Source organism: Podarcis liolepis (assembly GCF_965112155.1).
Source record: "Podarcis liolepis genome assembly, chromosome: 10".
In the NCBI taxonomy this organism is placed as follows: Eukaryota; Metazoa; Chordata; class Lepidosauria; order Squamata; family Lacertidae; genus Podarcis; species Podarcis liolepis.
Window position 1 is genome coordinate 2,918,032 of NC_139562.1, and position 251,305 is coordinate 3,169,336.

The 251,305-nt window shown below is 48.7% G+C and overlaps 15 protein-coding genes and 1 pseudogene across 31 annotated transcripts; 12 read left to right on the forward strand and 4 right to left on the reverse strand.

The window, feature by feature from the left end:
- Positions 1–10,184: 10,184 nt before the first annotated feature.
- Positions 10,185–23,956, reverse strand: LOC310687018 (uncharacterized protein). 2 transcript variants are annotated; one of them, XM_083461638.1, is made up of 6 exons: positions 23,819–23,954; positions 22,499–22,654; positions 19,169–19,270; positions 18,153–18,278; positions 12,347–16,097; positions 10,185–11,905 (listed from the first exon to the last, which is right to left on the reverse strand). In XM_083461638.1, the coding sequence occupies exons 1-5, from the start codon at positions 23,819–23,821 to the stop codon at positions 15,954–15,956; spliced, it is 531 nt and encodes a 176-aa protein (XP_083317764.1). In that variant the 5' UTR covers positions 23,822–23,954; the 3' UTR covers positions 10,185–11,905; positions 12,347–15,953. The 2 variants fall into 2 exon arrangements, with proteins under 2 accessions (XP_083317764.1, XP_083317765.1); XM_083461639.1 differs by lacking the exon at positions 19,169–19,270 and having other exon boundaries at positions 23,819–23,956.
- A 120-nt stretch (positions 23,957–24,076) lies between these two features.
- CHKB (choline kinase beta) lies at positions 24,077–41,625 on the forward strand. The gene is made up of 11 exons (XM_083461501.1): positions 24,077–24,447; positions 27,513–27,621; positions 28,905–29,018; positions 30,271–30,404; positions 31,996–32,100; positions 33,347–33,405; positions 34,955–35,042; positions 36,169–36,277; positions 39,015–39,121; positions 40,113–40,194; positions 40,397–41,625. The coding sequence occupies exons 1-11, from the start codon at positions 24,269–24,271 to the stop codon at positions 40,451–40,453; spliced, it is 1,143 nt and encodes a 380-aa protein (XP_083317627.1). The 5' UTR covers positions 24,077–24,268; the 3' UTR covers positions 40,454–41,625.
- Positions 41,626–44,788: 3,163 nt separating this feature from the next.
- On the forward strand, positions 44,789–51,959 carry LOC310686878 (kelch repeat and BTB domain-containing protein 13-like). Its single transcript, XM_083461342.1, has 4 exons — positions 44,789–45,121; positions 46,818–47,549; positions 49,785–50,085; positions 51,374–51,959. Exons 1-4 carry the CDS (start codon positions 44,834–44,836, stop codon positions 51,766–51,768), a joined length of 1,716 nt encoding a protein of 571 aa, XP_083317468.1. The 5' UTR covers positions 44,789–44,833; the 3' UTR covers positions 51,769–51,959.
- A 749-nt stretch (positions 51,960–52,708) lies between these two features.
- Positions 52,709–56,924, reverse strand: LOC310687045 (lys-63-specific deubiquitinase BRCC36-like). The gene is made up of 3 exons (XM_083461687.1): positions 56,858–56,924; positions 54,942–55,331; positions 52,709–54,170 (listed from the first exon to the last, which is right to left on the reverse strand). The coding sequence occupies exons 1-3, from the start codon at positions 56,916–56,918 to the stop codon at positions 53,635–53,637; spliced, it is 987 nt and encodes a 328-aa protein (XP_083317813.1). The 5' UTR covers positions 56,919–56,924; the 3' UTR covers positions 52,709–53,634.
- Positions 56,925–58,579: 1,655 nt separating this feature from the next.
- CPT1B (carnitine palmitoyltransferase 1B) lies at positions 58,580–101,263 on the forward strand. Of its 11 annotated transcripts, none has more exons than XM_083461084.1 (20): positions 58,654–58,783; positions 67,637–67,784; positions 76,009–76,169; positions 78,635–78,774; positions 81,036–81,213; positions 82,321–82,422; positions 84,014–84,151; positions 85,817–85,894; positions 86,477–86,584; positions 87,988–88,072; positions 89,431–89,626; positions 90,175–90,360; positions 92,795–92,900; positions 93,455–93,571; positions 94,877–95,041; positions 96,371–96,505; positions 97,662–97,814; positions 98,020–98,133; positions 99,528–99,620; positions 100,869–101,263. In XM_083461084.1, the coding sequence occupies exons 3-20, from the start codon at positions 76,029–76,031 to the stop codon at positions 100,956–100,958; spliced, it is 2,325 nt and encodes a 774-aa protein (XP_083317210.1). In that variant the 5' UTR covers positions 58,654–58,783; positions 67,637–67,784; positions 76,009–76,028; the 3' UTR covers positions 100,959–101,263. The 11 variants fall into 11 exon arrangements, with proteins under 11 accessions (XP_083317207.1, XP_083317210.1, XP_083317213.1 ...); XM_083461083.1 differs by lacking the exon at positions 58,654–58,783 and adding an exon at positions 60,211–60,348; XM_083461080.1 differs by lacking the exon at positions 58,654–58,783 and adding an exon at positions 60,236–60,348 and having other exon boundaries at positions 67,637–69,422; positions 75,964–76,169.
- Positions 101,264–104,797: 3,534 nt separating this feature from the next.
- LOC310687029 (struthiocalcin-1-like) lies at positions 104,798–111,002 on the reverse strand. Its single transcript, XM_083461660.1, has 6 exons — positions 110,888–111,002; positions 109,943–110,030; positions 108,186–108,283; positions 107,475–107,612; positions 106,173–106,287; positions 104,798–105,064 (listed from the first exon to the last, which is right to left on the reverse strand). The coding sequence occupies exons 2-6, from the start codon at positions 110,007–110,009 to the stop codon at positions 105,003–105,005; spliced, it is 480 nt and encodes a 159-aa protein (XP_083317786.1). The 5' UTR covers positions 110,010–110,030; positions 110,888–111,002; the 3' UTR covers positions 104,798–105,002.
- Positions 111,003–121,699: 10,697 nt separating this feature from the next.
- Positions 121,700–131,833, forward strand: LOC310686920 (acrosin-like). 2 transcript variants are annotated; one of them, XM_083461458.1, is made up of 5 exons: positions 121,700–121,825; positions 123,590–123,807; positions 127,578–127,849; positions 129,602–129,750; positions 130,739–131,833. In XM_083461458.1, exons 1-5 carry the CDS (start codon positions 121,820–121,822, stop codon positions 131,408–131,410), a joined length of 1,317 nt encoding a protein of 438 aa, XP_083317584.1. In that variant the 5' UTR covers positions 121,700–121,819; the 3' UTR covers positions 131,411–131,833. The 2 variants fall into 2 exon arrangements, with proteins under 2 accessions (XP_083317584.1, XP_083317583.1); XM_083461457.1 differs by having other exon boundaries at positions 121,706–121,825; positions 123,590–123,793.
- Positions 131,834–139,363: 7,530 nt separating this feature from the next.
- On the forward strand, positions 139,364–146,460 carry LOC310688157 (acrosin-like; the record flags this gene model as incomplete). Its single annotated transcript, XM_083464280.1, has 5 exons — positions 139,364–139,516; positions 141,794–141,997; positions 142,823–143,088; positions 143,568–143,713; positions 145,567–146,460. Coding segments are annotated over exons 1-5 (1,584 nt in total), but the record flags the coding sequence as incomplete, so codon positions are not given.
- A 5,811-nt stretch (positions 146,461–152,271) lies between these two features.
- Positions 152,272–168,606, reverse strand: LOC310687006 (rab-like protein 2A). Of its 3 annotated transcripts, none has more exons than XM_083461621.1 (9): positions 168,111–168,606; positions 164,742–164,884; positions 163,630–163,659; positions 162,464–162,543; positions 159,763–159,842; positions 156,276–156,387; positions 154,215–154,312; positions 153,953–154,036; positions 152,272–152,707 (listed from the first exon to the last, which is right to left on the reverse strand). In XM_083461621.1, the coding sequence occupies exons 2-9, from the start codon at positions 164,855–164,857 to the stop codon at positions 152,627–152,629; spliced, it is 681 nt and encodes a 226-aa protein (XP_083317747.1). In that variant the 5' UTR covers positions 164,858–164,884; positions 168,111–168,606; the 3' UTR covers positions 152,272–152,626. The 3 variants fall into 3 exon arrangements, with proteins under 3 accessions (XP_083317747.1, XP_083317746.1, XP_083317745.1); XM_083461620.1 differs by having other exon boundaries at positions 168,392–168,518; XM_083461619.1 differs by lacking the exon at positions 168,111–168,606 and adding an exon at positions 167,708–167,847.
- On the forward strand, positions 167,897–181,761 carry NME6 (NME/NM23 nucleoside diphosphate kinase 6). Of its 2 annotated transcripts, none has more exons than XM_083461633.1 (6): positions 167,897–167,979; positions 170,064–170,239; positions 173,138–173,240; positions 176,780–176,819; positions 179,139–179,299; positions 180,600–181,761. In XM_083461633.1, the coding sequence occupies exons 2-6, from the start codon at positions 170,147–170,149 to the stop codon at positions 180,764–180,766; spliced, it is 564 nt and encodes a 187-aa protein (XP_083317759.1). In that variant the 5' UTR covers positions 167,897–167,979; positions 170,064–170,146; the 3' UTR covers positions 180,767–181,761. The 2 variants fall into 2 exon arrangements, with proteins under 2 accessions (XP_083317759.1, XP_083317760.1); XM_083461634.1 differs by lacking the exon at positions 167,897–167,979 and adding an exon at positions 170,440–170,576 and having other exon boundaries at positions 170,151–170,239.
- An 8,423-nt stretch (positions 181,762–190,184) lies between these two features.
- Positions 190,185–207,506, forward strand: LOC310688158 (uncharacterized protein). Its single transcript, XM_083464281.1, has 4 exons — positions 190,185–190,563; positions 197,064–198,031; positions 199,556–199,895; positions 205,550–207,506. Exons 1-4 carry the CDS (start codon positions 190,465–190,467, stop codon positions 206,540–206,542), a joined length of 2,400 nt encoding a protein of 799 aa, XP_083320407.1. The 5' UTR covers positions 190,185–190,464; the 3' UTR covers positions 206,543–207,506.
- Positions 207,507–212,674: 5,168 nt separating this feature from the next.
- On the forward strand, positions 212,675–218,511 carry LOC310688159 (olfactory receptor 2A12-like; the record flags this gene model as incomplete). Its single annotated transcript, XM_083464282.1, has 2 exons — positions 212,675–213,630; positions 217,632–218,511. The coding sequence occupies 2 exons, from the start codon at positions 212,675–212,677 to the stop codon at positions 218,509–218,511; spliced, it is 1,836 nt and encodes a 611-aa protein (XP_083320408.1).
- A 3,851-nt stretch (positions 218,512–222,362) lies between these two features.
- Positions 222,363–224,587, forward strand: LOC310686966 (olfactory receptor 1f45-like). The gene is made up of 2 exons (XM_083461547.1): positions 222,363–222,417; positions 223,618–224,587. The coding sequence occupies exons 1-2, from the start codon at positions 222,411–222,413 to the stop codon at positions 224,571–224,573; spliced, it is 963 nt and encodes a 320-aa protein (XP_083317673.1). The 5' UTR covers positions 222,363–222,410; the 3' UTR covers positions 224,574–224,587.
- A 4,055-nt stretch (positions 224,588–228,642) lies between these two features.
- LOC310686975 (olfactory receptor 5V1-like) lies at positions 228,643–229,592 on the forward strand (the record flags this gene model as incomplete). Its single annotated transcript, XM_083461561.1, has 1 exon — positions 228,643–229,592. The coding sequence occupies one exon, from the start codon at positions 228,643–228,645 to the stop codon at positions 229,576–229,578; it is 936 nt and encodes a 311-aa protein (XP_083317687.1). The 3' UTR covers positions 229,579–229,592.
- Positions 229,593–244,290: 14,698 nt separating this feature from the next.
- LOC310688160 (olfactory receptor 5V1-like) lies at positions 244,291–245,243 on the forward strand (the record flags this gene model as incomplete). Its single annotated transcript, XM_083464283.1, has 1 exon — positions 244,291–245,243. The coding sequence occupies exon 1, from the start codon at positions 244,308–244,310 to the stop codon at positions 245,241–245,243; it is 936 nt and encodes a 311-aa protein (XP_083320409.1). The 5' UTR covers positions 244,291–244,307.
- Positions 245,244–249,385: 4,142 nt separating this feature from the next.
- On the forward strand, positions 249,386–250,291 carry LOC310686979 (olfactory receptor 5V1-like; annotated as a pseudogene). The gene has a single exon. The product of its transcript is annotated as an olfactory receptor 5V1-like (transcript).
- The last annotated feature ends 1,014 nt before the right edge of the window (positions 250,292–251,305 follow it).

Sequence of the window (251,305 nt, forward strand, 5' to 3'; positions counted from 1 at the left end):
CTGCTGAAGGGACTGGCCTCCTCATGGCAAGAGCCATTGGGTGGCTGTTTGGATGAGAGACATGCTTTGTGGCCTCAGGCTCGGTTGTCTGTGCGGAGCTCCCAGGAGCCTCAGGTGACGTCTCCGGGTTGCCAAGGTGGTGCTTGGTGGCTGCAAGGTGGGCGGCCCTTACATCCAGGGAAGGGCACTAGCTGCTCCCTTGGGGCAGCGGATAGGCTGCTCTTGGCAGCGTGACGGACACATGCGACGGCCCACATGCGACGGCCCACCTGCACCTTATGCCCACCAGCCTCCTCGGCTGCCAACACTGATCTCATCACCGATCAAATGATAGGGTCATCAGAGCTGTCAGTTTGCATGAAACACTGGAATGGGATGAGGTGTCTGCCCACACAGCACCCTGTCTCTTCACAGCAGCACCTGATGCTCTAAAGACATCTGGCAGTAGTCACAAAAGCACACACTCATAATTACTTCAGTGTAAGAAATGTGTAAGGGATGCGGGTGGCGCTGTGGGTTAAACCACAGAGCCTAGGGCTTGCCAATCAGAAGGTTGGCGGTTCGAATCCCCGCGACTGAGCTCCCGTTGCTCGGTCCCTGCTCCTGCCAACCTAGCAGTTTGAAAGCACATCAAAGTGCAAGTAGATAAATAGGTACCGCTCCGGCGGGAAGGTGATGCTCTGGTTCACCAGAAGCGGCTTAGTCATGCTGGCCACATGACCCAGAAGCTGTACGCCAGCTCCCTTGGCCAATAAAGCGAGATGAGCGCTGCAACCCCAGAGTCAGCCACGACTGGACCTAATGGTCAGGGGTCCCTTTACCTTTTAAGGAATGTGTACACCAGTCCTCCATAAGGATATGAGGAGAGAGCCTGCAGGGTCAGGGAAAAGGGGGCCCAACTAGTTGTGATAAGAATTTTAAAGTCTTGTTGTTGTTGTTTAGTCATGTCCGACTCTTCATGACCCCATGGACCAGAGCACGCCAGGCCCTCCTGTCTTCCACTGCCTCCCGCAGTTTGGTCAAACTCATGTTGGTAGCTTCGAGAACACTGTCCCACCATCTCATCTTAGATATATAATAAATGTTCATAAATGCACCAACCAAGCACGTACATAGATCAGCACAGGAAGACCAACCTGAAACCGTTTTTGTTTCTCAAACTGACCAAATGTTTTCTCTGCAAGGTCAAAGGAAAATGGAAAAGCCAGGCTCCCCAGGGTATCCAATCAAGTGAGCATTGACAGGTAACTTGTCAGACAAGATAAACAACGCACTCAGATTTCTGCTGTAGACCACCTTTTCTGTGATGTAGGTATGATGTTTGTGGGGGTGGTCTTGGACTCCAGGGCAGGGAATTTAAAATGTCTATATAAGGGCTTGCACACCAATGTTCTGGGTTCCTCCTCCCTCCTGTGTGTGATGAGCGAGGACCCTGTTACAACAGATCAATAAAGATCAGGCTTACCAGCGGCTTTGCTTCTCAATATTCTCTGGTTGGCCTGTTATTTTCTCCTACCAATAGGGAACCAACATAAGGACTCTATACGGGCTCTTGGATACACCATAAGGGAAAAGGGGCAGATTGATTTTGTTTACAACATAGTCCAGCATCTCCCAGTGGCCAACCAGATGCAGGATTTGAGCACAGCAGCCCCTCCCCGTCTTGTGGTTTCCAGCAACTGGGATTCAGAAGCGTTGCTGTGAAGGCACAGGACAGACATCACGGTTAGTAGCCATTGTCGGCAGTGTTGTTTTTTTGCGATATTCCTTAATAATAGCTCAAAAACTTCATTCATTTATTTTTTTGCGGCTTTGCCAAAAAAAATTCAACAACATTGGAAAACAAAAAACCCCAAAACAACCTTTGCCAATAAATCTGTCTGGAATTTCACTGTTTTGAACATAGCAATCCTGTCCTGCTTCAGTAAGACTTCACTTGAAGTTCTGTAGTAGTAGCAGTAATAATAATAATAATAATAATAATAATAATAATAATAATAATAATAATAATAATGTATTACTTATACCCTGCCCATCTGGCTGGGTTTCCCCAGCCACACTGGGCAGCTTCCAACAGATTAAAAATACATTAAAACATCTGTGCCTGGTTCCGGGTTCTACAGGTCAAAAAGGATATTAAAAAAACCTGGAATGTGTGTGACAGAAGGTGGCCTGGAGACCAAATCCTATGAGGCAAGGCTGGAGGAGCTATAGGATCGTATAACAGAGACCTGGGCAGAAGGTTAACCCTTCGCAAGGTTGTTTGAAGGCACTGCTGAGGGTTGCTGCTTCATGTACGGCAGAGGGAAGGAGGTCACTCCACAGTGCAGGGGCGAAAACAGAGAACGTCCGTTTCCAGGTCACCACCCTGATAAGGTGGTGGTGCCATGAGAATCTCCCCATATGAACTTCGCAGGTCTGTGCAGCGGCAGGAGGCATTTTGGGTCCCCTGAGCACGGATTTGTGCGTTAGCATCAATACCTTGAACATGTCCCAGTCGTTCGCTCAGCATCAGTGTAACGGTTTGCTTTCTGGCTTCTCTTACCCATCCTTGTATGTTTTTGGCTGCTTTGCTTGACGGCCTTGCTTTGCAGGGATTTCTGCACTCCTGGGCCTTGCCTCAAATGGGTAATGAGTGCCCCATCTGGTCAAATGGGCCCACCAAGAAGAAGACCCTGCTTTGGATCCAATTACACAAGGACCCCTTTGCTGCATCAGGCAAGGCTCCATCTAAGCCCAGCATCATGTTTCCTACTATATTTGGAATTTAATTACTATATTTGACATCAGGAAGTTTTCCCCAGGTAAGGCTGACCTGTTTCCGCTCACTGTTCCTCTCCCTATACGTTGGCTCACCATCTTGAACCACCTGGGACAATCTGTTCTGGCAGTCTCATTCCAAAGAGCCCCTCCTGTGGTTCTCTGCTGGTGGCACACTGGGATCTGCTGAGACTGGGGGAGGAGCTGGCTAGAAGGAGGTTTCACACAGGGAGGGGTGAAGGGGAGGGGGAGGGAAGGCAGCACCGGGGCAGAAAGTGTTCAGTTTCTGTTAATTGGTTCTCGTGGGAAACTTGCAGATTCTAGCTTCGCACAATTAACTCAAGCTGGTGTCAATTTACTCTTGGCAGAAAGCCCAGGTCTGCTTGACCTAGAAACTACTCACTCTGATTGGTTAACGACCAGCACTCAACTCTGTTATCAAGGGATTGTTAGCTCAGTTTGATGTGAGGTGTGTTAGGAGTTAGAAGTGCTGTGTATGGTTTTGAGAGAGAGAAAGAAAGAGGATTTATTTTGCTTTGTTTTATATGCAGAAACTCTGCTGGTTTTATTTTTCCTTTTAATAAATCCTGTAAATAGTTATTCTGAGTCTAGCTGACTAGTCATTACCGCCGCAACTAGCTTCTTCGCTGTGCAGGAAAACTCTGCTACGTTTGGGCTAAAGCCAATAGGGCTATGCCTGACACTTCAAAGTTCCATGAGGTTATGGGCATTGTGCTGCCAGCCTGAGTTGTGGTGGTGTCAGCATCAACGGTGTTGGTTCCAGTAGTTCCAGAAGTTGTTGTTCTCTGGCTGGTTCCTGACTGTTGTGAGCTGGTGACGCAGTGGACACAAGGACAATAGCTGCAGCGTGTGAGTGCTGGGTGCTGTGGTTCCTGTTTTCTCTCTCGGTCGTCGTGAGTAGCTGGTTCCGGGTTCCAGGGACATCGCTCTCAAGATGGCCTCACAACCAGTTCAGATGGCTTTTGAGCGTCTGAATGACTCCAATTACTTGCTGTGGTCGGAACGCATGCAGGCAGTGCTGCAGAGGGATCGTCTCTGGCAAGTGGTGAGTAAGTTTCCTACGAAGCCTGATGATGAAGACCTCGATAAAGACCAAAGAGCAAGGGCCACAATTGTCTTGGGGCTGGAAGATTCCCAGTTGCCGTATGTGAGGGGAATCAAGACAGCTAGAGGTGTGTGGCAAGCACTTAAAGAACTCCATGTGCGTGAGACAGCGGTTTCCAAGCTGTTCATTCGCAAGGCATTGTACAAGGCAATGTTACAGCCTGGGGTTACAATGCAGGAACACCTACACAGTTTACAGTTAAAGTTTGCTGCGCTACAGGAAAGAGACTGTGCGTTAGACCAGCAGGAGAAGGTGGCTATTATTTTGAGTTCTCTCCCGGAAAGCTGGGATAATTTAGTTTTGTCTCTAGAAGGCATACAGGAGCGTGATTTATCAGTCAGTTACGTTACTGGGCGTTTGATTGAAGAATGGCAGAAGAGGCAAGAAAGGTCGTTGGCTGCAGAGGCTTCTACAGGTGGGCGGTTTGGAAGGAGTTCTCATGCTGTGCCAGAGGTGACGCAAAAGCAGCGTACTGGTGAAGAGTCAGCGTTTGCTGTTAGGCGTTGTTTCCGATGTGGGTCTTCAGCGCATCTAAAACGACAATGTCCGGAGTTGGTCAAGTCTCAGTTGCCGGTGCAGGAGCAGAGACGAGATCAGCAGCAGCGTAAAAAGAAATTCTTCAAACGAAAACAGTCGGCTCAGCTGGTGACCGGCGAGGTCAAGATTGCTGATGAGAAACAAGCGGTCTGGGTGGTCGATTCGGGAGCGTCTCGCCACATCGTAAATTCAGATGAATTGTTTGTTTCCAAGAACTCAGCACAGCGCAGCCAGGTGGCTCTAGCAGACGGAAGTACTTCCGAAGTGATTTCGGGGGGTGCAGTTTATGTTCCTTGTCTGCGTGAATGCCTGCAAAATGTACTTTATGTGCCTTCATTAAGGAGCAATCTGATGTCTGTAGATTGTTTGCTAAAAGCTGGGTTTAAAGTGTATTTTGAAGGAGACAGTTGCATTATTAAGAAGGCTGGTGAGATTTTAGGCACTGCTAAGTCAGAGGGAGGCTTGTTTTGGCTTAAAGCAGGATCTCAAGTTGCAGCAGTAGTCAGTAAATCTCAGCCTGCAGTGAATAACAAAGCTATACATGACAACTGTGTGCACTTATTGCATAGGAAAATGGGGCATGCTTGCTGGAAAAGTGTACTAAAAATGTCTGAATTGGCTGATGGGGGTAATTTAAAGAGTTGTAACAAGTACCTTGATTGTAATGTTTGTAAAAAGGTTAAAACCCACAGAGTCTCTTACCCCAGAAGTGACAGAGTTAGTGAGTCGCCGCTACAGCTGGTTCACATGGACGTAATTGGTCCATTTGCTGTAAGCAGGGGTGGATCGCGTTTTTCACTAACAATTGTGGATGACGCCACGCGTTACTCTTGGGTTTTTCCCATGAAGAATAAGGGTGACGTGTTCACTAAGTTTAAAGGCTGGGTGGCATCTGTGGAAAGATTTCTGTCCATTAAACTCAAAAGGATTCAGACGGACAGAGGTGGCGAATTTATGTCAAATGCCTTTAAAGATTGGTTACAAAAGCGTGGCATTGGGCATAGAAAAACGAACGTTTTTTCCCCAGAGGAGAATGGCGTTGCAGAGCGAAAAAACAGATCTTTACAAGATATGATGTTTGCCATGCTTGATGATGCTGATTTGCCCATGTCTTATTGGGGGGAGAGCATGCTCACCGCGTGTTATCTCCAAAACAGGCTCTTTCACCAAACAATAGGTACAACTCCGTACTTTAAATTGTTTCAGAAAAAACCTAAAATTGACCATTTGCATGTGTTTGGATCAAAAGCCTGGGTATTAATTCCGAAACAAATGAGAAAGAAGGGAGATCCTAAGACCAAACAGTTAGTGTTTGTGGGTTACCAGGAGCTGGGAAAAGGTTTCCGCTTTGCTGAAGGGACAAATGGCATTGTGATCTCCAGGAATGCCAGTTTCTGTGAACATAGTGGCTGGGAGAGACTACATGCCAATACTGAGGTTTGGTTTGAACCTTCCCAGGAGCTTCATGACTCTGAAGGCAAACATAGAGAATCAGAGTCTGAGGGGGAGGAAAGTTCAGATAAGAGCTCTCAAGAAAGTGGAATTAGCCAGAGACCAGTTGCTAAGCAACAAAAGAGAGGTCGTAGTTCTGAGGAGGAAAGTGGGTCAGAAGAAAAATTTTCTCCCAGAAGATCTAAAAGACAAAACAAAGGAGTGCCTCCGGTGCGTTTTTTCTCCAGATACTGCAAATGTGTTTAGTGTAATTGCAGAGCCCAAGAGTTTTCAGGAAGTGTTAAAGTTACCAAAAGAGGAGGCAGAGCTCTGGAAACAGGCAATGGAGGAAGAGATGTCCTCTCTGAATGAGCACAAGGTCTTTACACCAGTAGCAGCGCCTGAGGGGGCAAAGATTGTAGGCTGCAGGTGGGTGTACAAACTTAAACCTCTGGTGACAGGAGAGTACAAATACAAAGCTCGTTTAGTGGCTCAAGGATATTCTCAGAGGCCTGGAAAAGATTATGACGAGACTTTTTCCCCTACTGCTAAGGGGGACAGTGTAAGGCTGATTCTAACGCTTGGAGCAAAGAGAAAACTCCTGTTAAACCATTTTGATATCCAGACTGCATATTTACATGCATCAATATCAGAAGACCTGTATCTAGCCGAACCGCCTGGTTATGAGACGGGTTCCAATAGAGTGTTAAAATTAAACAAAGCTCTATATGGTCTCAAACAGGCTGCAAGATCTTGGAACAAATGTTTCCATGAAGCCTTAGTGTCATTTGGTTTCAAGCAGAGTACAGCTGACAATTGTGTTTATGTACGTGGTACAGGCAGTGATCAAGAGTTTTGTCTGATTTATGTAGACGATGTATTGTATGCCTGCAAAACAGATAAACAAACTAAAAGGTTTGCCAAACAATTGTCCAGTAAGTTCAAAGTGAAAGACTTAGGCCCGGTTAGGACATATCTAGGGTTGGAAGTGTGCTGGGCCCAAGATGGCAGCTGCCTAATTAGTCAGCAGAACAAAGTTAAACAACTACTGACTACATACAGGATGCAGGATTGCAAAGGGGCAGCGGTGCCTATGGATCCAGGTTTCATAAAAACACTTCATATAGATGAGAGTCCTGAATTTGAACATCCTGATGTATATCACTCTGTAATTGGAAGTTTATTGTATCTAGCACAGTGGTCCAGACCTGATATTAGCTACGCAGTAGGCATATTAAGTAGATTGGTCTCAAAACCCACACTAAATGCCTGGAAAGGGGTAAAACAAGTTCTGAGATACCTCAAACAGACAATTGGCTATATGTTACAATTAAATTCTTCCGAGGACGAAATGTTGAGTTGCTACTGTGATAGTGACTGGGGAAATTTGCCAGATAGAAAATCTGTCACAGGACTAGTCGTAATGGTCGGTGGAGCTTTAATCAGCTGGCGGTCACGCAAGCAAGACGTTGTAAGTGTGTCATCAACGGAATCAGAGTACGCCGCATTGAGTGAATTGTGCAACGAGGTGATTTATTTCAAGCATTTGTTAACAGATTTAAATGTAAATTGTGGAGAACCAGTACGAGTTTACATTGATAATCAAGCTTGTATAACCTTAAGTAAAACAGAGGGTTTCAAATCGCGTTCCAAACATATCTCTGTAAAATACCAAAATGTACGTAGAGCAGACTAATAATAATAATAATAATAATAATAATAATAATTTATTATTTATACCCTTCCCATCTGGCTGGGTTTCCCCAGCCACTCTGGGCAGTTTCCAACTGAATATTAAAAACAATACAGCATCAGACATTAAAAACTTCCTTAAACAGGGCCGCCTTCAGTTGTCTTTTAAAAGTAAAATAGTTGTTAATTGCCTCGACATCTGCTGGGAGGGCGTTCCACAGGGCGGGCGCCACCACCGAGAAGGCCCTCTGCCTGGTTCCCTGTAACTTGGCTTCTCGCAATGAGGGAACCGCCAGAAGGCCCTCGGAGCTGGACCTCAGTGTCCGGGCAGAACGACGGTGGTGGAGATACTCCTTCAGGTATACTGGGCCGAGGCCGTTTAGGGCTTTCAAGGTCAGCACCAACACTTTGAATTGTGCTCGGAAAGGTACTGGGAGCCAATGTAGGTCTTTCAAGACCAGTGTTATGTGGTCTCGGCGGCCACTCCCAGTCACCAGTCTAGCTGCTGCATTCTGGATAATTGCAGTTTCCGGGTCACCTTCAAAGGTACCCCATGTAGAGCACATTGCAGTAGTTCAAGCGGGAGATAACCAGAGCATGCACCACTCTGGCGAGACAGTCTGCGGGCATGGAGGGTCTCAGCCTGCGTACCAGATGGAGCTGGTAAACAGCTGCCCGGGACACAGAATGGACCTGCACCTCCATGGACAGCTGTGAGTCCAAAATGACTCCCAGGCTGCACACCTGGCCCTTTAGAGGCACAGTTGCCCCATTCAGGACCAGGGAGTCCTCCACACCAGCCCACCCCCTGTCCCCCAAGAACAGTACTTCTGTCTTGTCAGGATTCAACCTCAATCCGTTAGCCACCATCATCCGTCATTACAAGAAAGAAGATTCCACCTAAACATTAGGAAGAACTTCCTGATAGTAAGAGCTGTTCGACAGTGGAATTTGCTGCCAAGGAGTGTGGTGGAGTCTCCTTCTTTGGAGGTCTTTAAGCAGAGAAGAAGAAGAAGAAGAAGAGTTTGGATTTGATATCCCGCCTTTCACTCCCTTTAAGGAGTCTCAAAGCGGCTAACATTCTCCTTTCCCTTCCTCCCCCACAACAACCATATGTCAGGAGTGCTCTGATGGTGTTTCCTGCTTGGCAGGGGGTTGGACTCGATGGCCCTTGTGGTCTCTTCCAACTCTATGATTCTATGATCCTCCAACCACCTCCAGACACTTACACAGGACCTTCACCGTCTTTACTAGTTCTGATTTAAAAGAGAGGTAGAGCTGGGTATCATCCGCATATTGATGAACACCCAGCCTAAACCCCCTGATGATATCTCCCAGCAGCTGCATGTAGATGTTGAAAAGCACACTGCCACATTGGCTGCTTCATAGAATCACAGAATATCACAGAATCTGAAGGGCTATCGCCTGGAAGACAGAGTGAGCTTGCTTTCTGCTGCTCCGAAGGGTAGGACCTGAACCAATGGATTCAAATGTCAGGAAAGCCATGTTACAGATTGGTTACAATACCATCAGTTACATGAAATGTTCAAATTAGATAGAAAGAATAGTTTTTCGGACCAAACTCACAATTCGAAAAAGAACTCCCACAAAACAAGGATAAACTTTTGTCTAAAATGTATATAACCTGTTATTAGAATGGGAAATGAAAGACAAGCTAGTTAAAGGACACTGACAAACTGGAACGTGTCCAGAGGAGGGCAACCAAAATGGTCAAAGGCCTGGAAACGATGCCTTATGAGGAACGGCTAAGGGAGCTGGGCATGTTTAGCCTGGAGAAGAGGAGGTTAAGGGGTGATATGATAGCCATGTTCAAATATATAAAAGGATGTCACATAGAGGAGGGAGAAAGGTTGTTTTCTGCTGCTCCAGACAAGCGGACACGGAGCAATGGATCCAAACTACAAGAAAGAAGATTCCACCTAAACATTAGGAAGAACTTCCTGACAGTAAGAGCTGTTCGACAGTGGAATTTGCTGCCAAGGAGTGTGGTGGAGTCTCCTACTTTGGAGGTCTTTAAGCAGAGGCTTGACAACCGTATGTCAGGAGTGCTCTGATGGTGTTTCCTGCTTGGCAGGGGGTTGGACTCGATGGCCCTTGTGGTCTCTTCCAACTCTATGATTCTATGATTCTAAAGCCTCAATGACACACTGGGCAATAGAGATAGGACACAATATAGATTTCAACCTCTGGGGAAATTCAGGAAAAGCGAATTGAAATTTGCATGTTGTTCTTTGAAGGAGGCTTGCTAAAATGTGTAAGTCTGAATCAGATAAGTGCTGGAGGTGCAATGAGGTAGAGGGTATGTTTTATCATATGTGGCGGACTTGTGAAAGGGTAAAAGAATATTGGGAGATGAGCTATAATGAATTGGAAAAAAATGCTTAAAAGTACTCTCCACCCCCCAAAAACAGAGTCCGTTATGTTGGGGATAATTCCGACAGAAATTCCCAGGTATCAGAAAAGGTTATTTATGCATGCAACAACTGCGGTCCGTGTTTTGCTAGCCCAAAAATGGAAAACGAGTGAGGTCCCAACCAAAGAATGGCAACTTAAGTTGACAGAATATGCACAACTTGAGAACTTAACCTATAGAATAAGAAAACAAGAAGAACATATGTTTAGAGAAGACTGGAAAATGCTTACTGAACATATGGAAAATAATTGTGTACAGCTGAAAACCCTGGCAGCATTAAGATAGATTCAACAGTGTAAATACATTTTGATGGATGCAATAATGGAATACTGAATGGTATAGTTTTTGTAAAATATGCAGGGATTTATGATATGTAAAATGAACCATGGAAAGAAAAGAAGGGAAATCATTGACATCTTAAGGATGTAAATTGAGTATTTGAAATTGTAAAACAGAAAATTTAATAAAAAATATAAAAAACAAAAACAAATGGCATGAAATATTCTGCATAAACCTTAGGAATAATTTTCTGATTGCAAGAGCTGGTAAGACCTGTTCCGCAGTGGAATGGTAATCCTCAATGGAGATTTTGAAACAGAGGTTGGATGGCATGCTGTCATGAACTCTTTAGCTGTGATCCCTGTATTGCAGAGGGCTTGACTTAGCAGGGGTCAGCAAACTTTTTCAGCAGGGGGCTGGTCCACTGTCCCTTAGACCTTGTGGGGGGCCAGGCTATACTTTTTGGGGGAAATGAACGAATTTCTGTGCCCCACAAATAACCCAGGGATGCATTTCAAATAAAAGCACACATTCTACTCATGTAAAAACACACTGATTCCCGGACCGTCCGTGGGCTGGATTGAGAAGATGATTGGGCCTGATCCGGTCCCCAGGCCTTAGCTTGCCTACCCATAGACTAGACTGACGCTCGGGGTCCCTTTCAACTCTTAAGTCTGTAATTTTTATCAATGCACAACACACAATGCTTGGCTGCACTTTCCCCTGACGCAGTTTGGCTTCACTGAAACCCCCCCCCCCCCCCCCCATTTTTTGCAGGTGGGGCATCGCTTTGCTGCTAGGAGAAAACAACAGCAGCCTGGTGGTTAGGAAAGTCACCTGTACAGGTGGGAGGGGAGGAGGCCCAGCTGGCAAGCATCTCTGCTCCAGTGGGAGAAACATGAAGGTAAGCAACCAAGCAGACCTGTGAGTTCGGCACTTGTGTGAGGAGCAGGCTCAGATTTCCCCCTTGCTTGAATTTACAAATGCCAGGAAGAGCGATCTCAAGTTCACTGCACATTATTCATTGAAGGACAACTACCTGAAAATGATTTATAGATGGTATCTAACCCCAAGCAGACTTGCTAAAATGTTTAAGTCTGAATCAGATAAGTGCTGGAGGTGCAATGAGGTTGAGGGTATGTTTTATCATCTGTAGCGGACTGGTGTGTGTGTGTGTGTGTGTGTGTGTGTGTGTGTGTGTGTATGAATACGATTTTCTTTTCTCAAAATAAGTATCCATTTTCCAATCCCCCCCCCCCCGTTGACTTCCCTCAACTACCATTTCTGGTTTATTACATCAGATGATACATTCTGCTGTTTATACACACTATTATGTTATCACATTGTTTTACTTCTTGTTCTCTGTAAATAAAGTTGTAAATGTTTATTTAAATCCTGCCAATGAGACTATTTCTATATGTGGTGGACTTGTAAAAGGGTAAAAAAGTATTGGGAAATGATCCACAATGAATTGGGGGGGGGGGGATGTTTAAAAGTACATTTCCCAAAAAACAAAAACCAGAGTCCTTTTAGATGGGGATAATTCAGACAGAAACTCTCAGGTGTCAAAAAAGATTATTTACGTATGCTACTACTGCGGCCTGTGTTTTGCTAGCCCCAAAATGGAAAACTAGCGAGGTCCCAACCTGTCAGGGAACTGACATCGGAGCGAGAGGCGAAGGGGAGGCTCCCAGATGATGCTGGCGAAGGGCCCAGCAGCAGGGGGAGAAACAGCCCAGTAGAAGGGGAAGCCAATCAGCGCAACACCAGGGATAAAGGGGGGCAGACGGGGGAATTGGAGAGAGGGCTCCAGGACTCTTCACTGGAGATCAGTGAGGAGAGCCCAGGTCCTCCGCTACCCACGCCTTCCCTGCGCAGAAGACTCCCGCGCAGTGAGAGGAGGAGGAGACTGGGTATCAAACAACTTTTATGTTGGAAGAGGTTCAAGAAACGCCCACTGACGGATTCTGCCAGTGACTGAGGCAGCCACGATGAGAAGGGGCTGTGCAGTCAGAAAGGTTTAACAAGGCAAATTAACCGAGAAAGGCACTAGTTTACGCACGGGTAACTCATACCCACTACACAACCAAAGAAGAATGGCAACTTAAATTGATGGATTATGTGTAGCTTGCAGATTTAACATATAGAATAAGAAAACAAGAAGAACATGCGTTTAAAGAAGACTGGAAAATGTTTACTGATTATTTGGGTGAAAGTTGTGTACATTTAAAAACACTGGCAGCATTAAGAGAAATTCAACAGTGTAAACATGTTTTGATGGTGTAACAATGGATTACTTCATGTAAAATATGCAGGGGTGTATGGCATGCAAAATGAACCACGGAAAGAGAAGAAGGGAAGTCATTGATTTAAGGTTGTCTAAATGATTATCTTGAAATGTAAATTAGAAAAACTTAATAAAAACTATTTTTTAAAAAACGAATTTACAAACCCCAACTTTCTAGGTAAACAAGTTTAAATATAATAATAATAATAAAGTTTTATTTATACCCCGCCCAGAGCCAGGCTCAGGGCGGCTAACACCAATAAAATGACAATAAAACATAATGGGGGGACACACACACAAAGAAACAAAAACCAGTTTATTAAAATGTGGGTTGAAATATAGTTTAAAATGCAGCCTCATTTTAAAAGTAGCCCATAGATCAAAACCATAAAGGGAGGGAAACATAAGGGTCAGAGTGAGTCCAAACCAAAGGCCAGGCAGAACAGCGCAGTCTTGCAGGCCCTGCGGAAAGATGTCAAGTCCCGCAGGGCCCTGGTCTCTTGTGACAGAGCGTTCCACCAAGTCGGGGCCAGTACTGAAAAGGCCCTGGCCCTAGCTGAGACAAATCTAACCTCCTTGAGGGTTGGGACCTCCAGAATGTTGTCATTTATGGACCTTGAGTTCCTCCGCGGGGCATACCAGGAGAGGCGGCCCCGTAGGTAAGTGGGTCCTAGGCTGCATAGGGCTTTAAAGATCAAAACCAGCACCTTAAACCTGACCCTGTACTCCACCAGGAGCCAGTGAAGCTGGTAAAGCACTGGATGAATGTGTTCCTGCGGCGAGGACCCCGTAAGGAGCATCGCCGCGGCATTCTGCACCCGCTGGAGTTTCTGGGTCAGCACAGTTATGTAGGGAGAAAACCACCTGGGGTATTGGGGTTTCCTTGTATATCATAAAGGAGTGCCAAGTTCCAGGTATTACTCTTATTATTTACAGTCCTTGGAAATGGCTTACCTACAAGATTGCTTTAGTCCCTAGGTGCCAACTTGACAGGTTCCCCATAACTGCAGTGCATTTTTAAGAACTCGGCCCTTTCGTACAGCAGCACACACTATGGAACTCCTTGCCTGTTTATATCAGCCAGCCCCTTCACTGCACTTTTCTTGGCATCTGCTGATAAATACTTGTTTCGACAAGTATGTTAGATATTTAGGAAGTTGATGCAAGTCTTAATATGTTTTTAGCCTATTGTTTAGCTTTGCAAAAGCCTTACTCTTGTTTATTTTTCTTATTGACTATTTTATTGTTTTATCCTTTTTGTGTAAACCGCTTTGAGGGATGGTTGGGTTTTGTTCGTTTTATTTTTTGCAATGAAGTGATGTTTAGATTTTATGAAATAAAAACAGTGGAAATAGTGAGTGGCTGCAAGGAAGAATTAAGAGGCTAATGAAAAGACTGAGGATTAAAAACAGGGATTGCAAATTATTATTTTTAAACAAATTGCTGCTCACTGTTGCCAAGTGGGTCTGGCGCTGATGGGGGTGTCGCAATCTGCCTCTGCTCTGTTATTCAGGCAACACACTTAGGATTGATTTTTCTGTGCCATTTAGGGCAAGAGAGCAAGCTGTTTCAACACCTGTTCAGAAAAGGACACATCCCCAACCAACCAGCTTCCTTCCTTTCCTGGAACAGCTTAGCGCACAGCTGGAGGAGCTCGCAGACCACAACTGCTCATCGCCTGTGTTGACATCTTATGCCAGGGGTCAGCAACCTTTTTCAGCCGTGGGCCGGTCCACCATTCCTCAGACCATGTGGGGGGCTGGACTATATTTTGGGGGAAAATATGAACGAATTCCTATGCCCCACAAATAACCCAGAGATGCATTTTAAATAAAAGGACACATTCTACTACGTACCTCTCCTGGTATGCCCTGCGGAGGACCTTAAGGTCCACAAATGACAACACTTTGGAGGTCCCAAGTTGCAAGGTGGTTAGATTGGTCTCAACTAGGGCCAGGGCCTTTTCAGTACTGGCCCCGAGTTGGTGGAACGCTCTGTCACAAGAGACTAGGGCCCTGCGGGACTTGACATCTTTCCGCAGGGCCTGCAAGACAGAGCTGTTCCGCCTGGCCTTTGGTTTGGACTCAGTCTGACCCTTATGTTTCCCTCCCCTTATGGTCTTGATCTATTGGCTACTTTTAAAATGAGGCGGGGTACTAAACAATGTATTATTATTTATTAATTATTATTATTACTCATGCAAAAACACGCTGATTCCCGGACTGTCCACGGGCCGGACTGAGAAGGCCATTGGGCTGCATCCGGCCCCGGGCCTTAGTTTGCCTACCCCTGTCTTATGCAGCCACCGCTCTGCACATTAAGCCAGCCACAGGGTCATGGAAATAAAACCCACAGAGCTTGGCAACCAGTTGCACATAATGGCTGTGAGACAGAGCACCCAGGATCCAGAGGGGTCACTGTGGTTGCAGAGGGGCACATTTGTAGATAAAACAACAAAGACCCTTGCAGCGTCTTTGTGATAAACAGGCTTATTGTGATGAACTCACATTCTCAGATACATTTCAGCAGAGGCATTTTGCTGGGGCCTGGGTGGTGCACTCTGGGTACCCTTGAGATGACACAGAGAACTCTAGGATTGTGTGAAGCCACTTTTCATGCCCCCAGCACTGCTGCTGCTGCTGCCCAAGAGAATCGCCTGGGCTGCTAGTATATTTGGGGTCGGGCAGGGAGGCTAAATCCAAAGGACATTCTGGCCACAAAAGGCAACACAGCTTTGAGCTCTGGGCTTTTCAGTCCATTTGAAGCTGGAGTTGATTTCTGTAAATTAAGTGAGTATATCGAATTGGCAAAATTAACTTCAATTATAAGATATCAATCAAATCAAAAGTTAAGAATGGAGTGGAAGTATTTCGAAGATTATATGTCAAAATATTGTTCTAAAAATGCCATGCTAATAGGCTTAGACTAAAAAATGTAAGCAATAACAAAACCAATAAAGAAAGAAGGAAAAATCAGAATTTAACAAAAATAATTTATTATAGAATGCAAGGGGGAAAGGTAGAAAGAAATATAAAGAAGTCGAATTGCTGTGGAGGGGAAGTGGAGGGTGGGTGGTGGGTTTTATAATTAAGTGTATAATTATGCAGCTGTTGTAATTTAGATATTATATTTTATGTGAGGGAATCATTGGGAATTTTGGTTATTATGTATATATGTTAAGTTAAGATCTTTGAAGGGGGGGGGGCAGATTTTTGACTTTATTTAAGACCAAGTCTGGACCACGGAGGTGAGATGAGCTGCAGATGTGAAAAGACACCACCTTCTCTGCTGAGCCCAGCTCAGTTCCCAGCCCTTGTGGCACCTGTTGTGTTTTGATTTGTTTATCTAGCAGATAAGGAGACACAATCCCGAAAGAGGACCTTCCAATGGGCCAGGAAGGTCCAGCGTCAGGGGCGAGGGTCTCCTCCCGCCAGCAGGAGGTCTAGGTAGGCCCCTGCCAGAAGGTCCTCCTGGCGAACGCCCAGCTCCTTCATCAGCTGCCGGGCCACCTCTTCGCCATCCTGGGGGCTCTGTTGCTCCTGAAGAACCACCTACGGGGATGGAACAGAACCTAAGAAGAGGCGGCTGGGCAAGGCCGAGGGCCCTCCCAGTCCACCACCCTGCTCTCACGTTGGCCAACCAGATACCCCAAAGGCAAACCCACAAGCATAATTTGAGCACAAGAGCAGCTCCCCCTTCCTGAGGTTTCAAGCAACTGGGATTCAGAAGCATTTACTGCCTCCAACCACGGAGGCAGAGTCTAGCTCTCCTGGCTTGTGGTCATCGCTATCCCTCTCCCCCTTAATGAGTTTCTCCAACCCTCTTTTAAAGCCATCGAAGTTGGTGGCAGCGAAGGCCATTCCACGTAACGTGTTGTTGGGACGTCTTCTGTGTTTCCTGCACTAAGGGGAAGATCCCTTGGGCAAGGCGAGTGGGCTGGTCTACCAGTGAGGTGGAAAACCTAGACTGAAGCCAATTCTGAGTGTGCATGTCAATAATAATAATAATAATAATAATAATATATTATCTATACCACGCCCATCTGGCTGGGCTTCCCCAGCCACTCTGGGCAGCTTCTAGAAAAATATTAAAATACTGTAATACATCAAACATTAAAAGCTTCCCTAAACAGGGCTGCCTTCAGATGTCTTCTAAAAGTCTGGTAGTTGTTTTTCTCTTTGACATCCGATGGGAGGGCGTTCCACAGGGCGGGCGCCACTACCGAGAAGGCCCTCTGCCTGGTTCCCTATAACTTGGCTTCTCGCAGGGAGGGAAACCACCAGGAGGCCCTCGGAGCTGGACCTCAGTGTCCGGGCAGAACGATGGGGGTGGAGACACTCCTTCAGGTATACCGGACCGAGGCCATTTAGGGCTTTCAAGGTCAGCACCAACACTTTGAATTGTGCTCGGAAACGTCCTGGGAGCCAATGTAGGTCTTTCAAGACCAGTGTTATATGGTCTCGGCAGCCACTCCCAGTCACCAGTCTAGCTGCTGTATTCTGGATTAGTTGCAGTTTCTGGATCACCTTCAAAGGTAGCCCCATGTAGAGCTGTCTGCGGACAGGTAGGGTCTCAGCCTGCTTACCAGATGGAGCTGGCAGACAGCTGCCCTTGGCACAGAACTGACTTGCGCTTCCATGGACACCTGGGAGTCCATAATGACTCCCAGGCTGCGCACCTGGTCCTTCGGGGGCACAGTTACCCCACTCAGGACCAGGGAGTCCTCCACACCTGCCCACCTCCTGTCCCCCAAAAACAGTACTTCTGTCTTGTCAGGATTCAACCTCAATCTGTTAGCCGCCATCCATCCTCCAACTGCCTCCAGACACTCACACAGGACCTTCACTGCCTTCACTGGTTCTGATTTAAAAGAGAGGTAGAGCTGGGTATCATCCGCCTGCTGATGAACACCCAGCCCAAACCCCCTGATGATCTCTCCCAGGGGCTGTATGTAGATGTTGAAAAGCATGGGGGAGAGGACAGAACCCTGAGGCACCCCACAAGTGGTAGCCCAGGGGTCTGAACACTCATCCCCCAACACCACTTCTGGACATGGCCCAGGAGGAAGGAGCGGAACCACTGCATAACAGTGCCCCCAGCTCCCAGCCTCCATCTTCAAAGCAGAGTCTGCTGCAGTCCTGATAGGGTGGTTCTGAATGGGGCCTCAACAGGTCTTGGCAGGGAGCTGCAGCGATTTAACAAAAGCACCCCTATGCTGCCCCCTCAGCTGTACAGATAATATAGAGGACTCTCTGCCCAACTCCATAACTAGAACCCAATTTAGCAAGACGGTTTGATCTGCTTTCTTGGCTTCTGGTTTCCTCGCATCCCTTGCCAAAAGAAGCTGGAAGAACTCTGCCTGCACTTCTGTTCAGTCCCCCTGACCTGCCTAGATTTCTTCCACCTCTCCTCGGATCTGCTACCTTGACCAGATTCCTCTCCCCTGGTGCAACCAGATCGCACTGGGCCTTTATTCCGCTTTGCTCCTTTCTCCAGGCCAAATCCTGCCTTCGGTCTCAACTCCCAAGCCTCTTGTCTGAGCAATGCCTCCCTCCAGGGCCAGATTTCACATCCGCCGGCTGACCTAGCACCCCAGCTACCCTCACCTCCAGCTCCATGAAGTCGCCCAGCCCTTCCACACAATCCACGTGGACACGGGTCTGGCCCACCAGGTAGAGGCGCCGCTCCTTCTTCACCGTCCCCTGCACCCCAAGGGCCTGGGACAGCACAGCCTGCAAGGGGAAGAGCGAGTGGGGGTCAGGCAGAGGGAGAGCAGCATTCACACATGCACATATCAGGTTCTCCACCAGGTCTACCAACCAGCCTGCGCATGCCACACAAAAGGTCCTGAGTTCGGACCCTGGTTGAAAGGCTCTCAAGGGAGGAGAGTCGGGAAAGGGCTCTCCTTCTCTGCATCTCAGGCCTTGGACAGCAGCTGCCAGTCAGAGGAGGTCAGCAGCAGCAGTATTATTCGCTGGGTTCATATCCCACCTTTCTACTAAGGCACCTGTAATGTGTATGGGTTGCTCGTGCGTAAGTTGCCACCTCTCCAGGCTTTGTTGCCTTGCTAAACCTTTCAGTCTGGGCAGCCCTTCACTCCATGGCTGTTTCAGTTGCTAGCAGAATCCGTCAGTGGGCGTTTCTTAAATCTTTTCCAACATAAAAGTTGTTTGACACCCAGTCTCCTCCTACTCTCTCTGCGCGGAAGTCTTCTGCGCAGGGAGGGTGTGGGTAGCGGAGGACCCGTGCTCTCCCCGCTGGTGTCCGGTGAAGAGTCCTGGAGCCCTCTCGCCGATTCCCCCATCAGCCCCTCTATATCCCTGGTGTTGCGCTGATTTGCTTCCCCATCTGCGGAGCTGCCTCTCTCCCTGCTGGGCCCTTCTCCAGCATCATTTCAGAGCCTTCCCTCCGCCTCTAGCTCCGATGTCAGTTCCCTGACAGCACCCAAAGCAGTTCTGTGGTACCTTGGTTCTCAAACGCCGAAAACCCGGAAGTAAGTTGGCGGGGTATAAATTATTATTATTATTATTAGGGATCCCCCATCCAGGTGGGCTGCTGGGCAGCATCCAGGAGCCTTTAGAAAGCACAGCAAGAAACAGCTCCCCCCCCCCCCAGGAATTACCGTAAGCCCGGTGGGATCATCCGTGGGTGAGATGGCATAATGTGAGAGCTTGGGGCCTTCGGCGTCAGGGCGGTTATAAAAGACCAGCTGCCCACAGCCGTCCTGGGAAGAGAAGATTTGGCGTCAGCCCATGGGAAATGAAACAGCTGCCCTCGAGATGAAAGGAAGTTCGTGGTATGACCATTTTCATTCATCAGGATGTGAAGTATGCCCCTCTTTTCCCCCTGCACCATCCTATTTCCCAGAATTCAGTCTGAGAAGAAAGGCAACATGCCACAAATGGATTCCCTCCCCCTCCAGGGCGGTGTATAAATAATAAAATTATTATTATTATTATTATTATCTCATTTTTGCAAATGTAGCTCTTCTTTTTTTTGCAATTTTCAATTTTATACACTTCAATAAATTTACAATCATTTTAACATTTCTTCCTTCCCCCTCTTTCTGCAGTTCCTTAAATTTATTTTTTACATTTTCTGCATATTCCAAATTAACTTATTCATTTATTCTTCTACTTTAAATATATATTCTTCTAAAACTGCAGGTTATTGCAATAATCCTGCCTATGTTCTTATCTGTGTACAGTGTGTTTGTAAATATTCATTCTTTTATAAACAGTTTGTTATCTTGATTTTCTATTCTTCCAGTAAGTTTCGCCATTTCTGCGTATTCCCTAGATTTTTGTATCCATTCTTTTGCTTCTTTCCACTTTTGGGCGAGTGACAGTCTTGCTGCTGTTGTCGCATACATGAATAAATTTCTATACCTTTTAGGTAGTTCTGTCCTTATAATTCCTGAAAGAAAAGCTTCTGGGTTTTTTTACAAAGGTTATTTTAAGCGTTCTTTTCAATTCATTATGCATCATTTCCCAGTAAGCTTTAACCTTACTACATATGATAAAAAGAACCTTTTTTCTCTTGCAAATGTGGCTTTTCAATCACCACTACCTAAAAGGAATGGAGATTTTTCAGCTCCCCACCTGTAAAAATGGGTCCTGGCCTCTCCCTCACAAGATCTTTCGGAAGAAAAATCATACGAGTCCACAAACCACTCTGGAAACTGAAAGGATCCTTGAGAAGAGATTTAAAGTACTACTAGAGATGGCTATCAGGCTCTTGACTTCAACCGTTGCCTAGTTCTGAGCTAAGAGAACTCCAGAATGGCCTCACCCTTGGACTGACGACAGATTTCCTGTCTAATAATTTATCCACCCACCTGCAGAGTTTGAACTTTGGTTTCCTGGAGGCTGACGGCTCGCTTGAGGTCAGTCCAATAAAGCAGGGGATATCGGGCAGCAGTTGGAAGTTCAAGGCCAGGGCTGGGGACCTGTCTTCAGCTCAAGGGCCACATGTCAATGGTGGGTGGAGCCAGAGGCAAAAGTGGGTGGGGCAATAAAAAGAGATGTTTACCTGTGTGTAGTAAAGGTAAAGGGACCCCTGACCATTACGTCCAGTCATGGCCGACTCTGGGGTTGCGACGCTCATCTCGCTTCATTGGCCGAGGGAGCCGACGTACAGCTTCCGGGTCATGTGGTCAGCATGACTATGCCACTTCTGGCGAACCAGAGCAGCGCACGGAAACGCCGTTTACCTGACCCGCCAGAGCGGTACCTATTTATCTCCTTGCACTTTGGCGTGCTTTCGAACTGTTAGGTTGGCAGGAGCAGGGACTGATTCAAACCGCCAACCTTCTGATCGGCAAGTCCTAGGCTCTGTGGTTTAACCCACAGCGCCACCCGCATCAATGGTGGGTGGAGCCAGAGGCGAAAGTGGGTGGGGCAATAAAAAGAGATGTTTACCTGTGTGCAGTAGGTACACACAAAACAACTCTCTCTATCATCTGACCCAGTGGTTCTCCAAGGGAGAGAAGTGCCACATTAGTGTGGCATTGAGAGTCAAGGATAATCAAAGAAACATTCAAATATTTCAATGTAGTATAGCATAGTATCATTTATTATATAGCTTGATATAGATATATTCAAGAGCATTGGCCATTCTTCTACAGTTCTCCATGTCATATTATCGTGAACAGGGATTTTCAACTCTGACCAATCTGAAAGCTTAGAAAAGACAATGGCTTCTTTGTGTAGCTGAAGAGAGTTTATTTGTCTCAAATTAGACCTGATATTAGACCTGAGAGCTGGACCATAAAGAAGGCTGATCGCCGAAGAAGATCAAACCTCTCCATTCTGAAGGAAATCAGCCCTGAGTGCTCACTGGAAGGACAGATCGTGAAGCTGAGGCTCCAATACTTTGGCCACCTCATGAGAAGAGAAGACGCCCTGGAAAAGACCCTGATGTTGGGAAAGATGGAGGGCACAAGGAGAAGGGGACGACAGAGGACGAGATGGTGGGACAGTGTTCTCGAAGCTACCAGCATGAGTTTGACCAAACTGCAGGAGGCAGTGGAAGACAAGAGGGCCTGGCGTGCTCTGGTCCAGGGGGTCAAGAAGAGTCGGATACGACTAAACGACTAAACAACAACAACAAGACCTGATATAAATGGGATTATCCGGCAAAAAAGCAATCTCACTCACATCTCTCATTGAGTATGTATGCATATTTAAGGTACATACGTAAGAGGCTAGTTTATAATTATATTTTGGGAATGATTCATGTTCTTATGCAGTTGCATCGTTTTGTACCGCTCTCTCTGCCATTTTCCTTTGATGAGGAAGCATCTGAAGATGCCCTCTTGGCTCTCAGCCAAGAGAGGAGATAAGGTCTATCTTGCAACAAGATAGATTCTAAGTGTATGTAACTTTTTAAGCCTGTCTGCCTTCTGGGATCATGTTGTGAACAGAACGTGAGTAAACTCTTTTATACTTTTATAAAGACTGTGTTGTGTCTTGTATTTTAAGAGGGAACAAAGGGGAAATTACCAGAGTAATTATTATAGAGGTTCTAGCGAACCTGTGCACACGTTACCGTTGCGAACTTAAAGGGGAATGTTTATAAACTCTGCTGATATTTTGGGAACTTGTTAGCACAAGTTGGATAAGGATATAATTAGTCAATATATCCTCTCCTGCACCCCAGAACATTCCCACAAAGGGTTAGTGGCCCCAGTATTGCATATTTCTGCGTATTTTTGAAGGATCATTTTATACCCCTGGATGCCCCATAATTATATTCTAAATCAAGCACTGCTACGAGTTGCTCCTTTTTGTTTTCCCATGTATTTCTTATCAATTTAAAAAATTGGTGTGGCGCAAGCTGATTTTTATTCTGAGAACCACTGCTCTGACCAGACAAAGAAGCAGATTATCAGAGTTCAGAGACACCCTCCATCTAAGGACGGAAAGACCCCCATCTGTGTTGGCTCACTCACCCTGAAGTCCCGAAGTTTCAGTCGCCCGTTGGGGGCAGGAAAAAAGGTGTCTGTCTGAAGAATGACACAGCCTGGGGATCCGCTCAGCCGCTCAGCGTTCCTTAGTAGCTCTGCCCGGTCCCGAACCCGCGCCTTGATCTCCACGTTTGCTGGCATCTGGAAGAAAACAGTGATGTTCAAAAGAGGCAAATAAGATTATCCAGTGCAGGTGTTTTCAAGGTCCTGGGAAACTCTTTGCAAATCCCTGCACGCCAAGGTGTTCTCACTACCCAAACCACAGGTCTGCCACGGAACAAGCATTGCAGAGAATTCTCTCATTGTATGCAGGGAGCTGGTCAGTTTCCCTGTTGCCCCAAGGCAGGTGAGTTTGGCAAAATCACCCTCTGGCTACGAACCTTAGGAACCTCAGGGAGAAGAATTTATATATAAAAAGACTTGAATACTGCTATATTGTAAAAGGAAAATATATCAGAGCAGTTTACAGCAATAAACATAACATAAAAGCCATCAAGAAGTTAAAACAGTGTGACACGGCAGCTAAAAAAGCCAACGCAATTCTGGGCTGCATCAATAGGAGTATAGCATCTAGATCAAGGGAAGTAATAGTGCCACTGTATTCTGCTCTGGTCAGACCTCACCTGGAGTACTGTGTCCAGTTCTGGGCACCACAGTTCAAGAAGGACACTGACAAACTGGAACGTGTCCAGAGGAGGGCAACCAAAATGGTCAAAGGCCTGGAAACGATGCCTTATGAGGAACGGCTAAGGGAGCTGGGCATGTTTAGCCTGGAGAAGAGGAGGTTAAGGGGTGATATGATAGCCATGTTCAAATATATAAAAGGATGTCACATAGAGGAGGGAGAAAGGTTGTTTTCTGCTGCTCCAGAGAAGCAGACACGGAGCAATGGATCCAAGCTACAAGAAAGAAGATTCCACCTAAACATTAGGAAGAACTTCCTGACAGTAAGAGCTGTTTGACAGTGGAATTTGCTGCCAAGGAGTGTGGTGGAGTCTCCTACTTTGGAGGTCTTTAAGCAGAGGCTTGACAACCATATGTCAGGAGTGCTCTGATGGTGTTTCCTGCTTGGCAGGGGGTTGGACTCGATGGCCCTTGTGGTCTCTTCCAACTCTGTGATTCTAGGATTTTATGAACACAAAAAACGGCGCCAATTTGTTGTTGACAAAGGACAGCTGGACATATAAAGGGCCCCATTACCTTCAGGAGCTGAGGGCCTCATCCAACCTGAATCCGGCCCTGCCCCCCCCCACCTCACCCCATACTCTATATCTCAAGAACTGGGGTTGCAGAAGCTGAACCCACCATCAGTCCCAGAAGCTTGGCCGGAGCCCCCAAGCCCGACCCCGACCCGCCTGCGCGTTCCCACAAGCACTCGAACACGTGTCTCCCGCGCCCAGGCTTCCCTTCTCCCTGACCGCTGTGATTGGCCTCCCGCTGCAGAGGCGGGTCTGGAGCGGCGGCTCCGGATTGGCAGCGGGGTTGCGGGGTGGGGTCTCACCAAGGCCGCACCCACCTCTCCGCCACCAGCTCGGTCGACGTTGACGCCGCGAGAGGCCAATCAAAGCCGGAGCCAAGGAGGACGCGCGGCGAATGAGAGCGAAAGGGGCCGTCCAAGCGACGGAGAGGCGATTGGGCGGGCCGGGGCCCGGTGGGTGGGGCGAAGGCCCGGCGCGTCCGCCATTGGCCGAGGCGCTGAGGCGAGCGGCGCTCTGATTGGCGGGCTCCGGCCAGCGCAGGCGAGCGGGCCGCGGGATGGAGTCGCCTGAGGGAAACGGGTCCGGAGGGGACTTCGCCGTGCCCAGCTCGCCCCGGGGCTCCCCGGCCGTGCCCGGGCCCACGCGCCTCCGCGCCTTCCTCTGGTGCCGGGAGTTCCTGGCCGGCGCTTGGCGCTGCCTGGCGGCGCCCGAAGACCTCGGCATCGTCCCCGTCAGGTGAGCCCCGCCCCCACCGCCGTAATGCGACGAAGAGCCGCGCCGCGCGGGTGACGTCAGCCTCTCTCCACTCGCCGCTTCTGCCGTAGGGCGTGGAATAGCGGCGCACCGGATTTCCAGCTCAGAAGAGCCCCCTAGGAGGGAGCGGGGTTCGAATCTCGCCCGTGAACCAACCTCGCAGGGTTGCTATGTGTCTATGGGGGGGGGGGGGAATAAGGCTAGAACCTCAGGCTGGCCAACCTCGCAGGGTTGGCGTGGGGTGAAATGGGCAGTGTGGCGCAATGGTTAGAGCGCTGGACCTAGGAGGGAGCTGGGCTTGATGCCAGGAACCTTGGGGGCCGGGCCTACCTGGAAGGGTTGGCGTGGGGGTGAAATGGGGAGGAGAGGCAGTGCGGCACAGTGGTTAGAGCGCTGGGCTAGGACCTGGGGGGGGGAGTGGGGCTTGATGCAATTAACCTTGGGAGCCAGGCCTCACTTCTCCCAGCCTAGCCTACCTGGAAGGGTTGGTGTGGGGGGTCAAACGAAGACTAGGACCTGGGGGGAAGCAGAGTTAAAAGCTCTGCCTTGGGGCTGGTGACTGCCTCTCAGTGGCAGGGTTGTTGGGGGGGAGGTTAAATGGGGAGGAGAGGCAGTGCGGTGTAACGGTTAGAGTGTCAGAATAGAACCTCAGACAGATCAGGGTTCGAATTCCCCTGCAACTGTGCCATGAAGCTCCCTGTGAGGGCCAGTCGCTGGCTTCCGTCAGCCTGACCTACCTCACAGGGTTGTTGTGTGGTTTCGCAAGCTTGTTTCCCCCTGCTCAGGTGAGCAGGACTCAACCAGTGGCTTCAAGTTCCAAAAAACGAGACCCTGACTAAATACACCTGGAAGAAGAAACCTTCTGCTGGCGAGAGCTGTTTGGAAGTGGGATCTCGCTGGAGGTTTTTTAAGCGGAGGTTGGGTGGCTGATCTGCCAGGGATTCTCAAACAGAGCCATCCAACCACCTTTCCAGGAAGGAGAGCCCAGGATCTCCAGAGGGCGCCCGTTCCTTTGTCGAACATCTCTTGCCCCCGGAAAGCTCTTCCTGATGTTGAGTCGGAATCTCCTATCTTGTAACTTGAAGCCGCTGCTCCTTGTAACCTTGCTCCATCTTCCACGTCACAGCCCTTCAGATATTTGAAGCCGTAGGCCCTTGCAATTACGTCCCTGTATATATAGAGAGATATAAATCCCCCTGGCCTGCTTCTTTAATGTTTTAATGTTGTACTGTAATCTTGTTTTTTAAGTTGTATTTCAATCAACTTGTTTTTATTATCGGTTGTTAGCCGCCCTGAGCCTGGTCTTGGCTGGGGAGGGCGGGGTATAAATAAAATTTATTATTATTATATTATTATTCTTTGCTTCTGCTGCTGCTCTTGCAGCTGGACAGCTCAGCTCTCCGGAAAATGACTCACTTCTTCCTTGCAGGCTCTGCGCCGTTCCTGCCCCCAGAGGAGGAGGGGTGTGGGTCAGTTGTTCCTTTCTCCTGTGGGATGTGTCACAGCAGGCCCACAGGTCACCGTCTCCTTCTCAAGGCATTCCAGGAAGGCTTCACACACTGCCAGAGCCCTGCCCAGCACAGAGCATGGCTGGGGTGGGTGCTGCCAGTGAGATTGGCAAACAACAGGGCAGTGAAGGAGGGCAGAACATCTTCTGGGGAGCAGCTTAAATAATAATAATAATAATAATAATTATTATTATTATTATTATTATTATTATTATTTTTATTTATATCCCGCCCTCCCCAGCCAAAGCCGGGCTCAGGGCGGCTAACAACAATCAAATAAGCAATCAAATAATAACACATTCTAAAAATATTTCATTATAAAAATTAGTTAAAATCAAATTGATGGCAACCGATTAAACAAAATTCTGTGCAGGTTGCCAGAGGAGGGAGTCAGGCTGCGCCCTGACCAAAAGCCTGGCGGAACAACTCTGTCTTGCAGGCCCTGCGGAAAGATGTCAGGTCCCGCAGGGCCCTAGTCTCTTGTGACAGAGCATTCCACCAGTTTGGAGCCGCAGCCGAGAAGGCCCTGGCTCTAGTTGAGGCCAGCCTAACCTCTCTGAGGCCTGGGACCTTGAGGATGTTATTATTTTGTTGCCCGCACAGCAGAGACGACTTTTCCTTTCCCCCCCCCTTTTTATTTTATTAACATCTAAAACACATACATATACATTTACACAACACACTACCTAATTTTCATAGCATAAAACATAAGGATCTGAGCCCAGGAGCAACTCTCCCCTAACGTGTCTTCCAGCAACTGGAATTCAGAAAAATTGCCTCCTCCAGCTGTAGAGGCAGTGATGAGCCATTGTGTCAAGCAGTCACTGGCAATGTTCTCCCAGTGCCCTACCCACAACTGGGGCAGTCGAGCCTGCAGCTTTCATTTTTTTTATATACAGTGGGTGCATCTGTGCGTGTGCGGTTTGCGATTTGGCACTTCTGCGCATGTGCAAAGCGCGATTTAGCGCTTCTGCGTATACACAACCGCCAAAACCCGGAAGTAACCCGTTCTGGTACTTCCGGGTTTCGGCTGTCCGCAACCCGAAAAAATGCAACCTGAAGCATCTGTAACCCGAGGTATGACTGTATCTGACTTTTAGAAGACATCTGAAGGCAGCCCTGTTTAGGGTCGTTTTTAATGTTTGATGTTTTATTGTGTTTTTAATATTCTGTTAGGAGCTGCCCAGAGTGGCTGGAGAGGTCTGGCCAGATGGGCAAGGTAGAAGTAATAAATTACTACTACTACTACTACTACTACTACTACTACTACAGGTTTTCTGTTCGGGCATCTGCTTGGCCCTTGTGAGAGCAGAATGCTTGCCTAGGTGGGCAATTGGCCTGATCCAGGAGGCTCTTTTGGCACTATTAAAGTCTGAGCGTGAGCACACAGACACTTGGGATGGGGAGTGTTTGGCCTCCTGAGGAAGGAGGTTATTGCTGGAGGCTCTTTCTCCCTGCCAGTTCTGCTGTTCGTCAATCTCCACCTGCCCTCCCCGTTTCTGACTCTTCCTCCCCTCCTGGGTTGTGCTTTCTCCACAGCGGGGGGCTGAGCAACCTCCTCTACAAGTGCACCCTCCCGGATCACATTGTGACTGCGGAAGATGAGCCACGCCAAGTTCTCCTGCGCATCTACGGAGTCATCCTCCAGGTGAGATCTTCTGGTCCTGGTGCTCTGGGTTCCCAACCCCTTGGCATGGCCTTCTCTGTGCTGGCTCCCCAGGGGGCTGAAGAGGAACTGATGTAGCACTGACAGCGCCTTGTGGGAAACTTTAGTGAAGAGCAGGGAGGTGTCTAAATGCAGCCCTGCCCCTCATTTGAAGATCCAGCAAGAACTAGGGCTCTCGTCTGCAATTTTTGCTTTTTACCACTGGGGGCAGCCTGGGTGGGGGGGTCTCAATCCTCCTCCAGTTCTGGTTGCAAAGGAGCAGCTCTCCTGGTTACCGTATTTTTCACTTTGTAAGAGGCACTTTTTCCCTCTTAAAATCTAAGGGGAAATGTCTGTGCGTCTTATGGAGCAAATGTGTGGTTCCTGGGACTGGGGCGGGACCCGGGTTTCCCCCACCAGCCACACAAGCTCGGGGAGCAGTGGGAAGGCTGTGCGCATCCTTTCCGCTGCTCCCTGATCTGCTCTTTGGGGCTGGCAGGGGAAAGCTGGCCTTCCCCCCCCACCAGCCCTGGGGAGCAGGTCTAAAGGAACCCAAACCCTCCGGAGCACAGCAGGAACTCCCGCTGCGCTCCGGAGGCTTCAGGTTGCCTTCACTGAAGCATGGAGAGTGAGAGGGGTCAGTACGCACCAACCCCTCTCGCTCTTCAGGCTTCTGACGTAGCCGCCTGAAGCCTCCAGAGCGCAGCAGGAACTCCCGCTGCGCTCCGGAGGCTTCGGGTTGTGGATTTTGAAGAGGATTAGATAGATTCCTGGAGGAGGAGAGGGCTATCAATGGCTACCGGCCAGGATGGCTCTGTTATGCCATCCACAGCAGGAGGAAGGAAAGCTTCTGAATCCCAGTTACTTGAAACCGCAGGAATGGAAAGTGCTGCTTGGGTGCTTGAATCCGGCTTGCAGGTTTCCCCAAAGAGGCATCTGGTCAGCCACTGCGAGAACAGGATGCTGGACTCGATGGGCCGTTGGCCTGATCCAGCAGGCTTTTCTTCTGTTCTTAGGCCACGTCAGGGTCTCGTTTGTGGCCAGCCTGATTTCAAATCCTTTTTGTCTTCTCTGTCCCTCTGGGGTTTGGAGGCCCCACAATTCTGTTGACTTCCCTGCTGCGGCCGTTTGACTGTCAAATGACCGTCAGGGTCCCTTCCAACTCTACGCTTCTATGATTTGCACGTCTTTCTCTGCCAGGGCTGTGCAACACCCTCTTTCTTCGGGGGTGGGGGGGGTGGGGGCAAGGGCAGAATCTGACCCCATCGCCTTTCTCTCTCCCGCAGGGGGTCGACTCGCTGGTTCTTGAGAGCGTCATGTTTGCCATCCTGGCCGAGCGGATGCTGGGACCGCGACTCTACGGCATCTTCCCCCAGGGGCGCCTGGAGGAATATATCCCGGTGGGTTGTTGGCTGTGCCCTGGATCAGCGGTTCCCATAGTGGGTGGGATTACCTGAGGGGCTGGCAGAAGGAATACAGGAGGTGTAAATGGCTTTCAGACTTGGAAAAGCTGAATCAAGTTCATCAGGTTTGTAGGAATTAATTAAACTAAATCAGGCTTCCTCAAACTCAGCCCTCCAGATGTTTTTGGCCTACAACTCCCATGATCCCTATTGGTCAGGGATGATGGGAATTGTAGTCTCAAAACATCCAGAGGGCCGAGTTTGAGGAAGCCTGAACGAAATAGTTTTAATTGGGCTTTGAATAAATACAATTAATGGTTTCCGCTTTGAATTTCATAATAATAATAATAATTTTTTTATATCCCGCCCTCCCCAGCCAAAGCCGGGCTCAGAGCGGCTAACACCAGTAAAAATAACACAGTTTACATAAAATCACAATCAATTAATTGAAATACATTCTAAAATCAATTCACTCTAAAATCAATTCAGAGTCAAATTAATGGCAACCACTGGGCTAGAGTTCTATGAGGATTACAGAAGGAGGGGGTCAGACTGTGCCTTGGCCAAAGGCCTGGTGGAACAGCTCCATCCTTCAAGCCCTGTGGAAAGATGTCAAGTCCTGCAGGGCCCTAGTCTTTTGTTCCACCAGATCGGGGCCACGGCCGAAAAAGCCCTGGCTCTGGTTGAGGCCAGCCTAACCTCCCTGTGGCCCGGGACCTCCAAGGCGTTTTTGTTTGAAGACCGTAAGGTCCTCTGTGGGACATACCAGGAGAGGCAGTCCCATAGGTACGAGGGTCCTAGGCCGTATAGGGCTTTAAAGGTTAAAACCAGCACCTTAAACCTGATCCTGCACTCCACCGGGAGCCAGTGTCATGTTATCTTCCTTAATGGGTTGTGCAGGCTGCTATTCTAAGCAATGCTTTGTACAGGGTGGCTGTCCAGTGTTCTCACCACAGCAGCCTTGTGAGGTTGGCTAGTCCGCTTGTGGATGTTGCCAACATGCCCTCCTTCATTTTCTGCCGTGGTTTAGTGGCCCCAGACACGCACACACAACTTTCCTCCCCCCCCCCCCCCCGTGATACGGACTCTCCATAGATGTTTTCTTGCCTGCTGTTTCTGCGCTCTGTTGCGCAGGGGTCCCCACACCTCTGGGGCAGCTGCCCACGGAGCTATTGCTAGCAGTGGGAATTGGCTTCCGTTGGGCGGGAGAGGGAGAGGCTCTCATGCCACCCGTGTCTCTTCCCTGCAGAGCCGCCGCCTGACCACGGAGGACTTGCCCGACCCCAGCATCTCGGGGGAGATCGCCACGAAGATGGCTCGCTTCCACGAGATGGTGATGCCCTTCAATAAGCAGCCCAAGTGGATGTTCGGGACGATGGAGAAGTAAGGCTCCTGGTGCTTTTGTGGTTTTTTTAATAAATATTTTATTAAGTTTTCACAATAAAAAGCATTCAAGAAAAAATGCAAAGACAAAGAAAATACAAAATCACAAAAAACAATACAATACAAAAATACAAACATTGAACACATCAAAAGAAAAAGAAAAAAGAGATAAAAGCACATATAATAACAAAAAACAAAAATTCCCTCTTTCTTAATTTCCCATCTTCAATTAACTTATTTTCCCGACTTCCTCATGTCTCCCGTTCTTGTATCCCTTTTTAGAAATTAGTTCAGCAAATTCATATCCTATTAATTTATCTGTTATTAGTCCAATCTTACATTTTACTTTGTTGCTAAAGCCCCTGCGATTCATTTCAATGTCCTCAACATTCAAAAATTTTACAATATTTCTGCAAATAAATTTTAAATTTCTTCCAATCTTCCTCCACCGACTCCTCTCCCTGCCAGTCATTTCCACCATCTCCATATAGTCTATTAGTTGCATTTGCCAGTCTTCCAAGGTGGGTAGATCTTGTGTCTTCCAATGCTTTGCGATGAGAATTCTTGCTGCTGCTGTAGCATACATAAAAAAGGTTCTATCCTTTAACACCGATTGGTCCACTATGCCCAGGAGGAAGGCCTCTGGTTTCTTCGGGAAAGTATATTTAAATATCTTTTTCAGTTCATTATATATCATTTCCCAGAAGGCCAGTAAGGCTCCTGGTGCTTTTGAAAGCTGCAGACTAGAAAACTAGAACCCTTTCTCCTAGGTATCATGTCGGAGGAAATAAAAAGAATGGTCAGACCAATATTTTATGTATGCAACTACTGCAGCAGGGTTATTGATTGCCAAGAATTGGAAAAACAGCAGCGCCCCAACTAAAACAGACTGGTTATCTAAAATGATGGAATACTTCCATCTTGCCAAACTAACAGGGAGGATAAGAGGAGATATGGTACAAAAAGTGAATAAGGAGTGTGCTGGGCCCAGGGGAAACCCTTGAAACGCAGTCCAGGACCAGTCCAGAATCCGGAGGTTCCGCTAAGAGTCAGTCTGACAGGGACAAGGCAGGATACGAGGCAGGAAACCAGGCAAGGACAGGTACAGGATCTCAGGCAGGATCTGGCAAACAGCAACATTGCTCCCGCAACCTGGGGCAGAGTCCGACAGCCTTTTATCTCTGTTGGGGTAACGGCCGGTCCTGATCCCCTGGTGACTCACCTCCCTGTCTCGCCCGAAGGTAAGCACTCCTCCTGCGAGTACTCAGGTCTCTCCTTCTCTCAGACCTCAGTCTCTGCAGCTCAGGAGACGTCGGTGGGTGACTAGACCCAGAGGCCGCCTCAGCCTCCCCTGACCCAACTGGTAGTGGAGCAGCTGTAAGTGATGGTCCAGCTGGAAGCAATGAGGTCATCCCTGCAACTGGAGCCAGGGCAGGCTCAGGCCCCAGACTTGGTTCAGATGATGCCTGAGGCAAAGGATCTGGTGCAGACTGAGACTCCTCTGGTCCCGAGTCCCAGGCCATCACAGCCTGTTGGGTTGTGGCTGGAGAAAGCCAGTGACTGACCGATTCTCCTTTCCCCCTGTTGGCAGGTACTTGAGGCAGATCTCCGATCTGACCTTCCCCCAGGAAGCCCAGCTGCAGAAGCTCCATAAGCTCAAGGCGTACAACTTGGAAGCGGAAATGCGCAGCCTCCGGTGAGCGGGCAGCAGTGGGGCACAGGATCGGGGGCCTTGGGTCAGTGCTGTGCCCCCTGGCAGAATTAGCAAGTCCATGATAGGATGTGTCAGGTGCTGGTGGTGGTTGCTCGTGAGTAACCAGGCAGGACTCCAACCTGTCTTTTACAGGTTTTATTGTGCAAACTATTTACAGTGCAGATCTACTAAGTTCATGTCCGTCTCAGCCACTTGCAGAATCCAGGAGAGGCCCCTTCTGGCTTCTCCCCCAACATACGAACTTCGGCACCCTAAGTCTCCTCCTCCCCTCCTTGCGTTTCACCCCTCTGTGCAAGCTGGGCGATGGAAGGGGCATGTGTCCCTCCTGGCCAGCCTGGCGAGGTGAGGCGCTGGGGTCCTCAGCAGCATCCTCGAGCCCTTTCCTCGTTTGACTGGCCCCTCCCCTCTCTTCCTCACTGGAGGTGTGGCTTTTCTCACCGCTGGAAGAGGAACTGCTCCTCAGGAGTTTCAGAGGCTCTCTGTATCCCAACGGCCCCGCCGCCTCCCTCCCCTTTTCCGATGGCAGTCCCCTGACAGGATGCCTTGCCCCTTGCTGTCCGTCACGCGCCCCCTGCCAAGGCAGGGTCCATAGCTCTAAGTGGCAGAGCAGGTGCCTTGCCTGCCTCAGCCCCTCTCCTGCCAGAAGGCTTTGGGGCAGCAGTGGGGGTGGGCTCCAACGCCAGAGGAAATGGACCAGTTGTTGGACTTGTCTGAAGCTCTGGCTGCAAAAGGCAACCGGCCTCGAAACAGGGAAGATGCATTTCTGGCCAAGATAATCACAGAATTGTAGAGACGGGTGGGAGCCCCAAAGGCCATCTAGTCCAACCCCCTGCGATGCAGGAAACACAGCAAAATAATCCCTGACAGACAGCCATCCAATCTCTGTTTATAAACCTCCAACAAAGGAGATTCCAGCCGCCTTCCAAGGTTGTCCCTTCCATAGCTCTTGCCGTCAGAAAGTCATTCCTAATTTTGAGCTGGAATCTCATTCTTTGTCATTTGAATCCATTGGTTTGGGTCGAATCCTGCCCTGTGGAGCAGGAGAAAACTCCCTCTTGTCTTCCATGAATTGATGGGGTGGATGTGAATATTTTCTGTGTTTTCTTTTGGGGGGCCCTTTCCCTCTCCAAATATGCTCTGTTTCAGGGTGGGGGATTCCCCTGTGCAAAGCAAACACCCTCCTCATTCTTCCAACTCTCTTTCCTCTCTCTCTCTCCTGGAATTTCAGGGAGCTGCTGGAGTCCACCCCGTCCCCTGTGGTCTTCTGCCACAACGACGTGCAAGAAGGTGAGGACACTGAAGTGGGAAGGGAAACTGGGGTGGTGGTGTGATCTTTCCCCCAGGTTCTGGCCAGGGGGCTGTGAATATTGGGTGGAGCTCAGAGTCCCACTCCCCACCCCCTGAATGATGCTGAGATTGCTCCCTGGAGCAGAGCGGGGCAAGGCACACCACCCTGGCTTCCTTCTGCTATGAGAGCAACACAGTGCCTGCAGCCACCCTGAATGGAAGGCCATATACGAAGAGCCTTTCAGCTGGATCAGACCCAAAGGGCCCATTGAGGCCAGTTCTGGGAGCAGAACCCGAGTTCCACAGGGCTCTCTGTCCACCTGTGACTCCCAGAAACCAGTATCCAGAGGAATACTGAAAGATCCTGTTCCCTCATATGAACTTGACTGGGCTCTAAGAGCTTCAGGGGGGCAATTTTTTCAGTCTGATCCCCCTCACAGGCATACTGGGTAGGGACTCAAGACAGGGCCTTATTGGTGGCAGTTCCCAGTCTTTGGATCTCCCTGCCTAGGGAAGCCAGATGGGCTCCCTCCTTGCTCTCCTTCCGCCAGCAGATGAATACCTTCAGCAGCAGATATAGAATACCTACTCAGCAGATGAATACTGCCCTTGTTCCAGCAGGCTTTGGGGAACTGGTTGCTTTTAACGAGAGGGCTTTTTTTCTTGTAATTATCTTCATGTTTTTGTAGATCACACAGAGAGAGACATACACTGTGCACAATTTTTGTTGGCATCCATCTGTCTCAGGGTTCAGGGGCAGAATGCACTTTTGGGAGTGAAATCAAACCATTGGAGATGGGAGCGACATGTTTCATTATGCATATATACTCACATGTAAAATGTACATATTATCTATATAGTGGTACCTCTGGATGCGAACGGGATCCATTCCGGAGCCCCGTTCATATCCTGAAGCGAACGCAACCCGCTTTCGCGGGTCGCATGTCACCGCTTCAGCGCATGCATGTGACGTCATTTTGAGCGTCTGCGCATGCGCGAGCGGTGATGCCCCGAAGTAACGCGCTCTGTTACTTCCGGGTCGCTGCAGAGTGCAACCCGAAAATGCTACTTCAACCCGAGGTATGACTGTACCTACAAAATATGTGTGTGTTTAACAATTGCTTCTCCACAAGGTTCTGTTTCAACTGAGCTGCCTTGAGTTCTTGTCGGGGGGGGGGGGAGGTGGGATATAAATAAATATAATTATAAAAAGAGAAGAAGAGTTTGGATTTGATATCCCACTTTATCACTACCCGAAGGAGTCTCAAAGCGGCTAACAATCTCCTTTCCCTTCCTCCCCCACAACAAACACTCTGTGAGGTGAGTGAGGCTGAGAGACTTCAGAGAAGTGTGACTGGCCCAAGGTCACCCAGCAGCTGCATGTGGAGGAGCGGGGAAGCGAACCCGGCTCACCAGATTACGAGTCCACTGTTCTTAACCACTACACAATGCTGCCCTTGACACTGGAGGGGGGTGGCGAGCATAGCGGCCATGGTGAGTGGCGCTGATGCCTTCTCCTGCTCTTGCTCCTTCTCTCCCCACAACCCAGGGAACATCCTGCTCCTGGCTGGGCGTGAGTCCGCCGCCTCCGACCGCCTCATGCTGATCGACTTCGAGTACAGCAGCTACAACTACCGGTGAGCTGGGGGTGAGGGCGGAGGGCAGGGAGGGAAGCGGGGGGGCAGACATCGGGACTTGGTCATTCTGAACTCACAGCTGTCCATGGAGGCGCAGGTCAGTTCTGTGTCCAGCGCAGCTGTTTATCAGCTCCATCTGGTACGCAGGCTGAGACCCTCCTTGCCTGCAGAGTGTCTTGCAAGAGTGGTGCATGCTCTAGTTATCTCCCGCTTGGACTCCTGCCATGCGCTCTACGTGGGGCTACCTTTGAAGGTGACCCAGAAACTACAACTAATCCAGAATGCAGCAGCTAGACTGGTGACTGGGAGCGGCCACCAAGACCATATAACACCGGTCTTGAAAGACCTACGTTGGCTCCCAGTACGTTTCCGAGCACAATTCAAAGTGTTGGTGCTGACCTTGAAAGCCCTAAACGGCCTCCTGAAGGAGTGTCTCCACCTCCATCGTTCTGACCGGACACTGAGGTCCAGCGCTGAGGGCCTTCTGGTGGTTCCCTCCCTACAAGAAGCCAAGTTACAGGGAACCAGGCAGAGGGCCTTCTCAGTAGTGGCACCTGCCCTGTGGAACGCCCTCCCACTAGATGTCAAAGAGAAAAACAACTACCAGACTTTTAGAAGACATCTGAAGGCAGCCCTGTTTAGGGAAGCTTTTAATGTTTAATAGGTTAATGTATTTTAGTGTTCCATTGGAAGCCGTCCAGAGTGTCTGGGGAAACCCAGTCAGATGGGCGGGGTATAAATAAGAAATTATTATTATTATTATTATTATTATTATTATTATTATTATTATTATTATTATTGGCAAGAGGCCTGGCAATGACTGCAGGGCCGGGCTTGGCATGGTGACCCCTTAACCAGGCAGGCCTCTGGATTTCTCTGTGCCGAGGAAAAATGGGGGGGGGCAGGCCTGCTGCCCCACTACCGATGGGGCTTTTTCCCACCATGAAACTCTCAAAAGAGGTTTTCTTCCATTGAAGCCCGCTGGCAAGCGTCCCACGCCCCAGCCCTGTAGCAGGCCAGCTGGAGGGACCTGCCCATATTGGAGGGGCGGGTGTGATCCTGGCTTGATTCTCAGCCACAGAGTCCAGTGGGCTGAGCTTCACCCTCCCTCCCTCTCTCCCTGCAGGGGCTTCGACATCGCCAATCACTTCTGCGAATGGGTGTACAACTACGCCCACGACCAGTGGCCTTTCTACAAAGCCAGCCCAGAAAACTACCCCAGCCGCCAGCAACAGGTAACTCCTGCTCTCTGCTCGCCACAAGGACGTGGCGACTCTCGCTTGAAGGAAGTGGCCGTTTCTCCATTGACGGCCCATTTTTGTTTCTCGCCGAATTATTCCATGTTGGTGGCTTGCTGTTGTGCTGAAGCCTCCACAGCAAAAGGGAGAAATAGAATGACACATGTGCATTCATATAACACACGGCTGATGAATCACAGTTTGTGAGTAAATGTAGGTAGAAGGAAAATTAATATCAAGGCCAACAGGAAACCCTGGATAAAAGCAGTTTCCAATAAGTCCTCTTAACATTCAGCTTCGCTGGCTGTGCATCACTTTTAGTGTTGTGAGAGAAGAGGGTAAACTTTTCTCTATTCACTTTCTCCATGTTATAATTTTTATAAGTTTCTATCATGTTGCCTCTCACTCATCTATGCTCTAAAGTCCCAAATACTGCAGCTTTCTCCATAGGGGAATCTCTCCATCTCCCTGATAATTTTGGCTGCCTTTACATCTCAAAGGAAGGATGCGGGTGGCGCTGTGGGTTAAACCACAGAGCCTAGGGCTTGCCGATCAGAAGGTCGGTGGTTCGAATCCCCTTGACGGGGTGAGCTCCCATTGCTCAGTCCCTGCTCCTGCCAACCTAGTAGTTCGAAAGCACCTCAAAGTGCAAGTAGATAAATAGGAACCACTCCGGTGGGAAGGTAAACGGCGTTTCCGTGCACTGCTCTGGTTCGCCAGAAGTGGCTTAGTCATGCTGGCCACATGACCCGGAAGCTGTACACCGGCTCCCTCGGCCAGTAAAGCGAGATGAGCGCTGCAACCCCAGAGTCGGCCACGACTGGACCTAATGGTCAGGGGTCCCTTTACCTTTACATCTCAAATGTGGTTTGCCACAGGCATTTAGGTTACCCCATAACTGCATTTGAAAGCAGACACCTGTGTTCTGTAGTTCCTGCAGGCTTTGTGTGCGGGGGGCGGGGGTGTTGATTTTTTATTTGCGTAGTTATAAATAAAGCATTATAATTGCTTTGTAAACCCATTTCTAACTTACGGGACCTGCCTTTGGGTTTCCAGAATAAATGGCAGTATATCAACAGCTGGGTCCTTTGAGTATCACTGTCTCTCCCTTACATTTGCATAACATTTTGTTATAAATCACGGATTACAAGAGTTTTGGTTTCGAATCTAATCAAGTAATGGGTTTTTGGGAGGGTGTCGTTGTAATTGGCAGAAACCTCTTAGGCTCTTATACGAAGTTGCTGCTGGCTTGACCAGCCATTGGTGCGCGTTTGACTTAGCAGCTGACTCTGTGCGTTTGAAACTGGTCAGGTCAGTAGCCTTGATGCTTCTGGAGGCTGAAGGCTCAGGGAGGTTGGAGAGCAGCCTTTTGGGGGAGGGGTGCTCTCAGAAGCCCCTGCCCAGAGCAGCAAGACTGCAGGAATTTTTATTTGAACATTGATTTCTGCCTCCCTCATCTGTCACAGTTCTTTCCAAAGCACACTAAACTCCACTAAAATACAAAAGCTGAATTTTGGAAGATTCGGAAGAAGGCTGTCAATATTGTCATGCTGTTATACAGTGGTATCTCGGGTTACAGACTGACACAATTGGAAACTGTAAGAGTCCCTGACTTGGAAACAATTCAGCAGGAATAGTACCTTGGGTTAAGAACTTTGCTTCAGCATGAGAACAGAAATTATGCTCAGGCGGCAGCGGGAGGCCCCATTAGCTAAAGCGGTGCTTCAGGTTAAGAACAGTTTCAGGTTAAGAACGGACCTCTGGAACGAATTAAGTTCTTAAACCGAGGTACCACTGTACAAAATTTTGGTACAACCACATTCTGGTTGCCTCACCTCAAAAAGGATATTGTGGAGTTTGGAAAAGTTTAGGAAAGGGGGTGGCACAATGACCTTACAAAGATTGATTGCAATGTCTACGACCTGTTAGTTTAGAGAAAAGCTGGGTAAGAGGCAACACATTAGAAGTTTATAAAATGATGCACAGCACGCAAAAAGTGGGTAGAGAAAAGGTTTTTCTCTTGCCAGACTAGAACTTGTGGACATCTGATGAAGTTAGAGGATGGAAGATTCAGGGCAGAGAAAAGGAAGTCCTCCACGCATAGTTGAACTATGGAACTCACTGCCACAGGAAGCAGCGGGGGCCACCAATTTGGAAGGCTTTCAAAGAGGATTGGGCAAATTCATGGAGGAGCAGAGGGCTATTGAGGGCTCCTAGCCAGGATGGCTGTGCTCTGTTTCCAAGGCAGCAATCCTTCTCCAGCCCAGATGCTGGAAACCACAGGAGGGGAGAGTTGCTCTTGTGCTCAAATCCTGCTTTCAGATTTTCACGCAGGCGTCTGATTCTGCCACTGTGGACAACAGGACTCTGGACTAATTGGACCACTGGCCTGGTCTATCAGCCTCTTCTCTTTCTCTGAGCTGCCTCTCAGCTTCACCAAAAAGCAATAAATCGTCTTTTTTTTATTTAAAGGGAGATATTTATTGGGGAGAAACAGCTGTCGGTCTCCAAAAAGCACAAGCTTTTGGGTTTCCAGTGTTGCCTTTTGAAAGCGTGGAGCCGTGCCCTGGGACCTTGAGGGGAAGGGTGGGTTATAAATCAAATTAAGAGGATCAGTAATGAGCATGTTCGGGCCAGTAGGCCAGAGCAAGGTGATCTCTGAGAGGGGAGCGGCCTGCCGTGTCAGGACCCGGCTCTGTTCTCCCAGCTCACCCTGAGGCTACTTTTTCCACAGCTGCTCTTTATCCGCTGCTACCTGGAGGAGGCGGCTGGGAAGAAAGCGCGCCCGTCCCCGGAAGAGCAGGAACGCCTCGAGGAGGAGATGCTTCTGGAGATCAGCCGGTCAGTGTCTGGGAACGCAGGAAAGTCGCCTTGGGAATTAATAAATAATAGTAATAATAATTTTATTATTTTTACCCTGCCCTTCCCGGTTCAGAAAACCGGGCTCAGGGAGACTAATAACAAATTTAAAATACTTAATTGATGCAACAAAAATAAAGCACAAAATACAGTATAACAATAAATTCAGAATTCCGAAATCAATTTAGGGGGGAAATCCATCCAATAAGCATCCAATAAGATGATCCCCAGGGCTAGCTGGCTAAATGAGTCCTATTTGGGCCAGCGAGGAGACCAGGGGAGAATTAGCTGTGGGATCCCAGAGCGGGTAATCTTCATAAAAAGAGGAGGGGGAGGGAGGAAGGGGAATAAAAGATCAGGATAAGTTCAAATTGAAAGCCAGGCGGAATAGCTCTGTCTTACAGGCCCTGTGGAAGGAGGTTAAATCCTGCAGGGCCCTGGTCTCATGGGGCAGAGCATTCCACCAGGTCGGAGCCATCACTGAGAAGGCCCTAATAGGGAAAGGTCAAAATTTTGCTTTTCCAGGAGCTCAGCGAGCCTCACCAGCAGGCGATCAATGGTCTCACTACGTGCCTCTTCATAAAAGGGACATCTAAAGAACAAGTGCTCTGGGCTTCCTGTCTCCCCTGATGAACAGGCGCAAAGTCTCTGAGCATGTGCTGCCCCTATTTTATCCTCATAACAACCCTGTGAGGCAGGTCGGGCTGAGACAGAGAGGGAGCGACAGGCCCAGGCCCCACCCAGCGAGCTTCGTAGCCAAGTGTGGACCGTGGTCTCCTGGGTCCCAGCTCGTTTTTCTAACCACTGCCCCACAGGGAGTCAGGAAGCGTGGATGTCCAGAGAATCTGCTCTGTCCCTGAGCCAGCACCCCCTATATGATGGAGAGAGGCCGCTTTGGACCCCCATTGCCTCACCTCCAGCTCCTCTTCCTCCTCCTCCTCTGACTCCTCTCCTCCCCATCTCTCTCTCCCAGATTTGCGATGGCCTCCCACTTCTTCTGGGGCTTGTGGTCCATCTTGCAGGCCAAGATCTCCACCATTGAGTTTGGCTACCTGGTGAGTCCTTGCATTGCTGACCCAGCAGGCTCTTCTCATATGATGCTTTCAGCGAACTTCCAGTGGAACTGCCTTGTGCAACAAGAGCATCCCTCTAGAACTGGGCGCTGGTTGGCTTCTCATGTTCTGGGAAAGGTGGTGCAATGCCTGACCCTGACTCTGCCCTCCTCTCCTTCCTTCCTCCCCTCCTCTTACCTCCCAGGAATATGCCCAGTGCCGCTTCGAAGCCTACTTCCAGCAGAAATCTCTCTGCGAGTGACCCTCGCCCGTCCTGCCTCCGCGCCCAGGCTTCGGCCTGGCTGGCGCCGTCGCGGGACCTGGACCCGAACTCCTGGACCTCAAGAGGCACCGTTGCCAGTGGACCAAAGCTTTCTTCCCGGACGCAGGAGGAGGGTTGGCTGGCCAGCTCTCGTTCCGCAGCGGCAAAAACTCTCTGGCTTCTGGCTGGGCTGGTTCGTAGCCGGGCAAGGGGGCCACGGAGCCCCCGTGGGGTGGCAGCACATCTGGATGATGCCAGGCAGCTAAATGTTGCAGGCATGGCTTCCAGCAGGCGGTCCCTCCGTGATGGAGGTCCCTTGGGCACGGGGAAGGTGGGAAGAGGAGATCTCCGCACTTTGGGACAGGGAGGGGATGTGCGAGCCCCCCCCCCGGGGCCCTCGCCTGCTTCCATTCTGCCTTCTGTTGCCCTCGTCCCTCCATGCCCTCTGCTGCCTCCACCACTGTGCCTTCCCTTGGCCTTGCTCAGCCCTCTCCCCAAGAGATTTCTCTCCTGCCCCAGATCTATGCACAAGCTCACCCCTCTCCTTCCCTTCTTAGCCCATCCCTTCCAGATCTTAGACTCCTCACGGGTCCTTCTGGTCTGCCTCAGTGCCAGCCACAGATGGCATGGTGGGGGGGGGCTGCCTTTGGGGACAGAGCCAGAGGGCAAAGTCGCCCCAGAGGACGCTCCTCGGCTGGGGGGGGGGCAGGGTTTGCTCTGGAGGTCTTCCCTCCCCAGATGTAATCCCAGCCCACTTCGCCGGAGCCTCTCCGGAACGACAGGCAGTTGAGGCCAGGACTTGGGGGGGGGGCGGCTCCTGCCCCTTGCCCAGCAGCAGCACAAGCTTTTGGACCTGCCGGAGGGCCAGATTTTGCAGGGGAGGGGGGGCTTCCACCTTGTTTCTTCCTTTCCCCGGGAATGGGTTTGCTTGCTGGGGGCAGCGGGAGATAAATGACACCTTTTGGTCTTTGTTAACTTCGTTGTATCTGCATTTCTATGAATGTCCAGCAGAGAGAGCCAGGGATGTGGTGGGCTCTCTGGCCCAAGCTAGCCTTTGGCAGGCAGCCTGCCCTCTCTCTCTCTGTTCTCAGGGCCACTCTTCTCTTCCAGCATCGCTCACGATAACCATGGAATGTAATCTCTGCAATTGCCAATAAAAGCCTGGCACTCCACCCACTATGATCCTGCGTGTGTGTGTCCCTGGCTTGATCACTTTGGGGTGTCTGTTGCCAGGGGAGGAGGTCGGAGGTTGTAGAATTGGTTGCAAGCCAGCTCCCACAGAGGGGAGCCCCACAACGGGACCCAGAGCTCAATCGAAATTTTCCCTTCCACGTCAAAAGCTATCTCGTCCTGTTGGGTGTTCAGTGCATCCATTTGGATAGTATATCTGGTCAGCATAGGAGCAGAAGGGATTCCTGCCATAAGACTTTGAGAATTTTAAAGAAGGCTGAAAGGAAGAATATATTAGGCCAAACGTGATATCCCCCCCCCCCCGTTAAGTGTAAAAATATTGCTCCTGACTCTTCGGAATAAAGTTGGTCATCGCACTTCTGTAGAATGTTGTATGCAGAATACAGGGCATCGTTTTAAATTCTTAGCAAAGGTAGAAGTTTCACCTCGTTCTCTCCACTGCTTCAATAGCTTGCTTTTTCAATTGGTCATGTATTTGTTTTTCCCTCTGAAAAATTTGGCAACTGCATAGTGCTGTTTATGCTGGCAGTAAACCAATAGCTGTAATTCTTTTTTTTCCTTCTTTTTTAAAGAAACTTCCCCCCACTTGCCACCCCCAGCAACCAATATCATAGAATTGTAGAGTTGGGAGGGACCTCAAAGGTCATCCAGTCCAGCCCCTTCAATGCAGGAATCTCAAGTAGATTCAACATGACAGATGGCCATCCAACGTCTGCTTAGGAACCTCCAAGGAAGGAGAGTGCACCATCTCTCATGGGAGTCCGTTCCAGTGTCAGAAAGTCCTTCCTGGTGTTTAGTCGTAATCTCCTTTCTCGTAACTCGCAGCCATCGGTTTGGGTCTTCCCCTCTGGAGCAGGAGAAAACAAGCCTGCTCCCTCTTCCATGTGCCAGCCCTTCAGATATTTAAAGGTCGGTATCCTCTCTCCTCTCAGTCTCCTCTTCTCCAGGCGAAGCATACCCAGCTCCTTCAAGCGCTCCTCATAAGGCCTGGCTTCCAGACCCTTGATCATTGTTACGGAAAAATCCAGGTGTGAGGCTGCTCAGTCACCCAGCTGGTCGGGCAGAGCCCACGGGTCCCTGCGGAATAAAGGAAGGAGTCCAGCCACCAACCGGAGCAAATAGCTGTAGACCAAAGTTTATTGTGCAACAGGTTCAAAGAGGAATTTTGAACCCCGAGGATGGGGTGACAAAGAATTTTAAAAGTTTCTATCTTATCCTAGCGTACAGTTCATTAAGCATCATCACGACATCATTGCTACATCAGAAAAGGGGAGGGTTATACATGATTAAGGGACGCTGGTGGTGCTGTGGGTTAAACCACAGAGCCTAGGACTTGCTGATCAGATGGTCGGCGGTTCGAATCCCCGCGATGGGGTGAGCTCCCATTGCTCGGTCCCTGCTCCTGCCAACCTAGCAGTTCGAAAGCATATCAAAGTGCAAGTAGATAAATAGGTACCGCTCCGGTGGAAAGGTAAACGGCATTTCCATGCACTGCTCTGGTTCACCAGAAGCGGCCTAGTCATGCTAACCACATGACCCAGAAGCTGTATGCCGGCTCCCTTGGCCAATAAAGCGAGATGAGTACCACAACCCCAGAGTCGGTCACGACTGGACCTAATGGTCAGGGGTCCCTTTACCTTTATACATGATTAACATAGGAGGAATGTGTTGAGGCAACAGGCGGATACAGGATATGTACAATGGTACCTCGGGTTACAGACGCTTCAGGTTACAGACGCTTCAGGTTTCAGACTCTGCTAATCCAGAAATAGTATCTCGGGTTAAGAACTTTGCTTCAGGATGAGAACAGAAATCGTGCTCCGGCGGTGCGGCAGCAGCAGGAGGCCCCATGAGCTAAAGTGGTGCTTCATGTTAAGAACAGTTTCAGGTTAAGAACAGACCTCTGGAACGAATTAAGTATTTAACCTGAGGTACCACTGTATTGGGAAGTACATTCTAAACGCCTACTACAAAAGAACAATAGAACTTTGGTTTGCATAGTCTGCCAGCTGGGCAAGTCCGGAGGAGAGCTTTTGCCCAGCGATTGTCACCTATGAGTATCTTCTTGTGAGTACATCACCTCCTGCTTGCGGGATTATGGGGGGGACTGAGTGGTTTCCAAGTCCTTGGCCAAGGAAGCAAATTGGCGGTGGAATGAAGGAAACTGGCAAAGGAGTTGATTTTACATGATTTTTTAAGCTAGGTAACTTCCCTGAGCTGTCAAGTCGAAAGGATACGTTTATGAATAATATTTGTAACATTTAAACAACCTTAAAATACCAGTGACTTCCCTTCTTCTCTTTCCGTGGTTCATTCTGCATAGCAGAAATCCCTGCATATTTTATATAAAAGAAACCAGTATTCCATTACAGTCATACCTCGAGTTACAACTGCTTCAGTTAGCATCTTTTCAGGTTGTGGACCACCGAAAGCCGGAAGTACTGGAACAGGTTACTTCCGGGTTTCGACGGTCACGCATGCACAGAAGAGCTAAATTGCACTTTGCGCATGTGCAGAAGCGCCGAATCGCACTTTGCGCATGTGCAGAAGCGCCGAATCGCAACCCATGCGTGCGCAGACGTGGGTTGCGAACGCTGCTAGTTGCGAACGCGCATCCCGCACTGATCACGTTCGCAACCCAAGGGTCCACTGTATATTACTTCCATCAAAACTTATTTACACTGTTGAATTTAGCTTAATGCTGCCCACATTTTCAAGTGTACACAATTTCCCCCCATATATTCAATAAATATCTCCCAATCTTCTTTAAACGAATATTCTTCTTGAAATAAATAAAAAAACTGTCCAGTATCACCTTAGAGACCAATTCAGTTTGTTACAAGAATGTTCTTCTTCTTCTCTTATTCTATAAGTTAGATCTGCAAGCTGCACATATTCCAGCAGTTTAAGTCGCCATGCTTCTTTGGTTGGGACCTCGCTCACTTTCCATTTTGGGGCTAACGAAACACAACGTTCGTGTTCTGCACGATCTCTCCTCTCCCCCGCCAAAAGTCCCCCCAGTAACTTTCTGACGTCTGTGGCCCCTTCCGCTCCTGGCGACGGCTCTGGGCACCAACATGACTGCTCTGCTGTAAACACAGACTAAAAATAGCTCCGGCGCCCGAGCCAAACTCTGTTCCGCAGGCTGGGTGTGCTTTGGGACGGCTGAAGGGGCGCTCTGACCTGCAAATGATCCCCCTGGCCATGCCCCATGGAGGTCTGCGCTCGACCCCTTTGCAGGGGCTGCTTGCTGCTTCCGCCTGGCTGGGTTGGGCCCGCCTCGCCAAGCAGGCGTTCGACTTCCTGGCCGGTGCCCTCTGGGCTTTGTGGGGCCTCATCGCCTGGTCCTGGAAAAGGCAGGGTGCTCAGGGGTCCCTGCCCGAGCCGTGGGAGAGCTGCCCCGAGCTGAGGGTCTACCGGGGAGGAGATGTTGAGGCTGAGCTGCTCACGGTCCACACACAGCCCTACAGCTTCCAGGTAGGGCCTGGCGGGGGGCTCTCCTGTGCTAAGGGGTGGCAGGAATCATAGAACTGTAGAGTTCAAAGTAATCCTAAGCATCATCAACCACCTACAATACAGGAATAGGCAGCTGTCCCCAACGGGGATAGAACCTGCAACCTTGGTGTTATCGGCACCATGGTTATCTAACCATGGTGAGCTATCCAGGCTGCATGGAGGCTTTCCCCGGGAGTCAGATGCAAATTCACCTGTCGCGCCTGTTAGAATCGGGGGGTCAAAAGGCCAGCTGGAGCGTCTCCCTTCAGCCTTGCCGCTGCGGAGATCCCTCGACCTCTGCTCAGTGACTCAAGCTTGCAGACTTGAGCACACTTTACTCAGCAGTGTAGACTGCGCAACAGAAGAGGCTTGAGGCAGCAGACACATACTAAACTACGCATTTATTATACATAAATCAGGACAAAGAAAACATGGCATCTCTCCTTGCTGTCTTCTCGGAGAGAGACGGAAAACAAAAGCAATACAGAGCGGAAGTTCCGCTCATGCCAGCAATCTGTGCTGGAATGTAAACAGACATGTGACATGTAACAATCTCATGTCTGCAGCAAAGGGTGGAATGAAATACCGACAGCGCCAACTATGACCGTTTCCTGACCACTATAGTCCATGCATGGGTAACCTCAAGTCTGGACTACTGCAGTGCGCTCAATGTGGGGCTGCCCTTGGGGTTGGTCCAGAAGTTCCAGCAGGTGTGGGGTGCCTGATGGGAGCATGTGATGAAGAACATGCTACACCAAACGCTGCACTGGTTGCCCATCTGCTACCCAGCCAAGGTCGAGGTGCTTGTATCAATTTACCAAGCCCTGGACAATTCAGGTCCAGAATATCTCAGAGACTGTCTGAACCCTTGCAGCCCAGCTCAATCGCTAAGATCACCTGCAGGAGCATCACAGAGTGTCCCCCGATTTGCAGAGGCTAATTTGGCAACCACAGGAACAGAGACAGGATTAGGCGAGAGCAACCAGGTCCACCACAGGGGGCACCGAACCAGGAGAGTGCTGCAGCGGGCACCACAACAATTTAGGATGGAAGAAGAAGGGGGTGGCCAATTTTGGTCTTGCACAGATGGGAAACCAAATCTTGAGTGCCATTGGTCCAGCCCTGCGGAACTCCCTGCCACTGGAAACTCAGCAGGCCCCTTCTGGGCCAACTTTCAAACTCCTACTGGAAACATTTTCCTCTATGCAGGCGATTAAGAACACGTCCTTCTGACTAACTGATGCCTGATTTTCACCTATGTACGGCTTAACTGTACTGTTCTATGTTTTATTGCTGTAAATGGCTTCGATGTATAATTGAATACACAGCGGTATGCAAGTATCTTTATAAATATTATTTATTTATTTATGTATTTCTTAAATGCAAGCAAGAGGAAATAGCAGCAAGGGGAGGCAGCTTCGGTCTCTGAACAGAATCATGAACCCAGAAGTACCGGAACAGGTGACTTCCAGGTTTCGGCGCTTGCACTAAATCCCGCTTTGCACATGCGAAGAAGCTCTAAATCGTGACCCGTGTGTGCGCAAACGCGACGTCGCAGGTTGCGAATGCTGTGGGTTACAAACGTGATCCGTGCGGGAAACACGTTCGCAACCCGAGTGTCCACGGTGCTCGCATAATTTTCTTATGTTCTCTCTTTCTCTCTCTCTCTGCCTGGCAGGTGGATCTGGCCCGCCTGGTGGCGGAGAGCGCCTATTTTGAGGCCCTCTCGAGATCCTGCATGCAGGAGGCGTCGGAGAGGCAGCTGGATCTGAGCCACGTGCCCTCGGGGACCTTCCGCGCCATCCTGGAGTGGGTCTTCAATGGGCGTTTCAGCCTAGAAGAGGGAGACCTCTTGCCAGCGGTGCAGACTGCCAGCTACCTGATGCTCCCGGGGTTTCTGGACCGGTGCTGGGCGGCGCTGAGCCCGCTGCTGAACCTCCAGAACTGCCTGTCATACCTGGGTTTCGCGGAGGCTGTGGGATGCCCCGAGCTGAGAGCACTGGTGTCCGGCTACCTGAGTGCGCACCTGTTGGAGCTGCCAGCCTCCGTCGCTGGACGGCTGGACCCCCAACTGCGGGAGGAGCTGGCGCAGCTCCGCTTCGAGGGACGCCCCATGCTGTGCGCCCTGCGCAAGGAGAACGTCAGCCTGGCGCCCGGGGTCCCCCTAGAACATTTGCAGGGCCTCTACCACCGCCCTCTGCCCCCCGAGGAGGGGGACTGGCGCTGTGCCACCCGACTGCCCTTCCAGGCCGAGAAGTGGAGCTTCAGCGCAGCACAGCTCCTGAACTACCTCTTCGTCATGGGGGGCTACCGGGAGAAGCGGGGGCCCCGCAGTTTCACCTTTCGTATGGCGGCCTTCCGCTACAACCCCTTGACGGGAACGTGGGCACCCACCGCCGCCCCCAATAAGGTCAGGTCCTGCTCTAAGGCCAGGGCTGTGTCTCAGGTGGCCGTGCACACACACACACACACTGTATTTTTCCGTCTATAAGACGCCCCCATGTATAAGACACCCCCTGTTTGGGGGGACTCTGATTTAAGAAATTGGGGAGAGATGGCCCCCATGTATGACGCCCCCAAATTCTGGACATTATTTTTTAGGGGAAAAACCTAGTCTTATACATGGAAAAATACGGTGTGTGTGTGTGTGTGTGTGTGTGTGTGTGTATATAAATTGATTTTCCATTTTATAATATACGGCATAGCCACATCATTATTACAGTCATACTTCGGGTTGAAGTAACTTCAGGGTGAGTATTTTCGGGTTGTGCTCCGTGGTGACCCGGAAGTAACGGAGCATGTTACTTCCTGGTTTCACTGCTCGCGCATGCGCAGACGCTCAAAATGACGTCACGCACATGCGTGGAAGCGGCGAATCGCGACCCATGCACGCTCAGACGTGGGTTGCATTCGCTTCAGGATGCAAACGGGGCTCTGGAACGGATCCTGTTCACATCCAGAGGTACCACTGTATTCACATGATCTCTTTTGCTCATTAGAGCCTATTGACGTCCGCCCCTTCCGTCTCACGGCTTTCAAAATTAACCTTTATATCACTGCCTTTGTACGCTTTCCAATTCTAGTTGATTCATTACAAATAGCATTAAAATTAATATTATCATAAAAAGGGAGGAAGCTGCCCGTTACAAGTCTTCAGTCAACCCTGCTAGTGATGTTTAATTGCTTACAGTGATCTTTCAAATGTTATATATATATATAAATTTACTCTCATCTTGATTTCTGAGCTTCCCGGTTAGTTTGGCCATTTCAGGGTAGTCCATTAATTTGGTTTGCCAATCTTTTTTTGCTTCTTCTTGCCATCTTTGAGCTAACAGTATTTGGGATTCCGTCATCACATACATGAACAATTTTTTCTGGTCTTTTGGGATCTCCGCTCCTACAATACCTAGTAAAATGGCTTCTGGGTTTTTTTAAACAAAGGTTACTCTGAACATTTTGTTTTATTTCGTTATAAATCATTTCCCAACTGTTTTTAACCTTCCTACATTCCCACCACATATGATAGAAGGTACCCTCTGTTTCTTTACATTTCCAACACTTATTAGATATTTATTACTTATACCCCGCCCATCTGGCTGGGTTGCCCCAGCTACTCTGGGCAGCTCCCAAGAGAATATTAAAAACACGATAAACATCAAACCTTAAAAACTTCCCTAAACAGGGCTGCCTTCAGATGTCTTCTAAAAGTCTTGTAGTTGTTTCCTTGACATCTGGTGGGAGGGCGTTCCACAGGGAAGGCGCCACTACCGAGAAGGCCCTCTGCCTGGTTCCCTGTAACTTGGCTTCTTGCAGGGAGGGAACCGCCAGAAGGCCCTCGGCGCTGGACCTCAGTGTCCGGGCAGAACGATGGGGGTGGAGACGCTCCTTCAGATATACTGGACCGAGGCCGTTTAGGGCTTTAAAGGTCAGCACCAACACTTTGAATTGTGCTCGGAAACGTACTGGGAGCCAATGAAGGTCTTTCAAGACCCGTGTTATGTGGTATCGGCGGCTGCCCCCAGTCACCAGTCTAGCTGCCGCATTCTGGATTAGCTGTAGTTTCCGGGTCACCTTCAAAGGTAGCCCCACGGAGAGCGCATTGCAGTAAAGTGGTACCTCAGGTTAAGTACTTAATTCGTTCCAGAGGTCCGTTCTTAACCTGAAACTGTTCTTAACCTGAAGCACCACTTTAGCGAATGGGGCCTCCTGCTGCCGCCGCGCCGCTGGACCACAATTTCTGTTCTCATCCTGAAGCACTATTTCTGGGTTAGCGGAGTCTGTAACCTGAAGCGTATGTAACCCAAGGTACCACTGTAGTCCAAGCAGGAGATAACCAGAGCTTGCATCACTCTGGCAAGACAGTCTGTGGGCAGGCAGGGTCTCATCCTGCGTACCAGATGGAGCTGGTAGACAGCTGCCCTGGACACAGAACTGACCTGCGTCTCCATGGACAGCTGTGAGTCCAAAATGACCCCCAGGCTGCACACCTGGTCCTGGTCTTTACATCTCCAACACTTATAGATCTTGTTCTATACATTTCTGCTAACTTAACCGGTTAGATACCACCGGTACATTATTTTCATCTTATTCTCTTTCGGCAGTGCTTCTCCCTTCCTGACGCTCTGCTTTCCTGCTCCTCTTGCAGCGCCGGCGCCACTTCAGCAGCGCTGTGGTGGGGCAACACATCTATGCCGTGGGCGGCTGGTTCCTGGACTCTCTCCTGCCCCCGGACAGCAGCACCCGCCTGTACACGGCCGTGGAGCGCTACGACCCTTGGACCGACTCCTGGGCCTTCGTCTCCTCCCTGCCCATGGGCGACTTCTCCTTCGCCGTCTCCCTGTCCCACGACCTGCCCCTCTGCACTGCACATGGCGGCTGCATCTACGCCCTGGGCAGCATACAACGCACCGGGGAGAAACTTCTGCTGTGCTACGATGTGGCCGCTGGTGAGGAGGCGGCAATGAAGCAGCCGATGCGCCGCGCCATAGGTGCCGACTCCCTGGGGCCCTGGGTGCCTGAGCACCCACAAAACTCCCAACCAATTGGCCAGGCACCCACAAAATTCAGTGCCAGGGCCAGGCACGCTGCAAGGCACCCACCGTCCCAGACACCCATGGTTGCACTGCCAGGCTGGCACTCATGCGCCACAGCATTGCGCAGAGAGGGGAAGGCAAGGTGGTGTTATGTGTGAGAAAAGAGATAGGGGTGTCAGTACTTATTTTTATTCATTGCAGAAGGTTTACACACTGCTTGATTTGTTTTTAAAAAAGAAAACCCTCATAGCGGTTTACAAAAAAAGATAACCACAGTGCTTTTTTTCCTGGAAAAGAGGTGCCAGAACTCAGCCTTGAACCTTGTTCTCTTATAAGGGCAAGGGTGAGAGGTGCCGGAACTGAGTTCTGGTGAGTTCTGGCCCCCCAAAGCCCTGGATAGTAATATTACGAGCCAGAAAAATGAACAATGATTTGAAACTTTCAGAAAGTTGAAATAACTGTAGACTAAAAACAGGTTATGGGACACGGGTGGTGCTGTGGGATAAACCACAGAGCCTAGGACTTGCCGATTAGAAGGTCGGCAGTTCAAACCCTCACGACGGGGTGAGCTCCCGTTGCTCAGTCCCTGCTCCTGCCGACCTAGCAGTTCGAAAGCACGTCAAAGTGCAAGTAGATAAATAGGTACGGCTCCGGTGGGAAGGTAAACGGCGTTTACGTGCGCTGCTCTGGTTCGCCAGAAGTGGCTTAGTCCTGCTGGCCACATGACCCAGAAGCTGTACGCCGGCTCCCTCGGCCAATAAAGTGAGATGAGCGCCGCAACCCCAGAGTTGGCCACCACTGGACCTAATGGTCAGGGGTCCCTTTACCTTTACCTTAAAAACAGGTTAAAACTTGTAAGTTTCGAAACATCTGGAGAGGCTCCTCTAAGCGGGAACCTTTTCGGGGGGGGCCGAAAAGAGTACAGCGAAGAGTACATCAAGAGGCAGGGAGTTCCAAAGAGTAGGTGCAGCCATGCCAGGAGTTCTCACGAAAGCAGAACAGATATTTTGTGGCGGTTCCACTGATCAGCATGGTTGAGTGGGCACATACTGGGGAAGACGGAGGTGGCTGATTGTGAGTTAAGCAGGCAGGGAAGGACGGGGGTATGAACAAGGGCTGGCAGTGGGTGCGAGGGCAGGGGATCTGGGCTGTGGGTCCGGCCTGAGGGTGGCTACATCCTCGCCTTCTCTTCTCCTTGCAGACACGTGGCAGGAGCTGCTTCCGACTCTGACGCGGGCAGACGCTGACCTGCCTGGGCTCTACTTCCTGGGCGGCACGGAGCCCCTCTTTGTGGTGGGGGGCAATGCCCAAGACAACGTGGTCACCTCCTTCTGCCCCAGGACCCGGCAGTGGGGCCCTGCCCGGACCCTGCCCAAGTGCAGCCTGGCCGGACAGGGTCTGGCTTTGGACGGCACCCTATATATGGCCTCTCCTGACTTGGAGGCCCTCTTGGAAGTGGAACTCGGAGTCCCAGACTGCCACCCGCTGCCTCCACCACCCTTTCCCCTGTCCTATGAGGCCATCTTTCTGCTCCACTTCCCCCCAGATGGCTGTCGGGAAGAAGAAACAGAGTCAGGGGCACTCCAGGGACTTTGAGTCTCCCGTCTCCCCTCCTCCCTTTTGTCTGTCTGTCTTTTCCCGTCTGTCCAGTGAAAAAAAGACAGTCACGGAACCAAGAAATTACACAAAAGAAATTACCTTGAAAATCCCTGAAACGAGAAGTAATCGACTACAGAAGAACAACAACAACAACAACAAAACTAGAATTAAACAAAGACTTTATGAGATGCCGGCTACAAAACACATTTCACTGAAATAATCAGTTTCCTCAGAAGGAAAAAAAGAAATTGTAAGATTTTAAGTGATATAAAACAAGCTCATGAGTAGGGCTGAAAATGCTTCCTTGAGTTTACAAAGAAGGTATGAAAACCTCAAAGACAAGTTTTAAACATAGCCCTATTTAAGAGAATCAAGCAGCAGTGATAAGAAATTGAGGTTTAAAAGTTTCAAACAAACTCAAAAAACAGGGCAGAAACTCGGAAAAGTTTTAAACATAGCCCTATTTAAGAGAACCAAGCAGTAGTAATAAGAAATTGAGGTTTGAAGTTTCAAACAAACTCAAAAACAGGGCTGAAGCGCTCTTGACTGCTGATGTTAAAGACTTCAAACCTTAATTTTGTATTACTATTATTACTGGATTCTCTTAAATAGAGCTATGTTTAAAACTTGATATTGAGTTTTCATACTTTTTTTGTAAACTCAAGGAAGCATTTTCAGCCCTGCTCTTGAGCTTGTTTGATATCACTTAAAATCTTATAATTTCTTTTTCCATCTGTCCGGCAGCTCTGAGGTTTGGACCAGTTATCAGCCGAGATGGGCCATTCCTGGGTCAAGCCTTCTTGCTGGGCACCCTCCCCCACCCTCCCTTGCCCTCTCACCCAAATACTGGCCTCTATTTATAGCACCACGGCTTGCAAAACAGCTGCTGCTGCAAACATTCTGCACGCACTGCACAGAGTATGTGTCTCCCCCTTGCCCCAGGTCCAAACAGATACCTGGGAGCTTCTCTCCGACCCAGATCCTCCCCCTAACTCACAACTGCCCAGGGTCCTTCAGAACATTTTGTTTTGCTGCAAAGGAGCTGCAGGGTTAAGCTTACAACAAATCATCACAAAATTGCATGGCACAGGGAGGGCACCTAAATCCCATCTAGTCCAACCCCCGTGCCTGGAGTGGCCTGCTTCTATTGGAGAAATGTTGGGGTTCAGTACCCAATACCCTTTAGGTTCACAGCCTGGGCAGCCCATAAAATCCAGAGACCATTTGCCAGTCATAAGGGATTATTTTATTTGTGGTTTGGTGTGACTATTAATTTCACAAACAATGAAGCATATGGTAGGAAGGTACCTACATTATACAATACAGTCTGGTGCACATAAGTTATCCCTCTTCACTCCTCGCTGTTTCTCCATTTAATTTTGATATCTGTAACCAGTGACAAAAAGAATGGATTCTGAAACGTATAATTTTGAATTGTTACTGGTATAAACTATTATTTGCCTGCTTAACTGTGTTCAGCGTCGGGAAGCGTGGGAGATCTGAGCAGGAGGAGACAGACTGGAACCGGAGTAGAAAACGGAATGCTTTGAGTTGCAGGGTTTTGAAAGAGCTCAGGACTTGCTGCAGACTGTGGGACAGCAAGAACTTTGAAGCAAAAAAACCCTCTCTGGGAACAGAGAGAGTCCTACTTGTAACGCGATATAAAGCATATGTATATGCAGCGCATGTTTGTGTGTGTGTGTGCAGTAAACTACAACTCTGCTAAACAAATGTTTCGTGTGGTGAGCTTAAAGCTTCTGTGCTGCACAAACACAGAACACGCCCAACAAGATGGGAAGGGATGGAGAAGCAGCAATGCAGGATGAAGCCAAGCTTACAATTCTTGGGCTGTTGCTTCATTTCTCAGGCCGTGAGGTTCTGTTCCTCTCTCTCCAGGGCAGTGAGTTCCTCCAGAAGTTTCTGTTTCTCCTGCTGCAGCTCCTGCAGCCTCTCTTCCTTCAAGAGACCCTCCAGCCACTGCATCAGAGGACCACCGATGATCAACATCTGGCTGCACAGCTTCTTAGTGAACACCGTTCCATTGTGGATCTTGGTGATAGGCTCCAGATGAGAAAGGCTATGGATTTTCCTGAAGGCATCTTGCTCCTCTTGACGCAAGATCCTGGGGAACGCCATCATGGACTCAAGACACGCTTTCCCCATGCCGGTGTGAGGAATCAGGTGAACAGGAATTTCAACCCTTTCATATTTGCAGGAGCTCTTTGCGGCTTGAAGGGACTGGAAGCAGGTGAAGACGATCCAGCCCGTCTTTGTGCTTTTATCCTCGCTGAAACAGGAGAAGATCAGCCCTACAAAGTCTCTGTACAACATCTGATACATCACTTGCGTGCAGAGGTCGATGTGCGATGGCCAAACAGTGACGTGGGGATGGGAATGATGTTGTTGTTGTTGTTTAGTCGTTTAGTCGTGTCCAACTCTTCCTGACCCCCTGGACCAGAGCACGCCAGGCCCTCCTGTCTTCCACTGCCTCCCGCAGTTTGATCAAACTCATGCTAGTAGCTTCGAGAACACTGTCCAACCATCTCGTCCTCTGTCGTCCCCTTCTCCTTGTGCCCTCCATCTTTCCCAACATCAGGGTCTTTTCCAGGGAGTCTTCTCTTCTCATGAGGTGGCCAAAGTCTTGGAGCCTCAGCTTCAGGATCTGTCCTTCTAGTGCAGGGGTCTGCAACCTTTAAGACAAAAAGAGCCACTTGGACCCGTTTCCAAAGAAAAAACAACAACTGGGAGCCGCAAAACCATTGCAACATTTAAAACAAATATATCTCCGGAGCCACGATCTGACAGCGGGCGGGAAGGTGACGTCGGGACGGTGCATGACTAACGCACGCACCGCCCCCATGCGACAGCCAGTACAGCGCCCGCCACAGTGAGGAGTGTCGGGGTGCACAATGCGCCTCCTCCCCTCGCTAGTATCCGCCCCGGAGCCGCAGCAAAGATGTAAAAGAGCCGCATGCGGCTCCGGAGCCGCGGGTTGCAGACCCCTGGTCTAGTGAGCACTCAGGGCTGATTTCCTTCAGAATGGAGAGGTTTGATCTTCTTGCAGTCCATGGGACTCTCAAGAGTCTCCTCCAGCACCAGAATTCAAAAGCATCCATTCTTCCGCGATCAGCCTTCTTTACAGTCCAGCTTTCACTTCCATACATCACTACTGGGAAAATGGGAATGATACCAGCTCACAACCCTCGTGGGCTGTCCCGTTAACTTAGCCAACCTCTCCGCTTCCGTCGAAGCAGCCGAGAGCTGCTCCAGGGAAATCTCCACCTGATCTTTCCTCGTATCTGAGCGGAGCAGAATGATCACAGAGTGAATGTGAGCAGTTCGGCCAGCTCTGACCTCGCTGAGGCAGAGGCCCATGACCTCTTCTTGCTGAGTGCTCAGAGCGCGGACCATGCAGACCAGGAAGGCGTCTGCCTCCAAGTGCGCGGCCTGCAACGCCATCGCCACCTGCTTCACTTTCTGTCTGCCGCTCCTGTTCAGGGGAAGAGAGACGACGAATGTGCCAGTCAATGGCCCCAAACATCCCTTCCGCCAAGGCCTGCCTGCACAGAGAACGAGACAAACAAGATGTGCCTACATTATTACATGAGCACTGTTCCACAGCATTTGATATTTTCATTTACATACATTCATTCAAAATAAGATGGGTTTATAAAGCAATTACATATCCTTCCACCATGCTGACAAAGAATTCTATGAAACAGTAGTCAATATCCGGAATCACTGTTCCGTGTTGGACATCATATTTGCTGACTACACAAAGCTTTACAGCTTGTCTGTCATCCTACACAGTCTGGTACCCTGCTTCATTTAAAGATTTCCAGAAACTTTGAGACTAAAGATTTCATTTTGGACTTGTTATGGTTTGAAGGAATTCTATAAAGATTGTCTATTGCGTATGTACACGGTCATCGTGTTGCCTAGACATTGCAGATGCACAGAGAACGAGACAAACAAGATACTTATTTTGGTGTTGCCGGTGTGACACAATCCCCACCAGCAAGTACCGTATTTTTCCATGTATAACACGCCCCATGTATAAGGCGACCCCTATTTTTAGGGGGGAGATTAGAAGAAAATGGGGGGGGAGAGACATTGCCCAGAGTTCTGCAGCTTTTTTTTTTTTTTTTTGCAGATGATTGCCCCTCCAGCTTTTTTTAGGGGGGAGGACTGCCGAAAATTAGCACATCTGAGTTGCGCTGCCGCACGTGCACCACTAAACCCACCTATCAGCTGTTCCCTCAACGCAAGAAGAAGCTGCAGCACCAGCAAACACACAACAGCCCTTATCACACCCACAAATAACACCGATGACAATCACACCTATGCAGAAGCTACCCATCCTGTGTCACAAAAATGCACTGACCATGTATAAGATGCTCCCCCCCCCCCATTTTTTTATGTTCATTTTGAGGGGGGAAACCTTGTCTAATACATGGAAAAATATGGTAGTTGAGGAGTGGCACACTAAAGGCGGGGGGGGGGGCGCTCAGTTGGCAGAGCGTAAGACTCTTCATCTCAGGGCCCTGGGGTTCAAGCCCCATGTTGGGCAAAGGGATTCCTGCTTTGCAGGGGGTTGGACTAGATGACCCCTTGAGGTCCCTTCGAACCTTACGAGTCTATGAATTCTATACACTTTCAAGCAAAGGGAAGCAAAGGGGCAGTCAGCTCCATATATAGCAATTCTTTCTTCTACTAGCTTATTAATCACGAGACATGCCCACTTCTCTTCCTGCTTGTTCTCAAGATTTATAGCAATAGTTGCGGCACACACACCCTGTTCCCATTCTCCCCTCGCGGTTCTTTTCCAAGTGCGTCCTTCCCTTCCCAACCTTCGCTCGCTCCACCCTCCTCACATACATTTCAAGTTTTGATTTCATCACTTGTATAATTTCTGCAACAGTTCCTCTCCCACCCTCAAAGCAAAGGGAGGACCTGTTATCGGACACTAGTTCTGTAGTGTTACAGGTTTGAATCCACACAACGGAGTGAGCTCCCGTTGCTCTGTCCCAGCTCCTGCCAGCCTAGCAGTTTGTAAGCACACCAGTGCGAGTAGATAAGTAGGTACCGCTGTGGCGGGAAGGTAAACGGTGTTTCCGTGTGCTCTGGTTTCCGTCACAGTGTCCCATTGCACCAGAAGCGGTTTAGTCCTGCTGGCCACATGACCCAAAAAGCTGCCTGTCGGCCTGAAAGTGAGATGAGTGCTGCAACCCCAGAGTCGCCTTTGACTGGACTTAACCGTCCAAGGGTCCTTTATCTTTAGTATTACTGGGCCAGGTGGGGGGAGGTGGGGAAGGTCCAGATTATATCTGGGGGTCCCTTCCAGGCCCACGATTCTATATCCGTGAAGTTTTTAGGAGATCCTGTTGAAGGGGCCAAAGCAGTTTCCTCATGAGGCTAACTGGCTCCAGCTGAGCCAAGCTAAACACATTCACCTGCACTGTTGCCATGGAGACAGGGGGTGGGCCTCTCCCCACATCACCTAGGAAGGAGAAAAAATTGGCTTGGCTGGAAGCTGGCGGCTGGGGGGGGGGAGGCTTCCTGATCTCTACGTCCCAGCAGCTGCTCCCCACACCCCCCAAAAATCAAGCAAATAAATAAATAAATATGCTTAACGAACTGACCAATTGTATCACAGATAACTTGTTCTGTGCCCCTGCCCCCTGCAATAAATCTTGGCTACATCCATGCCTCCTGTGGTTTTCAGCAATGGGCTATATGCGTGTGTAAATAAATCCATCTTCTCTAAAGACAAGACAGTCTCCCTTGCCCTTCAGTCCAAGGAAACTGGGCCTGGACTGGGACTGCGGAACTCCCTGCCACAGGAAGCAGTGGTGGCCAACAACCTAGATGGCTTTAAAATGGTTGGAGAAATTCATGTGAGGAGGAAGAGAGGGCTGCCAATGGCTTACTAGCCACAATGGCTCTGCTCTGCTTCTACAGCTGAAAACAGAAATGTTTCCAATTCCCAGTTACAGTGGTCCCTTGGTCCTCATGCTTAATCCATTCCAGAAGTCCGTTCCAAAACCAAAGCATTCCAAAACTAAGGCACGCTTTCCCATAGAAAGCAATGCAAAATGGATCAATCCATTACACACTTTGGAAAACAACCCCCTAAAACAGCAATTTAACATGATTTTTACTATCTAACGAGACCATGGATCCATAAAATGAAAGCAATAAGCCATGTGCTGCAGTCACACAACCAATCAGTGCCTGACCTGGGTTCCACAGTGTCACACAAACACACACAAAAAGAGCCGCAAAAACAATAACGCAAAAATAAATAGCAAAAACAGAAACCTCAGCGTAACACTCAAGATGGAAGTGTGGCGCTCAAAACGGAGCAGGTTTGGCTTCCAAAAAAAGTTTGCAAACCGGAACACTTTCTTCCGGGTTTATCAGCGTTTGGGTTCCAAGTTGTCTGAGTACCAAGGCGTTTTAGAACCAAGGTCCCACTGTGCTGGAAACCACAGGAGGGGAGAGTTGCTCTTGTACTCAAGATGTTGCTTGCGGGTTTCCCATAATAGGCATAATAGGTTGGCCACTGTGAGACCAGGATGCTGGACCAGATGGGCCCTTGGCCTGATCCACCAGCACTCTGCTTACGCTCTTACATTTATCCAGGACCTTGGGAAGACACTCTTCTCTGAAGGCCAAGTGGAGTTTGCACAGACCTTGCAGAGCGAGTCCAGTTGGTGGAGCTGGAACAATGCCTGTTGTTCACACACCCCTTTTTGCTTAGCAAAAGCAGCAGGACTGGCCCCTCCTGCTTCCTCTATCCGTGCAGCCTGGTGACTCCTGGGGGGGGGGGAATGGCTCAGCCTGGCGCACAGGGAGCCAGGAGTCTCCTCCAAATGCCCTTCCGGCTGCAAGGGGCTGTCCCAGGCTGCAGGTTGCTGCTTGCTCTTTACTGCAACAGCAGCTACCTGGGCCCAGCTGAGCTGCTTCACCTGGAGGAAGGAAGGTCAGCCACGCAGGGTGAAGGTCGCAGGTAAATGCAGACCCTTCGGAGCTTGCAAGGAGGGAGGCGCAGGCACAAGCAAGCTGGCCACCTGGGTGCTGCTGGGGGATGCTGGAGGGTTTATCTCTGCATCTCCTGGTGCAGGTGATCGGAGGAGGCCCAGGGAACTCCCTGGAGAGGGTTCCCTTTGCACTTTGCACATGTGGGAATGTGCAAGACATCGCACGGTTACAGCAGCATTGCAGCGGCTCAAAAACGATACCGTAGGGGTGGAGAAGGGTAACTTAAATGGCCGAGAGGGGTGTCTGTGGAGTGACTCCCCTAGGATGAAAGATTGCATGGTTTGGGGGACTTTTTAGAAAAGGTGAGTAAGAAGGCAACACAGCAGAAGTTGATAAAATTCTCCACGGCCTGGAGAAAGCAGATAGAGGTAAGTTTTCCCTCTCCTAAAAGGAGAACTTGTGGGTTTTCAATGAAGATTTGGGACTTTTTCACACAGTGCAGAGTCAAACTACAGAACTCACATGTGAAAAGGATCTCAGGGTTGTGGTTGAACATGAGTCCATGGTGTGATGCAGCAGCAACAAAGGCTGTTCTGGGCTGCATCAACAGAAGTCCAGTGTCCAGATCAAGGAGAGTCATAGTCCCACTCTGTTCTGCCTCCCTGTCCGACCTGTGCCTCTAATCTATATATTTATATATTGCATCCACGTGAAAATACAATTGATGTGCACAGCAAATGCTTTTTCAGGGAGTTCTGTTGGACATGCTCCCCGAGACACGCACTCAGGAAGCGTCTGTGCCCGAAGGCATGGGAGGGCTACCCTGTCGCCCTCCAAAAGCTCCTGGAGCCCAACATCTGGCCTAGTGGTCAGAGTCACAGAGTTCGGCAGGGGGTGACTTTGGGCCAGTCACTCACGCACATTCTCAGCCTGGCCTGCCTTGCGGTGCTGCTGTGAGGATAAGACGGGGAGACCCACGTACGACACCTTGAGCTCCTCGGAGGAAAGTTGGATACAAATGTCAGAAAAGTAGAATAAATCGATCAGCCCAGCACACGCAGCCAATACACAGCTGTCAACGTATACCCCTTTTAAAGGAAAATTCCCTTATTCCGAATAGGGTTCCTCGCAAGAAAAGGGAAAAGTTGACAGATATGAGCCAATAACCTGCGGGGAACCTCGCGTCCCAACATACAGGCCGGGGAGTCTTCGTGCCTAGGGGCAAGGGCGCTTCTGTAGCCGGCAAGGAAGGGAACTGGCGCTGCTCTTGTGCGAAGGGGGGAGGTCTCCCCAGCTGATGATCGGAGGGGCCGGACAGGGCAGCGAGGAAGCGTCCTGGCTGCCCCCAGCCCACCTCGTCGCTCTGTGGCGCAGCAGAGCCTTGGAGAGGTGGGGGCGCCGCCGGCTCCCTCCTTCCAAGTAGGGCAGCCGCAGCCGCGCCAGTGTCAGGTTACGGGTGCGCAGGGAGCCCCGCCAGAGAACCAGCCTGCCGGCCAGCCGTCCCATCCCGTCTCCCGGGGAAAGGCTGCAGCGGAGCCGTCGTCCGACGGGGACCCCCGCCCCGCCTCGCCTCCCCTCCCTGTTCCCGAGCAGGTACCAGCGCCTACCGTCCGACTGGCAGGGGTGGGGGCTCTGGAGCCTTGCCCTTTTTTTGCAGGATCGGGGCGGGGGGTGAGGGGTGGAGACCGGATCCTGACCTCCCCGACGGCGCGGAGCAAAGCTGCGCTCTGGACGCGGGGAGGGGCGCTGCGCCGGGGCTCTCCCAGAGGAAAAACACCGGCGTCTCTGAGTGCGTGCAGAGTGCTTTTCCGTCGCAACACACATAGCAGCGAGGGGTGGGCTGCGGCGATGGGTTTTGCTGACACCCCGGAGGGATCACCCAGACGCAAGGATATTTCAACGCATGTCGCCCTTTTCCTTCTCCGCGGGGCAGACCCTGGACATGGATCCTTCTAGCAAAGGCGTGGGGAAAAGACAGACCCCCTCCCCAGAAAATCCCACAAGCCCCCTCCCCACCCCGTCCAATTTCAGGGGAATTACAGCGACTCCTGTGGGGAACCCCAGGGGTCATCCAATCCAACCCCCTGCGATGCAGGAATCTCAGCCACTAAGTAGCCACTGAGTGTGGTGTCAGGATAGGCAAGGAGGTGCTCGTGCCCCCCCCTTGATTTGAATATTGGGGCCTACTGAAGTCCACAGGAGCAGCTGCTGCCCCCCCTACCCATTTGTTGCCCAGCGATTCCCCCTGGCCAGCGGTGGTTCCAGAGAGGGAAGCTGCCTTTGAGTCTCAGGTGCTGAGCATCACAGGTGGGGAGGGAAGGGCTTCTTCACTTGCATCTGGTTAAGAGCTTTAGAAGTGCCTGCAGGATCAGGCCCATGACACCACCCAGTCCTGTGTCTCCCCTCCTCTGGTTTCAAACTAGAGAAGTGTTGCTGCCTCCAGCCATGGCTAGTAGCCATCAATAGCCCTCTCCTCCTCCAGGAATTTGTCCAGGCCTCGTATCTACGGAACCGCCTCTCCTGGTCTGCCCCGCAGAGGACCTTAAGGTCCATGAATAACCATAGTTTAGAGGTCCCTAAGGAAGTCAGATTATCCTCCACCAGGGCCAGGGCCTTCTCAGTGATGGCTCCAACCTGGTGGAATGCTCTGTCCCAGGAGACCCCTGGTCTCCTCGCTGGCCCAAAGAGGACTAATTTAGCCAGCTAGCCCTGGTGATCATCTAATGTTTATTGGATGGATTTCCCCCCTAAATTGATTTTTGAATTCTGAATTTATCGTTATCCACGTTTTATAATGCATTTTATGCTGTTTTTTGTTGCATCAATTAAGTGTTTTAAATTTGCTGCCCTGAGCCTGGTTTTCTGAAAACTAGCTATGGCCTAGTTTGGTGGCCAGCATGGCCTCCTGTGGCAGGGAGTTCCATCGGTTAACTTTGTGCTGCGTGAAGAAGTCCTTTTGTCTGTCCCGAATCTTCCATCTGTGTGAGATCGGGAGGCTGGGCAGCCCAGGTGGTCCTGCTGCTTCAGGGGGACTTGGGGGGACGTGGAGTGGGGGGGGGCGTTTGGCCAGGCCTTCCGTGCTCAGGGACAGACACCCCAGGAGCAAAGGGACTCCAGATGCTAGTCCTTGGGGGGGGTGTTACTCGCTACTCTTAAAGGTAAAGGGACCCCTGACCATTAAGTCCAGTTGCGGACGACTCTGGGGTTGTGGCGCTCATCTTGCTTTATTGGCTGAGGGAGCCGACGTACAGCTTCCGGGTCATGTGGCCAGCATGACTAAGCCCCTTCTGGCGAACCAGAGCAGCGCATAGAAACACCGTTTACCTTCCCGCCGGAGCAGTACCTATTTATCTACTTGCACTTGGACATGCTTTTGAACTGCTAGGTTGGCAGGAGCAGGGACCGAGCAACGGGAGCTCACCCCGTTGCAGGGATTCGAACTGCTGACCTTCTGATTGGCAAGCCCAAGGCTCAGTGGTTTAACCCACAGCGCCACCTGCGTCTTATCCCCCTTTTAAACAAATGCAGGAATTACCAGCTGGGAAGGAGCAGCCAAGGCAGCAGTTCACCCCCCTCCAGGCCTCCCCTCACTCATCTCAAATCCAGTAAGAATGATAAGAAAAAGCAAAGATGATAAGGGATCCCTGCTTTGCCTTTATTGGTAAAGTACATCGTTTGATACTTTGTGGAGTCATCAGTGGATCGGATTGTTGTTGGGGAGGGTTGTCCGAGGGGCAGGCTCCACATTCCCAAAGAACCTTAGAATTTTAGAGCGGGAGGGGACCTCTGAGGGTCATCTAGTCCAACCCCCTGAAATGCCTTTTGCATCACTTTGTAAAGGCGCAGGGTGCTTCTGAACTGCACTGGTGGTCAGCGGCGTAGCATGGGTTGTCAGCACCCGGGGCAAGGCAAGTAATTTGCGCCCCCTAACCCCTAACCTGCCGCCGCTGCCAGCTTCTTCTTGCTGCTGCCTGGTCTGGTCTGGTGTGGTTCTCTCCCGCGCTCAGCGCTGCGCTGGGCGGCCGCTGCCCAGTCCCTCCCCCAGATAGTCCCTCGCTCTCTCTCCGCACCGCACGCCTGGCGCCCACCCCCTCCACAGTGGGCGGCGACCCGGCGGCTCGGATCGGATTCGCACAGCCAGCACTGCAGTGAGAGAGAGTGAGTGAGCCAGGTAGGGGCAGAGAGCTGCGAGTGCGAGCGCCCCCCCCCAGATGTTGCGCCCGGTGCGGCCACCCCCCCCTGCACCCCCCACGCTACGCCACTGCTGGTGGTACCTGAATATACAGACCAGTGGAACCAGAAAGCACTTCTTTTGTGGTCAGAGGCACTGCTTCTATTCGTATTCATATTTATGTTTACCAGCCACTCACTACAAAAGTATCTCAGAGCGGCTTACAATGTTAAGAACAGGTCAGAGTCTTTGGAGCCTGAGACTTTCAATCTCATGCGCTCGAGTTCGAGATTCCTCCATTGGAGAGAGGTTGATGATCGTTGTTGGTCCCTTCCATCTCTGTATATAGATTTTGGGGGCAAATTTCATTGTGTATGCAAGTGACCAGAAGTAGATGGCGAGTAAGTAAAACATTCATGATGGAAGTTTAGGGAAGATTTTAATGTTTAACAGACCATTGTATTTTAATATTCTGTTGGAAGCCGCCCAGAGTGGCTGGGGAAACCCAGCCAGATGGGAGGGGTATTAATTATTATTATTATTATTATTATTATTATTATTATTATTATTATTATTATTATCTCTATGATTCTATGAGTATGCCTTCAGGCTATCAAATCATTTTTAAATAATGAAGGAAGCATCCGCATCACACAGAGCTGCTCTTTGCATTTAGGGAGTCGTAACAAAGATAATGTTCTTTGGCCAGTTTGCTGCCTTTTTTGGAACAAAGTTTGGAGGGAGGCTGGGTTAGGCACCACTTTCAGAATGCAATGGGCATTAGGTGAAGAAGCACGCCTCCTCCGGTGACACGATTGCTCACTGTCGAAAGAAATGCACTTTGCACACGCTCAGGAGAAGAACTCTCTCTCTCTCTCATGGCTTCTGGAGCTGATCCTTTTCTCATTTGACAGCAGTCTTCTGGGAGTGACGCACCGGAGGGAGCCTGACGCCCAGGGCAGAGGCTGAGACTTCCCTTCTTGGCCCCAGGCCAGCCCCACGTGATGGAAACAGCCTCCCTGAGCCAAGGCTGAGCTCTGTTCCCAGCAGGAGATATAAACAGCGAGTCCTGAGTGGCAGGAGCTGGCCAGAGAAGGTGGCTGGAAGGGGGGGGGCTCCTGGCTCCGGACTCCCCTTCCCCTCCTCTTGCATTGCTGCTCCCAACAAGGGCTGGCAGAGAGGGAGGACGAAAAGCCCCCTCTCCCACCCAGTTGTACGTATTTGAAGGGTATAGGAGGCCTGTTAATGTACAGAACTCACTCCCCCAGGAGGCAGTGGTGATGGTCAGCAGCCGGGGATGGGCTCTCACAGGAGTTCCCTGTCCCTGCTTTAAAGGTAAAGGGACCGTAAGGTCCAGTCGTGGACGACTCTGGGGTTGCGGCGCTCATCTCACTTTACTGGCTGAGGGAGCCGGCGTTTGTCCACAGACAGTTTTTCCGGGTCATGTGGCCAGCATGATAAGCTGCTTCTGGCGAACCAGAGCAGCGCACAGAAACGCTGTTTAGCTTCCCGCCGGAGTGGTACCTATTTATCTACTTGCACTTTGTTGTGCTTTCGAACTGCTAAGTTGGCAGGAGCAGGGACCGAGCAATGGGAGCTCACCCCGTCGCGGGGATTCGAACCGCTGACCTTCCGACAAAGGGACTGGTTTGGCAAGCTTGCTCTTATACATTTTCTTCTTCTTCTTCCTCTTCTTCTTCTTCTTCTTCTTCTTCTTCTTCTTCTTCTTCTTCTTCTTCTTCTTCTTCTTTGGCAATCACTTGTAGCCAAGTAAGATTGTCTTCCCTAAACACGGTTTTAACAGTGAGTCCTTAAGTGACTGTGGAGGCCAGTTCCGGATCCACACGTCCTTCCACAGTAGGGACATTGGTTGAGTTGATCCCGGTGTGGATTTGCCAAGCGTGCCTTCCTCTTATCACGTTTCTCCCTTGCGTCCTGAGTTCGAGTGTCTTCCAAGCCCATGACACCTTTGGTAAAGGCTGTTCTCCAACTGGAGCGCTCGCAGGCCAGTGTTTCCCAGATGTCTGTGTTCCTACTACATTTTTAAAGATTTGCCTTGAGAGAGTCTTTCTACCCGCACAGATACAGGCTCCCAAGAATGGGGAGGGACTCAAGACAACATCTTGACTGGCCTCCCAAACCCACAACAATATTTCAGATCGATAGCCATTATGGTGAACACAACAGCAGGCCATGCAAACTGGTCATTTCCTGGGCAGGCAAAGGAGAGCCACTGTTTAGAAAGTCCTCCCCCTTCGCCTTTATCCTTTCTTTCCTTAGCGGAGACGAGCTCTCTGCTTTCCACAGCAGCACAACCAGGCAGATGCGTTGGCACAGCATTGGAAAGGAAGGGAACATCTCTGTGTCTCTCTTTGGAAACCAAAGGCATGGTCTATTGTTGCATCAGAAAAAAATAACAAAGAGATTGCATGTGTTGAAGAATACAAGTGGTGTAGACGATTTTGTTGAAATATGGCATCCTTTTATAAAATACTGTATTTTTCGCTCCATAAGATGAACTTTTTTCTTCCTAAAAAGTAAGGGGAAATGTCTGTGCATCTTATGGAGCGAATGCGTGGTCCTTGGAGCCGAATTGCCCTGGGGCAAAAACAGATTGTGCTTTGGGGGGGGGGAGGGAAGTGGGTGTTGAAACAAAGCCGCTGAACGGCAAGCGATTGGGAGGGAGATAAGGGACGCGATAAAGGAGGCTGCCTGGGAGGGGGGAGGTAAAAGCCCATGGATCCTTGGGATTTTTGCATTGGGACACCCCAAATTCACCATCAGATCACATAGCATGCCCACGGCTGCAGCCTGCACCAAAAAACCCCACATCCACTGTTTTGTGGAGCCGCAATGGCGCAAAAATGTGGTTACAAAGCACGGATCTACATGGATTCTCCAAACTCACCGTCAAATCACATGTCTGTGGCCACAGCATGAACCACAAAAATCATACATTCACTGTTTCGTTCAGAATTTTTTTTTCTTGTTTTCCTCCTCTAAAAACTAGGTGCGTCTTATGGTCAGGTGCGTCTTATGGAGTGAAAAATACGGTATATGCTGGAGAATGGTGACGACCGAAATTACAGATCGGACTATGGCAAACTTAACTAGATTGATCTGTCCTGGAGTGGGGGGGGGGGAGTGAGGATTGTGGTTCTGTGTTCTTTTCTCTCTCTCTTGTTATATATTGGAAATCAATTTTAAAAACAACAACGTGGGGGTGCTGTGAAGGGAGAAGTTGTTGTAAACAAAAATCTGCCCTTTTCCCCTTATGGGGTACCCAAGAGCCCATATAGAGTCCTTACGTAGGTTCCCTATTGGTAGGAGAAAATAAGAGAGGCCAACCAGAGAATATTGAGAAGCAAAGCAGCTAGTAAGCCTGATCTTTATTGATCTGTTGCAACAGGGTCCTCACTCACCACACGCAGGAGGGAGGAGGAACCCAGAACAATGGCGCGCAAGGCCTTATATAGACATTTTAAATGCCCTGCCCTGGAGCTCAAGACCACCCCTCCATACATCATACCTACATCACAGAAAGAGCGGTCTACAACAGAAATCTGAGTGCTTTGTTTACCTCCTGTCTGCCAGGTTACCTGCTTAATGGTCACTTGATTGGATTGCCTGGGGAGCCTGGCCAGTCTTTTGTAATAATAAATACTTAGTTCCTGAGCCAGGTCACAGCCTCACACCCTATTCATATCTTAAATGTGCCTTTTTTATATAAGATATTTATTAAAAAAATTAAGATATTATAGTAAAAATGAAAAAAATACAAGAAAAATTACAAAATAAAAACATTTAAAAACACCTTAATTTTCCGTTGTATATTTTTCTTACACTTATTTCCCCGGACCTCCTCATACCTCCCTTTTTTGTATTCCACTTCAATTCGTTAGTTCAGCAAATCCTTACCATTAAGCTTTTACCCATTTATGAACCTTTTTTTTATGTCTCTTAAAGCATTACAGCTGGAAACCACTTAATTTCTATCCAACATCATTCTAACATTCATTAATTTTACAATATTTCTGTAAATAGTCTTTGAATTTCTTCCAATCTTCTTTCACCGCATATCTTAAATGTGCCCTTAAGACAGGATTTGTGAAGGAAAAAGACAATGGGAAGGTTTCCCACTTTGACCTTGCAGAGAAATAATTGAGGTCAATGTGTTCAGGACTTTTTTTCTGTGGGCTTTTCAGACATGGGGTTTCTATATTTATGTACGTGTTTGCTTGGTACATTTATGAACATTTATTACATAGCTAAGACCTTAAAATGCTTATCACAAAGTTCCCCCTGGTGACTTTCTGCCTGCTCCTCGGCTGCTAGAAGCGCCGCATTTCTTGCTATGAAGATGCTGTCCAGAGTAGACCTGTTTCTTTAAATGGAGCAGGGAGGAAGGTGCTCTGTCTGGGGATTCCATGGCAGTTGGGGGCTCAGAAGATAGAGGCTTCCCCCTGCCCTGAGAAGACATCCACCGGTGAGCAGCTACCTTTGACCTGCATCTTGCAGGGGGAGGTGTGAAGCCCCTTCCTCCAGGAAGAGGCTCCCGGAGCCTGCTTCTTGGGTCTCGCACTCGCACCCCCGGCACTCCAAAATACCTTGCTTCTGCAGAAACCCCTTGGCTTGCCGTTGGTGCCGTGCAGCCCAAGAGAGGAGGATTTCCATCTCCAACTTTGCTGTTTTCTTCTCCCCTTCTGGCAGGGCTGCTGTGCCTTTGACAGCTCCATGACGGGCAGGAATTCAACAGGGCGAGCTTTCCCCAGCATGGAGATGCGATGAAGGAGGAAGCTAGACCTTCCGCTCTGACCCTGGCTCGCTTCAGCCTCTCTCCTGGGAGCTGCTTTGGGTGGTACTTTCCGAGCGGATGCAACCGCGCCAAACTCCTCGCTGTTTCTTAAACGGGTGCTATCCCCTTCCTTAAAATAAAATAGGAAGAAGGGCAATTTTTAAAGGGCCCAGTGGGGCAAGGAGACCCCAGGAACCGCCTCTTGGCCTACAGATCTGCCCCCACACTGAGGTGCAAAGCAGGGGCCCCTGCCCTGTGTACCTTGCCATAGGAAGCCCAGAGGGCAGACTCCTGTGCAGGGCCTTTTTTGTAGTGGCACCGTGGCTTTGCAATGGCAGGCAGTTAAGCGTATCTCTTTCAATGGGCTTTGGGGGATGTACATTAGATAATCTGAGACTGATATACGGAGCTATGGTTTTTAGTGGTTACGTCGCTATGTTGTCCTGTTCTGATTTTCAGTGCTTTTTTCTGGGGAGACGCAGGGGTACGCATACCCTTAAACATTTTGTGAATCTAAGTTTGGTCTCACTGAGGGGCATTGTTTCAATATGAGTAGGAAAATGAGAGTCCCTTAAACATTTTTTTTCTAGAAAAAAAGCACTGCTGAATTTGATTGCATCATTTATTTATTTATTGTGTTGTGAAGTGAAGTGTTTTGAAATAAACCCTGGGCCATGCCCCCTGTCTTCAGGCAACACCCCTCACTGACCCTCCACTTAATAATAATAATAATAATAATAATAATAATAATAATAATAATAAATTTTATTTATACCCGGCCCTCCTCGGCCAAAGCTGGGCTCAGGGTGGCTAACACCAGTAAAATTACAATGGAAACATAATGGGGGGGACAGAAACAAAAAACCCAATTTAAAATACAGGCTAAAATGCAATTTAAAAAGCAGCCTCGTTTTAAAAGTAGCCCATAAATAAATCATACCCCTCCTTGATTATTTTTGCCTGGCAGGGGACTCTTATCCTGGAGGTCTGATCTACCTCTTGCTTGCCATTCTCAGGGGAGTGGGAGTGTGTGTGTGTGTGTGTGTGTGTGTGTGTGCTGGGGAGCAAGCCCACTTTACCTGGGTGCAATGTGCATTTTTTGCTCTGCCCACCTCGGCCCATGCATCCCAGAAAGTTGCCCAGACCCTTGGAGGGGGGTGTCTCATAACTCCGTACCCTCCAACATTTCTCCAATGAAAATAGGGACATCCTAAGGAAACAGAGCCTAGGACTTGCCAATCAGAAGGTCAGCGGTTCGAATCCCCGCGACGGGGTGAGCTCCCGTTGCTCGGTCCCTGCTCCTGCCAACCTAGCAGTTCAAAAGCACGTCAAAGTGCAAGTAGATAAATACCGTAGGTACCGCTCTGGCGGGAAGGTAAACGGCGTTTCCGTGCGCAGCTCTGGTTCGCCAGAAGCGGCTTAGTCCTGCTGGCCACATGACCCGGAAGCTGTACGCCGGCTCCCTCAGCCAGTAAAGCGAGATGAGCACTGCAACCCCAGAGTCAGTCACAACTGGACCTAATGGTCAGGGGTCCCTTTACCTTTTATGTAAAAGCAGGAGGGCTTCTGTAAATCTGGGAAAACAGGGACACTTGGAGGGTCTGCATTGTGGGGCATATATGCTTTTATTCCTATTTCAGGGTCAGTCTTTTACAAGAACACTCTGGGTTTTCTGGGGACAGTGGTTTTGTCTGCTTGTGGGTGTGTAGCACCCTGCTTGTGGTTAACGCTTAGCTGGAATGAAATGTTCAACGCAGCAACAGAGAAATTAAAATAATTATTTATTTGTCAGACAAATAAATGAGAGGCACAGTGGTATATGATTACCAAGCTCTGGCCTGCCTCCTGCCATTATGGCCAGCACTTATATTCCCTTAATCCAGCCCCCTTTGCTCCTCCTGTGGCTGCCTCTGTCCCATCAGCCTGGTTGAAATTCCTATTGGCTGATTGGTATAACCAATCACAAAAATACACTCATATCCTCCTGTCCTTATATGGAACACAAAGAGCTATATATTGTTACATCTATAAATGACAAATAAGTATTAATATATCTTACATGTGTCTCAACAAGGAATCTTAATTACCAGCTCACCTCTTGCCCTCCTTGCCCTACTGCCTTCTAAAACAAATGGTTAATCTTAAATTTTTATCTTAAACATATGTCAAGGATCTTGAGTTTCACATCAACATTGAAAGATCTCCTTCATTTGAAGGTTTCTAAACAAATGTCTGACAACTTATATATCAGGATTGCTCGGATGGCGTCTTCTTGTCTGGCAGGGGGCTGGGCTCAATGGCCCCTGTGGTCTATTCCAACTCTAGGACTCTATGATTCTATGAAATAAGAATCTAACATCTAAATTTGTTACTTTCTAAATCCTTTGCATAGTTACATTTAAACCAATATATTTCATACATTATCATAGATAGCTTTTTAGAAGGATATATTTCCTCAAAGTGAAAGGAAGGAACAGTTTACAGCCTCAAAATAAAATAGGAAATAAGCCTCTTCCCCTGTTCATACTCCCCCCCCTTCTCCAGCCAGTTGCTTGTTTTCCATGTGCTCTTGACCTTTTGTCCTGTGGCTCAAGTTTAAGGCACATGGTTTTATTTTACTATTTACTCATTCCTAATTATGTTTGGTCTATGCCCTTTTATCTTCTGTAACATGTAGGGTCAGTGTCCTCCCTCTCAGTCTGTAATTCCAGCTTTTACGACTTTGAGAATTGTTTTCTGCTATAAATCAAGGGGGGGGCCCTTGTCTAGGAGGAAAACATTGCCTGTGTTCTTTAAACAGCTGGCCTTCTTGCCTGGCATGAAACTTTTGAAAATCTTTAAGCTCTCTCTTTAATTTAGGAACCTGATCAAGATATAAGCCAATATATGCCTTGATTAAAAATGCAGTCTATATTCAGATGCCACATTCCCCCCTTTCAAGCTCAAGGACCTTGCTACCAAGCGTCCTTGATAGCTTGATCTTCCTGAGTTAAAGCTCTGTATAGGGCCATGATATGAGGTCGAGTTTCATTCGAAATCATCTTGCTAATTGTACTTCTAAAACATGAGATGATACATGGCACCATACATAAAACCATTACCACTACTGTCAAGAAAAACAAGCAAGACAATAGTATCCCTTTGAGTCCTGTGACATTAGGTAACCATCCCATATCCCATCCTTCCCATGTTTGTACTGGGACATGTACTATATTCTCCATCTTTGTGGCCAACACACGGATTGCCTCACCATTATCTGAAATGTTAAAGCAACAGGCATTCCCTGTCAAGTTCAAGACTCCACATAGGCCTCCCTGCTTGGCAAGTACATAATCCATTCCCATTTTCAGCTGCAAAATGGGGCTCTACTTTCATCCAACTGTTGTGCAATAAGTCTCAAACTCTGGGCCGTTGCATTGGTTACAAGTTCCACTACTGCTTGCAATCGAATTATTCTGTTTAGATTATAAATAGGATCCCGTGCCCCTTGTATGAGCTCACCAGGATTCCAGGAGGCAGGATCATAATAGGCTATAATGCGCTCTGGTGGCCAATCATCAGTACCGCTCCAACTTTGGGTACTTCCTCCTGCTATATGAGAAATATCAGCGTTTCTTCGTGTTCGCTTGGCTGAACTAGTGGGCATAATCCACATTGGTGGTAATACCCATCCCAGGAAACAAGTCCCACTCCATTTGGAAGGGAGTTTCTTGTATGCCCATTCTCCACATATCCACCACAACCATCGGGTCTGAGGTTTTTGGTATGTGGAGTGCATAAGGCAAAATATCAAAAGAGGTAGAGAGTTCACAGTGCAGTATGTTAGATTGCCTTTTTCTGTCACAGTTATGTTCCATACCACTTTCCATGCATGAATAAAAGGAGGTGCACAGGGCAAGGTATTCCGAGTTCGATAGGTAGTATCGTGTGCCCAGGTATTCTTAATATAATCCCAAGTATAGTGACAATGAGAAGAGCCTATCATGGTAGAATCAGCTGCATCTGATGATTTATGTACACAGAATTCCCCTTGTACAGGTATAACTCGTAATGATTTAGTTGAGTTCCATCCGGGGAAATTCTGTACTTCTGTTTGGTGTGGCATTTCGCTTACCATACCAATGGCATCTAATGGTATCGGTAATAAGGGCACACCTCCCTCTGAATCATCTGGCCCAAGAGAGCAAACAAGGCAATTGGTCCTATTTGCACATTGGCTACCATCTCAGCTAAACCTACCCACATATTGTGGTCATAGCGGAATCCATATTTAGCAAATTTGGTCAGATTCAAGGACCCTTCCCCTTCCCAAGGGATCAGGATTAATAATAAAATCATGTTGATGTCTAGCATATACATTCCTTCCACAAAAGATTACCTTATTGTGATAGCATAAAAATATTAGCCCCAATATAATTCCCCCAGTGACAGAAATGGGGAGCCACCAAGACCAAAACATATATCCCAAGGATCCCCAATGTGTAATATCTCTGATAATTGTTCCACAAGGGGGCAGTCAATCAATTGTATAAGAGAATCTTCCCGCTCACAGTCGCTGGTTCAGATGCTCCTCAAGCTTCAGGCGTGCGCAGGTCAGCCAGCTTCCAAGTTGTGGCTGCAGCAGGCCGGTCGTCTAATGTTGCCCGTGACCTAGCCCGTTCCCCGTAGGGCTAGATACAGGGGTTTTTGGAGAGAGTCAGTTTTAAAGGATTAGAGGGGTCACCTTTGCACGTCCAACTGCCTTCGGACTTCTTCAAACGGGAGTGATGAATCCAGGGGGTCACCTCAGCTACCTTCACCGCTGTTGGAGTAGAGAGCAAGACGGTGTAAGGTCCACGCCACTTAGGTGCAAGTGGATCACGTTTCCACTCTTTCACCCATATGCTATGCCAGCCTGGAGCTGATGAATCGGCTTGGCAATGCTGCACGGCGTGCGCTCGAGGGCCCACCTGTTAAGATAAAAACAAACAAACAAACAAACACGGGAGAGAGACAAAAACACGGGAGAGAGATTGCACTTGTCCCTGTGTCACATGGTCTCTTATTTGTTTGAGGTCAGTTGGACTATCCTGAACAAAGGAGGGCGGCCTCCCATACAGGAGCTCAAAAGGTGACAACTTAAGTCTTTTTGTGGGTGTGCACCGAACACGAAACAGTGTTATGGGTAACACGTCTACCCTCCTGAGACTTTAGACATATTAGTGGGCTTCTGGCATGCCCTGCAGATACCTTGCACAAGCGTCTGGCGGTAGGTGGTAAGCCTGGCCAGGTGAATTGCATTGTTTGGATCCCAATTAGGATCTTCCAAGGGAAAGTTGTCCTGGAGATGACGGTCAATATTATAAATATTTCCCACTCTGGCCTGCTCACGCAAATATATCTGTGCCTTTTCAATTATGTCTCTCCTTTCCTCAGTGGTGAAGAGAGTATTCAGGAGCTGGCGACAATCTGTCCAAGTAGGACTATGAGTATTTACTATTGAGGTCACCAAGTCCATCATAGCCTGAGGTTTTTCTGCGAAAGATGGAGTGTTTTCCAATTCATCAGATCCGTAGTTGTGAATGGAATGTACTGGAGGATCGAAGTTCGAGGTGGCCGTGGTCCGGGTTGCCCGTTAACCAGCACAGGCTCCTCAAGTGCATCAAATACTCTTCTAAAAGGGGCTACTACGTGACCTTTTTCTTCGCTTTGCTCTAGGGGCCTCAAATCATAGGGGATGGTATCTGTCCCAAGGCGTTCTTTTAGCAGCTTTATACGCCTGGCTGTATTGCTTGCTGACCGATTAAGGTCTCCCTGTAACTTCTGTAATAATTCTCTAGGACTTAGATGTACAGGGGTTTGGGGTGGGCAATTAGTTGTTCCATTAAAGGAGACTGTAGATGGAGTTCTACTGGGACTCACAGGTGGAATAACCACTTCTGCTTGGGCTTCATTATAGAACTCCAATGCCTCCTGAAGATATTTATCATAATCTATCAAGGAATCAAGTTCTGTGACTCCACCCCCATTATTCATTCCACTTTCTTGCCTTGGGGTTACAACTGGTGGAGTGTTTGGATTAGGCTCCCTTCGATGTGGAGCATAGGGTGGAGGTGGAAGCAGCTCTTCCTCTGGTCCCTCAAAAAATGGGTTTGAGTTTATTTGGCAAGATTCCTTTCCTAGCTTCGGCTTTTACAGCCAATAATTTGCATCGTTGGACTTTGCATTCCCTTATCCATGGAGGATTTTTATTTAATGTGCTCAGCCAAGAATCTATATATGAAAATTGTTCTGGGCACCCTCCAGTTTCTTTGGCGATGTTAGACCAAAGTTTGCTTACTAAATTTATATCAAAGGTTCCCTGAAATGGCCATTCAGTATTTTGTTTTGGCCATTCTAGTTCACATAACGTTCTCAAGCGTTCTGGCGTCATTTTGACTCCATATGCCCCTGAGAAGGCTTTCTTAAAATTATTTAACATACATTCAAGAGGTGTATTTCCCCCCTTTGAACCCCCAACTCCCATTGTATGGCCCTGTGAAGTATCCACTCAGTCACTCACACACACACCTTACTGGTAAACGAAGTAGTACTCACTCCACACTTAGGTCAGCTACACATTGTACTTTCTCACACATGCAATGCGCCAGATACTTCAACCATACTCTACCTCCCAATCTTCCCTTTTCCCTACACCAGATCACCATCTGATGTACCCAGCCACCTAGCGTACTCAGTTCCCCTTTACTGAGACGCAGAAGTTTGATCAGGACTTCTCTTCCTCCCAATTAATTGGAGGGCCAAAACCCCTTAGTGCACTTACCCTTAGCTGGTTCCCTGTTTATTTCTCTGGTCCCCCCCGGTCCGTCGCCGTCAGTGGGCAGGGTATCAGACAGACGAGACTGCTGCGTTCCCCTGGAAAAAATTTTCCCAGTGCGCGCTGGGTAGGCACAGTTGTCCTCTCTCTTGTACCCCGTCCAGTGAGGCGAAGGGGCTGCGTTCCAGCAGACCACTTATCCGAGTCGCAGGCACCATAAAATGTAGCACCCTGCTTGTGGTTAACGCTTAGCTGGAATGAAATGTTCAACGCAGCAACAGAGAAATTAAAATAATTATTTATTTGTCAGACAAATAAATGAGAGGCACAGTGGTATATGATTACCAAGCTCTGGCCTGCCTCCTGCCATTATGGCCAGCACTTATATTCCCTTAATCCAGCCCCCTTTGCTCCTCCTGTGGCTGCCTCTGTCCCATCAGCCTGGTTGAAATTCCTATTGGCTGATTGGTATAACCAATCACAAAAATACACTCATATCCTCCTGTCCTTATATGGAACACAAAGAGCTATATATTGTTACATCTATAAATGACAAATAAGTATTAATATATCTTACATGTGTCTCAACAAGGAATCTTAATTACCAGCTCACCTCTTGCCCTCCTTGCCCTACTGCCTTCTAAAACAAATGGTTAATCTTAAATTTTTATCTTAAACATATGTCAAGGATCTTGAGTTTCACATCAACATTGAAAGATCTCCTTCATTTGAAGGTTTCTAAACAAATGTCTGACAACTTATATATCAGGATTGCTCGGATGGCGTCTTCTTGTCTGGCAGGGGGCTGGGCTCAATGGCCCCTGTGGTCTATTCCAACTCTAGGACTCTATGATTCTATGAAATAAGAATCTAACATCTAAATTTGTTACTTTCTAAATCCTTTGCATAGTTACATTTAAACCAATATATTTCATACATTATCATAGATAGCTTTTTAGAAGGATATATTTCCTCAAAGTGAAAGGAAGGAACAGTTTACAGCCTCAAAATAAAATAGGAAATAAGCCTCTTCCCCTGTTCATACTCCCCCCCCCTTCTCCAGCCAGTTGCTTGTTTTCCATGTGCTCTTGACCTTTTGTCCTGTGGCTCAAGTTTAAGGCACATGGTTTTATTTTACTATTTACTCATTCCTAATTATGTTTGGTCTATGCCCTTTTATCTTCTGTAACATGTAGGGTCAGTGTCCTCCCTCTCAGTCTGTAATTCCAGCTTTTACGACTTTGAGAATTGTTTTCTGCTATAAATCAAGGGGGGGGCCCTTGTCTAGGAGGAAAACATTGCCTGTGTTCTTTAAACAGCTGGCCTTCTTGCCTGGCATGAAACTTTTGAAAATCTTTAAGCTCTCTCTTTAATTTAGGAACCTGATCAAGATATAAGCCAATATATGCCTTGATTAAAAATGCAGTCTATATTCAGATGCCACAGGTGCTGTTCTCAACCCCCTCCTCCCCACCTCACCCCTATGTCCAGGTGACAGCGGACCCTTCAAGATGGCGGAAGCCCACCAGGCCGTGGCCTTCCAGTTCACGGTCACCCCGGAAGGGGTGGATTTCCAGCTGAGCCGAGAAGCCCTCAAGCAGATCTACCTGTCCGGCCTCTCCTCCTGGAAGAAGCGTTTTGCCCGCATCAAGGTGAGCAGGATTTGAGTTCGAGTGGAACAACGCGGAATCCTAGAATTGACCTGGGGCTGCCCCAGCTGCTCTGTTTCCTTCCAATGCATTGCAGGGTCTAGAGGACCTCTAGGGTCCCTTCCAACTCTACAATTTCCTCCAGAGCTTCAGAGCCCCGTTCCGTTTACCTTGGGTTATATTTCACCTGTGCTAGCCTCATCTATTCCACAGTGCCATATCTGATAATCCCCTCCAGTGCATGGCCTTCACAGAGGCCAAAAAATATTGTCCGGCCCCCCACAAGGTCTGAGAGACAGTGGACCGGCCCCCTGCTGAAAAAGTTTGCTGACCCCTGGTATAGGACAGTATACAGATTCAATCAATCAATCAAAGATGGATCCCCCCTCTTCCTCTTTCCTCTTCCCCGGAATCTCTGCTTCAAACCTCCCTTTTCCTGCCCCCTTGGACCTACACCCTATCACCCCCCAGGCCAAAGGATTCCTCTCAATGCCCCATCTCTCTCCCCCCCTTAATGGGGCTTGCTTGTCCAGGTTGGATTCCATAATCCAGCCTGGGAATTCTCTGAATTCCTTCTCTGGCCCTTTTCTGCACTTTAATCCATATCCTAGTTAATCAAAACCTTGGCGTTTATTGATTTCTAGGGTTTACCCGTATCTATAACAGTATGCCAGGTGCAGAGGTGGACCCTCCCGTGCAACGAAAACAGCTGTTGCTTGCTCTGAGTTCGGGATGCCGGTTGTAGAGCTTTGGCAAATCTTGATCTGTTAGGAGAAGGTGCTTCCTGGGCTGTAGAAGCTCCCAAATCCTTGCTTAAATGAATGCCGGGGGGGGGGGGGAATGGGGACACCCAAGGTCATCTAGTTCAACCCCCCCATAATGCAGATGGGGTTGACCCCTTGGCTTCCTTGTGCTTCCTCACCTCTGGCCTCCCTTCTGCAGGTTGCTCAGTTTTATTTTTGTTGTCATTCATTGTATGTAATGTATTTAATTTCATCATCAGCTGACGAAGATCCATCTTCGAAACAGTTGATCCAATCCGCTTGTACTTTTTCTGTTTGTTTGCTGATTGATATTGGATTTGTTACATTGGAGCATCCAATACAATAATTCTTGGACGTGGAAAGGCATCTTGCCTGCATCGTGGTGTTCCTCGCTAGTAACTCATTACGTTGACTACTCTTTGGTTATGGGCTGACATATACCGGATTTTTCGCTCTATAAGATGCACTTTCCCCTCCTAAAAAGTAAGAGGAAATGTGTGTGCGTCTTTTCTTTTTTTTAGAATTTTTTTTATTTTCAATGCAGAGTCATAACAAATTACAAACATTGAATCCAAAATAATACTGTACAAACAAAAATCCCCGGAACATATAGGGGGAAAAAACAAAAAAGGAAAAAGGAGAAAAAAACCCAAAGGAAACAAAACTAAACTAAACAAAAACGAAAAAACACACATCTACAGAAAAAAACCCATATCATTACGTACATAAACACAAATTGACTTCCTTCCTTTGTTCTAAGACCTCAAAAAATTTACTCTTACTATATTGTTGTGTCTAATTAGATTAAATGTGTGTGCGTCTTATGGAGCGAATGCAGGCTCCATGGTTTCAGCAAAAGCAACACGAAGCTTCCAGAGTGCTCCGGGAGCGCTCCTGCTGCGCTCCTGCGGCTTTGCGTTGCTTTCGCTGAAGCCAGGAGAGCAAGAGGGATCAGTGTGCACTGACCCCTCTTGCTCTCCTGGCTTTGCTTTGCTGGAGAGGCGCTGCGCAGCTTTCCCTCTCTGCACAGCTCCCCTTCAGCGAAGCGGGAGGAGAAATGGAAGGGGCTTCACTTCTCCTGCCGCTTCGCTGAAGGCGCGCTGCGCAGAGAGGGAGAGGTGTTTTTTTCTTGTTCTCCCCCTCTAAAACTAGGTGTGTCTTATGGTCGGGTGTGTCCTATAGAGCGAAAAATACGGTATATTATTTGGAAATTGTAAATTTGGGACGACCTTCTGCTACCAACAGTAACACATCTATTACATTCATTAGCCATGTGTTGCTGCTGTATTTGAGCAGATATCTCTGTACAGTGGTGCCCTGCAAGATGAATGCCTTGCAAGACGGAAAACTCGCTAGACGAAAGAGTTTTCCGTTTTGGAGGTGCTTCGCCAGACGATTTTCCTATGGGCTTGCTTCGCAAGACGACAATGCCTTGCGAGTTCCTGCGGGTTTTCCCCCCCCCCTTTTTCTAAGCCGCTAAGCCGCTTATCAGCTGATCCGATCAGCAGATAAGCTGCTAAAAGCCGCTAATAGCCCTAATAGCGCTAATCCGCTAATCCGTCAATGGGCTTGCTTCGCAAGACGAAAAAATCGCTAGCCGAAGAGAATCACAGAACGGATTCTTTTCGTCTTGCGAGGCACCACTGTATTGCAACGCAGGGGCTTGTTTTTGTCACTGCCTTCTGACACGGCTGCTTCCCACAGAACAGCATCCTGACCGGCGTCTACCCGGGAACACCTTCCGGCTGGCTGGCAATCTTTGCGACAACCCTGGGCTCCAGCTTATTCCACGTTGACGTGTCCATGGGGCTGATCTTCAGGATCCAGAGGCACCTGCCGCGCAGGTGAGTGCCCACCGCATCTCCTTCCCTCCCAAGTCTCCCTGAACCTCTCCATCCCAGGCCTGTGTTCCCTCATCTCCTGGGATATCAAAACAAGAGAGACGGGTGATGTCTGAAGAAACAGATCCTCTGGAGCAAGGACTTTTGCCTGTGCAACAGAATAATAAAAATAATAATAATTTATTATTTATACCCTGTCCATCTGGGTTTCCCCAGCCACTCTGGGTGGTTTCCAACCGAATATTAAAAACAATACAGCGTCAGACATGATAAAGCTTCCCTAAACAGGGCTGCCTTCAGTTGTCTTTTAAAAGTAAAATAGTTCTTTATTGCCTTGACATCTGCTGGGAGGGCGTTGCACAGGGCAAGCACCACCACCGAGAAGGCCCTCTGTCTGGTTCCCTGTAACCTCACTTCTTGCAGGGAGGGAACCGCCAGAAGACCCTCAGAGCTGGACCTCAGTGTCCGGGCAGAATGATGGGGGTGGAGACGCTCCTTCAGGTATACAGGACCGAGGTATACAGAACTCCCTCTCATAAGCTAAACAAACTATAACTTAGGGCCCCACTCTCTTGGGGGCCCCAAAAATTTTTAAAGGAACAAACACACACCTGGATGTACATTTCCAAAATATAAGATAAAAAACAAATAAAATAAAAGCTACATACAGTGTTTTGTGTTGTGTAGGCTCCTACGATGTAAGTCATGGGCCCCACCTGCTAGCCTGCTCCCTAAAATATCACTGCTTTGCTCATTTCTATATACAGTTATACCTTGGTTCTCAAACTTAATCCGTTCCGGAAGTCTGTTCCAAAGCCAAAGCGTTCCAAAACCAAGCTTAATAATTATTTCACTATTAATATATACAGTGGACGTTCGGGTTGCGAACGTTACCTGTGTGGGAGGCACGTTCGCAACCAACCAGAGGCCAGGGATGATGGGAATTGTAGTCCCAAAACAGCTGGAGGGTGAAGTTTGGCTACCACTGCAAACCAATTCAAGGCTGAAGAAGGCTTAGAATCAGCTCCTTTAGAAAGCAGCCGCCATGGTAAGATGCCCTTGAAGGAACAACGTGGGGCTGGATCTACACTGATCTGTCAAAACGCTATTAAAGGCTATACAAAAAAAAATCTCAATGCAATTTCCCATTGCCGATGGATGGCTGCCCTGTAGCGCCCTCTGGTGTCTCATTGTTATAGTGTATTTTTAACGTTTTAACCGGCCAGTGTAGATTTGTCCTTGGGCTGCAGGAGTGAAGGAGCCAGAGGGGCGAGTTTAAAGCGTTAGTATCCTTTGCCAACCTGGTGCCCTCCAGCCAGTGGCGGATTGTGCGCTCTTACATTTCGGCGGCGCCCTGCGCGACTATAAAATTTGGCACACACACACATACCCCGCCTCTCGTGCTGCATTCTGCATCAATGTTTGGGTGCCCCCTGTAGCACAGCACCCAGTGCAGTCACAGCAAACCCTAAAACCGCCTCTGCTCCAGCTGTTTGGGGCCACACCTCCCATCACGGCCTAGGACCCTCGTACCTACGGGACCACCTCTCCCGGTTTGCCCCACGGAGAACATTAAGGTCCATAAATAGTAACACCCTAGAGGTCCCAGGCCCAAAGGAAGTCAGATTAGCCTCAACCAGAGCCAGGGCCTTTTCAGCACTGGCTCCGGCCGGGAGGAACGCTCTGTCTCATGAGACCAGGGCCCTGCAGGATCTGACTTCTTTCCGCAGGGCCTGTAAGACAGAGTTGTTCCAGCTGGCCTTTGGCTTGGAATCCACTTGATCCCCTTCCCCTCTTTCCTTTTTCCTTTCTCCTTCTGTGATGGAACTCCTACTTGGGGACTTTTTCTGGCCCACGTAGGACCAGTCTGGATAGTTGGCCTTGGTGAAGATTTGACGTTTTCATCCCCAAAAAGCTTTTGATTTGAGTTTCTACCGAAATGAGGCTGCATTTTAATGTATTTTAATCTTGTTTTTAAGTTGTATTTTAATTGATTGTTTTTATACCTGGTGTTACCCGCCCCGAGCCCGTTGGCTGGGGAGGGCAGGGTATAAATATATTATTATTATTATTATTATTATTATTATTATTATTATTATTATTTGCATGGTTGGATGGTGCTGGAGCTGGTGGGAATTGTAGTTTCGCGTGCCTAGAAGAGGAGGAGGACCCCCAGGAGGAAGGGGATGCCACAGAGTCACCCAGGAGGAGTACATCTCTGGGGCTGGCACCCCGCCCCATTATTAACCCTCTCTTCCCCCCAGCTGCAATTACTGCCTGAGTCCCCGGAGCAAACACCTCCTGGGAGTTGTCCTTTTCTCCACGGGTGCCTGGATTTCGGGGATCCTGCTCTGCCGACAGACCCTCAAGCTTCTCCTCTCCTACCACGGCTGGATGTTCGAGCCCCACGGAAAGACCAGCCGCAGCACCAAGATCTGGGCGGTGAGCGGCCATCTTGGGGGGCTGGGGCGGGGGGGCAGAGAATTATTCCGTTGCACTATTCCAAGGGCTCCTCCCTCGCTTTTTGTTCCTCATGCACTTTAAACGGCAGAATTAGTATTTTTGTCCAAGCCGCACTTTTACTGTTTGCATGTAGATTTTTGGCGCGGCACCCTCGTTTTCTTTGTAAGCTTGTGGCAAGGCAGCATATTGAAATACCTTATTGTCACTTGTACAACTTGTATAGAGACGCGGGTGGCGCTGTGGGTTAAACCACAGAGCCTAGGACTTGCCGATCAGAAGGTCGGCGGTTCGAATCCCCGTGACGGGGTGAGCTCCCGTTGCTCGGTCCCTGCTCCTGCCAACCTAGCAGTTCAAAAGCACGTCAAAGTGCAAGTAGATAAATAGGTACCACTCTGGCGGGAAGGTAAATGGTGTTTCCGTGCACTGCTCTGGTTCTTCAGAAGCGGCTTAGTCATGCTGGCCACATGACCCAGAAGCTGTATGCCGGCTCCCTCAGTCAGTAAAGTGAGATGAGCGCCGGCCGCAACCCCAGAGTCGGCCACAACTGGACCTAATGGTCAGGGGTCCCTTTACCTTTACCTTACAACTTGTATACAGTGAGATTACACGTATAAGGTAAAGGTAAAAAGGTAAAGGACCCCTGGATGGTTGAGTCCAGTCAAAGGTTGCGGAGCTCATCTGGCTTTCAGGCCGAGGGGGCCGGCGTTTGTCCGCAGACGGCTTTCCAGGTCATGTGGCCAGCATGACTAAACTGCTTCTGGCGCAATGGGACACCGTGACGGAAAGCAGAGCGCATGGAAATGCCATTTACCTTCCTGCCGGAGTGGTACCTATTTATCTACTTGCGCTGGCGTGCTTTCGAACTGCTAGTTGGCAGGAGCTGGGACTGAGAAATGGGAGCTCACCCCGTCGCGGGGATTCGAACCACCGACCTTCTGATCAGCAAGCCCAAGAGACCCAGTGGTTTAGACCTCAGCGCCACCCGACTGCTCCTAAAATGACCATGTAAATTGTCCTTTGTGGGAATGCAGAGCGTTGTGGCCCGCAGGGCTGACCGGTCAAATCTGCCTCCCCTTCTCTTGGCAGGCCATGGTGAAGGTGATGTCCGGGTGCAACCCCATGCTCTACAGCTTCCAGACCTCCCTGCCCAAGCTGCCCGTGCCCTGCGTGAAGGACACCATCGAGAGGGTAAGAGGAACGGGCAAAGCACTGGGCACTCAATGCCTGGGCGGGGAATGGCAGCAGGGAAGAGGGACCGGGGGTCCGTTCCTCCAAGTCAAGACAGCTTGGGAGAGAGAGATCTTGCTTCAGCCCTGAGGCAGCTCAGACTGGCATCCTTGCTTTGCAGCCAGGCTCTGATCTGAGCCGACCACCAGCACATCTAGCCCAGAATTGCCTGCGCTGACTGGCAGAAGCTCTCGTGGAGTTTGAGGCCATACCTGGTGGTGTTGAGTACTGCATGCAGGACCTTCTGCATGCAAGGCAGATAATAATAATAATAATAATAATAATAATAATAATAATTATTATTATTATTATTATTATTATTATTATTATTATTATTATTATTTATACCCCGCCCACCTGGCTGAGTTTCCCCAGCCACTCTGGGCAGCTCCCAGTCAAGTGTTAAAAAGAATACAGCATTAAATATTAAAAACTTCCCTAAACAGGGCTGCTTTCAGACGTCTTTTAAAGATAATTTAGCGGCTTATTTCCTTCACATCTGAAGGATGTTCCATAGGGCAGGTGCCAGTACTGAGAAGGCCCTCTGCCTGGTTCCCTGTAACTTGGCTTCTCACAGCGAGGGAACCGCCAGAAGGCCCTCGGAGCTGGACCTCAGTGTCCGGGCTGAACGATGGGGGTATACTGGACTGAGGCCGTTTAGGGCTTTCAAGGTCAGCACCAACACTTTGAATTGTGCTCGGAAACGTCCTGGGAGGCAATGAAGCTCTTTCAGGACTGGTCTTATGTGGTCTCAGTGGCCACTCCCAGTCCTCAGTCTAGCTGCCACATTCTGGATTAGTTGTAGTTTCCGGGTCACCTTCAAAGGTAGCCCCACGTAGAGCGCATTGCAGGAGTCCAAGCGGGAGATAACTAGAGCATGCACCACTCTGGAGAGACAGATATTCTTCTACTGAGCATGTCCTTCCACCATACGAACCACACCATTGGTTCATGCAGCCCAGTGCAGTCTGCACAGACTGGCAGCATCCCTCCGGGATCCCAGGCAGGGAGCCTTTCCCAGCCCTGTTTCTTATTTGGTTGCTTGTTACACCTGTTCCATTTATCTGCCCCCTTTCCCTCGAGGTGGCCTGCATCGTTCTCCTCCTCCCCATTCCCTCCTCACAACAACCCTGTGAGGTAGGCCAGGCTGAGAGACGGCGACTTGGCCCTCAAGGTCACACCCAGGGAGCCTTGTGGCTGAATGGGGATTCGAACCCTGGTCTCTGCCGGACCATATTTTGACACTCTAACCGTCATGCCACGCTGGGAGTCATAGATTCATTGTATTGGAAGGGACCCCGAGGGTCATCTAGCCCAACCCCCTGCTTGCTTGGTGTGAGACTCGAATCCACGACCCTGAGATTAAGAGTCTCATGCTCTCCCCAGTGACCTATCCTCTTAGGAATGGAACCGGGGCCTTCTGCAGGCAGAGCAGATGCCAAGACCCTTTCCAAGCTCGGATCCTGCGTCTCCTCTGTCTTGGGGCAAGGCGGCGGGGGTCCCAAGGGCGCAGGATTCCGTCCAATCCTCCCTTGCTTTCCTTCTCCTGCAGTACCTGGAATCTGTCCGCCCCCTGCTGGACGCAGACAAGTATGACGACATGGAGGCCTTAGCCTTGGACTTCCAGCTGAACGTTGCCCCCCGCCTCCAGAAATACCTCATCCTCAAGTCCTGGTGGGCCACCAACTATGTGAGTCTGCTTGCCCCGCCATGGCACACCCTCCGACTCATGTCAATGGGGGTGGGGCACTTGAGCAGCCCCCCAGGGTGTCTCCACCTGCATGCCTTCTGCCAGACCTGAGAGCAGCTCCTGCCTCCTCTTCTCCATCCTGGGCATCTACCCCCAAATTCTTACCTGGCGTCCCACCCACCCCACCTGCGGCTCCCTGGACAAAAGCCTCCCATCAGAGCCTGCTGGATGAAGCCACTGGACGCCTGTAGGTAGCCGGGAAGCAGAACACAAGTGCAAGGGTTGTCTGCCCTGCCCATACCCGGCTGGTATGGCTGCCTCTGACTGTCGAAGGCAGAGCTTTGGCATCCTGGTGAGGAGCCGCCGAAAGCCCTCTCCTCCTCCATGAATGTATACAACCCTCTTTCAAAGCCGCCGCTTCCTCCCATGGGAGTGAGTTCCATACTTTAGCTTATCCATATATGGACCTTATCACAGCAGGGACTTGGAAGCAAAGCGCCCTCTCTGGGCTCAGAGAGAGATCATATGGGGAAGGTGCTGGAAAATTGCCAGAACCTAGAGAAGTCTATCAGTTGCAGGACTTTGCAAGCAACTGAACTTAGGACTTGGCTGCCAACCTCATCACGGCAAGGACTTTGATGTTAAAGAGCCCTCTCTGGGCTCAGAGAGAGAAGATCACTTGTAACCTCTGTAAATAGTGGGTGTAGCAGTGCATATTGGTGTTGGTCTAGTAAAGACAACTCTGCCAAACTGCTGTTCTCTGTGGTGAGCTTAACCGCTTGACTGAGCTTCCGCAGCACATACGCCCAACACCACCCCAGCATTTGTCTAATCCTCTTTCATAGCCACCTGGGTTGGTGGCCATCACTGCCTCCTGTGGTAGTGAGTTCCATAGTTTAACTGCATGAAGAAGGACTTTTTTATCCGTCCTGAATCTTCCAACACTCAGCTCCACTCAATGTCCACAATTTATAGTTTTATGAGAAATTGGGGGGGGGGAGCTTTTCCCCATCCACTTTCTCTTTTTTTATTTATAAATCATTTTTATTGATTTTCTAATAAAAACATCCAATTAACATATCCAATCATAATACTCCAATTAAAATTAAAAACTAAAATTTTAAAATAACCAAATTATAGTCCAAATTATAATTATTAATTTTTCGGAGCTCCCCACGGTCTGGATCTCTGAAGCATATCTCCACATCTCAGTCCTGCCTCTCCTCCTTGTTTCCCTATTTTCCACATCTCGATTTTGACGCTTTATTTCCCCATCCACTTTCTCAATGGCGTGCCTAATTTTTTTATAAACTTCTGTCATGCCCCAATCACTCGCCTTTTCTCCAAACTGGAAAGTCCCGGGAGCAGAAGGGACCTTGGCAAGGGAGAAGAGGATGCCTTTAAAAGAGGAATGGACAAATTCACGGAGGACCAAAAGGCTTGTCAGGATGGCTTTGTTCTAGCTTCCGGGATAATGCTTTTGGATGGAAACCACGGGAGGGGAGAATTGTGCTCACATCCTGCCTGTGGGTTTCCCCATATGGCCCCTTTGAGAAGAGGGTGCTGGCCTGATCCTGCGGGGTCTTTCCGTGTTCCTATGTATTGCCGCTCCCTTCCTCTGCCCACCTGGCCGGGCTGTGACAGGTGTTGTTGTACCTCCGGCAGGTGAGCGACTGGTGGGAGGAGTACATCTACCTCCGAGGAAGAAGCCCCATCATGGTGAACAGCAACTACTACGTCATGGTGAGTAGGGTGGGGGGCGTGTTTCGTGGGGTGGGGGAGTCTTCCTGGTGGTGGGGCAGGTCCAGTGGCGTAGCGTGGGGGGTGCAGGGGGGGCCTGCCGCACCTGGCGCAACATCGGGGGGGGCGCGGAAGAGACTCGAGTGCTAAAATCCACGGGTTAGGGGGCGCAAATTACTTGCCTTGCCCCGGGTGCTGAGAACCCACGCTACGCCACTGGGCAGGTCTCCGTCCCACCGGCTGGAATCTGGCCACCAAGCAGGCAGAGTGCAGGAGGGCTCCAGCCCCACACCACCCCACTCCTTGCCCCTACTATGGGCAGGTGTCCCAGTAAGGTAAAGGGACCCCTGACCATTAGGTCCAGTCGTGGCCCACTCTGGGGTTGCGGTGCTCATCTCACTTTACTGGCCAAGGGAGCCGGCATACAGCTTCCAGGTCATGTGGCCAGCAGGACTAAGCCCCTTCTGGCGAACCAGAGCAGCGCATGGAAATGCCGTTTACCTTCCCGCTGGAACGGTACCTATTTATCTACTTGCACTTTGACGTGCTTTTGAACCTCTGACCCCACCCTCTTTCCTCGGCCAGGATTTCCTGTATGTGACGCCCACCCACAACCAGGCGGCCCGGGCAGCCAATGCTGTGCACTCCATCATGCTGTACCGACGACGCCTGGATCACGAGGACCTTCCACCTGTGAGTCAGGGCCAGGGAAGGGGGTTGGAGGTTGGGATGGGGGGCTCCCGAAAGAAGGATCCGGGAATTTTTGGTGTTTAGTTGTTTAGTCGTGTCCCACTCTTCGTGACCCCCTGGACCAGAGTACGCCAGGCACTCCTGTCTTCCACTGCCTCCCGCAGTTTGGTCAAACTCATGCTGGTCTCTTCGAGAACACTGTCCAACCATCTCGTCCTCTGTCATCCCCTTCTCCTTGTGCCCTCCATCTTTCCCAACATCAGGGTCTTTTCCAGGGAGTCTTCTCTTCTCATGAGGTGGCCAAAGTCTTGGAGCCTCAGCTTCAGGATCTGTCCTTCCAGTGAGCACTCAGGGCTGATTTCCTTCAGAATTGGAGAGGTTTGATCTTCTTGCAGTCCATGGGACTCTCAAGAGTCTCCTCCAGCACCAGAATTCAAAAGCATCCATTCTTTGGTGATCAGCCTTCTTTATGGTCCAGCTCTCACTTCCATACATCATTTTCCAGGAATTTAGGTCCCCCTATTTTTGCGAATCCAATGTGCTCCTCCATTTTCAAAACCTTGAAACCCAAAAGGTATTTGCTAGTGAATGTCAGCGTGGCATCAGATCTAACACACTGTTCCGTTGAGAGTCCGTCAAGGCTGCGAACAGCGGGACTGTTGTGGCGTCTGATACTCTAACCCATGGGTAGGCAAACTAAGGCCCGGGTGCCAGATCCGGCCCAATCGCCTTCTAAATCTGGCCCGCGGACGGTCCGGGAATCAGCGTGTTTTTACATGAGTAGAATGTGTGCTTTTATTTAAAATGCATCTCTGGAATTCGTTCATTTGCCCCCCGAAATATATTCCGGCCCCCCACAAGGTCTGAGGGACAGTGGACCGGCCCCCTGCTGAAAAAGTTTGCTGACCCCTGCTCCAACCACTCCACTCCACTCCCTCTGCCTGCCTGCAAGACATGCCCCTGATTCACAGGCTCTCTGGACAGAAGACAGGCCAACTCTTGCCACGCTGGAGGGTCCTGCCTGAGGATCCCAAGAGAAGTTAAAATAATTTTTATGCCACGTCATGACATTTCTCAAGGTGGAAGTTCCCCTCGTATATTTATGCCCCCCTTCTTTCCTCAAAGTTGCTCAAGGTGGGTTTCATCGTTCTCCCCATTTTATACCGCAACAACCCTTTGAGGTAGGCGACGCTGAGAGGTCACGACCAACTGATGAGTTTCATGGCCAAGGGGGGGATTTGAACCCCGGTCTCTCCCAGGTCCTAGCCCGTAGTTTTTAATATATTTTTTTAAAGATGTGATGCTAACTTTTGGCTTATGTTACTACCCTTAGCAATCTCGCCAGCAGCCGGACCGAAAACTGATTAACCCAATAAGCAGCTAACGCTCCTTCTCCCTGCCCCCAGGTGATGGCGCTGGGCTTGGTCCCCATGTGCTCCTACCAGATGGAGAGGATGTTCAACACGACCCGCATCCCTGGGGAAGAGGCAGGTGGGTGGCATTTAGGCTGGCATGAAGCAGGTGGCACGGCGGAGTGGGGGCAGGGGCCATCTGCCAGCTCACCGGTGTGATGCACTGAAATTCCTCAGGTGCGGTACGGAAAAGCAGCCTTGTGGACCTTTCTGCCTGGCCCTCAGGACTCTCTGCGGGAGTGCCAGCTTGGTCCCGCAACTGTGGGTGCCTGGGGTCGTGGGTGCCCAACCTTACTATATGCTTGTGAAACATGGACCACTTATAAACGCCATCTCCAACTCCTTGAAAGATTCCATCAACGGAATCTCCAAAATTTTTACACATCACTTGGGAAGACAAGCGAACCAATGCCAGTGTACTGGAAGAAGCAAAGATCACCAGTGTTGAAGCAATGATTCTTCAACATCAACTTTGCTGGACTGGTCATGTTGTGCGGATGCCTGATGATCGTCTTCCGAAGCAACTAGTCTATTCTGAACTTAAAAATGGAAAGCGTAATGCTGGTGGTCAACAAAAGAGGTTCAAAGACTCCCTCAAGGCAAATCTTTTAAAAATGTAGTATGAACACCAATGATTGGGAAACACTGGCCTGCGAGCGCCCCAGTTGGAGAAAAGCCTTGACCAAAGGTGTCATGGGCTTTGAAGACACTCAAACTCAGGACGCAAGGGAGAAAGGTGCTAAGAGGAAGGCACACTTGGCAAATCCACACCGTGATCAACTCCTGCCCGGAAACCAATGTCCCCACTGTGGAAGGACGTGTGGATCCAGAACTGGCCTCCACAGTCACTTATGGACTCACTGCTAAAACCGTGTTTATGGAAGACAATCTTACCATATTTTTCACTCCATAAGACGCACCTGACCATAAGATGCACTTAGATTTTAGAAGAGGAAAGAGGAAAAACCCCCTTTTTTTGAGGATCAGCTCAAAGTTGTTGAGCTTACTTTGCAAAGGGGAAAAATCCTGTTTTTATGGGGTTCAGCTCACAGTTCTGTAGCTTCTTTAGGCAAGGAAAGGGAACCGTTTCTACAGTTTCCAGACAGATAATCTAATCAGCCAGTCCCATGTCGCTGGGGAAACAAACGGCCTCCGTCTGCAGAACATGGAGGCCTGGGCAAGGGGCCGGAAAGGGAGCCAGCGACCGACCACACATTCGACCCATAAGACGCACAGACATTCCCGCTTACTTTTAAGGAGGAAAAAAGTGCATCTTGTGGAGCGAAAAACACGGTGCTCAGCTATGAGGGACCACCAAAGAAGAAGAAGAAGACGAAGAAGAAGACCACAGTACTTTAAATTGTAAAACAGAAAATTTAATTAAAAAATGATATGCGAGGAAGGCCTGCTTTCATCCTGGCTCTCTCTTGCCCCTAGACTACCTCCTGCACCTGTCGGACAGCAGGCACCTGGCCGTCTTCCACAAAGGCCGCTTCTACAAGCTGTGGCTCTACCAGGCGGGGAAGCTGCTCTCCCCTCGTGACCTAGAGATGCAGTTCCAGCGCATCCTGGACGACCCTTCGCCCCCCCAGCCCAACGAGGTGCGGCTGGCCGCTCTCACTGCCGGGGAACGGTAAGCGCTGCGGCCGGAGGAGGGGGGCAGGGGGGACTCTCCCCCCGCCCAGTTCAGCAGATGAGGCCCCTCCCCCAATAGAATTTTATTTCCCCCCCAGATGGAGGAGCCTCCTTTGGGATGACTTGGCTGCTCTCCTCTTCCTTTTAGGGCTTTTAATGTATTTTTCCAATTTAATGCACCGTATTTTTCGCTCTATAAGACGCACCAGACCACAAGACGCACCTAGTTTTTGGAGGAGGAAAACAAGAAAAAAATATTCTGAATCTCAGAAGCCAGAACAGCAAGAGGGATCGCTGCGCAGCGAAAGCAGCGATCCCTCTTGCTGTTCTGGCTTCTGGGATAGCTGCGCAGCCTGCATTCGCTCCATAAGACGCACACACATTTCCCCTTGCTTTTTAGGAGGGGAAAAGTGAGTCTTATAGAGCAAAACATACGGTATTTTTAATCTTTTGTTGGAAGCCGCCCAGAGTGGCTGGCGAAGCCCAGCCAGATGGGCAGGGTATAAATAATTATGATTATGATTATGATTATTTATTATATTCCAGGGGTCCGTGGGCCGAAGCCCGGAAGAAATACTTCAGCCGAGGGAAGAACAAGGCCTCCTTGGACTGCATCGAGCGAGCCGCCTTCTTCCTGACCCTGGATGAGGACGAGCAAGGCTTCTCCCCAGACCACGAGGACAGCCTGGACCTTTACTCCAAGAGCCTCCTGCACGGGAGATGCTACGACAGGTAAGGGGTCTCTGTCTACTCACCTGCCCAGCTGGAACTCCCTTCCGAGCGCCACCGCTGTGGTCCTCACTAGGGCTGGGCGGAATCTGATTTTCAACATCAAGATATATCTTTTCATTACTATTATTGTTTTCTCTAAATTTTACACACAAAGTCATACCTCGAGTTACAGACGTTTCAGGCTGCGTTTTTTTTTTTTTGGGTTACTGACCTGCCGAAACCCGGAAGTACCGGAACAGGTTACTTCCAGATTTCGGTGGTCACACATGCGCAGAAGCGCTAAATCACACTTTGTGCATGTGCAGAAGCGCCGAATTGCAACCCACACATGCGTATATGGGTTGCCTCCCGCACGGATCACGTTCGCGACCGAAGCATCCGCTGTGTGTAGCAAAGCAGTTTACATAATACAGCACGAACGAAAGAAAAAGAATAGTACGTCAGTAACAACTGCAGACACACTAACAACAAAGCTGCTAACTCCACACACACTTTTGACCTCCCATTCACCTTACTGTGCTTTCTACATATTCTTCAGCAATGTCTAGGCAACACAATGACCATATACATACACAATAGACAATCTTTATAGAATTCCTTCAAGCCATAACAAGTACAAAACGAAATCTTTAGTCTCAAAGTCTCTGAAAATCTTTAAAGGAAGCTGGGTACCAGACTGTGTGCGATGAAAGACAAGCTGTGAAGCTTTGTGTATTCAGCAAATATGATGTCCAACACGGAACAGTGATTCCAGATATTGACTACTGTCGATATCAGTGATATTTTAGGGAGCAGGCTAGCAGGTGGGGCCCATGACTTACATCATAGGAGCCTACACAACGCAGAACACTGTTGCTATATGTAGGTTTTATTTTATTGGTTTTTTGTCTTATATTTTGGAAATGTACATCCAGTTTTTTTCTCCTTTAAACTTTTGGGGGGCTCCCAAGAGAGCGGGGCCCTAAGCTATAGCTTGTTTAGCTTATATGTAAATCTGGCACTGCTAGGAACGGACCAGCGTTCTTAAGCAATCTACCAGACCACTGGCTGCAGATAGATTCTGACTTCTTTTGCCAGCCAGCTCTTGAGATTTGCAGCCGTAGGCAGGGGAAACTGGAAACGCTGCTTGTCTTTTCAGCCACGGCCAGTTCTGGTGATTCTCTGCCTGCAGGAGGCAGGAAGGAGTCTGGGCAGATTTAGCAAGGGCGAAGCATAGACTGCCCCCAGATTTTCCAATACCACACTTGATTCACGATAAATTGCCAGCTCTTTTTAAAACAACAACTATTATCATGATTTTCTCCAAATATCAGTTTAAAACAATATAGTGCATATACCTAGTCCTCACTCCTGATCCATGATTACTCGCTCTTGAATTCCTTTGGGGTAGGGATGTGCAGGCGTGGCTTGGCTCGCTTCCACGAGTCGCCAGGGGCAGCCGTTGGGCACCTGGTGTGACGCTTCTGCTCCTGGTTGTTTGCCCAGAGCCCATAAATACCCTTCCCCTGACGAGCAGGGAAGAAAAGAGCTCTTTGAGCAGCCCAGAACACACACCTGCCCACCTGCTGCTCTGAGGGATCTCACCTGTTCCAGGTGCCAACTGCTCAGGGGAGCGGCAGGTGCTCCCACAACTGGCTGCCATGTTTCTCTATCTTCCTGGGCTTCCTCTATGTTCCTAAGGCTATCGCACCTCTGCCTTCTTAGAGTGTAGGGGTCAGCAACCTTTTTCGGCAGGGGGCCGGTCCACCGTCCCTCAGACCTTGTGGCGGGCCAGACTATATTTTGAGGGGGGAAAGAACAAATTCCTATGCCCCACAAATAACCCAGAGATGCATTTTAAATAAAAGGACACATTCTACTCATCTAAAAACACGCTGATTCCCAGACCGTCCGGCGGCCGGATTGAGAAGGCGATTGGGCCACATCCAGAGGGATATTTTAATTATTTGCATCATATATTTACACCTATTATCGTTTTATGTTATAGCAAGTTTCTAGAGACTAGATTATGAGTCTTTGTAAATTGTATTTCTAAAGGAACTTTTGTTATTGCCAAATGCCAATGTCTTTGCATTATTAAGTTTGTTATGGATAAAAAAATCATGTTAAGTTAGAGCTTAATAATTATTTCACTATTAGTAGACTTCTTCTTAATTGTATTTCAGTTCAACCATCACTTTGTTAAAATACATGTTACGTTCTGTGCAAATGGCTTGAGATACCTATGAGGTCCATCAGTGACCATAGAGCATACATTCAACACAGAAAAAAACAGCTACAATTTGTTGTTGATGAAGGACAGCTGGAGATATCAAGGGCCCCATTGCCTTCAGCGGCTGAGAGTCTCATCCAACCTCAATCTGGCCCTGCTTATGGCTGCCTGGCTTGCCCCAGCCTTGGCCCGTTCTAACTCAAGTCGTTGTTCTCTCTGCAGGTGGTTTGACAAGTCCTTCACGCTGGTGGTGTATCGCAATGGCAAGCTGGGTGCCAACGCTGAACACTCGTGGGCCGACGCGCCCATCATGGGGCACCTCTGGGAGGTGAGAGGCAGGCAGGGAGGAGTCCCTCCTTTTTTTACTCCCCCATGCGAACAACTGTGAGAGAGGGTTGCTGCGTTGCAGCGGGTTGGGCTGGATGACCCTTGGGTGCCCCCTCCAACTGTGCAGTTCTGTGATTCTATAGCAGGCACCCCCAAACTCGGCTCTCCAGGTGTTTTATAATAATAATAAATTTTATTTATTCCCCCCCCCTCCCTGGCCAGAGCCAGGCTCAGGGTGGCTAACACCAATAAAATCACAGTAAAAATATAATAGGGGGAAAGGGGGGGGAGAGAAAAAAAACCCCAATTTAAAATACAGGTTAAAATGCAATTTAAAATGCAGCCTCAATCAAGACCATAAGGGGAGGGAAACATAAGGGACTATGTTTTGGGACTGCAACTCCCATCATCCCTAGCTAACAGGGCCAGTGGCCAGGGATGATAGGAATTGTAGTCCCAAAACATCTGGAGGACCAAGTTTGGGGGTGCCTGTTCTATAGGAACTTCTCTACCCCCCCGCCGCCCAGCTCTCATCCTTTCTGCCTTCCTCCCCAGTTCATGCTGGCCACAGATGAGTTCCAGCTGGGATACTGCAGCAGCGGACATTGCCACGGGGTGCCCAACACAGACCTCCCCATGCCGCAGCGCTTGACGTGGGACATTTCTGAGGAGGTAGGCTTTGCACTGTTGCAGGAATTTATGTATAGGTTGGGGGGGTTGCCCCTCCAGCAGATATCATGCACATGCAGCCCACTACCAGAATCAGCACAATCACTTTTGTGATTTGTCCCCACAAAGCACTTCATCACAGTTTCTTCCTATCTATTCAAAGGGCCTCTGCTGCACAATACCAAATGTAAGAATTCAGTGATAAATGTATCTATGTAGTGGCTCACTGGGAAAACTTCAGAAATTCATAGACACGTGAGCTCAGCTCCTCAGCAGCCCCTCTGCCTGAGTGATAATCCCTGGCATCCTGATACCTGAGTGCCAGACAGGTAGCCATGCCAGAAAGAACCAACCCAGATGAAGACAAAAGGGTGTGATTAGCTTGGCTGGGAAACAGGGAAATGTAAATGTCTCTTTTGTTCCACTTGATGGGTGTTTGGTGGAGGGCAAGGAGAACCATGGGGCAGGGTCCAGGATGCTCAGATTACGGCCACCAGACCTCCCCTTTCATGATTAACCATGATGTATTAGTGATGTCGTTTGGGGGCTGTAACATGGGGATTAAAGGTAAAGGGTAAAGGGACCCCTGACCATAAGGTCCAGTTGTGACCGACTCTGGGGTTGCGGCGCTCATCTCGCTTTATTGGCCAAGGGAGCCGGCGTACAGCTTCCAGGTCATGTGGCCAGCATAACTAAACCGCTTCTGGCTAACCAGAGCAGCGCACGGAGATGCCCTTTACCTTCCCGCCGGAGTGGTACCTATTTATCTACTTGCACTTTGACGTGCTTTGGAACTGCTAGGTGGGCAGGAGCAGGGACCGAGCAACAGGAGCTCACCCCGACGCGGGGATTTGAACCGCTGACCTTCTGATCGGCAAGTCCTAGGCTCTGTGGTTTAACCCACAGCACCACCTGCGTCCCTTAACATGGGGATTAGCAGCTAATAAAAGTTTGGGCTCTCTTTTGTTTGGGGCTTCCATCTTGTTCCACCTGGTGGCAGGTGGGAGTCCTGTCGCGACAGTCTTCAGTAAAGACCAAGCCTACTGGCTGCTGGTTTGCTCTGGTATTCCTGGCTGGTGTCCTTGTTTTTTGTCCAAGGGAGCCCTCAGATTTCTCCGTTAACAGCACCCCCATTTTTTGCTCCTGAGGAGTGCCAGACGCTGTGCGGAACATCTCCAGGGCCACATGGTCCATGCTGCTCTCTGGCTCCCGACCGAGAGGTGTTGCGCCTCCTCCTCACCCTCAAGAGCGTGGGGCAGGGTGGGGGGCTTCCCTCCAAGCTCTCACCCCCCCAGCTTATCCTTGCAGTGCAGCCAGGCCATCGAGCTTTCGTACCGCGTGGCCAGGACCCTGGCGGACGACGTGGATTTCCACTCCTTCCGCTTCATGGAGTTTGGCAAAGGTCGCATCAAGAAGTGCCGGACCAGTCCAGACAGCTTCATCCAGATTGCCTTGCAGTTGGCGCATTTCCGGGTAAGCGCCCCCCTCATCCCCCCTCCCCAATGAACAGCGGTGGGTGGGATCGGGGGCAAGGGCGTGCAGGATGCAGCGCTCACCTTTGCACAACTGGCCGCGTGCAAAAGCAGGGGTTTCTTCACGGCTGCGGCGCACAAACCAGGGTGGATAAAAACGAATAATTTTTTAAAAAATTTAAATTGGATTAAAAAAAAATTTAATCGGATTTTTAAAATGAAATGCTTTTGGAGGAAAAACCTTTCTAAAGATTTTCTATTGAAGTTACATGATAGTCCAAAGGATCTTCATCAGGAAGTAAGGATTTGTTTTAAGTTTTTCATGTGGGCTAAAACTCAGTCTAAATTGTTTGTAATCGTTTAGCCACATCAGTTAACAAACATGGATAGGTAAAGGTAAAGGTACCCCTGCCCATCAGGGCCAGTCGTGACCGACTCTAGGGTTGCACGCACATCTCGCTCAAGAGGCCGGGAGCCAGCGCTGTCCGCAGACACTTCTGGGTCACGTGGCCAGCGTGACGAAGCTGCTCTGGCGAGCCAGCACCAGCGCAGCACACGGAAATGCCGTTTACCTTCCCGCTAGAAAGCGGTACCTATTTATCTACTTGCACTTAGGGGTGCTTTCGAACTGCTAGGTGGGCAGGAGCTGGGACTGAAAGATGGGAGCTCACCCCGCCGTGGGGATTCGAACCGCCAACCATATGATCGGCAAGTCCTAGGCTCTGTGGTTTAACCCACAGCGCCACCCACGTCCTTTACTTATAAGCTAAACAAGCTATAGCTTAGGGCCCCACTCTCTTGGGGCCTCCCAAAAAATTAAAAGAAAGAAAACCTGGATATACATTTCCAAAATATAAGATAAAAAACCAATAAAATAAAACCTACATACAGCAACAGTGTTTGTGTGTTGTGTAGGCTCCTATGATGTAAGTCATGGGCCTCGCCTGCTAGCCTGCTCCCTAAAACATAGCTGTCAACTTTTCCCTTATCTTGTGAGGAATCCTATTCAGAATGAGGGAATTTCCCTTAAAAAAAGGGAAATGTTGACAGCTATGCCCTCAAATATCCCTGGTTTGCTCCTTTCTATATAGAGGGTGCCCACATTCTGCATGGACTGGTTGCACGGAGACATGTGCAAATGGCTTGAGATACCTGTTAGGTCCATATATTACCACATAGCATATATTCAACCCAAAAAGCAGCGACCATTTGTTGTTGGCCTTCAGTAGCTGAGGGCCTCATCAAACCGAAATCCAGCCCTGTTGGGGGCAGTCAGGTTTGGCTTCCTCTCCTGACCCCCAGCCCACGTCCTCACTGCCTCTTCTTCCAGGACAAGGGTCGCTTCTGCCTCACCTACGAGGCCTCCATGACGCGGCTCTTCAGGGAAGGGAGGACGGAGACGGTCCGATCCTGCACCAGTGAGTCCACAGCCTTCGTGCGCAGCATGTCCAACGCAAAGTGCAGTGTGAGTTTCATCGTTGCGAGGGTCTCCCTGTGCCCCCTTGGCCCTCATCCTGACCCCTTCCCTCCTGCCTTTCAGAAGCCCCTTTGCGCTTTCTCTCCCTCCCTCCCACTCTCTCTGTTATTATTATTACTATTATTGTGGGATATTTACAATGCAGTCAAACCAAGAGCCATGTTTGCTAGATAGGTCCCAGGAGAATACAGTCTGCCTAAAAGCATCCTAGATTATTTAAACTAAAAGGCTAAAACTAGTCTATCAAAACTTCCCTTTTAAGCTGCAAAGGGATGCACTGCTGAACTCACAGACGTGAGGAAGGAAAGTGTTACGGTAAAATCTGGGTGCGGGGCTGCTCTGCCACCCAGCTCATCGGACTAAGTCCGCGGGTCCCTGCGGAAGAAAATGAGCTCAGCCGGGCACAGGAGCAAACTACAGAAGATCCAAGTTTATTGCACAACAGGTTCCAGGCGAGATTGAACAGCGAGAAAGGGGTGACATGAACTTTTGAAACTCCCTCCATGTCCCAGAATACAGTGCAAAATACATCCCAGTTACATCACGAATACATTAAGGAAAGGTTGGGTTACACAGATTACATCATGAATACTTTAAGAAGAGGTTGGGTTACACCGTATGGAGGAGGGAGGAGGGAATATGCAGAGCTGGAGATATGCGCAGATAAGCACATCCTGAGAAGACAATGGTCCATGTTTGCATAGTCTGTCACCTGGCATCGCCCGGAGGAAGGGCTTGGCAGAGCGATTTGACCGGATTAGGGTCTTGACACCTTGCTTGAGGGATTATGGAGGACAGGGGAGGTGTCATGGGGTCCTAGAGAAATTGAGCAAATTGGCACGTTGATTTTCTATGAATTTTATAGATTTTAGTCCCTTTTGACATTGACAATTGGAAATAAATGGATATATTGTAGCGAAGAAGGAGGTGAAGAAGACATGCCCCCCCTTCCGTATCAAAAGATAATGTCTAATAAGCATCTCCTCTACACACATGCCTACAAACAATAAGTGTGAAAATATATCTGTATAGTACTCCAGAAAAAAATAATGTTGATGTCCCGAGTTCTGGTGTCGCGAGAGAGGGAGGAAACCCCTTTTTCTTCCACCTGCTTACTCCATAATTTTCTGATTCCCCCTTGCAGCCGGCCGAGTCCCTGCGGCTGTTCAAGGTGGCGGCTGAGAAGCACCAGAACATGTACCGCCTGGCCATGACGGGGTCTGGCATCGACAGGCACCTCTTCTGCCTCTACGTGGTCTCGCGCTACCTGGGGGTCGACTCACCCTTCCTCGCCAAGGTGACGCAACTTGGGGCTTTGGCCACCCTCCCCACCCACCTGGACTCGGCAGGTTGAGCCTTGATGCGCAGCCAGGGGCTCCCTGCGATTGGCGTCCCGCGACTCCTCGCACGTCCAGCGAAGGCTGCTGACCCAGGTGCTTTTGCAGGGGCGTGAGAGAGGGGTGGAACCGCCACTCACTCTGTCCCCGCCCTGCCGCCCGTAGGTGCTGTCTGAGCCCTGGCGCCTCTCCACCAGCCAGACCCCCCAGCAGCAGATCAAAATGTTCGACATGGAAGCCAATCCGGACCACGTCTCCTCAGGAGGGGGCTTCGGCCCAGTGAGTAGGCGCTGTGTAAAAGACAGGGGGAGAATGGGAAAAGGCTTTCTGGGGACCCCAGGGTGGGTGGAGGGGAGCGGGGGGCAATGGAGGTGTTTAAAAGGAAGAGCCGACGTAGCTCAAACATCTGCTTGGCATTTAGAAGGTTCCGGGTTGACTCCTTGACATTCCCAGGGAAACCTGGGTGGCCCATTTCTGGGGGACAGGGGGCAGGCAGGTGTGGGGGACTCCCTGGTCATGAATGGAGCCCCTGAAGGACCAGGTGTGCAGCCTGGGAGTCATTTTGGACCCACAGCTGTCCATGGAGGCGCAGGTTAATTCTGTGTCCAGGGCAGCTGTTTATCAGCTCCACCTGGTACGCAGGCTGAGACCCTCCCTGCCTGCGGACTGTCTTGCCAGAGTGGTGCATGCTCTGGTTATCTCCCACTTGGACTACTGCCATGCACTCTACGTGGGGCTACCCTGGAAGGTGACCTGGAAACTACAACTAATCCAGAATGCGGCAACTAGACTGGTGACTGGGGGCGGCCGCTGAGATCATATAACACCGGTCTTGAAAGACCTACATTGGCTCCCAGGATGTTTCCAGGCACAATTCAAAGTGTTGGTGCTGACCTTAAAAGCCCTAAACCCAGGGGTCAGCAACCAGTTTGACCAGCCCACGAGCCTCCCCCGAACCGAGCCTCCTGCTCACGTGTTGCGCTAAACAGGAGCGGCGCAACGCGGGGACTTGCTTCCGTGGCACCGAAAACTGTGCATGCACAAACACCGAAAATTGTGTCTGCGCAGACGCAGAAAATCCTCTCCGGCTCACGGAGGGATCACGGAGGGATCTCCGCAGGACCAATCCGGCGCAGGCAAAATAAACCTTGCTGACCTCTGCCCTAAACGGCCTCAAAGGCCCAGTATACCCAAAGGAGTGTCTCCACCCCCATTGTTCAGCCTAGACACTGAGGTCCATCTCGGAGGGCCTTTTGGTGGTTCCCTCCTTGCAGGAAGCCAAGTTACAGGGAACCAGGCAGAGGGCCTTCTCGGTGGTGGCACCCGCCCTGTGGAATGCCCTCCCATCAGATGTCAAAGAGATAAAGAACTATCTGACTTTTAGAAGATACCTAAAGGCAGCCTTGTATCAGGAGGTTTTCAATGTGTGATGTTTTATTATATTTTTATACATGATGGAAGCAACCCAGTCAGCTGGGTGGAGTACAAACAATAAATTTGTTGTTGATGATAGACCCCAGGAAGCTGGCATTGAAATGCAGGCATCCTCTGACATCTGCCGGAGCCACTAGCCCCTACTGCCCCTCTGCCTTTAGTGCACTTTCCCTCTGGTGTGGAACTGGCCACCCCACTTCTGCCGTGGGCCTCAGCGCCTCTCCCTCTTCTCCCTGCAGGTGGCTGACGACGGTTATGGCGTCTCCTACATCATTGCTGGAGAGAACCTGATCACTTTCCACGTCTCCAGCAAGTTCTCCAGCCCTGAGACGGTGAGCGTGGCTGGGGAGGCAGGGTGGGTCTGCAGGGTTGGGGTCTCCTGGGGGCTACGGGGATGAGGTCCATTTGGGAAAGCGCTTTGAGCATCCCTTTGCTGTCCAGGACGGGCCCTTCTCTCCCTTTGTTATAAGAAGAGTCTGCTGGATTCGGCCAATGGCCCATTGAGTCCGGCATCCTGTTCTCGTAGTGGCCGACAAAGATGCCTGTGGGAAACCTTGTGAGCAGGATTCGAACGCAAGAGGACTCTCCCCTCTTCTGGTTTCCAGCAACTGGTTATTTTAGAAGCATTGCTGATTCAACTTCGGAGACAGAGCATAGCCTTATGATCCTCCATGACTTTGTCTAATCCTCTTTTGAAGCCATCCAACTTGGGGGGGGGGGTCACTGTTTCCTGTAGCAGTGAGTTCCATAGTTAATGTGCGGTGTGAAGAAGTTCTTTTCTCCATCTTGAATCTTCCAACGTTCAGCTTCACCGGACTTCCACAAGGGAGAAAAACTTCCATCGGCCCTCTTTCCCCGTCCCAAACATAATAACATAATCCTCTATCATGTCACCTCACTCTTGCTAAAGTCCCAAATGCTGCAACCGTTCCACTCCCTTGGTCATTTTGACTGCCCTTTCCCGAACCTTTGTTGTTTAGTCATTTAGTCGTGTCCGACTCTTTGTGCCCCCCTGGACCAGAGCACGCCAGGCACTCCTGTCTTCCACTGCCTCCCGCAGTTTGGTCAGACTCATGTTTGTAGCTTTGAGAACACTGTCCAACCATCTCGTCCTCTGTCGTCCCCTTCTCCTTGTGCCCTCCATCTTTCCCAACATCAGGGTCTTTTCCAGGGAATCTTCTCTTCTCATGAGGTGGCCAAAGTCTTGGAGCCTCAGCTTCAGGATCTGTCCTTCCAGTGAGCACTCAGGGCTGATTTCCAACAGAATGGAGAGGTTTGATCTCCTTGCAGTCCATGGGACTCTCAAGAGTCTCCTCCAGCACCATAATTCAAAAGCACCCATTCTTCGGCGATCAGCCTTCTTTATGGTCCAGCTCTCACTTCCATACATCACTACTGGGAAAACCATGGCTTTAATTATACGGACCTTTGTTGGCAAGGTGATGTCTCTGCTTTTTAAGACGCTGTCTAGGTTTGCCATCGCCTTTCTCCCAAGGAGCAGGCGTCTTTTAATTTCGTGGCTGCTGTCACCATCTGCAGTGATCTTCCCAAACCTTTACCAACTCTTTTTTCTTCCCCAGGACTCCAAGCGCTTTGGGAAGAACATCCACCGGGCGATGCTGGACATTGCAGCCCTGTTTGAAACGCCACCCAAGAAAGTGGCCGACTGAGCTTGGACTGGGCTTCCGATGGCGGTGACCCCTCTGTCCTGGGCCCACTCTGACCGGAGCCACAAGGAACACACACAGACAGACACACACACCCCGGCCATCTGGCTCCAGAGCTGGCTCCTTCCTGGCAAGCGGAAAGCAAGAGGATGCTTCTGGGCCCCACTGCCAGCTGCTTGCCCCCCCAGCCCTCTCTGCCCGGAGGAGGCACCCCATGGAGGGACCCCAGAGGCTGGCGGGAGACGGGCAAGAGGGTGGGGCAGGGTGTATTTACGATGTCACACATAAAGGAGGAACACGTTTGGCTGCGGGTGCCTGGCGCTGAGCCTGTTTTCTAAGCTGCTCTGCTGTAGGTGTCTCTTAGGGAACGGGGAGGGGGGCAGAGGAAATGCAAGTTGGGCAGGGGGGGTGGCAGGAGCTGGGGGCTCCCCCTCAGCTTCTTTATTGGGTGGTGTGTGCATTCCCAGGGCCCATCCCTCTCCAGCCCCAAACAAGGCACAAAGAATGGATCTTTCCCTGAAAAAATTGCAGGCTTACTCCAGGTATTGGTCAGCAGTCCTAACAACCTTGCCGCATAGCTGCTGGAGAACAGGAGCACAGGAAGTGGCCTTGCTTTGGGGGCTCACCTGCGCTTCCTTTCACACTGACCCCTTTGTGTTGCAAAGAGAACGTCAGCAGTCTCTGGGCAACACGATGACCATGTACACATGCAATGAACAATCTTTTATATATAGACTACATATAGAATGTATGTAAATGAAAATATCGAATCCTGTGGAACAGTGCTCATGTAATAATGTAGTCCACAGCACTGGATATTTTCATTTACATACATTCATTCGAAATAAGATGGGTTTATGAAGCAATTCTATATCGTCCCACCACGCTGACCAAGAATTCTAGTAGTCAATATCCAGAATCACTGTTCAGTGTTGGACATCATATTTGCTGAAGACACAAAGCTTCACAGCTTGTCTGTCATTGTATAAAGTCTGGTAAAGGTAAAGGGACCCCTGACCATTAGGTCCAGTCGTCGCCGACTCTGGGGTTGCGGCACTCATCTCGCTTTACTGGCCGAGGGAGCCGGCGTACAGCTTCTGGGTCATGTGGCCAGCAGGACTAAGCCACTTCTGGCGAACCAGAGCAGCGCACGGAAACGCCGTTTACCTTCCCGCCGGAGGGGTACCTATTTATCTACTTGCACTTTGACATGCTTTCGAACTTCTAGGTTGGCAGGAGCAGGGACCGAGCAACGGGAGCTCACCCCGTGGTAGGGATTCGAACCTTCCGATTGGCAAGTCCTAGGCTCTGTGGTTTAACCCACAGTGCCACCCGTATCCCATAAAGTCTGGTACCTCACTTCATTTAATGATTTTCAGAGACTTTGAGACTAAAGATTTCGTTTTGGACTTGTTAGGAAAGGCAGAAAATCCCTGGGGCCAGTGCTTTCTGGGCAAGCACAACTGGACGTGTCAACAGCCTTGCTCAGGGAGAGGAGGAAGGGGCCACAGAGGGATGCCCTGGCCCTCGACTGCAGCACAGGCCCTTCCTGCTCTCGTCCACACTGAAGTTGCCTAATGGGTCCCAGGTTCTTAGTGCCACGAAAACTCAGCTGAATCAGAAAACTTCAGAAAGAAGTGTGCATCTCTGAACCCCAAAGGAGGCTGTTTTTGAGCATCCCTGCTGGGAGAGCTTTCTGGAGATTATTTGCAAGTCTTGGGTTCCGCTTAAGCAGCCCAGTCATACAAATGCTTACACAGGAGTAAGTTGCACTGAGCCCACCGGGGCTTCCCCAAGAGTCTTGCAGCCTCCCCCCACCCACCCAACATTTTTCTTGGCCAACACTGCCAGTCCCTTCATCTTTCCTCAAAGGATTTGCCACTGGGGGTGTGCTGAGCACAGGTCAGATCTTAAGGTGGGCATGAAGACGAGGCTGGCATGAGGGAGCTTCTCCAAAGAAGGGCCAGGCAGGGCAAGAAGCAGGCCAAGCCCAAGAACTGTGTCACACAACTGCGGATTGCCCAGCGAGGGAAAAGGGGAGGAGAGGTCCTCTGGGCTTGGCACATCCACTGTGGATGCTGTGATTCTGGGCAGCTGCATCTTCTACAGGGTCCCCCTTGGCTGCTGCCAGGAAGTGATGGCTTCATTTTCCATTGGCAATGGAACCCTGGGCTGGTGTGGCATCAGATGCCCTGACTGCATCACCTTCATATATCTTTGAGTCTCGTGGATTTCCACAACAGTTCCCCATAAACATACCATCACCACCCCCTCTAGGCTATGGAAGAAAAGATCTTCTGCCACAGTTGCAGGAGTGATTCCGGAAGGTGCCAAAGAAGTTTCTGATGGAGAATGTTGCGAAAAGATACCAGGTTTCCAGAAAACTGTCACCACCTCCTGTACCAGCTAGAGGCCTCCCTTCTTTTGCCCATTTCCCCAAAAGTGCCATTGTCCATACTTTTCGCTGCCCCACCGAGAGATGAGACCGACCTAAGCCTTTTCAGATTTGGGGCTACCTCAACTGACGTGGGTGGCGCTGTGGGTTAAACCACAGAGTCTAGGACTTGCCAATCAGAAGGTCAGTGGTTCGAATCCCCACAAAGGGGTGAGCTCCCGTTGCTCGGTCCCTGCTCCTGCCAACCTAGCAGTTTGAAAGCACATCAAAGTACAAGTAGATAAATAGGTACCGCTCTGGCGGGAAGGTAAACGGTGTTTCCGTGCACTGCTCTGGTTCGCCAGAAGCGGCTCAGTCAAGCTGGCCACATGACCCGGAAGCTGTACGCCGGCTCCCTTGGCCAATAAAGCGAGATGAGCGCTGCAACCCCAGAGTCGGCGACAACTGGACCTAATGGTCAGTCTGCCTTCTTGACCCTGTGCCACACTGTCTGCCCTCTGCAGCCCTGCCTCCTCGCTCCTGCAATACTTTTATCTTCAGCTATGCTATCGCTTTGGACGTGCCAAGGAAAAGTCTCCCCATCCCCTGAAGGCCACACCTGGGAATTTCTGTCTAAATTATCCTCCTTCCTTGGAGGTTTTTAGCAGAGTTTTGGATGGCCATCTGGCATGGTTGCTTTGGCTGAGATTCCTGCATTGCATTGGACTAGATGGTTCTTGGAGATAGCTTCCAAGTCTACAATATTATGATTCTATGGGTCATTGCCTGCCACAGCCAGTCCCACTTTGTTCCTGATCAGGCTTGAACAGAGAGCAAAGCCAACCAGGTATGGTTGGCCTCTGATCTAGCCACACACACACACACACACACACACACACACAGCATGGCATCTTCCTGCTGCTTTGGACTACAAATCCCCTCATCTGCTGCCTCCGTGGCCATCTGACGCAGGGGCTGATGGGTATTGTAGTCCAACCCGCTGGAGGACACCAGGGGAGAGAAGGCTGCCCCAGAGCCAGGAAGGGTAAGGACCCCCTAGCCTTTGATGCATGAAAATCGGGACTTGCTTTAGAGCAGGGGTCAGCAAACTTTTCCAGCAGGGGGCCAATCCACTGTCCCTCAGACCTTGTGGGGGGCCGGACTATGTTTTTTTTGGGGGGGGGGAATGAACGAATTCCTATGCCCCACAAATAACCCAGAGATGCATTTTAAATAAAAGCACACATTCTACTCATGTAAAAACACGCTGATTCCCGGACCATCCGTGGGCTGGATTGAGAAGGCAATTGAGCCGGATCTGGCCCCCGGGCCTTGGTTTGCCTACCCATGCTTTAGAGGGTCCCAATTTGCATGTATCCCCTTAAAAAAACATAGGCCCCCCCCCACAGAAAACGAAGAGAGACGGTGCATTCTACATGCTCAAGAGAGGTTTATTGCTACTACTGTGCTGCTGCCTGCCTGAGTTGGCATCCAGAGTCAGAGCAAGGGAGCTGGGGGGGGGCTGATTTGAGAGAGGGAGAAAGGGGATGTGTAGTGAGGGTCTGTGCAGGGCTGGAGACAGGAGACCGGGGCCTCCAGGCACCCGCCCAGGGCAGGGCAGGTTGCGGTCTGTGCTGAAGCTTCCAGGATTCCTGCCTACCAGGTGTGCTTGTCTACACCTTGCAGACGAAGGGGTTCCGGTCATAGCAGGAATCGTTGTCCCACAGCATGAACCCTGGGAAAGGGGAGAGAGGGAGGAGTCAGTCCTGGGAAACCTGCCCCATAAGAATATCCGAAGAGCCTGTTTTTGGAGAGGCCGACCACATGCCCCAAAAGGAAACCTGCAGGACCCCAGCCCCAGAGCTCTCTGCCCTCCTGCGGTTTCCAGCAACTAGGATTCAGAAGCCTTGCTGCCTCTGACCATGGAGGCAGAGAATAATAATAATAATAATAATAATAATAATAATAATAATAATAATTTATTTATTTATACCCCGCCTTCCCCAGTTAAGGCTGGGCTCAGGGCAGCTAACATCAGGTATAAAAACAATGGATTAAAATGCAACTTAAAAACAAGATTAAAACAAGATTAAAGTACAGCATTAAAATGCAGCCTCATTTCAGTAGAAACTCAAATCAAAATCGTTTTGGGGATGAAAACATCAAATCTTCACCAAGGCCAACTCTCCAGACTGGTCCTACGGGGGCCAGAAAAAAGTCCCCAAATAGGAGTTCCATCACAGAAAAAGAAAGGCCCTTCGGAAAGAAATCAGATCCCACAGGGCCCTGGTCTCATGAGAGAGAGCGTTCCACCAAGTCGGGGCCAGTGCTGAAAAGGCCCTGGCTCTGGTTGAAGCTAATCTGACTTCCTTAGGTCTCGGGACCGCTAGGGTGTTGCTATTTATGGACCTTAAGGTCCTCCGTGGGGCATACCAGGAGAGGCGGTCCCATAGGTACAAGGGTCCTAGGCCATGAATAGCCAATGTGGCCAGTAGCCATTGCTAGCCGTCGCCTCCATGAATTGGTCCTTTTTAAAAAAGGACTGTGTGGCAGCCTCCTGTGGCAGCGAGTTCCATAGCTCTTTTCCCTCCTGTTCACTGCAGACCCTGCTACAAAGCATAACGTTGCCACGGGAGCCCACCTAACAAATGTCACACTGCCTTTATATTTCCGTTTGTGTCGCACCCCGCTGAGTTCTCATCGCAACAGCCTGCGGCAGGGAGTTCCGCAGGCTAACAGCGCCGAGCGTGCATGATTCCTGCCGCGAGCGCTGCCTGGTGCCCAGAACAGAGCCACCCTCCTAAATCCCCCTCTCTCTCACACACACACACACACTTCCTCACCTGAAGACTCATCCAGGGCAGCGCAATGCTCGCCTTTCAGGGCAGGATAGCTCTTGTACTTTTCCCAGGCTGTGTAGCTCACGGGGCTCCCGTCTGCCCAGGCCCAGGTGGTGCTCTGCAAATGGGGAAGACGAGAAATGCATCTGGGAACCGGGATTTGGAACATTTAGGGGCCGAGCTTTCAGAAACCCCAGCAAGGCGCTACGTGACATTTTTTAAAAATAAAATACAACACAACAAATGCATAAATAAATACTGCTTGGTAGAAAGAAACTCATCTCAAAGGATTCTGTGAAGAACACCATTTTTTTAGGGGGCATCTAAAAGAAGGTAGGGATGTCAGCCTGAATAGCTCAGCTGGTTAGAGCGTGGTGCTGATAACGCCAAGGTTGCAGGTTTGATACCCGTATAGGACAGCTGCATTGCAGGGGGTTGGCCTAGATTATCGTCAGGGTCCCTTCCAACTGTACAATGTGAGGAATTCAGCCTACACACGAGTAGGACCCTGGCAGAGACACGTGCCCGACTGGCATGTTCCCTCCCTCCCAGTCGGTCGTTCGGGAGCTTCGAAAGCTTTCTTCAGTCCGAACATCACAGCGACCAATGCCAACCGACACCGGCACATTTAGGGATCTGCAGAGTTTGCGCAACTTGCGTAACAGACCTCAGCATTTTGGCTAATCTACTTTATTTACACATAAACACACACGGAGCACTGCAACATGGCTCCCTCCCTCTCTAGCATCAGACAGCAAAGAGAAAAAGGACAAAGGACAATAGTCCCACTTCATGGAACACAGGAACACAAACATCCTGTCTCCGTCACTTCCCACTCGGTGGAGTCAAAACATACACCGTCATGTGAAAGACAACAATCCCATGACTGCAATCATGGAGCAGGAATTCTAACATACAATGTTATGGTTCGCACTGAACTTCCCCTGGCAGGGAGTTCCACAGGGCAAAGCCTCCCACACCAAAAGCTTGGTCCCTAGTAAAGGCCGACCAAACCTCAGGGGCTGTGTGGGGAACCCCCAAAAGTGCCCTGTCAGAGGATAACTGTGTTTGGGGCTGTGGAAATTCTGCATTCAGGTGAGATCCTGAATTCTCCCTTCCAGCAATTTCCCAGGTGCTCTGGCCTCTCCCACATGGAAACATGGATGCTGGGACGTCAACATGCACCACAAGTAACAGCGGCATATGGGGGCATATTCCTGCATCGCAGGGGGTTGGGATAGACGACCCTCGGGGGGTCCTTCCAAGGCCACGATTCTTTGGTGGGCAATGATGCTTCTCACTCACCCTGCCAGGGATGGAGAGCCCGAACCAGACGTCCTCGTCGTCCCACCTCTGGGCCTGCTGCAGGAACCTGGCCACGGCGTTGTGCTCGTTCCTGTCCAGAAGGGAGGCCAGGTGTCCCCCCAGGCGCTGGCATTCATTCTGGTCGAGGGAGGGGGAAAGGTGAGTCCAAGATATTCAGAATACTGGGTAATGTTCTGGTTGCCTTATCTCAAAAAGGAGTTGGAGAAGGTTCAGAACCAAAATTATCAATGGGGTGGGGAGACTCCCCTGTGGGGAAAGGGGGCAGAGTTTGGGACTTCTTAGCTTATAGAAATTTAATAAATACAGAAATTTAATAAATAGAGGGGGAAAGGTGCAGAGTTTGGGACTTTTTAGCTTATAGAAATTTAATAAATACAGCCGTATCTTGGAACTCAAACGCCTTGGCTCCCGAACAAATCGGCACCCGAACGATCAAAACCCGGAAGTGAGTGTTCCGGTTTTTGAACAATTTTCAGAAGCCAAACGTCGGGCGTGGCTTCCGCTGCTTCCGATTGGCTGCAGGAGCTTCCAGCTAGGTTGGCAGGAGCTGGGACAGAGCAACGGGAGCTCACCCCATCGCGGGGATTCGAACCGCTGACCCGCATCCCTACTCATGTTGCTAGTGGGACCCACAAAGGGGGAGGGCTCCCTCCCACCCCATTTTGGGGGGAGCCCTTTTACACTGCTCACCTCTGCATGCTGCCAGGACACCTCCTGGGGGAAGTAACCGTAGCATTTCCCCTGGAAAGACAGCCAGTTGTTGGGACACTGTGCAGCATGGACACCTCCTGCGTGGGACACAGAGCGTCATCATGAGAGATACAGAACCCCCTGGTTGCCCCCCAGCCACCCATCCTAGGAGAGAGGAGGACAGGGAGGGGCACCTCTAGGTAGCGTGCCCCATTCCAATGGTGGGCACAAAGAGTCTGGGCAGCAGGCTTGTTTGCTTATTTGCTATTCTTATTTTATTTATACAGTGGTACCTCGGGTTAAGTACTTACCGTATTTTTCGCCTCATAGGACGCACTTTTTCCCCTCCAAAAATGAAGGGGAAATGTGTGTGCGTCCTTTGGGGCGAATGCAGGCTTTGCGCAGCTCTCCGCAAGGTGCGGGAGCCTGCACTGGGCTCCCACGGCTTGCGGAGAGTTGCCTGTTCTGGGGGCTGGCGCCTGGGGGGGGGGGAATAATTTTCCCCCCTTTATTTCCCCCTAAAAAAACTAGGTGCGCCTTATGGGACGGTGCGTCCTATAGGGCGAAAAATACGGTAATTCGTTCCGGAAGTCCGTTCTTAACCTGAAACTGTTCTTAACCTGAAGCACTACTTTAGCTAATGGGGCCTCCCACTGCCGCCGGAGCACAATTTCTGTTCTCACCCTGAAGCAAAATTCGTAACCCGAGGTACTATTTCTGGGTTAGCGGAGTCTGTAACCTGAAGCGTCTGTAACCCGAGGTACCACTGTATGCCGATCTTGTCAGTGTTTGTTAAAAAAAAAAAAGGTTCTGACCTCCCTTTGTCACCTCACCTGGTCCTCGGACCCTTGTCGGCATAAAAGAGTCCATGAGAAAAGTAAGCTTGCGGAGTACTTTCTGCTTTTATTCTTAAAAGTCTTTCTGCCAAAGCGACTGACCAACTATACACACCACTACCAGCTTTCACTAAGCAACCAAACAACCCAAGAAGAAACTAACATTTCTCACTCTATATATACAACCCGGTGCAGATCTCCAGATCGAGACTTGAGGTGGACAAATTAAAATGACACAGTCAAAAAGCTAGGACCAAAACTCCCAGGCAACTCTGATTCTCCCTCCCTTGAGAAACCAGACTGGCTCCCTCCTTGTTGCCCCTCCTTGTTGCTGGCAAAGGCTTTCTTGCCCCAAGAGGCTTTTGGGAACGGACTGCTTTTAAGGAAAGCGCAGCTGCTGTGTTGCTCTTATTGCAATGAACTGTATGTTTGGCTAGATCTCTCTCTCTCTCTCTTACACACCAGTATACACATATATACTATCAAAATTTAATTGCTTTTTTAAAAAATATTGTTCTCCCCTCCCCAAGGGGGTTTTAGCTGTGTTTATTTTTATCTGTAAGCTGCATTGTGTCCCTGTTAGGGAAAAAGGCAGGGTATAAATTCACCACCACCACCACCCTCATCAGTGCTTTTTCCTGGGGGTACACAGGGGTACGCACACCCCTAAACATTTTGGGAATCTTTGTACTTTTCTCCATTTATTTTCCCTGATTTGAACTATAAAAGGGTGATTTTCTTGCATCAAAATGAGTTCCCCTAAACATTTCTTAAAGAAAAAAGCAGGAATAATAATAATAATAATAATAATAATAATAATAATAATGGGCACTGGACCAGGATGATCCCCTTGAAATCTTCAGGGTGCAAGAGACGGGGTGGGGGTTCATGCATCCCCACTGGGGTCTTGGGAGAACTCACCACTCATGAAGGGTCCAACTACTAGGCACCCCAGGAGACCAAGGCTGAAATAGGAAACCAGACCCATCTTCTTGCTTCTTCTTCAGCTCTGGGAAGGAAGAGAGAGAGGAAGAGGAATCAGGAGAAGAGAGGAGGACTCTGTGGTCCTTGCCCATTCAGTGCCAGAAGCAGAAATGTTCGGAGACAACCTTGCCATCCCTGAACGGACGGCTTGGGGTAGCCAGTGCTGTCTGTTTCTTTTGAAATAATAAAAAAATAAGGTCTTATATATACAATGCTACCTCTGGTTACGTACTTAATTCATTCCAGAGGTCCGTTCTTAACCTGAAACTGTTCTTAACCTGAAGCACCACTTTAGCTAATGGGGCCTCCTGCTGCTGCCAGAACACAATTTCTGTTCTTATCCTGAAGCAAAATTCTTAACCCGAGGTAATATTTCTGGGTTAGCAGAGTCTGTAACCTGAAGCGTATGTAACCTGAAGCGTATGTAACCTGCCAACAACAGGCCTGGCAAGCGCAGAAAGTTTCCCTTCTGTACATAGCTGTCAACCTCCCCTTTTTTTGCGGGAAATTCCCTTATTCCAGTGCCGTTTCCCGCTGCTTCCCGCTGCTATCCAGGATTGTTAGATATCCTGTAGACTGTCCCCGGGACAGGTGAGGCTGCTGATCCCTTATTTTTGAGGCTGCTGATCTCTTATTTTCAAATCTGAAAGTTGACAGCTATGCTTCTCTGTGAGCTCTTTGGCTCAGCGTTGAGTGCCAAATTTGCTCAAAGGGGCTAGCAAATCTCCGGCTAAAGGGCTATGATTTTTTTTCAAAAAAAGGAATAAAAATATTAATCCTCTGCCAAACATCAGTTGGCTGAACCCACCGATTAAACAAGGAGAGCTTGCTGCTTTCTAGCATAAAGGCGAAGAAAAGGAAGGGGAAGCGGGTGAGACTCACCTGTCCGTCTTTTCCCAAAGGGAGGCGATTGCAGGTCAGCCGATGGAGGGGACGGGTGGCTTCTGCTGCCTTTATACCCCTCCATCTGGGGAGATCCGGCTCTCTGCAGGACATGTGGCAGATGTAACCCCAAAGCCCCCACCGCACCCAAAGCAAACAAGAGATTAGAGAGATTCAGCAAACCGGACAGACAGGGATGGCCCTCTTATCAGAGAGATCAAAGGCAGGAGCTGGAGATGAAAGGAGGCGATGGGAGATTCTCTATGTCTTCATTGTCACTGCAGTCTGACCCCCCCCTTTTTTTCCCTCTTGGGCCCAGCAGCTGGCAGCACAAAAAAGGACTATTCTGTTTTTTTTAAATAAATAAAAGGAACAGTGCAAAGTTAAAACATGTCCAGGGACATTCATGACATGCAGAAACTTCTTCTTTTTAAAAAAATATATAATAATTTTTATTGAATGATTTTATATTACAAAAAACATTACAACCGTACTACCACAAAATACAACTGAGAAATAAAAATCACATACATCAATATTTTGTTTGTTGTTTGTTATTTACCGTCTTATTTCCTCCCAAACATCCCATACAAGACAAACACACACACAAAAAGAATAAGAATGATAATAATGAAAATAAATATTTTATCTTACAAAATCTTTTCTTCAATTTTGACGTCCTGTCAAGTCCCTTCACATATGTTTTATCTTACAATTGATTGTACACAAAACAATAAACCTTTCTATATAAATTTTCCAATACATTCAGAAAACATAACAAATCCTTAATTGTTACCCACCTCCTTTTACTTCCTTTGTCACTCAAATGCTAGCATGGAGTCAAAACTATTATTGTATTTTTGAACATATCTTCCATAACCATCCCATTTTTCCGCAAATTTTTGCTTTGAGTTTCCTCTGAGTTTGCTAGTCAATTGAGCCATCTCCACAAATTCCTGTAATTTAATTTGCTGATCTGTTATTTTTGGAGCCTCCTGATCTTTCCATCTCTTGGCCACGAGTATTTGAGCCGCTGCGAGAATAACTCTCTTGAATTTTTGGGGATCTCTTTGTCTAAAATACTTAATAGAAATGCCTCCGGTTTTTTAATAAAGGTTATCCCCATCATCTTTTTGAATTCATCGTATATTTCCCCCCAACACATCTTGGATCATGCCACCGTTATTTCCTCCACATCTCCAACAACAACAACAACAACAACAACAACAACAACAACATAATTTATTATTTATACCCCGCCCATCTGGCTGGGCTTCCCCAGCCACTCTGGGCGGCTTCCCAAAATAATATTAAAATACTGTACTACATCAAACATTAAAAGCCTCCCTAAACAGGACTGCCTTCAGATGTCTTCTAAAAGTCTGGTAGTTGTTTTTCTCTTTGACATCTGGTGGGAGGGCATTCCACAGGGTGGGTGCCACCACCAAGAAGACCCTCTGCCTGGTTCCCTGTAACTTGGCTTCTCGCAGTGAGGGAACCACCAGAAGGCGCTCGGAACTGGACCTCAGTGTCCGGGTAGAACGATGAGGGTGGAGACACTCCTTCAGATATACTTCAGATATACAAGCATTTGCTAAATGCTTATACATTCTTGATAATCTGGAAGGAGTGAGGTACTGACATGCAGAAACTTCTCAATGGAAGCAGACAGGTTTTGCGGAACAGCAAACAGCAGGGGGGAGGCAGCGGAGGTGTAGTGGTTAGAGCATCGGACTGAGATCTGGGTTCAAATCTCACCTCCACCATGAAGCTCCCTTGGTGACCATGGGAATGAAGATGCTTCCTTTCTTCATCTAACGTGCCTCATAGGGTTGTTGTGGGGATTACCGTATTTTTCGCCCTATAGGACGCACTTTTCCCACTCAAAAAATGAAGGGGAAATGTGTGTGCGTCCTATGGGGCGAATGCAGGCTTTCGCTGAAGCCTGGAGAGCGAGAGGGGTTGGTGCGCACCGACCCCTCTCGCTCTCCAGGGTTCAGGAAACTCTGCGCAAGCCGCGGGAGCCCTCCCCCGGCTTGCGCAGAGCCGCCTCTTATCCGGAAGCCCCGGCACGCTGGGCAGAGCAGCCTGTTCTGGGGGCTGGGGTCGGGGGAAGCTCGGGCTTCCCCCGCCCCAGCCCTGCGCCTGGGGGGAAATAATTTTTTTTCTTTATTTCCCCCCCAAAAATCTAGGTGCGCCTTATGAGCCGGTGCGTCCTATGGGGCGCAAAATATGGTAAATGAGGAAGGGAAGAGCTGCTTGGGGAAAACATGGAGTGCAAATGCATTAATAAAATAAAATCATCTCCATCTATCATCGCCACCATTAATTTAAATTTATCAGTTGCTTTTTTATTTTTACAAAAGCATCTCCAAGTGACTAACACCATGAGATAACCCAGTGGTTTATTTTTATTACTTTAAGCCTTATTGAAAATTTTAGGAAGATTTTGCCCAAAAATGGAAAGAAGAAGAAGTCCCAGAGAAAGAAGAATGGATATAAACTATGCAGAAATATGCAGACATGGCAAAACTTTCTGGAAAAATAAGAAATCAAGATAACAAACGTTTTTATAAAAGGATGGAAAGGGTTTGTTGAATATTTGCAAATAAACTGTAAACGGATAAGAACATTGGCAGGGTTATTGTAATGACCTGCAGTTTTATAAGAGTATGTATTTAAAGAAGATGAATAAATGAGCAAATTAAGTTAACTTGGAATATGCAGAAAATTTAAAAAATTAATTTCAGGAACGGCAGAAAGAAGGGGAAGGAAGTCAAGATTTGAAATGTTAAAATGAGTGTAAAATTATTGAAATGTATAAAACTGAGGAATCATAAATAAAATAATAATAATAATGAAAAAGGATATTTTCAGAACTGATTACCAAACACAAAGTGTGGTCTTCCAAGGCTGCAAATGACACTTGACATTTGCATATGTATCTGCCATCCTTTTAAAAAAACAAAAAAATCAACAAGCTGCCACGGAAAGTTCCTACAACATGTCATGATTGTGGGCGTTCAGTGGCTGATCAGGGGAGAAGACTAGAGGAGCCGTGTGGAAGCATGGAAGGCAGAGCATGGATTAGTTGCAGTTTCCATGTCACCTTCAAAGGTAGTCCCATGGAGAGCACATTGCAGTAGTCCGATCCTGCACAGAGCAAGCAGGTCTCTGTGTCTCCAGCTTCCAGCCTGGTTCCAGCTCAGCTCTCACACCCCAACTTTTGCTGTTGTTCTCCTATCTAGCAGCTAGTTGGGGGGGGGGGTGAAGGAAAGCCTGGAGGGCCCCCTCACTTAGATGTAGCTCTTGAAAACTGGCTCATTCCTTTGGGATGCCGGTAGCCTTATTCACCCTCTTGAATTTGTCTTATGCTTTGCTATTTTGTTTTAGATTAAGCCCCTTGTTTGGCTACCGAAATATTGTTCACCTGCTTGTCTAGTGGGTTATATGTTTTACCATTTGAGGGTTGTCACCCGAGGTTCCCTTGGGAGGAGGATGGGCAGGTTCTGAACTTAATAGATCAGCAATGTTGTGTCCCCACGCTCCTTTTCTTCCATTAATATTTCTCTGCTTCTGTAAACTGTCGATCTTCGTGCAACCTTTTGTAGTCGGCAGTGGCCCTTCCTGTCATTTATTCTGGTTCACAGAATAAAATCAAAATACAAAACCACAAAATACATAAACACAACAACCCAATAGCACCCCCCCCCCAAAAAACCCACCACATTCTAAGAGGGCATAGGATGTAAATCGAATCAACCAAAGGCCTGGTTAAAAAGGAACGTTTTTGCCTGGTGCCTAAATGAAGGCGCCAGGTGAACTACCCTGGGGAGAGCATTCCACAGACGGGGAGCCACTACAGAGAAGGCCCCGTTCTCAGGTTGTCACCCTCTGGAGGAGGTACATAAAGAAGGGCCTCAGAAGATGATCTCAGAGTCCGAGTAGGTTCATATGGAAAGAGGCGGTCCTTGAAGTATTGTCATTTGCCTTAAGATATTGAAGATCGACATTGGGGTGTCGGCAGAAGCACCAGTAAACTTGATTTTGAATTTTATTTTCAAGGAACAATATCACAGAATCGTACTTGGAAGAGACCCCAAGGGCCATCTAGTCCAACCCCCTGTGATGCAGAAATCCCAGCTAAAGCATCCATTTGGTGGGAAGACAGTTGGGCTGGGTGCCTGGGCCTGAAGGGGACCTGGGGTAACTCAACAGACGTTCAAGGCACCCTCCCCACATACAACACAAAGACGTCAGAAGAGGAAGAAGATCCCCGTGCCCTCTCCCCAGCCATGTCTGCATTGGACGAAATTTCCAGAATGTTTGCTGGCTTTAGGATCAAAGGAGATTCCTCTTCTGAGCATCTGTTCTCGGCTGCTTTTATGAGGTTGTTTTTAAGCAGGCGGCTGATACGGTGGTGCCGTTCTGGGTCTGCTAATATCATGTTTTCATGACTGCACTGTGTGGACCCTTGTTTTGATGTGCTGGCTAACTTTAAGGCTTTGGGAATGCTTCAGAGTTCCAGACTGTGTTTTGTATTGTTGCCACGCGGGAGATTATCCCCAAATGCAGGCTAAAAAGCTATGAAGTGAAGAAATAACATGCATTATTAGCTGAGTCACTCGCCTGCAGCTTAAGGTCATTGTCAATTAAAAGGGCAGATGATATCGCTCCCTAGCCATAGAAGGATCTCCAAGATGGCTTACTCATAAAATGTTTTATTATGTTTTTATATATGTTATAAGGAAAAAACCCTGCTCCTTTCCCCTCATGGGGTATCCAAGAGCCTGTATAGAGTCCTTAAGTGGGTTCCCTATCGGTAGGAGAAAATAACAGAGGCCAAGCAGAGAATATTGAGAAGCAAATCAGCTAGTAAGCCTGATCTTTACTGATCTGTTGCAACAGGGTCCTCACTCACCACACGAAGGAGGGAGGAGGAACCCAGAGCAATGGTGCGCAAGCCCTTATATAGACTTCTGAAACTGCCCCCCCTGTAGCCCAAGACCACCTCCCTAAAGCATCAAACATACATCACAGAAGGAGGCAGTCTCCAGCAGAAATCGTGTTTGTCAGGATACCTGATAATGGTCACTGATTGCTCCACCTGGGCAGCCTGGCCATTCGTTTGTGATGGTTAATACTTTTAGTTCCTGAATCCAGGTCACAGGCTCCATACACAAATGTGGCCTTAAGACATGATTTGCAAGCAAAAAGACAAAGGAGAAATATATTGAGGTCAATTTGGGAGAGTCAAAATGGCTTCAGGATTGCTCTCCTGTACTATTTCAGACACGTGGTTTATATATGTATGTGTTTGCCTTTTACATTTATGATATATATATATATATATATATATATATATATATATATATGCAGGTTTTGGTGTCTTCGGGTGTCTTCCCGTGTAAGAGTTGGGGTGTCTAGGCGACGTTTCGACGAGGTCTCACTCGTCATCTTCAGGCTGGTGCTTTCGGCTTCTTGTTACTGGAACAGAGCAGGATCTCAGTGTTTGAGTTCCTATAAATACTGTTGAGGGGGTGTGGTGTATAGCCTCCAACGTTCTGGGCAGAGAGGAAGTTCCCAGGTTAGTGTGCCTTTTCTTCTTTTGTTCCTTAATTACTTGAGGGATATCTTGAGTGATTTCTTGAGTGATATTCTGAGTACCACTTAGGTGGGTCATTAAGTGTGGATTAGTTGCTAAAGCTTTCGTGTCTTGACCTCTTGAGCTTGTGAAGAGTTTTTCTGAGAAGATGGCTGTACTGCACTTAGTTGTGCTCTGGCTTGGCTTCGTGTATAGGGGCGAGCTGTGGTTTTGTGCCCTGTGCCAGCCAGATCTGTGTAGGGATTGCAGGGGGGTGCAGCATCCGGAGGTGCCACTATGGTTTGGCTACTGGATGGTGTCTGTAATTTATCTGTGGAGAGGGTCTGGGTTTGGGTCTGGTGTGGTTGATTGGTGATGGCGTTCTGTGTGCCTCTGGTTCTGGTGTCGGTTTTTGTGGGGAGGGCTAATTTCCAGATGTCTGGCAGGCGGGACGTGTCGTCACGCTTGTTCATGTTGTGAGGGTGTTTCTCTATCTCGATGGCTTCCATGATTATTCTCTTGTGGTGATGTTCCATGTTAAAGAGCAATTTGGAATCTGCAAAATTAATTTCGTGTCCTGTTTCTTTCATGTGTTGGAAAAGAGAGGAAGTTTTTTCTTCTTTATCCCTCAAGTAATTAAGGAACAAAAGAAGAAAAGGCACACTAACCTGGGAACTTCCTCTCTGCCCAGAACGTTGGAGGCTATACACCACACCCCCTCAACAGTATTTATAGGAACTCAAACACTGAGATCCTGCTCTGTTCCAGTAACAAGAAGCCGAAAGCACCAGCCTGAAGATGACGAGTGAGACCTCGTCGAAACGTCGCCTAGACACCCCAACTCTTACACGGGAAGACACCCGAAGACACCAAAACCTGCATTCCTGTACCCGTGAAAATCTACGAAAGCAAATATATATATATATATATATATATATATATATATATATATATATATATTTGGGACCTTGGAATTCTTATAAAATATATTCTTATAAAATATATGTTGGAAGCTGCCCCGAGTGGTTTGGGCAACCCAGTCAGATTGGCGGGGTATGAATAATAAAATTATGTTGTTGTTGTTGTTAGAATCATAGAATCCTAGAGTTGGAAGAGACCACAAGGGCCATCGAGTCCAACCCCCTGCCAAGCAGGAAACGCCACCAGAGCACTCCTGACATATGCTTGTCAAGCCTCTGCTTAAAGACCTCCAAAGTAGGAGACTCCACCACACTCCTTGGCAGCAAATTCCACTGTCGAACAGCTCTTACTGTCAGGAAGTTCTTCCTAATGTTTAGGTGGAATCTTCTTTCTTGTAGTTTGGATCCATTGCTCCGTGTCCGCTTCTCTGGAGCAGCAGAAAACAACCTTTCTCCCTCCTCTATGTGACATCCTTTTATATATTTGAACATGGCTATCATATCACCCCTTAACCTCCTCTTCTCCAGGCTAAACATGCCCAGCTCCCTTAGCCGTTCCTCATAAGGCATCGTTTCCAGGCCTTTGACCATTTTGGTTGCCCTCCTCTGGACACGTTCCAGCTTGTCAGTGTCCTTGTTGTTGTTGTTTAAGATGTCCCTATTTTCATTTTGGGAAATGTTGGAGGGTATGCTTGTGAATCTCAGAATGACTGGCAGTGGCCGGGATATATCTGTGTGCTGAGGTCAAGCGCCTCCTCCCAGGTCGCAGTTAGTGCAAAAAAAATTGTACCTGTCAGGTTTGCAGGTGGTTACTCATGAGTAAACAGCCAGGACTCTGACCTGCTTTTTACAGGTTTTATTTAGTGCAAACTATGTACAGTGTAAAGGGACGCAGGTGGCGCTGTGGGTTAAACCACAGAGCCTAGGACTTGCCGATCAGAAGGTCGGTGGTTCAAATCCCCACAGCGAGGTGAGCTCCCCTTGCTCCGTCCCAGCTCCTGCCAACCTAGCAGTTCGAAAGCATGTCAAAGTGCAAGTAGATAAATAGGTACCGCTCCGGCGGGAAGGTAAACGGCGTTTCCGTGGGCTGCTCTGGTTCACCAGAAGTGGCTTAGTCATGCTGGCCACACGACCCGGAAGCTGTATGCCGGCTCCCTCGGCCAGTAAAGCGAGATGAGCACCGCAACCCCAGAGTCGGCCACGACTGGACCTAATGGTCAGCTGTCCCTTTAATGTACAGTGCAGAAACTCAAAGTTCATGTCTGTCTCAGTCACTTGCAGATTCCGGGAGTGGCCTCTTCCTGTAACCCCCCCCCCCCAGCATAAGAACTTAGACATCCCAAATCTCCGCCTCCCCTCCTGACGTTTGACCCCCTTGCGAAAACTGGGTGACTGAAGCAGCATGTCTGTTTCCCGTCCAGCCTGGCTGAGCACGGTGCTTCGGCTCACAGTACCGTCTGCGAGCCTTTGCCTCGCTTTGCCCCTCCTTTCCCCCTCTGCTTCGCCAGAGGCGTGACTCTCTCCACTGCCTGACCAAGTGCTACTGCTCAGCAACGTTGGAGGCTCCCTGTGCTCTTCTCCCCCCCTCTCCCCTTTCGATGGCAGTCCCCTGACAGTACCATTTGGCAGGCTACAAAGTAGGACTTGACTATAAGGAAGGAGGGCAATGACCCATGTGGTCCCAGGTCCTGTTCTCACAGTGGCCAACTAGGTACCCATCATGGGAAACCTGCAAGCAGGATTCAAACCCAAGACCCCTCTCTCGTCCTGCAGTTTCCAGCAGCTGGTGTTACTCGGAGACATACCAGTTCCAACCACGGAGGAAGAACATAGTCCTCTTGGCTACTAGCCGACATAATAGGTGCATCTTCTAAACTCTGAAGTTACAGGTGGTAGATGGAAGGGGGGGGGGACGCTTCCTAGATATCACTTTCAGTCAACAAAGGCCTGGTTACTTTGGGGATTTGAAGAGCAAACATCCCTGCTCCTTCAGAACTGTCTGTTGGACAATGGGGATCCTTATCCCTAGTGTTTACTCTCTGATAACACTAATACCATCCAAACTTTCTCCAGAACCAAAGCTTTCTTCTGAGCCTACTCTGCAGCTGTGCTGATGGCACCAGAAGGCATATCAAAGGTTTGGTGGTTTAAGGAGGATTCCCAGAGGTCTTGTAGGAGGGAGGAGATATCTGTCCAGCTGTCAGGAAAGATGAAAGCTAAAACCATCAAGAGAGAAAAGGATCTGAAGGAGGTAAAAAAAAGTGACTCCTGATGTACACATTGAATGAAGAACACGTCATCTATAGGAATAAGCAACCTGGAACACCTCCTGGAATATCAGAAGGTTGTAAACTATGCCCCGAGGAGGTGGAGTTAATCTCTAGCAAGGACCATCAGGTTTGACGCTGCGTTTATTATGTGACAACAACAGTCTTCTTTTGACAGCAGGCAAATCTGATGGCAGACTAGGGCTGGATGAACCATGAAGCAAAATAAGCACGGGCTTACGGCATCAAGGCAAATGGGGCAGCACATACCGTATTTTTCTGTGTATAAGATGCCCCCCCCCCTATTTGGGGGGACTGAATTTAAAGAAAGTGAAGGGAGATGGCCCAAAGGTGTTGCACTTTTTAAAGGGGGAATTGCATGTGCACCATCTCCCAGCAGACCTCCTCTCTAGCATAACATCACAGGTTCTGGGGTTTGTCTTTGCCCCTCCCCTCACCAAAGAACTGTTAAAAAATAAGGTTCTCAGGTTTTATTTCCCCTGGTGATTTCTCCTTTAGTCAGAGAGTGTGTGCTGGTCCCGTGGGTTAACTGTGAGGCAAGGTCCGAGTCCAGTCTGAGGTCGAAGGTGCAGGATGGAGACAGTCTGTCAAAGCTGAGTATGTCACCAGACTCTGATCTGGCTCTGCTGTCCATCAAATGGGGCTTGTCCACACCTCAGCTTAATGTGGATCATGAGCCCACTGCGCCCACTTCCATTCCTCCTCTGCAACAGCTGCTGCCCCACACGTTCTCCTCAACTGATCTGGAGAGTCCCTGCATGGTGAAAATTTGAATAGGAGAGCTTGGGTCCCCAAGGGTGAAAAGGAACAAGTAGGGAGACTTTGGCCACCTCATGAGAAGAGAAGACTCCCTGGAAAAGACCCTGATGTTGGGAAAGATGGAGGGCACAAGGAGAAGGGGACAACAGAAGTTTGGTCAGACTCATGTTTGCGGCTTCAAGAACACCGTCCAACCATCTCGTCTTCTGTCGTCCCCTTCTTGTGCCCTCCATCTTTCCCAACATCAGGGTCTTTTCCAGGGAGTCTTCTCTTCTCATGAGGTGGCCAAAGTACTGGAGTCTCAGCTTCAGGATCTGTCCTTCCAGTGAGCACTCAGGGCTGATTTCCTGAAGAATGGATACGTTTGATCTTCTTGCAGTCCATGGGACTCTCAAGAGTCTCCTCCAGCACCAGAATTCAAAAGCATCAATTCTTCGGCGAACAGCCTTCTTTATGGCCCAGCTCTCACTTCCATACATCACTACTGGGAAAACCATGGCTTTAACTATACGGACCTTTGTTGGCAAGGTGACGTCTCTGCTTTTTAAGATGCTGTCTAGGTTTGTCATTGCTTTTCTCCCAAGAAGCAGGCGTCTTTTAATTTCGTGGCTGCTGTCACCATCTGCAGTGATCATGGAGCCCAAGAAAGTAAAATCTCTCACTGCCTCCATTTCTTCCCCTTCTATTTGGCAGGTGGTGATGGGCCCAGTGGCCATGATCTTCGTTTTTTGATGTTGAGCTTCAGATCATATTTTGCGCTCTCCTCTTTCACCCTCATTAAAAGGTTCTTTAATTCCTCCTCACTTTCTGCCACCAAGGTTGTGTCATCTGCATATCTGAGGTTGTTGATATTTCTTCTGGCAATCTTAATTCCGGTTTGGGTGTAAACAAATAAAATAAAACCTACATACAGAAACAGTGTTTTGTGTTGTGTGGGCTCCTATTTTGTTATGTGCAAATGGCTTTAGATACCTATTAGGTCCATCAATGACCATATAGCTTATATTCAACACAAAAAACAGCAACCATTTGTTGCTGACAAAGGACAGCTGGACATATCAAGGGCCCCATAACCTTCAGGAGCTTAGGGCCTCATCAAACCGAAATCCGGCCCTGGGCATATGGGAACCTTGGGCCCGGACTCTTGGGCACCATCCATTCCAGGGAGGAAAGAGAAAACCCAGAATGTCATTCTACCATGTGTGATGTCATATTGGCTGCAAGCTGATTGGCCAGACCCCAAAAGGACAGTTTGTGATGTCGCGAGCAATGGGAAGAGCTGGTGGAACCCGTCACACGCTGCGCCATGTAGGATGTTGTGGCTGCTTCTCCCCATTTTGGCTCTTTCCGCATTGTGGTCCACGCATGCAGAGGATGAGACATGCACGTAAGTGACACCAGAATCATGGAGAGGGGGAGGAGGACTCACCCGTCCATCGCCAGTTAGCGCCAGTGATGTTCTGGGGCCTCCAGGGCAGTCCGCTAGTGAACAAATAACGCCTTTTCCAGGCGCACAACAGAGAGCCAGTGTGGTGTAGATGTTAGAGGGCTGCACTATGATCTGGGGGATGGGGGTCCCTATACCCCAGGGGTCAGCAAACTTTTTCAGCAGGGGGCCACTCCACTGTCCCACAGACTATATTTTTTGGGGAAAAGAAAGAATGAATTCCTAAGCCCCACAAATAACCCAGAGATGCATTTTCAATAAAAGCACACATTCTACTCATGTAAAAACACGCTGATTCCTGGACCATCTGTGGGCCGGATTGAGAAGGCAGTTGGGCTGGATCCGGCCCCTGGGGCTCAATTTGCCTACCCATGATTTACCCCCTACCTGGCCATGGAGCTCATTGGGTCATTTTGGGCCACACACTGTCTCTCAGCCTAACCTACCTCACAGGGTTGTTGTAAGGGGAAGAGCTATATATACACCATCTTGAGCCCCTTGGAGAACAGGAGGGAAATAAATGGAAAAACCCTTTTAATCTGTCCTGCTGACCTGACTATTCTCCTGCTGATGATGGATGCTTCCGATCTGAGCTGGCTGCTCTCTTGATCTGCTCTTGTTTTTAAAACTATTTCTGTGTTTTGACATTGCATGCATTTGGCTTCATTATTGGATTATTATTTTTTTTAAAAAAAACAATGTTGTTAGTTACTGCTGTGGGTACCCGAGGGGCAGAGAGACAGGGTGGAAATTTGCATAAGCATAAATTAGAATGTAGTTATCCTCAGAATATGCAGTTATTTTAATTGCATTTTTATGCATGAGCATTCAAAATGCATTTACAGTTTTGATATCCCAAAGATGCTTTCTATTTATAACCTCAGTGAGAAAGCTTTAAATAATTCAGAATCACATTTCTGTTCCATATAATTAGTAAAAGGACACCAGAGTCTCTCATATTGCTCTTGACGGTACCATTTTGCCTACGCGGAATGGCAAGATACCATCTTTTTGCTGCAAGATTAAAGAAAGGACTACTTCACGCAGTGCATAGTTAAACTATGGAACTCCCTGCCACAGGAGAGGCAGCAATGGCTTTAAAAGAGGATTAGACAATTGGTGGAGGAGGAGAAGGCTATTGATGGCTACTAGCCAGGATGGCAATGTTTCTGAGTCTTCTTCTTCTTTGGCAATCCCTCGTGGCCAAGTAAGATTGTCTTCCATAAACACAGTTTTAACAATGAGTCCATAAGTGACGCGGGTGGCGCTGTGGTCTAAACTTCTCCAAGTCTAACAGGGTCCCTGTCGTGTGGGGCTGCAGTTCTGATGTAGCCAGTGTGGTGTAGTGGTTAGGAGCGGTAGTCTCGTAATCTGGTGAACCGGGTTCGCGTCTCCGCTCCTCCACATGCAGCTGCTGGGTGACCTTGGGCCAGTCACACTTCTCTGAAGTCTCTCAGCCCCACTCACCTCACAGAGTGTTTGTTGTGGGGGAGGAAGGGAAAGGGGAATGTTAGCCGCTTTGAGACTCCTTCGGGTAGTGATAAAGCGGGATATCAAATCCAAACTCTTCTTCTTCTCTTCTTCATCCACTGGAATGGAGCTCATGAGCCACGATGCCTGCGTAGCCCCACCTGCCTCCTCCCACCTGCACCTACAAACCGCGCCTTCCTTGTCTGTCTCCTTGATCTGCTCTGTTCTTCACAGGAGGGTGTGTGGAAGCCGCCCGCTGGCTATGAGCCACGGCAACTCGCTGAGGATCGTGGGCGGCTCCAACGTTTTGCCGGGGACATGGCCGTGGGTCGTCAGCTTCCAGTTCCCGACGAGCCAGGGGCCCAAGCACTTCTGCGCAGGCTCCCTCATCAATGCCCAGTGGGTCCTTTCCTCCGCTCACTGCTTCATGATCCAAAAGTAAGCAAAGCCAGGTAGACAAACCACCCCATTTCGACTTTACTCAGCTTCTCCCCGTGCCCACATCAGTCGGAATGAAAATTCGCAAGCGTTTTCTGTATGAAGGTTCATCTAATGTTCCGATCTATAGGGATATACCATATTTTTCACTCCATAAGATGCACCTTTTTCCTCCTAAAATGTAAGGGGAAATGTCTGTGTGTCTTATGGAGTGAATGCGTGGTCCCTGAAGCTGAATTGCCCAGGGGCAAAAAGCAGATTGTGCTTTTTTTTTTTTTAAGAAAGAGGAAAGGGGGTGTTGAAAGGAAGCTGCTGAGCAGCTGATCGGCAAGTGATCAGGAGGGTGATAAAGGACGCTAGCGATAAAGGAGGCTGCCTGGGAGGGGAGAGGTAAAGGCCCATGGATCCTCAGGAGTCTTGCATTGCGTCACCCCAAATTCACCATCAGATCACATAGCATGTCCATGGCTACAGCCTGCACCAAAAAAATAACGCACCCACTGTTTCGTGGGGCCGCAATGGCGCAAAAATGTGGTTACAAAGCACGGGTCCACATGGATCCTCAGGATTTTTGCATTGGGTCACCCCAAATTCACTGTCAAATCACATGTCTGTGGCCACAGCATGAACCACAAAAATCATACATCCACTGTTTCGTTCAGAATATTTTTTGTGTGTGTTTTCCTCTAAAAACTAGGTGCGTCTTATGGAGTGAAATACGGTACATATCTTGGCAAGGAATTTCCCCGTACACATTAGTTTCACAAAGACAAATGTTTGTTTGAGTGTGCCTTTCACTAATACAGGTTGAGTCTTTTAAGAGAGGCCCCGTGGAACATGTGTACTCTGTATCCACGGGGCCTCTTTTAAAGGACTCACCCTGTATTTGCTCTTGGGGGGTTTACACTTTTTTTGTTTGTGCAACTCCTACCAGCCCAAGCCAGCATTGCCGTTTGTTGGGGAAGACAGGGCATCCTGTTGGCTAGATCAACGAGCAGCTGTTATTCCTTTCCTGTTCCAGACCCCAAGTGGTCCCTTTTGGCCCTCCCCCCACTTTCGCTTCATGTTCCTTGGACTCTTACTCCATCATGCTTGGTGCTGCTGACCCCAGGGCCACTTTCTGAACACACCATTCTTTCCACTGTGCCACACACACACACACACACAACCACACACCAGAGATTTCCCCAAAACATTCAGCCCCTTGGGTGAGTCCTGGAATGCTCTTCAAAGTTCTGTCCTGAGCCTGGTGTTGCGTGGTGAGTTCCCGCCCCCCCCCCAGTGGAAATAATGACACATGACACAATTATTAAGGTTAATGGGCTAAATAAGGCCACAACCTCATTGGTTACAGGTGATGAGCGGTATTGGCTTAGGCATTGGTCCTAACCGACTATATCCGACTTCAGCCCATCCGCTTGAAGTCCGGGAAGGGTTAACCACCAGTAGGGGGAGTCCTGCTGATGCACATCAACTAGGAACTCCCCTGGAGTCACTGCTGGGGGCATGCCTTAGGCCCTCACCTCCCTAGGTTTTGGACAGGGCCACTCCCCCCGGTATCCTTTATTGGACTACCCTTCAATATGTGGGGCAGGTGATGGTGCTACCTTACCTCTTCCATCTACAGAACAATACCAATGCCTAACCACCAATACCCAGAAAGTTGTGGCGATTTGCTACAAGGTAGGTGAAAACCAGCAGAGACATCACCTTGCCAACAAAGGTCCGTATAGTGAAAGCTCTGGTTTTCCCAGTAGTGATGTATGGAAGTGAGAGCTGGACCATAAAGAAGGCTGATCGCTGAAGAATTGATGCTTTTGAATTCTGGTGCTGGAGGAGACTCTTGAGAGTCCCATGGACTGCAAGAAGATCAAATGCATCCATTCTTAAGAAAATCAGCCCTGAGTGGTCACTGGAAGGGCAGATCAGGAAGCTGAGGCTCCAGGACTTTGGCCACCTCAGGAGAAGAGAAGACTCCCTGGAAAAGACCCTGATGTTGGGAAAGATGGAGGGCACAAGGAGAAGGGGACGACAGAGGACGAGATGGTTGGACAGTGTTCTCAAAGCCACAAACATGAGTCTGATCAAACTGCGGGAGGCAGTGGAAGACAGGAGTGCCTGGCGTGCTCTGGTCCATGGGGTCATGAAGAGTCGGACACGACTAAACGACTAAACAACAACAACAGGTGAAAACCAAGTGGCTGGTGCCAATTTGCCAAGTGGAAAAATTCCTACCAGGCCCCTCAATGGCGACCAACCAAGGTCCATAGCAAGCTCAAAAAATGAAAACATTATAGGGCGGGAGGGTGGGAAATGCAGGAACAGCTGGCAGGTGGCAAAGAGGGAGCTCCCTTGACATGTCTTGCCTTAAATAGGGCAGGCCATGCCCCCTGAGCCAGCCGATTGGCTGGCCAGGTGACGACGCGGCCGGGAATCCCCCCAATTGCACAACGACTGGTTCCAGCCACCGCGCACATGTTGGGGCCATGACGCCCGCAACCCCACCTCCTCCGTAGGGCGAAAGTGGCTTTGCCTAGCCCCAATCATTCATAAATGACTTGGATGAAGGAATTGAAGGGATGCTAATCAGATTTGCACATGACACCAAACTGGGAGGGGCAGCTAATACCACGGAAGATAGAATCAGGATTCAGGATAACTTTAACAAAATGAATTTCAACTGTGCCTTGGCAGATCCACAAATATAGAATGGGGGAACACAGGGCTTGCCAACAGTCTAGGTGGAAAGGTTCTAGGTGTCTTAGTAGACCACAATAGTGTGATGCAGCTGTATCCACAGAAGTCTAGTCTCCAGATCAAATGAAGTAACAGTCCCACTCTATTCTGCCTTGGTCAGACCCCACCTGGAGTCCTGTGTCCAGTTCTGGGCACCACAATTTAAGAGGGATGTTGACAAGCTGGCAGGTGTGCAGAGGAGGGTGACCAAGATGATCAAGGGTCTGGAAACTAAGCCTGATGAGGAACGGTTGAAGGATTTGGGTATTTTTAGCCTGGAAAAGAGGAGACTGAGAGGTGATAGGAGAGCCGTATTCCAATATCTGAAGGGCTGCCACATGAAAAACGGAGCAAGCTTGTTTTCTGCTGCTCTGGAGGACTTGAGTCAATGTTTTCAAATTGGAAGAAAGGAGAGTCCAACTAAACGTCAGGAAAAAACTTCCTGATGGTAAGAGCTGTTTGACAGCGGAAAAGACTTTCTCAGAAAGTGATGGACTCTCCTTCCTTGAAGGTTTTTAAGTAGAAGTTAGACAGCCAACAGGGAAGCGGGTGGTGCTGTGGGTAAAACCTCAGCACCTAGGACTTGCCGATCGCATGGTCGGCGGTTCGAATCCCCGCGGCGGGGTGCGCTCCTGTCATTCGGTCCCAGCGCCTGCCAACCTAGCAGTTCGAAAGCACCTCCGGGTGCAAGTAGATAAATAGGGACCGCTTACCAGCGGGAAGGTAAACGGCGTTCCGTGTGCTGCGCTGGCTCGCCAGATGCAGCTTGTCATGCTGGCCACGTGACCCGGAAGTGTCTGCGGACAGCACTGGCTCCCGGCCTATAGAGTGAGATGAGTGCACAACCCTAGAGTCTGGCAAGACTGGCCCGTATGGGCAGGGGTACCTTTACCTTTACCTTAGACGGCCAACAGTCAGGGATACTTTAGCTGTGACTCCTGCATTGCAGAAGGGCTGTCCTAGATGACCCCTGACGTCCCTTCCAATTCTACAATTCTGTCGTTCTCTGAAATTTCATTCTAACTCTTCCCTCTCCCCCCCCCCCCAGGTTTGTAAAAGTTGAGTATTTGAAGGCGCACATTGGCGTCACGCAGCGTTCCAACCCCGGCCCCGATGCCCAGGTCCGCTCCATCAAGAGAGTCGTGGACCACGAACACTTCCGCCACGAGGGGTATATCAACGACATCACCCTGATTGAGCTGGACAAGCCGGTGGTCTGCAACGACTACATCCAGCCCGCTTGTTTGCCGGACGAGAACCTGGAGGTGGATTCCCTGACCCATTGCTACACCTGTGGTTGGGGCATCACACAGATAAAGTGTGAGGACCACCCCCCCTCCCCTCCCCACAGAGAGACGTGGTTTGCAGGGGCCTCGCGTGGTCCGTCCTCCATCACCCTGACAGCCTCAGGTCTTGAGGCAGGGCTGGGAGCCAGCCAGCCTCTTGTGATCAGGATGCTTCCCCACTGGAAGTTTCAGAAGCGAAGGCGAGAAAGGAAGAGGGATTGAATTGTTGCTCTGGAGACTCTTAAGGACATTAAGCTGAGCACAGGAATTGGGGAAGGGGGGAATGGCATAACAGAGGGCAGCACTTTTGCAGAAATTGGAGGGAGAAGTCCAGGTGTGGGGGAACCTGCAGTCCCCCAAATGTTGCTGGACTACAATCCCCATCAGCCTTGGGCATTGTTTGGGGCTGGTGGGGCCCCAAAACATCTGGAGGTCCATGCACCCCCCACCCTTGTACTAATCTCTTAGTCAATGGATTGTTCCTGTAATAATAATAATAATAATAATAATAATAATATATTTATACCCCGCTTATCTAGCTGGGTTTCCCCACCCACTCTGGGTGGCTTCCAACAAAAGGTTAATACATTAAAACATCAGTCATTAAAAACTTCCCTAAATAGGGCTGCCTTCAGATGTCTTCTAAACGTCAGGTAGTTGTTAATTTCTTTGACATCTGATTGGAGGGCGTTCCACAGGGCAGGTGCCACTACTGAGAAGGCCCTCTGCCTGGTTCCCTGTAGCTTTGCTTCTCGCAGGGAGGGAACCGCCAGAAGGCCCTCGGAGCTGGACCTCAGTGTCCAGGCTGAGTGATCGGGGTGGAAATGCTCCTTCAGGTCTACTAGGCCCAGGCCATTTAGGGCTTTCAGGGTTAGCACCAACACTTTGAATTATGCCCGGAGCCAATGTAGGTCTTTCAAGACTGGTGTTATATGGTCTCGGTGGCCGCTCCCAGTCCCCAGTCTAGCTGCCACATTCTGGATTAGTTGTAGTTTCCAGGTCATCTTCAAAGGTAGCCCCACGTAGAGCATATTGCAGGAGTCCAAGTGGGAGATAACTAGAGCATTCACCACTCTGGCGAGACAGTCTGCGGGCAGGGAGGGTCTCATCCTGCATACCAGATGGAGCTGGTAAACAGCTGCCCTGGACAAATGCACGAAGCTGCCTTGTCTGTTGGCCCAACCACCCCAGCATCCTCTCTCCTGATATGCAGCAGCTGTGCAGCATCTCTTCCACAGCTGCCTCCCATCACCTGCCACAGCCTTCTCCCCCAAAAGCTAAGAGTTCTGTCATGGCATCTTTGAAGGGAAGGACCAGAACTCAACTGTTGAGTGAATTCCTTCCCATGCAGAAGAGATCAGATGCCTGGATTTCTGGTCAAATGCTCAAGCAAGTAAACTATAAGCCTTCCCCAACCTGATTTTGGATAGCAGCTCCCTTTCTCCCTGGCTCGAGATATTGTGGTCCTGAGCCGTTTAAGGCTTTATAGGTGAAAACCAGCACTTTGAGTTGGGCCCAGAAGCTAATTGGCAGCCAGTGCAGTTGGGTCAGCGCTTATGTTGATATCACAAAGTATCTCTTGGGTAGGTGGAGCAGAGTGACCTTCTCTCATTGAGGAGAGAACCCCTCAGCCCACCTCCGTCCACCCAAATTTTGGGACTGAGGCTCTCACCAGGTCAGGCACTGTCAGTTCTTGATGAGCTTTGCCCAGAAGACCTCTTGCATTAGAAATTAAGGTCCAGCAGGCAGGTACCAGCTGGGCCTTCTCCCTGCTTTCTGCCCACAGGGCGTGCCCCGTACGCTGACATCATGCAAGAGGCCAGAGTGACCATAATGCCCTCCGACATCTGCAACAGCAGCAAGTGGTATGACGGACAGATCATACAGGAGAACATCTGCGTCATATCTGAGGAAGCAAAGGTGGACCGATGTAAGGTAGGTGCGAGCTAAAGCCCAGTGTCCTCATTCCCCATCATGGTGGTTCTGGTCTTCCGAGCTCCACCCTGGTCTTCTAAACTGAGGTGTCCTGTTCCAAGCCAAGACCTGCTGGGGAGGTCCAGTGGAGGCCAGCAGGAGTTTGAGGAAGAAGCTTGCTGTGGAGCAGAGAGTATTTAGACTACACACTGCAACCAGGATCAGGAGCTAACGGAGGTCTCACGTTTGGTGCTCTTGATAGTGCAGGGATCTAAGGAGGAACTTGCAAGCTCAGAGCAGGCTCCCTGTTGCAGAAGCTAAGCCCAGGCATGTGGGAAATTGGGAGGAGCCACTCAACAGGGGGAGGAGCCTAAGGTGTGCCCTCCCCCACGCTCCCATTAAAGGTCCTTTGCTCAAGTAAAATGTGCAGGGGTCTGTTGGTGCCTGGCTAACAGATTCGTTCAGAGTAGGGAGTTGGTTTGGGGCTCCAAGATGGATATAGCAGATTGCTTCTGGCGAACCAGAACAGCGCATGGAAACGCCGTTTACCTTCCCGCTGGAGCGGTACCTATTTATCTACTTGCACTTTGAGGTGCAACCTGCTAGGTTGGCAGGAGCAGGGACCGAGCAACGGGAGCTCACCCCGTCGCGGGGATTCAAACCGCCAACCTTCTGATCAGCAAGTCCTAGGCTCTGTAGTTTAACCCACAGCGCCACCCGCGTCCCAGAGATCAGTGTAAATGAAAACATGAGACCTACGGTTTTGCTATATATGATTTTTATTTAGGAGTTGTCTGTTGTAAAGAATGTATATTATGTGAATAATAATCAAAAAAAGAACCTGGAACCTGCAACCAGGTGACCCCAGCAAGCAAGGCTTTGGTGGGGGTATCAAGGGGGGTGGGAATGGACACGCAGTGTGGCACGACTCCTCTTTGCCCCTAGTGGCAAAATGAGACGGGCCGCCTCTGCCCTCGCTCCTCACGCCACTTCCCTCTTCCCGCTCCAGGGCGACGGGGGAAGCCCCCTCATGTGCAGGCCAGCGAGATCCGAGCGCTTCTGGGTCGTGGGTCTCAACAGCTGGGGCAGAGGCTGCACGGTCGGGAAGGTCCCGGGCGTCTTCACCGCCACCCAGCACTTCTACTACTGGATCCAGAGAATACTGAAGAACCCTCCTGCCTCCGCTCTTGTCCCGCCATTCAAGCCAACACCGCCCCCGACCAAGCCCCCCACCACCGCCTCCACCCTGTTTTCACCCCCAGCCTGGGCAACGGCACCCAATTTAAAGAGACCCACTCATATGTTGGTGAACGGCAAGTATTACGGGTACGGGGGCAAGGCCCGGCCAACTTACTCGTTTGAACGCCCCGGTTATGTTGCAACCACGACCTCCCGGCCTCGTAGCACGTGGGGCTGGTACACGGGCCCCAAGAGGACTTTCCCCCCCTATAAGTTCACTTTCCCCCCCTATAAGCCGACAACTCCCTGGTATCTCACCAGCACAAAGTTCCTGGGCTGGAATGTGCGGCCTAGCATTATTTACAGGCTGCCCAAGCGGAAGCCGCCCACCACGGTGAAACCGACGACCCAGTGGCAGTACCAGCCCTGGACCACCATGGCGCGACCACAGACCCAGTGGAAGTACACGCGCCGGACCCGGCCCAGTAACTGGGGCAAATAGGCCTTCAACCACACACACAGACCAGAGGTCTTGGCCACAGGTTCAAAGCACAGCTATGGGCCTGATTCTGATCCCATCTGTTGCCATGCTGCTGTCACTCAGAGAGATTGCAGCTGGGCTCCAGCACAAATTGACCCTCAGTTCGCCCTTTTGCAACCGTCTTGGGAAGCAAAAGATGGCAGGAGGTTTCTGGATGATGGCGACTCTGTCTGAGCTCATGAAGACCGGCTGTCAGAGCCAGCCTGAGAATGAATTCCACCCGAGGAACCAGACAAGATCCTCAAAGTATCTGGAAGCTCCTCGACTCACGGCACATTCTTGGTGAGAAGACCCTCTTCCTTCTGTGGGTGGGTCCAGCCCCTTCTCGCCTGTGGGAACTTCTTGTACAAACAAGTTAGAAATAAAAGTGGTGCCAGCCTTCTACTGAGCTCGTCCTGGTCATTCCTCTCCGGGCAGTGCATAGTGGGAAGGCGGGGGTAGGTAGGAAAGGGACTTACGCCATGTCAGGTCTTCTTCCATCCATCAAACCCAGGAGTGAGGGACCCTTTGCAGCTCAAGGGCCACACTTCCCTCTGAGCCCCTCCCCAAGGGCCATATGCCAGCAGTGGGTGGGGCCAAAGCAAAAGTGGGGGGGCAGCAAAATAAGTCCTGCCCTCTGCTGTTCCAGAGGGTCAGACTCAAACCAATGGATTCAAATGACAAGAAATGAGATTACGACTAAACACTGGGAAGAGTTTTCTGGCGGCAAGAGCTGTTTGGCCGTGGAATGGACTCCCTTAGAAGGTGGCGGGCTCTAACCCTTCATTGGCGCTTTCTAGGCATTGTTTACCCCCTATGATTTTAGCTGTCTCTATTTTATCTGTAAGCTGCATTGAGTTCCTGTCTTGGAAAAAGGAAGGACATAAATAAATATAATCATAATATCTACTCACTTTTAACGGGCCACTGGAAGGTCACTTTGGATGGAGGAACACACAGATGGTTTCTTTCCCCTGACACAACTCCATTTTTAACAATAACAATAACAATAATAGTTTTATTATTTATACCTCACCCATCTGGCTGGGTTGCACCAGCCATTCCGTTCTTTTGATGGGATAAACTTCGACTCTTCATTCCATCTCCTTATTGTTTACAAATATACAGTATTTTTATATTCACCCATTTACTGCTCCTTGTTCCTGCTCTGCTAGTCGTTTTTTTGTACCATCATCATCGTTTATTGATTGCATTGCATTTACCATACTTTTCTGTGTACAGTGGGAGCTCGGGTCGCGAACGTGATCTGTGCGGGAGGCACATTCGCAACCCGCAACGTTCGCAACCCACAGCGCTGCGTCTGTCCCCGCGTGGGTTGCGATTCAGCACTTCTGCACATGCACAAAGCGCGATTTAGTGCTTCTGCGCATGCGTGACCGCCAAAACCTGGAAGTAACCAGTTCTGGTACTTTCGGGTTTTGGCACATCTATAACCATAAAAAAAGGAAACTGAAGCGTCTGTAACCCGAGGTATGACTGTATAAGATTGGGTTTTTTTCTTTAGAAAATATGTTTAAAAGTGGGAGTTGTATTGTACATGGATAGTGCATAGGGTGGGCTTTGATGGGTTGTTGCCACGGCTGTCAACGGCTATTGGGCTTGTTATTGGTTGCTGCACCAAGGGCTGTTGTTGATCGGCTGGCGCTGTGGCAATTGGGCGGTCGATTGGCAGCTTCTGCCAGCGAGGGGACAGACGAGAGGCTGATTTTGTGTGGGTGAGGAATTTTTGGCAATTCCCCCCCAAAAAGCTCAACAACTCTGTGCAACACCCCCCCAAAAAAAGCTCAACAACTCTGAGCCATCTCTCCCCATTTTCTTAAATTTGAGTCCCCCAAAATAGGGGACGTCTTTTTTTTCTTTTTGAAAGATATTTATTAAAGTTTCCATTTTTTTACAAACAAAAAGAAAAAACAAACATAAAAATATAAAAACACATAAATTTCACAACTTATTTTCTTGTGACTTATTTCCCCGACCTCCTCATACCTCCCCTTCTTGTATACCCAGTTTGAATTGTTTATACAGCAAATCCTTATCTCAACATCTTAAATTATTGTAGCTTTAAATTCTTGCTTACAAAAAGAAAGTCATTTTGTCATAGTTACAGCTTGAAACCACTTAATTTCAATCCAACATCATTCCGCATTCCTTAATTTTACAATATTTTTGTAGATAGTCCTTAATTTTTTTCCAGTCTTCTTCTGCCGACAATAGGGGACGTCTTATACACGGGGGCAATGTATACACGGAAAAGTACGGTATTTCCTGCCCTTCCTCAGCAAGGAGCACAGGGCAGCATTCGCCTTTGGGCTAGGCTCTGGGTTATTTTACCTAATTCAGAGCAAGCAGCAGATGGCATTGTGGTGTGGCAGAGCCAACTCACTCCTGGTTGCCTGAGTTGCTGCTAAATACCAGGACAGAGGAGGGGTGCAAGGAGAGAGCAAGTTCAGCGTGGTGCAAACACGCTAGCAGAGCTGTCCCTTGGCTCCTGCTCCCTGCATTGCACCATGCTGGCCTTGCCCCCAGCTCACCCCTTCCCCTCTCCATTCTGACATGCTGCAGCAATGCAGGCAACCAAAGGGCAAGTCATCTCTGCCCCTCCATCCCACCATTCATGACAACCGGCTCCTGTCTTAACACTTTCCCGCTTGCATGGCAAGTTCCCGACCCCCCCCCCCCAGGTGGAAATAATGACACATGACACAATTATTAAGGTTAATGGGCTAAAAAAAGGCCACAACTTTATTGGTTACAGGTGAAGAGTGGTATTGGCTTAGGCATTGGTCCTAACTGACTATATCCGACTCCAGCCCTTCTGCTTGAAGTCCGGGAAGGGTTAACCACCAGTAGGGGGAGTCCTGCTGATGCACATCAACTAGGAACTCTCTCGGGGTCACCAATAGGGGGTGTGCCTTAGGCCCTCACCACCCTAGGCTTCGGACAGGGCCACGCCCCCCAGAATCCATTAACTAACGACCCTTCAATATGTGGGGCAGGTGATGGCGCTACCTCCCCTTTTCCATCTACAGAGCAATGCCAATGCCTAACCGCCAATACCAAGAAAGCTGTGACGATTTGCTACGAGGTAGGCGAAAACCAAGTGGCAGGTGCCAATTTGCCAAGTGGAAAAATTCCGACCAGGTCCCTCAATGGCGACCAACCAAAGTCCATAGCAAGGTCAAAGAACTAAAACCTTATAGGGCGGGAGGGTGGGAAAAGCAGGAATAGCTGGTAGGCGGCAAAGAGGGAGATCCCCGGCTGCGTCCTGTGTTAAATAGGGCAGGCCATGCCCCCCAAGCCAGTCGATTGGCTGGCCAGGGGATGATGCGGCCAGGAATCCCCCAATAGTGCGGGGCTGGCTCCGCCCGCTGCTCACTTGGAGGGGCTGTGAAGCCCGCAACCCCACCTCCTCCTAGGGCAGAAGTGGCTTTGCTGTTCTCTTTTCCCTGGATTTCCTCCTTCTGACCCAACTCAGGATGGGGGCAGAAATTTAATACAGTTTGCATTTAAAGGTGAACCTGGCCTATTTGCACCCCCCCCCCCACAAACAGATACCTAGCTGCACTTCAAAATCCGCACTTCTCTGAATTTTGCAGTGCAGGTTTCCAGTCAATGTACGTGCATGAAAAATGCACATCCCAGAGCCAAACATGAACAGAAATGTGTGCCTTGGTGAAAATGGTCAAAGGCCTGGAAACGATGCCTTATGAGGAACGGCTAAGGGAGCTGGGCATGTTTAGCCTGGAGAAGAGGAGGTTAAGGGGTGATATGATAGCCATGTTCAAATATAGAAAAGGATGTCACATAGAGGAGGGAGAAAGGTTGTTTTCTGCTGCTCCAGAGAAGCGGACACGGAGCAATGGATCCAAACTACAAGAAAGAAGATTCCACCTAAACATTAGGAAGAACTTCCTGACAGTAAGAGCTGTTGGACAGTGGAATTTGCTGCCAAGGAGTGTGGTGGAGTCTCCTCCTTTGGAGGTCTTTAAGCAGAGGCTTGACAACCATATGTCAGGAGTGCTCTGACGGTGTTTCCTGCTTGGCAGGGGGTTGGACTCGAGGGCCCTTGTGGTCTCTTCCAACTCTAGGATTCTATGATTCTATGAAAGTAACATGCAAATGTTGAATTACATGCTTTGCGAAAATGTGTACATTAGGCAAAATTTCACACAAACTTTGGAGAAATTCACAGTGATGAATTTTCACAAGGACTTTAAAAAAAATAAAAGAATCTCAAACTGATGTACAAAATGTGAAGAATGGAAGGCTGGGGAAATGAGGAAGAAAGAGAAACGAAAATGGATAGATCCGCCTGCACCTTTTCCCAACATGCCTCTCACACCTTGTCACAACCAGATGGGCGGGGTATAAATCATCATCATCATCATCATCAATAATCACCACCAATACCACTATCATCATCACCATCATCATGTGGTGGGTGTGGGGGACTCCCTGGTCCTGAATGGGGCTACTCTGCCCCTGAAGGAATAGGTGCGCAGCCTGGGAGTCATTATGGACTCATGGAGGTGCAAGTCAGTTCTGCATCCAGGGCAGCTGTCTGCCAGCTCCATCTGGTACGCAGGATTAGACCCTCCCTGCCCGCGGACTTTCTTGCCAGAGTGGTGCACGCTATGGTTATCTCCCACTTGGACTACTGCAATGCGCTCTATGTGGGGCAACCTTTGAAGGTGACCCGGAAACTACAACTAATCCAGAATGTGGCAGCTAGACTGGGGACTGGGAGTGGCCGCCGAGACCACATAACACTGGTCTTGAAAGACCTACACTGGCTCTCAGTACTTTTCCGAGCACAATTCAAAGTGTTGGTGCTGACCTTTAAAGCCCTAAACAGCCTCGGTCCAGTATACCTGAAGGAGCGTCTCCACCCCCATCATTCTGCCCGGACGCTGAGGTCCAGCGCCGAGGGCCTTCTGGCGGTTCCCTCCTTGCGAGAAGTGAGGTTTCAGGGAAGCAGGCAGAGGGCCTTCTCAGTGGTGGCACCCGCCCTGTGGAACGCCCTCCCATCAGATGTCAAGGAAATAAGCAGCGATCTTATTTTTGAAAGACATCTGAAGGCAGCCCTGTTAAGGGAAGTTTTTAATATTTTGTGCTGTATTGTTTTTAAACTCAATTGGGAGCCACCCAGAGTGGCTGGGGAAACTCAGCCAGATGGGCGGGTTATAAATAATAAATTATTATTATATATTATTATCATCGGTCTCCTTGGCCTCAGGACACCCCTTCCCCTTCCTTTATTTCTAATGCTAATGGTTGTTAGAATTTGGCACAGTAGACCTGCAACTTATGTGTGATTTACTGTACTTAAGCGATTTCGCAGGCAGGAGACAAATAAATAAATAAATGGGGAGCTGGTGGGTGGGGGGAAGACAGTCAGAAGGGGCTGTCTGGGATCTCATGAGATCTTGCAAAGTCCCGACAAGATCTCATGTAGCCTTCCCAGAGCCCCGGAAGGCAAGGATAGTTAAACGGGATGTGTACATGTGTGGTTCCAGGGGTCTTCCTGCTTTTGCACGATTTTACGAACTCCTGGAATAATAATCCCACACGTGGGATGTGGGCCTGCTGTAAATATATCGCAGCATTGTGCAGAACGAAGAAGCCCAATAAAGTTGAAAGGACAAAGGAAACCGGAGGTTTATTTGTCGTGCCAAACAAAGGCATTCTGAGCACAGGTTTCTCCCACAGCCAAGATGGAGGCACTAGCGCACACTGACTAACTCATGCTGAGCTGGAGAAGGAAGAGGGAGGGAGGACACAAAGTCAGAAAGGAGGTTGCCTGCTTTGCCAACAAACAGCTGCTGAAAGAGAAGGAACTGGCAAGGGAAGAACTGGTTGCCTTTCTGTCTATCCTCCCACCCAATGGTCCAGGTAACTTATTGCAACCAGGTAACTTATTGCTTGGACCATAAAGACCTTAGGCTTGGACCTTCTGGCTGATCACCGAAGAATTGATGCTTTTGAATTCTGGTGCTGGAGGAGACTCTTGAGAGTCCCACGGACTGCAAGAAGATCAAACCTCTCCATTCTGAAGGAAATCAGCCCTGAATGCTCACTGGAAGGACAGATCCTGAAGCTGAGGCTCCAATACTTTGGCCACCTCATGAGAAGAGAAGACTCCCTGGAAAAGACCCTGATGTTGGGGAAGATGGAGGGCACAAGGAGAAGGGGACGACAGAGGACGAGATGGTTGGATACTGTTCTCGAAGCTACCAGCATGAGTTTGACCAAACTGTGGGAGGCAGTGGAAGACAGGAGTGCCTGGCATGCTCTGGTCCATGGGGTCACGAAGAGTCAGAAATGACTAAACGACTAAACAACAACAAACTTATTGCTCCCAACAAAGGCCACTTCCCATTGGCGCTGCCTGAGGCTGATGGGAGTTGTAGTCCAAAACATCTGGATCAGGGAAGGCTGCTCTATATTCTATACCCTAGCCTGGCTCACTGTGCAGGAATTAGAATCTGGTGGAGAATGGATTATGCCACTTTGAATCACAGCTGTGGGGGAGAACCCTTATTTTAAAATGCTCTTCCACATGAAAAATTCAGTGCAAAACAGGCAGGGAATGACCTGAACTAGAAGACCACTCTTCTGATGTGAATTTATTATTATTATTTACATGCAGAGGATTATTTATACATGAGTGAACATGTGAAACCGGCACTCTCTACCTCCGAAGTTCTGAAAAGGAACAGTCCCCCCCTCCTATCTCAGAATTCTAACCACTTCATTCTGCTGGGTGTGTCAAACCGGTGCCTTTGGTTCTCCTGAGTGCCAGGCAATGTGTCTGACCTTATCTCTTAGGGTACCCTAGCAAGGGAAAATGCAATGGGTTAAGGGGATTCTCGTACAGACTAGGAGTACCAGAACAGCGTGCTGTGTAGAGTTCTGGTCACCTCACCCCGAAGAGGATATTGTAGGGTTGCTAAAGGTTCGGAAAAGGGCCATCAAAACAATCGAGGGGGTGGAATGACTGCCCTATAAGGAGATTTTGCAGCGGCTGGGGCATCGCAAGAGGCAACGTTTGTACAGAGAAAGCAGATGGAGAAAAAGTTATTCTGTCTCATAACGCTAGAGGTTGTGGGCATGTAATGATGCTGAAAGTGGGAAGATTCAGGGTGGATAAAAGAAAGTCCTTCTGCACACAGGTAAAAAGGTAAAGGCAAAAGACCCTTGGACGGTTATGTCCAGTCAAAGGTGACTATGGGGTTGTTGCGCTCATCTCACTTTCAGGCTGAGGGAGCCAGCGTTTGTCCACAGACAGCTTTCCAAGTCATGTGGCCAGCAGGACTAAACTGCTTCTGGCACAAGAAAACACCGTGATGGAAACCAAAGCACACGAAAATGCTGTTTACCTTCCCGCCGCAGCAGTACCTATTTATCTACTTGCGCTGGTGTGCTTTCGAACTGCTAGGTAGGCAGGAGGGGGGCAGAGCAACAGGAGCTCACCCCGTCGCAGGGATTCGAACCGCCAGCCTCTACAGCCGGAGGCAAAATGTTTCTGAATACCAACTGCTGGAAACTGCAGGAACAGAGAGTGGTCTTGTGTTCCAATCCTGCTTGCCGCTTTCCCACCATGGCATCTGGTTGGCCACTGCAAGAACAGAGTGATGGACTAGAGGGGGCTCCTTCGGCCAGATCCAGGAGGTTCTCCCGGTGGTCTTATGCAAAGGAGGTCAGGCGCAGAAGACACTTCCTGCTGTGCCTGCAGCCAGGGTTGCTCCAAGACACATCTCCCAGGGCTGGGAGCCCAGACCACGGGTGATGCTTTGAGGACCACTCCTCCCTTGGGCTCGGGGGACCTTCTATTAATGTTGGCAATGCATTCCGCATCAAAAAAGAACATCTGTTCCGTGTGATGTCATACTGGCTCCCTGCTGATTGGATGCGGCTCGGCAAAGTGCATTTGTGAGGTCAAGAGCGGTGGGAGAATGCGGCGATAGGAGTAGCATCTGGAGCCAAGAGGAGGATGAGATGGCTGCTCCTGCTACTCCAGATCCTGGCCACTGTCTGGCCCAGCCGTGCCATAGTTGATACTTGCGAGTAAGTGACGGGAACAGACAAGAGTCCAGCAGGAAGCTTAATGCTGCTTCACTTAGTGCCTAGTTCAACAATGGAACTCTCTCCCACAGGAGGCAGAGACGGCCACCAACTTGGGTGGCTTTCAACTTCATGGAAGAGAGGACTATTCATGGCTATTAGGAAGGCTCTGCTCTGCCTCCAGTGCTGGGGGAAGCAATGCTTCTGAATACTAGTTGCTGGAAACTGCAGACATGGTGAGGGCTCCATGTGCCTGGGTCCAGCTTTCCGGTGTCCCTTTGGGGTATCCTGTCCACTGTGAGGACAGGATGATGGACTAGATGGCCTGATCCAGCAGGCTCTCTCTCTGTTTCATTATGGAAAGGAGGACCCTTTTCTTCAGATCTCCACACTGAGGATCCCATGGGACAAATGTTACAGAGTTGATCTCAACTCAGTAGACGTGGCCATGGCTGCAGAATTATTGTTGTGTGAATATGTGTGTTCAGGGCAACAGAAGGATGTCCTGCGAAGGGGAAAGACCCTTGTGTAAATAATAATAATAATAATAATAATAATAATAATAATAATAATAATAATAATAATTTATTTATATCCCACCCTCCCCAACCGAAGCCGGGCTCAGAGCAGCTAACAACAGTAAAGTAATACAGTATTCTAAAATCAATTCATTCTAAAATCAGTTCAAATCAAATCAATGGCAACCGTTGGGCTAGAGCTCTGTGAGGATCACCAAAGGAGGGGGTCAGGCTGCGACTTGGCCAAAGGCCTGGCGGAACAGCTCTGTCTTGCAGGCAGAAAGATGTCAAGTCCCGCAGGGACTCTTGGGACAGAGCGTTCCACCAGATCGGGGACACAGCCGAAAAAGCCCTGGCTCTGGTTGAGGCCAGCCTAACCTTTCTGTGGCCCGGGACCTCCAAGATGTTTTTGTTTGAAGACCATAAGGTCCTCCATGGGACATACCAGGAGAGACGGTCCCGTAGGTACGAGGGTCCTAGGCCGTATAGGGCTTTAAAGGTTAAAACCAGCACCTTAAACCTGATCCTGTGCTCCACCGGGAGCCAGTGCAGCTGGTATAGCACTGGGTGAATGTGATTCCATGGCGAGGACACCGTAAGGAGTCTCGTCGTGGCATTCTGTACCCGCTGGAGTTTCTGGGTCAGTCTCAAGGGCAGCCCCGCGTAGAGTACACCCCCACCTTGAGGATGGCTGTAGATGGGCGAGCAGCAACAAAGTTAAAGACCTGCATGGACCCAAAGGTCCATGGATAAAGGAAGAACAGTGTCTAAGGATGGTAGGGAGCAATTTAGGTGGGAACATGAGCCATGCCATTTCATGCAGTGAAAACATTAGCTGGCACCAGGCAAGATGTTTATTGCATTTATGCATCTTTGATCCAATGAGCTCTAGGTGGTGCACATGGTTCCCCATCACGGTCCTTATTTAATCCCCACAACAGCCCTGTAGGTTAGGCTGAGATTGAGTGTCTGACCCCCAAGGTCACCACCACCAGTGAGCTTCATGGCTGAGAGGGCTAAGACCCTCCCTGCCCGCAGACTGTCTTGCCAGAGTGGTGCATGCTCTAGGTATCTCCCGCTTGGACTACTGCAACGTGCTCTACGTGGGGCTACCTTTGAAGGTGACCCGGAAACTGCAATTAATCCAGAAAGCGGCAGCTAGACTGGTGACTGGGAGCGGCCGCCAGGACCACATAACACCGGTCCTGAGAGATCTGCATTGGCTCCCAGGACGTTTCCAAGCACAAGTCAAAGTGTTGGTGCTCCCTTGAAAGCCCTAAATGCCCTCGGCCCAGTATGCCCGAAGGAGAGTCTCCACCCCCACCGTCCAGCACAGACACTGAGGTCCAGCTCCGAGGGTTCCCTCATTGCAAGAAGTGAGGTTACAGGGAACCAGACAGAGGGCCTTCTCGGTAGTGGTGCCCACCCTGTGGAACGCCCTCCCATCAGATGTCAAGGAAATAAGCAGCTATCCTATCTTTAAAAGACATCTGAAGGCAGCCCTGTTCAGGGAAGTTTTTAATATTTAATGCTGTATTGTTTTTAACACTTGATTGGGAACTGCCCAGAGCGGCTGGGGAAACTCAGCCAGATGGTTGGGGTATAAATAATAAATTATTATTATTATTATTATTATTATTATTATTATTTGAACCCTGCTCTTGCCCCAGTCTGATGCTCTAACCATTGCACCACACTGCCTCTCGACGTGCAGAACGGACCACTGGGAGCGAGGAAGCACTGACCACGACTTCTCTTTCAGAGTCTGTGGAAGGCGCCCCTTGGTGCCAGGCCATGGTGGTGGCACAGGGCGGACTACGGGTGGGGCCGATGCCCTGCCAGGGGCCTGGCCCTGGATCGTCAGCTTGCAGCTGCCAACGTTGACGGGGCACAAGCACACCTGCGGAGGCGCCCTCATCACTGCCCGGTGGGTCCTCACAGCCGCCCACTGCTTTGGAAGCAAAAAGTAAGCAGGAGCCAAAGTGGTTGGGGATGGATGAGGCGAAGGAAGATGCCCCCCTGACTGGCCGTATGCCCTGACCACTGGGAGCCGGGCCATGTAGGGGGCAATGGGGAAAACGGGTGCGGGTCCCCAAGTATAAGGAACAAAAAACACAAAGCCGCAGGTGATCCAATAGAAATACAGTGATACCTCGGTTCTTGAACGTAATCCATTCTGGAAAACCGTTCAGCTTCCGAAATGTTCGAAAACCGAGGCGCGGCTTCCCATTGGTTGCAAGAGCTCCTTGCACTCAGCAGAAGCGACATCGCATATTCGGGTTCCGTAAAATGTTCGAAAACGGAAGCATTTACTTTTGGGTTTTCGGCTTCCGAAACATTTGATAACGGAAGCTTTCGGGAACTGAGGTACCACTGTATATATAATCGTACGTGTAATTGTGACTTCTGAAACGAAGATTGGACGAGGATGACCTTACACTACAATTCTACGATTCTACGATTAATAAGTATACCTGCATACAATTTAGTATTACAAAATATCCAAGCTGTGTCCACTGAATATAAAACAAATAAGTTCTCCATGCCTAAAAGTCTGATTACAAAGGAATGCCTTTCTGCCTGGTGCCTGAATATATGTAATGATGGTGCCAGGCGAGCCTCCCTGGGGAGTGCATTGCACAAAAGGGGAGCCACCACTGAAAAGGCCCTATTCTCCTGTTGCCGCCCTCTGGACCTCCTGGGTCCAGGTCAGTTCATATGGGGAGAGGCAGTTCTTGGGGTACTGGAGTCCTGAGCTGTGCTCGGCTTCACAGCTTCTTCTGCTCTCCAGGAGCCTTCCGCACTGGCGCGCAGTGATCGGTGCTTCGAAGCTCTCCGTCCTCGGCTCGGAGGTCCACGTGCGCTACATCAAGCAAGTGGTGGTGCACGAAGCCTACCAGCCGACCACGCAGGTCAACGACGTGGCGCTGATGGAGCTGGACCAGCCCATCATCTGCAGCGACTACATCCAGCCGGCCTGCATGCCCGACAGTACCGTCAGCGTGGCCGCTCTGTCTTTCTGCTACATCAGTGGCTGGGGACTCAGCAAAGCGAAAGGTGAGAGCTTGGCCGAGGCGGCCTCCCTGCCGCACCCTGGCACCCGAGCAGACAAAGCAGGTGGGGAAAGGCAGCTGAGAGGTTCCTCTGGGGACCTTGGCTGGCCCCCTTTTACAGCAGGGAGAAGGAACTATTTGAGCTTGGGAGCCGTAAGCCCTTCTGGGCAACTTTCCATGTTTTATTGTAATTTATATTCTGTGTTAGCTGCCCTGAGTCCAGCCCTGGCTGGGGAGGGTGGGGTATAAATAAAAATTTGCAATGATGATGATGATGATTATATCCGCTTGCCTCTGTTCAACACCCCCAAAGTGGCAGTCCCGGCGATGTTGCTCCTTAAGGATCCTGGGGTCAGGTGGGGGCACTTCCTTTCCTAGGTGGGGCTTCGGTTGTAGCTGAAGTTCCAGCATCAAGCTGTCTAGGAACAGGTCTGGGGGGCACACACACCACAGACTAAAGAGTTGCTCTTCCCCTGCCAACAGGGGTGGAGGCATCAGACATGATGCAGGAGGCAAAGGTCAATCGCTTTTCCACCCAGACGTGCAACAGCAGCAGCTGGTACAACGGGACCGTAAGAGAGAACAGCCTCTGCGCAGGGTACGAACAAGGAGGCACCGACAGCTGCCAGGTAAGGTGCCAATATCCTCGGCAGCTTCAGATATGTGGAACTGGGTGTCAGATTCGAGGTTGCGTGGCAAGTTCCCGCCTCCCCCCAAGAAATAAAGACACAGGACACAAGAATTCAGGTTAATGGGTCAAATTAGGCCACAACGTTATTGATTACAGGAATTGAGCGGTATTGGCCTTAGGCACTGGTCCTATCTACTAACCGCCTAAAAGCCGGAAGGGTTAATCACCAGGGGGAGGAGTCCTGCTGAGGCACATCAACTAGGACCTCCCCCCCGTGTCACCGCGTGGGGGCTTGCCGTGGGCCCACACCTCCTTAGGCTTAGGACAAGGTCACGCCCCCCGGAATCCTTTACCAGACTACCCATGTTTGGGGGGAGGTGATGGCGTTCCCTCCCCCTTCATTTGTGTAACAATAGGACTGTAAGCCCCATCAATGCCTAACCGCCAATACCGAAGAGTTGTGACGATTTGCTACGAGGTAGGCGAAAACCAAACGGCTCGTTCCAATCTGCCATTTGGGAAAATTCCTACCAGGCCCCTTGACGGCGACCAACCGTAGTTCATAGCAACGTCAGAGAGCCTAACCTAAATGGGTGGGATGGGAGGGAAAACCGTGTCAGCTGTAGCGAAGGAGAGTAACCCTTCGCTACCGTGGGCGGGTTAAATAGCCGAGGCCCCACCCCTGGAGCCAGCTGATTGGCTGCCCCAGGATAGACGGGGATTCCCTTGTTATCGCGGGGGCTGGAGCCAGCCCCCGCGCGCGTGGGGGAGGGGCGTGAAGCCCACAACCCCACCTCCTTGGCCAGCACGGAAGTGGCTATGCAGGAAACAGCCTTATTCTGAGGATATAGGGGCCCAGCTCCTTTGGCTCACATCATCATTTGGGGTCATCAGCCCAGAGGCAAAGTGTTGGGGGGCCGGGGGGCGTGGCCCCATGTGCACATTTCTGAGGGGGTACCCCCACGACACGGTGGCCACAGCTGTGGGGAGGCAAGCCAAGCTGCACCCAGGCTGGGTCCTCAGGGGATGGGATGGAGTCTCCTTCTCCCCTTGGTTGGCGCATGCCCTGCCCATGGGCCAACTGAGAGGGAGGGACGGAGAAGGCACTGCCACCCACCCCCCCAGGAGAGGTGAGAGGCTCCACCTGGATGGGAAGGGAGAGGCAAGCAGGAGAAGGGCAGCCGTGCTCTCCGGGGCTCCAGTATGGTGTGGCAGCAGGCAGGTTGGTCCAGTGGGCAGGTGGATGGAGGCAGAGGGCGAGGAGTCTGTTAAAGGCGGGCTGCGTTCACCCTTGGCACGGGCCCCACACGCCCCCAGCGCCTGCCCCCCAGCCGACCAGGCAGGGCAGCCCACACCTAGCCACTGTGAAAGTGGCAAAGCACAAGTGGTAAGATCAGAGCCAGTGGTGGTGTAATGGTCAGAGTGCGGGACTAGGACACAGGAGAGCAGGGTTCGAATCCTCAGTCAGCCATGGAAAATATATCTGTGCCATATGTTTCTATTTAGTGACCACTCCTCTGTTGCGATATCTAAAGGGTTTGGGGAGCCTCCAATATACTTCAGTTTGCCCTTTACAAAAATCACACTCACTTTGGCCACCGGCAGGCTGAGATGCGGCCTCCGGAGAGCTGAGAATGGGCCAATGTGGCTCTCGCTTGCCACCCACCGCCAACACCCTTGACTCACCCATGGGAGACAGTTAGCATCTCTTTGCCCCCTGCAGCCCTTCAGCTGCCCAGCGCTTCTGGAAACCCCGCAACGCCCCAGTGGCCACCCCTTTCTTCCCTCCTTTTGAGACAAATGCAATCGGTTGCTCACTCCCCGCTTCTTCTGCGTGTCTTGTCGCTTCAGGGAGACAGTGGGAGCCCCCTCATGTGCAAGGAAGAGGCATCTGAGCCGTTTTGGGTGATTGGAGTCACCAGCTGGGGCCAAGACTGTGGCAAAGCACATCGGCCAGGAGTCTACGCCGCCACACAGCCCTTGTATGCCTGGGTGAAGGGGTGGGCAGGACCCATGCCCCAGCCCCCACCCACCCCAGAGCCTGCCCCTTCGGCACCCCGGAAGCTGAAGACACCTCACGTCACTATCTTATTCCATCCTCCGACAAACCCTTTCCATTGGTCTGAGACCAGCCGCAAGCCCACAGCCTCATCGCAGCCGAAGCCACAAGAGGAGACCACATCCACAAGCACATCTCAACCCACACCCACGCCCGAAACCAAGCCTGAAACCACATCTCAACCCAAACTCACGCCCGAAACCAAGCCTGAAACCACATCCCAACCCATGCCCGAAACCAAGCCTGAAACCACATCCCAACCCATGCCCAAAACCAAGCCTGAAACCACATCCCAACCCACGCCCGAAACCAAGCCTGAAACCACATCCCAACCCATGCCCAAAACCAAGCCTGAAACCACATCCCAACCCACACCAGAAACCAAGCCTGAAACCACATCTCAACCCACGCCAGAAACCAAGCCTGAAATCACATCTCAACCCACACCAGAAACCAAGCCTGAAACCACAACTCAGCCCAAACTCACACCAGAAACCAAGCCTAAAACCACATCCCAACCCACGCCCGAAACCAAGCCTGAAACCACATCCCAACCCACACCAGAAACCAAGCCTGAAACCACATCCCAACCCACACCAGAAACCAAGCCTGAAACCACATCCCAACCCACACCAGAAACCAAGCCTGAAACCACATCCCAACCCACACCAGAAACCAAGCCTGAAACCACATCCCAACCCATGCCCGAAACCAAGCCTGAAACCACAACTCAACCCACACCAGAATTCAAGCCTGAAACCACAACTCAACACAAACCCAAACCAGAAACCAAGCCTGAAACCACAACTCAACCCAAACCCACACCAGAAACCAAGCCTGAAACCACATCTCAACCCAAACCCAAACCCAGAACTCCAACCAAGCCCACAATCACAATTCATTTCAGGCCTGCAACTCAAACCAAGCCTGAAACCCAATCTCATCCCAAACCCACGTCAACACCTCCAACCAAGCCCACAATCACAATTCATTTTAAGCCTGCAACCCCAACTCAAACCAAGCCTGAAACCCAATCTCAGCCCAAAACCACGTCAACACCTCCAACCAAGCCCACAATCACAATTCATTTCAGGCCTGCAACCCCAACTCAAAGCAAGCCTGAAACCCAATCTCAACCCAAACCTACGTCGACACCTCAAACCAAGCCCACAATCACAATTCATTTGAGGCCTGCAACCCCACCCAAACTAAGACCCCCACTTCCACCGCAGGCAAAGCCAGAACACATACCTCAACCTGAGCCAGAGACCCCTCCTCTGCCAATGCCCAAAGTCCCACCTCAGGCTAAGATACCAACCACACCTGAACCAAATATCACAGCCTCACCTCAAAGGAAGCCAGAAACCACAACTCAACCAAAGAGCACACCTCCAACAGACCCAGAAATCATACCTCAGCCAAAGCCCGCATCCCCTCCTCAAACAGATCCAGATGGCATACCTGCATCTCAGCCAACTCCCAACCCCCCAACTCCACCTCAACCTGAGAACAGCACTACGCCAGAAGTGAAGCCCCCGTCCCTACCTCAAACTGTGTCCAACACCTCACTTGAACCCAATAATGAAACACAACCTGAGATGGAGCTAGATGTATCACCTGAGCATGAGCATGAACATGAGCACAAGCCTGGAGGACCAAATGTGTATGAGTATGAACATGACCATGAACATGAACATGAGCATGAACATGAGCATGAGCATGAGCATGAGCATGAGCATGAACATGAGCATGAGCATGAACATGGGACAGGAGAGCCTTATGCATATGAGTACGAGCATGAGTATGAGGCTGGAGGGCCACTTGAGCATGAAACCCCACTGGAACCCACGACGGAAGTGCCATCGGAACCTGTGACAGAAGCCCCATCAACACCCACAGCAGAAGCGACATCGAAACCCACAACAGAAGTCCCATCAAAACCTACAACCGAAGCTCCATCAACACCCACAGAAGCTCCATCAACACCCACAGAAGCCCCATCAAAACCCACAACCGAAGCCCCATCAACAACCACATCCGAAGCTCCATCAACAACCAAAGAAGTCCCAACAAAACCCACAACCGAAGCTCCATCAAAACCCACAACTGAAGCCCCATCAAAACCCACAACCGAAGCTCCATCAACACCCACAGAAGCCCCATCAAAACCCACAACCGAAGCCCCATCAACAACCACATCCGAAGCTCCATCAACAACCAAAGAAGTCCCAACAAAACCCACAACCGAAGCTCCATCAAAACCCACAACTGAAGCCCCATCAAAACCCACAACCGAAGCTCCATCAACACCCACAGAAGCCCCATCAAAACCCACAACCGAAGCCCCATCAACAACCACATCCGAAGCTCCATCAACAACCAAAGAAGTCCCAACAAAACCCACAACCGAAGCTCCATCAAAACCCACAACTGAAGCCCCATCAAAACCCACAACCGAAGCTCCATCAACACCCACAGAAGCCCCATCAAAACCCACAACCGAAGCCCCATCAACAACCACATCCGAAGCTCCATCAACAACCAAAGAAGTCCCAACAAAACCCACAACCGAAGCTCCATCAACACCCACAGAAGCCCCATCAAAACCCACAACCGAAGCTCCATCAACACCCACAGAAGCCCCGTCAATACCCATGACAGAAGCTCCATCAACAACCACAACCGAAGCTCCATCAACACCCACAGAAGTCCCATCAAAACCCACAACCGAAGCTCCATCAACACCCACAGAAGCCCCATCAAAACCCACAACTGAAGCTCCATCAACACCCACAGAAGCCCCATCAAAACCCACAACTGAAGCCCCATCAACATCCACAGAAGCCCCATCAAAACCCACAACTGAAGCTCCATCAACACCCACAGAAGCCCCATCAAAACCCACCACGAAAGCCCCAGCACCTCAGCCCAAGCCAGAAGCCCCAGCTGCCCCCAAGCCCCAGAAAAATACCAATACCACAGTGGCCTCTTTCTTCAGACTGCTTCAGAAATTCTTGCATGCTGCCAGGGAGGAGAAGTTGACCGAGCTGGAACTCAAGAAGAAAGGTGCAGATCCTCTCCCGGATTCAGGAGCGGAGAAAAGGAATCCTTGTGCGCAGGCGAAGAACTCCAAAGCGCCCCTGGCACGCGAGTGCCTCACCAAAGTCAGTAGGTCTTAGCAGAGTGACTGCCAAATAGTACCCCTAAAAGGAACTCTTGCGTCAGATTTTGTATTGAATCCAGAAGGAAATAAACTTTTATGTTTGTTACCTGCGTGTGATGCTCGTCTTGCCACACACAACCACCCTCCTGAGGCCAGTTCTGCTCAGCACCACACTCTGGTGCCGTTGGCCACCTGAAAAACGGACTGCTTGTATTCTTCCTCGCTGTATTGTAAATTGTAAGGTGCGGGGGAATCCTACGATTGCGTGCAAGCAGACAGGAGGAAACAGAGGCAGCCACTGGGGTTGTCTTTAACGACCGTTAGGTGGTGACCCCACTGGGCGCGGTAATCCAGTCAGGGGAAAAGGGAGGCAGACTATGTTTAGGGCACTGTTTCCAGCCCCTTCCCCTTTTCAGGGTGAGCAGTCTGGATCCTAAAAAGAGCTGCTCAGTCATGGATGCAGCTGCCGAGCTGCTTAACAGCCTCATTTCTTGACTGAATCTGTGTCCACCACCCATGTGCCGGTTCATGACTAGGGGCTTCCAGATTTCACGATCCTGCCCCCGGTACCATTTGCCGATCGCCATGGGACTTTTGGGGTTTGGGTTGGGTTTTTGGAAGACGCCTGTGCGTGAATTTGTTTTATGTGTGTAGATCAGTGCACGCTGACCAACGCAGAGTCTTCGCAGTAGGGCTCTGTTCTGCCTGCATGGAGTAGCCACGACAAACCAATAGATTCCTATCTGCTGCAGCCTTGACCCGCCTACACAGGCGTTGTAACATACCACTTGTTATCATCCGCCTGTTCTGCCGTTGAGGACTTCTTGGATCATTCTTTGTCCAGCTCCTTCCCTTTGACCTTACCGCCTTGGGTGACCCTGCTGGGAGTGCAAGATTCCCGACAGCTTCGCTCACAAGGGTCATAGGAACATGCAAGCCCACTCACCACAAGGTGATGATCGAGTGAGTGGGTGTCTAATATAGGACACAGGTGGCACTGTGGTCTAAACCAACGAGCCTCTTGGGCTTGCTGATCAGGTCGGTGGTTCGAATCTCCGTGATGGGGTGAGCTCCCGTTGCTCTATCCCAGCTCCTGCCAGCCTAGCAGTTTGAAAGCACACCAGTGCAAGTAGATAAATAGGTACCGCTGTGGCAGGAAGGTAAACGGCATTTCCGAGAGCTCTGGTTTCTGTCACAGTGTTCAGTTGTGCCAGAAACAGTTTAGTCATGCTGGCCACAACCCGGAAAGCTGTCTGTGGACAAATTCCAGCTCCCTCAGCCTGAAAGCAAGATGAGCGCTGAAACCCCATAGTCGCCTTTGGCTGGACTTAACCATCCAGAGGTCCTTTCTTTGTCTAATCCTCTTTCACAGCCACCTACGCTACTGGCCAAAATTGTGGAAACCTTTTGGGGAGGGGAAAGTTTCTTTCCGAGGTTTGATGGCTCAGAACATCACTTTCTTTTGGAGCAAGACCATAAAATTATATATCAACAGAAAGATAATTTAATGAAGAATGTAGTGCAATAACTTTTATGAAGGATTATTTATTACAACAGCAGTCATAAAGAAGAAATGTGAAGCACATAGAAAAAAACGATATATACAAAAATTCTCACCATGTCAGTTAATATTTAGTTTAGTAACCTTTAGCTTTAATTACGGCCTTACAACGCCTTCCCATGGAGTGAACAAAGTTTTTTAGTTCTGCATCTGTAATAATGTGAAACCAAGATTGAATTAATGCCTCTATTAATTGGGTTTTAATGCTGGATTGCTTTTAACAGGTTTCTTCAGTCAGTTCCACAGATTTTCAGTTGGGTTAAAGGTCTGGGCTATGTATTTTTGGGCATTTACATTCGCATTAATGATGCAAATTCTGCCCACACCTTTTGCTGTCATACAACCCTGGATCATAACACTAACTGGGTCTTTCATGGTAGATGTAATGCAAGTAGGATGTAAATCTCTGATTCTTCTCCTAGCATATTTCATGCCATCACTACCAAGCAAGGAGATTTTGCTCTCATCACTCCAAATAACACTGTCCCAGTGTTCCGCTGTCCAGTTAACATGGGTTTTAGCCCAGTTTAATCTTTTCAACCTTTGTCTGAGAGATAACAATGGCTTTTTCCTTGGAATTCCAGCATTTAGACCATATTCCTGCAGTCTGTGCAAACAGACCTTGCACTCAATTTCACAATACACTGCACCATGTCATCTTGTATATACCCAGATCATTTTCTTCTGTCACGTAGGCACAATATCTCAATTCTTCTATCATCACTTCTTGTGCATCTTTTCAAACCTTTACTAGTCTGATTTTGTAGTGACTGAGTCTCCTTATACCTCTTGGTCAAGTTTCCACCAATTTTTCTTCTAATTTCTTCATAACTGTAGCCTTCTTCACTTAATAGTCCTATTTTACATCGCTTCCTGGGTGACCAGTCAACTCTTTGCACCATTTCTTTAATTTTATTATGTTTTACAAGCTCACTATATGAAAGAACACCAAAAAATAACCCAAAGAACTTGAAAGCAATCACATAACACACCGACAAATGTCCTCCTCTCAGCTCCAGTACATAACATCAATAGCTGAATCCTACTGTGACCTGATTGGATCACTGCCAAAACAAGATGACACCTGATTGGCTCTCTAAACACATGCTCATTGGCTACATTTAAATGAAGAAAAGCTACTGCATTATCAACCTAAGCAAGTTGTGCTTCCTTTTTCTGGCTATTTGGCTATAACTTTTGATAGAATACAGATAATTGAACATTACATTCTTCATGAAATGATATTCCCATTGATAAATAATTTTACGGTATTACTCCAAAAGAAAGTGGTGTTATCAAACCTCAAAAATACATGTTTTCCAAAAGGTTCCCTCAGTTTTGGCTGCTAGGGTGGGGCTGGTGGCCATCCCTGCCTCCTGAGGTCTGATCCAGCCACAGGGCTCTTCTTGCTTACGCCAACCTGACTTCCTTTGCTTCCTTGGGGAGAATGCAAGAAAACAGGGGTGTCCAACAGGTTGATCTGGATCGACTGGTCAATCCCCTGGAGGTTTTGGTAAATCACTGGCTCCTCCATCCGGCCCCTCCCCCGTCCTGTAGATCGCTAGAACGGAAGTGATGCTGTCTCCTTAGCGACCGATCGCTGAGCACTTTTCATTCATTAAACCTGAAAACACCCCCCAAAAAGGGATGTTCCTCTCTAAAAAAAAGCTCAACAACTGAACCCCCCCCCGAAGTTGATCATAATCATGTGAGTAGATCGCGGTCTCTTAAGAAGTTGCATGTCCCTGCAAAAAAGTTCTCCAAACTCTGCCGCAAGTCCTTCAAATATTTATTTCTGAAGGCAGACGCTATCCACAATAGCTCATGGCTGAAGATCCCCAAGATGTGGGGCGGGGGGGATCCGTGAGCCCAACTCCCACCAAACCATATATTCCCCCCACCTCCCCAGCATTCTTAAGGGGAGGGAACTGCTACGGGTTCTCTGCCTGGTCACCCACACCACAAGGATCCAGAGGAGCAGAGCTGATCTCTGTCAGGTTGCCTCCCTTAGGGAGGGAGGGCCGGCACCTCTGTGCAGGGACCACTGCTCCCCACCCCCAAGTCCCTGCCAAACTGGGCGCCCCTAGCTACTCGAGGAAGTGGATCTAGGCCACCCCATTCCCTGGCCTCAGGTTGACGGGGGATTTTCTTCTGGGCTGTTCTCCTCTTTGTCAGTCGAGTCCTCCCCCTTCTTCTCCAGTTCGAAATTCTGAAAGAAGACAAGAGAAAGTTGGAACAGCAAAACATCAGAGAAAAAGGCCAGTCCACCTCTAGGAGGTCTCCGGCATGGAATCTTTCCTTCCAAGTCCTTCTCAGTTCCAACAGTCACTACAGGCAGCAGTAATTGAGGCTTCTGCTGTCCCAGTTTGCATCTGCCTATCTGAGTTTGTCCATAAAGAAGGCTGATCGCCAAAGAATGGATGATTTTGAATTATGGTGCTGGAGGAGACTCTTGAGAGTCCCATGGACTGCAAGAAGATCAAACCTATCCATTCTGAAGGAAATCAGCCCTGAGTGCTCACTGGAAGGACAGATCCTGAAGCTGAGGCTCCAAGACTTTGGCCACCTCATGAGAAGAGAAGACTCCCTGAAAAAGACCCTGATGTTGGGAAAGATGGAGGGCACAAGGAGAAGGGGACGACAGAGGATGAGATGGTGGGACAGTGTTCTCGAAGCTACCAGCATGAGTTTGACTAAACTGTGGGAGGCAGTGGAAGACAGGAGTGCCTGGCGTGCTCTGGTCCAGGGGGTCACGAAGAGTCGGACACGATTGAACAACTAAACAACACCAATGTGAGTTTGAGATTGTTTTCACTGTATTTAAATTACTGTTCTTGTATTAATTTTTTTTGCAAAGTGCCAATTGAACACAGGGCATACACTAACTATTAAGTACGACTACCACCCGTCCCAGTAAGGAGGAAGCCACTGTTGCCATCACCCTGTTCCTCTTGCCGCAGCACCTGGCTTTTTCATCACAGAAGAAACAAGGGCCCTGCTGCTCTGGCTGTTTTTTATTGCTCGATCCCTGACAGCAGCTGCTCTCACCTGCAGCCAGGGAAGAGCAGGTATGGCCACAGAGGAAAAGGAAAGCAGCTGGAGTCCGTAGCTGCTGACAGCGGAAGTGCGGCAGGGGTGGGACTGGCACCTGGGCCCATGAGCCAAGGCGAGGGGTGGAAAGGGGCTCTTCAGCCGCAGCCAGCTGTAGTGACTGTCAAAACCAGAGGTCACTACAGGCTCGCGGGGGCTTCAAAGCAGTTCAATTAAAAGGCAGTTCAGTTGCTGTGATCCCTGCATTGCAGGGGTTTGGTCTAGATGACCCCCCTGGGTCCCTTCCAACTCTATAAAGTGCTGGGTTCTATGCTCTCCCAAAGGAATGCGGCGCAAGTCTCCAAGGGCTTGGGTGCCTCACAAGGACAGGGTGTGGGAACACACTGGGGAGATTTGCTCTTACTTCCAGTTCCTTCAAGACTTCATCCATAAAGTCTTCTGAATTCTGTTTGTAGGCCACAGCCAGCTTGATGGCATCGTTGAAGACCTGGTGGGAGAGGGAGACCACTGAAGAGGTAAGAAGGTGGGCTCTGGGTTTCTCCCACCCCTTTTTCCACCGTAGGAGGGCGGCTGCCAAGCCGATTCCACCACCCATCAGCTCCTCCCCCCAGGAAGCCTGCCAGCCGCAGGTCCTGCCTCCCTCCCAGGCGAAAGCTCTCTCCTACCTTCACCACATTGGTGCCATCTGCAGCAGACACAAAATAGAAGGGAAGGTTGAACTTCCGCGGAAAGCTGAAGCCTTTCTGAGTCACCTTCATGTCGGCTGGAGGAGCAAAAGAGGAGGTCATTGCTCAAGGAGCCATTGTGGGGAAGGCACACTACCTAGGTAGCGCCCGCTTGATCATTTAAAAAAGCAAGGCATGCAAGTTTAATAAAGCGCTCATCTTTCTCCCTGTGATTGCTATTGTTTAAAATACAAAGTCTAGTACAATGATGTTGAAAAACTGCTCCATGAATAGGGGGCAGGAAGGAAGGTGGTTAACGTCACTAATGCTAGCCACTCAGTGCTGTGCCCAACCAGCTTCTGCAGAACTACCTTCCTCCACTGGCTTCAACCCAGGAGAGAAAGCAGATTATTTTCATTACTGCATTCAGAAAAGAACTGGCTTTCTGGGCAGGATTGACGCCAGCGGAGCAGTGGGAGCTGGTCAACTCGGGCAAATGGGGCCCTGCCCTGCCCTGCCAATCAGTTCACCCTCAGCCAGCCGCCTGTCAAGGATTCTGAAGTCCAGAGGCTGAGTGCTAAGTTGAAAACCAACAAGTTAAAGTGGCCTGACACTCCCATACACTCTTTTTGCCCCCCCTTCTCTTTGATATGAGGGATTTCTCTGTTCCCCTCTTTAAGTGTGTGCTGCAGGAGAGCACGGCAGGGTCTTTGCAGTGGTGGCACCCCATGCGCAATAGCCTCCCTTGCTGCAAGATTGTCACAAGAGTGCCTGGGCTAAAATTGTCTATCAAAAACTTCACTCTTGTGGTTTATCACAACAGCTACTCACTTTGGGTTTTAGTAAAGCAAACAGTCTAATTTGTCAGCTCCTATGATAACAAGCGTCAGAACAACTTGGCCACAATAAGGAAATTCTGCCCGTGGTAAGACTATTTTCCACCTTCCCATTTCGACTCTCTGGCACCCTGTCTGCATAACCTAGCAATTTTAAAACACAGACACGCTTTTGCTCTCGCAAGATTGAATGTATTGCCCTCGGCTGTAATTGAGGGACGATTCCAACAGATTTCTCACGAGAAACACTTCTGTCCCTGTGGACATGGCAGTACCGATTCGGTGGCACATGCCCTTATGGCTTGCACTCTTTATAAAGACTTGAGGAATGAGGTTATTGTTAGGATATTTCCGTTCCACCTTAAAAGGGAGCAGGATGTTTGTGTCACAGCCTGCGTATTTCCTGTTCACAGGATGTTTATGTTCGCTATTGCTTTCGTTTCTCTCTCTCTGTCGAAGACACTGTCGCAGGCAGTCATGTCTTTCTTTGTTCTGATCAATGCTGAATAAAAGCTTGTAAATAATGCTCTTCTGAGTGCGACTTCTGGCTGTGCATTATCTGCTGATAAGAGTGTGCATGAGCCCTGGAATGTGGCAAGGTATTTTCAGGAAACTCGTGTCGCTAATCGCTCATACTGCGTGACTACGGGAGATCGATGGATCGTCCGGCAGCCGGCTTGGGGGCCATGATGGACTTTATCTCCCTGGCAGTATCCCAACAGTTATCACCCCTCTTTTATTGTCCATTCTGGGTCGCCTGACCACTGCCACAGCATCCTTTCTCTTGGCAGATCTAGAGAAGCAGGCGACAGCAAATGTTGCAACGTTTTTATCTGGGGCAGTTGGAATAAGATCCACTATTTGACCATTGATTCAAAACCCTAAAATGTATTTTATATAATTGACTTTTTATTTCTGTTCTTTGTATATTGTATTGTTGTTTCATTGCTATGGCTGATGGCTGACGCAAATAACGATTCATTCATTCAATGGCCCTACCTTAGGAAAGCCTGCCTGGCCACCACACGGTGTGCCTTGTGGCAGCCAGCAGGAATTTCGCTTCTTTGCTATGCGGGAAGGGAAGGGATTCTCCGACCACTGAACTCATCCTGCTGCCCAACAGATGCTCCTAATTCATGTGGTTGCTGAGGCTTGTGAGCTTTGCTTTTACAACTACAGGCCAGCACACATCTGATCTCTCCCCCAGAGCTCCAAGGAGACCCACCGTCGATTTTGTTGGCAACCACAATGCAAGGGATCTGGGGGCGGAACTCCCGCAGCTCCTTGTACCAACTGCTCAGGTTCTTGTAGGTGACCTTTCTCTGGACGTCAAAGACCTGGCAAGAGAGAGGAGAAGAGCCCATTGCAGACACAGGTGGCACTCTGGCCTGAAATAGTCAAGAATCCAGTCCAAACCCCGGCAATGTAGGAATCACAGCTAAAGAATCCATTAAAGATGGCTATCCAACTTCTGCTTAGAAACCTCCAAGGGAGGAGAGTCCACCACCTTCCCAGGAAGCCCGTTCCACCATTGAATGACTCTTACAGCCAAAAAGTTTTTGGTGTTTCGCAACTTTGACCTGTTGCAGGACCTTAGCCAGACCTTAGCAGAGCATATACCTGAAGGAGCGTCTCCACCCCCATCGTTCAGCCCGGACAGAGGTCCAGCGCCAAGGGCCTTCTGGCGGTTCCCTCCCTGCGAGAAGTGAGGCTACAGGGAACCAGACAGTGGGCCTTCTCGGTAGTGGCACCCGCCATGTGGAACGCCCTCCCATCAGATGTCAAAGAGATAAATAATTACCTGACATTCAGAAGACATCTTAAGGCAGCCCTGTTCAGGGAAGTTTTTAATATGTAACGCTATACTGTTTTTAAGAAGAAGAAGAAGAGTTTGGATTTGATATCCCGCCTTTCACTCCCCTTCAGGAGTCTCAAAGCGGCTAACATTCTCCTTTCCCTTCCTCCCCCACAACACACACTCTGTGAGGTGAGTGGGGCTGAGAGACTTCACAGAAGTGTGACTGGCCCAAGGTCACCCAGCAGCTGCATGTGGAGGAGCGGAGACGCGAACCCGGTTACCCAGATTACGAATCTACCGCTCTTAACCACTACACCACACTGGCTTTTTAACACTGATTGGGAGCCGCCCAGAGTGGCTGGGGAAACTCAGCCAGATGGGCGGGGTATAAATAAATTATTATTATTATTATTATTATTATTATTATTATTATTATTATTATATGCAGCGTTCTGAAAAGCAATCAGTTGCAGGCAGGATGGACGAAGCAGGAACAAAATGCTGCTACCAGTAACTTGTTTGCTTAGAGGTGTTTATTATTTACAGCAGACTTCAAGTTACTATGTACAAGAACAGAACAGATACGGATCTTAACTAGCTCTCTCTTAACAAACTCCAAACGACTCCACACTGACCAACAACCTTTCCAGTCGGTTAGGTCATAAGTCATCATGCCTGTGTGAGACCTCAACCAATGGTGGAGCTGTACCTAAGGTCTCATATCTCCAGGCAGAATTACTCCTCTGCCCAGTACCCTTGGCTTTCGGCCAACTCTTAATTGACTTCGTGCGAAGCTGCACGCAGAAGAAAAATCTCAACACTCCCTCACAGCTCACACGGAGCAATTAACTTCTGAGCACATACAAAGTATTTCATCCAACTTTGCAAACCCAAACATTCACACATTTGCTTGTTTTTTTACAAACAATGGTTTCGTCAAGATGTCAGCAATGTTTGACGTCCCCAAAAGTTTGACCTAATTATGGAATCACAGAGTTGGAAGGGACCCTGAAGATCATCTTGTCCAATCTCCTGCAATGCAGAAATTTGCACCCTCCCTATACAGGGATCAACTCGACCGAACGTTTAGTTGGAATCTCCCTTCTTGCAATTTGAAGCCACTGCTTTGGGTCCTCCCCACAGGAGCAGCAGAAGAGAGGGTAGGCCCCGAACCAGTAACTTGAGGGGCTGGCTGGGGGGGACGGGGACGGCAGAATTGCAGGGTCCAAATGCCTCCAGGGAAAAGCATGCTCTGCGGAAGAAGCTAGCAGGAATGCCAAAGGCCTCCAGTCTTAAATGAGGTCGTGTTTTGCAGCATGCAAAGAGTGATCCCCTGCCCCACGGCTGACCAAGAGAAAGCACAGTGCAACAGACCGACAGCTGGGGCAACAGTGCCCCCTCCCAGCAACTGAGCTCTTGGGAGCTCCTTATTTATTCAATTTATATTTCACTCTTCCCTCCCAAAGGAGCTCACGTCGGCAAACTGATTTTACTGCAGTATGGTTTCATGTTTTTATATTCTTGTAAACCACTGTGACATATTTATATGATACAGTGGTATATAAATATTTTATATAAATAAGTAAAATAAAAACACCAGTAATGAACACTTAAAAATATATCTGAAAACACTTTAAAACAATCAGTCTTCCATCCAATGGTTTTAGGACTGCCATCAAACACATGGGTAAAGAGGAATGTTTAAAAATTATTCCCAGGAGTCAATATTACAGGAGGCAACCTCACCAGGGAGCCGTGGTTCCCAACATGGGGCACACGCCACACAGAGGGGCAATTAAATTTTTAAGGGGGGCAATTCGAGAACGAGTCATTAACAGTGAATGGCCTTTTAGGCTTCCTCCACGTGAATATGAGTTTGCTTTTTGAATAACAAGAATTATACGTCATGGGGGGGGGGGGAACTAGAATTTTAGAGATGCTTAAGGGACGCAGGTGGCGCTGTGGGTTAAACCACAGAGCCTAGGACTTGCCAATCAGAAGGTCAGCGGTTCAAATCCCCGCGACGGGGTGAGCTCCCGTTGCTCTGTCCCTGCTCCTGCCAACCTAGAAGTTCGAAAGCACCTCAAAGTAAACGGTGTTTCCGTGCGCTGCTCTGGTTCACCAGAAGCGGCTTAGTCATGCTCGCCACATGACACGGAAGCTGTACGCCGGCTCCCTCAGCCAGTAAAGCGAGATGAGCGCCACAACCCCAGAGTCAGTCATGACTGGACCTAATGGTCAGGGGTCCCTTTACCTTTTAAGTGGGGCATGGCCAAAAAAAGGTTGGAAACCACTGCTGGGGAGGAAATTGCACCCATGGAAGGCTCTGACACGGAAAGGGCTGATAAGCCCACCTCCAGAGTCAAAGGTTTCTTCAGATACCACTTTCCTCAAGCACTCAGGCTTCATGGTCGTAACGACCAGATCCCGTTTCCGAAATGGGAGTCCGTTCAACTCCTGGAACTGTTTGAAAACTTCCTGCACTTAATTGGAAGCCGCTTCGGACGTTCGGATTCCAAAAAACGTTTGCAAACCGGGACACTCACTTCCGGGTTTGCGGCGCCCAGGGGCAAATTTGTTCGGTACCACTGTACCTTTTTATAACGGCAGCCAAGATTTTTTCCCCTTGGACGTGCAAAATTCTGCACAGGATTTCCTACTGTAGAATCCCGGCTCTGCAGAATACTCACATCCCATAACACGAGTCGCATACGGAAGTCTAGGCTGACCCGGAACAAGCAGGGGGAAAGACGCAGCTCCGTGGGAGAGCTTGGCGAAGCACACACAGCACAGCACAGCCCGAGCCAAAGCCTCGCCCGAACTTCACAAAGCCACACCAGGCTTCCCCGCTTCCAGCCTGCCACCCCTGGTCCCCCTCTGCAGCCCCCGCCCAAAAGGCAGCCCGCCCACTTACCATGATGCAGGCGTGAGCCTTGTAGTAGTAGGAAGCATGCATGCTCTGGAAGCGCTCCTGCCCAGCCGTGTCCCAGAAGTCTGAAAAGCAGGAATGGCCCATGGCTGCATTAACCACAGCGGGGAAGAAAGCTCCACTTCTAGCTTACCCAGGGGTTTAGAAAGTTGATGCAGGGTTTAATCTGCTCCCAGCCTATCTTAACTTCTAAAGTTAGCGCTGAGGAGGTCACTTTGTGATAATTCTATCGCTTTACATTTCTTGGAAACCGGAAATCCCTCTGAGGTTTTCTGATGATCAATGTAGTGTGCAAATGAATAAATAAAGGAATAAATCTCTAGATCAGCGGTTCTCAACCTGTGGGTCCCCAGATGTTGTTGGACTACAACTCCCATCATCCCTGAGCTCTGGCCTTGCTAGCTAGGGGTGATGGGAGTTGTAGTTTAACAACATCTGGGGACCCACAGGTTGAGAAAGGCTGCTCTAGATACAAGAACACTCTGGTCAGAATCCTTCTTGAGAGATTAGCAGGTGAAGGAGGATATAGAAGCTCTTCCTGCATCGTCAAGGGCAACAGGAAAACAAGGCTTCCTGTCTGTGATCTGCCTGGCTTATCTTTTCCCGGCCCCAGCTAGCCCACCCTGGTAGCTCACTACTGGGTGGGGTGAGGGTGGGGGAAAGGAGGAAGCAAAGAAAATTTAATATCTCACCCAACTTCTGTATTTACTCCTTGATGATGAGCCTGAGTAAACCAAAACTCACTGGGTGTGAAACTTTTTCTCTTACCTGCTTTGCTTTCTGTGCTCCCCCTCCCCCCCAAAAAAAAACTTGCCAAGGGTCGCCTCCTCTTTATTATTATGTATTTCATAAAAATTATGCACTGCTTGATTATAAAACAAACAAACAAACCTCAAGGTGGCTTGCAAAAAACTTATCAACAAGAGAAGTTAAGAATAATTTGAGACTTTCGAAAAGTGAAAATAACAATAGGCTGAAAACATATTAAAACTCGCATCAACTGGGTTTTTAACATCTATATGAAGCCGCTGGGAGAGATCATCAGGGGGTTTGGGCTGGGTGTTCACCAGTATGCGGATGACACCCAGCTCTACCTCTCTTTCAAATCAGAACCAGCAGAGGCAGTAAAGGTCCTGTGTGAGTGCCTGGAGGCAGTTGGAGGATGGATGGTGGCTAACAGATTGAGGTTGAATCCTGACAAGACAGAAGTACTGTTTTTGGGGACAGGGGGTGGGTGGGTATGGAAGACTCTCTGGTCCTGAATGGGGCAACTGTACCCCTGAAGGACCAGTGCGCAGCCTGGGAGTCATTTTGGACTCCCAGCTGTCCATGGAGGGGCAGATCAGTTCTGTGTCCGTAGCAGCTGTCTACCAGCTCCATCTGGTATGCAGGATGAGACCCTCCCTGCCTGTGGACTGTCTCACCAGAGTGGTGCATGCTCTGGTTATCTCCTGCTTGGACTATTGCATTGCGCTCTACAAGGGGCTACCTTTGAAGCTGACCCGGAAACTACACTTAATCCAGAATGTGGCAGCTAGACTGGTGACTGGGAGTGGCCGCCAAGACCATATAACACCGGTCCTGAAAGACCTACATTAGCTCCTAGTACGTTTCCGAGCACAATTCAAAGGGTTGGTGCTGACCTTGAAAACCCTAAACGGCCTCGGCCCAGGATACCAGAAGGAGCATCTCCACCCATATCATTCTGCCCGGACACTGAGGTCCAGCACCGAGGGCCTTCTGGCGGTTCCCTCGCTGTGAGAAGCCAAGTTACAGGGAACCAGGCAGAGGGCCTTCTCAGTAGTGGCACCCACCCTGTGGAACGCCCTCCCACCAGATGTCAAAGGAATAAACAACTATCTGACATTCAGAAGACATCTGAAGGCAGCCCTGTTCAGGGAAGTTTTTTAATGACTGATGTTTTAACGTATTTTTAATCTTCTGTTGGAAGCTGCCCAGAGTGACTGGGGAAACCCAGCCAGATCGGCGGGGTATAAGTAATAAATTATTATTATATTATTATAATGCTAAATACATCAAAAACGAGCCACCATAGCTGCTAGAGGACCATGAACGTTTGTGTCCCAAGCTTTTTAGACTTGTTGAAACGCAGGGGGCGCTGTGTGTTAAACCACAGAGCCTAGGACTTGCCGATCAGAAGGTTGGCGGTTCGAATCCCCGCGACGGGGTGAGCTCCTGTTGCTCGGTCCCAGCTCCTGCCAACCTAGCAGTTCGAAAGCACCTCAAAGTGCAAGTAGATAAATAGGTACCGCTATGGCGGGAAGGTAAGCAGCGTTTCCGTGCGCTGCTCTGGTTCGCCAGAAGCGGCTTAGTCCTGCTGGCCACATGACCCGGAAGCTGTACGCCGGCTCCCTCGGCCAGTAAAGCGAGATGAGCGCCACAACCCCAGTCGGCCATGACTGGACCTAATGGTCAGGGGTCCCTTTACCTTTACGCATATACGAAACCCAAGGGGCATACTGGTTGCCACATGTCATTTCCCTCCCTAGCTCTCCTACTACCACACTAAACTTTGCATGAATCCACTGGGAGGTTTCCTGATCTGAAAGGGGCAAGATGCAAGCAGCTTCCCCCAGAGCTGGTGCCACTCCGAAAGGGAGTAGGAGAGACCCCTGTTCCCGAGTCCCGCGGGGCCCAAAGCTGCCCTGCCCAGCAAGGCTCTCACCCACGAGGATTGTCTTGCCATCCACGGTGGCGGTATGCTTGTAGAGCGTCAGGGCGAAGGTGGAGAGCTGGTGAGGTTTGCTGCGGGTGCGAGTCAAGGCGCCTTTCAAGCAATGTCACCGTTTTTAAATCTAACCATGTGTACACCAGATAAACTTGGTATCAGATGGCTGTCATTCCACCGTTAAGCAACAGATGCAGCCGTCAGCTCCCTGCCAGGACACCTCCCTGCCCTTTTATTGCTTATTTATTTCATTTATCTACCACTCTACATCGAAAGATTTCAGGGCGGTTCACGGAAAAAAGACAGGATAAAAACAAGTAAGTGAAACAAAACAGCAAAACTATAATCCCCACCGACACATTTAAAAGGCTGTAGAATATTAATCCGCCAAAACCCTGGTTGAAGAAAAATATTATAAGCAAAATGACTATTAGGTATTTAAACCATTTCCGCTCCCTATCAAAGAAAAGTGTCCGCCCAAAACACCTAATACTTCATTAATTAATATAAGAGAAGCTTATATTATACACCTATTGCTCAGGCGAGGGGGTTCACTTAAAAGGTGAAACTAATATATGAGATATCACACTCATAACAAATAAAGGCTTGACATATCTCGCTTTGCATGTCATGAGTCTATCTCATATATTAGTTTCACCTTTTAAGTTGAATTACTGAAATAAATGAACTCTTCCACGCTATTTTTCGAGTTTCAGCTGTATGTGGGGCAGGTGTATACAGTATGCAAAAACGGATAAGCTGCAGACAGAATTGTAGAAGGGACCCTGGGGGTCATCAAGTCCAACCCTCTGCAATGCAGGAATTACGCAGCTCTCCCATATGGGGATCAAACCTGCAACCTTGGCATTATCAGCATCGCAATCTAACCCAGGCTTTCCCAAACTTGGGTCTCCACTGTTTTGGGACTTCAATTCCATTCCCATCATCCCTGATGACTGGTTGTGCTAGCAAAGGATGATGGGAGTTGTAGTCCATAAAGCGGCTGGAGGCCCAAGTATGGAAACTGCTCTAACCAGTAAGAGCCGTTGCCGTGAGTGCAAGGGAGTTTTAATCTCAAACAAGCAAAGGAATTAAATGCCGCCAACACCCCCACCCCTTTCTGGGCTGCAGCTTGTGTAAGTCTGCAAGATCTCAAAGGATACAACCCATCCAGGAGAAAGCGTTCCATTAACCTGAAAGAGAAGGAAACAGAAGCCTAGTGAGGAATGGGCCCGTTCAGAAAAATCACAGAGGTGTAAAGATAAAAAGGCTTTTTTGGCCACAGACTCTTCCCCCAACTCTCAGAATAATCTGCATCCTCCATTCTGAGCTGCGCCACAGAATACGGAGTTTTTGGCTGCTTGCCACAATGGCTACACTCTACTTCTGGGGCCAATGGGAGTTGTAATCAGCGCCAGATTTATGTATAAGCTAAACAAGCTATAGCTTAGGGCCCCACTCTCGGGGGGGGGGGGCAAAAATTGAAAGGCAAAAAACCTGGATGTACATTTCCAAAATAGAAGATGAAAAACCAATAAAATAAAACCTACATCCAGCAACCGTGTTTTGTGTTGTGTAGGCTCCTATGATGTAAGTCATGGGCCCCGCCTGCTAGCCTGCTCCCTAAAATATCACTGGTTGAATATATTTCTTCTTAATTGTATTTCACTATTAATATACAGTGGTACCTCTGGATACGCACACCTCTGGTTGCGTATCCTTCAGGATGCAGATGTTGCAAACCCAGAAGTATTTTTCCGGGTTTCGCAGTGCGTGCATGCGCAGAAGCGGTCCCTCTGGTTGCGGAAACCTCGGGATCCAACCAGAGCTCTGGAACGGATCCTGTCCGCAACTGGAGGTACCACTGTACTACTTCTTAATTGTATTTCAGTTTAACAATTACTTTGATAAAATACAAATTTTGTGATGTGCAAATGGCTTTAGATACCTATTAGGTCCATAAATGACCACATAGCATATATTCAACACGAAAAAATAGCGGCAATTTGTTGTTGGCAAAGGACAGCCGGACACAGAAAGGGCCCCATTACCTTCAGGAGCTTAGGGCCTCATCAAACCTAAATCCGGCCCTCTCCAAAACACAGAGAGGGTGCCATGTATCTATGCTGCCCATCCAAAAGAAAACAGGTTTTAGTAGCCCTGGACCTACGTAACGGCAATGGAAACGTCAGCGACGGAAGCAAAGCGCAGAACCTCTGGGCAGGAATAGTCAGATAAGCCAGATATCCTTTGGGACTTTTTCTCGGCCACTCACTTGGACTTCCCCACTGCGCTGTCCCCAAGGCAGATAATCTTCACGTTCTCATCAGCGTCGTATTTCTCCTGATCCAGCTCCAGGCTGGCGTCTCCATCGGCCATTTCCTCGGCCATCGGACTTTGGCAGGATCAGCGCAGCACCTGTAAGGCCAGAGGGACAACGGTGGAACTATGCATCCTATTACGCCTGGTACCTGGCAACCCTCTTTTCCATTGGTAGACAGACTAAGGCCCAGGGACGAATCCGGCCCAATCGCCTTCTAAATCTGGCTCGCGGATGGTCCGGGAATCAGCGTGTTTTTACATGAGTAGAATGTGTCCCTTTATTTAAAATGGATCTCTGGGTTATTTGTGGGGCATAGGAATTCATTCTTCCTTTTTCGTTCTTTTTTTTTATAGTCTGGCCCCCCACAAGGTCCGAGGGACAGTAGACCAGCCCCCCGCTGAAAAAGTTTGCTGGCCCCTGGAGTCTTTCCCTGCTCAGACTGGAGCTTGCCACAGGGCAAAGGGGATGCCAAAGCTCCAGGCAGGGTTAGGTTTTACCGTAAAGCCTTGAAGCGATTTAGACTCAATTTTTTAATTTGAAATGGCAATATTAATTGATAATGAAATTAAAGAAAATCGCAGCTTACTAAGAGCAATAGGCAAACAGCCTTTGCAATCTAAAAGACATGGCACAAAAGGGAAACAAATTAAATTGATTAGGTTTCCCACGGCTTTTCCCACTAAGAAAGTCTGGAGGCAATTTACAATCAATTACGCACGCGCGCGCGCACACACACTTTAATAAAACTGCATAAATGATATTACTGCATTTATAGAAGATTTGATTTTGCAAGCATGTCACTGGTGCAGACCCAGTGCCAAATGGCAGCCCTTTTATTGTTTATATATTTGCTGGGACCTGCCTGGGTAGAATGACTGAGGGAACCCCATCCTATGCCCTTTTAAAATGTGGCTTCTTTGGGGGGCGGGGGGGGGCACGTTACCGGATTGTTGTTTTTATCTTGATTTTATATATTGTGGTTTTTATAAATAAATAAATAAATAAATAAAAATAAACCCAGTCAGATGGGTGGGGATACAAATAACAACATTATTATTATTATTACTATTATTATTAGCATTTAGGGGTCCTGATGCTGTTTTGAGAAGTTGTTAATGTTTTATTGTGCCTTTAATTCTGTTGGGAGCCACCCAGGGTGACTGGGGAAACCCAGCCAGATGGGCAGGGTATAAATAAATTAGTAGTAGTAGTATCAGTGCTTTTTTTCTTTAAAAAAATGTTTAGGGGACTCTCATTTTCCGACTCATATTGAAATACTGCCTGTCAATGAGGCCAAACTTAGATTCACAAAATGTTTAGGGGTATCCATACCCCTGCGTCCCCCCAGAAAAAAGCACTGATTATTATTATTATTGATCGCTGGCACCACCACCAATCAGGACCATCTGTGCGTCATGGGCACAGGCATGCAGAGCCCACCTGGCACCAGAATGAGCCCCCCAAAAAACCAGGCATCTTTCCTGGCTGTGCTGCACCCCATTATTATTATTATTATTATTATTATTATTATTATTATTAATCGCTGGCACCACCACCAATCAGGACCATCTGTGCATCATGGGCACAGGCATGTAGTGCCCACCTGGCACCAGAATGAGCCCCCCACCAAACCAGGCATCTTTCCTGACTCTGCTGCACCCCATTATTATTATTATTATTATTATTATTATTATTATTATTAATCGCTGGCACCACCACCAATCAGGACCACCTGTGCATCATGGGCACAGGCATGTAGTGCCCACCTGGCACCAGAATGAGCCCCCCCAAAACCAGGCATCTTTCCTGACTCTGCTGCACCACATTATTATTATTATTATTATTATTATTATTATTATTAATCGCTGGCACCACCACCAATCAGGACCATCTGTGCATCATGGGCACAGGCATGTAGTGCCCACCTGGCACCAGAATGAGCCCCCCCCACCAAACCAGGCATCTTTCCTGACTGTGCTGCACCCCATTATTATTATTATTATTAATCGCTGGCACAACCACCAGTCAGGACCACCTGTGTGTCACGGGCACAGGCATGCAGTGCCCACCTGGCACCAGAATGAGCCCCCCCAAAACCAGGCATCTTTCCTGACTCTGCTGCACCACATTATTATTATTATTATTATTATTATTATTATTATTATTATTATTATTATTAATCGCTGGCACCACCACCAATCAGGACCACCTGTGCATCATGGGCACAGGCATGTAGTGCCCACCTGGCACCAGAATGAGCCCCCCCACCAAACCAGGCATCTTTCCTGGCTGTGCTGCACCCCATTATTATTATTATTAGTAGTAGTAGTAGTAGTAGTAGTAATCGCTGGCACCACCACCAATCAGGACCACCTGTGTGTCACGGGCACAGGCATGCAGTGCCCACCTGGCACCAGAATGAGCCCCCCCAAAACCAGGCATCTTTCCTGACTGTGCTGCACCCCATTATTATTATAATTATTATTATTATTATTATTGACCGCTGGCACCACCACCAGTCAGGACCACCTGTGCGTCATGGGCACAGGCATGCAGTGCCCACCTGGCACCAGAATGAGCCCCCCCAAAACCAGGCATCCTTCCTGACTGTGCTGCACCCCATTATTATTATTATTATTATTATTATTATTATTATTGGCTCTTTGCACCCCTCCCTTTGCCAGCCTCTAGCAGGGCAGCCCCCCTGCCCATAGGGGACCAGCAGAGACACCCCCCAACCTGGAGGGGGGGTAATCTCCCCACCTCCTAAGGCGAGGGGACCGTAAAGCAGCAGACCCCCCAATACTGCCCCCCTTGCAAAGCGAGACACCCCCCCAGGGCCGGTTCCTCGGTGCCCCCCAGCCCCCCAAGTGGGCAACGCGGAGTGGGCCTCTCCCCCCCCCCGCGCGCCCCCGCACCTCTCCGAGCCCCCGAGGAAGAGGGAGGCGCCTTCTTCGCCCCCTTCCCCGCCCAGGCGCCGCCTCGCCGGGCACAGGGGCTACGCGAGGCCGGGGCGCCCCGCGCGGGAAGGTAGGCCTCGCCGGAGGAGGAGGAGGAGGAAGAGACGGAGCGCCGCGTCGCCAAGGAGACCGGGGAGGGAGGGAGGAGGAAGAGGAGGAGAGAGGAAGGAGGGAAGGAAGGAGGGAAGGAGGAGGAGGGAGACGCAGTCGACGCCGCCGGGGACAGGCAGGTACCGGAGCAGGATGAGGCCTCCTCCCTCCCTCCCCCGGGCAGGATCCTCTCGCCCCCCAAGAGACCTCTCCCTCCCTCCCTCCAAAGCACAGAGACCCCCTCTCTCCCTCACCCCCCAGCCCCACTCACGAGGGGGGAGTTGGGGGCCCCACCCCCCTGCCTTGGCTTCAGAGCGGAGGGGGAAAGCCCTCTGCCTTCTTTCCTTTCTTCCTTCCATCCATCCTTCTTTCCTTCCTTCCATTCCTTCTTCCTTCCCCTTCCCTTCTTTTCATCCTCCCTTCCATTCTTCCCTTCCTTTCTCTTCCCACCCCCCCCTCTCTCTCTCTCTCTCTCTCTCCCTCCTTCCTTCTTTCCATCCTCCCACCCGCCCTTCCATCCCCCCTCCCTCACCCCCCGCCAACCCCACTCACGGGGGGGGAGGAATTTGGGGGCCCCCACCCCCGTGGCTTGGCTTCAGAGCGGAGGGGGAAACCCCTCTGCCTTCTTTCCCTTCTTCCTTCCTTCCTCCCTTCCGTCCTTCCCTTCCCTTCCCACCCCACTCTTCCTCTTCCTCTCTCTCTCTCTCTCTCTCTCTCTCTCTCCTTCCTTCCTTCCTTCCTTCCTTCCTTCCTTCCTTCCTTCCTTCTTCTGGTGCCCTCCCACCAGGTGCCAAGGGGATCAGTGAACCGCCCTGAGACCTGCAGGTATAGGGCACATAGCTGTCAACTTTCAGATTTGAAAAGAAGGGATCAGCAGCCTCACCTGTCCTGGGGACAGTGCAGTGTTTCCCAACCTTGGGCCTCCAGCTGTTTTTGGACTACAACTCCCATCATCCCTAGCTAGCAAGATCAGTGGTCAGGGATGATGGGAATTGTAGTTCAAAAACAGCTGGAGGCCCAAGGTTGGGAAACACTGGTCTATGGGATATCTAACAATCCGGGATAGCAGCGGGAAACGGCGCTGGAATAAGGGAATTTCCTGCAAAAAAAAGGGAAGGTTGACAGCTATGATAGGGCAGTAGACAAATTCAAACAACAACAACCTTCAGAAGACATTTGAAAGCAAATCTGTATTGGGAAGTGTTTTGGATTTATTTATTTTTTAAATGTTTAATGTTTCATTATGCTTTTATATTTGCTGGCTGACTCCTCTGCATCCCATAATATCTGGAGCAGAACTGCCCATCTCTGTGCACCATTGCTTTTTATATTACTTATTTATTCAGTTTATGTCCCACCTAAAAGAGCAATAATAATAATAATAGAATTTGTTGTTACTGTTTTGCTTGCTTTACTTTCATGTACTTTGTACAAAATGTAGGAACTCAATACATACAATTTTAAGAGAAGGGTAATATTTTTTGCAATGTAGGGTCCCCCACCCACCCACTATGGACCTGCTTGCCACCAACATTGCAAAAAAGATTACGATTATTATTATTATACTGCCCTATACCCACAGGGTAGGCCATAGCATAAAATCACAAATAATAAAGTGTTAGCTCCTACAAAGAATCCTTTTACAAATAATAAAGATTTACAAAACTAAAAGCATTCTCCACCCGCTGTGAGTCCCATCGTTACTTAGAATAAATGTTTCATATAGTCTTAAATGAGCCGGACATTTTGCATACACGGAAGGCACTGATTGACTTCCATGTGCCTCAATATCTAATTCCCACACCTTCAAGGAACATGGGGTGCCCCTAATACGCCCCCTGTTTTCATCCTTTCAACAGCTCCTTGTATATTAATTCAGGAATCTTTAACCTAGCCTGGTAGAGCAGCCAGGGCAGAATTTTGAGCACCCGACAGCTGAGACTTGTGTCCTCTTGCTGGCTGTTCAGTGCTCTCCAAATCTTGCCCTTCTTTTATTTATTTTCTTTTGGGGGGGGGGTCTTTATTTTCCTCCAATGAGCTCAAAGTGGCACACACGGTTCTCCCCAATCCCCACAACCCTTTGAGGGAGGCTGGAGAGGCAGTGACTGGCCCGAGGTCGCCCATTGAGCTTCATGGCTGGCCGGGATTCGAACCCTGGACTCCCAGGGCCTAGTCGGACACTCTCTAACCACTACACCGCACTGACCTGACTTTGTATTGCCAGGCTGATGCTTTGGGGACGGGCCACCACGAGACGGACAGAGCACCCGCCAGCCCCACCCAGGGCATGGGAAACCTGTGAGCAGGATGAGGGCCGTTCTTCATGCTCCACGGCGGGTCCTGCAACTCACCCTTGCCATCATCAAGCCTGATGCCATGGCTCACCCTCTCTTCCTCGAGGTAAGGACCAAAGAAGGTAAGGAGAGCCAGCAGGATCCTGCCAATGGCTCTTCCAGCTTCCTGTTCACACAGTGGCCGACCAAATGCCCCAAAACGAAACCCACAAGTAGGACATGAACACAGCTAAAAGGTAAAGGACCCCTGGATTTTTAAGTCCAGTCAAAGGCGACTATGGGGTGCGGCGCTTATCTCGCTTTCAGGCCAAGGGAGCCGGTGTTCATCCGCAGACGGCTTTCCAGGTCATGTGGCCAGCAGGACTAAACTGCTTCTGGAGCAACGGGACACCGTGATGGAAACCAGAGTGCATGGAAACACTGTTTACCTTCCCGCCACAGTGGTACCTATTTATCTAGTTGCACTGGTGTGCTTTCGAACTGCTAGGTTGGCAGGAGCTGGGACTGAGCAACGGGAGCTCACCTTGTCGTGGGGATTTGAACCGCTGACTTTCTGATCAGAGGGGGTCTACTTTGAAGGCCTATTAGCAGGGCCGTCTTAACCATAGGCTCCAGGGGTGCGGGGCACCCGGGCGCCGGGCTCACAGGGGTGCCAGGCTGAGATTCCAGGGCCCGAGAGTTGGAGCTAAGTTAAGAAGAACAACGTGTAGTAATAAATTATTATTATTATTATTATTATTATTATTATTCATTTCTATACAGTGGTACCTCGGGTTAAGTACTTAATTCGTTCCGGAGGTCCATTCTTAACCTGAAACTGTTCTTAACCTGAAGCACCACTTTAGCTAATGGGGCCTCCCGCTGCCGTTGCACGATTTCTGTTCTCATCCTGCAGCAAAGTTCTTAACCCGAGGTACTATTTCTGGGTTAGCGGCGTCTGTAACCTGAAGCGCCTGTAACCCGAGGTACCACTGTACTGCTATATGTTTTAAAGAAAAAAATCTCAAAGAGGTTTACATGAAAACATCAAAGAAAACAATCCAGAATAAAACAAATTAAATGTCGATTTCCCCCCAAGGTTTTCCATTTTTGGGATGTTGAAATCCCAGCTGCAGTTCACATCCATGTCATAAGCTCTTGCGTGTTGTTGGTCCACATATTCAGCAGTGACAGTTGGAGGGGGGAGGGAGGCCTGAACAGGGGTTTTAATTATTTTAGATGCTTTCTGCTCCAATATTTCACAGTCGCCACACCCCGAAGGAGAGACCTAGAGGGGCAATTTGCCCTTTGTGTCTTTCCCTTAGGGGCTGCCCCACTGTCTGGCATTAGAAATAACTCTGAGCAGCTGCTTACGGAGCAGTTCCGGAGCATAGCTGCCAACTGTCCCTTATTTGGCGGGAAAGTCCCTTATCCCAGCACCGTGTCCCGCTGCTGTCCCTTATTGATGATGTCCCTTAAATTTCCCGGGTTTCAAAGGAAGCAGCTCTTCTCCCTCCCTCCCTTCCTGCCGGCCAGTGGCGTAGCGTGGCTTGTCAGCACCCGGGGCAAGGCAAGTAATTTGCGCCCCCTAACCCGTGGATTTGCGCCCCCTAACCCTAACCCCCAGATGTTGCGCCCGGTGCGGCCGGCCCCCCTGCACCCCCCACACTACGCCACTGCTTCCTGGCAGTTTTATTCTCTTGGCAAACCGCTTTTGTAGCTGTCAAGCGGTTTATAAATTTTAGGATTTTTTTTTTAAAGGGCATTTTCAGAAAAAGCTGCTCGTGGCTCTCAGCTGTTCCCTCTCAGCTGCTCGCTCCTAGTTTGTGGGAGGGTGGATTTAAGGCATGACGCGGGGGGGGGTTGCGTGCGAAGAAGGGCAACCTCTCCCCACTCCGCCGCTTTGCTCCACTCTGGCAGGCAGGCTGGCAGGCTGGCTACACGCGACGCGCTCGGAGAGGGCCTCCGGATCGTCCCCCGGGCTGGGCAAGGGCTCGTTCTCACGCAGCAGTTGTTGCGCAGCCTCGCCGCCGCCGCCGCCCTTGCTCCTTCGCGTGCGGGGAAAGGCCGCCGGCAGCCCTGGGAGCGCCTCCCTCCGCGCCTTCACACGCAGCTGTGCCAGCCCAGCAGGCGGCTCCCATCCTCCCCGAGCCCCGGCCGGGCTAGCGGGGGTTGTGAGCCACCTGCAGGGAGCCGGGGGGTCCTAGCAGGCTCCCTCGGAAGGTGGAGCGGGGCCCTCCTTCGCTGGAGGTTGGATGGCCAGCTGCGAGGAATTCTTAGCAGGCTCGCTCCACCTCCTCCTCCCGACTTTGCAAGGAATTAGCAGGCTCGCTCCACCTCCTCCTCCTCCCGACTTTGCTGCTGCTGCTGCTCGGCTTTTTTCCTCTACCGACGGCACGCTGTGCCTTGGAGAGGTTCCCGCTTCCTGGAGGGGGGCCGGCCAAACGCGCCCCCCAAAATGTTGCGCCCGGTGCGGCTGGCACCCCCCACGCTACGCCACTGCTGCCGGCCAGGGAGGAGGGAGGCTCCAACTGGGTTGCTTGGCTGCGTTGCTCACCCAATAAGGAGTTTAAGAACGACTGGGAGGTGGAGCTTGCATTCCTTGTGCCAATCAAATCGGCCGCGTTGCCTGGGGACTCGCCTTTGCTCAGCGCTTCCCAGCGCAGAGGTGACGGTGGTTTTCCTTGCTGCGTCCCCTTTGCCAGGTTGCTGCGCTGTGGGAACCACCGCTTGAGGCTTCGTTTGGCTGCTGGCTAGGCTTTCTGCCTTTGGCTCCGAGGGGCTCAGAAGTTGAACCTACCTGTGCTCTCTGAAAATCCCTTATTTTGGCTGCTGATCCCTTATTTTCGAGGCTGCTGGGCCCTTGTTTTCAAATCTGTAAGTTGACAGCTATGTTCCAGAGAGCTTTGCCGTGAGATTCGCTCGAGGTTGTGGCCACTAGATTCGAACCTGGCTCCCAAGGCTGCAAAAAGTCTCCCCACTGCCCCTCCTGGCTTCAGAGCGACTCGTCCTCTTATCTTCCTAGGCTGTGCACCAGACCATCTTGGACAACCGGTTATTGATCGTCAGGAGCAAGGATGTGACGTGGAGCAGGCAGGAGAGCCAGAAGTTCTACCAGGAGCACTCAGGTCAGGACCCCACCCCCCAAAAAAAATACCCCATTGCTAAGTCCAGGAAGTAGGTGGGGTCAGCAGAGAATCCAGGAAGGGGCACTTAGATGGCTCTAATCCGGGGGAAACATGGAAGCTGTTTCCTTACTTAGAACCATAGAATCTTAGAGTTGGAAGGGACCCCCAAAGGTCCTGTAGTCCAACCCTCTGCAAGGCAGGAATGTCAGCTCAGACGCCCATGACACATGCAACTCATGGCAGTTACCCACTGGTCCATGCAGCTAGCGGGGCAAGTTAGGAGCCCACTGCAGGTACACAAATAATAATAATAATAATAATTATTATTATTATTAAAATAAAAAATTCCTTCCAGTAGCACCTTAAAGACCAACTAAGTTAGTTCTTGGTATGAGCTTTCGTGTGCATGCACACTTCTTCAGATACATTATTATTATTATTATTATTATTATTATTATTCAGATACATTATTATTATTATTATTATTCAGATACATTATTATTATTATTATTATTATTATTATTATTATTATTTTATTATCGAAAAGCTGACAGAATATGCAGAATTAGACGGCCTATCAGAAAAAATAAAGAATAAATCAAAACCGGAATTTGTTTCAAAAGGGAAGGTTTTCGAAGATTATTTGAAATATAAATATAGGAGTTTAAATTCGGTTGCAGCATTCGAGGAGCTTCAGTAATAGTTGCAAGGCAGATATAAGAATTAAGATATATTAAGAAAAAGTTCAAGAATGATAAAAGTGTGTACTGGCAATAAGTTATATAAAATGGAAATATGGAATAGACGGGAGGCGGGGTCTTTAGTGTTAAGACCAATTTATGTCCTATTGTTTGTTAAGAAAATTCAGTATCTACTGTTACTCCTGTGTGTAATTTGGTATTTGTGTTTTCCCTTTTTTGTTTTCTTGCTGTTTCAATTAAAAGAAAAAAGGAAAAAAAAGAAATATTATTATTATTAGTGATTTTTTTAACAATACTTTTTAACAGTTTCCAAGTATAAGAATCCAAAAGACACCTCAATATATCCATATCAAATCACAATACCAAGTCAAATATAAATTAATCAAATATCCAGTTGTATCATTTTGGTCCGGTCCCCCCCCCCGCGTATTACAGGTTTAATAATTGATTGATTGATTGATTGATTGATTCTGCTTCCAAAGCCTTATTGAATCCAGTTGTGTTCCAATTATAATAGTAATCCGCTCAACAGCTGCAGTGTTTATAACTTCTACCTGTATTAACACATTCAATAATCCACCTCTGTGATTCTGTTATGATTAATCGCCCGCCCCACACCCAAAGGTCTCAGGGCAGGCTGCAACATTGAAACGCAATCTTGTGGGCTCTCCTTCCTTGGAGGTTTTCAAGCAGAGGTTGGATGGCCATCTGTCAGGGATGAGGACCTTAAGGTCCATGAATAGTTTAGAGGTCCCTAAGGAAGTCAGATTATCCCCCACCAGGGCCAGGGCCTTCTCAGTGATGGCTCCGACCTGGTGGAATGCTCTGTCCCAGGAGACCAGAGCCCTGCAGGATTTAACCTCCTTCCGCAGGGCCTGTAAGACAGAGCTATTCCACCTGGCTTTCAATTTGAACCTGGCCTGATCTTTTATTCCTCTTCCTTCCCTCCCCCTCCCCTTTTTAGGAAGATAACCCGCTCTGGGATCCCACAGCTAATTCTCCCCTGGTCTCCTCGCTGGCCCAAATAGGACTAATTTAGCCAGCTAGCCCTGGGGATCATCTAATGTTTATTGGCTGGATTTCCTCCCTAAATTGATTTTTGAATTGATTGCTATTCACGTTTTATACTGTATTTTATGCTGTTTTTTGTTGCATCAATTAAGTGTTTTAAATTTGTTGTTAGCCGCCCTGAGCCCAGTTTTCTGAACCGGGAAGGGCGGGGTATAAATACATTATTATTATTATTATTATTATTATTATTATTATTATTATTATTATGTTTTATAATGTTGCACTATTTTAGTGTTGTTAGCCGCCCTGAGCCCGGCTTCGGCCGGGGAGGGCGGGATATAAATAAAATTTATTATTATTATTATTATTATTATTATTATTATTATTATTATTATTATGTTGAGATTCCTGCATTGCAGGGGGTTGGACTAGATGACCCTCGGGGGTCCCATTCAACTCTACAAGTCTGATTCTGTGGTCTTGAACACAGTTTAGAACAAGCTCGCGCGCGATATCCTTCATACAGGTTACGACAAGTGTCCTACATGGAATTAATGCATCCAAGAAGGAACTGTGTCTTGTCCGGGGTAGACGTGAAACTTTTTCGTGTGGAGCCTAGGAAGCTGGCTTTTACTGAGCCCAAGGGCCGGATTTCGGTTTGATGAGGCCCTCAGCTACTGGAGGTAAAGGGGCCCTTGATATGTCCAGCTGTCCTTTGTCAACAACAAATTGCCGCTGTTTTTTTCTGTTGAATATATGCTATATGGTAATTGATGGACCTAATAGCTATCTAAAGCCATTTGCATGTGTTGCCCTGCAACCAGTCCATGCAGAATGTAGGCACCCTATATATAGAAAGGAGCAAACCAGAGATATTTTAGGGAGCAGGCTAGCAGGTGGGGCCCATGACTTACATCAAAGGAGCCTACACAACACAAAACACTCTTGTTGTATGTAGGTTTTATACTTACTGGTTTTTCATTTTATATTTTGGTAATGTACATCCAGGTTTTTTTCCTTTCAATTTTTTGGGGGCCCCAAGAGACCGGGGCCCTAAGCTATAGTTTGTTTAGCTTATACATAAACCTGGCGCTGCTGAGTCAGACCATCAGAGCATCTCACGCAAAGCTGCCAACCCTCACTGACAGCATTTGCACGCCAGGGTTTTAGGTAGGAATAATAATAATAATAGTAATAATTTATTATTTATACCCTGCCCATCTGGCTGGGTTTCCCCAGCCACCCTGGGCAACTCCCAACAGAATTAAAAATAGAATCAAACATTAAATACTCCCCTGAAGAGGGCTGCCTTCAGATGTCTTCTAAAAGTCAGATAGTTGTTTATTTCCTTGGCATTTGATTGAAGAGTGTTCCACAGGGCAGGCGCCACCACCGAGAAGGCCCTCTATCTGGTTCCCTGTAACTTGGCTTCTCGTGGTGAGGGAACTACCAGAAGGCCCTCGGTGCTGGACCTCAGTGTCCGGGTAGAACGATGGAGTCTCTCGCGACCTTACCTGGAGATTGAATTTGAGACCTTCTGCACGCAAGGCAGGCGGTCTGCAACTGAACTGGGGCCCTTCTCCAAGAGTGTGTGCTCGGGGCCCTGGTGGCCTTCAAGAGATGGCTTGGAAGTCACACGAAACAGGGAGGCTCTTGCAGTTTGTACACAGCGCAGGCGGAGATCCCCAGGCTGGGGCAGATGCGAGTTGGAGTCCAACTCTGGTGTGCCACCCATGGGAACGGACGGCAACAACTCCCGGGAAGGGTGCTCTCAAGACCTCTCCCAGAAGCGTGTATTGGTCTCAGGGCTCTCGATCTCTTTTTCAGGACGTTTCTTCTACCAGAGGCTGGTGGAATTCATGGCCAGGTATGTCCGCGGCATAAGTATATCTTTTAATTAATTGAGATTTTTCAAGGAAATAAAATTTGCATAATACAAAACACATAAGACATAACAGAGGCTGGTGGGTGTTGTAGTTCAAAACATCTGGATGATACCAGGTTGGTGCCCTAATTTATTATTAAAAATAAAAAAATTCCTTCCAGTAGCACCTTAAAGACCAACTAAGTTAGTTCTTGGTATGAGCTTTCGTGTGCATGCACACTTCTTCAGATACAGATACACTTCAGAAGTGTGCATGCACACGAAAGCTCATACCAAGAACTAACTTAGTTGGTCTTTAAGGTGCTACTGGAAGGAATGTTTTTATTTTGACTATGGCAGACCAACACGGCTACCTATCTGTAACTAATTTATTATTATTACTATTATTACTATTATTACTATTATTATTATTTTCCCATTTCTATGCCACTTTATATTTAAAGAACAAATTTCTCTTTTTTTGAAATCATTTTTATTTGGTTTTTACAATGCAAAATTATATTTTGAAAATTCAATTACATATCCATATAAAGAGATTCCCCTGAGTCTCAGGATTTCTCCCCCCCCCCCCCTTCCCTGGAGTCCCCTTTAAATCATTTAAAACTGCATCTCCTCCAAACTCTACAACTATTATATCATTCCATGTTTTCCATGGTAATTGTTACACTACAAGGTGAAATCAAAATCCTGCCAATGTTTCCATCTGCTTACGGCGGCCTCTTTAAAAAGTTGTAAATTTCGCCCATTCTTTTATAAAGTTTTTGTCCTCTCGGTTCCTGAGTTTTCCAGTCAGCTTTGCCATTTCAGCACAGCCCACCAGCTTGGTTTGCCATTAACAAACAAATCTCAACGTGGTTTACAACACCCGGATAACTCAGTCGGGTAAAGCCTGGTGCTGATAATCCCAAGTTTGCAGGTTCGATTCCCATGTGGGACAGCTGCAGATTGCTGCATTGCTGGGGGGTTGGAGTATAAGTGGTGTCCAAACTTTTTTCAAAGAGGGCCAGATTTGATGAAGTGAAGGGCTGTGAGGGCCGACCGAAGGGCCAGCCAAAGTTGTTAGCCTTTTTTTTTTGGATTGAACTTGTTGAGGTTTTTTTAGCATTGAAGTTGTTGAGGTTTGTTTAGCATTTTACCCCAGGAAATAAACTGCCACAGGGGCCAAGTTAAACTGACCGGACCGGATTAGGCCCCCAGAACAGGCCTTGGACATGCCTGGGTCCCTTCTAACTCTGCAATTCTATCTATGGAATCATCAGATAAAACAACCCAGACTAAAACGTAACTTTCTTTCTTTCTTTCTTTCTTTCTTTCTTTCTTTCTTTCTTTCTTTCTTTCTTTCCACGTTAAAATGCTTAGCAAATATACAGCTTGAGCATAGGCAGAGAGAAATTAAACCATGAGTAGGCAACCTAAGGTCCATGGGCCGGATCTGGCCCAATCGCCTTCTCAATCTGGCCCGCGGACAGTCTGGGAATCAGCGTGTTTTTACATGAGTAGAAAGTGTCCTTTTATTTAAAATACATCTCTGGGTTATTTGTGGGGCCTGCCTGGTGTTTTTACATGAGTAGAATGTGTGCTTTTATTTAAAATGCATCTCTGGGTTATTTGTGGGGCATAGGAATTCGTTCATTTCCCCCCCTTCAAAATATAGTCTGGCCCCCCCACAAGGTCTGAGGGATGGTGGAGCGGCCCCCGGCTGAAATATTTGCTGACCCCTGAATTAGACACTCCATCAGTACACTGCTCCTGTGTTGAATCCCCAGAGACACACCATTCATCTTTTTTTTATAACTTTATTTCAAAACACATATAACAACATGGACAAACAAAGACAGTACCTCAGTGACAACTAAACATTAACAACACATCGTCTAACATCACACACACTTTTGACTCCCGATTCACCTCATTGTGCTTTCTACATATTCTTCACCTTTTCGCCTTTCCTGTTACATCTGTTACATGCAGACGAAAACTATTTTCAACCTCCGAGGAAAATATTTCCGAGCCTTCTCTTAAGTGATGTTTTGCTTTCCCCAGTCAACAGCCTGCCATCCAGAGACCGTCACTTGGTTGCAATTGGACCTGTGCCAGTCGCAAAAGGCAACTGGCGCCTGGCCAGTTTTGAACACTGGAAGGGAGATATCCTGGGCCAAGGCCACCTAGGGCTTTTAAGATTTATCGCCTGTGCTTTTGACTTGTGCATGGAAGCCAGTTGGTCACCAGTCCGGCTGCTTGCAAGATCCATGTGACGCGACCCCCTGACCTTCCTTGTGCCTTCTCTCTCCTCCTTTCCAGCGGCCCCATGAGGACATACATCCTTGCCCACGAGGAAGCCATCCCGCTCTGGAGGTCTCTGATGGGTCCCACCAGGGTTTTCCGTGCCCAGCACACAGACCCAGAGTCCATCCGCGGGTCGTTTGGCCTCACGGACACTCGGAACACCGTCCACGGCTCAGGTGAGTCCGGGAGGGGCGGGAAATGGGGAGCAGGAGAACTTTGGACAAGCTCTCCAAGCAACATGTAAAAGATTCCTTTGCAAAGGAGCCCCAAAGTCTGGGCCCAGCAAAGAGGGCTAAGGAATCGTCGTAGCCAAGGGAGCGGGATTGTACCAAGGGATCCTTTGGAATCCACCATAAGATTCCTGCGTTGCAGGGGGTGGGACTCTCCTGGTCTGCCCTGCAGAGGACCTTAAGGTCCATGAATAACCATAGTTTAGAGGTCCCGGGCCCTAAGGAAGTCAGATTATCCTCCACCAGGGCCAGGGCCTTCTCAGTGATGGCTCTGACCTGGTGGAATGCTCTGTCCCATGAGACCAGGGCCCTGCAGGATTTAATCTCCTTTCGCAGACAGAGCTATTCTACCTGGCTTTCAACTTGAACTTACCGTATTTTGCGCCCCATAGGACGCTCCGGCCCATAGGACGCACCTAGTTTTTTGGGGGGGAAATAAAGAAAAAAAAATTATTCCCCCCCCAGGTGCGGGGCTGGAAGAACCAGGTCGGGGAACAGTGGGAAGGCACGCTCTGCCTCCCCGCTGTCCCCCGAGCTTGTGGGGCTGGCGATGGGGAGAAGTGTGCTGATCCCGGGACTGCAGGCAGCTCTGCGCCGCCATCCGGAGTGGGGTGGGACTTCGCTCCCCGCTCCCGGTGGCCACACAGAGCTGTTCTGATCCCAGGACTGCAGGCAGCTCTGCGCGGCCATCCGGAGCGGGGCGGGACTTCGCTCCCGGTGGCCGCACAGAGCTGCGCTGATCCCGGGACGGCAGGCAGCTCTGCGCCGCCATCCGGAGCTGTGCTGAGCCGGGGACTGCAGGCAGCTCTGCGCAACCCTCAGAGCCGGTCTCCCGAGGGTTGCGCAGAGCTTCCTGAAGCCTGGAGAGTGAGAGGGGTCGGTGCGCACCGACCCCTCTCGCTCTCCAGGCTTCAGCGAAAGCCTGCATTCGCCCCATAGGACGCACCCAGATTTCCCCTTCATTTTTGGAGGGGAAAAAGTGCGTCCTATAGGGCGAAAAATACGGTAGCCTGATCTTTTATTCCCCTTCCTTCCCTCCGTCTCCCCTGTTTATGAAGATTACCCGCTCTGGGATCCCACAGCTAATTCTCCCCTGGTCTCCTCGCTGACCCAAGTAGGACCAATTCAGCCAGCTAGTGATTTCTAACACCTTGAAATCGAAGTGGGATTTTTACCGGCTGCTGGTGCTCCGCTCCAAAGATCAGCCTGGCCCCGCAGTCGCTCAAATTTCTCTCCTCCCTTGCAGATTCGGCAGCATCAGCCAGCAGAGAAATCGCCTTCTTCTTCCCAGATTTCAATGAAGAGCAGTGGTACCAGCAAGAAGAGCCTCAGTTGCGGGAGAGGGAGGTTGGCCGTGACACCAAGGCGATCCCTCACCACGTGCCCAGAGATGGCTGGGCAGAGGCAGACTGAAGGACGCTTTGCACGGGAGACACTGCCAGAACGGATGCAGGGATTCTGCTATGGAGACGGGGGTCTTCTCCTCTCTTCCCCAAAATGAGCGCCAGCACTAAATGTGTCGCAGCTTACTCAGGGATGGCTGCTGAGGTGTGTACGTCTCCCCACTGGATAAGAGCAGACATCTGCCAGGCTGTGCCAGACAGCCAATTTATCGCTTGCCCAGGCTGGGTTCAAGGATGCCCATGATACGGGGGTCAAGTAGAAGCTCTAAATTTCTTATTGACTTTGTTGTTGTTTAGTCGTTCAGTTGTGTCCGACTCTTCGTGACCCCCTGGACCAGAGCACGCCAGGCCCTCCTGTCTTCCACTGCCTCCCGCAGTTTGGTCAAACTCATGCTGGTAGCTTCAAGAACACTGTCCCACCATCTCGTCCTCTGTCGTCCCCTTCTCCTTTCCCAATATCAGGGTCTTTTCCAGGGAATCTTCTCTTCTCATGAGGTGGCCAAAGTCTTGGAGCCTCAGCTTCAGGATCTGTCCTTCCAGTGAGCACTCAGGGCTGATTTCCTTAAGAATGGATACGTTTGATCTTCTTGCAGTCCATGGGACTCTCAAGAGTCTCCTCCAGCACCAGAATTCAAAGCATCAATTCTTTGGCAATCAGCCTTCTTTATGGTCCAGCTCTCACTTCCATACATTACTACTGGGAAAACCAGAGCTTTAAGTATACGGACCTTTGTCTGCAAGGTGATGTCTCTGCTTATTGACTTAAGCATGCCTTTTCTCTTGGTTGCAACTGCCATTTCCACAGGTCTGTGCCAAACTATGTACCCATGCCCACGTGCCGCCTTCACTGTGACCCACAAATTCCCAGTAACATTTACTGGGCAGGGGGAGGGGTCGGGTGCGTCATTGGGGTTTCATTGCCAAAGAGAGAGCTGCCTTGATTCAAGGTTGTCTGAAAAACATGAATCCTAATAGCGATAAACTCAACTTTTGATCCAAAACGTGTGTCTGCTTCCTGTCGTTTCTTGGTGAAGATATATATATATATATATATATATATATATATATATATATATATATATATGATATTTATTAAGTTTTCAAAGGGAAAAAAATTACATAAGTAAAAAGAATAGAAAACGACAAAAATAAAAATACAAAATACAGAAAAAAGATAAAAAACATTTAAAAAGAAAACACATCAATCTTTCCATGTCATATATTCATATCCTTGCTTCCCTGACCTCCTCACACCTCCCTTTTTTGTATTCCAATTTAATTAGTTGATTCAGCAATTTCTTTCCCTCTTTGTTTTTATTTTAATCCTTTAACTTAATATAATATAACTTTGAGTTCTCACCTGTTAATAATCCATTTTTCATACACCTTTAAAACATTGCTGCTTAAACCACTTAACTTCATTGTAACATCCTTCTAACATTCATTAATTTTGCAATATTTCTGTAAATAATCTTTAAATTTCTTCCAATCTTCTTCCACTGACTCTTCTCCCTGGTCTCGGATTCTGCCAGTCATTTCCGCCAGTTCCATGTACGTTTCTTGGTGAAGATAAAGGCAGATCCTCTGCACATGCCCAGACGCACTCTTTCCTTTTTGTTTTCCATGGTAGAGAACCAACTCTGGAAACAAACTCAGGAGCTGAATTGCAGGCAGTCTTGCTGAGGCTGGGGCACAATGCTTAGAAAGTCCTGCTGGCAACCAGGTTAAGTGGAAGCGGCTTGGACACAAATGCAGAGATAAAAGTATAAGAAGATCCTGTTGGGTCAGTATCCCTGAAGGAGCGTCTCAACCCCCGTCGTTCAGCCCAGACGCTGAGGTCCAGCGCCGAGGGCCTTCTGGCAGTTCCCTCCCTGTGAGAAGCCAAGTTACAGGGAACCAGGCAGAGGGCCTTCTTGGTAGTGGCGCCCGCCCTGTGGAACGCCCTCCTACCAGATGTCAAGGAAATAAAACAACCTGACTTTTTTCCTATATAAATTTTTTATAAGTTTTTTAACATATCATTTTCCACAGTAATTAAACATACTTTTACATCTTATACAATTTTTGACTTCCATCAATCTCGTCTGAAAATTTTCCAATCTAATCTCTTAGTATACATTTCTTACTTTCCCTATTACATTTAAGTCTCATAGCTGATATCTCCATTCTTTTTCTACTTTGTAACCTTTCATATATTTCTCCTTACAAAACTTCTTGTAGTCCTACTGGCGTAATTAAAACTATCTGACTTTTAGAAGACATCTGAAGGCAGCCCTGTTCAGGGAAGTTTTTAATGTTTGATATTTTATTGCTTTTATTATTATTATTAATACAGTGGTGCCCCACAAGACGAATGCCTCGCAAGATGGAAAACCCGCTAGACGAAAGGGTTTTCCATTTTGGAGGTGCTTCGCAAAACGAATTTCCTATGGGCTTGTTTCGCAAGACGAAAATGTCTTGCGAGTTCCTGCGGGTTTCCCCCCCCCCCTTTTCCCAAGCCGCTAAGCCGCTTATAAGCTGATCCTAAGCTGCTAAGCCACTTAACAGCTGATCCCCTAAGCCGCTTATCAGCTGATCCGCTAAGCCGCTTAACAGCTGATCCGCTAAGCCGCTTAACAGCTGATCCGCTAAGTCGCTAATCAGCTGATCCACTAAGCCGCTAAACCGCTTATCAGCTGATCCACTAAGCCGCTAATGGGCTTGCTTCGCAAGACAAAAAAACCGCAAGACGAAGAGACTCGCGGAACAGATTCTTTTCGTCTTGCGAGGCACCACTGTATTCCGTCGAGAGCCGCCCAGAGTGGCTGGGGAAGCCCAGCCAGATGCACAGGGAATAAAGTATTATTGGTAGTATTGGTGGTATTATTACCCATCTAGGTCAGCATTCTGTTCTCGCAGGGGCTTAACAGATGCCTGTCGGAAGCCTACAACAGGATCTGACAACGAGCCCTCTCCCCTCCTGTGGTTCCCAGTGTAACTCTCCAACTGTGGTTAGTAAGTGCTGATAAAACCTTTCCCTTGTGAAGCTGCCTCATCCTCTTTCAAAGCGGACCAAGTTGGTGGCCTCTGCTACGTCTTGTAAGAAGTGAATCCCGGAGTGCTTTGATTTAGGTACCTTTCAGTTTACACTGGGAAACAAAAAAATTGTTGCATTGACACCTGCAGTTGTTCTAACCTAATTTCGACGTGCCGATTTCAGATCTGAAGTTGATTTTTGTTCTGTAAGCCCTCATTTTTTTGCAATTCATGTTTTTCACTTTTCACCATAATCTTTGTTTTTCACAATGCAAGTGTTCAATATTTTATTAAACACATAGGCAAAATAGTACAATATGAGTATAAATGTAAATGACTTATATAGCATTGAACATGACGTGTATAGCATTGAAAATGACATGTTTATCTAGGAACAGTTGGAGGTATGCAAAAAAATGTATTCCCTTGTTTACACATTTTTGTCTACTTGAAGAAGCCATGGTCCGATCTGAAAAATACAAATATTTAAGTTACAAAAGTATAAAAATAAAGAAAAATTAAGTTTGCAAAACAATAATTACCATGTGGTTAGGGTAGATCAACGTGTCAGTGTCCACTTATCCCCAGTGTAAATATGACATATCGGCAAAAGTCGGAAAATTAAAGATAACTTTAATTTACACGAAAATTGATTTCAGATTTGAAACTAGCATTGAAAGAACATGTAAGAACAGTTGAAAAATCTCATGCAACAGAAAATGAAAAAAAAAATGTTCCCCAGTGTTATGGATGAATTAAGGAGAAAGCGAATGGATAAAAAGTCCTTCTCCCTCTCTCCTAACACCAGAACTCCTGGACACCCAACAAAGCTGAATGTTGGAAGATTCAGGAGAGGTAAAAGCAGCACATCGTCAAACTGTGGAACTCACTGCAGCAGGAGGCGGTGATGGTCACCAACTTGGATGGCTTTAAAAAAGAATTGGACAAATTCAGAGAGAAGCGGGAGAGGACAATCAATGGGTACTAGCCACAATGGCACTGCTCTGCCCCACGGCCGGAGGCTGGAAACCGCAGGAGGGGAAAGTTGTTCTTGCTTCCTATGATAGGCATCTGTTTGGCCACTGTGAGAAGAATAGGATGCTGGACAAGATGGGCCTCTGGCCTGATCCAGCATGCTGTTATGTTCTTAATGAATAATTTTGTTTGTTTGTTTGTTTGTTTGTTTGTTTGTTTGTTTGTTTATAGCCCACCCATCTGGCTGGGTTTCCCCAGCCACTCCGGGCAGCTTCCAACAAACACTAAAAATACGCTAAAATCTCACACATTAAAAACTTCCCTGAACAGGGCTGCCTTCAGGTGTCTTCTAAAGGTCTGGTGGTTGTTTTTCTCTTTGACATCTGATGGGAGGGAGTTCCACAGGGCGGGCGCCACTACCAAGAAGGCCCTCTGCCTGGTTCCCTGTAACTTGGCTTCTTGCAGGGAGGGAACCACCAGGAGGCCCTCGGCGCTAGATCTCAGTGTCCGGGCTGAACGATGGGAGAGGAGACGCTCCTTCAGGTATACTGGACTGAGGCCGTTTAGGGCTTTCAAGGTCAGCACCAACACTTTGAATTGTTCTCAGAAATGTACTGGGAGCCATTGTAGGTCTTTCAGGACTGTTGTTATATGGTCTTGGCGGCCGCTCCCAGTCACCAGTCTGGCTGCTGCATTCTGGATTAGTTGTAGTTTCCGGGTCACCTTCAAAGTTAGCCCCACGTAGAGCGCATGGCAGTAGTCCAGGCGGGAGATAACCAGAGCATGCACCACTCTGGCGAGACAGTCTGCAGGCAGGGAGGGTCTCATCCTGCATACCAGATGGAGCTGATAAACAGCTGCCCTGGATACAGAATTAACCTGCGCCTTCATGGACACCTGGGAGTCCAAAATGGCTCCCAGGCTGCACACCTGGTCCTTCAGGGGCACAGTTACACCATTCAGGACCAGGGAGTCCACCACACCCGCCCGCCCCCTGTCCCCCAAGAACAGTACTTCTGTCTTGTCAGGATTCAACCTCAATCCATTAGCCGCCATCCATCCATGAAAGGTACTGACATGTAAGGTGGGCTCAGAAAGATTCGGAATTAAATGTCTTCCTGATTTTAACTGCTTGGGGCTGCAAAAACCATGGTTTTCAAACACTTGGCTATTATGGTTCTGCAATACAACCATTCTGCTTGGCCCGAGGCTACTGAGAAAGGCAGCCAGGATGAATTAGAATGGCATCTGCCAGAAGCTGATGGAGATTTCGGGGGCATGTCAGAAATCTGGAAGTTCCAGGGTGAAAAGTAATAAAAAGCAAATGACATTTCATCACTTGAAACAAGGGTGCACAACTCAATTATGTCAGCATTGATTTGGGTCAATTATGTCAGCACTGATGTGGGTCACAAGGGGGTTTAATAATGAACGCGCTACAGTCTCCTGAACGCCCTGCTGTGATTTCTGCTCCGTGGGGAGTGAACTGAATGACCGACGGGAGCAATAATGTAACTTCACACAGTTGCAAGATGAAAATGATGAAATTAATTGCATCTCTCATCAAAGGGCGCTTCTGACAAGGGCGCAACCGAACAGAGGCGCAGCGGTGCAGCCTGTCTCTGGCGAGCAAACTTTTAATGGCTCCCTTGGCCTCTCGTTTGATTGTTATGGAAAAATATCCTGGCTAACGAACCCCCGACGGCGATGCCAGCTCCTCCCCATAAGCGCACCCCAGTGATCTGCCCCATAGAGACACCTCCCGGCTTTTGGGTGCAGGTCCCGAGGGGAGAGATTCAGCGATGGGAAATTCCATGCTGAAACCAAAGCTATTAAACTGCTATTTAGAATAACCAGTTAATGACACCGGGGAAGAACTTTTAGAACTAAGATGTTCAGCAAACTCTTCTGGTTGATTTGCAAACGTTGAACTGGTTGCATGAATTGTTTGATGCAATACCACCTGGACTATTTGGAGTCGGGGGCGTCAAGAAAGCTTCTCGCGTGGTGGGGTTTGCTGCTTCGTTTGACAATGTCCTGACTCAGTCCTTGAGTACAAGAAAGTCCTTTATCATAGAATCGCAGAGCTGGAAGGGACCTCTGAGGGTCATCTAGTCCAGCCCCCTTAAATGCAGGAATCTCAGCCATGACAGATGGCTACTCAACCTCTGCTTAAACACAGCACACAGTTAAAGTATGGCACTTTTTGAAAGCCTAGATGGCTTTCAAAGGGGATTAGACTAATTCATGGATGAGAGAGCTATCAATGGCTACTATAATAATAATAATAAATAATAAATTTTTATTTATACCCCACCCTTCCCGGTTCAGAAAACCGGGCTCAGGGCGGCTAACAACAGATTTAAAACACTTAATTGATGCAACAACAAAAACAGCATAAAATACAGTATAAAACATGAATAACAATAAATTCAGAATTCAAAAATCAATTTAGGGGGGAAATCCAGCCAATAAACATTAGATAATCACCAGGGCTAGCTGGCTAAATGAATCCTATTTGGGCCAGCGAGGAGACCAGGGGAGAATTAGCTGTGGGATCCCAGAGCGGGTAATCTTCATAAAAGGGGGAGAGGGAGGGAAGGAAGGGAAATAAAAGATCAGGCTAAGTTCAAATTGAAAGCCAGGCGGAATAGCTCTGTCTTACAGGCCCTGCAGAAGGAAGTTAAATCCTGCAGGGTCCTGGTCTTCTGGGACAGAGCATTCCACCAGGTTGGAGCCATCACTGAAAAGGCCCTGGCCCTGGTGGAGGATAGTCTGACTTCCTTAGGGCCCGGGAGCTCTAAACTATGGCTGTTCATGGACCTTAAGGTCCTCTGCGGGGCAGACCAGGAGAGGCGGTCCCATAAATACGAGGGCCCTAAGCCACAAAGGGCTAGCCAGAATGGAGCTTGCAATCCTCCTAGCTCAGTTGCTAGAGCACGAGACTTTTAATCTCAGGGTCTTGGGTTTGAGCAAACTCACACTGAGCAAAAGATTCCTGCAATGCTGGGGGTTGGACTAGATGACCCTCGTGGCCCCTTCCAACTCTATCATTCCATGTGTCTTACCAGTTTCTGGAAGCTGCAGGATGGGAGGGTGCGGTTGTGCTCAAATCCTGCTCCTTTGGGGCAGCTGGTTGGTGACTAAGAGCAAGATGCTCAAATAGATGGGCCACTGGCCTGATCCAGATTGTGGAAGTCAAAGGATGTTGCCTCTAGCACAGCAAAATCACATTTATTTTATTTATTTTTAATGAAAACGTTAATTTCTGGTGCAGAATCAGCTTTTGGGGGGAAATGCAACATTCTTTCTCTATGAGGCATTGGAGGGTCACATCACAAGAAATCTTATGCCTGAAAGACACACCTATGTATTTATAAGCAGCATTGATTGATTGATTGATTGATTGATTGATTGATTTCACAATATTTATACACTGCTTGGTTGCAATGGAAGCCCAAAGCAGTTTACAAGAAGGACTAAAGCAGCAGAATCCCTGATTATGAAATTAAATATACAAATTATTAAATATTACTTACTGGCCTGTTACATTAACTTGGTTTTTAAAAAGTCTTGATTTTATTTATTTTTTAAAACGCACCCACAGGCCTTAATTCTAAGGAGCAAAAGAGTTAATTCAATAAAACATACCTGATTGAACTGTATTTCCCTCTCTCCTCTTTCCACTTTTGAACGCCAATGTTTAATTTCAATGTACTGTATATTATTATAGAAGAACAAGCCCCGCTGAAGCAAAGTCAGCATGGTTTCTGCAAGGGAAAGTCCTGTCTCACAAACTTATTAAGAGTTCTTTGAAAGTGTCAACAAGCATATAGGGAGTGGTGATCTGGTTGACATAATGTACTTGGATTTTGAAAAAGCTGTTGACAAAGTCCCTCACCCAAGACTCCTGAGTAATCTTAGCGGTCAAGAATAAGAGGAGAGGTCTTCTTGTGGATTAGGAATTGGTCAGGTTTCAAGAAACAAAAAGTAGAGACAAACAGATATTTCTCCAAATGCAGAAATGCAGAAAGAGGAGTCCCCCAGCTATTGGTATTGGCACATATGCTTTTAAAGTTGTTCATAAATGTTCTAGAGTGAGCAGAGAGGTGCCCACGTTCGCTGATGACGCTAAATTATATTTAGGGTTGTTAAAACAAAAAGTGATTCGAAAGAGCTCCAAAAAGACCTCTCCAGATTGAGTGACTGGGCAGTAAAATGGCAAATGCAATTCAATGTAAGCAAGTTTAAAGTGATGTTGGAGGGGGGAAAAATTCTTAATTTCACATACACACTGATGGGGTCTGAACCAGAAGTGATGGACCAGGAAGAAGACCTTAAGGTCACAGTACACAGCTCAATGAAGATGTTGATCCAGTGTGCTACAGCCGTGAAAAAGGCACATTCTATGCTAGGGATCATTAGGGAAGGAATTGAACATAAACACTGCCATTATCATAATGGTAGCTTCGAGAACACTGTCCAACCATCTCGTCTTCTGTCGTCCCCTTCTCCTTGTGCCCTCCATCTTTCCCAACATCAGGGTCTTTTCCAGGGAGTCTTCTCTTCCCATGAGGTGGCCAAAGTATTGGAGCCTCAGCTTCAGGATCTGTCCTTCCAGGGCTGATTTCCTTCAGAATGGAGAGGTTGGATCTTCTTGCAGTCCATGGGACTCTCCAGAGTCTCCTCCAGCACCAGAATTCAAAAGCATCAATTCTTTGGCGATCAGCCTTTATGGTCCAGCTCTCACTTCCATACATCACTACTGGGAAAACCGGAGCTTGAACTATACGGACCTTTGTTGGCAAGGTGATGCCTCTGCTTTTTAAGATGCTGTCTAGCTTTGTCATCAATATGCCCTTCCATATTTTAGGGCCAAGTGAGTTCCAGAACTTCCCTCTTCTCCCAGCATAAGAAAAGACCACACATTTGGTACATTAAAAAATGATTTACTTACTAACTCTTAAAAGGTCAGGTTCCTGTGCTTTTACATACATCAGCCAGAAAAATCACACAGGCAGTAAAAAATGGCTTTTCTACAAAATGATGGCAATTCCTAAATGATTGGCATAGGAACTCAAGAGTGGTTGGAGAGAGAGATGTAAACTGGAGGAACCAGCTCAGACCTCCTCATACATTGAGCTTCTCAGATACACTGAAGGAGAACAACAACTTGATTACCTAGTTCCTCCCCAGATGAGGGGGAAGTGGACAGAGCTAAGCCTGGCAGGACAGCTTACTCTATGGTATTAACCCCTTCATGCACTAATTAGACTTAAGCATGTTGGTTATATGAGGCTGGTTGTCATACAAGGTGGAGGCCGTACTACTTCTGAACACCAGTTTCTGGAAACCAGAGGAGAAGACAGTGCTCATGTACTCATGTTCTGCTCCCTGATTTTCCAGAAGAGGCATCTGGCTGGCCGTTGTGAGAATAGAATGCTGGACTAGATGGGCCATTGGCCTGATCCAGTTGGCACTTCCTATATTCCTATTTGCTTTAATTTATTTTGAACTGTTCTTAATGCTGTATTTTATATTGCTGAAGCCCTCACTGGGGCCTTCTGGAGAAGGCTGGGTAATAAATCTGTTGAGGAGGATAAGGATGATGACATCTTCTGGAGAACTTTGTCTACTTTGTGATGGGTCCCGCTGACATCAATTCCACTGGGCTGTGTGCGTTTCCCCAGATTTCTCACCTCCGCTGGCAACGGGAGCATGTTTCCCCTGGGCCACACAAAGCATGAAATACCTGCTCCAGCTCTTAGCAGCTTCACAGCTCAGGGAGCACAGGACCCGATTCCTGACCTCGTGCAGGTAAGACGAGGGCAGCGATAGGGGGCTGCTGAGGTGAACTTCTGGCCAGGAGTCTTAGGGAAAGCTGGGATGCTGTTCTCACTTCTTAAGTGTCATTTGCAATGGGGAATTCTTTGTGCGCACACAACTGAAGGATCTAAGCCAGGGCCGGATTTAGGTTTGATGAGACCCTAAGCTACTGAAGGGACTGGGGACCTTGATATCTCCAGCTATCCTTTGTCAACAACAAATGGTCACAGTTTTTTGTGTTGAATGTATGCTATATGGTAATTGATGGACCTAATAGGTATCTAAAGCCATTTGCACATGTGGCCATGCAACAAGTCCATGCAGAATGTTGTTGTTGTTTAGTTGTTTTGTCCTGTCCGACTCTTCATGCCCCCCTGGACCAGAGCACACCAGGCACTTCTGTCTTCCGCTGCCTCCCGTAGTTTGGTCAAACTCATGCTGGTAGCTTCAAGAACACTGTCCCACCATCTCGTCCTCTGTCGTCCCCTTCTCCTTGTGCCCTCCATCTTTCCCAACATCAGGGTCTTTTCCAGGGAGTCTTCTCTTCTCATGAGGTGGCCAAAGTCTTGGAGCCTCAGCTTCAGGATCTGTGAGCACTCAGGGCTGATTTCCTTCAGAATGGAGAGGTTTGATCTTCTTGTAGTCCATGCAGAATGTAGGCACCCTATATATATATAGAAATGAGCAAATGTGTGATATTTTTGGGAGCAGGCTAGCAGGGAAGGCCCATGACTTACATCATAGGAGCCTACACAACACAAAACACTGTTGCTGTATCTAGGTTTTATTTTATTTGCTTTTGTATTTTGGAAATGTACATCCAGGTTTTTTTTCCTTTATTTTTTTTTAAGAGAGGGGGCGCCTAAGCTATAGCTTGTTTAGCTTACACGTAAATCTGGCACTGATCTAAGCGGATCCTTGGATGGCTTTCCAAGAGGATTAGACAAATTCAGGGAGGAGAGGGTTCCTAATGATTGCTAGCCAGGATGCCTAAGCGCTGCCTCCACAGTTGCAGGCAGCGATGCTTCTGACACCAGTTGCTGGAAACCACAAGAGGGGAGAGACTGCTCTTGTGTTCGAATCCTGCTTGCTGCTTTCCCACAGGCATCTCGCTGGCCCCTGTGAGAAGAGGATGCTGGGCTCAATGGGCCATTGGCCTGATCCAGCCGTCCCTTCTGATGGGAGTTATAGTCCAGCAACACATCTTTGATCAAGGGTTTTCTCCAGACAAGCTGTTTATTGTGTGCTCATCCTACTTTGGCTGCAGAAAAGCATATGCAGAGGTCAGATTATATGCTGGTCTTTATGGAGCATTTGTTCTGGTTTGCTTTGGCAGGGCGTTGGCACGGCAATGCTCATTCACTCTGACTTCCCTGCTGAGTGTTTATGCATCTTCCTGTTAGACACTCATTCCCCTCCCCCCCCCCTCTGCACTGCCCTATCGGTTTCCAAACCTCAGCTTCTTCTTTAAAGATAAGATAAACTTTATTCGCATTAGCCAACGGCCATGGCAACATAAGGGACGGGGGTGGCGCTGTGAGTTAAACCACAGAGCCTAGGACATGCCGATCAGGTCGGAGATTCGAATCCCCGTGACGGGATGAGCTCCCGTTGCTCAGTCCCTGCTCCTGCCAACCTAGCAGGTCGAAAGCACGTCAAAGTGCAAGTAGATAAATAGGTACCATTCCAACGGGAAGGTAAATGGTGTTTCTGTGCGCTGCTCTAGCTCGCCAGAAGCGGCTTAGTCATGCTGGCCACATGACCCGGAAGCTGTACGCTGGCTCCCTCGGCCAGTAAAGCGAGATGAGCGCTGAAACCGCCGAGTCGGCCGTGACTGGACCTATTGGTCAGGGGTCCCTTTACCTTTACTGCAACATAAAACAAGCAATATATACAAATAAAAAGACCACAATGGGTAAAAAGGGCAATCAAATGACCAAGATTATCGTTCAGATAGTGGCCCTTAATCTCACTGCACCCTTGATAAACCTAGCAACCTTTGCTGTTGTCTGATCATTTTGATCTGATAACGGAAAGAACAATGTGGCTGCAGATGGGCGGCCTGGGATGGTAAGTAAGAGTGGGGTGATGATCTCATTCCTCAGATCTTTATAAAAGGGACAGGACAGGAGAACATGAGCCACTGTTTCCAGATGGGGCAGAGCCCTTTTTCAGTTGGAATCTTTTGGTATCTGCCCTCAAGTACAGCAGAGGGCATCACATCCAATCTGGCCAGTGTGAAGGCACGTCTGTATTTCGGGATAGTTAATTTATACAAATATGGTGCCAGGAAATCAAACTAAGAAGGGGGGGGGAGGCATACCAAGGACAGAATTTCTTTATAATCTTCTTTAAAGTGGATGAGTTGTGCTGGGGCAACCAAGTGCTTTAATCCACTTTAATTGCACAGAGATTTAAATTCAGGGTCTGTGCTTTAATCCCTCCTGCAAAAGAGCAATTGTCTGGAGATGCCCTTGGAGCAGCCTTCGGCCATTTGGCACCCTCCAGATGTTTGGGACTACAACTCCCATCACCCCTGACCACTGGTCCTGTTAGCTAGGGATGATGGGAGTTGTAGTCCAAAAACTTCTGGAGGGCCGAGTTTGCCTATGCCTGCTGCCTCGGAGCAGGGTTTCCCAAACTTAGGTCTCCAGCTGTTTTGGGACTACAACTCCCATCAGCCCTGACCACCGCTCCTGCTAGCTAGGGGTGATGGGAATTGTAGTCCAATAACAGCTGGAGACCCTGCTGTTTTAGAAGTACATCCTGGATCTGAACCTTTTTCCAGTCCACATTTTCTTACCTCTGCCTCTAGTTGTGACATGGTAAATGTATTGTTCATTGCAAATAACATCTTATCTTGAACAGAAAGAAACATTATTTGACTATTTCCTCTTTCCTCTTTTTTATTTTTTAATTTAGATTCAGTAAAGCAAACCAAAATATCCATAAAGAAATATTCATACCATTAAAACAGGTTGGAAGCAGCATAAGGCTTTTATCAGTAAACTTACTGTTCCAAAACATTCCAAAACATATCAATTTACCCAAAAATCTATTAGGTTGATTTATATGTATTCTTTTATAATATGCTAATTTAATTGTTGTTACTATAAGCTAGGTTTCCCCCTAAACCATTCCCATGCCCCTCATTTTTAGCCATCACAATCTTTGCAGCTGTTACAATGCTGATTACTATTTCTCGATCATTTTCTGGGGTAACATCCTGGGGTAACGCAGTAGAAATATTTTGGCTTCTAATGGGATATGATGTCCTAACATATCAGAAATACTAGCCTCAACAGGTTTCCAAAATATTTGCATTTGAGAGGAGTTCCAAAAGTTGTGTACATCGTTTGCTTTATGCAATTTGTTATTTATTCTTTTCTAAAATTGTGTCCGGTCCAGTCCCCCATTCATTCCACATTCCACAAAGGCAACAATAACAAAATGTCAGCTAAAACAGCAAAATGAAAAGTACAGACAGGCGCAGTAGATGAAAAGAGCTCCAAGGAGCGTTCTCCAGCATAAGAGCTTTAACCTGTCTAGGCAAATCCTTGCTGACATAAATAGATGTTAAGCTATGAAAAGGATAAGGGAGTTGGGATGACTGACTCTTCTGTGCAAGATGTCCCACAATCAAGGTGTGATTGCAGAAAAGGCCCCTCTCTCACATCCTGCCATGAGGACATGAGGAAGAGCCCCTTTTCTTCCAGCATCTCTAAGGGAGCAAGCAGGCTGATGTGGAAGAAGATTGTAGGGTTGGAAGGGACCCAAGGGTCATCTAGTCCAACCCCCTGAAATACAGGAATCACAGCTAAAACGTCCATGACCAACCTCTGTTGAAAAATCTTCAACAAAGTAGAGTCCACCACCTTCTGAATGCGGCAGCTAGACTGGGAACTGGGAGCGGCTGCCGAGACCACATAACACCGGTCCTGAAAGACTACATTGGCTCCCAGTACATTTTTGGGCACAATTCAAAGTGTTGCTGCTGACCTTTAAAGCCCTAAATGACCTCGGTCCAGTAGACCTGAAGGAGGGTCTCCACCCCCATTGTTCAATCCGGACACTGAGGTCCAGCTCTGAGGGCCTTCTGGCGGTTCCCTCCCTGCAAGAAGTGAGGTTACAGGGAACCACGCAGAGGGCCTTCTTGGTGGTGGCGCCCACCCTGTGGAACGCCCTCCCACCAGATGTCAAAGGAATAAACAACTATCTGATGTTTAGAAGACATCTGAAGACAGCCCTGTTCAGGGAAGTTTTTTAGTGACTGATGTTTTAACGTATTTTTAATCTCCTGTTGGAAGCCGCCCAGAGTGGCTGGGGATGCCCAGCCAGATGGGCGGGGTATAAGTAAAAAATTATTATTATTATTATTATTCTCATTATTCTGAGAGAGTCCATTCCACTCTCACGCAGCTCGCACCGCCCAAAGAGTCTTCCTAATATTTAGTTGGAATCTTCTTTCTTACTATATGAATCCATTGGTTCTTCTGGAGCAGGTGGAAACAAGTTTGCTCCATCCTCCATGAGACGCCTCTTCAGATATTTGAAGATGGGTTCCATAGCACCTCTCCTCCAGGCTAAACACCCCCAATTCCCTCAACAGTTCTGTACACGGCTCAGTTTCCAGACCCTTGATCGTCTTGGTCGCCCTCCTCTGCACACCTCCTAGCTCTTCAATATCCTTGTCAAATTGATGGAGGAGAGGGCCTTGGAAGGCTGATAGACACCACGGCTATGTTCTGCCTCCACAGTCAGAGGCAGCAATGCTGCTGAATTTCAGTTGCTGGAAACCACAAGAAGTGGGGTGTTGCTATTCTGCTTGGATCTTGCTTGTGGTTTCCCATTGGGGCATCTGGTGGACCACTGTGAAGACAGCATGCTGGACTGGATGGGCTGTTGGCTTCATCCAGCAGGCTCTTCTTAGATTCTTATGTACTTAAAAGACAAAGAAGAGGAGGAGGAGCAGAGGAAGGAGCCACTGGGTTATTCCTGCAGGTTCAAGCTATTGCTGCCTGCCAGCCCGGTGGAGCTTGCGGCGGATGTCTCTTTGTCCCACCTATGGGTTTGCTGAAATAGTGTGCATATTATTGATAGAGGGATATATCTGTGCTTTGTGTAACATTGTAGCCTTTTGGATCTTTCCCATTGGTTGGGTGTGCATTGCTCCTGGGAGAAAGTGCAGCAGTTGCTGGAAAAATAGACAGCACCAAGTGCTCTTGGTCAGCAGGGAGGAAGGAGCCAAAAAGACACCGAGGGTTGGTTCAGAGAAAGAATTTATTTCTGCTTTCCAGATAACAGAAAGGCACTGCGTGATCGGTTCACAGCAAGCACACTGAAAGAGCAGTTACATACAGTATATATCCCCTTTAGGTCCCCTTTCCCCCCCCTCCCCAGGAATCCAGCCTCATGCTTTTGTACACGTAGGTTTACATCCTTGAGCATAAACAGATATTCCTGTTCCTGTACTCTTATCTTGGGGTAAGAAGGTCACTTAACTATAGGAGAACTCTTGGCGCCATCCCCGGGTGTGGGGGCTGACAGGATTGACAGGCCTGTCTTACAAGGTCTATGCGTCAGCGTGGTCAGGATATTTACAACCTATAAGATAAGACCCAGATCTGCCATCCCGTCTCCACTCGGAACTGACAAGGCCATCCATTAAGCCTTCATGGACTGATAAAGGAGACGGCTCTGTTTATGCAGCTGGGTTTGTGTTAGTCATACAGATCAAGCTAATGGATTTTAGCTAATGGATCCTTGAAGGAGGAATTTGGGAGTTCTGGGGCCTGGTTCGGGTGACTGCACAGTCAGGTTTGGGCAACCTGTTCCTTCAACATGACCGCATTGTATATTTTCCCTGGTACTGGGGATGACCCCCCGTTGCTATTAGTCAGCAACCACATTGTTGTATATGTGGGGAAAAGCAGGATTGTATGATCTTCATATCCGGGACCAGCAGGACACCTCTGGGAAGTGTGGGGTTGTGAGGTGGGTTGTGGAACAGCAGTAGTTGTACTTTCACTAACTTTGGACTATGCCGCACTCTCCATGTCCCTACCAAGTGTGTCTGACCAAGGGCATACCCCAAAGATCTCAGAGCCTGGGCAGGTTCATATGGGACATTGCAGCCCTTCAGATAGTCTAGGGCTAAGATGTTTGGGGGATTATGAATCATTACCAGCACTTTGGATTGTGCCCAGAAACAGAGTGCTAGGCAACGGAGCTTTTGTAACAAGGGAGTTGTATGTACAACCTTGCTTTTCTCCATTAGACGTTGGGACAGCACTAAACAGGTGACCCTCCATGTTGTATTTTTACATCTCCTAGGACCACCTGGTGATGGATGAATAAGAAATCCAATAAATACAAAATAATTGCAGTGATAAGAGCAAGTGCAGGAGGTGACGCTCAATCCCTACCTCTTTGTGAGCGAGGAACCTCCATCCTGTTGCTTCCACACTTCTTGTTTCTCCTTCTCTACACAGATTAACTTTCCCATGGAGGTCAGGAATCAGACCCAGGTGAAGGAGTTCATCTTCCTGGGCTTCTCAGGCGTCCCAGATGGCCAGATTTACCTCTTTGTCGTGTTCCTAGCAATTTACTTGGTCACTGTTCTTGGAAATACCACAATAGTCACCTTGATCCAACTGGATTCGCGCCTCCACAGCCCCATGTACTTTTTCCTCAGCCATTTATCCTGCTTGGACGTCTGCTACTCAACCGTCACAGTCCCCAAGATCCTGACCAACTTTCTGCGCCAGAGCCACACCATTTCCTACAACCAGTGCATGACCCAGATGTTCTTCCTGATGACCTTTGCAGGCTCCGAGTGCGCCCTGCTGGCCGTCATGGCCTACGACCGCTATGCCGCCATTTGCCAGCCTCTGCATTACAGCAGCCTGATGAGCAGCCAGGTGCGAATCCCTCTGGCCATTGCTTCTTGGATCTGGGGCTTCCTGGACTCGGCCATCCACACCACTCTGGCCACCCACTTGTCCTTCTGTGGGGCCAACCAGATTGACCACATCTTCTGTGATGTCCCGCCTCTCCTGAAGATTGCCTGCAGCGACACCTACGTCAACGAGATCACGCTCCATTTGGCCAGCATCTTCATGGGCCTGAGTCCCTTCTTGCTCATCCTCCTCTCGTATGTCTACATCCTCTCCGCCATCTTGCAGATTCGCTCGAATACTGGCAGGCACAAGGCCTTCTCCACCTGCGCTGCTCACATGATCGTTGTCACCATCTACTTTGGCATGGCCAACGTGAACTACAACCGCCCCAGCGCAGGCTACTCCTTGGAGGTTGACACCCTGATCTCCACACTCTACTGCATCATCACCCCTATGCTGAACCCCCTCATCTACAGCCTCCGCAACAAGGAGGTGAAAGAAGCACTGAAGAAGGTTCTGGGGGGGCAGAAGAACGAATACGCTTCTACACAGAGGAAGTGAGAGGTGGACTTTGACCAAGGCATCTCTGTTCTCCTCTGACCCTGCCATTGCCCTTAGTGAGTTCAAGGTAATCCTCCAAGACCACAGAGAAACCCACTTCCTGAAATACGGATTGAGTAACACAAGTTCTGAAGACTTGCTGACATGCTGATGGGTAATTTTAATTACATCATTAAGCACTTGTTCCCCCAAATATGCCACCTTTGTGCATGTCCACCACAAGTGCCTATAGTTCCCATATTCAGAGAACTGCAGGCAACTGGTGAGACCCGTCAAAACTCATTATTCCAACCAGAGACTCTAAACTGTAGATTGCTGTATTTATTTACATTGAAGGGTTCTTCATGAACGATTGGCTCTGTAGGAGCCAATATATGCTAATTTCCTTACATGTTATCCTGTTTTCATAGGCCTGTTTCTTTTCACAGCCCAGGCCACAGCAGTGGAGACAGAGAAGCAGAAACAAACTTTGGGAGACCTAAGAACAGGAACTCAAAGGTGAAGGGGTTGTAGTGGGGCTGCCCCTGTTCTGTGAAACAGCATTTCTGTCAAGATAGGAGCCCGCTATCTGCACTTTCCGGAGGGGGGGGGGGAACAAAGACATTTTTCTTCTGGTAGCTGGATAAATGGGTCTTTACAATGAGTGTCCACTTGTTTAGATTTCAGCCCCATTTAAATATATTTGTTGTTTTTGTTTTAAAATTTTATTTATGCTTTTCAGGTTTATTTGTTGTTTAGTTGTTTAGTCGTGTCCGACTCTTCATGATCCCATGGACCAGAGGACACCAGGCCCTCCTGTCTTCCACTGCCTCCCGCAATTTGGTCAGACTCATGTTGGTACCTTCGAGAACACTGTCCCACCATCTCGTCCTCTGTCGTCCCCTTCTCCTTGTGCCCTCCATCTTTCCCAGCATCAGGGTCTTTTCCAGGGAGTCTTCTCTTCTCATGAGGTGGCCAAAGTCTTATCATGCCGGCTATAATAATGAGGCCAGAAGGAGCCTGGGTATCACTTTTCTCTCTTTCGGTCTCCTTTTCTGTATGGTGTGGTGTTTTGTACTTAGTGTTAAGGTTTAGACTTATTCTAAGTTGTTCTAAGTTTAAGTTAAGTCTGCTGCAACTGGATTCCTTATGGTCAGTGCCAATCCTGAATGTTTGGGCTTTGTGACCATGATGCTTTGCTCACCAGTAAAGCTCTGCTGAGTGCAATACAATTGCCTCTGGTCTATTTTCAGGGAATCCTGCAACGTGTTCAAGTTTTTACTCGGCTAACTATACATTGGAATCTACCCTGGATCAATATTGAGTAGAATTTTCAGTGACACATCCAACATTCCATATTCCCTTTATGCATTCTTTGAATTAAAAGGTGGGGTAGGAATACGTCAAGTGTGTAAATCAACAACTAGCCACCGAGAATTTCCTCCGATGGGACTCCCATTGCTCCATTCCTCTTGGCTTCCAGAAAATCCCCGGGGAGAGTGGATTTCTTTTCCCAACCCTCCTTGTTAACTTGCGTGTTGCAGTTGCAACGAGAGCATCCCCTGGGTCCCGCCTGGGCATAACTCCTCTCTCCCTGTCAGGGCTCCGCTAGTTGGATGCAATGCAGAGGGAGTCACCTGGCTCATCCGTGGCTCACCTGGGAAGCAGGGATCTCCCTTCCAGAGCCCCGATGGCAGGCCCTCTCTTGCCACTCGGATGCCAGTGTGCTCTGGCCCCGTGAAGGTGGAGCAGGCAGGTGCAGGGAAAGGCTGGTGCAAAAGAAGCCCGAGGTTGAAGGGGAAGGACGACCTGGAGCTGAGCATCCTGACGGGGGCAGGAGCAAGCGCCCAGCCTCACTGGGCTCCCATTGTGGGGGGCCTCCAGGTTAGTAGCTGCACAGGACACAGAGAGGACTGGGGATGGGGAAGCAATTCAGTCTGGTCTGCATTTGAACGCGAATCTGCCCCATTCACACTTGCTGAAATGATACAAGAACAAGAACTCTGCTAGCCGCCGAAATTTGCACTTCTCTGAATGTTGCAGAAAAAGGTGGGTTATAAATGCAATAAATAATAAATTCATTTAGGGGACAATATATATGGGGCTAGGGACGTGGGTGGCGCTGTGGGTTAAACTACAGAGCCTAGGACTTGCCGATCAGAAGGTCGGCTGTTCGAATCCCCGCGACGGGGTGAGCTCCTGTTGCTGGGTCCCTGCTCCTGCCAACCTAGCAGTTCAAAAGCACGCCAGCGCAAGTAGATAAATAGGTACCACTCCGACGGGAAGGTAAACGGCGTTTCCGTGCGCTGCTCTGCTTCTCCAGAAGTGGCTTAGTCATGCTGCCCACATGACCCGGAAGCTGTACACCGGCTCCCTCGGCCAATAAAGCGAGATGAGCGCCGCAACCCCAGAGTCTTCCACAACTGGACCTAATGGTCAGGAGACCCTTTACCCTTTACCTATATATGGAGCTGACACAGCAAGAGATTTTTCCCCCCACCCCTCCCCCCAATCTTATCCAATCCACACTTTTCAATGCACAAAGGAGTTTATAATTCTGGGCTTCACATCCCAATCCCTGAGCAGTGAGATATTTGGGAGTGCAATGTTCACATATGGTTGACTTTCTTTGGAATGGGAGGTTACTGGAGAGAGAAACTACCATGGAGTTACTATCTCCATGCCATAACATAGTAGCTGTGGAACATATAAGACTACATGAAGCTGCCTTATACTGACTCAGACCTGTGCTCTGGTCTCTGAAACATTTGCTTTATCTGCAAATATAGAAGCAGAATAGAAGTGGAGGCGAACAAGCCCTCCTTCAACAGGCAGCACACCTCAAGAGATCATCTTGCTGCCCCCACCTGATTTCCAGTCTCTTCCAACTACAAGTGTCACAGCACCAGGGGCACAAACAGAAACTAACAGTCAGAACACTCTAACCACCACATCCCATTGGCTTCCCCACATCCTCAAAGCAGAACAGAAGGTTCATTGTGTTGCCTCTTCCAAGGCAGATGTCAGGGAAAGGGAGGCAGACAGAGACGGGGGGGGGCATGGAAACACTTACCGAGAGCCTAAACAGCACTTTTCCAGCCAGTTCTCTGAATCAGAGACTGAAATTGGGAGTGGCCAGTCTGTTCCAGGAACTAGCTATTCCCAGAAGAGAGGAGATAAGAGGCATTCCCTGTCTCGCTGGGCATGCTGGCCTAGAAAGCCACGTCACAAAAATTTAGAAGCGGCAACTGACTGAGCAACCCGGAGGTGTTGTTTTGGAGCTCCGGTGTGGGCTTGGATTTTGCAGTCATAAATCTACCGGACAGAAGTTGTTACCGGAAAAATCCGAGGGCTCCCTTGGACAAAACAAAGACACCAACCAGGATAACTTGGAGCAAAATAGCAGCCTGTAGGCTTGGCCTTTATTGAACTGTTGCAACAGGGTGTTCCCCTCACTTGCAGGAGAGAGGAAAGACCCCGAAAGATGGTGTGCAAGACCTTATAAAACCTTTTGAAATTCCCATCCTCTAGGTCAAGCCCACCCCCAGAAACATCATGCATACATTACAGAAAGGAGGGGTTGAGGGAGGAGTTGTGGTGGTAACCTGAGTGTCCTGTCACCTGGCTGGTTCCTCCTTTCCCCCTCCCCATGAGTCATTTTCTGACAACAAAAGGTAGTCGCAGTTTCCTGCCCCCTGAGGGAAGATCTGATCATTGTCCTTTGTTCCAGTCCATGCTGAATCCACTCCCATATGCAAGTTCTTTGTGATCTTGATTGTCTTCTGTCTAGGACCATCAGGGTTGGCATAGCAACTGGGCAGGGCTCCTGTGGATGTGCTGGGATGGTGAAGGGATTATGGCTGACCAGAACCAAGCCACCCCCCTTTGATTGTCCTTCTCATATGGGGTAAAATAAAAATGGAACAGTGCAAATCCGATGTATGGTTGATTTTTCTATGAATTTATAACAGAAGTGTGGTGTATGTAGTGTGTGAGTGTGAGTGTGTGTGAAGTCTGTACAAACTGAATGATTGGGGGGGGGGTTCCTGCTACAAAGTGGCTCGATGCCTGGAATGTTATCTCCTAACTAGCTAGGCAGCAAACACATCCCTCACAGCAGAGGAGGAGACATCAGCTTCCTTGTGACACTTCTCATTCCAGGTTCCTCTCCGGCTTCCTTTCCTGACCAAGGCAGGCCCTGAATAATAATAATAATAATAATAATAATAATAATAATAATAATAATAATAGTTGTTGTTGTTGTTGTTGTTGTTGTTTATTTACACCCCACCCATCTGGCTGTGTTTCCCCAGCCACTCTGGGCGGCTTCCAACAAAGTATTAAAAGACAGTGGTCTGTTAAACATTAAAAGCTTCCCTAAAGAGGGCTGCCTTCAGATGTCTTCTAAAAGTCTGGTAGTTGTTCTTCTCTTTGATCTCTGGTGGGAGGGCATTCCACAGGCGGGCGCCACCACCGAGAAGGCCCTCTGTCTGGTTCCCTGTAACTTGGCTCCTCGCAATGAGGGAACCGCCAGAAGGCCCTAGGCGCTGGACCTCGGTGTCTGGGCAGAACGAGGGAGGTGGAGACGCTGTTAGTATCTTCGCTCACAGTCAGAGGTACCTGGCCTCCCCCGAGGCAATTGAGCGAGATACTGTGTTTACCTTCCGTCTGCGACTGCCGGCAGGCTAGGTAAACAAACCCGGCGATTCTTCTCATTAGACGTGAGAAAGAACACACCCTCTGCTTTCCTGCTTCTCTTTCCCTCCCTGCATTCCCCCAGGGAGGGGAAATGAGACAGACAGGAGTCCTATTTACATGTTTTATTCCTGTCACTCAGCAGTACATAGAAATGCGACTGCTCCCTTCAGACTGCATCAGAAGAGACACGCAACTCCTCCCCTGTACTTCCAGTACAGGTCATATGACACTCTGAGCTAACATCCGGTGCTCAGTACAGAGAATAGGCTCCACCTTTACCCCAACAGTACATCTGCAAAACATAACATCCTGTTGTGCATTCCAGCCATCTGGAGCTGGCTTTTGCCTTGGTGCTTTTTCCCAACAGACGCTCCTTCGGGTCTACTGGACTAAGGCCATTTAGGGCTTTAAAGGTCAGCACCAACACTTTGAATTGTGCTTAGAAATGTACTGGGAGCAAATGTAGACTAGAGATGAGAATTCTGGGAGTGGAAAGGAAATGTCACGGCCACCAGCCAGTTGGGGATGTCTCCAACAGCACCCCTGATTCATCAAAGCAGGGTTGTTCCTGTCCCCCCCTGAAGGGAAAGGAGAGACGTCCGACCATCCCTGGAGAACCCTAACCCACCCACCACTGATTTGTAGCAGCTGGCCTTGACACCAGACTATTGGGCGGGGAGGTTAAAGGAGAAAAACCATTACTTCGATGTGAATGATTTTTGGACTAGGGGGAGATGGAGGCTCATTTGCTTATTAGTTTGTCAGTGTGTCGGTTAGTTTATTATTTGTGTGTGGTCAGTGTTGTTTCCTCCTGTTTATATGGCTGGTTTTCCCCTCCCCTCCAATAAAATGTTATGTGAAACATCAATATATTATATGATTCCCCCCCTTCCCCCATACCATTTTTCTTTGCCATAAGTCACTTTGGGTGACAAGAGACTGAGAAGATTAATGAACACCAACAACACCGAATTTCATGGAACAATGGTCTGAGTGGGTAGAAGACCACTTACAATCATAGACTTACAGAACTGTAGCATTTTAATGGGTCTCCCAAAGGTCCTCTAGTCTAACCCCCTGCCATGCAGGAATTTCCTCTGTTTCCCTTTTCTGCCTGGCAGCCTTCCCCTCAAACGCCATCCTTCTCCTCGGCACGGGAACATTCCCAGGGGAGCTGAAGTGGTGCGTCTGCTCTTAAAAAAAACATCATCAGATCATGTAGATCTATCCAATTACCACCCGGTTTTGAACCTTTTGTACCTGGGTAAGGTAATTGAGAGAGCGGTTGCCAAACAGCTTAGTAGGTTTCTGGATGAAACATCGGCTTTGGATCCATTTCAGTCCGGCTTCCATCCTGGTTATGGGACCGAGACGGCTCAGGTTGCCCTAACAGATGATCTTCGTAGACAACTGGATCGAGGCGGGTCGGGACTGCTGATTCTTTGAGATTTGTCAGCAGCCTTCAACATGGTTGACCACGAACTTTTGGACCACCGCCTTGCCAATGTGGGGATTAAGGGCACAGTCTTACAATGGCTGCGCTCTTTCCTTTCAGGGTGGGGACAGAGGCTGGCGCTAGGGGAGGAGTTGTCGTCGCTGCACTCCTTGGTGTGTGGAGTGCCGCAGGGTGTAATCCTCTCCCCTATGCTTTTTAACATTTTTATGCACCCCCTTGTCCAGCTTGTCCAGAATTTTGGGCTGGGTTGTCATCAATATGCTGATGACACCCAGCTTTATCTGTTGATGGACGGCCATCCTGACTCGGCCCCGGACACACTGACCAGATGTCTGGAAGCTGTGGCTGGATGGTTACGTGGGAGCCAGTTGAAGTTAAATCCTTCAAAGACAGAGGTCCTCTGGCTGGGTCGGGATGACATGGGGTTGGGGGGCCAACTCCCATCTCTTGCGGGGGATCAGTTAGTGTCAGCGCCTTCCATCAGGAGTTTGGGTGTAACCTTCGATGCCTCCCTCTCTATGGAGGCGCAGGTTGCAGCCAAAGCAAAGGCGGCATTTTTCCACCTTCACCGTGCTAAGCAGCTGGTCCCTTACCTTTCTCTCCCTGATCTAGCCACAATGATCCACGCTACGGTCACCTCCAGGGTTGATTATTGTAACTCGCTCTACGTGGGGCTGCCCTTGAGACTGACCCAGAAACTCCAGCGGGTGCAGAATGCTGCTGCGAGGCTCCTTATGGGGTCCTCGCCATGGAATCATATTCACCCAGTGCTAAACCAGCTGCACTGGCTCCCGGTCGAGTACAGGGTCAGGTTTAAGGTGCTGGTTTTGACCTTTAAAGCCCTATGTGGCCTACGACCCTCGTATTTACGGGACCGCCTCTCCTGGTATGCCCTGTGGAGGACCTTACGGTCCACAAATAATACCTCAGAGGTCCTGGGTCTCAAGGAAGTTAAACTGGCCTCAATCAGGGCCAAGGCCTTTTGGCTTTGGCCCCAGCCTGGTGGAACGCTCTATCACAGAAGACTAGGGCCTTGCGGGATTTGACATCCTTCCACAGGGCCTGCAGGACAAAGCTGTTCTGCCTGGCCTTCAGTCCGGGCCCAGATTGACGCCCCTCTATGGGGCCCTCTAAGTCACCTCTTTGGCCCTTTTATTGGCTCATGTGGGACCAAGATGGACAGCTGGCCCTGATGAATACTTGAGTTTCCCGACCACTATGGTTGTAATTCGTGGGCAATCATTAAATTTTATCCTGATTCTATTTTTTAAGATGTATTTTAATCAATTGTTTGATTGTGTTTCAACCCTGAGCCTGGTCTTAGCTGGGGAGGGCAGGGTATAAATAAAAATTTACTTACTTTACTTACCTACTTTCTCTACAGATAATCTCTGCATTTCCCATGGCTGGCAGCAGCAACTGGACCCAGGTGACGGAGTTTGTTCTTCTGGGTTTCTCTGGGATCACGCATGGTCAGACGTACCTGTTCCTGGTGTTCTTGGTGATCTACTTGGTCACCCTGTTAGGGAACCTCACCATAGTCGGCCTGATTCTGCTGGATCCCCACCTTCATAGCCCCATGTACTTCTTCCTCAGTCATTTGTCTTGCATGGACGTTTGCTCCTCATCCGTCACTGTCCCCAATATTTTGGCCAACCTCCTCCACAACCACCACGCCATCTCCTACCACCCATGCCTGGTCCAGATGTTCTTCCTGATGGCTTTCTCGGGTTCTGAGTGCTGGCTGTTGGCCGCCATGGCATACGATCGCTATGCCGCCATTTGCCAGCCTTTGCATTACTCACACCTCATGAGTCCGCGTGTGTGTGTACAACTAGCCACCATCGTCTGGGTCGTGGGCTTCCTGGACTCAGTGGTTCACACAGTCTTGGCCTCCAATTTACACTTCTGTGGGGCCTTCCAGATCCACCACATCTTCTGCGACCTCCCACCGCTGCTGAAAATCGCCTGCGGGGACACGCGCGTCAACGAAATTACCGTTCGCATAGCCACCATCTTTATGGGCCTGGGCCCATTCCTGGTAGTCGTCATCTCCTACGTCTACATCTTGGCTTCCATCTTGCGGATCCGCTCCAACACTGGGCGGCACAGGGCCTTCTCCACCTGTACCTCCCACATGATAGTGGTCATCCTCTACTTCGGAAATGGATTGGTGAACTACAACCGCCCCAGCGCAGGCTACTCCTTGGAGGTTGACACCCTGATCTCCACACTCTACTGCATCATCACCCCTATGCTGAACCCTCTCATCTACAGCCTCCGCAACAAGGAGGTGAAAGAAGCCCTGAAGAAGGTTCTGGGGGGGACAGGAGAAGGAATACGCTTCTACACAGAGAAAGTGAGAGGCGGACTTTGACCAGGGCATCTCTGCTCTCCTCTGACCCTGCCATTGCCCTTAGGGAGCTCAAGGTAATCCTCCAAGACCACAGAGAAACCCACTTCCTGTAGACTCCATTTCGGTCAAATTTATAAACACGTTTTTATTATTTCCATGGAGACCCCCCCAAAGTATGTTATGAAAACCTATGTTTCTGTACAAACACCACAACTAATCAGCAAAGCATGTTCCTATGAAGTGATATGCAATTTAGGATAAACCTCAGGAACTGGTCTTTGGTATTCTGGAGAATTTGTAAATGAAATGAAGCTTCACCATTCTCCTGCAAAGATGTCTCTGTAAATTGTTCCTCCTGCCGGTCTTACTTTGTGAGTCAACTGTTCCACCAGGGCCATACGGTCTTGTACCAATCATTCAAGTTTGCGCCTTTTAAGTCCTTCCAGAATGTGACTATAACCATACCTGCAACCACAAAGAGAAATTTATTTCATGGTTTATCCAACAAGTCCTGATTCTCATTGAAATACGGATTGAGTAACACAAGTTCTGAAGACTTGCTGACATGCTGATGGGCAATTTTGCTTATGTCATTAAGCACTTGTTCCCCCAAATATGCCACCTTTGTGCAGGTCCACCACAAGTGCCTATAGTTCCCATATTCAGAGAACTGCAGGCAACTGGTGAGACCCCTCAAAACTCATTATTCCAACCAGAGACTCTAAACTGTAGATTGCTGTATTTATTTACATTGAAGGCTTCTTCATGAACGATTGGCTCTGTAGGAGCCAATATATGCTAATCTCCTTACATGTTCTCCTGTTTTCATAGGGCTGTTTCTTTTCACAGCTTGGGCCACAGCAGTGGTGACAGAGAAGCAGAAACAACCTTTGGGAGACCTAAGACCAGGAACTCAAAGGAGAAGGGCTTGTAGTCCGGCTGCCCCTGTTCTGTGAAACAGCGTTTCTGTCAAGATAGGAGCCCATTATCTGCACTTTCCAGGGGAGGGGGGGGGGCAAAGACATTTTTGTTCTGGCAGCTGGATAAATGAGTCTTTGCAATGAGTGTGCACTTGATTGGATTTCAGCCCCGTTTTAAATGCGTTTGTTGTTTTTGTGTTTGTTTTTAAATTTTATTTATGCTTTTCAGGTTTATACATTTCACAAATTTTACAATCATTTTACAAACGTTCATTAAACATCCTTTTCAATTCATTATATATCATTTCCCAGTTGTTGTTTTTGTGTTTTAACTGTTTGTGTCTATGAAGACCACTGAAGACCACTGGCGCACTGGGTTCAGTAATGTCCACTTTGACTGGCAGGAGATGTCAGGCAGAGAAAGCCCCTCTCCAGTTATTGGACCTTTTTAGTTGGAGATGCTTTGCCATTTAAACCTGACACACACCCACCCTTTGACATTCCCTTCCTAATGTTGTTGTGTTAAGTGTTCTAGGAGATACTAAATAAATAAAAAATATTTATTTTTTAAAAAAGGACTGACAAATTCTTCTTTAGCTGAAACCCTAGGGAAGTAGCTACTAAAAAGGGACATGAGTGGTGCTGTGGTCTAAACCATGGAGCATCTTGGGCTTGCAGATCAGAAGGTGGGCGGTTTTAATCCCCGTGACGGGGTGAGCTCCCATTGCTCTGTCCCAGCTCCTGCCAACCTAGCAGTTCAAAAGCAGCCAGTGCAAGTAGATAATTAGGTACAGCTGCAGCAGGAAAGTAAACGGCGTTTCCATGCACTCTGGTTTCCATCATGGTGTCCTGTTGTGACAGAAGCAGTTTAGTCCTGATGGCCACATGACCCAGAAAGCTGTCTGTGGACAAACGCCGGCTCCCTCAGCCTGAAAGTGAGATGAGCGCCCCAACCCCACAGTCGCCTTTGACTGGACTCATCCGTCCAGGGGTCCTTTACCTTTACCTAGCTGTTACTTCAACCTGCTGAGCAGAGTCTCTTGTGCACCAGGCTGACCCGGAGGTAAGAACATAAGAAAACCTGCAGGATTAAGCCCACGGCTCATCTTCTCCAGCCTGTAAGATTGGAGTGTGTGTGGAGAGGGATTTGCAATACATACAAAGGAAGTGGCAGTTGGACTTGGCAAGGCATTTTCCAAGGTACCAGAAGAAGAGTTAAGGCCAATTTCTTGCATGCACAACAGATGGCCGTCCTGTCAGTTTGCATTTCTTAGTGCAGAAAGCATTGATCCTATTCTCGTTAATTCAAGAGGGTTCTGGAAGCTTCTCTGTGTGAAAGAAGCAAGCAGAAGGTTTGTAATGTTTGGCTTATTCCTTCAGAGAAGCTGAGTACAGCTGGCTTAAACTGGTTCTCTTATCACGCTGACTATAATAATAAGGCCAGAGGGAGCCTGGTTTCACTTTTCTCCCTTCCTGTCTCTCTTTCTGTCTGGTGTGGTGTTTTGTACTTAGTGTTAAGGTTTAGACTTATTCTAAGATGTTCTAAGTTTAAGTTAAGTCTGCTGCAACTGGATTTCTTATGGTCAGTGCCAATCCTGAATGTTTGGGCTTTGTGACCATGATGCTCATTTGCCTTCAGTAGCAGTAAAGCTCTGCTGAGTGAAATACAATTGCCTCTGGTCTATTTTCGGGGAATCCTGCAACGTGTTCAAGTTTTTACTCGGCTAACTATACATTGGAATCTACCCTGGATCTATATTGAGTAGAATTTTCAATGACACATCCAACATTCCATATTCCCTTTATGCATTCTTTGAATTAAAAGGTGGGTAGGAATACGTCAAGTGTGTAAATCAACATCTAGCCGCTGAGCAATTCCTCCGATGGGACTCCCATTGCTCCATTCCTCTTGGCTTCCATAGACCCCCCCGGGGAGAGTGGCTTTCTTTTCCCAACCCTCCTTGTTAACTTGCGTGTTGCAGTTGCAGTGGGAGCATCCCTTGGGTCTCACCTGGGCATAACTCCTCTCTCCCTGCCTGGGATCCGCTAGTTGGATGCAACGCAGAGGGAGTCACCTGGCTCATCCGTGGCTCACCTGGGAAGCAGGAATCTCCCTTCCAGAGCCCCGATGGCAGGCCCTCTCTTGCCACTCGGATGCCAGTGTGCTCTGGCCCCGTGAAGGTGGAGCAGGCAGGTGCAGGGAAAGGCTGGTGCAGAAGAAGCCCGAGGTTGAAGGGGAAGGACGACCTGGAGCTGAGCATCCTGACGGGGGCAGGAGCAAGCGCCCAGCCTCACTGGGCTCCCGGTGGGGGGGCCTCCAGGTTAGTAGCTTCACAGGACACAGAGAGGACTGGGGATGGGGAAGCAATTCAGTCTGGTCTGCATTTGAACGCGAATCTGCCCCATTCACACTTGCTGAAATGATACAAGAACAAGAACTCTGCTAGCCGCCGAAATTTGCACTTCTCTGAATGTTGCAGAAAAAGGTGGGTTATAAATGCATTAAATAAAAAATTCATTTATGGGACAATATATATGGGGCTAGGGATGCGGGTGTGCACTGTGGGTTAAACCACAGAGCCTAGGACTTGCCAATCAGAAGGTCGGTGGTTTGAATCCCCGCGATTGGGTGAGCTCCTGTTGCTCAGTCCCTGCTCCTGCCAACCTAGCAGTTTGAAAGCACATCAAAGTGCAAGTAGATAAATAGGCACCACTCCAGCTGGAAGGTAAATGGCGTTTCCGTGCGCTGCTCTGCTTCTCCAGAAGTGGCTTAGTCATGCTGGCCTCATGACCCGGAAACTGTACGCCGGCTCCCTCGGCCAATAAAGCGAGATGAGAGCTGCAACCCCAGAGTCGGCTGCGACTGGACCTAATGGTCAAGAGACCCTTTACCCTTTACCTATGTATGGAGCTGACACAGCAAGAGATTTATCCCCCCACCACCGCCCCTCCCCCAAATCTTATCCAATCCACACTTTTCAATGCACAAAGGAGTTTATAATTCTGGGCTTCACATCCCAATCCCTGAGCAGTGAGATATTTGGGAGTGCAATGTTCACATATGGTTGACTTTCTTTGGAATGGGAGGTTACTGGAGAGAGAAACTACCATGGAGTTACTGTCTCCATGCCATAACATAGTAGCTATGGAACATATAAGACTACATGAAGCTGCCTTATACTGACTCAGACCTGGTCTCTGGTCTCTGAAACATTTGCTTCATCAGCAAATATAGAAGCAGAATAGAAGTGGAGGCGAACAAGCCCTCTTTCTTCAGCAGACAGCACACCGCAAGAGATCATCTTGCTGCCCCCACCTGATTTCCAGTCTCTTCCAACTAGAAGTGTCACAGCAAAAGTGGCCCTGCCAAAGTCATCTTGTCCAATCTCCAGCAATGCAACAATCTCAGCTAAAGCACCCCTCTGCTTAAAAACCTCCACGAAAGGAGAGTCCACCGCCCTCTGAGAGAGCCCCTTCCACTATTGAACGGCTTTTACTGTCAAATAATTCTTCCCAATGTTTAATTGGAATCTCCTTTCTTCTACAGTGAGCCCAAAGCCTATGTGGGGGTTACAGTCTGGGAATTGCACCAGAAGCCAAAATCACATATAGTCAAAACACGCTGCGTCCAATAAATAGTGGAATTGCCAAGGTCATTTGTTCCCTGGGAACCTCCCCCCTTCTTTCCACACCCTTTTTATTTATTTTTGTGATTTTGGGTCATGTGCGTAAAGCCTAATGCACACAAATTAAATGCCCATAAGTTGTGGGCTTACTGTAATTTGGATCCTCCCCTCTGGAGCAGCAGAAAACAAGTTTGCTCCCCCTTCCATATTCAGATATTTGGAGAAGGCTCTCAGACCCCCCTCTCAGTCCTCCGTTCTCCAGGACACCCTGCTCTCTCCCTTGGGGTCCATTCCAACTCCCCAATTCTATGATTATGTCTTCAGCCCTAGTCAGAACACTATAACCACCACATCCCATTGGCTTCTCCACATCCTCAAAGCAGAACAAAAGGTTCATTGTGTTGCCTCTTCCAAGAAAGAGGAGGAGACATCAGCTTGCTTGTGGTGCTTCTCATTCCAGGCTCCTCTCCGCCTTCCTTTCCTGACCAAGGCAGGTTCTGAAGGCTAGAGATGAGAAGTCTGGGAGTGGAGAGGAAATGTCACGGCCACCAGCCAGTTGGGGATGTCTCCAACAGCACCCCTGATTCACCCAAGCAGGGTTGTTCCCGTTCCCCCTTGAAGGGAGAGGAGAGACGTCCGACCATCCCTGGAGAACCCTAATCCACCCACCACTGATTTGTAACAGCTGGCCTTGACACCAGACTATTGGGTGGGGAGGTTAAAGGAGAAAAACCATTAGTTCGATGTGAATGATTTTTGGACTAGGGGAAGATGGAGGTTCATTTGCTTATTAGTGGGTCAGAGTGTTACTTAGTTTATTATTTGCATGTGGTCAGGGAAATAATAATAATAATAATAATAATAATAATAATAATAATAATTTATTTATACCCCACCCATCTGGCTGGGTTTCCCCAGCCACCCTGGGCAGCCTCCAACAAAATATTAAAAGACAATAGTGCATCAAACATTAAAAGCTTCCTTAAACAGGGCTGCCTTCAGATGTCTTCTAAAAGTCTGGTAGTTGTTCGTCAATTTGACATCAGTTGGGAGGGCGTTCCACAGGGCGGGTGCCACCACCGAGAAGGCCCTCTGCCTGGTTCCCTGTAACTTGGTTTCTCACAGGAAGGGAACCGCCAGAAGGACCTTGGAGCTGGACCTCAGTGTCCGCGCTGAACGATGGGGGTGGAGACGCTCCTCCTGTTTATATGGCTGGTTTCCCTCCCCTCCAATAGAATTGCAAGTGAAATATCAATATATAATATGACTCCCCCCCCCCTTTTCCACATGGTATTATGTATTGTATAATTTTCCTTTGCCATAAGTCACTTGGAGACATTCAGGTGACAAGAGACTAAGAAGTTTAATCAACAACAACACTGAATTAAATGGATCAATGGTCTGAGTGGGTAGAAGACCACTTACGATCATAGAATCACAGAACTGTAGCATTGTAAAGGGTCCCCCAAAGGTCCTCTAGTCTAACTCCCTGCAATTCAGGAACTTCCTCTCTTTCCCTTTTCTGCCTAGCAGCCTTTCCCTCAAACTCCATCCTTCTTTCTCTACAGATAATCTCCGCAGATAATTATCTCTACAGATAATTTCCCATGGCTGGCAGCAGCAACTGGACCCAGGTGACGGAGTTTGTTCTTCTGGGCTTCTCCGGGATCACGCATGGTCAGACCTACCTGTTCCTGGTGTTCTTGGTGATCTACTTGGTCACCCTGTTGGGGAACCTCACCATAGTCGGCCTGATCCTGCTGGATCCCCACCTTCATAGCCCCATGTACTTCTTCCTCAGCCATTTGTCTTGCATGGACGTTTGCTACTCCTCCGTCACTGTCCCCAGCATTTTGGCAAACCTCCGCCGCCGCCGCCACACCATCTCCTACCACCCGTGCCTGGTCCAGATGTTCTTCCTGATGGCTTTCTCAGGTTCTGAGTGCTGGCTGTTGGCCGCCATGGCATACGATCGCTATGCCGCCATTTGCCAGCCTTTGCGTTACTCGCACCTCATGAGCCCGCGTGTGTGCGTGCAGCTAGCCACCACCATCTGGGTCTCAGGCTTCTTGGACTCAGTGGTCCACGCAGCCTTGGCCTCCACTTTACACTTCTGCGGGGCCTTCCAGATCCACCATATCTTCTGCGACCTCCCGCCGCTGCTGAAAATCGCCTGTGGGAACAAGAGCCTCAACGAAATTGTCATTCAGGTAGCCACCATCTTTGTGGGCCTGAGCCCATTCCTGGTAGTCGTCATCTCCTACGTCTACATCTTGGCTTCCATCTTGCGGATCCGCTCCAACACCGGGCGGCGCAAGGCCTTCTCCACCTGCACCTCCCACATGATAGTGGTTGTCCTCTACTTCGGAAATGGACTGGTGAACTACTACCGCCCCAGCGCAGGTTACTCTCTGGAGATAGACACCCTGCTCTCCACCATGTATTGCATCATCACCCCTATGCTGAACCCGCTCATCTACAGCCTCCGAAACAAGGAGGTGAAGGGCGCCCTGAGGAAGGTTCTGGAAAGCCAGAGGAAGTTCTGCACTTCCTCTCGCAAGCAGTGAGAGCGCAGGTGAGCGGGAGGGAAGGAGAAGGTGCCAGCTGTCTTCCCTGCAAAGCCCAGTGGCCCCAAAAACAGGGTGTGAAAGGAGGTGTTAGATTCCCTCAGTCTGTGGTTCTCACTAGGCTACCGGCCTTCCAGACTCCTTGGTTAACTCCTTAGTGGAAGGAGACAAACAAGAGGGGCAGCAGGGGAGACAGAAGCATGTGGGGTGAGAGGGAGTTAGTCCAAGAAAACTTGGGTTTTATTTGAAATTGTTCTAGACAAAGATACTCATCAGGCCTTTGGGGCCAGCTAATATAAACAGATAAACCCATTTTATTTCCCCAGAGAATCTTGGAAAATACTCTTCATTTTAAAATCTTCATTTATTTTCCGCTGCCGCTGACAGCTTTTGTTATGACTAAAGCTTTATATTTTGTTGCTCACAGCTGTGTTTCTTTTTAATGTAAGTGACCCAGAAAATGTTGTTGTTGGGTGGCAAATAAATATTGTCAATAAAAAACAAATACACAAGCAAAACCACCAGTGCTTGTGCATTGTGCTTGGATGCTGAGCTAAGCCAAATCTTGAACTCTGTTGCGGTGAGTTGGGTGGGTGGGAAGAGGTGGGATTGGTAGATTCATGAGCAAGTGTAAATCTGCAGGACCCTTCCCCAACTGTGTGAAGAAGCTTGCCAGAAGAAGAGTATCTTCAGCTGTTTCCAGAAAATACAAATAAGGGGCATCTGCCCCAACTGAACACGGATGTTGTACCAGCAGCAGGGCCTTCTCAGTAGTGGCACCCACCCTGTGGAATGCCCTCCCATCAGATGTCAAAGAAATAAACAACTATTTGACTTTTAGAAGACACTTGAAGGTAGCCTTGTTTAGGGAAGTTTATAATGTTTGGTGTTTTATCGTGCTTTTAATATTCTGTTGGGAGCTGCCCAGAATGGCTGGGGTGTAAATAACAACAACAACAACAATTCATACTACACAAAACAGGAGCAGCCACTCTGAAGGCACTGCTCCAAACTGCCATGGACTAAGCTTTGGATATTTCAGGGACTTCAAAGATAGCCTCTTCTGCAGAACATGGTGACCTCCTGGGACTATAAGGGATAAGGTGGCCTCAGACAAAATGTTCCTTGCTGGTGGGAGTTTGCCCCCACAAGCAGCTTAGCTGCTGCAACCTGCAGCCTCCAGAGCAGCCTTGAGAGTAGCCTCACACAGAAGCACAGAACCATAGAGTTGGAAGGGACCCCAAGGGTCCTCTCGTCCACCCCTCTGCAATGCCGGAATCTCAGTGAAAGCATCCATGACAGATGGCCATCCAACCTCTGCTTAGAAACCTCCAAGGAAGGAGAGCCCACCACCTTCCAAGGGAGTCCCTTCCACTGTTAGGCAGTTCTTGTCATCAGAAAGCTCTTCCTGATGTTGAGTCAGAATCTCCTTTCTTGTAATTGAAGCCTTGGGTTTTAGTCCCACCCTCCAGCGCAGGAGTAAACAAACTTGCTCCATCTTCCATGGGAGAGCCCTTAATGTCTGGACCTCCTCCATGGAAGAAGACTCTCTTCCTCTCTGGTCCAGGCACAGCCCAGGACCCTGGCAGCCTCCCAAAAGCTGTGCCCTTCCACACGTCCTGCGTTGGCTACTGCTTCCACATTCTTACTAGCCACGGTCACTAGAGTCTCCTCCTCTTTGTCCTAACTGCCTACAACTTTGGTGGCTGGCAGGTGAGAGATAGAATATTAATTTCCCCATAGCTCTTCCTTCCTTGCTTTCTCACCTGGCTTAACAACATCCACACAGGAGCTCCAATGGTGAAAATGAGTCTCAAAGGGAATTTAAATCTCACCAGGAGGACACACTTTCCATAACATGACTTGATAGCTCTGAGGTTACTGCTGGCCTCCTGCCCACTCCCTACCAGCAATTAAGGGTGCCCCAATTAAAGGACACCATCCATTGTGCTTGGCTCTATCATCCCTGCAAAAAAATCCTACCCCCATGGGACATTTTGATTCACTGCAGCTGCAGCCTTCCTCTCTGTGGATTCTGGGTGCACAGATATCCCCATGGTCAACACACAAGGCAACAATTGCTGCCCTACAAGGAAAGACAGCCAGCAAGCCACAAGGCAGACAGCAGAGAAGTTTGCTCACATGGGCCCTGGTGTCACCATGAGATCTTCAAGGCCCTTCCTTGGTGTCACATTTGCCCAAGCTGCCTCCTCACAACTGGTTGTATTCAGAACTCCTAGTGGTGGGAAATTAGGGCCTTAATGTATCTTCTTCCCAGGGTAAACGGAAGTTCAAGGTCTCCATTTCCCAAGGTGAGGAGGAGAAGGAATCCAGAGTTGGCCAGCCATCAGCAGCTAACTAGTTAGCAAGAAACGGTGAGTTGCCTGGCTGTCATTTACCCACCTTCCAAAAGACTGGAGTCTTCTTTGATTGAGGGCAATGCAAGGAATGTGTTACCATGAAATGAGAAGGGAGAGAGAAGTTCAAAGAGGGACTGGAGCTCATTGCCAGAGCAGCTGCATTGCAAGCAGAATGTCATTGGGTCAACCTTTTGGGCATCTCCAATTTAAAGCATCTTGGGTACCAGGCAGGGGGAAAGTCCTCGCCTCTGTGCCCAACCCTGAGAGCTGCTGCCAGCCAGAGTCAGTTGTGCAGCTCGGGCTGGACTTTGGAGCCGTGGGGACTCCCAGATGACCACCCAGAGAGTGGTAATTGGTGGGGGCACCAGCAAACAAGCCCCTCCTGGTCCCTGCAGCATCCTTCCATTTATTTGCTCTTTTTAAATTCATAGTTAGCAGCTAAGCATATGCAAGTACTCATTAACAAAACGAGCATAATAGAGCTTTAAGCCACCAGTGTCAATGTGGTATTTTTTTAAAAAAATCTTTTTTATTGAGTTTTGCCACTGAGTCCATTCACACAGGGGATCGTACTGAACTTTCTAGTGAAAGATTGGCATGTTTAATTATTCCACTGAAATCAGTGGGAGTTGAAATTGTCTAATGGATATCTGTCATACTCCTGTTGCCAGACAACAGCATGTAGAGCTTGGTGGAGTGTGTGGCCAAAAATAAAAAATAAAACCAGAAGAGTCTCTGAGTTATGCTTGGCATACAAAGTCCAGTCTGTTCTGAGGGTCGGGCAAACAGCAATCAACATAGTCAGGTGAGCCAGAGGTCAGGGATGACCATGAAGCCAAGAGTCCAGACAGAGAGCAGGAAGCAGCAAAGTATGGCCGGGAACCACAGGCACTGTTTCCAGCATCTAAGTCAGGCACAGACAAACTCCGGCCCTCCAGATGTTTGGGACTACAATTCCTATCATCCCTAGCTAACAGGACCAGTGGTCAGGGATGATGGGAATTGTAATCCCAAACATCTGGAGGGCTGGAGTTTGCCAGATCTAAGTGCTGCTGGAAGTTCTGCTTAAGAAGGCTGAAGCCAGCTGGTTCTCATCAGTGCCTTCTCCTCTGTGACCTGGAAGGCTGATCAGGTGCAGGTGGAGTCACTCTACCATCTCCCCCTCCAGGCTGCTGTTCAGCAGGTGAAGCTTACTCCTGGCCCAGGACAATACCAGAGTCACCCCTCTTTCCCCCCCATCCTCACCCCTAAGTTTTAGACTTGGAAAAGGACGCCAGGATGGTTCAAGGCAACCCGAATGCACCTCCTTGTTTCGGTTGGAGATAAGAGACATGTGGATTTAGGGTTTTACCAAAATGGTGCATTTGAGGAGACATTTGAAGGGGGGGAAGTATAGTTGCCTCTTGGTATTATTTTTGAAATAAACACTGGGGAATGCAAATGAGAATGGAGGGGGGGAATCTTCTTCTGAATTGAACTTGATAGTACAGATATCTTTCTATAGCAGAGTGACCCCTGAAGCCTTTTAACTTCCCTCAACGCCGCATTTATCTCTCCTCAGATCCCCCTCTTTTCTTCTTCATGGACACAGAGAATCAAACACAGGTTGGGGAGTTTATCTTCTTGGGTCTCTCCAGAGCCCCAGGCGACCAAGTCTCCCTCTTCTTGGTCTTCCTAGCTGCCTATTTGGCCATCGTCACGGGCAACCTCATGATATTAATTGTGGTCCTGATGGATTCCCACCTTCACAGCCCCATGTACTTCTTCCTCAGTCACCTCTCTTGCTTGGACATTTGTGTTTCTTCTGTCGTTGTGCCAAAGATCCTGGTGAACTTCCTGCGTCAGAGTCACACCATCTCCTACAACCAGTGCCTGGCACAAGCTTTCTTTCTGATTGGCTTTGCTGGGTGTGAGCCTGCCCTGTTGGCCGTCATGGCCTATGACCGCTATGCCGCCATTTGCCAGCCATTGCACTACAGCCGTCTCATGAGGAACAGGCTGTGCATCCATCTCGCTGTGGCCTCCTGGGTCTGGGGCTTCCTGGACTCAGCGATTCACACTGCCTTGGCCTCCAAGCTTCGCTTCTGTGGAGCCAACCAGATTCCGCAAATCTTTTGCGATGTGCCTCCACTGTTGAAGATCGCCTGCAGTGATACGAGCATCAATGAATTGGCCACTCACATCACCAGCATCTTTGTGGGCCTGAGCCCCTTCCTCTTCATCATCTTCTCCTATTTCTACATCTTGGCCTCCATTCTGAAGATTCACTCCAACACTGGCAGGAGGAAAGCCTTCTCCACCTGTGCTTCACACTTGGTTGTGGTCACCCTCTGTGTCGGAAATGGATTCCTAAACTACAACCGCCCAAGCACCGGCTACTCTCTGGAGATAGACACACTGATCTCCGCGATGTTCTGCATCGTCACCCCCATGCTGAACCCCCTTATCTACAGCCTCCGCAACAAGGAGGTGAAGGAAGCCCTGGGGAAGGTTCTGAACTGCCGGAGGACAGTTTGAATGTCATTTCTGGCTGTCTATATTGCAGGGTCTCGCTGGAACATGTCTGCTGGAACAGTGAAATTGATGAGAGGGAATTAATGAAGAGGGAGAAACTGTAGACACTGACAAATCCAATGAGAGAGACCTTCCTTAATATTATGGGTGGATAACACCTTCCGAGGCATGACTGGAATGCTAGGGTGGGAAGAGAGGGAGGAAGGGTAGGTGGGCTTTGCTTAGTGAGGCACCTCCTTTGCTTCCAGTCCAAGGCTAGGAAATGTCATCTAACAGCTCTCCGGTTACAGTGTTTGGAGTGGGGCAATGGTAGCATCTTGAAACCAGGAACATTTTTTCCACTGGCTCCATTGTTTTGTTAGTTTTTTGAGAGATAGAACATAGGGAGATGATAAGGAAAAGGTGTGTTTGTTGGAGACTCTAGCAGGTGGCAGCAGAGGGCAGCTTTGATGGCTCTGCGGCGTCAAGCCAATAGGAATTGCTAGGGTTGCTCTAGGCTTCCCTTCCTAGGTAAATTTCAGCAATAGTGATTTCAGTCAGCAGTGCTTTGTGTCCCATGAAACATCTTAGAAATACAACCTAATTCCAAAAATCCAAACTGTGTTTCTCCCTTACAGCCTGCATTTCAGTCTCCATTGGCCTTAGACTGTGCAGCTCTTGGAGACCCATTTATGTCCTTTTAATTCTCTGCGGCATTCATAGAAACAGCCACCGTGCTTTCAAGAAGGCGGATTTGCAACTCCATAGCTTCATCACATGATCAAAGGTTACACACAGTTTAGAGTAAAACAACCAACAGGTAATTATTAGCACATTTAGGAGCTTAGAGTCCCTTAAAAAACTACTGTGGAAAAACCCCATGTTAGCAAGACATATTTAGCCATTTTTCCATTTTAAACCTTCATTAATACACAGGCATTTCCCAATGAAATGAAATGAGAGGCACAAATACAAGATGGGTGACACCTGGCTTGAGAGCAGTACATGTGAAAAGGATCTAGGAGTCTTGGTTGACCACAAACTTGACATGAGCCAACAGTGTGACGCGGCAGCTAAAAAAGCCAATGCAATTCTGGGCCTCATCAATAGGTGTATAGCATCTAGATCAAGGGAAGTAATAGTGCCACTGTATTCTGCTCTGGTCAGACCTCACCTGGAGTACTGTGTCCAGTTCTGGGCACCACAATTCAAGAAGGACACTGACAAACTGGAACGTGTCCAGAGGAGGGCAACCAAAATGGTCAAAGGCCTGGAAACGATGCCTTATGAGGAACGGCTAAGGGAGCTGGGCATGTTTAGCCTGGAGAAGAGGAGGTTAAGGGGTGATATGATAGCCATGTTCAAATATATAAAAGGATGTCACATAGAGGAGGGAGAAAGGTTGTTTTCTGCTGCTCCAGAGAAGCGGACACGGAGCAATGGATCCAAACTACAAGAAAGAAGATTCCACCTAAGCATTAGGAAGAACTTCCTGACAGTAAGAGCTGTTTGACAGTGGAATTTGCTGCCAAGGAGTGTGGCGGAGTCTCCTACTTTGGAGGCCTTTAAGCAGAGGCTTGACAACCATATGTCAGGAGTGCTCTGATGGTGTTTCCTGCTTGGCAGGGGGTTGGACTCGATGGCCCTTGTGGTCTCTTCCAACTCTATGATTCTATGATTCTATGATTTCTGTGGCAATTAAACCAATTATACTTAAGAGGCCCCACCCTACAACATTGCTTCCAACCTCTTCTGTTGGGGGGGGGGGGGAGAGATGACTTTTTCTGGGCTTTTTCATCTTTCTTCCTTAAGGGATATGACAATATCTTTAGCACAGAGGGGCAGCCATAATCTGGGACCTTTCTTTGGGCAGACTCATAGAGTTGGAAGGTGTCCCAAGAGTTATCTAGTGCAACCCCTTGCAACATGAGTGCCAGGACCGGTCTGTATTTTCTCCTGACAAGGTGGGCCTTGCAACACAACAACCCTCTCTACTCCCCGCCCACCTTCTCTGGCCCTGAGATCCTCCCACCTGGCTCTCCTCACCGGATCACCTGGAAGCAGCAGTTGACATTTCCATTCCACCTTAAGCAGCAGACGTGTGGAATTGTTGTGTGTCAAATGTCTGTTTACATTCTGGCACAGCTCGCTGGGAACTTCTGTTGTGTGTGTAGCTTTTGCTTTTGGCTGTTCTCCCTGAGACGACATGAGAGAGAGACGATATGTTTCTTTGTCCTGATTTATGCTTAATAAATCTGTAGTTGTAGTATGCTTCCACAAGCCTCACGCCTATTCTGTGTGCGCAGGTCGATCTGCTGATAGTGTGCCCTGGCTCAGAAGCCCGGGTTGCTGATTTATGTCAGGGCAGAGGTGATGGTCTCCACAGCAGGATAGCTGGAAGGGGAAGGCTCAGCCGGGGCTAGCCAGCTGGCCATCCAGCCCTCTGCATGCCGACACTCTGCTCCTGGGATCCTCCCACCTGGCTTTCCTCACCGGATCTCCTGAAAGCAGCAGCAGATTCCCCAACTGAATGTCCCCACACCAGCTGTCAGGGTCCACATTGTAGCTGCTACATCAATCATTGAAGTTCACTCCTACCAGAGCAAACATTTCAGGTTGGAGAGAGTGGGGAAGAAGGAGAAGTGGTGTTTGCTTAGTGAGACAACTTCCTTTCTCCTAATCCGAGGCTCATCCAACATGCCATCAAGTAAAGTGTTTGGATGGTGACATCGTAAAACCATGAAGTTTTTATAACTGGCTTCACTCTTTGATAAATTCTTTGAGAGATGAAACACCTTGCTGCAGTTGATGTTGCTGCCAATAGAGGACCATGCCAACTGTGTTGCTTGATGACCTCTTACATGTTCATGTATATGGCAAAATATATGTACAGTGGTACCTCAGGTTACATACGCTTCAGGTTACATACACTTCATGTTACAGACTCCGCTAACCCAGAAATAGTACCTTGGGTTCAGAACTTTCCTTCAGGATGAGAACAGAAATTGTGCTCCGGCGACACGGTTGCAGCAGGAGGCCCCATTACCTAAAGTGATGCTTCAGGTTAAGAACAGTTCCAGGTTAAGAACAGACCTCCGGAACAAATTGGGTTAAGTACTTAACCCAAGGTACCACTGTATTTATTTCCATATATAATTTTGCATGGAATTCCCGCACCTTTAAATTATTTAAGATTTATAGCCTACTCTTCATTATTCAAACATCTATTCCAGCACTCTTTGACCTGTTGGGTCACCCTTTCTCAGCTGGTTAAATTTACTCCCAAGTCAATTAAGGTTATTTAGTTTAAGTAATTCAACAGAATTGCTGGACCTGATGATTTGACTGGAAAGCTGCATTGCAAAATTTGGGGAGGTGTGGATTTAAACGCAAGCTAACTTGAATTTCTCCCCTGCTCTAAGATTCACCCATTTCTCCTTTGAACATAGCTATTCCCTGATCCTCTCGGGTCCCACCCTGCACCCTTGGCACCAATGTTTTCTACCAAGACAAAAAAACCCCGGGGGAGAGATGTCTTTCCCTGCGCTGCTTCATCTTTCTTCCTTGTGATGCAAATGCACATCATTCAGGGGCTCCTCAAACACTCAAGAACAGCCCTCTTCCCTGACAGAGTTGGACCCACAGGATGCAGACAGGACACAGCCTTCTTTGAGGGTCTCTGGTGGGGAGGCCAGCCATAACTTGGGACCTTTCTTTGGCAGAACATGAGTCCAAGGTGAAAGGTGGAGACCTTAAAACCCACCTAGTCTCTCTCTCTCCTTCTTCCATCTCTGGACCGGGGATCCTTCTGCCTGACTCTCCTCGCTGGGTGACCTGGAAGCAAGAGCAGCATCTGGAACCAACGCTCTCTACAGCCTTCCAGGAGCAGCCACAGCTTCCCTCTGAGTTCATTCGGCAGGAAGATGCCAGGTGAGGATCAGAGAAAGGGAGGGAGCCGTGAATTGGCCCCCAGACCCAAGAAAGGTTTTGTTTGCAATGGGGGTTGAGGGAGGAATCGCTCATCTGTAGGCACCAGTTTGTTGAAAAGCATGCAGATTTTAAACTGGCTGTTGTCTAACACTGTGCAGGGTGGTTAAATGAATCAAAGAAAAAGGGAGAAAGCAATCTGGGAAATGGGTTAATAGTGCAGGCTGTCTGATTTACAGCTGGCCACAAAGCGATGCAATCTTCCATGCAGGACAGCAAAGCTTCGAAATGCTCACGGTGTTAAGCAACCTGCTTGGGTTGGATTCACTCCGTCCAGAGAAGGGCTGGGCAAATCTCTCAATTTCTCATATTTGCACAGCAGTTTGAGAATCATTTCCTTCAACCCTACATGGAGATTCATCAGCATTTTGGTGCAAAGTTCTCCCAATATATAGTGTTTTGTTTTGCAATTTTACCTAATATGCAGATTTTTGCAAAGAAATTCCCTGCAACATAACCCCCCTCTCTCTCTATGTTATTTGCACCGTGATGTGTCTTTATATGCTCACTTAACCCAGGATATGCATTGTGTACATGTTACTTGAATGGAGAACTGTATTGCCAAATCCAGGGGAGTGTGAATTTCAACCAGTGCCTGAGTTTTGAGTTTCATATTGCTTCAGCAAGTTCAGATTAGGAAGGTTTTCCTTTAAATGTGGGCTGAATCTAATACCATGCCCCCCCAAGCCTACCCCAGAGTGATATTATCCTTCTTAAAATCCTGCCAAGGGAGGTGGCAATTTAAAAGAAGGGTTGAGCACAGAGAAAAGGGAGCTGCAAAACACTCTGTGGTGCGAGGTTTCTGGTGTTCCATTCTGTGGTCTACCAGTCTCTATTTCTGCTTGTAGAAATTTGCTTGCTTGCTTTTGTTAAAACAAAAACCCCTCAGTGTCTCTCCATGCCTGCTTTGTTCAAACCTCTGCCATTATTAAAACCCACGATTTTGGTCCCTTTCTCCCTCCACTCCACTTTAACTTCTGCCATTGTTTCTGTAAAGCAAGAAACCATGCACTCCAACTGTCTTTTAAAGGTATGGTGTGGATCTGGAACACATGAAAAAGAACGTTGGGTGGGTCAGATATCTGTTTATAGCAGGATGACTACTACTGGGCTTCCCTCAACTTCACTTTTCTCTCTTCTCAGATCCTCCTCTTTCCTTCCTCATGGATGCAGAGAATCAAACACAGGTTGGGCAGTTTATCTTCTTGGGTCTCTCCAGAGCCCCGAGCGACCAAGCTCCCCTCTTCTTGGTCTTCCTAGCTGCCTATTTGGCCATTCTCACAGGCAACCTCATGATATTAATCGTGGTCCTGATGGATTCCCGCCTTCACAGCCCCATGTACTTTTTCCTCAGTCACCTCTCTTGCTTGGACATTTGTGTTTCTTCTGTTGTCGTGCCAAAGATCCTGGTGAACTTCCTGCGTCAGAGTCACACCATCTCCTACAACCAGTGCCTGGCACAAGCTTTCTTTCTGATTGGCTTTGCTGGGTGTGAGCCTGCCCTGTTGGCCGTCATGGCCTATGACCGCTATGCCGCCATTTGCCAGCCATTGCACTACAGCCGTCTCATGAGGAACAGGCTGTGCATCTCTCTCGCTGTGGCCTCCTGGATCTGGGGCTTCCTGGACTCAGCGATTCACGCTGCCTTGGCCTCCAAGCTTCGCTTCTGTGGAGCCAACCAGATTCCGCAAATCTTTTGCGATGTGCCCCCGCTGTTGAAAATCGCCTGCAGTGATACGAGCATCAATGAACTGGCTACTCACATCACCAGCATGTTTGTGGGCCTGGGTCCCTTGCTCTTCATCATCTTCTCCTATTTCTACATCTTGGCCTCCATTCTGAAGATCCGCTCCAACACTGGCAGGAGGAAAGCCTTCTCCACCTGTGGCTCACACTTGGTTGTGGTCACTCTCTGCGTCGGAAATGAATTGGTGAACTACAACCGCCCAAGCGCCGGCTACTCTCTGGAGATAGACACCCTGATCTCCACAATGTATTGCATCGTCACCCCCATGCTGAACCCCATCATCTACAGCCTCCGCAACAAGGAGGTGAAGGAAGGCCTGAGGAAGGTTCTGAACTGCCAGAGGACAGTTTGAATCACATTTCTGCTGCTCTATACCACAGTGTCTTCTAAAAGTCTGGTAGTTGTTTTTCTCTTTGACACCTGGTGGGAGAGCGTTCCACAGGGCAGGTGCCATTACCAAGAAGACCTTGCTCTCTCCTAATCCAAGGCTCATCCAACATGCCTCCAAGCAAAGTGTTTGGATGGTGACGTCTTAAAACTGACTCCACTCTTTTATAAATTCTTTGAGAGATGAAACATCTTGCTTCAGTTGGCATGGCTGCCAATAGAGGACCATGCCACCTTTGGAGCTTGATATATAATGAGCTAAAGAAAATGTTTAAAAACACTTTTGTTAAAAAACCAGAAGCTTTCTTACTGGGTATAGTGGGTAGAGAGATATCAAGACAAGATAAAAAAATTGTTCTTATATGCAACGAAAAATTTTTCTTATGTGCAACAACTGTGGTAAGAATTTTGTTAGCCCAAAGATGGAAACAACAGGAGTTACCAACAAAAGAAAAGTGGCAAATGAAGATGATGGACTTTGCAGAACTGGCAAAACTGACGGGAAGAATCCGGAACCAGCGAGACCAAGCGTTCCAAAAAGACTGGAATAAATTTATATTATATTTGAAAGACAACTGTAAGCAGTTAACATCATTAGCAGGGTTATCTGAAGATTTGTAAGATGAAATTGCTGCCTATTCAGGTTGAGTAATATAATATTTTAGGTAATGATATAACTAGGATAGGAAATGAAGCGAAATGTAAAGATGCAAAGTTTAAAGTTTGTAAACCATCAGACGGGAGGAAGTCATTAGGCTCAGTTGAGCCAAAGAGATAAAATAAGAGGGTATGATGTTACGTAATGTGATTATATGTAAAACCAATAAAAATTATACACACACACACAGCCTGTGGAGCTTGATGACCTCATACATGTTCATGTATCTGGCAAGATATATGTATTTATTTCCATATATAATTTTGCATGGAATTCCGCCCCCTTTAGATTATTTAAGATTTATAGCCTACTCCTCATTATTCAAACATCTGTTCCAGCACTCCTTTACCTGTTGGGTTAGTCTTCCTTGGGTGGTTGAATTTATTCCCAAATCAATTAAGGTTATTTAGTTTAAGTAATTCAACAGAATTGCTGGACCTGATGTTGTGATGCCAGCTTTTCAAAGTCTGATAGCTGTTTACACCTCCAGGTGTCCCCCCCTTCCACTCCCTTGCCTCTTGTCAGCCCCGTAAAAAATCCCACTGATCCTCCTGAAGGGTCAATATCTCCCACTTTGGGAGTCACTGTTCTGTGCCTTTTCGAACTCAGGTGATTTCCATCCCCTTTTCTGAGCTCTGATCCTGATTTGTTTGCACAAAAGACTGTGGGGAGATTGGCTGACAGTGGCTGTGGATCGAACGTTCCTTTGGATTGGTTTGCAGTCATATGACATTTATATATTTTATTAAGTGCATATCCTGCCCTTCCGTCCCAAAGGAACCCACAGCAACAAATGTTCTGTGATGAAAAAATACAATTAAAAATAAAATAAGCACATATGTAAAACATTCAGAAATTGCTAACTGATGTTGTCTCAAGAAACGGCTACCCCACATTTTCCAGCACATTTCCTTATCCCTTACCTCATTCCCAAAAATTGATTGCTGGGGTGTTTCTCAAACAAAGTTTAAACGTACAACCTGAAAATGCTGGTGCGTCACTCAGTCTCCTCTCCCAAAATAGCAGCAGTCTGGAAGCAACCAAAGTTCTAAAGCGGCTCATCTACATTCTCTCTCACACCCTGTAATGACTCTTTAATCACGTTGTGACTTTAAAAAAAGTTTTAAACAGTTTTAAACAGTATACACAGTTTGGTTTTGCTTAATATGCACATTTTTGCAATACCATATTCCCTAAAATAGCACGTTTCTTGTATGTCAAGAGAAGACTCCCTGGAAAAGACCCTGATGTTGGGAAAGATGGAGGGCCCAAGGAGAAGGGGACGACAGAGGATGAGATGGTGGGACAGTGTTCTCGAAGCTACCAGCATGAGTTTGACCAAACTGTGGGAGACAGTGGAAGACAGGAGGGCCTGGCGTGCTCTGGTCCAGGGGGTCACGAAGAGGCGGACATGACTAAATGACTAAACAACAACAAATATACACAGTTTGGTGTGCGGTTTGGCTTAATATGCCCATTTTCGCAAGACCGTATTCCCTAAAATAGCACTTTTATTCTATGTCATTTGGGGCAACACATTCCATCCTTTGCCCCAGTCCGTCCATTTTTTGCACACATGATTTGACTGGAAAGCTGCATTGCAAAATTTGGGGAGGTGTGGATTTAAATGCAAGCTGACTTGAATTTCTCCCCTGCTCTTTTCTGCTTTGAACACAGCTATTCCCTGACCCCTCGGGTCCCACCCTGCACCCTTGGCACCAATGTTTTCTACCAAGACAAAAAAACCCCGGGGGAGAGATGTCTTTCCCTGCGCTGCTTCATCTTTCTTCCTTGTGACGCAAATGCACACAATTCAGGGCTCCTCAAACACTCAAGAACAGCCCTCTTCTCTGACAGAGCTGGACCCACAGGATGCAGGCAGGACACAGCCTTGTTTGAGGGTCTCTGGTGGGGAGGCCAGCCATAACTTGGGACCTTTCTTTGGCAGAACATGAGTCCAAGGTGAAAGGTGGAGACCTTAAAACCCACCTAGTCTCTCTCTCTCCTTCTTCCATCTCTGGCCCGGGGATCCTTCTGCCTGGCTCTCCTCTCTGGGTGACCTGGAAGCAGGAGCAGCATCTGAAACCAACACTCTCTACAGCCTCCCAGGAGGAGCCACAGCTTCCCTCTGAGTTCATTCGGCAGGAAGATGCCAGGTGAGGAGCAGAGAAAGGGAGGGACCCATGAATTGGCCCCCAGACCCAAGAAAGGTTTCGTTTGCAATGGGGATTGAGGGAGGAATCGCTCATCTGTAGGCACCAGTTTGTTGAAAACCATGCAGATTTTAAACTGGCTGTTGTCTAACACTGTGCAGGGTGGTTAAATGAATCAAAGAAAAGGGAGTAAGCAATCTGGGAAATGGGTTAATAGTGCAGGCTCTCTGATTTAGAGGTGGCCACAAAGCGATGCAATCTTCCATGCAGGACAGCAAAGCTTCGAAATTCTCACGGTGTTAAGCAACCTGCTTGGGTTGGATTCACTCCGTCCAGAGTAAGGATGGGCAAATCTCTCAATTTCTCATATTTGCACAGCAGTTTGGGAATCGTTTCCTTCAACCCCACATGAAGATTCATCAGCATTTTGGTGCAAAGTTCTCCCAATATATACATTTTTGTTTTGCAATTTTACCTAATATGCAGATTTTTGCAAAGAAATTCCCTGCAACATAACCCCCCCTCTCTCTATGTTATTTGCACCGTGATGTGTATTTATATGCTCACTTAACCCCAGGATATGCATTGTGTACACGCTACTTGAATGGAGAACTGCATTGCCAAATCCAGGGGAGTGTGAATTTCAACCAGTGCCTGAGTTCTGAGTTCCATATTGTTTCAGCAAGTGCAAATTAGGAAGGTTTTCCTTTAAATGTGGGCTGAATCTAATACCATGCCCCCCCCAACCCCAGCCCAGAGTGATATTATGCTTCTTAAAATCCTGCCAAGGGAGGTGGCAATTTAAAAGAAGGGTTGAGCACAGAGAAAAGGGAGCTTCGAAACGCTCTGTGGTGCGAGGTTTCTGGTGTTCAGTTCTGTGTTCTACCAGTCTCTCTTTCTGCTTGTAGAAATTTGCTTGCTTGCTTTTGTTAAAACAAAACCCCCTCAGTGTCTCTCCATGCCTGCTTTCTTCAAACCTCTGCCATTATTAAAACCCACGATTTTGGTCCCTTTCTCCCTCCACTCCACTTGAACTTCTGCCATTGTTTCTGTAAAGCAAGAAACCATGCACTCCAACTGTCTTTTAAAGGTATGGTGTGGATCTGGAACACATGAAAAAGAACGTTGGGTGGGTCAGATATCTGTTTATAGCAGGATGACTACTACTGGGCTTCCCTCAACTTCACTTTTCTCTCTTCTCAGATCCTCCTCTTTCCTTCCTCATGGATGCAGAGAATCAAACACAGGTTGGGGAGTTTATCTTCTTGGGTCTCTCCAGAGCCCCGAGCGACCAAGCTCCCCTCTTCTTGGTCTTCCTAGCTGCCTATTTGGCCATTCTCACAGGCAACCTCATGATATTAATCGTGGTCCTGATGGATTCCCGCCTTCACAGCCCCATGTACTTCTTCCTCAGTCACCTCTCTTGCTTGGACATTTGTGTTTCTTCTGTCGTCGTGCCAAAGATCCTGGTGAACTTCCTGCGCCAGAGTCACACCATCTCCTACAACCAGTGCCTGGCACAAGCTTTCTTTCTGATTGGCTTTGCTGGGTGTGAGCCTGCCCTGTTGGCCGTCATGGCCTATGACCGCTATGCCGCCATTTGCCAGCCATTGCACTACAGCCGTCTCATGAGGAACAGGCTGTGCATCCATCTCGCTGTGGCCTCCTGGGTCTGGGGCTTCCTGGACTCAGCAATTCACACTGCCTTCGCCTCCAAGCTTCGCTTCTGTGGAGCCAACCAGATTCCGCAAATCTTTTGCGATGTGCCCCCGCTGTTGAAAATCGCCTGCAGTGATACGAGCATCAATGAACTGGCTACTCACATCACCAGCATGTTTGTGGGCCTGGGTCCCTTGCTCTTCATCATCTTCTCCTATTTCTACATCTTGGCCTCCATTCTGAAGATCCGCTCCAACACTGGCAGGAGGAAAGCCTTCTCCACCTGTGGCTCACACTTGGTTGTGGTCACTCTCTGCGTTGGAAATGAATTGGTGAACTACAACCGCCCAAGCGCCGGCTACTCTCTGGAGATAGACACCCTGATCTCCACAATGTATTGCATCGTCACCCCCATGCTGAACCCCATCATCTACAGCCTCCGCAACAAGGAGGTGAAGGAAGGCCTGAGGAAGGTTCTGAACTGCCAGAGGACAGTTTGAATCACATTTCTGCTGCTCTATACCACAGTGTCTTCTAAAAGTCTGGTAGTTGTTTTTCTCTTTGACACCTGGTGGGAGAGCGTTCCACAGGGCAGGTGCCATTACCAAGAAGACCTTGCTCTCTCCTAATCCAAGGCTCATCCAACATGCCTCCAAGCAAAGTGTTTGGATGGTGACGTCTTAAAACTGACTCCACTCTTTTATAAATTCTTTGAGAGATGAAACATCTTGCTTCAGTTGGCATGGCTGCCAATAGAGGACCATGCCACCTTTGGAGCTTGATATATAATGAGCTAAAGAAAATGTTTAAAAACACTTTTGTTAAAAAACCAGAAGCTTTCTTACTGGGTATAGTGGGTAGAGAGATATCAAGACAAGATAAAAAAATTGTTCTTATATGCAACGAAAAATTTTTCTTATGTGCAACAACTGTGGTAAGAATTTTGTTAGCCCAAAGATGGAAACAACAGGAGTTACCAACAAAAGAAAAGTGGCAAATGAAGATGATGGACTTTGCAGAACTGGCAAAACTGACGGGAAGAATCCGGAACCAGCGAGACCAAGCGTTCCAAAAAGACTGGAATAAATTTATATTATATTTGAAAGACAACTGTAAGCAGTTAACATCATTAGCAGGGTTATCTGAAGATTTGTAAGATGAAATTGCTGCCTATTCAGGTTGAGTAATATAATATTTTAGGTAATGATATAACTAGGATAGGAAATGAAGCGAAATGTAAAGATGCAAAGTTTAAAGTTTGTAAACCATCAGACGGGAGGAAGTCATTAGGCTCAGTTGAGCCAAAGAGATAAAATAAGAGGGTATGATGTTACGTAATGTGATTATATGTAAAACCAATAAAAATTATACACACACACACAGCCTGTGGAGCTTGATGACCTCATACATGTTCATGTATCTGGCAAGATATATGTATTTATTTCCATATATAATTTTGCATGGAATTCCGCCCCCTTTAGATTATTTAAGATTTATAGCCTACTCCTCATTATTCAAACATCTGTTCCAGCACTCCTTTACCTGTTGGGTTAGTCTTCCTTGGGTGGTTGAATTTATTCCCAAATCAATTAAGGTTATTTAGTTTAAGTAATTCAACAGAATTGCTGGACCTGATGTTGTGATGCCAGCTTTTCAAAGTCTGATAGCTGTTTACACCTCCAGGTGTCCCCCCCTTCCACTCCCTTGCCTCTTGTCAGCCCCGTAAAAAATCCCACTGATCCTCCTGAAGGGTCAATATCTCCCACTTTGGGAGTCACTGTTCTGTGCCTTTTCGAACTCAGGTGATTTCCATCCCCTTTTCTGAGCTCTGATCCTGATTTGTTTGCACAAAAGACTGTGGGGAGATTGGCTGACAGTGGCTGTGGATCGAACGTTCCTTTGGATTGGTTTGCAGTCATATGACATTTATATATTTTATTAAGTGCATATCCTGCCCTTCCGTCCCAAAGGAACCCACAGCAACAAATGTTCTGTGATGAAAAAATACAATCAAAAATAAAATCAGAACATATGTAAAACGTTCAGAAATTGCTAACTGATGTTGTCTCAAGAAACGGCTACCCCACATTTTCCAGCACATTTCCTTATCCCTTACCTCATTCCCAAAAATTGATTGCTGGGGTGTTTCTCAAACAAAGTTTAAACGTACAACCTGAAAATGCTGGTGCGTCACTCAGTCTCCTCTCCCAAAATAGCAGCAGTCTGGAAGCAACCAAAGTTCTAAAGCGGCTCATCTACATTCTCTCTCACACCCTGTAATGACTCTTTAATCACGTTGTGACTTTTAAAAAAGTTTTAAACAGTTTTAAACAGTATACACAGTTTGGTTTTGCTTAATATGCACATTTTTGCAATACCGTATTCCCTAAAATAGCACTTTTCTTGTATGTCAAGAGAAGACTCCCTGGAAAAGACCCTGATGTTGGGAAAGATGGAGGGCCCAAGGAGAAGGGGACGACAGAGGACGAGATGGTTGGACAGTGTTCTCGAAGCTACCAGCATGAGTTTGACCAAACTGTGGGAGGCAGTGGAAGACAGGAGTGCCTGGCGTGCTCTGGTCCAGGGGGTCACGAAGAGGTGGACACGACTAAATGACTCAACAACAACAAATATACACAGTTTGGTGTGCGGTTTGGCTTAATATGCCCATTTTCGCAAGACCGTATTCCCTAAAATAGCACTTTTATTGTATGTCATTTGGGGCAACACATTCCATCCTTTGCCCCAGTCCGTCCATTTTCTGCACACATGATTTGGCTGGAAATCTGCATTGCAAAATTTGGGGAGGTGTGGCTTTAAATGCAAGCTGACTTGAATTTCTCCCCTGCTCTTTTCTGCTTTGAACATAGCTATTCCCTGATCCCCTCGGGTCCCACCCTGCACCCTTGGCACCAATGTTTTCTACCAAGACAAAAAAACCCCGGGGGAGAGATGTCTTTCCCTGCGCTGCTTCATCTTTCTTCCTTGTGATGCAAATGCACATCATTCAGGGGCTCCTCAAACACTCAAGAACAGCCCTTTTCCCTGACAGAGTTGGACCCACAGGATGCAGGCAGGACACAGCCTTGTTTGAGTGTCTCTGGTGGGGAGGCCAGCCATAACTTGGGACCTTTCTTTGGCAGAACATGAGTCCAAGGTGAAAGGTGGAGACCTTAAAACCCACCTAGTCTCTCTCTCTCCTTCTTCCATCTCTGGCCCGGGGATCCTTCTGCCTGGCTCTCCTCGCTGGGTGACCTGGAAGCAGGAGCAGCATCTGGAACCAACGCTCTCTACAGCCTTCCAGGAGCAGCCACAGCTTCCCTCTGAGTTCATTCGGCAGGAAGATGCCAGGTGAGGAGCAGAGAAAGGGAGGGACCCATGAATTGGCCCCCAGACCCAAGAAAGGTTTCATTTGCAATGGGGATTGAGGGAGGAATCGCTCATCTTTAGGCACCAGTTTGTTGAAAAGCATGCAGATTTTAAACTGGCTTTTGTCTAACATTGTGCAGGGTGGTTTAATGAATCAAAGAAAAAGGGAGAAAGCAATCTGGGAAATGGGTTCAGAGTGCAGGCTGTCTGATTTACAGCTGGCCACAAAGCGATGCAATCTTCCATGCAGGACAGCAAAGCTTCGAAATGCTCACGGTGTTAAGCAACCTGCTTGGGTTGGATTCACTCTGTCCAGAGAAGGGCTGGGCAAATCTCTCAATTTCTCATATTTGCACAGCAGTTTGAGAATCGTTTCCTTCAACCCCACATGGAGATTCATCAGCATTTTGGTGCAAAGTTCTCCCAATATATACATGTTTGTTTTGCAATTTTACCTAATATGCAGATTTTTGCAAAGAAATTCCCTGAGATATGACCCCTCTCTCTCTGTGTTATTTGCACCATGATGTGTATTTATATGCTCACTTAACCCAAGGATATTCATTTTGTACACCTTACCTGAATGGAGAACTACATTGCAAAATTCAGAGAAGTGTGAATTTCAACCAGTGCCTGAGTTTTGATTTCCATATTGTTAGAGCAACTGCAAATTAGGAAGGTTTTCCTTTAAATGTGAGTTGAATCTAATACCATGCCCCCCAAACCTAGCCCAGAGTGATTTTATGCCTCAACTTTATTCATTGGCTGTACTTTCAGAACCCTCACCCCCGCAACTCCCGAAAAGTCAGTCTGGCACTCCTATTAAGGAGGAAGTTACATTGAGTTGTGGATAGTTCCCCAGGGCAAGAGGCAGGAGAGACTGAGAGCACTGGAAATAAACAGCAGAAGAAACAAATAGACAATGATGCATGGAGGGGCAAGGAGAATGTGACATGCTTAAATACAAGTAAGGTGTAGAGGCAGGTAAAAAAAGGTAAAGGTAAAGGACCCCTGGACGGTTCAGTCCAGTCAAAGGTAAATATGGGGTTGAGTCACTCATCTCACTTTCAGGCCAAGGGAGATGGTGTTTGTCCACAGACAGTTTTCTGGGTCATGCGGCCAGCAGGACTAAACCACTTCTGGTGCAATGGGACACCATGACAGAAACCAGAGTGCACAGAAAAGCCGTTTACCTTCCCGCCGGAGTGGTACCTATTGATCTACTTGCACTTTGATGTGCTTTCAAACTGCTAGGTTGGCAGGAACAGGGACAGAGCAACGGGAGCTCACTCCATCGCGAGGATTCAAACCGCTGACCTTCTGATCGGCAAGCCCACGAGGCTCAGTGGTTTAGACCACAGTGCCACACCCAAGACAAGGCAAGAAGCGTGATATGCCAAATGGATGTCAGTGGAAAAGCGTCACATTACGGTACCCAAGTGCCTTTTTGCTCTACTATTGGTTAGGTTAGAAGCACGTTTTTGCTACATGAGAGATGTCAGCAGAACAACAGGAAAGTCACATCCCTCACGCAAGAATGCAGGAACATTCAAGGGGTGAAGCGAGATTTCTGGCGGTGCAGATGGGTCCGCCTCAAAGAACTTGATAAGGCACTTAGACAATGAAGGGTGAAGACTGTCATGAATTCTACTCATATTGATCCAGAGAAGATCAATAGTTAGCCAAGTAATATCTTAAACACTTTGCCGGATCCCCCCAAAATAGACCAGAGGCAATTAATATTTCATCCAGCAGAGCTTTACCGCTATTGAAGGCAAATGAGCATCATGGTCACAAATCCAATACATTCACCTGCTGAAAATTGCCTGCTGGAAGAAGCACATCAGCAAAATTACCGTTCACATAGCCACCATCTTTATGGGCTTGGGCGCATTCCTGGTAGTCGTCATCTCCTACATCTTGGCTTCCATCTCGCGGATCTGCTCCATGATAGTGGTCGTCCTCTACTTCGGAAGTGGATTGGTGAACTACAACCACCTCAGCGCAGGCTACTCCTTGGAGGTTGACACCCTGATCTCCTTTGGGGCCAGCTAATATAAATATATAAAGCCATTTTATTTCCCCAGAGAATCTTGGAAAATACTCTTCATTTTAAAATCTTCATTTATTTTCTGTTGCCGCTGACAGTTTTTCTTATGACTAAAGTTTATATTTTGTTGCTCACATCTGTGTTTCTTTTTAATGTAAGTGACCCAGAAAATGTTGCTGTTGGGTGGCAAATAAACATTGACAATAAAAAACAAATACACAAGCAAAACCACCAGTGCTTGTGCATTGTGCTTGGATGCTGAGCTAAGCCAAATCTTGTACTCTGTTGCGGTGAGTTAGGTGGGAAGAGGTGGGATTGGTGGGTTCATGAGCATGTATAAATCTGTGGGACCCTTCCCCAACTGTGACGGAAACTGGAGCTTACAGGGTTAAACAGCTCAGTTCCACCATCCTGCCTCTGAGGGGCGGAGAGATCTACATCCGGGATCTGTTTCTTTGTTCTGTCTGTACTTTCATTTTTATCTGGGATGGAGGATGTCTTTCTCTCCAGAAAATGGCTGAATTTATTGCTGCTGTAAATAAAGCTTCCAGCGTATAAAGAAGCTGAGTGGACTCTTGATTTATGCATACTATGCACACACAGAGGGCAGAAGGCCAATTCGCTGTGTTTTACTGTGCTCTGCTCAGAGTTCAAAGGGAGCAGAGATACACGATGGAAGCCTGCCGGACCTTTACCCTGAGCAATATTTACAGGTTATGGACCAGTCGTGCTCCAAAGGAAAGGGAGCTTTCTGCGAAGGCTGTGCTGTGCCTGTGTCCTTAAAGAGCTGCTGAGAAATCTAGCTGGAGCTTTTGCTCTGCTGTGTGCCTTTTAAGGCAAGGCAGAGTGCTCACTGGGAAGAAAGGATCTTGCTGAAGGAAGCATCCCCTTGAAGCCGGCTAGCGTGAGTACTAATGTCCGCGGAAGGAGATGGCAGAGCTTCAGGAGACCTTTAATGTCCCAATTGAAAGGCTCAATGGGCAGAATTGGGAGTACTGGTCCAGAAGAATGAGGGCATGGCTTCTGGCCAAAGGGCTCTGGCACTGCACACAAGCCCCACTGATCCAGGCTGCAAACGGAGCTGCTGCAGCTGACGTGGAGGCTGCTCTGATAGAGATCAGTGGGTGCTGTGCATGCTGAGGGCTAACGTGGATGCTTTGCTGTTGCACCACCTTGAGGGTCTCAAGACAGCTCAGCCTGCTTGGCAGGTGCCGGAGAGGATTTGTGAAACCACAGCGGGAGCCGATGGCCACGTTTCTGGGAGCTGCTTCTTTGTCTCGGGGAGGCTATGTGATGAAGAGGCCCGTAGGCAGAGAGCAGGGGTTCGAGCAGGCCCAGGCTGTCCTGCATCCAAGAGTGGGGGTGCAGGGAGGAGTGGAGACACTGTGAAAGATTTTGCTTCGAGACATTGCTACAGATGCAGGTCCCCCTCCCATCTCACGAGAGACTGTCCAGTAGAGGCACCAGAATGATCCAAGGTCATCTCCCATGGCAACCACCAGATTAGCACATCTGCGAAGCGTGGGAAGCCGAGAAAAAGGGGAACTGGCAGAGACGGTTTGGAGCAAAGGCATTTGGCAGCTTCCATGGCAACAGTCAAGGACTGTGACCAGGGCAACATGCTGACCTTTGTGATTGACAGTGGAGCATCGCACCACCTAGTGCCCTCTGGTGGTTTTTTGCATAACTGCACCTCTGTAAAATCTGGGGGGGGGGGGAGTTTGCCTTGCAGATGGAAGCAAACGTGCTTTGACTATGTCTGGCTCACTGTCTTGTTCTTTCTTACAGGCATCGATTGAGGCTTGCGTTGTCACTGAATTGTCCGTCTGTTTGTTATCTGTTTCTGCTCTTGTTGCTGATGGTTTCAGAGTTTGTTTTGAGAATAACATGTGTCTCATTTCCAGGGGCGGGCGACAGCTGATCAGTGTGGAATGCAAAGATAGGCTGTTTGTGCTAGAAACCTCTCTTGCAGGTCCGGGTATCACTGAGGCAGCACAAGCTCAATGTGCCAACGTTCCAGTCCATGATGCGTGCCACCATCTTTGGCACAGAAGAATGGGTCATGTGAACTGGGGATCCCAGAGTGCACTGAGGGGTGCAAAATGAAGTCATGTGCCAAATTTCTTGATTGCAGGGCCTGTAAACAGGCAAAAGTGAAAACGTGTTCTTATCCTAGGTCTGACAGGGTAACCACCAAACCCTTTGAACTGGTGCATGCAGATTTGTGTGGCCCTATGAGACATCACCTTACCAACAAAGGTCCGTATAGTTAAAGCCATGGTCTTCCCGGTAGTGATGTATGGAAGTGAGAGCTGGATCATAAAGAAGGCTGATCGCTGAAGAATTGATGCTTTTGAGTTATGGTGCTGGAGGAGACTCTTGAGAGTCCCATGGACTGCAAGAAGATCAAACCTCTCCATTCTGAAGGAAATCAGCCCTGAGTGCTCACTGGAAGGACAGGTCCTGAAGCTGAGGCTCCAATACTTTGGCCACCTCATGAGAAGAGAAGACTCCCTGGAAAAGACCCTGATGTTGGGAAAGATGGAGGGCCCAAGGAGAAGGGGATGACGGAGGACGAGATGGTGGGACAGTGTTCTCGAAGCTACAAACATGAGTCTGACCAAACTGCGGGAGGCAGTGGAAGACAGAAGTGCCCGGTGTGCTCTAGTCCATGGGGTCACGAAGAGTTGGTCATGACTAAACGACTAAACAACAACAATGCCAGTGGCCAGTCTGGGTGGGGCCAAATTTGCTCTTTCTCTGGTGGATGATTTTTCATGGACTAGCTGGATTTTCACAATCAAACACAAGAGTGAGGCTGCATCGATAGTGAGAGACTGGATAACAGCAGTTGAGTTGCAATACTCATTGCGTGTTAAGAGCTTTCATTCGGATCTTGGTGGGGAGTTCACCAGGTCTGCGCTGCAGACTTTCTTCCGCCAGAAAGGGAAACGCCATAGGTTGACTCTCGTGCACAGTCCCCAACAGAATGGTGTTGCAGGATGCAGGAAGAGAATGCTTCAGGAGATGTCCGCAACTGTGCTTTTTGATGCTGGGCTCCCCCAGAGGTTTTTAGGGGAAGCATGGCGGAACGCTTCGTTCACTTTGAATCGTTCTTTCTGTTCTATTGTAGGGGACACACCCTATTTTCTGCTCCATGGCAAGAAGCCCAAGGTGCATTTCTTCCATGTGTTTGGCTGCGAGGCTTGGGTCCTTGTGCCAAAGGCCAAGCGCAGAAAGGGTGGCCCTAGGTCCCAAAAGATGATTTTCTGTGGGTATTAGCCGGAGACTAAGGGGTTGAGATTTGCCTATCCAACTGGCAATCAGTCCAGGGTTCTAATCAGCAGGAGTGCTGAGTTCTGTGAACAGAGTGGGTGGACCCGTATACATGGGAACCCTGACATTCTTTCAGGGAGTTTGCTTGACTCTGGTGATGAAGAAGAGGTAGAGGCTGAACCCGCTGCTGAGACACAGAGTCCTGACCCAGAGCAGGAACAGGGAAGAGCTTCTCCTAAAGCTGTGAAGCTTGAACAGAGAAGTGCTCCTTCCTCACCCACAGGTCCAGCTGAGAAGTCCAGAAGGCACAGTAAGTCAGAGGGGGGATTCTCTGACAGCAAGGAGTTCTGACTGGCCCTAGCAGGTCAGAGGGGGTACCTGAAGTTGTGCTGAGACGTTCCACTCGCACAACTAAAGGTAAACCTCCAAACAGGTTTGCAGTCACAAACGTGTGGGTAGGTATGGCTCAATGTGAACCTGAGAGTTTTGAGGAGTTCAGAAACTGCCTCAGGAAGAAGGTAGGAAATGGCATGAGGCAATGCAAGAGATAGGCTCAATGGAGTCTCTGGGTGTGTTCTCCCTCAAGACGCTGCCGGCGGGCAAGCAGGCCATGAGCAGTTGCTGGGTTTATCGTCTTAAACCCACAGCAACAGGGGAACCACAGTACAAGGCTAGGCTAGTAGCCAGAGGTTTCACGGAGCGGAAGGGGCTGCATTACACTGAGGTACATGCTCCCACTTCCAGGAGTGAAACTCTACACATGCTCAACCAGGGAGAAGAGTTGGTGGAAGAAGATTGGATGAAATTTAAAACTTATTTGCAGAAACATTGTAAAATTTTTGAATGCTGATGACATTGAAATGAATTGAAGGGGTTCTAGCAACAAGGTAAAATGTAAGATGGGATTAATAATAGATAAACTAATAGGACATGAATTTGCTGAACCAATTCTCAAAAAGGGATACAAAAGTGGGAGACGTGAGGAAGTCAGGAAAATAAGTTAACTAAAGATGAGAAATTAAGAAAGAGGGAATTTTTGTTTTTCTTTTATATGTGATTTTTTCTTTTTCCTTTTGTGTTTAATGTCTGTATTTTTGTATTTTGTAATTTTGTATCTTTTTTCGTCTTTTGTACTTCTCTAAACTTTTCTATTGATAAAACCTAATAAAATGTTATTAAAAAAAATACACATGCTCTTAGTCATTGCTGCACAAAGAGGTTTTCAGGTGCATCACTTTGATGTGGATGTGGCCTATTTGAACTCAGACCTCCAGGAGGATCTGTACATGCTTCCTCCTCCAGGGTTTGAGGGCAATAGGCTGGATGCTGTGTGGAAATTTCACGTCAATTTACAGCCTGAAACAGTCGGCCAGGAATTGGAACTTGCGCCTGAATGAAGCCTTAGAGTAGTTAAGTTTCAAGAAGAGTCTTGCTGACAGCTGCCTGTACTCGAAAGGGTCAGGAGAGTCACAAGAACTGGTCTTGGTGTTTGCTGATGACATAATTCATGTCTCAAGGGCAGACAAACAGGTGCAGAAGTTTGCCAAAGAGCTTGGAAAACGTTTTCAACTCAAGAACCTGGGTGCAGTGAAAGTCTACCTAGGGGTACAGATGGACAGGTCTGAAGATTGAAGCTTCTTGCTCAGTCAGAAAGGCAAGATTAAGCAGTTGCTTGAGAAGTTCAGAATGTCTGATTGTGCAGGGGTTAGGACACCCATGGAGACAAGCTATGTGAAAGAGTCAGCTAGCAGAACGCGCTGAGTGTGAGAACGCTGAGATCTTTCAGTCAGTTCTGGGTAGTTTGTTGTATCTTTCCCAGTGGAGCAGGCCGGACATGGCTTTTGCTACTAATCTGCTTAGCTGGGAAGCTACAAAACCCAATGTAAATGCCTGGAATGGTATTAAGCAGGTGCTGAGATACCTGTAGGATACCAAAGACTTCCGGCTCAAACTGTCAGCTACAGGTGACGCCAAGCTCATGTGTTGGACAGATAGTGACTGGGCGAATCTGGAGGACAGGAAATCTGTATCTGGAATGGTAATAAAGTTTGGGGAATCACTAGTTGGGTGGAAGTCCCAGGAGCAGAGTCTTATTGCGCTGTCCTCTACTGAAGCTGAGTTCAGCGCACTGTCGGAGTTGTGCTGGAAACTGGAGTTCTAAAGATGTCTGGTTCAGGAAATCTGTGGGGGGTGTTGCTTGCCCATCACTGTTTGGGAGGAGAATCAACCCTGTCTGAAGTTGGCAGAGTCTGGGCAGTCTAAGGCCAGAACCAAACATCTGGACATATGTTTCCAGAATGTGTGTCAGAGTGTTCAAACAGGCTTGGTGAAGTTACGGTACTGTCCAAGGCAAAGGAACCTGGCAGATGGGTTCACAAAACCAACTGCATGAAAAAGTTTGCCAGAATAAGAGTATCTTCAGTTGTTTCCAGAAAATACAAATAATGGGCATCTGCCCTATCTCAACATGGATGTTGAACCAGCAGCAGGGCCTTCTCAGCAGTGGCGCCCACTCTGTGGAATGCCCTCCCATCAGATGTCAAGGAAATAAACGACTATCCGACTTCTAGAAGACACCTGAAGGTAGCCCTGTTTAGGGAAGTTTATAATGTTTGATGTTTTATCGTGATTTTAATATTCTGTTGGGAACTGCCCGGAATGGCTGGGGTATAAATAATTTATTATTATTATTATTATTATTATTATTATTATTATTATTATTACACAAAACAGGGGCAGCCACTCTGAAGACACTACTCCAAACTGCCATGGACTAAGCTTTGGATATTTCAGAGACTTCAAGGATAGCCTCTCCTGCAGAACATAGTGACCTCTTCTGGGACTATAAGGGATAATGTGGCCTCAGACAAAGTGTTCCATGCTGGTGGGAGTTTGCCCCCACAAGCAGCTTAGCTGCTGCAACCTGCAGCCTCCAGAGCAGTCTTGAGAGTAGCCTCACATGGAACCATAGAGCTGGAAGGGACTCCAAGGGTCCTCTAGTCCACCCCTCTGCAATGCAGGAATCTCAGCGAAAGCATCCATGACAGAGGGCCATCCAACCTCTGCTTAGAAACCTCCAAGGAAGGAGAGCCCACCACCTTCCAAGGGAGTCCCTTCCACTGTTGAGCAGTTCTTCTCATCAGAAAGCTCTTCCTGATGTTGAGTCAGAATCCCCTTTCTTGTAACTTGAAGCCTTGGGTTTTAGTCCCACCCTCCAGCGCAGGAGTAAACAAACTTGCTCCATCTTCCATGGGAGAGCCCTTAATGTCTGGACCTCCTGGGGGGGCGCTAGGGGCGCATTGGAAGATGGCCGACAATACCATCTTCCCAGCTCGCATGAGGTAATTTAGAGGCTGGTTATGGGGAGTATATCAGCCTCCCTTCTTCTTCCCAGGGGGTGGGAAGATGCTGCCTCGCCCGCGGTTGCCCATAAATCACCCCTGAGTTTGAAAGAGGAGGGGGGCACTGGGCAGAAAGCCCTCGAGCGAGCTCTGGAGCTCCTGGACACTGCTTTCAAGAGTGAAACTAGTTGCATTGCTTAAGAGGGGAAAAATTGGAGAAAGTAAATGCACATGTTTCGAGTGAAGTCAGGGGTGTATTATCTGTTAAATAAATCTACCACTGAGAAGATAAGAGTGATGGGACGGAATGAACAGAAGACTACATCAAAGAATCACAGCCATGTCGGTATGTTCAACGGAATGGAAAGGGGGGGGGACTTTCTTTTCCATTATGATTTACCTAACAACCCCCCCCCCCGAAGAACCGTCACAATGACTGATAGCAAGTGAGAGTAGAAAATAAACTGTGTGAAAAAAGGCGAAAGATTTATACGATCTGAGGTGAAACCAGAGTAATATAAACTGTGTGGAAACAAAAATATTAACAAAAGGTTTTATTTTGTGAAAGAGCTGGAAAGAAGAGAGGCTTTCTTTTGGCGTAGTTACTACAGTGATCCGCCATTATGAGACAGACTTTGTTGCGAGATTTACAGCCAAAGGGGGGGGGGTGAACCACTGTTCTGTTATCAGGTTTGGATCGTAAATTTGAAAGGGCAATAACCCTCCTGGAAAGGCTGATTTATGGTGCAACTGGTCTGGGAAAATTAAGGAGCGGATGCCTAGACTGTATTTCATCGGAATTGACTAAAATGGCAACGGCTGCTTGAACAGGACTTTTTGACTTTTGGATCTGTGTTGAGATGAATTGCGGGAGAGCATTACAAAGTTCACACAGAAATATAAACAACGTTCCTTTCAACTCGCTTGTGGAAACAACTCGGAGGTTATTAAGAAGAAAAACGATAACAACAAGGAGATGGGAAAATGGGACTTGTGAATATCAAAGCAGCAGAAATATAAGATGATTGGACCCCTACTGAACTCGAAGCATGGGTACCCCCCCCCCCACAAAAAAATAAAATTCAGTTAAATATTTGGACTGTGTGATATGTATTGGCATAATTTGGAATAATTAATATGATATGATTGGTTTGTTAAATGGAAATTTAATAAAAATTATTTTTTAAAAAATATGTCTGGACCTCCTCCATGGAAGGAGGTCTGGTCCAGGCACAGCCCAGGATGCTGGCAGCCTCCCAAAAGCTGTGCCCTTCCACATCTCCTGCGTTGGCTACTGCTTCCACATTCTTACTAGCCACGGTCACTAGAGTCTCCTCCTCTTTGCCCTAACTGCCTACAACTTTGGTGGCTGGCAGGTGAGAGATAGAATTTTAATTTCCCCATAGCTCTTCCTTCCTTGCTTTCTCCCCTGGCTTAACAGCATCCACACAGGAGCTCCAATGGTGAAAATGAGTCTCAAAGGGAATTTAAATCTCGCCAGGAGGACACACTTTCCATAACATGACTTAATAGCTCTGAGGTTACTGCTGGCCTCCTGCCGCCTCCCTACCAGCAATTAAGGGTGCCCCAATTAAAGGACACCATCCATTGCGCTTGGCTCTATCATACCTGCAAAAAAATCCTACCCCCATGGGACAAATTGATTCACTGCAGCTGCAGCCTTCCTCTCTGTGGATTCTGGGTGCACAGATAACCCCATGGTCCACACACAAGGTAACAATTGCTCCCCTACAAGGAAAGACAGCCAGCCACCCACAAGGCAGACAGCAGGGAAGTTTGCTCACAACGAACATGGGCCCTGGTGTCAACATGAGATCTTCAAGGCCCTTTCTTGGTGTCGCATTTGGATAAGAGATTTTGCCAAAGCTGCTTCTTCACAATTGGTTGTATTCAGAACTCCTAGTGGTGTTCTGAACTCCTACTTTTCTGAAGGAAATGGCCAAACACCAGGAACCTTCTGCTTGTTTCCAGGCAGAATAAAAACTTACTTGTTGGCTAGAAACTGCACCAACTTGTATCACACAGAGAAGCTTCCAGAACCCTCTGGAATTAGAATAGGAAAGATCTCTACACATCAGATCAATACTTACTGCACCAAAGAATGCAAACGGACAAGTCTATCCATGGCTACTGGCTGAGGTAGCTAAACTTTAGCCAGAGGTCTCAGAGCACTGAAGGACACTTGCTGGGCTCACACACATTGCTTTTCTCACAAGAGGCAGCTGTGGAGTGCGAGAGGGAGACGTGTGAGTACACTGAGAAGAGACAGGCGCTGAACAGGGAAAAGGTGACTGTTTTGAACAAGGGCAGAAGTTTGAGTAAATCAAGGATGCACGGATGCAAAATTGTGTTTTCAAATAATTCCAGAAGTTAGAATAATACAGGAATGGAGGAAAGCAGAGGGGGTGGGGTGGTGATTTCAAACAAGGGCAAAAGTTTGAGTAGAGTGATCAGGGTGATGCGGGGAAAGGTGGCAATTTGTTTTTTTATTATACTTTTTAAATTAATTTTCAGTATAAGAAATATCACATCAGATAAAGTAAGCATTAAAAAAATTAAAAAAACCTTACAATACTGTTTTCAAATTCAATAAAACATCCAAATGTGGGATTTCTCAAATCCCTTACTCCCCTCTGCCCCTTCCTCTGCTTCCATTATGTCTGTGTAATAGTATTAATCTTATTGTATCCAGTTCTATCTTTTATAATCATATTGCATTTTTTTCTTAAAATCCTGCCAAGGGAGGTGCAATTAAAAAGAAGGGTTGAGCACAGAGAAAAGGGAGCTTCGAAACACTCTGTGGTGCGAGTTTTCTGGTGTTCAGTTCTGTGTTCTGCCAGTCTCTCTTTCTGCTTGTAGAAATTTGCTTGCTTGCTTTTGTTAAAACAAAATCCCCTCAGTGTCTCTCCATGCCTGCTTTGTTCAAACCACTGCCATTATTAAAACCCACGATTTTGGTCCCTTTCTTCCTCCACTCCACTTTAACTTCTGCCATTGTTTCTGTAAAGCAAGAAACCATGCACTCCAAGGTATGGATCTGGTTCTGTATTTACCTAGAAAGCATGCAAAAGACTCTTGGTGGGACAGATATCTGTTTATAGCAGGATGACTACTACTGGGCTTCCTTCAACGTCACTTTTCTCTCTCCTCAGATCCTCCTCTTTCCTTCTTCATGGATGTAGAGAATCAAACACAGGTACAAGAGTTTATCTTCTTGGGCCTCTCCAGAGCCCCGAGCGACCAAGTTCCCCTCTTCTTGGTCTTCCTAGCTGCCTATTTGGCCATCGTCACGGGCAACCTCATGATATTAATCGTGGTCCTGATGGATTCGCGCCTTCACAGCCCCATGTACTTTTTCCTCAGTCACCTCTCTTGCTTGGACATTTGTGTTTCTTCTGTCGTCGTGCCAAAGATCCTGGTGAACTTCCTGCGCCAGAGTCACACCATCTCCTACAACCAGTGCATGGCACAAACATTCTTTCTGATAGGGTTTTTTGGAAGTGAGCCTGCCCTGTTAGCCGTCATGGCCTATGACCGCTATGCCGCCATTTGCCAGCCATTGCACTACAGCCGTCTCATGAGGAACAGGCTGTGCATCTCTCTCGCTGTGGCCTCCTGGATCTGGGGCTTCCTGGACTCAGCGATTCACGCTGCCTTGGCCTCCAAGCTTCGCTTCTGTGGAGCCAACCAGATTCCCCAAATCTTTTGCGATGTGCCTCCGCTGTTGAAGATTGCCTGCAGTGATACGAGCATCAATGAATTGGCCACTCACATCACCAGCATCTTTGTGGGCCTGGCTCCCTTCCTCTTCATCATCTTCTCCTATTTCTACATCTTGGCCTCCATTCTGAAGATTCACTCCAACACTGGCAGGAAGAAAGCCTTCTCCACCTGTGCCTCACACTTGGTTGTGGTCACCCTCTGTGTCGGAAACGGATTCGTAAACTACAACCGCCCAAGCACCGGCTCCTCTCTGGAGATAGACACAGTGCTCTCCGCAATGTATTGCATCGTCACCCCTATGCTGAACCCCCTCATCTACAGCCTCCGCAATAAGGAGGTGAAGGAAGCCCTGAGGAAGGTTCTGAACTGCCAGAGGACAATTTGAATCTCATTTCTGTTTCTCTGTACGGCAGGGCTTCACTGGAACATGTCTGCTGGGAACAGCGAAATTGATAAGTGGGAATTAATGAAGAGGGAGAAACTGTAGACAAAGTCACTGTAAGGGACTGGACTCAAGAGGGCGAGGGGGAGATGGAATGGTGAGACCACCACCCCCTTCTCCTGATGCTCCTGAAGGAGAGGAATGCAGTATTGAATTTCAGCAGGGCTTTGAGGAGTTTGAGGGAAGCTCCAGCTCAGAGACAGCCCAACAGAAGAGTTGGGGAGTGTTAGAAGAAGGGGAGAATGTGGAAGGGGGACTAGCTGACACATTGTCACTGGAGAGTATTTCTGGTCAGGGGCTCTCAGAGCCAAGAGAAGGATGAGCCCAAGCAGAGTGCAGAATGTGGGGAGGATGATCACAGGGAGAAGGCCAGAGGACCATGGAGTATTTGTGCAGCTGGTTCTTCCTGTTCAATTGCCTTGCATTTGCTCCTATTGAATTTCATTCAGTTATGACCCAGTTCTGCATGTGCTAAGGTCATCTTGAATCCCAATTCTGTCCTCTGCAGCATTAGCTACCCCTCCTAACTTGGTGTCATCTGCAAATTGGATGAGCATCCTCTCAGTTCCTTCATCCAAATCATTTATAAAGACATTGAAAAACAGCGGACCCAGGAAAGTAGCCTGCGGTACCCCACTAATCTCTCTGGGATGATGAGGAACCATTAATGAGTACTCTCTGGGTTTGGTCATGCAACCAGCTACAAATCCACCTAACAGCTACCTCATCCAGCCCATGTTCTACCAGCTTCTTGGGGGACTTTGTCCACAGCCTTACTGAAATCAAGATACACTACGTCCATAGCATTCCCCTGATCCACCAAGCATGTTTATCGAAGTCAAAAGTGAATACATGGAAATATGAAAGAATAGTAAAGTTGTTGTTGTTGTTTAGTTGTTTAGTCATGTCCGACTCTTCATGACCCCATGGACCAGAGCACACCAGGCACTTCTGTCTTCCACTGCCTCCCGCAGTTTAGTCAAACTCATGCTGGTAGCTTCGAGAACACTGTCCCACCATCTCGTCCTCCATCGTCCCCTTCTCCTTGTGCCCTCCATCTTTCCCAACACCAGGGTCTTTTCCAGGGAGTCTTCTCTTCTCATGAGGTGGCCAAAGTCTTAGAGCCTCAGCTTCAGGATCTGTCCTTCCAGTGAGCACTCAGGGCCGATTTCCTTAAGAATGGAGAGGTTTGATCTTCTTGCAGTCCATGGGACACTCAAGAGTCTCCTCCAGCACCAGAATTCAAAAGCATCAATTCTTCGGCGATCAGCCTTTTTGATGGTCCAGCTCTCACTTCCACACATCACTACTGGGAAAACCATAGCTTCAACTATACGGACCTTTGTTGGCAAGGTGATGTCTCTGCTTTTTAAGAAGCTGTCTACTAAAGTAAAAGAGGAACAGCCATTCACCAACAAACAGCCTCACTGAGTAAATTCCGTCTTCTGTTCTGTAGATCGTGCAACGATGGAGGGTGGGGTGAGGGGGCAAGGCTGGATTCGATTTTACCAAGGCAAGGAAAAGGGCCCAGTGATCGGCAGTGATCTACCAAAACCTCCTGGGGATTGACCTGTTGGACATCCCTGCACTAGGGTGTTGGGCAGAAGTGAGGCAAGGGCAGGGATTTCAATTGGTGAGCAGGGAGTGAGCGGGGAGCAGCCCCTAGATATACATAAAATGTGTATGAAAGAGTTCCGTAAACACCATGCTTTCTGCATTGTAGGAGGTTGGACTAGATGACCATTGGGATCCGCTCCAACTCTGCATTTTAGTATCCTATGTGATGCAATAGAAGGCGGATCGCCGAAGAATGGATGGTTTTGAATTCTGGTGCTGGAGGAGACTCTTGAGAGTCCCATGGACTGCAAGAAGATCAATCCTAGCCATTCTGAAGGAAATCAGCCCTGAGTGCTCACTGGGAGGACAGATCCTGAAGCTGAGGCTCCAAGACTTTGGCCACCTCATGGGAAGAGAAGACTCCCTGGAAAAGACCCTGATGCTGGGAAAGATGGAGGACACAAGGAGAAGGGGACGACAGAGGATGAGATGGTTGGACAGTGTTCTCGAAGCTACCAGCATGAGGGAGGCAGTGGAAGACAGGAGGGCCTGGTGTGCTCTGGTCCAGGGGGTCACGAGGAGTCAGACACAACTAAATGACTAAACAACAACATGTGATACAATATTTCTGCTTCATAATTTTATGTATGTTATACATACTGGTAAATGTTGTATGCATAATGTTATATGCATTGCTGTATGTACTGTAAACCTGGAGTGTTTATGTGTATCGTAATATATATAATAATAAAACCAGTGTGGATAAGCTTGAGATTTTCAGGAGATTCCACCACTACTTTCTGCATACCTTGAGTGCCCCCAAAGCCTCTGCTGATCCCTCCCTCGTGTGGATGGTGTCATTTAGGCCACACAATCAGGGCAGCCCAGCACTGGACTTTGAAAATAGAGGGAGTGATGCCATTCTCTGGCTCTGATGTCATTCTCTGCAGCTCCATCCCACCTCCTTGAAAGTCTCAGAGTAGCACCTGTTTTCTTTGAGTTTTCCTCTCCTGCCTCACTCCCTGCAGATTTCCTCTCCAGGGGCGTCCCCAGGGCCCCTGCATCGCAACATATCCTCACCTGCTGAGACACTTCTGTCCCCACGCAAGTGCAGAAACTTTGGAGCCACTGCAGGCTCTCCAAAGGAAATGTCAGCAGCCTTCTTCCAGAAAATGGGGGTGATGCTTGTGGTGGCAGGTGCCCAACCAGCTCACCTGGGCTAGAGGCAAAGCTGGCGTTCCTAATGCCCCATAGTTAACTCCTCGCCAGGTAGTCTTGGGAATAAGCCTTGAGATGGACTGACAACGATGCTGAACTACTGAAGGTTCTGTGGGCATCGAGGCAGATTATGAAAAGGTGCAAGATGCAAAATCTGTAGGGGAAGTTTGGAGCTGAGAGCGACCTTCTACAGAGTCAGACCGCTGGTCATCTCCAGGGCAGAGCAACTCTGCAGGTTCTTGAGCAACCTTAATTGAAGATGCTCTGCACTGAAAGTGAACCTAAGGAATACTGTGGTGGCTGGTCCTCACTGAGGGAGGGATGAATGGCATGCTAAAAGCCCTAACTGTGGTGGGACACAGGATGGAGGTAAGTTACCATACTTCCTTATCTGCAGCTTTTTCAGTTGCAAACGATGGGAAAACATGAACATGCTAAGTTGGTTAGAATTCAGGCAGGCATGAAGACTGTGTTATTGTCTCTGACACTTAGGTGTGCTGGATCTTGTGGTTTCTTTCTTTATTTTATTGCCTTTAGACAATTCATTAAGTAATTCAAATATCTGAGCACTGAAATCAAATCAGGAGGTTCATGCATTTTCTCAGAGTTTAATAAGCCAAACCTCTACATGTTCTCTCTGTATTTTTTTTAACCTAATGACAGAACAGAAGTCATTAGCAAGTGCCGCTGATTTGAGACGTGTAAAGACATCCACAAGCAAGACGGTGGCCTTTCAACTGACCTGCTCCTCTCTTTCTGCCTGGAGGCTCCCCCTGAAGGACTGGCAAAAGGATGTGTGACTCTGTCACATTCAGTGTCTCTCAGTTTCTCATCTTCCCAGTCTTAAGTTGAGTTCCCCACATCAGTTTGTAAATTGTCCTTGTGAGAATTTATCAACATTTTACAATGAATTTATATTTTTGTATGCCATTATGCCTAATGCACACCTTTTGCAATGCAATTTCCTTCATTTAATCTGCCTCTGTATGCTGTTTTCACTAATATATGCATTTGTATGCTGAATTTGTCCATTTTGGTACACATTACTTGGCTGGTAGTGCTGTTGAATTTTGAGCAAAGAATGACTGTGTTTCAGTCTGTGTGTTGTTCTGGAAAGCGACAAGCTTTTAAATGCAAACAGAATCAGATTTATCTCCATCCCCAGAACTGCACCAGCAAAAGATAGTTGGTGTTCCTCATTGCTGATGCTGAATCCAGGGATAGGCAAAATATATTTCTTGTACAGGTGCCTTTCCTTGCAGGTGAATTCCATATCCTCGATGGAAGCCAACAACCAGACCACACAGGTAATGGAATTTGTCCTCCTGGGTTTCTCCAGCATGCTAGATGGCCAGAGATACCTCTTCTTGGCATATTTCACCATCTACTTGGTGACCATCACGGGTAATGTCATGATCTTCACCCTGATCCAGCTGGATTCCCATCTCCACAGCCCCATGTACTTTTTCCTCAGCCACCTGTCCTGCTTAGATATTTGCCTCTCATCTGTCACGGTCCCCAAAATCCTGGTGAATCTTTTATACCAGCAACACACCATCTCCTACAATCAGTGCATGGCCCAGATGTTCTTCCTGATGTCCTTCACGGGGGCAGAAGCTGTGCTGCTGGCTGCCATGGCTTATGATCGCTACGTCGCCATCTGCAGGCCTTTGTACTACTCAGGCCTCATGAACGTCAAGGCTTGCGCCCAGCTGGCTACTACCGCATGGGTTTGGGGCTTCCTCCATTCCGCTTTTCACACTGCTCTGAGCTCCAACTTGCACTTCTGTGGGCGCAACCAGATTGGGCACATTTTCTGTGACGTCCCCCAGTTGTTGAAAATTGCCTGTGGAGACCTGTACATGAATTTCATGGCGACTCAGGTAGCCAGCGTTTTCATAGGACTATTCCCCTTCCTGGCCATTGGCCTCTCATACTTCTACATCCTCTCCTCTGTCTTGTGAATCCCGTCCAATGCTGGCAGGCAGAAAGCTCTTTCCACTTGCGCCTCTCACGTGATTGTGGTCACCCTTTACTTTGGGAATGGGTTGGTTAACTACAACCAATTTGGACAGGGCTACTCCTTGGAGACAGGCACTCTGATCTCCACGATGTACTGCATTGTCCCCCCTGCGCTGAACCCCCTGATCTACAGCCTCCGCAACAAGGAGGTCAAGGGAGCCCTGAGGAAGTTCCTGGAAAGCCAGAGGAAATGACACACTTCTTCAAGCAGATAGTGATCCCAGAAATGAGACTCTCAGAGTTCCCTGGCTGCTTAAGACTTGCAGGCATGCTTGGATGGAAGCAAGCTGTGGGATGGAGATCAAGGCAGACTCATCCATCACAGCTGGTGCCAGGGTAGCCCTGCCAGAGCCAAGGCATACCCCTGGCATTTGCCTGGCCACAATGGCCACCACAGAGGGCAGCCCTGCTCCCTTCATGGCACAAGTGTTGAACAATTCCCCCATCTTGTCTTTTGGGTGGAACAGCAGGAGTGGAACTGTTTGTAAGTGAATGAAGAAAGAAAGAACACTACAAACTCTGGCATAGAAATGTTTATGTATATTTTTTAAAATGGAACTTGGGAATCCTGATATGGTGCACAAATCACCAACATCTCTTGCCCATCGATTGACAAGAGCTCATTTTCCCTATGTAGTTGCCATCAGTATATACATTTTTATTGTTGCATGTCTCATGTCTAAAACACTCACGTTTTCAAACATTTCAGTGCTCAGCATCACTAACAAATAAGTCCAGTCCAGTACTGAAACAGTGGCTTGCAGAGGGGCACAATTCAGAAGGCAGAAGCTGGGAAATACTGGATGAGGAACAGCTAGGAGAAGAAACACTGGGAGGGAGAGTGTTAACAGATTCACTGTCTCTGGAAAGCATTCCTCCACTCTCCCCAAAGCCAAGAAGAGCTCAGAAAGGGTCAGAACAGAAAGCACAGAGGGTACAAGCTCAGATTACAAGACGTAGAAGTGACATAGATTAATAGGGACGGAGGGGGTGGGATCCTTAAGTGGGAGCACCGCCATTCCTAGGAGATGGGTTCTTTGTTCTCTTGCTGTGGTTATTAAAGTTTCCAACTGGTAGGAAGACTCCTTTTCCTTTGTTCTGCTTATCTACTGCCATGGGGGAGGAAGCCAGTTCCCTGAAGCCTGACACCCATGTAGGCCGCCTTGAGCTCCTTGGAGAAAAAGGTGGGATCAATCAATCAATCAATC

Bases quoted from the DNA above. Each gene is read 5' to 3' on its own strand.
- LOC310687018 (XM_083461638.1), bottom strand. The intron at 18,279-19,168 runs GTAATTCCTGGG...TTCCCCTTGCAG, and splicing joins ATGATCCCACCGGGCTTACG to GCTGTGCTGTCCCAGGCCCT. The intron at 16,098-18,152 runs GTGAGGGTAGCT...CCATCCCCGTAG, and splicing joins GCGACTTCATGGAGCTGGAG to GTGGTTCTTCAGGAGCAACA.
- CHKB (XM_083461501.1), top strand. From the start codon at position 24,269: ATGGAGTCGCCTGAGGGAAACGGGTCCGGAGGGGACTTCGCCGTGCCC. The intron at 30,405-31,995 runs GTAAGGCTCCTG...CCCTGTTGGCAG, and splicing joins ATGTTCGGGACGATGGAGAA to GTACTTGAGGCAGATCTCCG. The intron at 39,122-40,112 runs GTCAGTGTCTGG...TCTCTCTCCCAG, and splicing joins ATGCTTCTGGAGATCAGCCG to ATTTGCGATGGCCTCCCACT.
- LOC310686878 (XM_083461342.1), top strand. From the start codon at position 44,834: ATGATCCCCCTGGCCATGCCCCATGGAGGTCTGCGCTCGACCCCTTTG. The intron at 45,122-46,817 runs GTAGGGCCTGGC...TCTGCCTGGCAG, and splicing joins CACAGCCCTACAGCTTCCAG to GTGGATCTGGCCCGCCTGGT. The intron at 47,550-49,784 runs GTCAGGTCCTGC...CTCCTCTTGCAG, and splicing joins CCACCGCCGCCCCCAATAAG to CGCCGGCGCCACTTCAGCAG.
- LOC310687045 (XM_083461687.1), bottom strand. From the start codon at position 56,918: ATGGGACACTGTGACGGAAACCAGAGCACACGGAAACACCGTTTACCT. The intron at 55,332-56,857 runs GTACCTACTTAT...TTCTCTGTGCAG, and splicing joins TTTACCTTCCCGCCACAGCG to GCAGGCCTTGGCGGAAGGGA. The intron at 54,171-54,941 runs GTAGTGATGTAT...AACAACAACAAC, and splicing joins GTATCATTCCCATTTTCCCA to ATCATTCCCATCCCCACGTC.
- CPT1B (XM_083461080.1), top strand. From the start codon at position 69,203: ATGAGCACTGCAACCCCAGAGTCAGTCACAACTGGACCTAATGGTCAG. The intron at 82,423-84,013 runs GTAAGAGGAACG...CTTCTCCTGCAG, and splicing joins TGAAGGACACCATCGAGAGG to TACCTGGAATCTGTCCGCCC. The intron at 96,506-97,661 runs GTGAGTTTCATC...TCCCCCTTGCAG, and splicing joins TGTCCAACGCAAAGTGCAGT to CCGGCCGAGTCCCTGCGGCT.
- LOC310687029 (XM_083461660.1), bottom strand. From the start codon at position 110,009: ATGGGTCTGGTTTCCTATTTCAGCCTTGGTCTCCTGGGGTGCCTAGTA. The intron at 107,613-108,185 runs GTGAGCAGTGTA...TCCCTCGACCAG, and splicing joins TGTCCTGGCAGCATGCAGAG to AATGAATGCCAGCGCCTGGG. The intron at 105,065-106,172 runs GTGAGGAAGTGT...CCCCTTTCCCAG, and splicing joins TGCCCTGGATGAGTCTTCAG to GGTTCATGCTGTGGGACAAC.
- LOC310686920 (XM_083461457.1), top strand. From the start codon at position 121,752: ATGTTGTGGCTGCTTCTCCCCATTTTGGCTCTTTCCGCATTGTGGTCC. The intron at 121,826-123,589 runs GTAAGTGACACC...TGTTCTTCACAG, and splicing joins GCAGAGGATGAGACATGCAC to GAGGGTGTGTGGAAGCCGCC. The intron at 123,794-127,577 runs GTAAGCAAAGCC...CCCCCCCCCCAG, and splicing joins CACTGCTTCATGATCCAAAA to GTTTGTAAAAGTTGAGTATT.
- LOC310687006 (XM_083461621.1), bottom strand. From the start codon at position 164,857: ATGGCCGAGGAAATGGCCGATGGAGACGCCAGCCTGGAGCTGGATCAG. The intron at 162,544-163,629 runs GTATCCTTTGAG...TCGCACCCGCAG, and splicing joins CGCTTTCTCCTGGATGGGTT to CAAACCTCACCAGCTCTCCA. The intron at 154,037-154,214 runs GTAGGAGAGAGC...CTCTCCCACCAG, and splicing joins ATGGCACCAATGTGGTGAAG to GTCTTCAACGATGCCATCAA.
- NME6 (XM_083461633.1), top strand. From the start codon at position 170,147: ATGAGGGCCGTTCTTCATGCTCCACGGCGGGTCCTGCAACTCACCCTT. The intron at 170,240-173,137 runs GTAAGGACCAAA...TTATCTTCCTAG, and splicing joins CTCACCCTCTCTTCCTCGAG to GCTGTGCACCAGACCATCTT. The intron at 173,241-176,779 runs GTCAGGACCCCA...TCTCTTTTTCAG, and splicing joins GTTCTACCAGGAGCACTCAG to GACGTTTCTTCTACCAGAGG.
- LOC310688158 (XM_083464281.1), top strand. From the start codon at position 190,465: ATGTTTCCCCTGGGCCACACAAAGCATGAAATACCTGCTCCAGCTCTT. The intron at 198,032-199,555 runs AGAGGTGGACTT...TGCGTGTTGCAG, and splicing joins GCTTCTACACAGAGGAAGTG to TTGCAACGAGAGCATCCCCT. The intron at 199,896-205,549 runs GTTAGTAGCTGC...CTTTCTCTACAG, and splicing joins CCATTGTGGGGGGCCTCCAG to ATAATCTCTGCATTTCCCAT.